This window comes from Elgaria multicarinata, chromosome 5 (genome assembly GCF_023053635.1).
Source record: "Elgaria multicarinata webbii isolate HBS135686 ecotype San Diego chromosome 5, rElgMul1.1.pri, whole genome shotgun sequence".
Taxonomy (NCBI): Eukaryota; Metazoa; Chordata; class Lepidosauria; order Squamata; family Anguidae; genus Elgaria; species Elgaria multicarinata.
The window spans coordinates 44,254,569-44,514,199 of NC_086175.1; the positions used below are offsets into that span (position 1 = coordinate 44,254,569).

General features: G+C 41.0%; 2 protein-coding genes across 5 annotated transcripts; both read right to left on the bottom strand.

Annotated features, from left to right (window-relative positions):
- Positions 1 to 10,579: 10,579 nt before the first annotated feature.
- Positions 10,580 to 32,837, bottom strand: IL1R2 (interleukin 1 receptor type 2). The gene is made up of 9 exons (XM_063127672.1): positions 32,800 to 32,837; positions 27,850 to 27,980; positions 27,465 to 27,723; positions 20,758 to 20,932; positions 18,794 to 18,968; positions 15,960 to 16,025; positions 13,465 to 13,600; positions 12,170 to 12,315; positions 10,580 to 10,713 (listed from the first exon to the last, which is right to left on the bottom strand). Exons 1-9 carry the CDS (start codon positions 32,811 to 32,813, stop codon positions 10,580 to 10,582), a joined length of 1,236 nt encoding a protein of 411 aa, XP_062983742.1. The 5' UTR covers positions 32,814 to 32,837.
- Positions 32,838 to 45,902: 13,065 nt separating this feature from the next.
- On the bottom strand, positions 45,903 to 216,253 carry MAP4K4 (mitogen-activated protein kinase kinase kinase kinase 4). Of its 4 annotated transcripts, XM_063126234.1 has the most exons (33): positions 215,937 to 216,253; positions 215,293 to 215,358; positions 133,965 to 134,021; positions 111,406 to 111,531; positions 109,969 to 110,079; positions 105,699 to 105,789; positions 104,689 to 104,819; positions 102,515 to 102,569; positions 101,595 to 101,673; positions 98,474 to 98,649; positions 96,861 to 96,933; positions 94,058 to 94,268; positions 86,995 to 87,156; positions 84,851 to 84,937; positions 83,972 to 84,184; positions 79,600 to 79,761; positions 77,568 to 77,798; positions 76,680 to 76,786; positions 75,060 to 75,211; positions 73,581 to 73,678; positions 69,506 to 69,514; positions 68,749 to 68,924; positions 65,825 to 65,945; positions 64,531 to 64,722; positions 61,260 to 61,377; positions 60,841 to 61,011; positions 59,836 to 59,979; positions 53,848 to 53,982; positions 51,811 to 51,911; positions 50,637 to 50,786; positions 50,087 to 50,246; positions 48,262 to 48,401; positions 45,903 to 47,478 (listed from the first exon to the last, which is right to left on the bottom strand). In XM_063126234.1, exons 1-33 carry the CDS (start codon positions 215,991 to 215,993, stop codon positions 47,395 to 47,397), a joined length of 4,146 nt encoding a protein of 1,381 aa, XP_062982304.1. In that variant the 5' UTR covers positions 215,994 to 216,253; the 3' UTR covers positions 45,903 to 47,394. The 4 variants fall into 4 exon arrangements, with proteins under 4 accessions (XP_062982304.1, XP_062982305.1, XP_062982306.1 ...); XM_063126235.1 differs by lacking the exon at positions 64,531 to 64,722; XM_063126236.1 differs by lacking the exon at positions 77,568 to 77,798 and having other exon boundaries at positions 215,937 to 216,252.
- Positions 216,254 to 259,631: the final 43,378 nt, after the last annotated feature.

Consider the following 259,631-nt stretch of genomic DNA (forward strand, 5'->3'; position numbering starts at 1 on the left):
TGTCCAATTGAAATGTACAGGCCATGTGGTCACTGTTCTGTTCTCCATGTAACTTCTGCTTGTTTCAAACATGGAAGAGAACCAGGAAGAGAGACCCGATAAGGAAATGTGATTTTCCCACCCTCCATCTAAGTCCTCAAAGAGTGTCCCAAAACTTCTAGGTAATCTATGCTAGGTAATATCATACAAGTCTATGGTGCAATCACACTTAGAATACTATGTACAGCTCTGTTAGCTGCACCTAAAAGCAGATATCATAAAGTTGGGAAAAGTGCAGAGAGACAATTAAAATGGTCAAGGGCTGGAACACCTCCTCCATGAGAGAAGATTACAATAGATGGGATTGTTTAGCTTGAAAAGAAGGCAAGTAAAGGGATAAATTCCTGAAGAAGAAGGCTATCAATGGCTACTAGTCCTGATGACTCTATGCTATCTCCAATATCAGAGGCAGTATGCCTAAGTACACCAGTTGCTGGAGAACATGGGCAGAAGGGTGCTGTTGCACTTGTGTCCTGCTTGTGGGTTCCTGGTCGCTAGCTGGTTTGTCACTCTCTGAACAGAATACTGGACTAGATGGGTCCTTGGTTTGATCCAGCATGGCTCTTCCTTTGTTCTTGAATTCTAGGTGTACAAGGTGGGAGAGAGCAATGGTTTCTACACTTTCAGACAAATAGATTTACGTTTAAAGTAATGTGTATTTTCTTTTACTAAGGATGGTATGTTGAAGACATGTTCCATGGTAGATATCATAGTAAGTGATGGGCCATGGTGCTGCTTTTTTCTTGGGATATCACACACCCTACATCAGTGAGGATTGGAGGGCCACTGCTTGCTGTTGTTTATACTTTGAGACTCAGGCCTTTACACATCTAAAATCAGCCATAACATAGGGCCAAATGAGATGTGAAGTTAAGCAAATCTTTAGCCCATGATTAGCTGTTGAAAAACAAAAAAAGATGTGTGTGGGTGAACTTTAGATGCATTTTCTAAATAAAAGTTTTGCAAGCTTTTGGATAAGTATCGTTAAATGTGTGTGCTCAGAATGAGTTTGAGTTCTAGTTCTTTCCCGGCATGTTTTTTGATATCTGTGAGAAGAAAACTATGGAAGTGTTCACATATCCTGTGTTGATTGTTTCTGGGCAGGACCAACAATCTTTCCAACATTTCGCAGACATTTTAAAAAATATAGTAATGAGAATATAAAATGGAACGGGGGGTGGGGAGATCAGTTTTAGATTCTGAGAGCTTTCTACAGGAGGCATTTCTTGTGAGCTTGTCATTTCCTATTCACAGTTGTTTACAGGTTCTTTAGACAATGTTGTGACCCTCCAGTTATTAAGTGTTGTACATTGCTGATGGAGGAGTTACTCTAAAAGGCAGCCTATAACTCGAATGAATGAATGAATGAATTGAATTGAACTAAACTGAATAGCATTTGGTCCCTGTAGTGAAGGGAATGTCTCCCAGGCTTCCATTTGGTGTCCTACTTCCAGCTAAGCATATGTATATGAGTTATGCATAAATCACTGAAATACTGTGAGCAAATTATCTGTAATTTAGACCCAGCAAATTCAGAAGAATCATGACAAGAGATTGCTCATCCCCAGAACAAGATGTTCTTCCTTGGGTCCCACAGCATTCCACTCCGTCTCTCTTCTGGTTCAAAATGTCAATCTACTAACTGGGGTCATTCAGAGATTTGAAGATTAACATCATCCATATGACAACTAACTATTCCCATGTGTCCTGGGCTCTGTGGCTGTTCACTGTCTAGCCTGCACTGGATGCAGGTGAGCTGTTCCATACTGAACCCTGACAAGGCTGCTCGCTGCCAAGCCCTGTAGCTGAGGCAAGGGAGGAAGAGAGAGCTGCCTGTCCAATGTGTCACTTTAGCCTGCCCCTGGGACCATTAGTGCCCCTAGGTCAACAGGTCATGGCAGTGTCCAGGAGCTATCAACTCCAAGTGAGAAATTGACTACTGTTTTGTCTGATTCAAGGTGAGGCCCCCACCTACATAGGACACTAACCACACAATAAGAAATCATGTTGGTTTTATAAAAATTAAATACCAAGCATGGACGGGGGAGGGGGTGGTCATCAACATTGCAGCACAGGGAGAGGGGAGTTTCGTGTGATCTCAGCAAAATCATGACCTGCACGGCAGTTAGCATTAGGGAAAAAACTTCCACTGGTGCCAGAAGGAGATTCCCCCCCCCCCAATGCCACTTACTATTACCTCTACCACCCCATACATCTGTTGTTGATGATGATAACAACAACAACAAGTCATGCAATTTTGTTTTGAAATAAAATTAACACAATAAAGGCAATTTTATCCTGGTTGTGTTTTTATATTGTATTTTATATCATGTTTTTACACTGTTTTATAGTTTGAATGGTTTTAAGTTGTGTGAACCGCCCAGAGAGCTTCGGCTATTGAGTGATATAAAAATGCAATAAATAAATAAATAATAACAAAAAGAAGAACATACCTGATAATAATCAGGATCACTAAGGAAACAAAGGAATTCACTAATTAGAGTTCTTGGTCTATAACCAATATACTTATGGAACACCTATAGTAAAGCGCCTTACGTAGAAGCTTGGTATTTAATGAACAAATAAAAATATAACTTATATAAAATATAAAAGCATATAGAAGCATGAATGTATGTAATTTTGTCATTTATTTATTTACTTACTTATTTTAAATGATATGAGTGTTAACCACATTGTTGGCAACGCATGTAGTTAGCCCGTGAGCATAGTTGTCCATTTTCTGTTGTGGGGTTGTTGGCTCGTCTGGAGCAGAGACAACATACTAGCTTTCATGTCAATGAAAACACAGGCGGAGAAGCGAAGGTAGGGAGCGTGTTCCCCACCCCACCCCGGTGTGATGGAACTTTGCGTGTCTTCTGCCAACCAACATCAACATATCAATCTGAATCTTCCCATTGTCATTGTGTTTACCTGTCTTGTAAATGGGCATTTATAAAGTGAATACATGTTGGAGGGAGAAAGCAGTGCAGAACATCATCCTCAATCAAAACATCAGTGGCAAACAACCATATATAGATCTCAGCCATGGCCACACACTATCAGTGTCGCCTACAAGTTGGACTTCAGCCATGCATTCTGGGGCTTCAAAGAACTAAAGTTACCTATCAAATAAAGGATGGCAGTTCATTACATAAACAGATCACAGATCCAACACAGTACAATCAATTTTAAGGCAAGTCAGCAATAGGATTTCAGAAAGATGTGTTCTACCAAGATCTGCTTCATGTTTAGGGATTAAAATTGCAGTTCTATGCACATAATTGCGCACTGAAGGCAGTGGGAATAGCTTCCTAGTAAATGTGCATAACATTGCATGGTGAGAATTTAAAATGCATGGATGCATCACATTGGATTTGGCTACAAATGTCAATTCCAGTGTGTTCAGATGTGGCAGGGAGTTATGTCTGACCACATCATCCAAGCCATAGACAATGACTGATAATATGAGCCAAAAAATTAACCCAAGTTCAAAAGCATCTTGTGGGACCAGTGCCTTTAAGAACAAGGAAATCATACAAGGAAATTTTAAGCAAGGATATTTCCTCATATGCACTTCATTATATCCAGAAGGAATCACAGTTCAAGCATGCTTGAACATATGCAAACAATCATTTGCAAATGATTCCTGAAACATTTCTATGCTTTTTTCTTGGCTTGAACTAACAAAAGTAAAAAAGTATGCAAATAATGTGGGAGAACATAATCTCTCTAAGGGTTCATATTTACTGTCTTTCCTCCCAGATTACAAAAGAACTATGACCGCATTCTCCTTGTGCCAGGTTTTTATTTTTAAAAAACACTTCTAAACCGTTGCACTTCAGCAGATTTAACCCTGGCTTTAACTATTATTAGCTCCTTCTAGAGTTCAGCTAGAATTCAAAAAGAAAGATGGAGAAGGAAAGGGGCACTTTTTTTTACTTGAGTATTAAGTTTATATCCCATGTTTCCACTACAAATAATGATCAAGGTGGCTAACAATAAAATAGAGATAGTATTGAATTATAATTAAAACATAAACATGCATCCTAATATATATATATGTATAATCACCCCGATCAAACACCTCAATAAAAAAGAAAAGAAAAGAAATTATCAGCACCCTTTAGATTAAAACCTACTTCATCAACAAGTTAGCTATCTAAATAAAAATGGCTTTGCTGGTGGAAGGACAACAGAGATGGAGATAAGCCAGCCTCCCTTGGCAAGAACTCTAAGACGCAGGGAGGGCCCACCAAAAATGTCCTCTTTCATGTCCCCATCCTATACACTTCCATAGTGTATGCTTCCACTTCCATAGTGGAAGCAGAGGAAAAGGCTTCTCCCAAGCCTGGGCAGCTCCTATAGGAAAATGTGCCATTTCAAATAGCCTGGTCTCAAGTCATTTAGTGCTTTATGGATCATAACCAGGACTTTAAATTATGCCTAGAAATAGATCCTGTTGTAACAAAGCAAGTCACATGCTGTCTGTATCCAGGCCCAGTCACGGAATTCTGGACCAGCTGAAGTTTCTCATTTTCAAATCAAAAGCATACCCATGAGCAGTGTGAACTTTTCTACTCAAAACTGTTAACTGGCTGTTAATCTGCTGTATCTATTTTCGGCTTCATCGCAGTATTGCGCTACATGAGAGCATTTCCTTTCCTGCTTTTCTGCTACATATCCTCTAGGTGGCAGTGTGGCATAGTGGAATGGCAGAAATACACAAATTTAAGATGCGTTTTCCTACACTTTTACCATTTTCACACTTTCCTTGCTCTAAAAAATAACTCGCCAAAATTGCTGATGAAAACCAGAAGTGAAACTGGAGGGTCATGACATCATCTAAAGAACCCCTAAACAATCATGAGTAGGGAATAATGACCGCATCATAAATGCCTTTTTGTAGAAAAACCCTGTATTACAGTAATTCAAACAGGATGTATCCAAGGCATGTGTTGCCATGGCCAGATTTGACATCTCCAGGAAAGCGAAGAGATGGCACAGTATGCCTGAAAAGCCCTCCAGCCAAATCTACTGCCACCAATTGACTGGGGTGAGCCCCTCCCATGGTGCAGGAAAGGCCTTCAAGTGGCATTGTAGCAGTGCCTGGAGCCAACACGGTTTCTCCCTAAATAATAGTGAAGACCACTTGTTTATGCTGTTACATATTTTAATACTCCTACTAGTTGAGAGTGAGTGTTTTGTTTGTCTTGAGTGCTGATTTGGGTAAGGAAAGCCAAGTTTCCCTCAAACATGAAACACTGGTTTCATATTACCTAGGCAATTCACTAAAATGTTGAGTCACCAGGTATTGAATAACCCACCTCAAGAGTAAGCTTATGTTTGCCTAATCTATCACTGAAAACAGTTTAAGGAACTGAAAACAGTCTCCATCTGCTCATACTTTTTTAATCAATAAAGGCTTCTTTCTCACTTAAAACATTTGTACAATGAAATCTACACCGGGAGAGTAGCTGTCTGCCCAAGAGGTATTTCCTTTTGTATTTCCCCTTTTTTTTTGGTCCAATAATGGCTGCAAACCTTTTAATTAAACTTTATTTAGATTTTGTTTCACTGAGTACTTTGAAATTTTGAAAGTAAAATATTCTCAGACAAATAGCTTCATCCCACGTACCTATTTCCCTAGAATTATCCCCTACAGCACTAAGCTGTTGTTGCTGCTGCTGTTGCTAGCCAAAGCACACCCCGGGTGGCAGCGGTCCTAAGATCCTTTGCATGCCAGGAAAAGAGAAATGGAAAAAAATCATTAAAAATCAACGGATGACCCAATCTAATTCAAATTTGGTATGCTTAAAGCTCTCCTTAATATCTATTACTGTGCCAATTTTGATGTCTTTATCTTTAAAACTTACACAGATGTAAGCATTTGGTTAATTTGAAGCTTAAGAGTATCGAAACCTCCTCCTGCGCCCCCAGAGGCCGCTCGGAAAGCAACAAATGATTCGCTCCAAAAGTAGTAGCAAAATAGGTTGGATCTTTTGGCTTTATAGCACAATTAAAGCAGGATGCATGGGAGTACTTCACAGTCAAAGCAGATTATAAACTGGAAAACTTCAGAGTACTTCACAATAAAAGCAGATTATAAGCTGGAAAACTTCAGAATCCTTTGCATGCAATTCACAGTGATTGCACAGTATAACGCTGGTGTGATAAAGCTAAAAATATGGAATTAGACCCAAATTTAGGTACATGCAACTGAGCTAGCAGAAGCAGACTTCCCTGCCATCTCCTCCTTACAGCAGCCCCTCCAGCCTCATGAAAATGCTACAAATTCAGCTGCTTCACACATAAGGAGAACCCACAGTGGGTGAATTTATGTGAACTTCTTGTTGAGGCATCGGCCACCATTTTGAAAATTCAAACTGCACTGGAGGAGACGTGCCGTAGGTTGTCATTATGTGAGAACCTGGCTATGGTGTGTTGTTGGCATAGTTAATAAGCCATCCAGAACCATGGCCTGTTTTAGGGTTATGGATGGCTTAACAACCACCCTAACAACCCACTCTGGCTTGTTTTGCATGTAACAAGCTATGGTGCAGCACTGCCATGGCTTGAATGTTCAAAATGGTGGCTGGCACTGCAACAAGAAACCCTGCAGGGAAATTCACCCATGGTGGCTTCTCATTGAGAACTTAGTCAGAGGTTCTGAGGACCCTGGTGAAAGAGGAGAGCTGTGGTGTGTGTGTGTGTGTGTGTGTGTGTGTGTGTGTGTGTGTGTGTGTGTAGGAAGGGGTATCTCCTCAAAACTGGGAAGAGGCACTGTCAGCGTTTGCTGGCTGAGAGTGGAGATTTATGGCTGACCTTGTCAATGTGGAGGCTGAACCAGAAAAACTGCAGCTGGAATTTCTCGGTTGCCTAGGACACCGACAGAGTTGAATAACGCAGTCACTGAGTAGGGCTTTAGATGCAAGCAGAGTTGGGGTTACAGTCCAACAGGTCAAGGTTCACCAGAGAGACTTGAATTGCATAGGCTGAACACTGGGGTTTGCACGTTGTTTCCAGCATCTTCCCTGGGCTGCTGTGAACCTTTTAACTTCTGACACCAGGTACTGGCAATTAGCCTCATAGCTTCAGAGCACTGGCAACCTGCTGAAGTTGATCCCTCACTCTCAAGAGCTTGTACTCAGCTGGGGTTGGAGGAGCCTAGTGATCCCCTTCATCACTGTCTGACTCTGTCAAAGGGGCTTCAGCTGGGCCTTGCCTGCCCCCCTGTAAGGAAGGGGTCTTATCCTGTTTTGCTGCTAGTCCCTTCCCCAGGAACTGCTGGAGCTTGCACTTCCCTTTTGTCCGCTGATGATGAGGACTCTAGGGGGAGGCATGACAGGCACCTTCCATGAGTGGACCACTTCCATTAATACAAGACAGATCCTGGATCTAACATCTGATCTTTATAACCTTGATGGACTGTTTTTAAAGTTCTTGGTGGGGGGAGGGGAAGAAGAGAATGGAGCTAGTATATGTCCGGGGGCTAATAATGGGTAGCCCACTTGGCCTAAAGCAGTAACATCCAGAATTTACTGTTCAGAAGAAGATGACATCCTGGTTCGCATGGACAAGTTCCACTAGCATTTGAAGATTTCAAAATGTGACCAACAGTATTGTTATATTGGTGAACACATCATTAGACAATAACTAGCAAAATGTTCCCCCCCCAACTAAAGTTGGATTAAATATTATACACCCCTTCCAATTTCCCTCAGAAAGCAAATCATTAAATATGTGATGGTTCTCTTTCATTCCCTATCTATCAATCTCCAGTCTAAAGCAAAACAAAAAACAAAAACAAGTTTTTCTATGGAATTAATTATAGTTACTTCTGCTTTTTCCTCCATGCAGGGTTAAATGAATACTTTGAAAATGACATAATTCAAGGCAGAAGTCACCAAGCAAATACAGAGAGGTCTGTGGAAAAACACAGTCAATTTGTGGTCATAGTATGACATCAATAGCTAGCATGGAAAGAAGATGAGCTTCTTCCTTTTTTTCTTTCTTTTTTAGACAAAAGCAATCCTTGTAAAAGAGATTTTACCTTTGCTCCTATGGAAGCAACTTAGAACCGATTTAAAAGGCTTTAAAAATAAAAAACTTTTCAAATAAGTGCAGGTGTTGTGGAAAAATCTCTGGGCTTCAGTATTAATTACTGAATACATACATAGCTCTATATTACCATCTAGAGCATCACATCATACACATTTGCTGTGACCCAAGTTTTAAAAAATAAATAAATCATGAGTTCATGATTAGACTTGCTTTCCCTCAAACCTTAGTTTCCAGTGCCAAATGGAAAATTGCTTTTAGAACTGAGGAGAGATCGAGAGGCAGTTTGTAATATGGGACAGGTTCAACTGCTTTAAAAAAAGGGGGTGAGGTGGAGGAATAACAGCCCTTTGCAGTATCCTATGTAGCTCTTGGAATCCTGATATAAGCTTCCACACACCCCTTCATTCCACATTCAAGTGGTGCCCATAGCAAAAGACTTCTGGGTGGATTACTCCTGTTCAGGGTTCCAGCTAGCCAGCCATGTCCTTTTTGAGGATCCTCTATTCTTCTCCCAATCTCTCCCCCCTCCCACAAACAGTCAGGTCAACATACCATGCTCAGTTTCTTTCTTTCTTTCTTTCTTTCTTTCTTTCTCTTCCTTCCCCTTAAGGTTTTTATACTTTTACAACCCTTGGGATTCCCCCAAGCCTGCTTATATGTCTCTCTTGTGCGTGGATAGTGCCATTTTGGCTGCACCCACACTTGGAGCTTTGGCTATTGGGCGGTATAAAAATGCAAAAAACAAAAACACAAAAAAAACCCTTGTGTCAAATCATTACGAACGTGGAATAAAAGGCAGGGAATAACACTATGAAAGCAGTATATGGAATGTGTCCTGTGCCCCAACTGTTATCAGTGCACTTCAATACCACTATAAAGCAGCAGTGTAGATCTAACTCAGAATACCACGATAACTGTTTAACAAGTGCTTGCAGGCCCATCTTCACAAAATGAAGTTTTGACATGCAGCTAGAACACAAAAAGGAAATGGATTTCTTGACACATCTTGTTTCAACTAGCATTACACTTACTATTCAGTCAGGTGGCAGATTTCAGGGTACAATTAAAAGACAACAAATTGAAATTTCTCGAGTTTATTTTATTTATTTATTTATTTATTTATTTATTACATTTTTATACCGCCCAATAGCCGAAGCTCTCTGGGCGGTTCACAAAAATTAAAATCATAGTAAGACAACCAACAGGTTAAAAGCACAAATACAAAATACAATATAAAAAGCACAACCAGGATAAAACCATGCAGCAAAATTGATATAAGATTAAAATAAAGAGTTAAAAGAGTAAGATTGAAATTTAAGTTAAAATTAAATGTTAAAATACTGAGAGAATAAAAAGGTCTTCAGTTGGCGACGAAAGGAGTACAGTGTAGGCGCCAGGCGGACCTCTCTGGGGAGCTCATTCCACAACCGGGTGCCACAGCGGAGAAAGCCCTCCTCCTAGTAGCCAGCTGCCTCACTTCCTTTGGCAGGGGCTCACGGAGAAGGGCCCCTGTAGATGATCTTAAGGTTCAGGCAGGTACATATGGGAGGAGGCATTCCTTCAAATAACCTGGCCCCAAACTGTTTAGGGCTTTAAATGTCAATACCAGCACTTTGAATCGGGCCCGGACCTGGACTGGCAGCCAATGAAGTTGTAAAAGGACTGGCGTAATGTGATCTCGCCGGCCAGTCCCTGTTAGTAAATGGGCTGCCCTGTTTTGTACCAGCTGAAGCTTCCGGACCGTTTTCAAAGGTAGCCCCACGTATAACGCATTGCAGTAATCCAAACGAGAGGTTATCACAGAGCATGGATAACTGTAGCTAGGCTATCTCTGTCCAGATAAGGGCGTAGTTGGTATATCAACCTAAGCTGATAAAAGGTGCTCTTTGCCACTGAGTTCACCTGTGCCTCAAGTGACAGTTCTGGATCCAAGAGCACCCCCAAACTAAGGACCCGATCCTTTAGGGAGAGTGCAACCCCGTCCAGGACAGGGCAAACATCACCTCGCCGGACAGATGAACCACCCGCTAACAGTACCTCCGTCTTGTCTGGATTGAGTCTCAGTTTGTTAGCCCTCATCCAGTCCATTACCGTGCCCAGGCACTGGTTCAGAACAGCCACTGCCTCACCTGGGTTTGATGAAAAGGAAAGGTAGAGCTGGGTATCATCCGCATATTGATGACACCTCAGTCCACATCTCAGGATAACTTCCCCCAGCGGCTTCATGTATATGTTAAACAGCATAGGGGATAAGATAGAGCCCTGTGGAACCCCATGGCTTAGGAGCCACGGCACAGAGCAATAATCCCCCAGCACCACCTTCTGGAGTTTACTATATCATAGGAAATTGCATTTGATTTTTTTCTACATGAAGCACGAGTTTTTCTACATGAAACGTCTTGGTCCATTTCTGCTTTCGACCAAGAGGTTTCTTGATATGCTGTGGACAGATTAGCAAGTGATGTTTGGGATTTATTCCTTAGGATTCAGCCACCATATATCCTTTGATAGATCTTCGCTTCCTCCAACATTTATGCAGGCACACTCCTGCCACAATCACAGCCGCTAGAGCTAAAGGAATGGCTGCCAAGTACCAAGACAAACGATCCTTTTCTATAAAAAGAAGAGAAACCAAAACAAAATTAGGTGTCACATTTTGCACAGTCTAAATCAGAAAGCAGGGCTGTTGTTTCCTTAACCTCCCTTGCGCCGTCTCCTGTTCTTAACAGTGTTAGAAACATGACTATGCAATGAGATGTAACTGTTATTCTTGGCTTGTTCCCAGAAATGTCAGGTTGCATTAAAGATGAACAAGCACGAACTTTCTTTCTTCTTCTTCCACCACTGCAGTAAGAAATGTCCAAGGGTCCGTCTAGTCCAGCACTCTGTTCACAGTGGCCAAACAGCCAACTAGCCATCAGCCAGGGATGAACAAGCAGGACATGGTGCAACAGCACCCTCCCACCCATATTCCCCAGCAACTGGTGCCTCCAGGAATTTATCCAACTCCCTTTTGAAGCCATTCAGATTGGTGGCCATCACTACATCTTGTGGTAGTGAGTTCCATAATTTAACTATGCACTGTGTGAAGAAGTACTTCCTTTTATTTGTCCTGGATCTCCCACCAATCAGCTTCATGGGATGACCCTGGATTCTAGTACTTTGAGAGAGGGAGAAAAATGTCTCCCTGTCCACATTCTCCATATACTCCTCTTTTGTCCCCTATATCTGGTATCTCAAGGTCTACTGCTTGTGTCAATGTAGGTTCTATGTAGCTCCCATGGCTCATAGACCCTCTAGATCGGTGGTCAACTGGTGGGTGAGGACCCAAAAGTGAGTCGCAAGATCAACCCAGATGGGTCGTGGCAAAGCTGTTGCTGCCATGTTGGGCATGGAGAAAATTGTGGAAGTGCTGATATCATGGGTGGCCCAGAAACTCAGTTACCTCTTACCTAGCTGAATGGCAGTGGCCTCAGTGGAGGTGTGGCATTGGTTACTGGGAACTAACCATGTGACCTGGATGGCCCACACGATCTGCAGTTTTGTGTATTACTGTGGCATGGAGCCCAACTAAAGGGGAACACAGCTGACATAATACAAAGGTCTAACAGCTGGCATAATACAGAGGTAATGTGCAAATGGGCCCTTGGCAACATTCGTTGATTTCACGCATGCATATTCATCTCTTCACTTCCCTTGTGAGGAGGCCAGGAGGAAAATGTAATTTTTTAAAAAAACACCAGACAGTGATCATGGTGAGAAGTCCAGTAATGAACTAGCCAAGTCTATTCTTCTATGTTAATTCTCCATTTGCAAAATGGGAATATCCATGGTCACTCTCACAGGGTAGCTGGAAGGATTTACGAAGTAAGAGTTATAGACTGCATTGCAGAAATATTAAAGAGTAGTAATGTCCTACAGTAGGGATTTTGTTTGTTTGCTTGCTTGCTTGCTGCAGTTGTCTTATTATAGCTGTTGTGTACAATAAACCTCGGATGATCAATGCCAAGAACATTTTGATGAGCTAAGATGCACAATAACAATTAGGGCAACCATTGTATTCAGGTACCTTCTTGCTTGACTTGCGTTGCATGTACTTGATGGCCACGACTATTCTGGGCAACACATGTGAAATCTGTATTGAAATCTTCTTCTTTGACAGGGTCAAAAACCAAGGGCACCTCAACGTAACTGTCATCATTTTCTACAAGTTTCCTAAGATGAGAAACAGCAACTTATAAGTGCACATATATTTTAAGCTATGAGATATCCAAAATACTGCAACTCCTTCAAATTTAGATTTATCAGCAGGCAACATATAACCCAAAGGATCAGTTGCCTTGAATACTTTCAAGTATCCTAGACATCATTGAACTCAATGGATCTTTCTTCAGGTGGTTAGCATTTGAAAAGAAGACACCTGTATACACAAATGAAACCAAAAACTGTTGCTATCCTCCTGAGAGAAGGAATTCTACAAAACTGTATTTTGCTCTCATGTCACTTTTTAACTATCTTTTACATGCTTTGTATTAACTTTACTGGTCTGTGATGGTAATAAATGAAATGAGTGAAACCAGGGTCCATAAGCTACATACTTTTTACTTGGACAGCATGGCAACCTATGCAATGTTCAAAATGCTGTAAATAATTGTATATAAGACTGTAACCTTAGGGTGATGTGACTTGGTGAGGGTTAGAGTTAGTGTAATGAGAGGCTGCTAAATCCTAAGAACTTCCAGTATGCAGAGTGGATCAGATCAATGAACTATAGCAAGCCCACAAGCTGGACATGAAATCAACAACACACTCCTACTCATATTGACCAGCAACAGAGATACAGAGGCTTACTATCTCTGATACTGGAGGTAGCATATATCCATCACTATCAGCAGCCTAGCTCTCTCTCCTCCATGAATTTGTCTAATCTTCTTTCAAAGACATCCAAGTTGGTGGCCACATCACTACATCTTGTGGTTACAAATTACATAGTTTGGTTGTCTGCTGTGTGAAGAAGCCCTTCCTTTGGTCTGTCCTGAATCTCCCCCCATTTAGTTTCATGGGATCACCCTGGCTTACTTCCCTAGAAATCTTCCCCTCTCCTGACACTTTCTTCCTCACCTGAGCTTCAGTACCAGAGATGAGCTCACCTTGTTGAAAAGAGGTTGGAGGGAGAGACTACAGGGAGGTACCAGCCAACCCTTCTGCACTAAAATACACATTTCTGCTTCTTTCCAAATGAGCTTTGCTGCTCACACAGAAGGGACAGCTGAAGCTGATGACTTTTAGGTCTCTTCTAAAGATACCAACTGGGGGTGCGGGGTGGGTGGGAATAACATAAATTGACATTTCAACAGTACTTACTGAGATTTTCCTTCAGAAACTCTGCCCTTTCGGTAAGTCCTACTAATATAACTGTTGTTGGCTAGCCACCAGACATCAGTATAGGAATGGTCGCTTTTTCCAACAAATACTTTACATGGGATGGTCAAGTGAGAACCTATTTTAAAATGAAATAAAGAGATAAACACACACACAAAGCAGTAAGGAAGAGTGTGTTGTGCAGCAATGAATTTCACCACTCCTTAATTCTTAAGACATTTTCCTGAGGAGCTGTAGAGCCTTCTTCTTTGAACAGCATTCAAAAGCTAGAATTAAGTAGGCGTGGAGTAACTTCAATTCAACTAAAATCCACAATGGGGCAATACCTTTTTATTAGGACCAACTGAAATGCCACAAAAGTCTGCAGGCTCTTGAGTTTCTCCCCTCAGAGATCAGTACAACAATCTTTTGTGGTGTTTCTAAAATTCAGCTGGCTATTTTATTTTTATGTCATGCATTTTGTTTTAACTGTTACTAGCCCAGGTACCTTGGGAAGAGCGTATGCTAGAAAATGAACTACACAGACCAGCCATCAGTTTAACTCCTTTCCGTTAAACAGTAAAGGATTTAATTCTCACACAACTTACACTGAAGTAGTCCTATTAAATTCAGGGTGGTTAAAGAGTTGTAAAGGGGTCTAGGTTTGCCCACTTTCAGTTGAGAGCCACATGAACAGCTGTGGGTATGGGATAGGGTTGGTACACTAGTTGACTGACCAGTCAAATTTTGCCAAATATTCCATGAAGCCTACAATGTAGATGACAGCTTTTCTTTTTAAAAATTTACTACTGTGCCGATGATTATCTAAGGCAGGACCAAGGGCTGCTTGCAGCAGTCAGTGGACAACCAGTAAGCTTCTCCTATTGACCACTTACTATAATAGCAGGCATCTTCAAAATGGGCAGAAACACAAGCAAACATCAGTGGCAAAAGTAATGGTCTAGGACCACCCTTGACTCTATCTTGTGTGCTGGAAGCATCAGGGAACACTCCAGTATGTAATCTGGCTGACTTCTCTGTTACTTTTATTTTATGTCTATCTTATTTAAATTATTTCCCCCCACCCGCTTTTTTTTCTGGTGTTCTCAGTTTGGCCACTGAGTTCACCTGTGCCTCAAGTGACAGTTCTGGATCCAAGAGCACTCCCAAACTATGGACCTGATCCTTTATGGAGAGTGCAACCCCGTCCAGGACAGGGCGAACATCACCTTGCCAGACAGATGAACCACCCGCTAACAGTACCTCCGTCTTGTCTGGATTGAGTCTCAGTTTGTTAGCCCTCATCCAGTCCATTACCATGCCCAGGCACTGGTTCAGAATAAACTGCCTCCTCCCATGATCTCTAGGCAAAGATTGCAGATCAAACACACAGATTCAATGGCCATGCTGGCTGAGGATGATGGCAATTGTATTCCAATATATCTAGGAGGCTGACTTAGGAAAACTCTGCACATTTGCTTCAGTGGCAAAAAAGATATTGAGGAAATGATATTACTGGCATATTTGTCAGCTGTGGAGGGTCTGTTTGAAGGTTTTGGCATAAACATATTTTGCTTATATCTTGGCCTTCCTGTGGGAGGAACATCTTGTATCTAATGCCCTTTAAGAGACCTGTCTTCAGCTGCTGTTCTGTTTGTCAAAGAAATTACGTTGATGTCATAAGAGCAATAAAACATTTCCAAACACAAACTACCACGCTGACTAATCATTCTGGGTTATTGGAATGCAGGGTTGACTCAAAGAGGATGTGGTTAAACCCAATGGAGAAGATGTCCAGCTAAATAATCTTGACTCTATTACTTTAACCCTATAATGACTAAGCATAACACAGCAAAAGAAGCAGCTCAAATCCAGATACAGATTTTCTCAGCCAGCTGTTAAAATCCTTCTTATTAAACAAACTGCCACCATCAAGTGCTCACCTTGAAGCTTAGGGTGTGCATCAGAAACACTGGACTGCTGAACTGTTTTCTTGCTAAAAGGTCATCTAGTCAAAAATCACCCCAAGCAGATTTTCTGCCCAAATGGCTGGCAGAGAAAGAATTAAACAATCCCACCCCACCCATCCCCCCTGCCACGCCATCCTTTTGCTTAGCCTTGAAGTCACCTATGGCTATTTGGCATTAAATAGAGAAATATTAGAACAAAGTCTAGGAGAAGGACACATTCCATGTAAGTTTGGCCCTTACTGTAAGAACAGTTCAAGACTTGATTGTGGATATTTTCGTAACGTACTGAGGACACTATTCTTTTTGCCATGATTATAGCAAGCAACTATTATTAGCTGTCTTTGTGGCTGGAATTAATCCTAGAGTTTACTGCCTCTGGTAAAAACTGTAAACTGAGTTTTACTGGACAGCATGTCCCATTAAATTCTAATTTTGTGTTCCCATTGTGGAAAGAAGAATGAGTTTACATTAAGTTAATCATTACCATCACTTTGCTTCCAAAAAACCTTTCGAATAAATTGACCTTACCGAGAACTGCTAGCGTAATCTTTTGATTTGGATAAACAATCACAGGGATGTTTTTCTTCTTTAGGCCTAGGGAGGATTCACAGTGAAGAATTGTAGAGAATGTGTTAGATGTCCGAAGCAATAAGAGCATCCAAGAAGATCATGTAAAATACTCAGCGAGTACAGTCAATGATTTAGCAAATGGTAACTTACCAATTGCGTGCATGTAACAACTTGGTAAGCCAATCATCCGTATTATCCTGGTAAATGCTGAGAAGAATTTTACTATACCCTTGGTTTACTAGATTTCTGATTAAGTACAGAATTGTGTTAAAATATTCTCCTCTTTCTTGGCAGCCTAGCGCAGAGTACGTCGAATTGCTTGCCAAGTGGTTACTTACAGACACCACCAGGGTAAGCTACGAATTGTGGTCTGTAGACATTTATTACTGTACATTGGATGCAATGTAGATCCAAATATTACACCAACACTCACATACATATCTTACCAAAATACCTTATGATTAGAGTATGTTACAATCTCAATCAGTAGTCTGACTATGACTTCAAGCGACAAAGACCCTCGTGGGCCCTTAAGGACTAACATATTTATTATGGCATAGTCTATTGTAGTCCCAGGCCATCATAAATTAGTTAATCTTTAAGGCACCACAAAACTCCTCATTGTTTTTGTTATAATATGGCTACCATTTTGGAAAGTGTGACTGTGGATTTTTTCAAATCATGTGTAGACATTTTGATTTCACTTTATTGATCTGAGCATTTTGCATCTGTTATCTCATCCACTGCATTAGTAAAGTGGATGAGTTGAATGTGGACTAGGCAATCATTTCGCCCATCTTTGGGAAACAGAAGGACATGAGAGAAGTTGCTACTTTTCCTTCCTCTTGTAGAAAAATAGTAGGATTTTGAAATGACCCCACCTCTCCCTAACAGTGCAAAAGGCCAAGGGAAAAGTTTGTACATATGGTGGTCTTCAGCCACTAGGGCTGTTAGGACTTTGGGCAGCTGACACAAAGTAGTCCTCTACTTGCACCCAAAGGATCCTTTTAGCGGTGAGGCGAACTGCCCCTTCACCACTGAAAGGATAACAGGAATGGGGGCTGGGCTTTCTTTCCTCTGTGCAACTTTCAGAGGTTCCCAAACTGCCTAAATGAAATTTTAACAGAAGAAGAAGAAGAAGAAGAAGAAGAAGAAGAAGAAGAAGAAGAAGAAGAAGAAGAAGAAGAAGAAGAAGAAGTTGTTGTTTATCTACTGGATCTGAAAAGACATGAAAAACACCAACACCACCTGCTGGCCAGCATGTGTACTGACAGGCCAATGAACAGAGCTATGTTTCTTTATCAGTGCAGCGGTACACATTTTAAAGTGTAGGCATTTTAAAAGGGAGAAAGTAGGACAGATGACTTGGTCTGCCTTCCTTGTCCACTACTAATGAAATGTTTATGTTTATTTTGGTCATAGACCAGCACATACTAATGAAATATTATAACTTCCAAGCTGTTTGAAGACACTTCCAGAGGGTCTCTTATGGGACAAGTTGTTTCGTCACCAGAGGCTTTTAAAGCATAACATTTCTACTTTCCGCAAGAGCTGGGATTGCCCAACACTACCATTGACATTTTAGCCCATGATTACAGTTCTCTGTGAAACTATTTCAAGCTGTTATCGGAAGCACATAGGTGGAATGTTGTGCTGGAGAAGCTCATAGCTTTGTCGGTTGACAGCTGTAATGCTGAGAAACTTAAAGAAACAGGAGGATGTTTTTGTTCACAATTCCCTGCCAGGACACACTCTAGGGAAGCTATTTATAGTCAGCAATGTGTGTATTTCACACATCTGCAATTCCACTGCAGAAGTGCAGGGTTTAGTAAGTGGCACACAGTTCTGCCCATTTCTCCATTCCTTTTTAATGTATCAACTTTCTAGTCCTTAAGGTCCAAAATCTATGATTGGTGCCTGGTGAGCTCTTAAAAGACTAAGGTGGGGCAAGGATAACAGGTCATGGTGGTGTCGTTTGGGGGTCTTGCATAGGTCCCATCCAGCCATAACTAGCAGAAACAGAATATAGTATGTAAAGTTAAGACAGGAAGCTGCCTTGAACTAGGTCAGACCATTGGTCAGTCTTGCTCAAGATAATCTACACTGAGTGGCAGCATTTGCCTGGAGTTTCAGGAAGGAATCTTTCCTTGGCCTGTCTAGAGATGCCGAGTTATTTCTGCATAATTTTGCATACATTTTGCATAACATTTTTGCAGCAATACGCATATTTTGCATAAATTTATCCTGGTGGACAATTGAAGTTACCTTCATACCGAATATGGAATTTGGTTTTGAAGCACTAGGGATGTTTTGAATGTAAAATCCATTCTGTCTGTGTTTCACAAACTGTCAGGAACCTTTCATTCCATTGTTCGCCCATCAACAGAATAATAAAAAAAAAACAGTTTCCAAATTTGTGCATCGGGGGGCGGGGGATTTGCACACGTGTGGATTCATGCAAATTCCTCCCCAAAGCACAAATTCCCACAAAACGTGTGTTTTCATGCTTTAGCCTATGGGGAAAATGTGCATTTTGGGCTGCTTTTTTATTTCTGTGTATTATTCTATGACAAAATTTGCACAAAATTACTGAAGGCTAGGAAAATGGCCCACAAGTCTGCTGACTCTGTCCAATAGGGGAAAAGCCAGTCCACTGTAGAATCCATCAGTCAGATTCATAAAAATCCAAGTCATCTGGTTCCGTTGTTCATTTCTCCGACATCCCTAGTAAACGTGGTCCTGTTAGTAATTATGTACTTTAGCAGCTCAGTTAGTAAACACAGTCTCATTACCAAGTGTCTGTAGCTGAATGGTCCTGCTGATGTTATATTCTGCCTTTTCATGCTCAATAGTCAATTGACAAGTATAGTAGCCTGAATCGTCCAATGACACAGAACTGATTGTGAGATAATTTGTATTTTTCAAAGCTACAAACTTTTTATTGTCTATAACCAGTGGTGTAGAGTCCTAAAAAATAAAAAAAAAATGAATTAAATTAAATTAAATATATAAAATAAAGATGGCAAGCAAATACTTAAATATGGCAACAGGCTTGTTTCAGTGCCATAAAGTCTCAGTTCTTCTGCTAACAAAGAATTCTTCCTTGATTCTTGGCTAGTTAAATGTGACGGAATTTAACATCCAGTAACACAGAGCTGATGAGCCTAGGTTACTTCGGCTGCACTGAAGCTCAGAGTTTGAGACATCAAAACATAGAACATCAAGGTCTGCATTGCCTAACTACCAAGGGACATTTCTAAAGTATTGCATCAGTCTCACTCATCCTGCTTTTAACCCAAGAATCCTTATCAGGCCTCCATGTAGGGGGGGTCTCCATGTGGTACCTGTGAGCAACAATATGTCTCTCTTGGTGTCCACCAGGCTCTCTGTCCCTCCTGGTTTTTATTTTATTTTTAAAGATTGCTTTAAATAATAATAATAAGAAGAAGAAGAAGAGGAAGAAGAAGAAGAAGAAGAAGAAGAAGAAGAAGAAGAAGAAGAAGGAGGTCACATGCATGCCGCAAAGTAAATAAGTGGTTTTGTGTTTTGCAGCTCAGACCCACCTCTGCCTTGTACTTAAGTTCTTGGGCAAGTTATGTTTCCTTTAGTCTCACCTTTGCCTTCCAGGAAATGATTTTGGGTGAGTGGGGGGACCGGCCAAACCCAACATGGCAGTCATTGTATGAATGGGCAAGCCTCCTATGGCAATCATCGTATGAGAGTGGCCATGAATTTCTCTCAAAATTCCAAATGTTTCCACCGGGGAGCCCTGATCTAAGATTTTTTTGGTCCTAAGTTTCCCAGAACTAGGGAATCTGGTGCTATGCAGGATCAGGCAAATCTAAACAAAGGTGGCCATTTAAATTGATGGGCTTAACACACCTAAACCTGCAGAGGATTAGTCGGAGATAACAGAAGTGTGTAGTTACAGTTGCATGACAAATTCTGCCTTTAATTCCTACTGTTATTTATTTATCATTTATAATTAATTTTATATTATTGTTTTTATACTGCCCTTCATGTTATGATACCAGGGCAATATGTAATTTTTTAAAAAAAAATCCTAAACTATATTAATAAAAGAGGACGTCTGTCTGTCTGTCCATCCGCACCATAGTGCCAAGACTGTGAGACTCAGGCCTATGAAATTTGACATGTTTATTAAGGGGAGCCTAAGGGTATGCACCTTGGAGTAATTTTGTTTTTAGAACACGTTAATTAATTTTAATTAATTTAATTGTGTCCATGGGGTTGAAGCCTACAGTACATTTTCAGCCACTAGGGGCAGACTTCCATAACCAGCACATAGCTTGGCAATCCATACAGTTGGAAGCCAGGGGAGATTCATAGGTCAAGCAACAGAGTTATAAGTCTACTCTCTCACCCCTGCTGTGAGGCAGCCCCCCCTTAGGGGAATAGAATGGGCAGACCCCTCTCTCAGGGAGCTATAGGGATGTACCACATTAAAGACTGCGCTTAGGGATGCCAGCAGGCATGGCTTCACTCAGACGAGGAGGGCACAACATGTCCAACTCTGACAACAGTGCAAGTTTTCTTGTCCTCTGCTGTATAAAACTAAGGGCCATGTGAAGCCAGGTGCATGAGCTAGTGGGGGATACAAGAAAAAAACAAGGACACAAGAATGATGGTGCAGATGATATTTCTACAGCAGAGTTGGGGCACCACCCCACAGAGTTGGGCTCACAACTGACTGCTCCTGCTCAAAAGACACGAAGAAATTAGTAACCATGAATACCTTGTACCATGTGAGTACATAGCCTGTATCCTTTTGTACAAAATGTGCCAGGTTAGGACAAACAAGCTTCCCGGAAGTGAGTGTGAAGGCCTTCTGAGGATAGGAAATATTACGGGCAGAACTTTTCTCAACAACTATCAGTTGAACAGACACCTCAGCACAGTAAGTGGAATTCCTGCAGGCAGAGGACAAACACAATAAGGGGAAAGTGGTAAATTTATCATTGCTTTCTATTATCAATATTTATTTATTTATTACATTTATATACCGCCCCATAGCCGAAGCTCTCTGGGCGGTTTACAAAAGTTAAAAACAGTAAACATTAAAAAAGTATACAAAATTTAAAAACCATCAGAAACATAAAAACAACAGTATATAAACAACAGTATCCATTTACAAACAACAGTTCTGGGGTCCGTTAAAAAACAAACTTAGCGTTGTTAAATGCTGTTAAATGCCTGGGAGAAGAGAAAAGTCTTGACCTGGCACCTGAAAGATAACAGTGTTGGAGCCAGGCGAGCCACATCAGGGAGATCATTCCACAGTCAGGGGGCCACCGCCGAAAAGGCCCTCTCCCTTGTTGCCATCCTCCGAGCCTCCCTCAGAGTAGGCACTCGGAGGAGGACCTTAGATGTTGAGCGCAGTGTATGGGTAGGTTCACGTCAGGAGAGGCGTTCCATCAGGTATTGCGGTCCCAAGCCATGTATGGCTTTATAGGTTAAAACCAGCACCTTGAATTGGGCTCAGAAATGTATAGGCAGCCAATGCAAGCGGGCCAGAATTGGTGTTATATGCTCAAACCTCCCTGCATCAGCTATCAATCTGGCCACTGCATTTTGCACAAGCTGCAGCTTCCGAACCGTCTTCAAAGGCTGCCCCATGTAGAGGGCATTGTAGTAATCTAATTTGGAGGTTACCAGAGTATGGACAACTGAAGCTAGGTTATCCCTGTCCAGATAGGGGCGTAGCTGGGCCACCAACTGAAGTTGGGAGAAAGCACTCCATGCCGCCGAGGCCACCTGAGCCTCAAGTGACAGAGATGGTTCTAGGAGAACCCCCAAGGTACAAACCTGCTCCTTCGGGGGGAATGCAACCCCGTCCAGAAATCAAATTAAATAGGAATACCGGACCCTAGACACCTTGGGTTTTATCCAGTGGTGGTTTTGTCTTTGAACTTTTCTAAACGAGGCTGTTAATCACTGTATCTACTTTCAATTCACTCAAAGAGCTTTTCCTTTCCTGTTTTTCTGCTACATGACCTCTAGGTGGCACTGTATCATAGCAGAATATAAGAATTATACAAGTATGAAGATACTTTTTCCTTCACTTTCAGAAATAATACTCCATTAATTTTCCACACACACACAAAAAGGGGGAGGGAAGTGCTCTTAAAAAAAGCAGCAAAACTGGAAGATCACTATGTTGTTTAAAGAACCCTTAATCAACTGTGATTAAAGAATCACAAGTGCACAATAAAGGCCTCCTGTAGAAAAGCTCTTTGTGGAAAGGGCTTTGTTACAGAAAACGTGGTATTTGGCCCATGGGGATCCTTCTTTTTTGTAAGTTTGGAGCAGCCCCAAATTTGTAAAATGACTGTAAGAGTCCTAGTGACGATAAGGGATACTGTTTTTAAAAGATGTTTCCTACTTTTAAAAGCACATTAACAATGAAATTTATGTGTTCAGTAACACTTACTCCCAGTAATTATGTAAAGGATTGCAGTCTAAGAAGTATTGCACTGGAAATTAAGAGGTGTTAATTAAATGTGTATGAAAATACCATAACATTATGAAATATATACCTGAAAAAGTTATCTACACTACTACTTTATATTAGTTAATTATTTTCTTGTGGCTTCTCCCAAAACTCAAAGAAATTGATTTTAGTAAGCCTGCTGAACATTTTTTATCCCTGGCAGCCTTGAATGAAGCTCTCAGGATTCCTTGGGAGAAAGAAAAAAGTATTAAACATGGACAAATACATGTGAAAAAATTATAAGGAAAAGTTCAAATGATTCCATGCAAATCATTCCAGAGTAGTAATGAGCAGGAAAATACTCCTTTGGCCCCGGTCTTCAATACACAGAGGACAATAATTGAATCACAAACTCAAGCTAGTTTAATAGTTAGACTAGTAATAACTATTGAGTTTGTGATAAAGTTATTGTCCTCTGTGCACTGAAGACCAGGGGCAAAAGAGTATTTTTCCTGCTCATTGCTAGGGCTGTGCTCTGCTTCTCTTCGGTTCGGAGAAGCAGTAGCGACGCGGCCTGATTCGCCTCCGGAAAAGGTGGAGGCAAAGAGAGTCGGGGGAGCTGTGGATTGAGGCGAAGAGGATCGCCTCAATCTGGAACTCCGGATGCAGGTAAGTGGGGGATAGGGGGACTCATCTGGTGTCTCCGCCACAGTCCCTGCGGTGACAGCGATGGAGCCAGGTAAGGGGGCAGGGAGGAGGGAGGCTTACCTGCGTCCATCGTGGGCTTCAAGTGAGGCCCCGGTTGAAGCCGGAAGTGAAGGCCGAGGCCTCTTCTGGCTTCAAGCCGGGGCCTCAACTGAAGCTCGCGACAAACGCAGGTAAGGGGGCGGAGGGGTTGGCCTACCTGGTGCTGCCAGTGTCGTCATCCATGCGGCAGCAGCGGCAGCGCAGCAAGGTAAGGGGACAGGGAGGAGGGAGGCTTACCTGCGTCTGTCGCAATCCATCGCGGGCTTCAATTGAGGCCCCGGTTGAAGCCGGAAGTGAAGGCCAAGGCCTCTTCCAGCTTCAAGCCGGGGCCTCAATTGAAGCCTGCAACGGCGGACACAGGTAAGGGGGTGGCTTACCTGCTGCCGCCACTGCCATCCATGCAGTGACGGTGGTGAAGCCGGATCTCACTCCACAGAGCGGAGCGGGGGATGGGCGGAGTGGCGTGAAGAGGATTGGGGGGTCCGTGCACAGCCCTACTCATTACTACTCTGGAATTATTTGCATGATATCATTGGAACTTTTCATTATCACTTTTTCACACGTATTTGTCCATGGAATTAATGGACAAAGACTTCTAGTCGACATTAAGTCTCAATAGGCTGACTTTTTCCACCTAAAGTTTCATTCATATCTCTTCTGCAATAAGTGGCAACCCTCTTGCCACCAATGACTGAAACTGCGCCCGAGTTCTGAACGGAAGTCTTGCATGCTGTTTATTATGCATATGCAGGTTTAGTTGAGCTCAGTGAAGAAACTTTTGACATTGTTCAGTACATTACAAGACCACAGAAGGTTGATCACATCCGTGTTTGCACTGCAGCCTTTGCAATATCCACTGTAGCAACTGTCTTCTGATTCTGCAACACTGCTAGAATATTGCAGAGAGTGTACTGGCAGCAGGGCTTTCTTCACTATCAAGATATATCAAAGAAGCCTTCCCCAATCAGTGGCCCTGCTTTGGATTACAACTCCCATCAGCCCCATCCAGCATGTAGTCCAAAATATCTGGAGGACATTAGTTTTGGAAGACTGTGTTAAAGATTACTTACAAGGGGACGCGTTTTCTATTTTCCCATGAGTCTATTTTAAAATGACACCTTGAAAATATTGGATGATGTAAATCCAAGCCACTTAAAGCATCACACATTCAGCCTTCAGCCTTTCTAACTGGAGGAGTAAATGTAGTAGAAATTCCTGTTGGGATTTTAGGCACTTTTGAAGCTTTTCTATTGTGTGCTCACGATTCCTCACTCACTGAAGTTTGCAAGTGTTTTACATGACATCCTCCTCCTCCAGCGCCTCTCCCATGCTTTGCAACTAGTCTATCTTTCTCCCCCCTTCCCTTAACGAGGAAAGACTGGTATATCTGTGAATGGCATCATGAAAACCTGGTGCATTTAGTAATTCTGCGATACCGCATAACCACCTAGTGTTTGTGTAATGGAACATATGGAAAGACAGAGAAAGAAACACCCCTAGGAAAAGACCTTTGTAAACGAGCTGATTTTAATCCCACAAAAAATCCAAAAGCAGAAGCCTCGGTAAAGTGGTGGGTTAAAAGCCTCATGTAGAAAAGCCCTTAGCCCTGGAGTGCTGCAAGGACTAGAGCAGCTCCAGACATTCAAACAAGCAGCAGCTATGGAATCACATGCATTCAGTGATGAGATAGGCTCCCAATTCCAGGCAAACATCCTGAACTGGCCCCATGGGCTGTTAAATGAAAGCCCCATGCCATGATGAAAGCCCCATGTGCTCATTGCTCACAACTGACTGCTCCTGCTCAAAAACTGCTGTGTCCAAACCCCACCAGTTGCTACTGTCTGTTAGGGATGTGCTCCGCTTCTCCTCGAACCGGAGAAGCAGGAGCGGAGCGGGGGGCTTTGCCTACCCTAAAGGCGGAGGCGAAGAGGATTTGGGGGTCGGCGGAGCGCTGCGGAGCGGATCGAGGTGAAGGCAGATCCTTCTCCTCGATCCGGAGCTCCGCAAGAAAGGTAAGTGGGGTTTACCGGGCCCTGCCACTGTCGGCGACAGAGGCAGGGCCCGGTAAACCCCCCCTCCCTCCTCTCCCTTACCTGCATCCGTCCGCGGTCCCTCGGCTTCTTCAATTGAGCCCGTGGCTCAATAAGGAAGTCTAGGCCGCACTTGTGGCCCAGACTTCCTGGTTGAGCCACGGGCTCAATTGAAGAAGCAGAGGGACCGCGGACGGACGCAGGTAAGGGCCCCCTCCCCCTTGGTCTCTGCAGGTAAGGGAGAGGAGGGAGGGGGGCCTTACCTGGCGCCACTCCCCTCCACTGCAGAGCTCTGATTCGGAGCTGGAGCTCCGCGGTGAAGAGGAGCGGACTGTGGGTGGAGTGGCGCAGAGCGGGCCGATCCGAAATTTTTGGATCGGCCCGTGGGGCAGATCGGGGGGTCCATGCACACCCCTACTGTCTGTTGCCCAGAATTTGGAGAATCTTCTGTTGTTGTTGTTGCTGTAGTTGACACACTATCATTTGAAGAGGAACGCTGACATAGGGCAGGCAAGGGAAGAGAGAGCCCCCCTATTTTCCCAGCCCCCCAAAAAAATCACACCTCCATTCCCTCTGTGTGTATGTGTGTGTATAAAATTTATTACTACATTTACATCCTGCCTTTCTTTGAGTTTTCAAGGATTCTCTCTCCCCCATCCCCAACCCTGTTAGGCAGATTAGTCTGAGGGTGTGTGACTGGCCTATGGTCACCCAGGGCTTTATAGTGGTATTGAAGTACATTGACAACTGTTGGGACACATACCGCTTTCATGCCACGTTCATAGTGGAATATCCTGCTTGGTGTAGATGAGCCCCCAGTGAGCTTCATGGCTGACTAGGGATTTGAACCTGAGTCTCTCCAGTCCTAGGTCAACATTTGTAACCATTATGCCACACAGGCTTCCTGTTTAATCCCCACTGGGGAAAAGATACAGGCATCAATATAGTGTAGTTCTACCATTACGGTAGCCTTCTCCAAGCTGGAGACTTCAGCTCCCATTAGTCCCAGGCAGCACAGGCTACACTTCCTTCAGGGCAGTGATGCTCAGGTAGGAAGTAGCCACATGTTCCAGGAGACTCAATCAGTACATCTGAGAATTATTAATATAATCTGAAATAGAGCATTTCTACATGAAGCTGTTAATTGGCTGTTAATCTGCTGTACCTTCTTTCAGTTTCAGCGCAAAATTGAGATTGCAGCACTATAAAAGGAGTGTTTCCTTTCCTGTTTTTCTGCTACACAACCTCTAGGTAGCAGGTATAGCAGAACAGCACAAATACAGCAGAGGAAATTGTGCTTTCCTTCACTTCCACAATTAAATTCTGCATTTTCCCTGCTCTAAAAAAACTCACTGAAAGTGCTGGTTAGACACAGAAGCGAAACTGGAGGATCACAATGTCATCTAAAGAACCCGTAAACAACCATGAGTAAGGAATGACAAGAACATGATAAATGATTTGTGAACATGATAAGAGAACATGATAAGCATGACCAGTGGCTGGGGGACTATGGAAATTGCAGTCCAACATATCTGGAAGGCACCAGGGTAGGGAAAGCTACCCTGGAGTGTATCTCGATCTGTTGTTGTTGACTTAAAACAACAGCATACTGGGAGAGGCAGTTTAATTTCCCCACACCCAGCTGTGACTCCTCCCCTGGCATAGCAGTCAGTGACCGGGGGGGGGGGATCACATTGCTGCCAGTGTGCACCAGTCCCAATCCAAACTGTCCTCCTGAGCTTACTTCTGAGTAAAAAGAGAGAGGGGGGAAACCCCAACAGATAGACTGATATGGTATGTTTCTAATGTAGCATGTAGTTCAACCATTAGTCTGAACAGAACAGGAATTAAAGATTAGTTAATCTGGAGTAAGTGGGTAAACATGGCCTCAGATTCAGTTCAGCCAAGAGTCCAATATGTTTAGCCTTTTTTCTATAAGGAAACTTACCTCCCAAGACACTTTTCCTCTGATAATACTTGGTCTCATGTCAAACCCATTATCAGCAAATCAATCAATCTTTTCAACTTGGCTTTTTAAATTGTTGTTATGTTTTCTACAGTTGTTTTCAATGTTTTACTATGTTTTTATGTGATTATAGTTCTCAATTTCTGAACTTTCTGAAAACTGCCTTGGTTGGTTTTAGAAAGGCAGCACAGAAATAAAACCAATCCAATCAATAAGTCTTTAGAGACCCGTGCAGAAAATTCACTTCATGTTATTTCATAGATGCCTACCTTCGAGTGCAGATATATGCCCCAGAGTCCTCAAGAGAGGCTGGTAAAAACCAAAGAGCATCATCTTGGAAGAATATTCTTGCTCCTCTGTCTGCTGCAGGGATAATCGTTGCTGAAGCATTTTTGTGCCAGGTGAGGTTAAAGGGCAAATCAAAAGCATCCCTGTGACTGTATCTGAAAGGAGGACATTTCAGGACCACGGGTTCTCCTGCCAGTGCAAAGGTATGCCTGAAGTGCAGGGTGCGATCTCGGCAGGTATCTATATAAAAATAGAATTACTTTGTATTAAAAAGGATAAGGAGAAAGAAAAAACACAAGAAACATAGAAGAAAGAACCCTGGCAAGTTCTGACCCAGGATTTGGCCAAGCTGATGATAGTTTTCACCTGCACTTTTCACATTCTGGATTCGGAAGGCAGAAGTATCCAAGGTACTAGCACTGAAAATACACAGGAGTCTGGGCAACATGTTCCATAGAAAACAGGAAACAGAAAAATGATGGATGACACACTGAAACCTGCAAATGAGAAGGAGGGTGTCAGAGGAGTTAACAGATGTGTTCTTAAGCAGTGGCAGCCAACCTTCTTGGCAAGTGGGCCACAACACAAGTATGAGACAATGTCAGTCTTGTGAGCACTGAAGTATGTATGCAGTACCACCCACTAGGTGACCATATGAAAAAGAGGACAGGGCTCTTGTATCTTTAACAGTTGTATTGAAAAGGGAATTTCAGCAGGTGTCATTTATATATATGGAAAACCTGGTGAAATTTCCTCTTCATCACAACAGTTAAAGCTGCAGGTGCCCTGCCCTCTTTTAAATCTGGTCACACTAGTATAGCTCCTGCAGCTTTAACTGTTGTGATGAAGAGGGAATTTCACCAGGTTCTCCATATATACAAATGACACCTACTGAAATTCCCTTTTCTATGCAACTGTTAAAGATACAGGAGCCCTGTCCTCCTTTTCATATGGTCACCCTACCACCCACACTTTGGGCCTTGGACTGGCTTTGCCTGGGAGATGACGGCTCTTTTGCTCTCCAGGCTTAACTCAAGGTACTAATGATGATCTACAAAGACCTAATTGGCTTGGGCTAAATATTTCAAAGAGGCTGTCACATCCGTTATGATCCAGTGCAATCTTTTTTGAGATTGACAGAAAATGCCCTTTTTAGATTTCCCCTCTGTGTGGCAAATCATGATTGCTAGGGTAAGCAGAGAGGTACTTTTAGTGGAAATGCATGTGCAATACTTTTCCAGTAGTGACTCGTCCAAGTACGTTCTGGAAATGGTATAAGACATATTTGTTCAAGTTGGCTTTGGGTTGTCCATGAGAGGGAGGCCCGGAGTTTGTTATAATTTGAGTTTTATTATTTTAATTTGTTATCCCATCCCCAAAGATCTGTGGGCAACTTGGGGGCCCTACAAATGTTTTGGCCTATAACTCTCATCAGCCCTAACCAGCAGAGCCAGTGGTGAGGGATCTTGGATGTTGTAGGCCAAAACATCTGGAGGAACAAAAGTTGCCCATCTGTGCCCTAAGAACTTTGAATATGGCAGGTTATAATAAAATAATTTTAATCAGTTCAGCTATTTTGACATGAATCCTATTGCAATGCAATGAAACTTCTGAGCCCTCTCAACTTGGGAAATTTGGAATTTGCAAGGTTCTATTTGATGGAGAGGGATGTAGGAATGTGAAACTGTATTTAGTATGCTTTGCCATATATTCAGATTATATTTTATCTTAAAGCTGTGTGATCTCAGTTGACTTAAAGCCAAATATTTCTAGTCTTGCTTGCTGAAAGGCTTCCAAAACACTGACTTTTAAATTTGTCAGAACAAAAGATCCTGTTATCCATACAGTCAAAGTTGTTCTTGCAATTGTTATAAGCAAACCCAAAGCTTTCCTTAGATAATGCACCGCTTAAAACTATGATTGGAGAAAGACAAAAAAGGATCAAGGACTATTTCTCAAATTAGTCTTTCGGCAAGTTTAATAGGTTATTCAGCATTTCTTGCTTCTTACTACATAACTGTTGTTTCCTAAACTCTACAAGAAGGAACGTGCAAAAAGATGTATGAATTAGATTAATGGTTACCTAACATTTAGCCATCTGAGCACGGACAAATCATACTCTATTTATTAGTCAGCAATTTGTTTCCTGCAAGCTTAAGTTCATGATTTTAATACATATCATGGAACTTGAAACTTGTGCTCCAAATCAGGATATAAGTCAGTACCAAAAGCGTCTGGGTAGTTCTCATTTGTATGTATGATTTAAAAAAGCAAACATAGTTCCCATTCTTTAGATTTTAGGAAGAAGTGGGCTATAAGTAACTTTAAAGGCTGGTTGTTGATGACGTTGTTTTCATTTACTAAATGTCTCATAAATAAATTGTAGCAAGCATAACACCATAAACAATACAAATACAATCCCAATAAAAACAACCAGTAATATAAAGCTAATATAGGGTGACCATATGAAAAGGAGGTCAGGGCTTCTGTATGTTTAACAGTTGCATAGAAAAAGGAATTTCAGCAGGTGCCATTTGTATATATGGAGAACCTGATGAAATTCCGTCTTCATCACAACATTTAAAGGTGCAGGAGCTATATTAGAGTGACCAGATTTAAAAGAGGGCAGCGCACCTGCAGCTTTAACTGTTGTGATGAAGAAGAAATTTTACCACACAAATGACACCTGCTGAAATTTCCTTTTCAGTACAACTGTTAAAGATATAGGAGCCCTGTCCTCCTTTTCATATGGTCACCCTAAGCAAGTAAACTTGACTAAAATATTGTTGTTGTCTGGAGAATTGTTTTTGAATCCAAAGCAAGCCAAATGCTCTCTCTCTCTCTTCTGGGCGCATTCCAGAAGTCCGAGCGTGGAGCTGCCCCACCCCCACCCCAGCGTCCCTGGCTTCGCTTCGGCTGGGCGGGCGCGGGGTGCCATCTCGCTCGCCCAGGCCCACCTGAATCCTCAGACCAGACCAGCTTACAGCCAACGCACATGAGTGCTGCACTGTCCCTGGCGCCCCTCTTAGCTTGGCGCTCTAGGCGGCCGCCTGAGTGGCCTCTATGGTAGCACCGGCCCTGGTGAGGGGGCCCCTATTGTTTCAAAACTTCAGTTGAGCACAGCTGAGAGAGGGTAGGCCCCTGTTGATTCGAAGCTGTGTAGCTTCATAGGTGCACTGCTATGGAGCTGAGGAGGAAAACAATATTTTCAGAGCCCCACCATTAGTTTCTATTTTCTGTGTGTTATAGCTGTGTAACCAAATCTATTCAGGGCACAATCCTATGCATGTTTAGACAGAAAGAAGTCCTACAGTGCCCAGAATAATTGGCCCAGTTTAATTTTTAATTCAATTTGCTCCACATCATTTTTTCCAAGGGTGCCAGGTTGGGGATGTAAGTGGATGTTTCCTCACATATCACTGAGCACAGAGAGGGAAATGAGCTTGTTATTCTCAATGGGCCCTCATGTCCGGTCATTCGCTGCTGCGATTCTGCGCATTTCTACTGCACTGTTTCAAGGCTTTGTTTCTCATTGCTTAAGTCGCCTGCCTTTCTCACTCATAAAAGTGGCAATGCACTGTTTTGGTGTTTCACATTGCTTCAGGGGGAACGAGCCATTCATCAAAGTGTGGGCAGGAGAAGGAGGCTTCGTTTGTGGCCATGGACCGGAGGAGCTTAGGCAGCAGTGTGGAAAACAATCGATCGGATTATTACCCTAGAAACTTCCTGTGCAGAGGAGCAGGGCAAGGAGCAAGCCTTTTTCACAGGCCAAGCAGCAGCAATGGGGCTGATGATGGTCACTTTTGCTAGAGACTCCAACCACTCTACCCCCAAATAAAGCAATTATGACAGCAGTCTGACCATTGAAAAGTGGGCTTTTAGGTACTGCTTACACCTCTTTTCTGGCTTCATGGGCTGCTGATGGACCAAAGCCAATTTCTTTAAAATCCAGATTATAGCCAAATGTGATTCTCATTCCATTCTCACGCAGACACACACACACACCCCTGTTCAGTAGCAATGGCACATTATCTAGTTCTCATTCAGTGTTTGGAAACATGGTGGCCCTCTGCAGCCTCAGTGGCAACCATGCTCCCACCAGGGCCATGACTGCTCCTGCTGCTTCGAGGAGGGGACTTCTTTTTGTTCAAAGCCATGTGTGTATGTTTCTCAGCCTGTAAGCATTAGTGGAACTGACATGGCTTGCCCAGCCTCTGCAAAGAGTCCAGAGAAGCCCCCTGAAACTGACAAGTGCAGGTAGAGCAATCTTGTCAGTTTCACTGATGCTCTTTTAAAAAGAAGAATAGCAACAGCAGCTGGGCCTAAACAGATAATATTGTACATACTCACCAACAACATAGCCAACTGACTCAGGTGAATTAATAGTACTACAATCACTTCCCTCCTAAAAACCACCTTAGGTAAAATGCATGAAAAGGCAGCATATAGATATTTATAAATAGATATGCCCAATATACAAGTCCTTTGGAGGAAAAACCTGAGATAACAACAGGAAAACCATGAAAATGCCATAGTTTGGGATGAATGTCTTCTGGATTTTCAAGAATAAAATAAATTAGTAAATGATTTCAATACTAGAGAAAAGGGCTAGCGTGGAAGCACTCAAGGAGCTAAGCTTGCTTGAGTGAAAACTTGGTGTGCAAATCTCATGCAGATGTACAACTGGTATTAGACAGTGTTTTGCTAAAATAAATACTTAGTAGTCCCCCCCTTCATATGTATATCACCGATTCTGTGCTCCTAATCTACAGCCATAATTTCACTGCATTCTCTTAACTTCAGAGATATCCTCATCAATAAGTCAGGAAGCCTGGAAACCAAACGTCCACGTCTTTACTTGCAATAGCAAACTTGCTGGGTTTTTCCTCTGTCATGTGTATTCATTCCATCAACCAATTTAAGTAAAACTACAATTTGAAAGAGAGACCAACTCTCAGGGTTTTGGTTTTGACCTATCAAAACTGACAAAAACAAATAATTCTATCCAATATTAAAAATCCCTAATCCCCTCCATGCACAAAATAAAAGACAAATAAATATTAGTGGAGTCTCTCATTCCTTGGCTTTGGTCAGAATTTATAGTCATGTCAATTTTTAACGACATAGTTCCATGAAGGCCTCAACATACTTATCGTTATAGTTGTTAAACAGTTGCAAGAAGCCAACATTTCTCTAAAAAGATGGCTAGACATTTGAACAGTCCATCAAATCCCATTACTCAAGCTATCTCCACAAAGTTGCATTCAACTGGTCCCCATGCTCCTCCAAAAATAACATTTCCTCATGCCCACTTACCTGTATGTTCTCATTATTTTGTCTTGGAATTTTCCAAAGGTCTGTAATAGAAGGGGGATCTCACTAGTTGGTTTTATATAGAACTCAGAAAACACAAGGACATTTTTCCTAGATTGCCCAATCAGAGCATGAAAAATGTGAAGAATGCCTTATCCATGTTCCGTGGTCGTTGGGGGAGGGGGGGCAGGAATCAATACGGACCATGTGCAAGTGTCCTGCCCCAAACAAAGGGAAATGCCTGCTAATATATACATGAGTAGAGTTCCCCTTTTTGTGACGCTGCTTGTTTCCAGTGGGGGAAATAATTTGCATCTAACCTCAAACGACTGAGTGGCTTTGCTATTGTCATCCTTGATTTCAATGAAATTGAAGATACTCTCATTTGTGGAGCTGTCAAAGAGTTAAAGAACTTACCAAAATCTCAATAGAACGGATGTAAATAAATGCCTGAAAATGTACAATGCAAATTTCGTTTGCAAAATGTTTGTTGTGTGACCCAACACACAAACATTCTCTACCTAAGCCCTATTAGAAAGCCAACTTCAACACTTGGAAGGAAAGAAAAAGCAAACACGAACTCCTGCCCTCTTCAAAAAAGTCAGAAATTGTCTGCAATGTGAACCAGAATTGAGAAAGACCTTTCAGTTTAAGAAGTTTGAGAAAGAGGTTTCAGCTCAAAGCTTCCCATGGAAAGAAATGTCACTAGACCCCAAATGACTCATAGTCCTTTGAAGTGCAAATGCCTGGAGCAATTGCACTGACAAAATAGACATCTGATAACATTTTTCTCGCCACTTCTGTTTCTGCAAACCGTGTGGGTATTGTGAAGCTCATCAAATACCTCCTTTTTGGCTTTGTCACGGGCAGTGACTAACCCTGCATCTTCTTTCTGATAAGCCATTGCTGTCATGGGCTGCTTTTCCATGGGATTGTTGCCACTAAGCAACAGGGCTGGGCGGAGCCCATCCTTTAAGCAAAAGGGAAAATGGACAGGCACAGGTCCCCAGAGCTAGATTTACACTAGTGATTTTTATCAGTATTGAAGTGTGCTGATAACTGTTGGGGCACATTACCCATTTGCGATTTTCAGCTTTGTGAGATAAATTTGAATTGCCTGCTACAGCTGAATGGCAGGACTTGCAGTTGTAATGTTTGTTAGAACCTAGATTCAGCTCCACAGCTTTTACTACCTCTGAGTGTCCTTTGTTACTGACAATACCTATTGAAGCTGACCATGATTCATGTTTATAAATAAATAATTTCCAGCTTTTTAATCCGTATTATTTATTTATGTATTTATTTACAATATTTATATACCGCTCCCCATTCAAAATTTCAGACCGATGTACAAGATAAAATAAAATAAAAACAGAATAAACACTTTAAAATAGATTTTAAAAGAAGCAAAATGTACAGTGAACCATGGCTGTTCAATAAGGAAAGACTTCCTGGAGTAATGACTTTTCAGGAGGCGCCAAAAGGAGTACAAAGTTGGCGCCTGCCTGACCTCCGGAGGCAGGGAATTCCATATTATCCAAAATACAGCAACAGCTGTCATTGTGTGTGCTGTGAGGTATATAAATGTGGAAGAGGGATACAGCATCACCATAATGGGATCATTGCCTGAGGAGAAGAGCAAGATGGCCTCCTTTCCCACTCCACGTACATAAATAAATGGGCAACTGCATCTAACTTCAGTACTGGGGATAGGCATCCTCCTCCGCTGCACCTGAAAGTGGCAGACTACTTAGGGGTGACAGGCCAGGCCATATGACCCCCAGGTCTTTCGTCCAACAACTTGCTGCCACCTCCTAGTATCTGCCGCCTGAGGCATCTCACTCTGCTTAGTGGTAGGGCTGGCCCTGATGGCTGCACATTGCATCTAGGATCAGAGGAAACATGGTTTGTAACATAGGTTGCTGGAGTGGGCTATTTCTGTCATGCCCTGCGTGTGGACTTCCCACAAGTGTCGGACTGGCCTTTGTGACAAACAGGATGCTAGACTAGATAGTCTTTGGGTGATATGTTCTTAAATTCAAAGATACTATAATGGAAAGACAGGATGCAGACACATTGCTCAGGCATGTGGGAAAGGAAGATCTGTGTGAAATTTGCAAGGAACAGCAATATGTGTTAACCCTACAGAGTACATTATGTGGAGGGCCTTAATATGGCAAGAAGGTCAACATTTTCATCCCTCTTCTTCAACCATATCAGACTTGGCTTTCTGTTCACTGCTCTTTAATAGGAAACGAACTGCAAATTCACATCATTTAAATACCATCTTCCTATTGTACAATGCTTTCCCCTGTGGTGGTGCGGGTGGGCTGAATGCTTGTTACATAAATTATTACGAGACATCAGCTGCTAGACTGAATGTATTGTAGGCATCAGTGTATGAAGATGTTCCAAACTTTTGCAAACTTTTTTTCCATTTGTGGTTCTTTAAGCAACCTGTGGCATGGAACTGCATCACTCTCTGTCCACTCATCTAGGACCCACTCAGATCTCATGCTTTCATCCCCTGTCGTTATTTGCCTTGTTTTGTTTTTTGGTGTTTTGCCCAGTTCATTTAGATTGGACAGTGCTTCTGGTGCAGTCAGATGAGCGGTCCATTCTAATTAAATTCTGCGTTTCTAGCATCTCTCCTCTCTTTGTGTGCGTGCAGGTTCTCTCTTGGGAATCATTTGGAAACCCTGAAACTTCTATCCTATCTAAATGTGCCTTATTCACAATTGATACCAGAAATAGTAACACACCCACCCCAATGAACTTTCAGAAATCCCTCCAGTCATTCCTTCATGCATAAACAAGTTCTACCATGTGATATCTTTCGAGCGAAGTGGGGAGGAAAGGATGTTGAATTCTGCTAGAGTGGTCTGGTAAAGTTTTAAGTTTCCCACAGTATCTTTTGGTTTCTTTTCTTGGACAATATTTTGTGCAGCTGGATTCACTGGAAAACGCTTGGGCTTTCATGCTATGCAGCTTGACAATCTCTTTCATCCCAGAGGACAAAAAGTCTTGGCAGATCACAGAATTCCTTCATTACAAGAGTGGACTCAGCCCTTCCGTTGAAGATTGGAATGGATTCACACAAAGGGCAGCTTAGGGACTGGTCAACAGGCTACTTCTCAGAGGCTGTTCCATATAGCAAGCAGTTTCATGTGAAAAGCCTGCACAAACAGAACCAGCACTTTCTTCACACTGTCATGCACCCCTAGGGTGGGTGGGTTGCAGAGACAGGATGTACATTTCTGGAAACATACCCTATAGAGTTTCCCAAGTTGGAGAGCATCTCTGCTCCGTCTCTGGGAGAGCCTCCTCCTCCACCAGGCATTCTCAAAATGGTTCCCTCAGAAGTTTTGGACATTAATTCCTATCATTTCCAGCCACTGTGACCAATGCTTAGGAATCCTGGAAGTCCTAGTCCAAAACTTCTGGAGCACAGCAGGTTTGGGACACCTGTCCTATATGAACCCTCGCACATACTTACATCATCCAGTGAAGGCCTGCTCCAGATGCATGTTTGTGATTCGTTAGCATCTAGCCAGCAGCAGGGCCTTTTCTGTTGTGGTGCCTTCTTTGAAGAAGACACAGCCTATTCTTATCTGAAAGGGCAAGTGAGAATCTTTCTACTCATTTGTGGCTAAAGAATGACTATCCATTTCAAAGATTATAGGCCACTCCTTTCAGAAAAATCCCTGTGGTTACCATGTGGTTCAGTATTTTATCTTATTGTTTTATTTTATGGTTATTAATCATTTGCTGCTCCTGGAGGTTTATGGAATGCTGAGATGCTGATAAAAATGGATGAGGTTTTTTTTCAAGACACTCTGAGGCCATTGTAACTCCTTGAAAGGGCCTGTGAGTATGTTTGACATTCTGAGAAAGTGATGAGCTCAGCAGTTCCTCCATTCTTTTTATGACTTGTGCAGTTGTGGACTTCCCATCCTTCCTTCTCCCTTTCCAGACCCAAATAGTCAGGAGTGAACTGATTACCTGGATTCATTTCAGAGAGCCAGTGTAGTATAGTGGTTAGGGTGTTGGACTGGCACTCGGGAGATCCGGGTTCAAGGCCCCACATGGCATGAAGCTCACTGGGTGACTTTGGGCCAGTCACTGACTCCCAGCCTAACCTACCCCACAGGGTTGTTGTTGTGAGGATAAAATGGAGAGGAGGAGGGTTATGTACACCACCTTGGATTCCTTGGAGGAAAAAAGGTGGGATATAAATGTAATAAATAAATAATAAATAAAATGGGGAGGAGGAGGAAGATCATGTAAGCAGCCTTGGATTCCTTGCAAGAGAAAAAAAAAGCTGGATGTAAATGTAATAATAATAAATATTATAATATTCAACAATGATGTCAAACCTGGATAAGAGACAAAACACTGCCGTGGTTGCACCACTGCAGGGGCAAGCAGTGTCCTCCAGATGTTTTGGACTACAACTCCCATAAACCCCAATCAGCATGACCAATGGGCAGAGATTATGCGCATTGTATTCCAAAACATCTGAAGGGCACCAGGCCTCCTACCACTGTGCAAATGGCATATGTCTCTGTTAATTCTCCTGGGCTTCTCAATCGCTTGAGATACCATCACCTATGGTATGCTCTGAAGCAGCTGCCAGATTTGAAAGTGGGTGGCTCTACTTTCCAGCGGTTCCACTTATATATATATATATACCAGCTTTTGGAGGACTACTGAAAGTCTGCTCAGAGGCTCCACATAAAGCAGTTAAGGGAGGTTACATGAGGTGTTTGAAGTCACCACTGTCCAATAATGCCCCATTATCATTGCTGATAGCAGCCAAGTACCATTTCCTCAGAACCTGATGAGGCACTGGAGGTCCTGCATAGGTGACAGATCAGTACCCAGCTAATAAATTGAAACTCAATCCAGGCAGAACAGAAATGCTGCTTTGGGCAGGCCTGATAATTTGAGAGCAGGTAGGCAGGCTATTCTAGACCAGCTAAAGAAGTAGTAGATAAAAAGCTTGGCAATACTTGACTGTTGTGTTATTTATTTATTTATTTATTTATTTATTTATTTATTTAAAACATTTGTATCCCACCCTATATCACTAGGATCTCAGGGCGACGTACAGATAAAAGTATACAATATAAAACAATAAATATACGCAGCTAAAAACAATCAAGTTAATTGTTACTGCAGAATACTTGGGTGGCAATCTTGACAAGGACGGCCTTTTCCCAGTTACTCCTTATGCACCAGCTGCACCCTTTTTGAGAAGATAAAACCCTACCCTCTGTCTTTCATGCCTTGGCACTCTCTGGATTGGATTACTGTAATGCACTTCATGTTCAAGACTGGAAATCACAACTAGGGGAAATGAAGCCCGCCTTTATGTGAAAGTCAATAGAATATGGAAAGGTGGTACAAAAATTCTGTGATATTATTTTAGTGATGTTGTATTTTGGGTGTGTTTGTTTAAAATGTTTAAAATTATATTGGAGACCATTATTATGCATGGGGTAGAATTTTTCATTCTTTTAAAGCGTGAGCTCTGACTTATTGGTGAGTTTCTTATCTGTCATCTCCATAGACATATGATCCATTGATGGCCCCTCTCACCTTCCAGTTGATGATGAATCCATAGGCTTCCAATATCTTCACCACTAGTTGTATATGCAGACAGATTTGAGTCACCAAAGTTATTCCCACAAGAGGATGTTAGCAAAGACACAACAGGGCAAGAAAGACTACTATGTCCTTAGAGAAGATGCTTGAGGTAGGGCTGTGCATGGTTTCGGAGCCCCCGAAACAGCCCTGATTCACCTCGGGGTACTTCAGGGGTTGCCCATCTTGCTTCAGTGCCAAAGCCAAGGTGAGATTCAGTGGCCCCAAGGTGACTCAGCCTTGCAGGGCCCTGGGTGCTGGGTGTGCAGCCAGCCCCCAAGAAAGCTGGGAGCAAGTCTGGGTAGGAGTCCATTGGACTTCAGAGTCTGGGCTTCCTCCCTCTCCCCCCGAATCCAGCGCTGCTGCTGCTGGGATTTATCTGCTCACCTGCTGCCACCATGCTGCTTCAGCATCGCCCCATCACTTCCCCCATTGGCCCATTGCTGTCACGACAAGGAAATGTGCCATCCTCCTGAGAGCCAGGCTGCAATTTCAAGATATCGCAGGGGCTCCGTTTTAGTGCATCTATGACCGCAAACTACAGTGGCCACAAAAGGCCATTTTCCCTTTATGGCCACCATAGTTTGCAGCCCAGTGACCCCACAATATCTTGAAATTGTGGGCTAGCTCTCAGGAAGACACCATGTGTTCCTGGTTGCGGCAGCGATGCAGCAGCAGGTGAGCAGGGAGAGGGAGGTGAGCCTGCACAGTCCGAAGTGGCCCAAGGCATCCCAAAGCTTTGGTACCAATCTGCTTCAGCCTCAGGCTGTCTTGGGCCACCCCAGAACTGACTCGGAGCTGAGGCAAGGCAGGCCGAATCAGCCCGCCTCGCCTTGGTTTCGGGGATTCGGCCTGAGGTGGTCCACAGCCCTAGCTTGGAGATAGAGACAAGATAAATGGGAATGACCTGGGAGTAAAGCAGGGACACTGCTCATAAACTGGGTGAACCAGAATGGAAATGTAGGCCTCGAAACCAACAGGCTGTCTGTCCCCTGCAGAGAGCTCCAAGAATTACATGGTCCTTAAACCTTGAAATGCTCCAGGACCACATGGCAAGTGAGAGCATTTAGGTCTAAAATTCCTCATCCGTTTTGATGACTGCAATCAGAGGATGCCCTGCATCCATACTGAGGCAAGGGCAGCAGGTCTATAGCCCCTGTGTTTTGGAGATGCTGAACAGCTCCCATTAGCTTCGATGTTTCTCTAGATTCTGAGATCTGGCAGAGGCTGCGTACTTTTGCCGAAGTGCACTGCAGAACTCTGAGCAACACGTTAGCCGTTGTGACTGAGACCGTGCCTGGCCTTGGTGGATTCTCACTAACACACAGCAAAGAAAAGGCATTTTCTTTTGCCTCCTCCCAACTCACAATATGGACTCTAAACACAAGATTTGAGGCCAGTGGCCAGGAGAAGGCAAGATGTTCATATTAGCAGGACAGTTGGTTTGCATTTGTTCTTTTCTTAAAACTTCTGGAGCTTCATTTTCAGTGTGTGTGTATTATATTGACATGTAGAGGGATGAAGCCAGACTCTATCAATTTATTTGAAATTATATATACCAGCCTTCAATTTCTGATAAAAGAAATAATCTATTGCAAGATGCTTAGGTTAGACAATGTGTTTTATACATTCAAAGAGGATAATCAGCCTTCCTTCCCGGGCAGGGTGGAACCTACTGGTATCAACTGATGCTGTCTAACAGCAGAGAGAAGTCCTGAGCCACCTGGATAATATCTAAAGTGAATGTAGTTGTGTTTGGAACTTGTTCAGCAGTTCCATCAACCTTCTGGGGTGCAGAGTGATGAAATATCTGCCTGGTTTTGACTCTGTATTATATCCTCCGTATGGCAAATCTGAGCAGATTAAAGGAGCACTTTAGAGTACAGGGCTTGTCTGCTTATTCTGCATGTTTGTGTTGGCTCAAGCTCCACAAGGTCAGGAAATGAGAATCAAACGCTGATGCCTTAACAGACGTGCCTTGTGATCAGTGCTGATGTTGTGTAATGTCACAAATTGTGCTGGCTTACAACTTAAACTCCATGCACCCACACTTTCTCCCAATCTTTCAGGGCCAAATCCAGATGGAGAGGATGGAGTGCTGGGGACAGACAAAGAAGCCCCACCAATCCTGTATTGCCGTACAAAGCATCTAAGCCTTGCAGTATTGCTAGAGGAATCCTCTTGTGGGGATTCCTCCTGCCTGTTTGCTGCTTGTAAGCAAGAATATGTGACATTACAGAACATCATTACTGATCGCATGGCCCATCTTGAAGGCATCAGCCTAAGCTTCCAATTTCCTGGCTTTGTGGAGGTTGATAGTCTTAATTCTGGTCTTAAGTTGGCAAGGTTTTTGATAATTGAATTTCCCTGGTTTTTAAAAAGGGAATTACTGTATTACATTGTTCTGTTTAAAAACACACAAATAATTAACTGGGTAGATGTGCAGAAATGAATTGATACATCCCAGGGCACCGGATTCCAGCACGGCTTTTTCTTTTCCCTTCCTTTCTTCATCAGTGATCTATTGGTCAGGTTTAAAATTTCATGCTCCTCTTCCATCGTTATCAGAATGCTGACAGAACTACACTGGTCATGCCTGACTTATGTCAAACATCAGGATTATAAAATCCCAGGGAGACTTTCCATGGATAGAGGAGGCTTTCCTTTTGTACACAGTTGCCCTCTAGGTATAGAGAGCAACAAAAACAGTAGAGGCGGAGAGTGAAGCTAGTGGACTTATTCCTGCTTGCATGCAGAGCTTATACATGAACAGAACTGAATAGTGCTAGATTCTCACAAACATCTCAACGAGAGTGCTAGAGTATGAACGCATGTGTGAACCCCCCTAGTGTGTGACATGATCCTTACACTCAAGCGAATAGCATTGGCACCTTAATTTTTGTTTTAACAAGCAGTTGTACTTGTGATCAGTTCAGTGGACCTGCATAGGAAAAGCTCCAAATAGCTTTATAGTTACAAGAATATTTTTGTTTTCATAGTAATTTCTCCTGTGTGTTCATCTGTATTGTACTAATCTATCTCTGTGAGGTAGCTCATAGATCCGTTTATTTCTAATTAACCCCAGAGTATCTTCACACAGTCCATAGCTGGCCACTGTGTGAAGAGAAAGCTGGACTGAACGAACCCTTAGTCTGATCCAGCAGGGCTCTTCTTATGTTCTTCAAGGCAAACTAGCTATAACAACTTGCTGGGAATTCTGACAGCAGTGGATGGTACAAAAAGAGTTTCTCTCCTTACAGAGCATGTACTCCTAACAGGAGTTTCAAAACCCCTAACATGTTGTAATGGAACAACATGTCTAAGCAGTGTATTTGCTGTTACTCAGATGATTAAGAAACAGCAGTTTTACACAATATTACCACCAATTTCCCACCGTATAGACAGTATCCCCCATAGTGGATGGGTTCTTACTGGAGAAAAAGATGCTGTAGTTGCTAAAAGAAAGTGCTGATTAAGGAAACCAGACAGGCCTACCGGCCATCGCTTCAGGTCTTGTAAGCACATGAAAATGTCGAGTTCTAACAAGAAACTTAAGTCTCAAAAATAATGACCAGTAAGAATACAAAGTCAAGGGCAAGGCTCTGTGTATACTGCAAAACTACCGGAGCACAGAAAAAGTGTGAAACGTGAGAATGAGGGCAGAATTTAGCTTCGTAAGTAGAGCAATCCTCTGAGGGGAGCAGGAGAACTATGGTGGAGGTATTGCTTTTCCTACTGCTCTGACTCTAAGGGGAGGGATGTGAACTATGCCACCTCCAGGGTTGGTGCAATTCTTTCCCAATTATGGGGCATGATGGGAGATAGGTGGAGGTTGCATCCTGCAATCCCCAGCCTTATTAATTAATGAATTAATGAATTAATGAATTATAATAATATAACCCCCCCATAGTCTCTGGGTGGTTTACAAAGATTAAAAACATTGAACATTTAAGAAAACAGATATACAAAATTTTAAAACCTGTAAAAGCATAAAATAGATAATATAAAAAATTTAAAAACCATAAAACAGGTAATATACAAAGACAATATCCATTTAAATGGATATTGATCTGGGGTCACTTCGAAAGCTCAACATATGCTGTTAAATGCCTGGGAGAAGAGAAAAACCTTGACCTGGCACTGAAAAGATAACAATGTTGGTGCCAGGCAAGCCTCATTAGGGAGATAGTTCCATAATTGGGGGGGGGGACACCACTGAAAAGGCCCTCTCCCTTGTTGAATCCTTCAAGCTTACCTCAGAGTAGGCACCCAGAGGAGGGCCTTAGATGTTGAGCGTAGTGTACGGGTAGGTTCATGTCGGGAGAGGCATTCCATCAGGGATTGTGGTCCCAAGCCATGTAAGGCTTTATAGGTTAAAACCAGCACCCTAAATTGGGCTCAGAAACGTACAGGCAGACAATGCAAGTGGGCCAAAATCAGTCTTATATGTTTGAACCTTCTGGTTCCTGTTATCAATCTGGCTGCTGCATTTTGCACAAGCTGCAGCTTCTGAACCGTCTTCAAAGGCAGCCCCACCTAGAGTGCATTGCAGTAATCTAATTTTTATTTTATTTATTGCATTTTTATACTGCCCAATAGCTGAAGCTCTCTGGCAGTTCACAAAAATAAGATTTATTTTAAAGTGTAACATTAAGCCTTAGGAGTATTTCCCTCCAGTACAACTTTCAGTAAAAAAAAGAATCAAGAGTGGCAGTCAGGCAGATATATTTTATTTATTTTAACATTTGTATACCACCCTTCACTCTCTTTAGGTTGGAGGCGTATGGAACAGCAGCAGCAGCTAAATGTTCCATAAGTCTTCAGATACCCATCAAAAACTATTTTCTTCTGTTGATGCATTGGTGGATTTCCAAGCTGGTATGTACTCTGGCAGAAGCAGCCAAACAGGTGTCTACCACAGTGTATCCTCATGTTTATACGCTGCGTTTTACTCATGAAGTTGTTCAGTCAGGGAATACAATGGATGTCATTTGTGCTATTTGCAGCTAACATGCAGTGCACAGTTATGATGAACTAGGTTATGACCATACCACGCCCTTTGAAGTTCAACTAATTTCTCTTGAATCTCTTCATATTGTTTAAGTGTTTGTACTCGTCTTCATTCTGTATTGTTCTATTATCTTAGTTTGCCCCATTTCACTTCATTCCACCTCCCTGCCACCCCACCATTTTTTAAATAAAAAGGCACTCTTTCATCAAAGCATTTGGGTGAAAACACACTGTTTGTACGCTTTAGTATAGTATTGCTTTGGCTTTTTACTAAAAGAAAAGGATAAAGAACGGGGTGGGAAAATGACCATTTTCACATGTACACCATTATGCTGATACCCATTTACAGGGAAGATGGTATGAAGGGAGTAGCGGGCAGGATACAAGGTATGCAAGATAGGGCTTGCGCTGGATAAATAGTCCAAAGTGCCCTATGGTGTTGACAAGTTGCTAAAAAAATAAATTCAGAATTACGAGGACATGACATACCATGAGATACAAACAGTATAAGTTAAATGGTGAACACAACCTTCTAGTACATTTTGCAATTGACCCTATGAAATCTTTTGAGGCTGGGACTGGCAGTACACTTGGTACACTCTAAAGCAGGCTGTAGTGCATTGTTTCAGGAGAGCTAAATACCCCTTCCCTGTTGAATCTGCATCTACCTGTATTGTGAGTGCATTTCACCAAGGGTAAAATATAATTTCACTCCTGGCCTGCCATGTCACTGCTGTTTCCTTCATGGTGATTTTGAAGACCCCACCCCCAAAAGAAAAAAAAAGTAACCCAAAATACTTTCCACATACACATAGGTGTCATTTTTTTTACTTTATTTAAGGAAAACGGGGTGGGGGGGACAGTAATTTTATAATACACAAAAGACAAATTAGACAGCACTGCAAAGAGGCTGAGCGTTTCATTGCCACCAGTCTGCTTTGCAGCTCTACAATTAGTAATTTTACTGTAATTTTGTCATTTGAATTATTGTTTAAGCATCTTTATAGTTGGCAGAGTTTGGGGTTATTAAAAAAAAATCACAAAATATGTGTACTGCTACTACTATGAAAACCTAAACCCCACAAAATCACTTCGAAAGAAACCATAAATATGTGATGCACATTAGTGTAACAAAACCATTTTTGTAAACATTTTCTCCAACATAACATGTGCATACAATAAAAATAAAGTCACTGCAGTCATACAGTTAGAATTACTTTGACTTAAGATACAGAAAATTATTACTTAAAGCTTAGAACTAAACTAGGAGTATTTTTAGGCTTACCAACAGCACTGCTTTAAAAATGGATTTCAACATTTTATATGTAGTGGTTTTATAATACTGATTCGACTTGTAAAGTTAGCCACCTTGGCACTTGTGTGGAGTTTGGGGGAGCAAAACAGCAGCCCCATGGAAGGAGTCATTCCCCACCCCACCCCCCAATTCCCCTTTTGTGTTGTATAGAACTTCATCAGCATATATTGACCTGGGAGAATTTCTCCGTATGACAACATTCCTACATTTATGAACAGTAGTCTTTCTTTAAAAAAAATTAAAAATGTAACAAGGTGGCATGAGAGGAGAGGACAAGAATTAGATCAGTTTTAACCACACTGTGCCATCATCATGTTCTCCCAAGGACATCCGGCCAATCAGGCCCAGTAAACTATGCTACAGCGCCAATGCAAGAGACACCCTTACTGTCTGTGTCTTGCACTGGTCTTCTGACTCTTGTACATTTCCTGCTGTACAAAGCAGAGTTGTAGTTTTGGCTGTTTGCTAACAGGTACAAAGAGAAGTAAAACCCATCTGCAACTTTAGCCCTGACATTCAGTGCTACCCAAAAGCCAAGCAATTTAAAAAAACAACAACAGAGAGACTTCAAAAGGTTTTCTGCCAACAATTATAAGCTGTTCTTATTTGTTTTAAACAAGCTTACTTTTGGGAGAGAGAAAACAACAACCCTTCCTGCTCTTCCAAAGAAAGAAAAGAAAAGAAGTTGGGTCAAGAAAAGAACAGCAGTTTAATGCCAAAGTACAGTGAACTGAGCAGCAGGCTCATTCAAATGGTGCTGTCCATTTGGTGCTGTCCCTTGACCTATTGAAGCATCTTGATTGAAGAATCACATTTAATTCCCTACCTGTCATGCCATGAAAAAGGTAACCCCAGCAGAAGATATAGCCCATGAAACACTGGAATCCAGTTCACTGACTGAACAGTGAGCTTAAGGCAGCTGTCAACAAAAGTACCCCAGAGAGAGTAAAAAAAGTTTTTAAAAAACCATAATGATTGAATCATGACACTGTGCATTATTACATCACCAACAGATAATTACACACTCAAGTTTTTCTCAAGTAATAAACACATGTAGCCTTTAAACAAAGTATTAGTCTTGAGACATTTATTACAAAGGCCAAAAACTTACTAATAAAACAAAACTGAGGTGTGTGGTTTTTTTTCCTTTAGAAAGGTGGGGCCGGGAAGGGGGGGGGGGGAGAAAAAGAGAGCCAAAAGTTTGGGTTTTTACATTGAAAAACAAGTAAAAGCTGCTTTTAAAAAAATGAATAAGCAGTATTAACTACATTCTTAAAATAGTTTTAGTGCATTGCATTCTTAGAAAAGGAAAACATCACTTCCCCAAAAGTTTCCTACAACATTTAACAAGTTATAGAATTAGCCTAGTTCTTTGTTATTTGCCTGTTACGAAGCCCCCCCCCCCAATGTTAAGAGTAAAACTTTCTGAATTTTAGACTAAATTCCTTTAATCTCCATTCATGATGGAATTGGTAAAAAATAAAGTGAAAAGCTTGCTTTCAAAACTTTAAAAATTGGACTATCTAAGTCACTGTGTCACTGCCACAAATCTAATTCAACCATCTCAAATGACTGCTGGTCTCTCTTGCTGAAACCTGATACAAAATTAACAGTCACACCTTTATTTTGCAAGTTTTGGTATTGTGATTAATTTGACATTTGTTCTCCTAAAAAAAAGAAAAGAGAAAAAAGCATAACCCTAAACCACCTCTTTTATTGTATGCATTAGAAACAATGAGGTAGGCACAAAAACAAAACACGCGTGGAATTTTCTTTCCCCCAAAGGCTGCATGAAGCAGATTGGTAGTAAGAGTTGTTGCACATTTTAGGTTTAAACAAAAATTAAACCTTTAACTGAAGCAGTGCTAACACTGACATCACCAAGTTCTGGCCTAATGAAGAATCATTATAGCGAAATGAACAATTGTTTGTTTCGTTGTTGTTGTTGTTGTTTTTAAAAACAAACAAAACCATCCACATATGGTTTTTTAGGCAAAACTTGGTATACAGGTAAAAAAATGACTAAACTCTTGGCCAGGCCAAAATTAAAAAGTCCCCCCACACCTCCCTTAAACTACTGTGCCTTTCACATTTTATAAATATTAACTTTTAAACCTGCATCTTCCTCTTTGCCCACATATTGTCACATTACCAAAAAAAAAGAAAGAAAGAAAAGAGAAGAAAAAAGAAATGTCAATTAAATACATCGTTAATATTACTATATTAGATTTGCCCTCGGCTTCAGCAACACTGGCTCCACCTACGTCGCCCTCCTGCCACCTTCTTATACCTGCCTCCTTTCAAAAATATGTTTCTGATCAGTCTCTTCCTTTTTTCACTAGGAAATCTGGAGCTGGGGAAGGAGGACGGGGAGGTGGAAAAGGAGAGAGACCTGATTCTTTCTCTACTGGGATCCCAAATCAGATAGCACCTGATGGCAATATCTTTACAGCACCAGCTGCATATCGCAGCCTCAGTTTAAAAACAAAAAGAACCCAACACCAGTGATGGCTGCACACGCAACGGCATGTAGTACTGCATCACGGCAGGTCTGTACTCCAGTTTCAAATGATTCCAAGTTACGAGGACTCCAGACGACAGCCAACCCTTGCCAAACTATATCACTTTTACCAACTCAGAAGAGAAGTCCTGCCTAAGGTCATGAAATAAACTTGGCTGCTTCCTCCAGACCGTACAGAAGCAAAGAAAACCTATGAAGAAAGAGACAAAGAGAAAAACAAACAAACTAATTTGTTAATGAAACTAGGTGGTAAAACAAAGGCAAAAGTACTACAATTTGGGGTCACTTGTCATTAATGGCTAGGTTCAAAGCCCTGTGGTGCACCAATGTGTAGAAGGAAAGTCATGTGAGAAGGCCTCTACTATGTCTTTCATTCATGGCAAAGTTTACAAACTGCTCCACATTGAGGGATATCAGACTAGAGTAAAATAAATAAAAACACGAAATACAAAATGTTAGAATAAAAGCAAACTGATCAATAAAACAATGGGTGGAATTTTCTCATTGGTCAGGAAATGCTGGCCTGAAAAGAACACCAGCGTACACCACCAACAAAGCAACATATGTGCCTGCCTGATCTCAGTTCAAAGGGCATTCCACAGGGTGGGAGCTGCCACACAGTGAAGGCCCTACCTCCTGGTGGCTTCCAAGAGGATCTCCAATCTATGTGGGGCCACCAGGAGCGCCCCTTCAGAAGCTCTCAGGGACTGAGTGGGATGATAAGAGAGAAGGTGTGTCCTTATGCTTTTTGATGCTAGGGAAAACTGTTGTGCTCCCATGCTAATGAAGAGAACAAGGCAGCACATGTGTGCATCAGAGCTTTCAGGTAACTCATCCCTGCACAGGAGGACTGCTGGATTGGGCTGAATAGATTTTGGATTGATTGCCAGTGTTCACTCTCTCTCTTGCTTCTCCACAATCATTTTGAAAGGGCTAAACTGAATGTAAGGTATGAGAAAAATATATATCCTACCTTGTCATTACGTTCACATAGAAACTTGAGTCTTTGTGCCCTTTTGTGCATAAATACACCATCCAAGTGTCCTGTTTCCACTGATCGTATCTCAATAGCCTTTTCGCCCCAGCCCATTATTTGATTGGATCGAATATATGCTTTACAATAAAAAAGATGGCCACTTTTAATCATCATCATCATATACCACAACATAAAGAAAAGTTGGGCATTTCACCTTAACATATAGCCTGTTAAATGATAATATTTCACACAAAACAATCAAATCAAGTAATCTGCAAGACAGAATGAAACATTTTAATCCTTGCTGACACTGCAAGAATTAAGTTTTTAATTGACTACACCCTATCTTCCCGAGAGAAAAATCTATTTGGATTTTAAAATTCCAAGTACAAACAGCGTAATTTTATGGATATCTACTCAAAAGTAAGTCCCACTATTCAATGGAATTTGCTTCCAAGTAAGAAGAGCACATAGGATTACTGCATAAGAATTGGTTTCCTCAGTCAATACATTCAGGGCACCATCAAGGAAAGAAACTCTTACAATGATTCATAAATCTTAATTAGTGGGACTACTTAAAGCATCTATTTGGGTAACAGGTAGATTGAAATTTATTTCTATCATAAGCTGATAGTAGAGCTAAATACACTAAATACACATGGACATTTTTCCTTTCTGAAATATTACTGAAATACTTATGGCTACAGTTCTGCACCCAGCTCCATTCATTTTTTTCCCTTGTTGAATTCAATAAGCCAGTTTGGATGTCATGATAAGCCTGGCTTTTTGTGCTTGAGCAGCGTGCCACTGCATGTTGCTCTATTGCTTTTGGCTCCTCCTTCAAACAAAAGTGGCAAAACAAACCATGGATTGTTACACGCTAACTGGGAATTCTGGCTTCTCTCTCCACAGGCAAGCCAGAGCCATAAGCCATAGTTTGCTATTGGCTTATGTTTCTGGCTTGTGTGTGGAGACAAGCCAGAGTTGCTGGTTCTCATATGATAAAGAAACCACTAATAGATGGTTTGTTTTGCAGGAGCAACCACATGGGAGCAACTGGGTTACATCCAGACTAGACTAATAAATTTAAGTAAAGAAAATGGGACAAAAGACTGCAGCATATCATCTGATATGCAAACTCTGTAATACAGAGATACTTTGCCAGAGGATTTTTAAGCTCCCTGAATTTGAGGAAGACATTAAAAGCATCATTGGACACAGATGCCAAGGTGCTTTTGTATCAATGCTCTCCAGATGGAGTATATACTCTCCTAAAGACCCATCTGAAAGAGAGCGTCTTATAAATACAAATAATATAATTTTAGCTTAGCTAAAATTATAAATTTGGCTTTAGGACAAGATGCTTCTCATCCCTACCACAATGGTGTGATAGTAATACTGGTCCACCAAACAGAGTGGTCAAAAGGGCTTCTGAGAAATACATGAAATACATAAACAGTAAGAATTGTTGTTGTAATTATAGGAGAGTTGTGGAATATAATCAATTTATATTCCAAAATCCTCCTGTAATTACAACAACAACAACTTGTACTGTTCATAGCTTTCATGTGCTTCTCAGAAGCCTTTTTGACTATTTGTTTGGTAGACTAACATTACTATCACACTATTATGGTTGGGCAAAATAGACAACTGGCAAGGTATTTCACCACTGTACTGATTTCACCACTGTACTGTTTAATAACCAAGGTGACTAAATTCCATGGAGAGAGGAAAAAACACAAAATGGAAGAAATCTCTCTTTCTATTTGGCCACATCACCTTCCTAACACTACAAGTAATTTATAAATCTTAGTGTACATACCCACTGATGTAGGCATTTCTCCCCACTGCAAAACCACATCTTTGGTGATCCTTCCATATGTATTAACATATACTCCTTCATCCTCATAGCAAACAAGCAGCTCCATCCCATCTGTGTTTGGTAGAATGATGATTGCATGGGGCTGGATGCTACTCTGGATCTGCAAATACACATATATCCAAGAACTCTGAGTTGGCATCCAAGTGCACCCCTGCCTGATTATTTGGTTACTTCCTCAACTGGAGTGCATATTCCACAAATTTGACAAAAGCTTCTAGGGGAAAGAATAGGATGGCAGGCACACACTATTTGCAGTACTATGGTCTTACGTGTACCACACAGGACAGAGAGAGATCACTCACTCAATAGAAATATAAAGGCAGAAACTCACGGATAAATCTCCTTCAGATAGGAATACGATTGAACATGCATTAGTTATTTGTTTATTGGAAACATTTATAAATCGTTCTTTATCCCACTAGGATTTTGAGTTGGTGTATCTTACTCTTTCTAAAGCAGCATGAGCTAGGAGACGCAACAGAATTCTTACATGCGTTGGGAGGTAAATATCATACACTGATCCCGAGTCCACGTCAACGGCATGAAATCCAGCACAGGAGCCGTAGATCACCTTCAGTCTCTGGCCTTCTTCTACAGTAAGATCCACTAATAATGGCTTATGTACCAAGTCTCCAAACGACTGCAGCACAGTAATAAAAAAATAATATATTTAGCACACTACACTAAAATAGGTTGCCTTTGAAATGATATACATGTCCTCTGCCCCCAGCTCTCTTCCTCTTTCATACACACAAACACACACACACTTCTGTGTGCTAGTGCTTCTGTTAATGTAACTTTTCTCATGTAAAAAATGCAATTGAACTGTCCATGGCTCCTTTACTGGAACAGAAACCAATGGATCCCTGCAGGATCAATGAAGTTTTATGCTGTGGTTTTCCTCAATATTCAGTGTTTTCCTCAATATTCATGTCTTCTAGAACAAGCCTTAATTCAAAGTATACTAAGTCAACTTTCAACACAACGTGATAAATTAGCATAATCTTACCATAGGTATAGCGTATGGGGAAAGCAAACAAGGTAAAGCAGAGATGGGCTTCAAGAAAAAAATGTTGTCTTAAATCGGTCCTCTCCTCCCCAATTTAAGATACGGGAGGGGGGTTAAGACTCAGAAAGTAGAGGCAGATATCATTTTAAGGCACCGTACCAGTATATGAACTCACCTCCCTGGAAACAAAAGAAATCTCAGCGCTAGTATAATAGCTTCTCCTATGGTTGATTTGGACTTTTTATTGCCTCCTAGTTCATGGTCTTCCACTAGAACACCACATAGAGCCGGTTCACATGATTAAACAGCCCACTGGCGCATGCAGGTAGCCATTCTGATATTCAAGCCACTGCTTGTCACGTCATCTGAACCTGAATGGCAGAGCTTGTGCAAGAGTTTAAAAACTTTTGCATAACCCATGCACAGTTCTGCTCATGCAACCCCTGATGGCTGGGTTCAGACGACACAGCAAGCCTTGAACACTCAAAACAACCCGGCATGTGCCACAGCCCACTATGGCTTGTTATGTGAACTGGGTCAGGATTTAAATTCTCAATGATCAGATCATAGTCAAGTTTGAACACAGGCAAGATTTGAACACTTGTATAGCACATATTCCCCAATGCAGTCCAGACTTCTAAATATGCACCCTTACCTTAAATGCCATAAATTTGTGGTATGGTTTTGGTGCCCAGGCATAAACTTCCACAGAACTCTTCAAAGCAATTACTAAGAATTTGATTCTTTCATATTTTACTAAAATATAAAAAAGACAGTGAACGTAAAATTTATTACAGAACAAATTATAAGACAAAAAATATATCACTATCTTTCAACTGCTCTAAAATCACCATAACTGAAACAATAATCCATATTACAATATATAACATATCCTTATAAGAGAGAAAACCCAATATTCAGCTATTGAGTCAGTATGTGGTCTATTTCAACAAAATTATTAACAGTTGCTATTCCTCAAAAAAGTGGATTTTACAGATAATTCCAGATTTTATTTTCTTTAATAAAATACCTCGTCAAATAAAATTCATAGTTCATTCAACTAGGCATTAATGTTTATATTTCAACGCCTTGCATGCATCAATTTCAACACCAATCAGAACACTGTTGTCAGTATAAGCTTTAGTAACAAAGGATTACCATTCCTACCTCTAAAAGATTTTTTGGTGTGTAAGCTTAATTTTATTTTCCTGGAATAGTTTTTTCATTAGTCTGCTGTCCCTCTTGAGTGCAACATTTATCTGTCTGCACACATCACACTATCCCAGGGTGGGTGGCAAGCTATGCTGGATGTTTATGCAAACAGCCTACTGTGCTCCTATCAGACGATCAGGCAAATGAGCTACAGTGGCCTGGTTCAGACAACACGCTAAACCATGCTGCTTAACCCCAAAATGGTTAAGGGAATGCATGCATTCCCTTAACCATTTTGGGGTTAAGCAGCATGGTTTAGCGTGTTGTCTGAACCAGGCCACAGAGTAGTTCATTTCACACACAACTCCTCCTGTAGTTATCCCGCCCAGCCGGGCAGGTATCCCAGCTTCCTTTGCGGCAATAGTGATCGCTTGAGAGGAGCATAGCGGCAGCAGCATTTTTGCTCTGTAGGCGATCTCTGTAACCCACATTGGAGTGACAATGTGCTAACCCACTATAGGTAAAATAACCCTTACGGCAGACCGTGGGTTCTCAGGTTGGCTTATTTGGAAGGAATAACTCACCGTGGTGTGTGTGAGGAGAGAACATCCAACAGACAAGATGGTAAACCATCATGAGTTGTTCCGGAAAATAAATCCTCTATCCATTTATCTGTTTGTCTGTCTGTCTATATGACATTTTCACCTGGATAGATACTTAACTAAGGAATGCAATGACCCCTAAACATTGTGTTGGGTTTCTTTTTTTAGTTATAAGAAGAAAAATGTTGATTAAAAATATCACTACTATTTGGCAATGACTAGAAACGCTGATGGGAAGGAAAAGATAAACAACCTGATATTTTATTTGTATATCCATCTTCAGCATTGTTTCCCAACCTGATGCTCTCCAGGTGTACTGGCCTAACTCCTAATATCCCCCAACCAGCCATGTGGAGAGCACCAGGTTTAGGGATAGCTGCTCTACAGGATAAGAGGTTCATATCATTTCCTTCAAAAACTATTATTATTATTACTATTATGTTCAGAACTGCTAAAAACAATCTAAGGAACAGAATTGTAAACCTATGCGGCAGGGTCTTGCTATTTACTGTGTAATTTGTACAGCACCATGTACATTGATGGTGCTATATAAATAAATAAATAAATAAATAAATAAATAATAATAATAATAATAATAATAATAGAACCTATCTACACTTCGAAAGTGATCTAATAGTATGCTTGGAAATGCAGTGACGCCGAGGCAAGGGGAAAATGTATGCATCATCCCCAGCTTACACATGTCCTGTTAACATGTGTCTCAACAAAGATAAAAGCAACAGAAAAATACATTCTTACAACACTCTTCCACAAAGATATAAATAAAGGCGCAGACATTTATTTATAGTATGTAATTAGTTCACGAGGGAAGACCAAAAGCTGAGCAGATTCAACTTGAACATACATTTTGAACAGACTTCTCCATTACATAATACCTTCTTGACTGACTTTGACAATGAGCACAATGAGTTACTTACCAACTTTATAGTGTACACAACCTTCCAAGTCACCTACAGTTGTCCAGCCTTGTTTCTTTTCTACCTCAGGGTCATTGTGAAGGATTTTGTTTCTTAACCATGACAGGTAATAAACTCTCAATTTGTTTTTCTTACCTAAAAACAAAAGGTTTGTTAAGAACAGGCAATAAGGCAAACTGAGAACACATTGAGATCCAAAGTTCAGCAAAACTACATTACCAGTCATAAATATGAACCTTTGATACAAACGTAAAAAGCTGATCTTATGGAAGAATATGGTAATGTAAGGTTTATTACTCAAGATCTACCGGACCGATTTTGCTCCTTTTTTAAAAAAAAAACCTGAAGCTTGAGCAGAGTAGACTTGCAGAAAATTTTGAAACTTTGAAAAATTTCAGAGCTCAAGCTTTGGGCAGCTTGGGAAGGGAGAAGAGAGGAATGAAGCAAAGAGGAGGTTAATGCATATGCTCCACATTGTGCATGTAATGTAACGTGTGTATGCACGTGTAATAATGCTCACTCCTTAAGCTCTTAGAGTGGTTGGGCAATGAAAGTACAGGCACAGAATGTCAGGAAAGGGGCTGAAAGAGTCAGTTGGTGACAATTAGAGGAGGAGAAGGAAGAGAAACTGAGGAGAAACAGCTGAAAGGACACCAGAGGGAGAAGAAAGAGAAAAGTCTTACATCATGTGTTTTTAACCTCAAATTTCAAAAAATGGTAAACAACTTTTTAAAGAGAACTATTTTTTAGTTTTCACCATTGCTGGTTTATTTGCAGTGCATTTATTTTAAAATTGTAAAGTTCTTCCAGTCGCAAGGAAAATGTGCAAACTTATTTTTATCCAATCATTCTCCGACTACTAGCCCTCTGGGTGACATGGGATTTGCACTAGTACCTGAAGAAAATAAGATGGACCAGACTATGCCTCATGTTGAGTTGGTTCATATGTAACATTTCCATTGTTCCAGATCATAGATTGTGATCACTATGCTATTATTATTTTTACCTGCTCATCTGCCAATGTAGACTCAGGACCAGCTCAGATGTAATGATCCTGGCTTAATAAACCATACTTTTTAAAGCTGGGAATGAGTATCCTGGCTGGTAAACAAGCATTAAACTGCAGTTCCCTGTTTCAATGTAATAGGGAAGTGTGGTTTAAAAGAAGCAATGACTGAAGTGCTGAAGCTGGGTGAGGGAAGGGGGGATAAGGGGGAGCATATAGTCCTGGTGTTCATTCTTGAAGTAAGGTTTATTAAGCCAGGAATGTTACATCAGAACCAAACTTTATTTACTTCCTGGTTTAAGTCATTTGAAACTGGCTACTAATCCTGGTTAGAAGGGAAAATGCACATCTGAGATTGCTGGTTTGGATGCAATGTCAAACTGTGGTTTGCCTGAACCAGGAAGAAATTTATTGCCTCCAAGTTATATGCAAACAACGGATCATGCAAGCACAGGGCTCATTTCCCAGCATTCAGACCACAGTTTACTGTAAACAATGACCCTGTTCAGACAACATGCTAAGCTATAATAGTTAAGCATTTTAAGCTAAACATCATGGCTTAATGTGTTGTGTGAACCATGATTTAGTGTGTCATGTGAACCATTTTTAATCATGGTGGCTACATAACCACAGTTTAAACGTGCTCACTAAACATTTGCTGCAAAAGGGTTAACAGCCTAACCGTAGCTTGGCATGTTGTCTGAACAGGGCCATTAAGTAGGATCTGATCCAATAGTAACACAACATGGCAAGTTATTGTGGGTTAATGAATTACCTCACAATTAGCCGCAGTGCATGGTGGTAGGTGGGTGGATGCAGCTGCCTTTTTGAATATGCAGGCCTCAATCATGCCAATTGGGGGTTACGCTGTGTTGTTACGATTTGCTTAACCCTCAAATAACTCATGATGACAGAGTTCAGATGATATGGCACAACTGCCGATTGGTCCAATCTGGGGTTGAGCAATCCAAATGGTGGCCGCAGCCAGGGCCAGGCAAAGCTGGTAATAGGCCCGGGCCAAATAGGAAATGTAGACCTGATTTCAAACTGCTCATTAAGTATTTTTTAATCACTTCTCAATACATATGAACTAGAACGATGTATAAAAAAAGTAATGGCAAGCACTTTTATTCAAGATGTATATAAGACATCACTTCTTCATATTCAGAAATGCTTTTCATGTTTTTCTTTGGGCAAATTCATCATCAACAGAAAAATCAAGTAACTTTGCCCAGGAGGAGTCGGGGTAGGCCCCCTCAAATCATAGGCCCATGCTAACTGGCCCCACTGCACCACTACCACCCCCCACCCAGCCCTGGCCGCAGCACCGCAGCTCACTGTGGGTTAAATTTCCCACAATGGGCTGGCTGTGTCGAGCAAACCACCCCACTTTTTGCATTCATCTCATAACCCTTCAAGATCATTATTACACTGAGGTGGTATTGGAACTGATTCTAAATGGTTCTGCCCCAGGTCACTGTACTTCTTTTCACAAATGTACTTATTCAGCATTATAAATAAGTATTTTTAGAAAGTAAACGAACAGCTAAATACTCATACTTTCCAGCATGTGATCTTTTTCCTAACTACATGATACATCAAAAGAAACTTCCTTCCAGCAATGTTATTTATTTATTTATTACTTATTTGGGAAGATTCCTCCCCTCCACACACAGGATAAACTCTAGCATGTTCTTCTTTACTCCCTTTTTTCACAGCTAAATAGCCCCAAACGTTTTTATAGGTTGAATCGTTAAATCTTTAACAAAGAAACTACACCTTCGCAAATGTTCCTCCAGAGAACATACTAATTTTAACATGAAGATGTTAGCTTCAATGTGAGTCCTAAGAAATCAGCAGATCTACAGAAAGAGTATTTTCCTATGAAGTTCCATTTAGCCTGTACAATTATGCAGTTTGTTAATAAAAGCTCTTTTATGACATCACACAAAGCTAAGGGCAATGGGACAGTACTTTAAGGCATGCTTTACTCTAAAGGATTACCCAATTGAAGGGTTAACTTAACGTGCTTCAAAAGAGGAAACAATATTCAAGGAGGAAACAGCTAGATGGGGCAAGGAGTCCATGGCTTCCATTGACGCAGATATAAATAAAAGATAGCACACAAGTTTTAACCACAGACTTGCGCCATACGCTGCAATTCTCTAAAATTTAAAACCTATTACATGGTCAAATGGCATTTTCTTCATTACGCCTGTTATGTTAGAACGATGCCAGTGACATAATTTAAACCAAGTTCCCATGCATTCATCTACTGTACCTGAGTACATACTAAATAATTCTACTTATAATGGTGGACTATAGAGTTATGTAAGAGCCATACATCAATTGTAATATTGACACTGATCACAAATTCTAACAATCATGGGACAGTATTCAATATCACCACTGTACTCCCACTGTTTCTATTAGAATATCAGGACCCACCACTAGTGCAACAGAAAGCTAACGTTTCCTAAAGCAACCCCAGAAACAAGCTGAAATGCATGTTTCTGGAACAAGACAGGTTAGCAGGGCTCTCTTCTACATGCTCCGCTGAACTACCCTGTTCTGGAAACAAGCGTTTTAGCTCATTTCCTTCAGGATTTGCTAATTTTCCATTGGTCTAGTGGTGAATACCGCTTCTGTGTGGGCAACACTGGATTCTGCCAATACTGGCATAACCCTTCTCTTCTCTCACACACTGCTCTGCATGTGGAATTCTCCTACATGCTCACCTTTCTCCCCCTTCAACTCTTCTCCTGTGCAGATACATCTGTGCACATGCACAGCACAGGTCCATCTCCAAAGCTATTCACTTCAGTATTTTAGAATTAATGACATGCGTTTCTCATTATCCTATCTGGTTTTTTTCAAAACATGTAGTTTAAACATTATCATCTTGAATTCTAACATTATGCTTAAAACATGAGGAAACAATTAATGTTTTAATACAAGGAGTGGGCAAGACCTAGCCTTTATGTGTGGGAGTTGCTGCACCCTGCCCTTCAAGAAGCAAACAGGGGCTAGATCATGCTTAGTAGATTTTGGTTCTATAAAAACAGATGGTTCTTAAGGAGGAAGCAGACAGTAAGATCAGTTCTCTTAGATAAACTGATGATATTCCTATAAGCATGAATGGACCACTTAGTGCATTGTGCACTAAAATTAGCTAATCAAACAGAATCACAGTGGAAGAAGGGAACCGTTGGTGGAATGCAAATGTTAGCCATGATGTGCAGGGCTAGTGACAATAATATAATTAACTTCAGTATGTTTTCCAACACTTGCATGATTTGACATGATGCAAACCATATCACGCCCCAGCAAGTATTTCAAATTTTATAATAATTGATCTGAACACTATGGATCGGATATATGTAAGTCCAGCACATTTTTGGTGTTCAAAGAAGTGAAGCATCAGTTTATGACACCACCACCCTCAACCATTATTTATTTAAAATATTTCTCTACTACTGTTCATTATCAAATCACAAGACAGTGTACAAAATTCATTAAAGCAGTAACTAAAATAATATACAAAAATAAAAACAAACAGTTTCTGACCAAACCCAATGGCGGAAAGCTGAGCTAATAGTACACAGCAAACCTATTCAATTTAACAATACTGTGTTAAACAGTATTATGCCTAGCCATTTTCCACAAAGAGATAGGGTTGTTGTTTTTAGATCCATTTACCATTTGATGCTTGCATCCAGACTACAGGAAGTACTCAAGCTGGTTTATGCTGCTAATGGTGCATATGCATTTATTAAGGGCTTAGGTCATAGTAGGAAGAGTAAAATCATTTCTTGGTAGGTGTTGCTTCTATAATTATAACATTTAATACAGCAATGGCATCAAACACCTTAGAATTACATGGCTGTGATGCAGGCGAATGTATCTGTCCCAGTTATGAGCTGGAATGCACAGCCTTTTGTTGACATACCATGGCTTCGGTTTATTATTTATTTATTACATTTTTATACCGCCCAATACTGAAGCTCTCTGTAATTTAACTCATTTTTATTATTGCATTTATATCCCGCCTTTTTTTCCTCCAAGGAACCCAAGGCGGCGTACATAAACCTCCTCCTTCTCTCCATTTTATCCTCACAACAACACTGTGAGGTGGGTTGAGCTGAGAGTCTGTGACTGGCCCAAAGTCCCCCAGTGGATTGCCATGGCCGAATGGGGACTAGAACCCGGATCTCCCGACTCCCAGTCCAACACTTTAGCCACTACACCACACTGGCTCTCAACTCATAACGAGCTGCAGCACCCACAGGAACCAGATTGCATACACAACCCCGCTTGGGGATTGTTGTGTCATGTGAACCCACCAAACGTGGGTTCTGCGAAGGTTAAACATAACCCATGCTTGCTGGGTTCACACAGCATGTCTGACTCAGCCTGGATCCAAAAGAACTAGTGGATCTATATGTACCTACACAGCTCCTATCTTTATAGGATTATGCACAGTAGGTGTCACAACTAGATCTGCTCTGTAACATGTGCTGTGAAAAGAGTGGCCAAGGCAACTGTAGAAATGGCCTACAGTGCACAGTGGCATCCAGAGACTGTTCTGGTGTCAGCCATTCTCAATTCACCAGCTTTCCCAATTCAAACGGTCAGGTGTAATGCAAACCAGGATAAAAATGGGAAGGTAATGGGAATTGGCCTGCAAAAGAGAAGGGAGCGGGTGAACCCATAAACCCATTTCCGAACTCTTAACTCTAAGTGAAGAGATCATTGGCTCAATGCAGGCAAAGACTTGGGTAACAGAAAAAGAGAAATAAAATCTGTATGCCATACATTACAGACTCAAAAGCTTAGATAACCATTGGGTTTATGATGGAAGGAAAAGAGGAAAGAATTAGCAAAAGGAGAGAAGTATAAGGTAATGGTTTAAGCAATTTTGTTATTCAAATAAGATTGAAGTATATATATATATATATTCTCACAAGAGAACTTGTATTTACCCGATATTGTCACCAAGACATTCAGACCTTCAAGTACATCCATCTGCTGGAACCTTCTTCGGTTTATTAATGGATACACCTTCCCTTGGCCACTCCTGTCCAGCAGCATCAGGCCACTCTCTGTCCCCACTAACAAATTAACCCCTACAATAAATAAGACTAAGTCAGAATAAAAACATTTCCTTAATCAGGCAGAGTTTTTCCTCAATCTGCCAGTTCTGGTGATATCGCCAGTTTTATGGCAAACTGAAAGCCTTTTCATACAACAGGATATGAAAATGGGATAGAAATTATGCACAACATTCCAAAAGTGTTCTTAAAATTAGAATTTACTTGCCTAAATTATGCCATTTCATGCAAACCATCACCAAAAGGAAATCTTTACTACTGTGTAAGTTTGCCCCTTAGATTTACCTTATGTAAATTTCATGTATAGGCTACGTTGGAGCTAAACTTAGAGCAAACCCACTGAAATAAATGCAAGCTCAGATAGCCATGACTAACTTAAGTCCCATGGATTTGACTGGGTCTACTTAAAATAAGACTAGATCCATTGAACCTTTGCCTGGTGAACGTACCAGGCAGTATCCAACACTGCTGTTGAGCATCTGCTCTTTCTTTTGTGCCCGCAGGACCCACCACAAGCGCTACAGAAAGCTAGTGCTTCTGAAAATAACCCTGGAGACAAGCTGAACTGCTAATTTCTGGAACAAGACAAGTCAGTGGAGTTCCCTTCTGCAAGCTCCGCCACCATCTGCTATTCTGGAAACGAACATTTTGGATAGTTTCCTCTCGTTTTTGGAACTGCTAACTTCCTGTTGCGCTAGCAGTGGGTCCCACTAGTGCAGGGGCAGTGTTGGATATTGCCCAGTGCATGTAGCATACCAATATGGAAGCCACTTCCAACAATCACTGATCCCAAATTAGTTATATATAACTAAGCATAAACATGTAACTTTTTGACAAATATAGGAATGAACTAGCAACCAGCATTGGATTCTATACCCCATAATGCAGCACATAAGATCTCAGAATTGAATCTCTTCTTGTATTTGCGGATCTCCGGAGTGTCACTCTGTGGCCGTGTATTCGTAGGATTCACATTAACAACTGATCCTTTCCTGGTTGGATCCTGCCTTATTGCCTCTGATCTCATTGCTTCACTAGAGAATCCTACTGCAGGGGGATTGGAAGGGGGGAAAGAGACAGATAGTAAACACAGCGAACTTTTATTACACATGCATATGCACACCGTGTTACAGAGAAAGATCAGATACTAATTATGAACATTTTTTTCATTTACATAAAAATATAAATTGAAAGACAAAATAAAAGCAAGTGATACACATGGGAGCATTTCCAAGTATTTTATCAAACGGCTTAAGTTACCATATGGCTTATTCATTGCTGTTTACGTTACTTACCAACAGAAGTCACAGTTGTTCCACTAGATGGAGATATCTGTAGTAATCTGGGGTCTATAAAAGGTGTAAAGGAGGAGGAAGATTTGTGTTTCTGCAGTGTGTTACTAGCGGACTGAGTCTGCAATGTAAATTTCAGATTCATTAATGATCATAATATAAACAAATATGTTTAAAAACAAACACATCATTCCAGCTGCTACTGGACAGCACTGTTTTTAGAAGCCTTCTCGTCCCCTTCCCCAAGTGCTACCAACATATAAGCAGCATGAGCAACATCTTAAAATATGCTAATTTTCTTAGCACTGCTATGAATGTTTAGTCCAGTAACTTGCCTGTATTTAGACTTTTACAGAACGTTTTCAAGGAATGTGTACTAAAACCAGCATAAAAACAAGGTCGAATTTCCTCTTGCTGAAATATGAAGCATCTATACTGTAAGCACTTTGTTCTGTACCAGTCACAGACCTGGTTCACGTGCAACAAACAACCCGCAGTATGCAGAAGCAAGTGAGCTGGTTCTTGACTACTTCTGCTCCACCAAGGGTATAAAACGGTGGGTTGTTTCTCCTCAACAACAGAGTTCTGGGTTCACATGGCACAGAAAACATCCCTGGGTCACTTAGCCTCGCGGAAGTGGGTGAAATCCAGAACACTTGCTTACTCCTGTGCGCTCCCAGATAACCTATGGTTTGTTAACTGTGGTTGTTCATTTCATATGAACTGGATTATATTCTGTTTTTCAACATCCCACTATAATACTCCTTGCTTTGTTGCTATTGTGCATCTTCTACACTGAGCCACTGACCAACTAGGGAATAGGATTTCCACGTGCAACAAAATTTGAGCGATTACGAATCAGGCACTCTGTTCTACATTTGATACTGTGCTTTGCACATTTGGCTAATTTTTGGATGATTCCTAGTCTCTCATGATTCTCTTTTTTAAACTGAGCCTCTTGCCAGAAAGCTGCAGCAGTTTCTTCCACCATCATTTCTCACAGAAAAAAAATATTAAACCCGTGTCAAACACGGGGGCTTATTAGGGGGAAAGGTGTAAACAATGATATGAATCAAGGCACTGGTTCATCTTGAAGTTAAAAACACTAAACATGAAAAACACGAACAAAAGAGAAAAGTGAAACAATAAAGCTGTTAAAAAGTGGAAGTGGAATGACTTTAAAAATTCCTTGCCAGACCATGTGAGTTAAGTGTCATAGGGACAACACTGCACATTAAAGAAGAATGACAGGGGTTAAAAATTAAGTGTTTAACATATAAAGTTTCTACAGACAAAAAAGGGGGGATGAATTTATGTTTAATTTGTTTTATGCCTTTTTCATACACCTGATGTGCTGGCTCAGTTCTCCCTTCTACAGAACTTCTGTTGTTGGAAAACTTTTAATGCCCCCTCTAACAAAAAACAACAACCATATACTTGAATTTGCTCCTACAATAATGTTGTGTCCACAAAGTTCTATTACTAAACTATAAAGGAGCAGGTGGACTTGGACTTTTACCTATGATGATATCCCCCATAAAGAACATCATTTATCTATTTTTGCAACTATTTATAAAGCACTGCACTGGCTACAATTCTATATATATCCTTCTATGACAGAATGTTTGTTAGTTATATATTCTATTACACATCACATTATTACATTTACCTAATGTGAAAGTCTATTGCACTAACATGGAACTCTTTGTTAATGGTATCCCAAAGACTACAATTAAGTGGAAATGAAGACACCACCACCACCATGAATTTAGTTTTGCTCTAAATATGTAGTATGTGATACAACTTTAATTGTATTTTTCTTTCATGTTGCACCAACAGATAAGCTGAGGTTTATAAGATCGCTTCTGCCTTCCAATGCTGGAATCTGAGGGTGAAGACAGATTTAACGTGAGTACATAGCTCAGAATGAATCCTCAAGCTGCAGTTTGCGTCTAGCTTCACAAGTGAAGTGACAGCCATGCCTATAAGCAAACTAAACACTGAATCAGCTGTCAGTTTTGCCCTGTCCCATTATTTCAGGTGAACTGTTCACTAATTGTTTTAAGTATCCCATTAGCATTCATGCAATTATCCACTAAGATGTCACTTTAATAAAGTTCTCTCTTTTTTAGAGTGCAAAACTGCTCCAAAGGTGGGGTAAGATTTCATAATGACATCACAAGAACTAGCCAATCAGTGCTGTGTATAGTTAGCTTCTGATTGAAACTTACAGGATCATTTTATTTTTAAGAACTCAATCTTGGGAAGAATAGATACATCTGAACTGAATGCAGCAAGGGCAATTTCAGAACAGCCCCTTTGCTGTTGGGTAGGGATTCAGTTTGAGTTATGTTTTGTCCTCACTCCTGTTAATCAATAAGAGGTTCTGAAAATGAAGCTCTGCCTGTATTAAAATTTGCCATCTGTAATTTGTTATGTAACTGTAAACTGTTCCTCTTTGATATATTAAATTTACATGAATTCATATGGAGGAACTCAGCCTATACGCTTTCCTACCACCAGATGGAACTTTTCAAGTGCGTTAACAGTCTGCAAACTGAAAAAATAAATAAATAGTGATGCTATGGGAAAAACTGCCTCCCATTTTATAGATGCCTTTCAGAGTGGTAATGTTAAAAACCAAGACAGTTGTCTTTTTGTCCAACATTCCAAACTAAACAATAAAAACAAATCTAATAATGCAGAGAGCAGAGTTTTCCAAAAAGTGTTATTCCCTATACCAAGAAATTCTGAAGCACAGCTTCTTGCGGTAAGGCTGGAGAAAGCTTCCTTTCTAATACAGTGCACCATTTCCCCAAAGCAAGGGCTCCTACATGCATGGTTACTCAGCACTATGCTAAACCAGGCATCATCATCATCATCATCACCATTATTATTATTATTATTATTATTATTATTATTATGAAAGCCAGATTACCCTAAAACGACCTTTCAAAATATACATTCTCCCCAAAATAGCGTTTGAAACAAACACCAATAAAGCAATCTGTTTAGCTGATACAAAGCCATGCAATTAATGACTCGTAAAAAGCAAGAACAGTAAACTGGCAAGTTTTGGGTAAATCTGCACTAGAGTTAAGGGGTTTTGGTACATAAGAGCTGAAAGGTGTTATTTGGGGGGAGGGGAGTGAGGGGTTAAGTGACAGGAAGAAGAGCAGCAGAGGGGTCACTGGCTGGAGTTCCTCTGGAAACTAGCTATTAGGCATTACGTCTATAACCCTACGAAAGCAGCCAGCTGTGGTGCAAGACATACCTCATTAGTAGTTAGCTTGTCCTGGGGTGTCTGTGGGGACATGGTGGGTGTCGGCTGGCTGGAGGATGGGGAGGAGGAGGTGGAGGAAGTGGAGGAGGAATGGCTTTGCTGTAAGAGATCTGGCAAGAGGTGAATGCGACCCGCAAAGCCATTGCTCTCATGATGGCTGGCACGCTTTGTGTCAACTGTACTCTGCAGAAAAAACAGGCACACTTGTCTTGCTCAAGTGCTGTGTAAAAGTCTACGTTCCCTAGCAAACTGATCTACTTTTTAATGTTTCAACCCAATGCATTAATCAACGATGCCTTGATGCCTGAGTTAGAAAGGTAGGCAGTGGTGAAAAGAACTCAGCCATATACTACAGGAATTGGGGTTACAATATTTGGGTTCTCTGGCAAGACCAGCTTCCTTACCGACAAAATTAAGTTCCCATTGGCCAAATCTACATGATTGCATCAACTTACATGCGCCCAATGGCTCTTCTTGCTATCAGAATTGTATTTTTTTTCCTGGGTTTTAGACATGATCAGATAAAGTGCTTGAAACTTCTGGTAAATGTCCTAATTTAGCTATTTGTACAACATGTACAACATCTTAAAACCTAGGGGCCCAATTATGAAACTGATGTTCAACTGCCCAATTAGTAACTGTAATTAGGGAAGTTCATATCCTATGAACTGCTGCAATGAACAGATCAGCAAGTTCAAGGGAAAAAAGGAAACATTACTGCAACAGTTCTGTACATAGCATTTCAAACAGAAAGACTGTGACCCTAAAGATAAGCAACCTTGGACTCATAACTTGCCTGGAAGGACGACCTCTTGGGAAATCTATATAAACTGAGCTGATGCCTCAAAGGGACAGCATGGTGTAAGTGTAATTGGTTTAAAGCAAACTAAATAATCTTTTCTTCCACTGTCTCAGGCTCTTCCACAATGATCTCTTTTACCTTGTCTTAAGATCCCAATAGAGGATTTAAAAGGTACACAATCACAACAGAGATTTCTTCACAGCGTCTGCTGCAAGAGCTGCAGCTCTTAACCCCCATTCTGGACTCAGAGTAAAATAAACTCTGCTTAGTGGTGCAAAGTGTCACTCCAGTGTGTGCAACACACAGTGGAAACAATGTGTGGAAACTATTACTCCCTTTGCATGCGCCAAATGCCTGCTCCTTCAAAAGGGGCTCTCATCTGCATCTGTAACTCCTGTAACTGATATCATGTAGGAAAAGAGCATGAGAGAATGAGCAAGTTAATGAGGAGGGAGCATATTACACATTAAAGGAATGCGTTACCTGTCGGACGATTAAAGTGCCCTCCTTCGAAGGAGTCATGGCGGGTTCACTCTCCACATCGTCATGTACAATCATAGTTTTCACGGACTCCGTTTCCCCATTGCTGAGGTTGAGGGTGGATCTGTTTGGCAAGAAGGATATTTTGTTTGTGCAAGCACACTTTATTTTCTTCAGAATCCACAATCCTAAAATAATTCCTGTACGGAATTGTTTTAACAGAAGCACTAGGATGAGACCATCATAGGATAAAAGAAGCTGCAAGACGTTAATTCTGAAGAACCTTTATTTGCAAACAGCCTAGATGCTGATGGTCAGTAAGGGTTGCCTCAAGGTGAGCAGGCAGGGAAGCTTTTGTGAACTTAGGTGGCTCTCCTCTCTTTCAAGACTAATTACCTCACCAGACATATTTGTAAGTCTGGGATAAATCATGTATTTGTACTAAAAGTCTAGCTTTTAGTTTATTCATGCTTTGAAAATGTATTCACTTTACTCTAACAACATCTTTCAGTTCTTTATCCTATATTCATTATCCAATATTTCATTCACAAAGAGAAAGTGAGAGGACGTTTGGATGACACTTTAGTCCATGGAGTGGAAATAATCCCTCCCACGGATGGCTATTTGTGTGGCGCCCTGTCCCACCCCTTGGCACACACACCCCACCAAATGATGCCACTGGTTACCTAGGGTGACCAACTGTCAGGATTTCCCCGGATTTGTCCTGGTTTTTGTTCTTTCCATGGTGTCAGGGGGGATTTTCTATAATTTTCAATAATGTCCTGGAATGATACACCTTCCTCTTTAAGGCTGCCATTAGCATGGCAGGAGGGAATGACATGCTTTCTTCAGGCACATCATTCCCCCACCCCGAGCTCCAATTGAGGTCTTAAAGGGGAAAGTGGGTCATTCGTGGACATTATAGAAAAGGCCCCAATTGGAGTGGATGGTGGTGGTGCAGAATGAAATCCTTTCCCCTCCTCCACTCCAGTCGGGTTCTTTAAGGTGGCAGGGGAATAAAGTACTTTCTGCAGGACTCAGAAAGCTGCTTCCCCACACACACACTAGGTGTCCTCTCTTTTGGTTTCCCAAATATGGTCACCCTAGGTTACCGCTTATCTTACTCCTCCTTACGCCCCAGTAAGGTAAGTGGTAACCAGCGCTGTAACGAGTGGAGGGGGGACTAGAGACACACTGCGTAGAGATGCGGCGTGCCTGTTGCTGAGCAACGGCAGTAGATCAATCTCGCATCATGTCAAAAGAAGAGATGACTCCACCAGGGTTTCTTTCTCTGGAGAAAGAAGCTCCGGCAGAGCTATCTCTCCTCTTGACAGGAGGTGTGATTGATCCGCTGTCGCTTGGCAACTGACGTGTGTTGTCTCCCGTCATTGGAGGAGACACACCCACTGGTTGTCGCTGCGCCCAGCATAGAGGGGCAGGTGATGGGGACGTTGCTCAGCACTGAGGCGTCCTTCGCAGGAGGCTGGATCGCACGCCCTGACACATGAGGAGACCATTCTGAAGCTTCTTGCTTCTACGGCGGCAGCGCATGGAGAAACATCTGCCATCCCTGCCGCAGAAACAAGAGGCTTTGGAACAGTCTCCTCCTGTATCAAGACGCGCGATCCAGCCTCTGGCAAAGGATGCGTCAGCGCCAAGCGACATCATACCTCACAGGGGATCACATGGCTCGGTGCCAATGCATGCTCCACCCTCGTCTCCATAGAAACAAGGACGAGGGTGGCTCCAACATGCTGCCCACTGCACCGTTGCTATGGAAATGAAAGCAACAGAGGGGTGCGCAAGGATCTGAGCTGTTCTGTGACAAGAAGGATGGATTCTTCCGTGTCCTGTTCCCTTTAACGACAACAAAAAGGCAATCCATTGCTGATGCAGGAGGGATACTTCCGTGTCTGATTCCCCTGCAGCCTTTTTGTTCTCATGAAAAGGGACAGGATGCATGTGCCCATATTGGGAAGCACGTGAGGAGCTGAGGATCATGCCTCCCACCAAGGTACGGCATGATCGGGGCTCCCCAAAGGGTTGCTGGCATGGGATCATTTCCCCTGCCAATGGAGCCCTACTGGGCCAAAGCAGCCAGGGTTTCTGCCGCTCTTGCCTCATGACTCTATTGGCAGGGGAAATAATCAATGGAGCCCGCCACACAACACGATAAACATTTGTGCAGAAAAACAACTCTGCAAACCTTTGGTTATCTCTATCAGTTACTTTTTGAGGAAAAACAACCGTGGTGTGGTTTTTGCACAACATATGGCACAATAGGAAATGTTTGATTAAATAGTCCACCACTGACTAATGTGTCATCCAAACGGAGACAGAGAAAGTATCATGTATGCTATGGGATTCTAAAATTAGGAAAAAACCAAAGGTATAGAAAGAATCATCGAGTCTTTATTTAAACCCCCACCCCACCCCACCCCCACCCCTTCAAGGATCAACATTTATTCAACAATCCGTGGACGAAACGTAATTACTAGAATGCCCTTCATTTCTTTCATGTTTAATCTATATGATTTCCTTGCAGTTTAAATCAATCACTTGTCCTATATTCAAGGCAAAGCAAACCTTCTTCGTCTTCTTTTGCAGAATTCTAAATATTGTCAGCAAATCCTTCATCTTTTCTGTAAACATGTTAAATTGCTTCGAAGCTCTTTACTGTTATCCACTTGCCCCTGAATCCATCCCGATGTGTTAAAAAAAGAAAACCCCTCTCAAACTGCAGTTTTGAGAATTGGACCCTGCAATGGAGTTTTTGCTAGAAATGGGCAAAACTGAAATTGACTTGAAAAATCATCCTTTCCCAAACTTGCTGGGGATGATGGGAGTTCTAGTCCAACACTAAACAGGAAGGCTGTATTAAAACATCACACCAGGAAGAATGGGGACGGGGGGGACGGGCAACTAACACTGCTCTAGCGTCTTCTGGTCCAGAAGTAGATTCATCAACTCCTTCTTGCTCTATGTCATCCTCATCTTCATCTGTTGTTCCTGACTCTTCACTGGATGATGAATAATCTGTCACTTTATGGGGAGGTCGTACATCCTCCACTGCCCGCAATTCCTTTGCCAAAGCAGTTAAATCCTAGGAGGAGGAGGAAAAAGCATGAAACCACAGACAGGGATGCAAGTAGATGGGACAACATTCCAACATCAGCAACATGTTCCAAGAATAGAATACATTTCATTCAACTGATGCTTTGGCTTTATGATTTGTAATATTATTTTAGAAAATATAAATAATAATATGGTTATTACTTTGGTGGGCACGGAATAAAACTTGTTTATAACTTAGTACTTTCCATCTGTTATTCTAAAACTCAATTCAACAAAAGCATCACATTTGTTGTTGTTGTTTAAAAAAATAGGCTGCAATGCTGTGTAAAATAGGGTTAGTGACCCTCAATGGCTTGGATCCTAAGGTAAATTAGGATCAGAAGTTCAAAGAAGGATCATCTCCTATCCCCTCCTCACCCATGCTACTGCCTGCATCCCCTAAAAAGTCTCTGCAGAAGGACAGGAGGCCCTCCTGGACAATTTGGGTTGGAGTGGGAGGGGGCGTTGCCAGAGGGACTGAGGGGATGGGAAATTTTCCATCTGCAAGCTCCCTTGAGTTAACTTAAGTTCCAAGCCTACATCATTAAAATGCAACTGTTGGCTGCTTACCACTTCTCCCTGAAGATCAGTCACATCAACAGGTTCAGGAAATCAACATTGGACCCAGAGAAGGAATGGAGCATGATTTGGGAAAGAGCAAACGTTAAAATACAAAATTAATACAGGAAGAAAATGTATGCAGTTACTTTGCGTCTTTAAAATGCTAACATTACAGCACGAACTTGTTTTTTTTAAAAAAATCAAGGAATAAAAGAGCAGAGCATGAAACAAAGGGCTACCATAGTATTAAAACTAGGGATTGGGCCAATAAGGATGGATAGAAGCTTGTCTTTCCAGCCATTTCCCCACAAGTTTTTAGGAGAAAGGACAGGTTGCTTACCTGTAACTGTAGTTTTTTAATGATGATCTGTGTAATCACATCAATAGGTTCTGCATTTGAGCAGGTCTTCCCTCAGAATCATCTAGAGTGGACACTTTTATTGGGAAGTTCACCTACCATCTCCTCGCATTCCTAAGGGTGGTGCTCCTGCCTTGCCCCTCAGTTTTTCTCAAGATCCCACAGTGACATCCCCAAACTGAGAGGATAGTGTAGTACAGTGGTTCTCAAACTTTTTCAGGTAACCACCCCCTTGGTTCCACAAATTCATGCCCAGTGCCCCCTACCCTACACTATAAAAAACATTATTCAGAATAGCGATTTTCAACGACCCACTAAGGAAGATAATAACAATAAAATTCAAAACAGTAACAATTAATTGAATATTTATTCAAAATCCAAAGCACCCGCCGCAGGCCTGCTGAGGGAGGGATGGAAGAGAGAGTGAACGCCTCTGTTTTGCAGCCGACATGGCAGGGCACACCAAGCAGGGTATGTCTCTTCATTAGCGTTTTGGTGCTTGTGAAGCATTTCAATTCACCATTAAAAGGACTCTTCTTAAACGGTAGTAATACATGTGTGGATTCTTCCCCTATATGTCTTGGAACCAAACTACCTTCTCCCATAAAAATGTTCCTGGATTTTAAGACCTTCTGGAGAGGCGCTTCTTGGAAAAGACCACCTCGAGCACCCCCCCTGCTGCCCCTTTGCCTCTTAGCGCCCCCCTATACAATCCCACCCACCCCAAGGGGGCAGTACTGCCCACTTTGGGGACCACTGGTGTAGTACATACCAGAACACCTGTAGTGGGGTAGGGGTGTGTGATGTGCAACTGTACAGATAAACACTTGAAGAACTACAGCTACTGGTAAGCAAACTAATTTTTCTTCATGGTCTCTGTGCATCACACATATGGGTGATTAACCAACTATCTTACCAGAGGTAGGCGGGAACAGTACAGTCGAAAGCATCACCCATCCAAAGGATGCCTCCTTCTGCACTTGAATATCAAGGCAGTATTATTTAACCACCAATATAGGATGGGCCCATGTAGTGGGCCTGCATAAATCTTGGAGGGAAACACCTCTCAAAAAGTCAACTTTTTTTCTTCCCAGTTGCAGACAAAGAGTGTTGGGATCTTTCTGAAGGAAGCCATCCAGTGTAGGTAGAAGGCTATGATCTCTCTCTATCTAATGAGTGAAGGTGTAATTGTATCCGGAAAAAAGAAACCACCTTCAGTAGAAAGGTAGGATCTGGGCTGAGCACTGCCTTGTCTCTGAGAACAGTAATGAAGGGCTGGAACAGAGAGCAGGCAGTTTACCTGTTTTGTCCAGAGGTTATGTCAACAAGGGAAAGTGTCTTAAAGTTAAGGAGACAAAGTTTGGATATAGCAAGAGGCTCAAATGGTTTGGCCATGAGAGTGATGAAAAAGACAGAGAGGCTCCAGGTAGGAACAGGGTTGGAAACTGGGGGTGGGTGGGGTGGCAGGTATAGATTCTTAAGTCCCTTGAAGAATCTCTGTGTAACTGGATGAGGAAAAAATGTAAATCATGAATACGACAGTGGAATGAGGCAGTTAGTCACGGTCCAATGGAATGCCAACACAAAGCAAACCATAGTAAGAGACTGGATTGGGCATGATCTAGGCTGCTTTACTGAGTCTGCTGTTTGCAAAGGGCATGCCCACAAAACCACATGAAGGTGAGAAGTGCAGTTCCGCCATGCTTCCTTAGTAAATCCTTGGCAATGTGTTCCCAACTCTATCACCTGCCCTTTGTCCGAGCAGAACTGACAGAGACGGTGGTCTTCTGTTGGCGGCACCTTACTCCCACAGTCCACATATTTATGGAAATAGGCCCAATACTATCTCAGCTCAGTCACCAAAAGATAAGCAATTTAGCTGACTCAGTGGCACTCAGAGAGAAACTGAGGGGAAAATCAGGAACACTGCTCCTAGGCATGTGTAGGAAACAGGGGTGGGGGGAGGGCTTCCCACCTATAAGTCTCCGCTCTAGAAGGTTCCATATGTATGATGCACAGAGTCTACAAAGTAGAACAGTAACATTTTAATGGGACAACCTGAAATGCTCTGCCAGATCTTTGGATCAAACAAACAGTTATTTTATTATGTTTACTGGGTGATTGCTGTTCAATTTCAGAAATGCTTTCTAATACCTAATAAGTGATTAAAATTAAAAGACAATACTTCGGGAAAACCACAATTCTAGGTACAATTGTAGAAGTGGTCACTTGGCATTTGTTAAGAGAAAATGCAGCTCAGGGAACTGAGAAGGGAAGAGACTGATCACTAAAGGTATCATTTCTTTATGACCAGAGACTGCTACTAGTAACTAGACAAAGCAATAAAAGATGTGAAAGTTCTCCAATGGTGTGTAGTTTCAAGGAAGTACTCTTGTAACTGATATTGTCACATGAAGATGTCACAGACAGAGTGAAAAGAGCTTTCTTCTACTGGTCGAGAGAAGATCTTGGAGGGAGAGATTTCCAATATCCTGTGGCCCTTGGGATACTTTCCCAGGGACCTTATGATTGCACCATAAAAGTAAAATCCTACCTAGTATTTACAAAGCACTTTTTGAGCATTTGAAGCTCTTCACAACTCTGTACGCTAGGTCAGTATATTGAGAAGGAGAACTAAGAGAGGGAATCATGATTCAACCATGGAAGAATCAGCTAGGGACTTCTAGGTTCACACTCTTAGCTACTCTACCAGAACAAATGTGGATTATGCCAGCATATCCTACAAGTTTATATTTGTGATCTCTACTTACCCACATTTTCTATGAACAAATATGGTAAAATCTTCTAGTATATGGAAAATTAGTAGTTCCCATAGTTGGACAGTAACTCACAAACGAGTACCGACAATCCTGCTTTTTTTCCATAGCTAGCTATGATTATTACATGTAGCCAAGCTCTATTATGAAAAAGTGACCTGGTCACTTTAACAGGTAGAGTTTTAAGCAATGCAAGAAGACTGCAGTAAATGCAAAGCTTTTTCATGGACAATATTTCTATACCCTGTTTGGATTGGTTTGCACATGGTTGCAGGAACTTTACTAATACTGCATCCTTTTGTTTTATTTATTTTTATTATTTATTAAAACATTTATATCCCGCCATGTATTACTAGGAACTCAGGGTGGTGTAAGGATAAAATGATGATTTATTGGTAGGAAAGGAAAGGAACCTCTCGTGCAAGCACTGAGTCATTACTGACTCTTGGAGGGACGCCAGCTTTCGCTGACGTTTTCTTGGCAGGCCTTATAGCGGGGTGGTTTGCTGTTGCCTTCCCCGGCCGTGATTACCTTTCCCCCAGCTAACTGGGTACTCATTTTATCGACCTCGGGAGGATGGAAGGCTGAGTCGACCCGAGCCAGCTGCCTGAGAACCAGCTTCCTCTGGGATCGAACTCAGGCCGTGGGGAGAGTTTCAGCTGCAGAAACTGCTGCTTTGGTAATTATGAGTTAATTATGAGTTAAATTAACATGAGTTGATTTCCCATGATAGGCTGGAAATTTCATGAAAATAATTTTGTTCACACTAAGTGCAAACCACATTTTACAGTAAAATTTGATTTTCAACATTTTGCAATATATATATATATATATATATGCAAAAAACAACAACCAACCACCCTTTAAAATTATCAGTTTCACATAACCATCTTTTATACAGCATATCAGACAACACGCGCAGAGGTAACACACAATGGGATAACCTCACCACGGGTTTGCTAGGTCTGAAGGCTTCCTTCTTTTCTTCAGTCTTTTTGGTTGCAGTTTCATTACGTTGTGATGGTGAGCCTTCGGATTTTGACGATGCTATGTAAATGAAGGCCACAAAAGGCAGGGGGGAAATAAGATCAGAGATTCATCGCTAACACACACACACACACACACACACACTGCTTCCAGTAGATGAAAACATCACAAATAAGGGTTGTGATTGCTTTCGCGGTGTTTTAATACAAAAGCAGACATGTTGTTATAAGCTCAACAAAATCCCCACTTCAAACAAAAAACTAAGCTATATTATCTCTTCTTATAATATTGAGGGTATACTAACATTCTTATTTAGGTTAATTCATCAGCTTGATCAAATTTACTCTTTTCAAACCACATTTCCATTCAGGTCCAACTGGGCACAAGCATGTAGATTCTTGCAATTTAAAGTGACTGTTTTTCTTGGTTTACATCTACAATTCATTAAGGCGGCCATCAATAGGTAAAATCCAACCTAAGTCCTACTTAGAGTAGATCCATTGAAATGAAGGGGACTTCAGTTAGTCATGACTAACATAAATCCCATTCATTTCAATGGATCTATTCTAAGTAGGGCTTAGGTTGGATTTTTCCCAATGATCCTTGGGAAGGTTGGATTTTACCCAATGATCCTTGGGAGGGTGCCCCAGAGGCCACACGATAAATTGTTCTCTCCAAAATCGAGAGAGTGAGACCCATCCTTGCGAACTTCCCCACTACGAGCGTGGAAACCTCCACAGCCACAGTTCTCTGACAACCTTGAAGAGAGGGGAAAAGGTGAGTGCTAGAACAGATCAGAGGAAAGATTGGATCCACAGGATTCAAAGCTCGCCTGTTCCTGACATACACAGCCTCCAAACTGGCAGCAAAATTATGCCAGCCATGGAGCTGGTATGCTTAATTTATCTCCCTCTGGAAGCAATGCGGGGGAGGTAAAAAGCATTGCCCCCACCTACCTCACCCACATTCTCCCCTGTTAGTTCAACCCCAGTGGGGCATAGGAAAACACAGTTTGTCTGCCTCAGATTCTCTCTCCCGGCCTTATACCATAGGATTGTTCCATAATTTATCCTCACTGCAATTCCATAAGAGTAGATCTTAAAAGTACCAACTGTGAGAGAGATGGGTTCAAATCCAGGTTTAACAATTAAAGGCAGCATGTAATTATGCTGTTCAAATTTTGCTATCTCATTACTCCTGACCACAGAACAAGTGGGTTCAATTAGAGCCTGACGCAGGTTTTTGATTACTTTCTTTTTGTGATATACAGGTTCATTTTTAAAACCTTTTAAAGAAGAATACCCTCCTTTCAACCCCATTTCAATTCATATATCTAAAATTATTTTAAGTTAGCAGTTAAATGGTTTTTTTTGTTTTTGTTTTTAAAATCGAGATTAATCTGAAGACTCCTAATATTGAAGAGGTTTCTCCCCCCTCTTACATCTCATCCGGAATCTCTCTCCAGATCCACTCTGGGATCCAGGGTGTGACCCAGGTTGTGAACTGGAATTGCTTGAACCAGAGGAGCTTCCACTTCCGGGTCTTGGCACCAGCTTCTCCACTCTTTCCCAGAGCAGACGGGGCTCTATATTGCTATATGAACAAAGAAACATTTTCCAATTAATATTTTACTTTCTTACTTTAACAATGCTTTGGCTACTATATTTTTAGTAGACATTCTTAGCCCTTCTCACTGTATTTTAAACCCTGTTTCATAACCCATATTCTCTTGAATAATCAAACTGAATACCTGAAATTGGGGAGGGGGGATTGAAAGTCCACATACAGTTGTATTTAGACTATTTTAAACTGGAAGTACAATTGCACAAACCCTATGAAAAATAACAGTATCAGGGATTAGGAGCATTAGACACCTGCCGGGGTCCATGCCTGAGTAGGGCGCTCATTTCTAGCCCCTGGATCCTCTTAGTCCTGCTGCTTCCCCCTCTTTATTGTAGCACCTGTTTACCTCCCCTCTTGGAGAGGAGGCTGGATAGAACCACCCTCTTCTGATACAGCATCCATCACACTCCTCACCCACTCGATCAAGGCTCCCTTGGATGCCTTATCCAACGAAAAAGGGTAGAGCTCAAGAGTACCAACAGTTGTCTTACACTACCAAGGATCTTGCTCACATCCTCAGGGTGTACAACTTGAAATCTAACCAATATGCAAGATGCCAGAGGAAAATCATTAGGAACTGGGGCTGTTTAAAAGTCCTAGAACACTAGTAGGCAGGATCATCCAAGTAAGCTGAATGGTGGGAAAGCCAGGACAAATAAAAGGAAGCACTTCTTCACATATCGCATAAACTACGGAATGTGCTATCACAAAATGTAGTAACGGCAATCCATGTGGATGGCTTTAAATGGGGATTAGACAAATGCGTGGAGATTAAGGCTCACCATGTCTCTTAGCCATTATGGCTACATGTTTCCTCCAGTACCATCGGCAGTATGCCCATGCGCACCAACTGCTGGGCGACATGAGTGGGATAGTGCTATTACACTCATGCCCTGCTTGTGGGCTTCCCACAGGCATCTGGTTGGCCACAGTTGGAACAGAACGCTAGACTAGATAGGCCTTTTGTTTGCTCCATCAGGGCTCTTCTTATGTTCTTAAGTAACTGCTACAACTATGAAAGCTATGTCAGAGTGGACATGAGTGATTTTATCCACAAAGTGTCTAAGAATATCGTCACAGCAGAAACCGAGTCATACTTGTCTAACTTATACTTTTCACCCCTTCGAAGAGCTCCACTAGGAGCTAGACAACTCTGCGCAGATGGCAATGTTAGAGGAAAAGTATGATTTCTTTGCTGCAATCATCGCCACTGTATGAGCCATAATGGAAGTTAATACGTATAGAATTGTTTCAGTTTTCCAATGAACATAAGGGTAAATGTGTATAATCATCTAAGATATGAATGTTACAGAATTGATATTTTCTCCTATCATTCTCCAATGGCAAGACCTCAAGACAGAAGGTATGTTCTGCAATGACACCGGCTTCTAATTTGTTTCTCTCAATAATTGATGTGAAAGAACACAACATTACAGACCTTGTGGAGTTCCTTTGACCTGCTTGGTTATTTTGCTGTCCACTATTCTGCAGCGGAGAATCTCTGCGAGATAACACAGGTGATCTTGATGTTGTTCTCACAGGTACCTTAAAAAGGAAGTAAAACCAAGCAGGTAAGATAACACGGCATGGCAAAACTAAGTCTTTGTTTCCATAGGGATGCATTTGGATGTGTAACTAAAACACTGATATTTTTAGCCAAAACATTTCTATTGACTAAGATGTTCATCAACTACACAGCCCATGAGTTCAGTTGGACTGCATCTAAGATGCTGAAAAGAATATAAAGTTTAGTAGGTAGCTAGCATACAAACACATATATAGCCACTCACAGACTACCATGACAGTTTAGAACACAGAACTTTGAAGCAAGGGATGCACTAAGCAAATTGTTGTAAGAGCACAGGAATTTAGAAAATTAAGCTCTAAGGAACCAACAAATGCCTAGTAATGAATCAGTAGAAGGCAGAGACTGGGGGGAAAGCAAGTTATATTTGACAGAAGTAAATCAAGCAAGACAATACAGTTTTTGTTTTTGAGGTCAATAACATCTTAAAATAGCTGATTTAAGGTCTGATCTGCCAATCGCAGAAAAATAACTTTCAGCTATGAATGCTTATTAATGCTTTCTTGACTACTTAAGCTTTGCATAATAAACATTTCATTTTTATACAATAGCCACAGCCCGTAAATATTTTCTAGTATTTAATAAAGGGGGGAATTCCTGTAACAGTGTGAATTTTCAAAAAGGGCAAATTCCTTGCCTAAAGTACTGTTCATTTTACGGGTGTGCATTCACTAGTTAAAAACCTAATACATGCCTTGTTTTTGTTTAAAAGAGTCAAACTTCTGTCTTTCTACTTCTTACCCTTGGAGGCACCTCGTCACTGTCTGATCTAGCCCAAGCCTTTTGGGTGGGGTCAGGTACCTCAGACTTAGAGTCAGAACTCTGACTTAGCACTTCACTGCGTGAAGGTGGATATGGGTCCTGAGAGCGCAGGTGGTGATGTGCAAATTTGGGAGAAGGGTCACTGAAGGAATGGGACCGCGAGACAGGGGAAACATTGTTCTTGAGAGATGCCAGATGGGACCACTGTACCTTACGAAAAAACAAAACATAGAACATTCAATGCGTTCTCTACAACTGGCTTTTTTTCCCAATTAAACACAGAATAAAAACGGCAAGAGGGTTTGGGCAGCAGGATTAGCACAACTTGGATATGATGCAAGGCAAGCATGTGGTGAAATCAATGGGCTTAAAGCAAGGAAGGTGCCCAGAGAACATGAAGGACTGTGAATACAGTATATGGACATTTTGCGAAGCGTACTCTGAACACACAAATTAATGGGGAGGAATGGGGGGGGGGGGGAATCACATCCAGCGGACTTGCTTCAATGTCCAGTCAAGTCCATGCCTTTGTAGGCTTCAAATGGGCTCTACTATAGGTGAAAATTTTCAACAGAAGTATCAAATTGGCAGGTAAAAAAGCGTAGAATTATATTGGCAAAAGTATTAGCTTCAAAGCAATTTACTGGCATCTTCAGATTATGCAGCAAGTTGCTTTTAAGGCATTATGAAAGAATTAAATGGAATGAAAAACAAGACATCCTTTACTTTTCTACAGTCAATATACTTATATATGTGCACACTGGCGCATATATATATGTGTGTGTGTGTGTGTGTGTATAAACATTCACTATGCTGTATAAAATACAATATATGCATGTATATATCACAAGCAATGTATAATATATATGCACATTAGAGACTACACAAAGATGACCACACACTATGGAAGCACAGCAGTATACCCATAGTTAAGATTGAACTCTCCAAGGTAAGTCTTACAATAACCATTCGCTGTCACCCTGTTTGGGGTTATACATCCATCACTTGTTCCCCTAAATGCCTTTTAAAACACGCACGCACACGCACACAGCAGCCTCCATGACCTCAATGAATACTTGAAATAATTAAATGTATGCAGAACTGTAATCTTCTCCAAAATTTGGAATTATACAAACAGCTTTGTGCTTCACCCCCAACTCTTCTTTAAGCTCTGAAGTAGACCACACTTGAAACTCAGACCACGAACAGGTAATCACAGAACTCTAAGCACAGTGAGAAACACATACCACAGCTAGTTATCCGTTTCTTCACTGTGCAAAATTAAATACAGTTCTGTGTGTGTGTGCACATATGCACATGCTCGGGGCAAGTAAACATATTATATCGTCGCATACAGATCTTATTGTGGCAATGAGGTCTCTATTAATTTTGCAGAGTTGGTGGCATCAAATGTTTAGTTGAGAAAGCACCAAACTGTTTGCAATGGGAACCTGGTCATGTACTAGCTATCTAAGACTGTTTTGCAGAAGAACCAAGTCTGCTTGATTGGACAAATTATCAGTAAAAGTGGCCACTGCTGTATTATTTGTATTTTACTATAGGCAGTTTGCTATTAAAGGATTTTCAATGGGTTTTAGGGGAAGCCAGTACTGCAAAGAAACAGGATTCAGAGTTAAATACTGCTGTTCCCCAAAGCTGAACATTAATACATAGCACACCATTCTTGATGTGTGTTAGTCTCTATATGTCCTTTGTAACAATTTACAAAGGTATGCAGTTGAAACCTCATATATTTCTTAACATCCTCTACATGTTTAAGGAAAAACCAAGAGAGAAACGATGAGTTAACTTTTACCAGGATTTAAGAAACAGGTATCTGCAAATACAGTGTTAGCTGTCATAAACAGAAATAACACTTGAAAGTAATTGTGTTTTCCACAATACAGTCATATTTATGTGAGGGTTTATTGTATCTGTTCGCTTCCACAGCCCTCTGTCATTCTCAAACCCCACCCCACATACCTTTCACAAGGACCTTTCCTGCCTTTACCTGTGGTTCCATTGGCTTTTGCAACGAAGGCTGAACAGGCTCGGAATTTCCATTTGAAAAGGACTCTGATCTTGAAGGCACTGGTGGCTCCAACACTTTGCTTGTCTGTTTAGACTGTGCTTCAGGGGAGCTTTGATTATTCTTTCTATATCTATCATCAACCTGAAGGTAAAAAATGAAGTGTGTGAGCTGAACATGTATGGTCACCATTACATCAGAGGGTAAGATTTTCTACGTCTTTTGTAAACCACACAGAGAGCGTTGGCTGTGGGACGGTATAGAAATGTTAACAACAACAACATACAGCTTTAATCAAACTAAAATTTAATCAGACAATACAGAAATGCTATTGGTAGGTGGATCATCTGACTTGGTCTTGAAGGAGGGAGGGGGGTTGCACTTCACCGAGAAGATCAGGACTGGGGGCACTCCTTAATCCCATGCTTCTGTTAGACATGCAGGTTGTATCAGGAGCAAGGGGTGCCTTTTACCAGTTCAGGCTGGTTCATCAACTATTACCCTTCCTGATGAAGTTGGACTTTGCCATGGTCATTGTCTTCCTAGTTACCTCCAGATTAGACTCCCACAACTTGCTCTATGTGTGGTTTCCCTTGAAAAGTGTTCTAAAATTACAACTAGTGCAAAACACGGTGGCCAGGATGTTGAATGAAACCAGATGCTCTGATCATATCACACCTGTTTTGTTTGCTCTGATTAGTTGTTCATTTGTTTCTGGATTCAATTCAAAATGCATGGAACTTAGATGTCTTAAAGACCTTCTTAAATATGTATCTCTCTGCAAGCTCCACTCATCAGAGGCTCTGCTTCAACCATGTGAAGCATGATGGGCAGCTTCCAGGTGTGGGGCTTCTTCCGTAGTGCCTAGGAGGCTTATCAGCATCCCATGACTTTACTGTCTGAGATGGCTTGCAAAAACACAGTTTTTCATCAGATCCAACAGTTAAGCCCAAACTGAACAGTTGTTGCAATTATCCAAGTAGAGCTGCAATACTTTTAATAACTAGTCATACTATTTTCTCCTTGCCAAAAATGAAAGTGATTTAAAAATCACTTGTTTCTTACAGCAGCATCTTTTTTTCATAATGCCCTACTATAGCAGCTTTCAAACTGTGTGGCAGGGAATTCCCTGTGTGGCAGGGAATTCCTGATAAGCCATAAAGCTTATCAGGAATTCTGCAATTACCGTATTTCTTCGATTGTAAGACGCACACTAATTTCAGTACCACCAACAGAAAAAAAGCTTTGATTCTAAGAATAATAATCACACCTGCGATTCTAAGATGCACCCTGTTTTTAGAGATGTTTATATGGGAAAAAAGTGCGTCTTAGAATCGAAGAAATATGGTAGAAGATCAGGAATGGTGAAAAAGCAAAGTATTTGCCCACTTCTGATCTTCCCCTACAATGTACAGATGAAGGATGTGTTCTATTTCTCAATACGTTCAGGGTCAGGGACGCATGTTTAGCAATCCCCTGCAATGTGCAGAGGTTTTGTGGCAGACTTTACCACAGGTCAGAAATACAACTTCTTGACCAACTCCAACATTGAGGGTACGTGAACAAGAGGGCAGAGCTTAAGATCCTACCAGAAGTTTTGATATCATCTTCCACTGATCTAAAAACACTGCAAAATGTGTTTCTTCAAAGGACTACCTGAAAATGTTGTAGTCCTACCTTGTTTGCTTGGGTTGTGAGAAACATGCTAGAAGCTTAGTAAGAAATATGAGTGATATGAATGAGTGAAAATAAAATATTCTCCATCTATCAAAATGTTAGAACTTGTATCTATCTAGTAATATGGGTTGGCAGTAGGTTCAAGATAAACAAAATTAAGTATTTATCGCATTTGTATCCTCCAGGGAGCTCATAGTGGCATTTTTCACAGAATACGTATTAAAACTATACATACATATGTCATTCATTGTCACAGAACATTGTGATGTCCACCTGAGTACAGAGTCAGTAAATATATATCTAACATGAAAGGACTTTTAATAATTATAGGAAAGAATATCTGAAGCTGCCTTATACAGAAAGATCACTGATTCATCAATCTGTGTTGCCAAATGACTCGCCAGTGTCTGGCAGAAATCTTTCCCAAATTAAGGTCTAATAATTTCACATGCCAGTGTAAGTGGTTGAGAAAAGTGGCTGCAATCCATGAGGCTGCCAGTTCAAATCTTACTTTGACCATGGACTTATGGGCCTGCTTCTCACAATCAAACAACTCATGGTTGGTTAACCTGTGAGCAAGCATGTTGGTTACTGTTCATTCATTGCTTCTGCTTTCCATTAATAACCCAGAAACAGGCAACATGGAAACTCTGGCTTGGTTTGTTGTTGGTTAAACTCTGGGTTAATTTACCCTAAACAACCCAGAGTTTCTGGGTTTGGACATCACAAAACACCCAGGAATTCCTGAGTTATTAATGGAAAGCAGAAGAGGAAAGCAGGCGAAAGGCTCACATGCTCCCAAGTCCCCCACCAATTCCTGGGCTAAGAAATTGATTTGTTTCAATCTCTTAAAATTGGAAATCACCTTTAATAACTTGGCAGAAATGTCTTATATAAATGCAGCAAATAAGTAATAGGTGGTGGCTTAAGCAACTATATGTGTGTTAATCTCTGCGCCACCAGCCCATCTGCAATATGAGGACAAACACTGGTTTACCAAATAGGACTGCTGTAAGGATAATGTATGTGAAATGCTTTGAACTCTGAAAGTCTTCTACAAATGTGAAGTATTATTATGATGCTATAGTAGAAACTAACTTACAAAAAACAATAGCTTTTTGAGGTGGGGTTTAGGATTCATGAAACTGCTCTACGAATTTCTGCCAGCATATAAAGCTCATATATATCTTTACTGCTTGTTAGCCAACTAGGCCATTCGCAAACAAATAAAATAGTAGCAAAATAACATATTAACATAATAGCATGTCCATATACCATCTCACCACAATCAGAAAAATAATACAAGATAATAATATAAAACTGATAGTAGGCTCAATTGCAGTACCAGTACTGGCCCGCATGTAATCTCAGAGTAGTAAAATTTGATCCTATATGGCATACAAAAGCTTCCGTACCTCCAGCGCCCGATGTACAAATTTTGCGGTCCTGAACGATATATAATGATCAGAGCCTAATAATAATATCTGAGTTTCATTTTTAGGTGATATGTGGTTGAACCCAGGAATCAGGGGCACAAGGTATCGCTTCCTCAGCTCGATGTACACTGGACACTCAACTAGAAAGTGTGTCATGTCCTCAGTTTGGGGGAAGCCGGCTGGGCAGTCAGCTTTAGCGCATGGATGGGTCCTGTAACGCGCTTTCACTTGCATTAACTGGAGTGAATTTAACCTGCACCGGTAAATAACCATCTCAACTCATGTGAGGTAACAGAAGTTAAGTATAAAGGGGCTTTTCCCGGGGTAGTAATTATACTTTTGTGTATTGTATTGAATGGCTCGCTTTGATGACAGCCAATGATGATTGTATTTCACAATCATACAGTCTTCTTGAGATCTCCTCTTTAGCTCCATCAAACCCTCTTGTAAGGAGATAAACTTGTTAGCAGCCCAATTTGGATACAGAATGGCTCATCTTTTCTGCCCATGAATCTTTCCCCATATCCTCGTGTGTGGCCATAACCAGTGGAGAAACCAACTGGAACAGTATCTTTAGCCAGAAGGAGATTGCTGCTTTTAGAGCTAACGTTTGAACTGAGTGACACGCTGTTTCCAGCCGGACAATATCTTTGGATGTTGATCTGGGGACCCCAAGTGCTCTGGTTAGAAATTTATGTTGCTCAATCGCTAATGGTGTAATATCTGCATGGGCCCATACAGGCGCCCCATACAGGATCTGTGGGAGTAATTTAGCTTTAAACAGTTCTATTAGGGGAGCTCTCATCTTCCCCCCAGGCCCAGCTGCAAAATGGAAGATAGCATTTGCAGTTACATTGGCTGATAAAGCTGTTACTTTTAAGTGCTCAGACCAAGATCCCGAACTCTGGACTGTTATTCCTAAGTATTTGTATTAATTCACCTGGTCGAGCTGGCGGTTGTCAATCTGCCAACGGTATATCTTCCTTTCCCCCAAAAAAACTAAGATTTTCATTTTATCATAATTAATCTGGAGAGTAAAGCTCATAAAAGAGCAAGTAAAAGAGCTTTATCTGAGAAGGGACGAGGTTTTCACCTCCCACTTTTCATTGGTAAAGTGCCCTCCCATGTTTCATGGGAAAACTCCAAAATACACTCTCTTCTGTTCAACAAGATTGGTTATCACTGTGATGGTAATGTTGAAACGAACAAGCCAAGTATCAAAACCTTGGGAAAGCAGTTACCTCCCGGGGTCTTTCAGTAGGCTCATAATGGGGTTTAGGCTCAGGAGTATGATAATTCTGTTTATTCCTTTCCTGCTGTTGCTGCTGCTGCTGCTGTTGCTGCTGCCGCCTGTGGTCATGCTGGAGTGACAGAAGATACGCCTGCTCCTGTTGCAATTGGCGCTGGAGCCTCTCCGCTTGCCGATGTTCTTCCATCTCTCGCCATCTGTATTCCTTTGAGAAAAAAGGTCAGTATTCAAGCTATGGACACCACGCTTATGGAAGGCACTTGCCTATCCCCTCCTGGTGGGTTATACATTTCCTTCTGTTAAAACACAAGCAAGTGTACGAAACATTAAAATTGGACCCAAAGGAGCATGTAGTTGTTTTTCTTGGTAAAAAGATTTATTCTAACTTTAGCAAGATTGGAGACCTATAGGTACAGGGGTATGTTAAAGTTTTTTTAAAAAAACGAAGTCTAGTGTATTGTTGAAAAACAGTGTGGTTTTGGCAGGGAGGGAGGGAGGGGAGGAAGGAGGCAGCAACCTGATATTGATATCCAGTGTTTAATCAAATATATTATTGTCTGCACCCTCGTTATCGGAGAAGGCTAAAGGGCTGTTCAAAATCTTGCCTACCAAACCAGAACTGTTCCAAGTTTTTTTTAAAAGAAAGAAAGAAAGAAAAGAAAACAGAGAAATCTGCTCTTATTGCACTGTGAGATCACAATACAGTATTTTTCACATGTGCCTGCCAGCCCAATGCACTATAGCATGAATAGCTTTTGTTCTAAGCTCTATTGTGCATAAAGTTCAGCTGTGTCCAACTGAGGAAAGCCTGGGACGCCAGCCAGAGAAAGGAATCCTATAGCTACTGAACAAAACAGATACAGTGCGTTACCAGTAACATGGCCTGCTCCTGGAGCAGCTGCTGCTGAAGAATTTCCAAGTGCCGCTGCTCCTCTTCTAGCTGTCGCCTGATATACTCCTGTCACATAGAAATTACCCAGCAATAAAATTGTTCACAACAGCAATGCATCGAAACCACCTGAACAGAACACCAAAAAACCAAACCAACTACCCCACGTCACCTTCAGGTGACAATTCGCTTATGGATTTTGTCAGTCCCTAGTGAACAAGTTAAGAAAACCCTATCATCTAAAGTAATGGCTGAAAAATATTCCCTTTCAGACTAAAATGGGGGTGGGGGTGGGGGGTTGTCGGAAGGAGGAAGTTCACAGCTTGTCTGATGAATTTTGAAAATGTTTTTTTTAAAAACAAAACAAAAAACAAGCAAATGTATTTTTAAAACAAGTTGAGAGTTAAAACACAGCAAATCTTATCAACTCAGCCAACACAAAGTCACATGCAATTTTTAATTAAAATAATTAGTTTTAGGCACTGTGTGATGAACCGTTAGCAACAGCTAGAGCCAGGCTTAGTTAAGGCATCCCTTTTGCAAGCTTCCCAACAGAGAACCTCTGTCAAACACAACTCTAACCTCAACTATAGATTTATCCTCATCTCCATCAACAAAGCAGACAATGCCAATCTTACTGAAGTATGCGGTGGTTATGACAAAACACAAAACAAACATCCACTAGAGAACGGATATAAGACCAAATGCATCTTCATCTGGAAAACGAAGTCTACAGTTCAGAAGTTAAAAACAAATATATTTACTCACTGCTTCATCTGGCCCACTAAGCCAAGTCTTATTATGCAGCACCATATCCAAAGCTAGGAATATCCTACCATGCAAATTAATGAATGTAGGTAATATAAACACATGCGCTCAAACACACAAGAGAGACAGTGTATGCAAAAGGAATTAATGATTCAGTGCAATGGTAAAATGGGAGCTACTTGAAATCTTATGAAAGGAAATTAAGATGTATACTAGCTTGTTATATGTACCCCTGCAAACCCAGAGTTTACGTGAAGTGAAGAGGGATGAATAACTTCTTAAATCAGCCATAGGGATAGAGTTTAATGAATGCTGTTTCAGTTGACATTGTATTTTTGGGATGTTCTTGGCCTAATGCAGCTCCAGTTGCATGCAACTTGTAATGTGGAGCATCATCTACAGTACATCAAAATCCCATTCAAGGGGACCCAGATGAGTGCTGCAATGGGGATGTATATCTGGGTCTGCTGCACACACAGAAGGTTTCTTCTGTAGGCAGATTTCCTTCACTGGGCTGGGCCAATTAACGGCATTTTAATAAGGACAATGTGAGATACACAGTATCTAACACAAAGATAGAAGTATCAAATATTTATGCCATTATATGGTCTGATGGGTTCAGTTATATATACAGAGAAGAAAAACATATTACACTCAAAGTATGATAAACTACAGTAGCATGCATTGAACTTTCTGGATATAAATTTCAGATTCACTTATGTGACAACATACACTGAGCATTGTTTTCCTAGAACTGACATCTATGAATACCTTATTTTGTACTGTATATAAAATTGTAATTTTTTTTTAAACAGAGAAGATTCATGCATAAGACTGATGGAGTAACAATTCTGAAAGTAGGCCCGCATTTTAGAATGCATAGCTATAAAATACGCACAGTCCGAATTGTCATTTCAAAATTTTAACAGCACAAAACGTAGGGTTAATTTCACCTAAGCGTAACCAAAGTAAAGAAAATTCATCTACTACGCCAACTTCCATACTGTGGCCTTGTGTAAGAAGTCTCCAGACATGTGATAGCTAGTCACAAAGCAAGAGAGGAAACATTAAATGTTATGCTCTAATTGGCCGGCCTTCTTTGGGTTTCCGTTACACCATCAAATATTTACTTTATTTCTGAAGCCATTCTGTGCTGCATATTTAAGAAATAATTTTATATGCAGTCTGCATGCCACTTAAGCCTCTAACTGCTGTACACATTCTTATATTTAAACAAGTGAGCCATTAGAGGCTTCCTAACGCTGTTATTCAATAATTTTTTCTACTCAGAGGGAGGGGAGAGGGGGTGGGAGGGAGAGAAAACCCCACTTAATTCATTTCCATTGTTTCAGACTTACCTGCTCTCTCTCCACTCTCCTCTTTTCTTCCTCTGCCCTCCTCCTCTCTTCTTCTTCCTTTCGTCTCTTTTCCATTTCCTCCAATCGCTTCTTTTCTTCCTGTTCTCTCCTCCTTTGTTCTCGCTCTTGCTGTCTCCGAGCTTCTCGTTCTCTTCTCTGTTGCTGCATTTTTTTAAAAAAAATATGTAAGTAAGTTTCTTCCTTTACCAGCCCCCAGAACCTGTGGCCCTCCAGTTGTTGTTGGAGTTCAACTTCTACGAGGCTTCAGGCAGCATGGCCAATAGTCAGGGATGATGGGAGCTGTAGTGACACAGAGTGTTTACTCCCATGACCCAAAACAAAACTTTCTGTTGTATCAAGTTAAGATACTTGTGAACTTGAAGAGTATTTAGAAATAGGCTTCTACAATGAGAATCCCTAATGTTTTAATGACTGGCAATATTATAATGGAAGCCACTGGCAACACACGGATTATCCAAATTGCATATGGATCAAAACCAAATGCCACCAGAACGGTGTGCTGTTGGTGCAGAAGCAGAGTATGTGATTAAAGTGGATCAGATGGTGAGCAGTCCACAAATGTTACTGGTGAAGTGGAGGGTCATGACCACACAATGATTTCAGGATCTTCCACGTGGCATCTAAAGCAAGAATTGGGAATAAGCCATTTGTAAGATCATGGATTCTGGAGTTAAGAGAATTCAGGGAAAATAAAGCAAACGGAAATAAGTACTTCCTCAGTACTTTAGTTTGTAAACTAAAATAGAACCCACCATTTTGTTCTTACATCATCTCCTTTAGCAGTGAAGGTATTTTATCACAGAGACTTGAGTAAATATTTCCCAAGGAAACAAACAAGCTTTTGAAAGTGGGGAGGTACACTGGCACCAACACTATCATCTTTTCAGAGCCAGATAAAGACCTTTTTCTTATATATACTCTCTATATATTTAATGATATATGATGGGCATCTTTGGTCTAATCTACACCAAGAAGTATACTGCACACTATGAAAAGGGTATGAAAGCGGTATATAAAATGCAGGAGCCACACCAAGGAGGATATAGCACTATGAAAGTGCTATATAGTATGTGTCAATGGGCCCCAACGGTTGTCAGTACACTTCAAATACTGCTATAAAGCAGTAGTGTGGCTCCTGCCTTTTATATACTGCTTTCATACCGCTATATCCTGCTTGGTGTAGATTAGGCCAAAGTCTGCTGTTTTGAACCAGGCCTATTAGAGGAAATGTTGTTTACTTAGAATTGTTTTTAGTGTCTATATTGCTTTAATTTTTTAATGTATTTTTTTGCTAAAAAAATTAGACTGCTTTTATCATGTTGAATTTTTGAATGCTGATATAGCTTTAATAGATTGCTGTAAACTGCCCAGAGAGCTCCAGCTATAGGGAGTTATAGAAATGAAAATTATTATTAATCAATAATAATAATAATAATAATAATAATAATAATAATAATAATATAGCCCAGAGTGAAGCCCAGAGTGAATATAGCCCAGAGCTTCAAAGGGCTCTGCTTCCTAATGAATGGAGTGAAGAGCATCCAATGTTCTGGACCACTGAAGGATGACAAGATGAGAACAAACTTTATTATTATTCAGGCCTGAAGTGACCATTTACAGGGAATGATGCCATGAGAGCATTAGTGTTGTTGCTGTTGTTTTGTTTTTTAACGAAATCTTAAGATGACAAATCTAGAAGGGCATGTGCCAAAGGCCCCGATAGTTATATTCAGTGCTCAGCTCTCAAGTTGCTTACCTGTTCATTAGCTATTTTTGTGCTCTCTAATGTGTATGGTCATGAAAACATTATTTCCCCTGTCATTAGTTCATGTGTAGAATCTGGTACACTCAAAACTTTTGAAAAGAACATATATTTACCAGCTCAAACTTTTATCTCTTTTAAAAATAAACATCATGCATGTGTGTCAGTGAAAGATGACATGGAACATGACCAATTTTTCTCTCTGCATTTTGAATGCTATTCCCTCCATAATCTGATTCTGCAAACCTAAATTTCCTGAAATCCATCAACAAGAACAATTCTCTCCTCCAAATCTAGATTTTGCCTATCCATATTTCTAGCACTATTAATAGATCTCTACAAGGATATATAAAAACTGGAAGCATAGCTGTGTCAGTTTGAAATAGTAGTTCAGAAAGATGATAAATGACCTGTCGGTGCCTGCATTTATTTAACTAAGAACCTTTATCACATTCTTCAGGTAGCAACTACCCAAAAGAGCTAATAAATATCAAACCAAAACACACAAACAATAAAGGACAACATGAAACAAACACAAAACTCAAGCAGATGCATATATAAAAAGCATACTAATACATTGTGCAAATAAATTGTGAGATTGGAAACTCCATTTAAGTTCTTTAACCATTCTTTTTCATACTGTAAATACTTTTCATACTTCCTATAGGTTGCCATCAGATTTTGAAGATAACTTCCATTATGTGGGCTGTACCCATGCAAATATTCAGTTAAATGTTGTATATACAAAATGCTTGTATATGTTGCATATATATACTCTCAAAGCAGCCTGATGCAGTCCCTAGCTAGTGTGGCTTATTGCCTAACTTCCATACCCAACATGATACTTCCATTGCATGCAAGGGCTGCATTCAGACATCACATTAAGTTTAGCCTGATGCAAACAACCTGGGTCAAACCTTGGGTCCACACGCTCCCCTTCATGCGTCTTTGGAAGATTTCACTTTTATTGTACAGTAATCCTAGTTTGCCATACCAACTAAACCCAACATGCATAATCGTAACTACAGTTAGTGGAATCAAGGCAATTTCTGTTGTTTACAAAGCTGATTTGTTTCCACTAAACACAGTTAAAGATTAACCAGAATTTTCAGTTTACACACACTAAACTGTGGTTAACATAAAATGGATGGTTCCAATCTCCTTCTCATGGTTACACTGGAAGGGGAGGAGCAAAGCCTGAAGCTTGCTGTAGTTTATTCCCATAATGTTAAAACTACTGTTTGGCGTCATGTCTGACTGTGGCCATTGTCAATGATGGAATAGACTTTTAGAAGCCTGATGAAAACAAATGACATTTGATTGCTCCTTAGTTGCATTTTAAGACATGTCGCACTACATAGGCTCGATAACTATGTATTAATTTCAACAAGTCTTTAAATAGTTAAATAATATCTAAATTACTGAGCACAGTCCAATAAATTTGAGTTGTAAGTCCCATAATGTATGTCCCAATGAGAGACATACATTACGGGGGGACGTGGGAGAGGGCTTTCTCTGTTGTGGCACACCGCTTGTGGAATACTCTAGAGGCCTGACTGGTGCCGACACTGGCTTCATTTCAGCACCAACTTAAAACATGGGTTTTTATCAAAGCCTTCAAGGGCTAAATTCTCCATGGTTACATATAGTTTTAATTGTTTTTAATTGTTTTATTGCTTATAAAACATTTCTACCAGTTTTAATTTAATTATTTAATACGTTTTTAGCTCTGCAAATTATTTATGTTTATATTGTTCTGATTTTATCTGTACGCAGCTCTGAGTTTCCAGTGATAATAGGGTGGGATACAAATGTTTTAATAAACAAATAAGCAAACAAGTAAATAAATAAATATAAATTCCATTGCTTTCAATGGGACATAGCTGGAGATCTATGTTAAAATAAAGTTTTATTCAAAGACTAAAGTTATTATTAAAATTAAGGCTGTGCACAGCTCCTCGCCTCGCCTCGGAGGCCTTTTGGAGGATCCGAAATAGCCCCGATTAGACTTGAGCCACCTTGGGGCTTGACCACCTCGCTTCAGCACCAAAGTCGAAGCAAGATTCAGGTTCCCCCAAGGCAGTTCGGCCTTTGCAGGGTTCTTGTGTGCCAACCACCCAGTGGGCAACCCAGGAAAGCTGGAGCAAGGCCAACTGGTAGTCCATTGGACTACTGACTCCCTACCTGATTCCCTGACTCACTCAATACTGGAAATACAGGATCTTGTTTATTTAGATGTAATACTCTTATCTATACTGGGGTGCCGGGGGGTGGGCGACGGAGGGAGAGAAACACCAAGGCTCACCAACGTTTTCACTTTTGGTATAATTTGGAGGACAAGTTAATACGCCCCAAATAACAAGGACGTTGCACATTAAAAATGTATTGCCCAATGCTTATAGATTAATTTTTATAACCATCTGAAAATGCAAGATGTGCAAAATAAAAAAGACAACTAGGGTGGGAAATTTGTTCAGCAGAATGGACCACCCTTGAAACATTATAAATTGGAGGGCGGCAGCTAACCTTTCTATTAACCAATTGGGCATTAATGTAACTGAAATACCATTCACTTGTACATGCTGGATGCCAAGCTACAGCAAGTGGATACAATTTACTTATTTTTCCAATTAAAGAAACTGACTTGAGTTAGCTTCTCAAACAATTAAATGCATTTATAAATAATGCATTTCTTAAGAAACTTAAAATTATTCCAGTTTAGTAGGCAGTCATTTCTTTCTACCTGTATTCTGAGGCATGGGTGCAGGTTTTAAAGTCAATGTCCACCACCATTAAGACTAGAATTTTACAAATCTGAATTGTAGTAATATTTTAAAACTTCTAACAACTGCTAAGGGCTTGGAAGCAGTGCTCATCGCTGCCATAAATTAATGCCATCTGACTCTTTCAGTAAAGGACCCATTTCTCTCTCTGCTAGCTATGTGTTTCGAGTTCCATCTAGCTACAAGGCACTGGTGCTGCTTTAAAAAAGAGTAGCACCAAGCTTGTGGAGTATGTATTTAGTGCTCTGAAGGTTTCCGTTACTCTGGAAGAGCCTTGGGGAATGCATAAGCTTGTTCACTACTTTGTGACATATTAGTTGTTCCCAATAAAGGTGGATCCAATAACTGAACCCTTATGTGGATCCTAAGGGATGGGTTGCTACAAACATATTGCAAATGTACTGCAGCTTTAAACTCTTCTTTAAATGCTTCTCTCTTTTCTGCATCTATTCCCAATACAAGTCTGCGACCATCTCTGTCAAGTCCATCTAGGATGTGTGCCAGTATTGGGGCGGGGGAGCACATATTTTTATAGCGCTGGCAATACATTCCCAGAAGCTACTTTAATGTATAAAACATTCCTTAATTCCAAACTGAAAACATCAATTGGAAAATACCATACCCCCCCCCTTAAATCTACTATCCAAAACAGACAATCTAGAGCTTAGCCCACTGAAGAAGGTACTAAAAGGGATTTCAAATCTTGAAAAGCATTTCATTTAACTTCCTTTGCTTTGCTTTCTTAAACATCTCTTTGCAATAGATAAGGTGATTTAAGGACACAGTCCTCACATACTTTCACTGTTTTTTATTTGTTTCCTTGTGTCTTGGATCCAAACTAAATGTTACTTTTAATACTATTGGTGCCAATGAAAGCTTTTTTTATTATTCCTAATTGCCATACAAAGGGGCTGTATTTAGGAGGGGGTTACAGCTGTGGAGGGAATGATTAAACATGGACTGGGGGGTCTAATCTATGTTGTGGTCCCTATGCTTATTTTGAAATAAGCAAGAAACAGAAATAGTTGCACACTATCTATGTTACCCTTACCCAACATTCTTCTAAGACTAAAAGCCAAAGAAGACATTACTTCAAAGATGGAGTTCATTTAAGCAGAAGGAGGTGATCCAGATTAGGCTTTAACCCTTCCCCCCAAATGTGGACCCCCAAGATCTAGGGCCTACCCCATTTTCGAAACTCCCCTTTTACTACAAATGGGAGTTCTGAAAATGGGATGGACCCCAGATCACCCTTAAAACCACTTTGGGGAGAGGTGGAACGGGAGGGGAGATCCCCCCCCCCAGGGTAAATCCCGCACTTTAAAACTTAAGGATAACTTTGCTAAGGTCCGCTATGACCCCCTTCCTCCTCCGTATCTGTCAGCGGTCGAATGCTTTCAAATTAGTATATATGCAGCCCTGTCTTGTCAATTACCCTGCATGTTTCCTAGCACACCTTGTTCCATTTGACAGCTGAAACATACAAGGCAATAGACAAGGCTATATGTGGTTTGACAGACACAACTGCACACCTCTGCAATTGTGAAAAAACAACTCAAAAAAGAGGGAAAAAGAAGACAAAAATTACAAAAACATTTGGACACATTCCTGGGGCTGAAATCATCATCATCATCTTGACCCCGTTTTGCACAAATGTTGGTGCACTAAAAATTTTTTTTTTTAAAAAAAACCTCCGAATATGACCAAGGTCACAATCAGAGCAGGCAGGGGAATTTGGAGCCAATTGGGGGACCGAGGGGGAAGAAGGGTGTGAACAACCCACAGTAAGCCTGATCATCTGCCGGGCTCACCATGGGTTGTTCCACTGACAACTCACGCTGCATCACTTATTTTGCAGGGTTTGTTGTCCTGTTGTGTGAACTCTCCCAATCAATGTGTATGTAAGACATTCTAGAAGAACACTGTCTGTCTCATGAGACAGGAAGAAAGCAAACAATTTAAGGAAGCCACTCAAGCATACTGTAAACACTAGAAATGTGAATGATTACCTATTCTTTTTCAAGACTAGAGTCGGATGAAAACAGTATTGACAATTTAAAAAGGTGAAACCATACTACTAGAGATCAAACGGTGAACAATCCAGCAGACAAATGGTTTGCTACTTTGGGCAATTTCAGCCTAGGATGATTTTTTATTACTTTTACCAGGATATATGGTCCTACTGCCACCAAGCTTTAGTGCTAAATTCAACCATTTCAAATATAGAAAGGAACTTGCAAAAACAAGCCACTAAAGCATCTTCTTCGTATTAGTTATTCTTAATACCTAGACCTATTGCCTCAATGGAAGGATGCTGGCATTACAAATGCTGGGCAGCAGGTGCTGAATTTGGAAGGATGAACTGCTTATGGATACTTCAAAGATTTAGGAGCTGTAAATGTGAAAAATCTCAGGCAAGGATTTATATTCCTCTGGCCCTTTCACCGAAGTCAAAAACAAATACAGAAAAAAACCCAGCCTGTTGGCCTGTTTCTACCTCTTCCAGCCTCCTCCTTTGCTCTTTCTGCTGTTCAATGCGTTTCTGTCTCTCTGCCAGCAGCTGCCTCTTGTATTCCTCTTGCTCTCGTAGCTGCTGTTCCTGTAGCAGCTGTTGTCTCCGAAGAGCCTCAGAACGTTCCTTGTTTTCCTGCTGCAATCTCAGGAAATCACGTCTGAGGGTAGATTCTCCAGGCACATTAACAATAGAACTGTGAGAAGGGAAAACATTATTAAAACCCAAACATAAGCGACGAGGTAAATAACAGAGTACATAGTGAACTTCTTCATTTTACCTCTTTGTTTTCTCCAAGACCACTGAAAAGATACAGTTACAAGGGTGGGGGAATGAGCAGAAATCAGAAGTTAATTTAGTCTAGAATTATGAAGAGAAAAGTCAATGTTTCTTTTAAGTTTAAAGAAAAGTTATTACACACACACACACACACTAACTGGACCTCAGTATTCAATAGTTATTTATTATGATGACTCAGGCATGTTGGTGCTTTGAGGCGTTTATCACGGTGTCAAGAAACATGTCCCATGCTGTTGTATTAGAGCCAAAACAGACATTACTTTAAATCTGAGTCTAACAGCAACATCTTTTCCCCCTCATTTTTACTCGAGAGTAGGTGCAGAGGCCCAGACCTGAATCAGGATCCCTGGGAAGTTTTTGTTTTTTTTTAAGATCAAGATCAAGATCAGTGGCTCAACACTTTGTCTAATGTAAAAATTACACAGATTTAAAGTACGGTCTGTTTTGGCCCTTAGTAGGATTATTCTTTCAAGAACTTCCTGTTGAACAAGCTAAGATTTCTCCTTACAACAGTCATGAGACCCAGGAGTATCCATGTACTACTACTCTTTATGCTGCCCTTGCTAACAGTTTAAAACAGCATTTTATCTTTATCCTTGAGTGAAGAATTAAGCCAAGGCAAAAGTAATGAGTTTCATAGTTAAGCTTCAAATGCTCATGCTGCCAAATGACTCTTTATGCTTACTGCGTAGCATGCAGCTTCACCTTTGATTTTCTTTAAATTCTACAGGCATAGTCAGGCATTTTCATTTCATTTCATTTATTATATTTCTATACCGGCCCACAGACAAAGCTTTCTGGGTGGTTCACAAAAATTAAAAGCCATTAAAATACATTATAAAGTATAAAAATGATTCAAGACCTAGCGTGAACACAACAACAACAACAACAACAAATATCTAAAACAATTTAAAACCATCAGCCAGACAAAATCCCACACCTGATCAAACAATCATTATATACTGCCAAATGCCTGAGAGAACAGGGCAGTTTTAACCTGATGCAGAAAAGATGACAATTTTGGCACCTGGTGGGCCTCGTCAGGGAGATCATTCCATAACTTGCTTCTTTCTGTCAGTTTTAAGCAACATGATAATTCACTAAGGATTTGTAATTGTTATTTATTTATTACATTTATATACCGCCCCATAGCTGAAGCTCTCTGGGCGGTTTGCAAAAGTTAAAAACAGTGGCTCTGCACTAGGTGTTATACCTAGCCATTACTTTTTAGTTTACCTTAAATACTTATACCCTACTTCCTGCTTTATTTCTAATATACCCAAGACATATGCTCAGAAACATACAGGCAGCCAGTGAAAGCAGGCCAGAATTGTTGTTATCTAGTTGGACCATCTTGTCCCTGTTATCAATCTGGCCACCACATTTTGCACAAGCTGCAACTTCTGACCTATCTTCAAAGGCAACTCCACATAAAGTGCATTGCAGTAATCTAAAAGCGTATACAACTGAAGCCAGGTTATCCCTGTGCCGATAGGGGTATAGCTGGCCACGCAATATTCTCCACATACCATCTTCTACAGCTGAACATCTCTAGGACCGAAACTACCACAATGCAGTGCCTCCCACTTCCAACTCAGACAACTGTCCCAGAAGGGTACCATAGATGGTACTGAAACCTGCTGAGAGATCAAGGTTGCACTGCCCCTGTCTCTCTCTCTCTCTCCTGACATAGGTCATCATACACGGTGACCAAGGCTAGTTTTGTGCCCAAATCTGGCCTGAAGCCCAACTGAAATGAATCTAGATAACCAGTCTCATCCAAGAGTGTCTGGAGCTGGCTGGCAACTTTTGGGGAGTTGCCACACATAGGAAGATGAGACTTATGCCTTCTCTCCATGGCTGCGACACCATGCACACACACACCATCCCCACTAGTGGTATGTCGCTTGCACCTGTAGAATGTAAAGATAATCAGTAGGTGAAGCTGCATGCTATGAAAGAAATGCAACAAGTATTTTAAGCTGGGAGAAAATTCTAAAAGGGGCCAAGGCAAAAGACAAGATAGGCCTTCTCTCAGATTATACTACATTATGACTCTTCATTCCATCCCAGGGGTAATTAGTAGGTAGATGGGGACCCACTAGTAGATTTCTGGATGATCTCCAGCACAGGATTTCTGATTCCCAATCGTTTAAAAATAGGAACAGGGTGTAACCAAAAGGGATTTTTTTTCTGTGGAAGGACTGTAAGATCTGTTCAGTCTTAGTACTGAAAACATTTTCCTCAGCTCAGAATTCTTCGATTCTAAGTGTACGTCAGACTCTGGTTGGTGAATTTCAGGATTCTAGTATTAAAAAAAAGTAGATTCTGCAAGTCTGAAGTCTTATTGCTTCTGTTCTTTAGCCATCATCACTATACTGAGGATTTCAGCCCTGTTTTTCAAGAGCAAGGCCCTAGTTCAGATGTTCACTAAATTTAAACTGACTTGCCTAAATTTATGATTGGTCCATCACCGGAGTTACATTACCTTGGCTCTCCTTCTTGTTCAGGCACTTCCTCCTCCTCTTCTTCACTTCCACTATATTCATATTCAGTTTCATCTGTTGGGAGTGAGGGAGAGAACAACAGTCATGACAACAATTCTCTTATAATCACAGATTCAGTACAAAACATAAGAGTTCTATGCAAAAGTTGTTTTATCAAGTGAATTCTCTGTAAAGTGTAATAAAAGAGAATTTCAATATTAATTTAGAATCTACAGTTCTAATGTAAAAAAAAAGTCACTGACACTCTTCCTAATGAATTTTAGAGAGGCTGCTTTAGATACTCATCCCAACTCCTTATATTTGGGAGAGATCCATCATTGTGTGCTTTCATTTTCAAAAGAAAAGTATTTTGCTGCTGAGTGTTCAATACCTCTTGCTCAACTGAAAAGTATGAAATGGGTATATTTCAAATCAAAAATATTAAAACCAGAAATTCAATTAAAAAATTTAGATGCACAATATAACCATTAGGTTTCCCCCCCTCTACCTCACTCTACAAAGGACTCTTGATTCTCTCTCAAAATTACTGTTTCAGGGCTTGGGACAAGTCAAAGATAAATATTTGGTCGGGGATCCAAAGTGTTATTTCAGGTGCAACCAGTGCGATTTCTGACACTGTATCTGACACTCCTCTAAACAGGAGGCTGCCATGCTATATTATAAGGGGCTTTTGCAATTCCTTCCCATTTCAAAAGTAGTTTCCATGTGGTGTGAGGAGTGGATACTGCTGCTCAGGAAACACGTTCAAAGCCTTTTGGGTATGCAGAACTAGTTGCATGATCTTTGAATCTTAGTAAAAATATTTCTAAATCCTCTAAGTACCAAAATTTACTAAGAGCTGAGTTTTTATACATTCTTTAAATGCATGTGTTCAGCTTGCCTGGTGAGAGATTACCAGGTATGAATTGAATGTTAACAGACCACACCATTACAAAACAACAAATTCCATAGAAGGGTGTGATACAAAATAAAATCCTTCCAACACAATTGAGACTTATGACTAAGCAAAGTCTTCAATATATTTGGACTCAAATAAGATTTAATTAAGCCACCAATGTGCATGTATAATATCTGTGTCTCAGATATTAGTTGATCTTTGACAGCAGAGGTCATTCTGCTGTCAAAGCAAAAGGTCATTCCAGCCCCTGTCATCAGACAGAGGACAAGGGCCACTGGGTCTCTGCATAATTTCCATCACAGCAAAATCACCAAGTCCCAACTACATGCCTGTTAACTTCTCAATTTTGATGTTATCAAACTGATCTCCATCCTTTACTTTTTCCTTCTACTCTCCTTCTCTTATATGCTGTGTTTTAGATCAGGATGGGCAGAAGGTAGATCTCTGGATTTTTGGGACTTCAACTCCCAGAAGCCTCTGCTAGCATGGCCAATCGTCAGGAATGCTGGGAGTTGACATTCAAAACATCTGGAGATTTGCTTTCTGCCCACCAGTTTTAGATTATAAAACAGAGCCTGTGTCTTATATTGATTTATGTACAGCACCTACTTAATGCAGGTGCTCTAATACCAACAACACTACTACACACACACGCACACACACAAATGTGGTTGTAGTTTCAAAATGATGACATACCCTTCTCTCCTCTCTTCTTCCTGGTTCTGTCTATATGATCTTTAAGCTGGATTCGGACTTGCCTTTCATTTGGCTGATCACGTATAAATGGATGTTTTAAAAGCTGCTCTGTAGAAGGTCGTTGCATATAGTTCTTCACTAAACAGCCCTCTATAAAACTAAAGAACTTTTTTGACCTAAACAAAAATAAATCACACAAATTTAAGTCATTTGATAAGACAGATGTATTTGGTAAGAGCCCTTTGTATCCTAAAAATTGGCAGGACCAAATTCTGATAAACAAATATGGCAAAGTCACAAAATGTAAAGTAAAAGTGATGACCATTACTTCACAAACTATAGCAAATTATGTTTGTAAGTGAAGAACTGTTAAGAATTTTATGGTTATAAGTCACACAAATAATTATTTCATTTTTCTGATTCAATATTACATGCTGACAATGGTGCTACACAAATTTAGAGAATAGTCCTTCTACCAATAGATGGTAAAGAAAGCAATAAAAGCTTGGTTCAAATGGAGCCCATTTTTTGTGAGGAAATAACTTTAACGTTACAATGAGCACCCATTTCAGCCAACCAATTAATATTGCTCTTGTACCTTAGGCAAACAAAAAAAGCAATAACAATGGAATCATTTCATTTCTTTAAGGAATAAAAAATATATTTATATTGACTTATGTAAAAATATATTTCAATCATCATCACAGAAAGCCCACACCCCTGAACATAACTGGAGTCATCCTGATGGTCTCAGTGGCTGTCAAATAATCAATAAAAACACATTTAAAGCTTAAAAAAGCTATATAAAGTGTGCAATCCAAGTTGCAGAAGAACAGGTGAATCTACTGCACTAAAAGCAATTTACTTCCTGGACCAGTTTGAAAAGCAAAACAGGCTTACTAACTATCTAGAGCTGTTTCTCGTATTAGTTTTGTATACAATACAAGTCATTATATATACAAGTCATTATATACCACATAAATATTCTGTGGGGAATATTGTGGTTAGAAACTGTATTTTCCTAATCAGACTGAGCATGGAAAATTATATTGGTCTAATATGAATGCCAGGGAGTGTTCAAACAATATATATCCACCATGCAAAATTTAGTAGCATCAGAAGCGATGGAAAAAAATAGTCCTCTATCAGAAGGAATTTGGAGTTGAAGTTGAAGTACGCCCTTTTATACAGGTTCTATATCACTGTGTACAAGAAATGCATAACTTCTTCTTTATAATCCAAGTCAAATGATCAAACAACCTGTGGTTAACAAACTATGGTTGTTTGTGAGCATGTGGAAACAAGCAAGGTGGCTTCCACCTGCTCCGTTCTGCTTCACAATGTTCCTGGATTGTTCACCATGACATCTGAATACAGAACTCGGGGTTGCTGAGAGAGAAATAACCCAGAGTTTTAATCCATGGTTTGTTCTTGGGTTAAAATACTGGGTTGTTTCTCCTTCAACAACCCAGAGTTCCAGATTTGGCTGTCACGGCAAACAAAGTGGAAAAAGGAACCAGCCAAATAGGCAGGAGCCAGCATGCTTGCTTACTCACGATCACTCACAAACAACCCATGGTTGTTAATAAAGCATAATTTCTTTGATTGTCTGAACTGGGTCACCGACTCATGTTAGATACCGTGATAAGTCATCAATATATGAGGGTTATCGTAAAATAGTGTTTGCTAACCAAAGCAATGCAGTTAGTTGTGCTAAGGAGAATCATAACTGGCTTGGTAGGCTTACAATTTACCTATCAGGACCACAGAACCAATCTAGTATATAGGGCTAATGTGTTGGGTTGGGATATTAACAATTAAGTGTTGGGATGGGGCATTTCTGCTCAGGGTCGGACTATGTTATCTTTATATGAATTGCATAGTACGTTGCTGAGGATAATCTTTTATTTCACTGTAGTGTAATGGTTTCAATTCAGATTGGGACAACTGTCCACCAGAAGGGGAAGATTGAACTCTTCCCTGACTGTATTATTCCTAAAACTCTCCCCACCCCACCCTGGGGGGGTGGGATTAAAAAAGGGGGGAAATGACCATTGACAATAGATACTTTTTTCTTTATTTAACCCCTGGGGACAGGGGTTTTACAGAACAAATGGGTAGGAGGCAATTAAAGTACCATTTAGTTTGACCCTCAGACAAACCAGATTACCGGGTGTGGATTAAAATGTTTGCCGCACAATGCTCTGAGTTTATTAAAGGAAAGAAGGACCTAATTGCGGCAAGTGAACATCCAATATGACAAGCTTTTCATTTCAACATCTAAAATTTGCAAGTAATATTTTCAATTATGAGGTGCAAAATCACTATTATTATTATTATTATTATTATTATTATTATATTTATTATTATTATATTTATTTGTATCCCGCCTTTTGCCCAATACTGGGCCTCAAGGCAGTCTTACAAAATTTAAAACATACATTTTAAAACCTAGGAAAAGAAAAGAAATTTAAAAAAACCAAAAAACACAAAAAAAACATTAGTTATACTGGTACTGAGGACTTTCACCGACAATTCTGTGTGGCTTTAAAATAAAGCTTCTGCATATGCACACTTCTCAGTGAAAATGATGCATAAATATAGCTGTCTTAAAAGCATTCTACTTAAGCGTTAATGAATTTCTCTCAGTTGGTGAGAAGGACAACCAAACTATCCATCTTTTACAATTATTACATTGAGTGCCTTCATACGTTTTAACAAACACCTTCAATATGAAACCTAGGAGTCACTGCCATTGTCTTGCTCCCTTGTTACATTTTATGTCAGAAATTAAGACCTATATATGGGGGATAAAACGTACATTTTCATTTTTAGTGGCTGCACAATTTCTCAGCTTAATATGATGCTCTTATCGAAAAAAACACAGTGCCTCTTCGCCCTATGTCTCTGAGCATAAGTCTTACGTAGAGACAAGTCGAAGTAATAGATGCAACATCTCATTGGGGGCTTTGATTCAGTAGCCCAGAAGACTGATTTCAGCCAGATGAACAGTATTTTTCAGGACTACGGAAATAACACAAGCCTACCTGTGAGAGAGAAGATGCTATGTCATAACAAAAAATAAAAGAAAATAAAACAAACTGAGGTAGTAACCACATACCATTTCTTGGATTTTAGCCGTGGAGGAGGGTTTCTGGGAATAAGGAATAGGGCTCTCATTGGATGCATGTCACAGAGAGCTAGAAATAAAAATAAGTATTATTTTTATTAAAAATAAGTATTTTATTAAAAATAAGTATTATTATTATTATTATTATTGCAGAGTTGATGCTTAATTTTATCATTATTGCTGATAGAATATCTACAGGTATTTCACAACTCCAAATAGCTAATGATGAGAGTATGAGTGACTACAAAGAACAGTAGCAAGCACTAATATTCCTGACAACTCTTAATCTGAGGATGAGTTGAATCACATTCTCTCTCTCTCTCTTTCACACACATACATACAAACAAACAAACACACACACACACACACACACACAAGCACACACAAAGAACTATAATGTGAGAGCCCATCTGTTGCATAAAGTGCCAAAGATCTAAGAATGGAAGTTGTAATTTCGTATAACCCATAGAAACTGGAGATGGGAAAAAAAGAAAGATTTAAGACCCATTTCCTTGGCAAGATGGTCCTTTTCAGTATTGCCTTGTAACATTTTGTATGCATATGCTATAGCATATCTGTTCCAAGATTAAATGTCTCTCTCATCAGAAGTTTATATGGATTCAATAATTCTGTATTACAAGGTTTCTCCTATTGCTTTGTTTCTATTGCCTTTGCACAACCACAATCGCTGCAAAGTAATGCTTTGGCACAGTAATCTGGCAAATAGCACTACTATTTATAGCATTTTTAAAAAATTGCTGCAGGAGGGGGTGGGATAAAAACCTAAAGAAACAGAAACTCACCATTGCGTTTTCAGAAATCTCAAGTGTAAGTTTAGTTTACAAGGAGTATGTAAAAGTATAGGTTTCAGCTAAAATCAGGGCAATAGAAAATGGATATATATCACTTACGGGGAGCGCCTTCTGCCATCTCTATGGCTGTAATGCCGCATGACCAAAGGTCACTCTACAAAGAGAGACCATATGTTAGCAAACATATTATCCATTTCCCCTTCTCAGACAATTACAATTCCTGATGTACTACATATGGAAGATCAGAATTGCATCAACTTAATGTTTTTAAAATTGCTTAATTTCTTTAAAATTTGCTAGGGAGGGCGGAAAATATGTATTATTTAGCTGTGAACACATATACACTAAAAATTAAACTAAGTTACAAGAACCTATTCTTTAACATCTCTGCAGGCAGTTTTATATTGCCAAATGCAGTCTTTACTACTTCAAAGTATTTTTTAATAATTGCATATATTGTTATTTTTTCTTCACATACACCCCACTGAAAAAAAATACACATTCCCCCCTCACCATACCCCTAGAAAAAACACAAGTACCATGCGAGGTGCCTATCTATAGAAAGCTAGCGCATCAGGGAGAAGTTCTCTTTGACAGTTACTACTTTATATGGTGGTGTATCCAAACATGTGATTCCCCCACCATCTGTAATCATAATGATACATATCTGGAAGGAGGTGTCATTTCTGCAATCTTGGAAGTAGCTCAAAGTAAGCAAAGACTATCAAAGAATTGACCGGGAAAATTTGAAATAGCCATTCCATGCTTTTCCACAACTCATTTTACCTAATCCCTGAAGAAGTCCTTTCCCACCCCTACATCACTTCCTTCTGTTCCCATCTCTTTTATAAGGGCAACCATTCACAAATGAAAGGATCACTATTGTTTCCAACCCCATTTTTCTCTAATTCTTCCCTTCTCCTCTCTCTCACACAATCAAAAATTGAACCATCCTTCGAACAGAGCACTATGATATCCCTACCCCACCCCCACAAAAATAGTATCCAGTCTTGATGTAAGATCTGATTCTTGAAGGCAATGAGAGATTTCAATTTCCTCAACTGACTCTGACTTTATTTAGACTACAGCTTTGTTTCTAGCATTCAAGATCTTAAATATTTTATTCTTTCTTCTCCCTGTGGTTGCCTAAAAGGAAGCTAAGAGGTGCTTAGAGAGTTCCAAAAAGCTATTTTGGCGAAATATTCTTAAGAGACATATTCTTAATATGTTTTCTTTGGAGACATATTCTTAAGAACTATATTTAACAGAGATAGCCCTTGAAGTTTGATGTTTGTTGCTGCTATTGACATTCATGAGAAAAATAAAACAACAGCTAAGCATATTGTCACCAATTTCTGAGCCCAGTTTCAGACAACCGCCAAAACCATGGTATAAGGTAATTGGGAATGAGGCATAATGAATCTCAAGCTTCCCTCTCTACCACCTCTGCATACAATGAGAAAAAGCTTCCTATTTCACTTTAGAACAAACCTCAGTTTCATGTTATGTCCAAACTCAAGGAACTGTGCTTCTTTCCACAGTTAGTTAAGTTGGGTAAGAAATCAGAATCCAAGACCACAGGCGTAACACGAAACTGAAAGTGGACTCTCCTCCTATTTTGCAGGGAGAAGAGAGGAGGGGGCAGTGCATAAACCAGAGGCTCTTCGTGGATCATTCCTGATCACCTGGTTTAGGTGATCCTCTGAAACAAGCCTGTGCCTGTAATGAAGTTCTTTTGCCTTAGGTATGACATAGTTCTTTCATATGGTAACTAAGGGCACCTTTATGTTTTTCTACATGAAAAGAATTCCATAATAAAATAGAAGTATCAGCTTTGATGACTGCACATGTATCTATTCAACTGGGTGTGCATACAATTGCTAGCAAGTTGCATGTACACGCGCGCCCACACACACAAAGATAGATAGATGTACAGAGAAAGGCCGTAGCTTAGTGGCTGAGCATATGATTCTGTGCGGAAGGTCCTCAGTACAATCCCTGGCATCTCCAGGTTGAGGAGCTGGAAAAGACTCCTGTCTGAAGCCCTGGAGAACCAATTCCATATACAGAGATGGACTATATACATTATTTTTTCCAGTTAGACTGGGCCTGTTTGCTACTTTACTTAATGATCTGTAGTACAGTATTTGTTCAGAAAAAAGAAAAAAATTAAGACTTTCGCATAGAGTATTAATGATAAAGAACCCGTGTACACAACTTATAGCTAGTATGCAGTAAATACATCTTAACTACTATGTTAATATTTCTCTTACTCTGTAGTCATATGTAGCATCTGGATTTTCATCACAGGCAATAACTTCTGGGGCCATCCAATAAGGCGTTCCAATAAAAGTATTTCTTCTACCAACTGTCCTATCCAGCTGAGCACTAACACCAAAATCCACTGCATTAATAGGAAAAAACAATCAAAACACACTGAAATTAGTTCTCCAAAATTACTGCAACATAAATAGACATGCAGACAACACAATTCACATGTAACAAGCTTATACAATTCAGGCAATCAATTAAAATGAATGTTGAGACAGATGCAGCCTTCATGCTCCATTAATAATGTACTCATCTCATGTGTACAGCATAATATTCAACTCTTCAGTACCTCTCACCTATTTACCAGCAAGAAATTTCTCATTAAAATATAGAGTCCTTATTAACAAAGAGCTGCAAAGGATATTGTCCACCAAGGCAATTGTTCTATCCAGTTACATACAAAATCCCTGGTATTTGTGGGGAGGGGGGTTAAGAAAGAAGGGGACGATAATCATATAAGGGTCGCTTTATTCATTCATTTTTCTGAGATTCAAAGATTGTAGTACAAATTCTTTTTAGCAGTGTGAACACACACTGGAGAGCCAATCCACACATCCTCTTTATCTTTTATCAGACACAAATGACAGCAGCAGCACCTCAGCATCTTTATGTCTGAAAAATACAATTTAAAGCGCCTTAATGATACGTAAGAAAAAAAGTCACTAAATTGAGACTGAGTAGAATCAAAACACAAATGCCACACTGAAATCTAGACATGAATCAGTGCCCTAAAAGGGAACATTTAGCTACTTATTATATCACAAAAAGTATTGTTTGTGGGCCCATCTTTTGTGCACCTAACACCAGCAAGCGCTAATTTTAAATGTTCAAGTTATCCCTCTCCTCTGCAACCGGTTTACTAATGCTACATCATGTTGTCACTTGCATGGAAGAGCAGAAACAGCAGAGACCATGCCAAAAGAAAGTGAGTAGATTAGACTAATTAACTTACCCAGCTTCACCTCTGCATTTTCTGTTAACAATACATTCTGCCCTTTGATATCCCGATGAATCACATGATGGGCATGAAGATGGGCCAATCCCTGCATTAAAAAAAGGCAGCTCATAGGGTCTTTCCCCCTTTAAGTTAGCCACTATATAGTGTCCTTAACTGTATTTCAGTGCACACATTCTACAAGTCCATGCCCTAGTCAATTTAGGAATTATTTTTTGTCTAGTGTAATTCAACATGTCCAATGTAATTCACCTGTTGATGTTTTGGTAACATGCCACCGTCTTTGCATAAGGAAAGTTGTAAAGGTTTATGCACACATTTTGCATAGGTGGAATATGAGTGTGCTTCACACGTTCTTTTTAAGTATAGATAGCATTTCTAAAACATACCTGATGAAAACTATTCTTATAAGGACAATTAAACTGGGTGAGGAAGTACTGAAAAGCAGAGCAAATCATTTCCCCAAGGAATAGGGAATGCTTACCTGTACAAGAAAAGGCTAAAAAGTAAAGAAATATGCAGCTTACAAAAGGGATGGCTAAGAAGAAATGTGACGTAAGGAGTAATTAGGAAAATCTGTTTACTACTTTTTCATACTAGTGCTGCATGTTACTACTTGCCTTGAATCTCCAGAGATGGATGCAAATTAGATGCGACAAACTTAAATCATGGTAACATTGAGGTATCAGTCCAAATTCTAGATACATTGTTTTTCTTTTATATAGATAGTGACTTTGAACATTACCAAATGTGCTGGCGTGGGTGGGGGCACAGAGAGGAGAACAGGAAGTGGTCCCTGCTTCCTGTTCTCCAAAGTTCTTTGTAATGCCTGACATGTTACTCAATTATTTCATCTTGCAGGGGAACGCTTATGCTGGTTTTGCATTGGAAGCTTTTACTTCTTACTGTATGGGAAGTGACAGCGGGGTACTGGGGGAATGGGGGGGCAGAGAAGAGATCTGTAAGTTTCAAAGGGCACAGAGTACAGGAAGCATGAATCATGCATGCTTCCTTTCCCGGGCATTAGGTAACATGCAAAGCTGTTTCAAGAGATAATGTTAAGTCCCTGTGGGGCACCTACTGAACTTTTAGAACTTCATGTGAATTATGAATCCAAGAAGAAATTATTCAAGATTTAAAATAGTGATTTTCCTAGTTTTCTCTGGCAAATTAACATTGTCTGAAGGCAACATGGCAGCAAAGTCTTGCAGAAGCTGGCCTATTTATTTTTTCTGTTAGGTATCAATGACTAAACATAGGTATGGATGGACTTATGGATAGTAGACCTAAACCGGGCCGGCCCTCTCATAAGGTGGGGTTAATCCCCTGCCTCAGGTGCTGGAGTGGGAGGAATGGTGAATTGTGTGCTGTCCCCGCAACCGGCCAAGAGGATCTACCACCATTGCATGCCCCCCATCCTCATTGCTGTTGTGTCCTCTACCAGCCTCTCTACTCCATTGCTGGTACTGCCACTGTTCACTCTATGGATCCTTGCAGAATGAGTGGTGCATAGACAAGCACCTTTTCCAACTGACGTGGGTCTTTTCAAGAGCAGCACTAGATGGGAGATGCAGAAGAGTGAACAGGCTGTTCTGGGGAGGAGACAACATGGCAGGTGGAAGGAGAGGGGAGGTGATGGATGTGGGAGGGGGAGAGAAAGAGATGGACACGGCGGCAGTAGCAAGGGCGACACTTGTGCTGCCACTGGTACGGTAATGGAATGGAGAGAAGGATTTATTTATTCAAGGAAGAATATGATCTTATCTAGATGTTTGCAGCATAAAGACTTTACTGGACCTAACTTGGTTCTGTAGACAGATGACCAGATCAGATGGCAGCCTTGGAAGGGAGTAGTTTGGTTTTGTTTTTTGTCTGGTATACAAACTGCTGCTCCTTTTGGAGGGAAAGGATCTACACTGTCACACATGGTACAGTAACATCTCAGATTGATTGACATATCTATATGACATCTCCAGAAATCTATATGACATCTCCAGAAATCAGACAGGGCAGGACACACACTCAAAACCCAAGTTCTTTTCCAGAGTAAAATACAATTTACATATTACAGCAGCATAAACAAGATTCCAAGAGTTGCCAGTTATTTTATGGGCATGAATCAAGGTGTCAGTTTTGCTCTTTAAAGCCCTAAATGGTTCTGATAGCACTCCTAACTACTGCATGTAAAGCCCTGCTTTGCATTCCTCCAACATTACAAGCAAAAACCCAAAACACACATTTAGACTTATAATATTCAGGAATACTGACTTGGATTGTTATTTTTTATTTAGGGCGCAAACCTATGAGATGCACGTAGGTACTCATAAGCCTCTGAATTTGGAACTAGAATAGGCATTTTCGCCCATCTAGCAGAGTCTTCAAGGAGGAGGGAGGGGAGGAGGCTGGGGCAGCTGTAGGATTTATTGTATGGCTGCAGCCCCTGCTTTCTTCCCTTCTCCCCCTCCGCCAGGAACACCTACTTTCCCCCATCTCTGCGCTCCATTTTGTGAGTGCAGAGAGGTAGCCAGCACTGCACTCTCTGCACCGATTACAAGGGGATGGGTAGCGCAGTTTTCTGGCTCCCAATGCCCCCCTAGGGAGACATAAGATTGCTCCCTCAATGTAACTGTGATTTGATTATACATATTTTCAGACAAATATGAAGTTATCAGTAGAATAAAGAAATACATTATTGGAATGTTAGGGTATCAAAAGTTTTTAGGTCGAATTTTTTGGGGGGAGGGCAGCAAGATTATATGCCAGTATTTTTCCAGCTGCACTGGTTGCCAGGTCATGTCCACGCCAGATTAAAAGTGCTGGTATTAACATTCAAAGTCCTAAATGGCTTGGGGCCAGGTTATTTGAAGGATCTCCTTCTCTCATATGTACCTGCCCGGACCTTAAGATCATCTTCAGGGGTCCTTCTCTGTGAGCCCCTGCCAAAGGAAGTGAGGTGGGTGGCTACCAGGAGGAGGGTCTTTTCTGCTGTGGCACCCCAGCTGTAGAATGCACTTCCTAGAGAGGTTTGCCTGCCACACACATTGTACTCTTTCGTCGCCAGAGGAAGACCTTTTATTTCCCCAGTATTTTAGCATTTTACCATCCTGGTCTTTTAACTCTGCTGTTTAAATCTGTATTTTAAATCAATGCACTGCAGCTCCATTTTATTCTGGTTGTACTTTTATATTGTGGTTTTAAATGTTGGTTTTAAGCTTCCATATTTTATATTGTCTACTTTACCTTATGGTTTTAAGCTTTGTGAATTGCCCAGAGAGCTTCGGCTATTGGGTGGCACAGAAATGAAATAAATAAATAAAATCAACAAAGTTGCCTGTAATGTTGGAGCATTCAAAGACGAGCTTTATGCTCAGCCTGAAAGCAGTGAAAAGGCAACAGAGGATCTACTACTTCTCTTAGCTGTTATAAGCACTCAGCAATTCAGATCTGAATAGTGCTGAGATATACATTTGGGTTGTTCTTATGTCTTTAGTAATAATGTTATCTTTAAAAACTTAGTACAAACTATATTAGGCACCCAAAAATTATACCAGAAAATAAACACAAAGGAAAATCTTTGGGGCCTTTACAACTGGATACTAGTAAAACAAAACTAACACATTCTGAAATTAATTTCCTTCTGCACTTCTAAATTAGAACATCAATATTGCTTTGTGGAAAAGAACCACATACAAAGCAGAGAGCATTACTGGTGCCGAAATAAATAAAATGCAGTGCTTTTTACTGATCCAAAGCATCACATTGTCTATAATAGCCGAGTGGAGTGGATGTGCAAGACATCTTGTGCACCGTATTTGGTAGAAAGGCAGGATACAAATCAAATAAATGAACAAATAAAACGTATCTTACACATTATTATCCATTGCAATTTGCAGAGCTGTAGATAAAGATGTGATCATATATTTTGACTGTGTATATTTTGACTGTGTTTTAGCAATCAGCTTTGGAAAATTTGATCTTATTCAGGCTGCTGGATAGATCCACAGGCATTTTTCCATTACAAGTGAAACATACAATCATGGCACTTGTTATAGTTTCTAGTGCACATAGACTGTGTTAAAATGATAATTTACCAATTGGCTTAAGTTTATGTTTGTTTGTTTGTTTGTTTTTAAAAAGATTACCATTCGAGAACTACTGTTCATTCCTTTCTAAGCTATGGACTTCATTGCCAAAGTCTACTAGAAGTTTGTGAGAGCTTAAATCGTATGTGCTTGAGTAAAAATACAACAAATTACATTTTCCTTACCCTAAGGATCTCTCGGGAGATGTATGCTATCCAGTCCTCCTTCAAAGTATTTCCTTTTGTATTCTTCACAAGGTCTGTAATAGAGCCTGCACCACAGAACTCCATAACAAGCTGGAAAGGCCAAAATGCAAAAGCAGTCATTCAAAATACTTTAAGCCCATATATGACACAAGTGTTGTACTGCAGCAATGCTTACTGGAAAATTAAGAGAAATATCACACAAGGACAAATAAACATTTCAGTGTAAGCAGCTCATAATCCAAAACCCTTTGCCATTTATAAAGTTTTATTTTACATGAATACATTAGCTTCAAGAGAATAAGAAATGTGCATCCATTTTATAACTGCACTCGCATGAAAGGATAAGGCAGAATTCTGGAGAATCATGGCTTAGTGTTTATGAGCAGTATCTTTCTGCATGCTGCCTGGTTTCTCCTGCTTGGCTTCTCTCACTAGCGGAAGTGGTTACATAAACAGAAATTAATCAGAAACTAGCATTATGTTCAAATCAGGATTCCTGGTTTCTCACTCTGCTATCAAGTCAGAATCTGAAGCTAAGTTTTTTTAAAATTCCTGGCATCAGGGAAGAGACAAGCCAGGAGCCCAGGTTCAGACGTAACACTAAACTTGTGCCTGCTGTTTTGTTTCTGATTACTTTAGCCATTTCCTCTGGCAGACATAGCCAAGCCAGAATTCTCCAGGATTCTGACTTATCATTACATTATTGTTTAATATATTGCATGAGAACACTGCTTATATATTATATACATAAAGTAAAAACAGGTGACTAGTAATAAAAGTCCTGTACTAAGGGCTGTTGGCATGTTTGGATTAAAGAAAGTCTTGCCACAGTGAAGGAACTTGGACTAAAGAACCTTCAGGCCTCTTCTGTTAATTCTTCTGCTGCTGATGCTGTCTGCACCTCATAGAGCTAGATCGGTGTTTTCAAAATCTAAGAACTAAGAAGCATGCTTACCTTTCCCCAAATAATTAAAATTAAAAGTATTCTTCACTCTTGCACCATTAGCCTGTAATCTTATACTGCTTATCAAGGTGTAAGTCCCACTGAACTCAAGAAGACTTATTTCTGAATAGACATGTATAGAGTTGAGCTGCAAAATATTTAAGTTCACAATGAGCAAGATTAAAACAACAATAAAAACTCACTCTCAGAGGAGTTCTCCCTTTGTGTTTCTGTAAGAGTCACTGATCTGGGTGTGCCCTGATTGGAAGGAAACAAGCCCAGAAAAGTGGATCATGCAGAGATGCAATGGGCAACCATTTTCTTCATAAGGTTGTGATACACTAATGTGCAACTTATTAGTCCCTTTAAAATAGGATACTACTCCATTATTTTCTACATCATGTTCATCTACCCCAATTCCCTCAAATTATAACTGACGAAGAAGGAATCATGTTTGTAAAGGATGCACTTACCCACAGTTGGTCATCATGTCCTGGAGGACTTTTCTTAATAAAAGCACCATAGTAAGTTGCAATATTTCTATGATGGGAATATTTCTTCAGCATGTTTATTTCCAGTTTGATTTCTTCTTCTTCATCCTTTTTTTTGGAGGGGGGGAGAATATGAATGAATTTACTGCAGTATTAATACCCACTGTAGTTTGACCTCTCTAAAGGATTAAAGGTATTACCATGTTTAGCTACAAACTTAATTGTGTCTGTTTTTTCTTTAAATAAGCTTAATTTTATCAAATACATTACATAAAATTGTTCAAAATAAGGCAACTTTGGGCAGAAGCCAGCAGTGTACTCACAGCCCAGGTTCCCATACACCCCACCAATTCCCTTCTGCCAAGTAGTGGGTCCTGCCAATTCCGTTGTGCACAAGAGAGATTTGGCTCATCCTAGGGGAAACCCAAAACAAGCAGAAATGTTCATTTCTGGAAAGAGCAGGTCTATGGAGCACCCTTACGTGAGCTCTGCTGACCTGCCTCTTTCTAAAAACAGATGTTTCTGCTTGTTTCAGGTTGCCCCAGAAGCACTAAATTACCATTGTGCAAACAGTGGCAACCGCTTGCACAACAGAATTGGCAGGTCTTAGGAGAATCGACAGCAGTGTAGGCACCCCATTGGCTTTTGCCCTTCGGTTCACCAGATACAGAAAATAAACAGAAAACCTGAATGGCAACTGTAAAAATGGGGCAAATGGTTAACTATTGGGATTTATATTTTCAGAAAATATTAGCAATCAACCAATTGAATTTAAAGAATTCTTACTCCAAATTATCCCTCTTAATGCTTGATAGAAATGTTTATTTTGTCAATCCCAGGCTTATAATGACTACTTATAACAAGATCCCAAAGATCAAAATTCTGTCCTGTACTTTATTTATACTCTGTATTATAATCTTGCATTTATTTCAATTCACCTTGCAATTGCTTTTTGATGTACTGATTGAAACAAATATTGGGTTGCATCCTGTTGTCCTGTGAACAGAAGGGCTCCTTCCATTCATGGAAGTGAGTCAGATCCAGCTGAGTCTCCAAACAGGGGGAGGGCAATCTTTTATGATTTCCTCTTCCACCTGGAGCCTCCAGCAGTACCTCCTATGCTGATCAACCCTATAGAGCAGGTTTCCAGGTAACAAAAACGGGGTCATGATCAGACTGGGTAGAGGACAGGACAGGCCGACAGGAAAGGTTCTGACACAAAGTCCCCTGGGATATGTGCTGGAGCCAGCTGGAGGACCAAGGGGAAAGGAGGAGAACAACCCGTGGTAAGCCCGATCATCTGCCAGCCTCACCATGGGTTGTTCCACGAACAACCCACACTGCATAGCTTGTTCACCAGGGTAGGTTAACATGTCATGCGAACTCACCAAATAACTGGGTTCACACAACACAATAATCCACACTCATGGTTGTGTTGTCTGAACCCACATTTGTTGTCTGAACGCAAATTGGGTTCAGACAACATGATAACCCAAGTTTCAACAATAACCCACTGGACCCAAAATCCACCCCTTAAGTGTGGGTTATTGTGTTGGGTGAACCTAGTCAGTATCCCAGGTTGAAAGGAATATTCTTTAAAATGTCCCCAAGAACTTTAGAAGCTAACTGGTGTAAACAAAGGCACGCATGCTCTCTACATTGGATACTTAATAAGTTGCAAGCATAGAAAATACTTTTATATTACCCACTTATAGAATTAACAACATTAGTGCAAAGTGAATATTTCTGACAATACCGTATTTCTTCGATTCTAAGACGCACACTAATTTCAGTACCACCAACAGAAGAAAAGCTTTGATTCTAAGAAATAATAAATGCACCCGCGATTCTAAGACGCACCCCGTTTTTAGAGATGTTTATATGGGGGGAAAGTGCGTCTTAGAATCGAAGAGACATGGTAGTTAACATCTGACAAGTCTGAAGAGCTAACAGTGTCTAATTTTTTATAATTTGAGTGTGCCACTCAAACAAATACAACACATTCCTGGGAGGCAGAGGCAGCTTGTAGACTCTCATGGTGATTTTAATGCATCAATTACCACTTTTAGCCATTATTGTTGGGCCTGAAATGCTATAACACAGTCTCTCTACCCATGACACGACTGCTGCTTTTACTTATTTTGTGATAACCCACCTGATTAATGAGAATTACAGCAGCCAGCTACATTATTTGTTAGAAAAGATCCCACTGTGTGTATTTCAATATTGAATGTATTACAAAAGGAAACTATTACATAGAACACAACCTATACATTTATAAAACCTACATATCAGGTGCTAAGAAAGTCAATGCAGATGTCTGATTGGGTCACAGACATGCACACCGTAGTTATATTCCATTTGGAAGATTGTAAGGCACTATACCTGGTATCTGTATCTAGGCACAATTCGACCTGTTGGTTATGACCTTTAAAGGCCTATAAGGCTTGGGATCAAGCTACCTAAAAGACTGCCTTCTCTCTCAGTGATCCTGCCCAGAAAAGATTTAAAAACTGGGGAAAGTCCTTCTCTCAGTGCCACCACCATCAGAGGCATATTTGCTGAAGACATAAGAGAAGGCCTTTTCGGTGGTTACTCCCAGGGTGTGGAACTCCCTGTTGAGGGACACTAGGTTGGCTCCCTTTCTACTGCCCTTCCAACAGCATGCAAAGACATGTTTAGTCATGTAGCTCTTTGCCATGAAGCTGATCTGTTGGGCTGGGTGCAGTTTTTATTCTTTTATTGTTGCATTTTGTTTTGAATAGTGTTTTTAATGTATTTGTTCTATGATTGTTTTAATTACGTTTTTATTCTAAGTGTTGGCTTTGATATTGTTATTTGCCTTGAGTGCCATTTCCTAGTAGAAAGGCAGGTTACAAATCAAATAAATAAAAAGTAAATGAACTTGTGTCTATACAAGAGGACTTGCCCCAAAACACACACAGAAGCACCCACCTCAAGATTGGATCTGTTGCAATGCCATCTGGTGGTTACTGTATACTATTACACTTCAGTGTTAGCAATTTTCAAAAATACAAGTACATAGTAATTCATGAATACCTCTTTGTTTCTCTATCTACCTTCAACCTCTCCTTATATAAGATAGCATGTTGAGAATCAAAGATCTTGCTCCCCCACCAATTGTTACACAATTAGCATAATATCGCTTTGACTCCCGGATGCCATCAGAAGAATTTAAAGTGAGGCAGCTATAATTAATCACAAACCAAAATACAATCTAAGTCAAAACACAGTGCAAGAACTATAGAAAAACAGGAAGAGATCTCTTAAACAAGATAAAGTAAGCGATTCAATTTATTTAGGAAAGCTTCTGCACCAAAGTATAAAACAGTTTTCCCCAACCAGATGTTTTAGACTACAACTCCAATCAGGCCCAGCCAATGGTCTGGGATGATGGGAGATGTAGTCCAAAACATCTACAGGGTACCAAGTTGGGGAAGGTGGGAATAAAGTTTTTTTACTGGAGCAACTGGAGAATAAGCATTTGTGAAGCTACTTGCATTTGGGAAATATTATTGCTATTTGTTAACTTCACACGTGTTGACACTGAAGAGATTTTATATGGAAATGCTAGCTTAAGTGCATGACTGTGTTTACTAGGGGTACTCAAATTGAACAGTGCAGGCTTTTTGTATATTTTGGCATTTCAGTATACAGTGGTAAAAGGAAAGACCAGAGATTTGTTTTCTTCTCTGAATGGTTTGATGCAAGACCAGCATCTTATAATCAATATGCAAACCCAGCAATGCATTCAACCCATACTTTCAAAACATCTGCATCATGTGTGCAGATGGGAGTTGCTTTAATGTAGAAGCCTCCCAAATAGCAGCTGTAACATCAGAAAATATGGTGGATCTGCAGAGACCAAGGAAGTTAGAGTGGGAGATACAATATAATTTAAATAGTTTTAGTTATTATATGATTATGTACTCCAGTTTCCAAGTATAGCAGCTTGAAGCTTCAGACAGATGTTGGACCAGTGGTAATGTCTGCACTCTGCAAGTCTTCGTCCTTTTCTCTTTGGACCCAAGAACGTTCTAAAGGTCTCTTGTTTAGACCCTCTCTCTAAAACAAAGCAGGCCTATGAAGTCTGGATGCAATGTGCTGCTGCAGGGAACAGATCTCTCTACTGGCCACCCTCATCTAGGTTGACTCTGCCAACCACACATACACTACAAAAAACACCAACACACGCATTCACTTAGCAGTGAGTCAGGGTGGATATGGTCTCAGAAAGGCTGGCGGCGGCTGCCTGCCCTACCTACTCTTCTGAGCTCTTTCCAACAATGCTTACTTGCGTGCTTTGCTCTTGACTCAGCTCTCCCACTGCGCGGGCACTTGGGGAAGTTTTCAAAAGCAGCAAGCACAGGATTCATTAATAGAGACACTCTTATTAATAAACGAATTAGGTGAAAAGCACTATCCTGATCAGTTCCCCCAAGCCGAGCACAGCAAAAAGGGGAGATCAGGCAGAGTGTTCCTCCTGGATGCCCACCCTGGAATGCAGGAGGAGCCAAGCAGAGCATGTGCAAGAGTACAGGAGGCAGGAGAGGAGAGGTGCAAGCATAACTAGGGCCACAATGGAAACTTGACATTGGCGATCTACCAAGCAAGCAAGTTGTGCACCCTTGTAGAAATCACCCCTGCCAGTACCTGGAAAGACCAGACTTCCCAGGACTTCCACTGTTGTTTGGTCTGAGTGTTTCGGATGAAGGGCAGGAAGTAAAACTAAAAATAATAAATAATTCCATGGAACAATGTGCCATGGAAACATCACACTGCTTAGTGAAAGGGTGCGATCCAAAGAGAGCCAAGGACAAAGACATTTGGCGGATCTCCTGAATAGCTTCCAGTACAGCATAAGGAGCCCCAGTCAGAAAGGGAACACCAGTTTGCACGCTGACACACTCTCACTGATGTCGCTCTGACTTTTTGAAGCAACGTGTCTTGCTGCTTACAGAGTGCCTTCAAACCTAGCGCCAGTTAAATAGAAGACCACTTGGCAGACTAAAAGTGGAAAAAAATATTTGTGGCTTAGTTTACTAAGAAGCAAGTCAACCGTATAAGAAGAACATAAGAGCCCTGCTGGATCAGATCAACAGCCTATCTAGTCCAGTATCCTGTTTCCTATAGTAGCCAACCAGATACCTATGGGAAGCAGGACATGATGGCAAACAGCAACTGGTATTTCAAAGCATGTTGCCTGAGATCCTGGAATTAGCATATAGCTGTCATGGCTAGTAGCCATTGATAGCCTTATCCGCTATGAATTTGTGAAACACTCTTTTCAAATCATCTAGGTTGGTGGTCATCACCACACCCTGAGGAAATAGATTTCATAGTTTCAATATGTGCTGTTCAAGACATTTCTAAAATGACTGTGCTAATTCTCTTATCATGAGATGAGAGGAAAGTTAAACATTTCCCAAACATCTTTTGTCTTGGGGCAATATGTGATGACTACACACTGATACATACTCAAATCTTATGTGACTACATGAAGAAAGGAAAGCCATCCAAGTTAGGGAAACAGAACTGAACAAAAGCAATTCAAGAGTAGCAACTGCACCTCACCACTTAGCCAAAATCATTACATGCTCCCCAATGTAAATCAAGAAAAACAAAAATTTTGAATTTCTAAAGATGGATTGTTCTATAAAATTAATTAATAACATAATCAATGGATACCAATACAATATGAGTCAGACTAGGTATTTTTAAGGCTGTAATTAAATTGTGTCTGTGTGTGTGTGCACTAAAACCAGCTCATTAACAGTTTTCAGTGACTTTTTTTCTTAAATTAAGGGTGGGCAACTTCAGGAGGTCTGGGGGGCATTTTCAATAGGGATGTGCTCCGCTTCTAATCGGACCGGCGAATTAGAAGCGGAGTGGGGTGCTTCGCCTCCCCTTAAGGCGGAGGCAAAGAGGATTGGGGGGCTGGCGGAGCGTGGCGAAGAGGATCGAGGTGAAGGCGGATCCTTCGCCTCGATCCGGAGCTCCGCCGGAAAGGTAAGTGGGGTTTACCGGGCCCTGCCGCTGTCGCTGTCGCCCATGCGGTGACAGCGGCAGGGCCCGGTAACCCCCCCGCCCTCCTCTCCCTTACCTGCCTCCGTCCGTGGTCCCTTGGCTTCTTCAATTGAGCCCGCAGTTCAACCAGGAAATCTAGGCCACACTTGCAGCCCAGACTTCCTGGCTGAACCGCGGGCTCAATTGAAGAAGCCGACGGACCGCGGACGGAGGCAGGTAAGGCCCCCCCTCCCCCTTGGTCCCTTACCGGGCTCTGCCGCCGTCACCGCATGGGTGGCGACGGCGGCAGGGCCCGGTAACCCCCCCCCCCGCCCTCCTCTCCCAGCCTTACCTGGCACCACTCCCCTCCACTGCGGAGCTCCGATTCGGAGCCGGAGCTCCGCGGCGAAGAGGAGTGGAGTATGGGCGGGGCGGCGTGGAGCGGAGCGGGCCGATCCGAAAATTTTGGATCGGCCCGTGGGGCGGAGCGGGGGGTCCGTGCACACCCCTAATTTTCAACACCCAGCCAAGGGTGCCAAAAACAGGGAATCATCATCATCATCATCATCATCAAAGAAAATGGCATCTGTAATTGCTATGGAGTCAAAATTAGCTTGTTTGCAAACTACTTTTGACCCTCTGGCTGCATTCAGACGAAATGGTAGTCAAGGGTAGAGCAATAATCAACTTGACAGTTGCTTATCTAGGGGGTACTCCCCACACAACATGAAAATAACCAACCATGGTGTGGATTAGGATCAGCGTTGAGTTGACTATTAGTCCACTCTGAGTTGACTCATTCATTTCCCACCCTCTCTTCCCTCCTCAGTCCTCATGCTAGTTTCCCATCAGTCATTGCTGCCAAAAATCTATTCTGCCAGCTGGACTACAGTGGCAGCCACCGCTTTGACTGCTCCTGCCTTGAGACTCTGCGGCTGATGAAATAACCAACAGTGACCAAGGAAATAACCAACAGTGCCCTCCACAAAACACAATAACCAACGGTAGTTCAAATAGCCAATTCTGCACAACACTGGTTATTTTCATTGGTTATTTTAGCCAAATAACCAAACACTGGTTTAAAAAACTCCCTCCACATAACACACTAACCCACAGTGGGTTAAATTACTATCAACAATTTAAACCACCATTAGTTATCATGTTGTCTGAACCTAGTTTTTGTGTGCTCCATAGCAGCTACAGATAGTATTTTGTTTTATATAAAATTTGGGGATCCCTGAATTTCAGGGGGTAGAAGGGGCTGCACTCCAGGGCTGTGGCGTCTATATGCAGCTTGAAGCCACGTGTTGCCCACTCTTGCTTTAAAATTTAAACATTGCAAGAGTACTGTGTGTTATCAAATTGGCATATCTTAAAATAAAAACAGATTTTGAATTTGTTTTGAAATATTTCACATTATATGTGCTTTTTATTAATATTTTTCTAATCAAATATTTTAGTTCATTAATGTTCTCTGCTTTTTTACTAAATATAAATGCAACTTGCATGTAAATAAATCCCAAGCAATTTAAGGAATGAAAAAATTGGGTAAAACTACACACACTTTATATGCCGCTTATTATGGCTAAGAAAAGGATTAGCAAATGAACCGCCAGCACTAACCAAAAAGCTTGTTGCCTGTAATAAACTGCTTGCTTCAGGTGGCTTAAAAATACCAGCTCCTTATCTAGGGCTTTTAAAAGGACAATGAATTGCTTACCAATGGAACAGCACTCTTTTTAGGGTGCAAAGGCCAGACAGAATATAATGCAGCCCTTTGTAAAGAAAATTAACTACCTGTAACCATATCACTGGGGAATGACAATAAAATGTGAAGATAAAAGGGGAACTTGGAACAATAGGCAGTTAGGTTTTTACAGGACCATAAGCAATGCCTAAAGCTAGAATTATACAAACTCCATACTGGAATCATGTGTATTCCGAGACAAAACACTTGAACACTCCCTGTCCATTGTCACTAATACAGCAACCACCTGCTGCAGTTTTCATAATACTACGATTTCTCCCTCCCTCTTATGTGCCGTGTTTGGCTCACTGTGCCTTAATGGCAGTGACTTTAAAATGGATGGAATAAATTCAGCTCAAGTCTACAAAATGCAATTAATTCTTTTCCAAAACAAATTTCTTACACAAATCACATTAATTTCCCCCCAAGTATCCTCTAGAATTATTGCCCAAATGATTTATAGCACAAACTGTGGAAACAAAAGTGCCAAAATCAAGCCAGTGGCTTCAAGGGGAGAGATTCAAGCATACAGTTAAGTCTGCCATTGAAATCAGTGGTAGTCAGAAGTACTGAATTTTCACTGGATCATGGCTTATGTATTTGCTGTTTTGTACAGGCAAAAGTGTAGGGGATGCCTACTTCACTCCCTGAAAGGGAGAATAAAAAGATAGAAAAGGCCAAAGTCACATGCATGGACCTTCTGTCAGTCTTGACAAGCAAGAGAGAAAGCTAGCAACAAAAGTACGCATGTATCTTAATGCTCAGTCCCCGAATCTAGAAACAGTGATAGCAGCAGCTGTCACACAACCCATCTCATCCAACAAAATGCTCTTGGGTCACAGAATGGGATGCTTGGGGAAGGAACTGTGGATAACACTTACACTCCCTTGTCCCTGATGGCCAGTAACGTCTCTCCCTTCCATTCAAAACTAAAGTACTTTGTTTTTCATTCTAAAGTCCATAAATACATTCCCTATACTGCATAGCAACCAGCTCCACAAAGGCTTCAATTTAGGTCATATACATCAAATCTGGTATTACTTGAGTCCAATGTACTGAAGAATACCCACTTCAGGTATCTCGATTAGACCATTTGCAGGCTTGAAGTGAATTCATGGTGGGTGGGGGTGGGTGGGTGGAGAACAGCAAGAAATCAAGCTGAAGTCCTTGATTTCCAAAGTTATTACACTGGCTTTCATTTGCTTCCTATTGTGAAGCAAAACCTGTAGCACATATGGTTATCATGACTTTAAGCTTGTGGAGTCTACTTCGTTTCTCAGTACAGCCCTGAGGTCTACCAACTAGAGCCAGGTACAAAATAGTGCACCTGGGAAGTCTGACAGAGAATTGAAGAACACAGTGCCTCTGAGCACATGCTCAGCCTAGGAATTATTATTTTGTACTCTAACAGGATCTTGCACACAAATTCTCTTATACACAAATCTATTCTTATTTCCCCCTAAGGTTTCTTTATTCTTGGAGCCTAATTTAGGAGTGGAGTGGAGTGGGGAGCTTTTCATATTTCTTTTGTTAAACCACTGGGAGTCAGAAATCCTTGCTGATGTACTCCCAATCATACAGATATCTATCAATAGATCCCAATCTATTTTCTGCCTGCTTTAAAGAAACAAAATTCTCAAACAGGAGACAAATTCTCCCTACGAAAAGGTGAGAAATTGCTATGGGAGGCGTAAGGTCTCCCCTGAACATTCATAGCCTGTTTGGGCAGAAGCCAATTTCTAGAATTGCCTACTATTGTAGGGAGACATTTTGAGTGTGGAGTGGCTTCTGTGCTACTTCTTATTGACTGTGCCAGCTGGCAATAGTGGGGCTGGTGGGGGTGGGTGGGGGCTCTTTCTTGCATGGGGCTCTCTCTTTTTTCTGCATTTCCCTGGGCATGTTCACATGCATGTGTTCCCTTTATTTTCTGAGGATGCTATGGGAGCATTCTTTCTTCTAAGCTAATTTTGTTTGGTCTGAAAGCCTCGCTCAAACGTCAAGCAACAAAACTTCGGATTTACCAAAAAACGCACAAAACACCCCCACAATTGATGCAATGGCTTTTTAGAAAAAGAAAGGGGGGAAAGTATGGATGGGGGAGAGTAATCCAAGATCCCTTTAACTGGAGATGCCAGGGACTGAATTTTGGACTTTATGCATGCAAAGCACGTGCTCCACTACTGAACTGTAGCTCTTCTCCCTATTCTCTCATTTTCTAATTTATTCAGATGACCAATGGATTCAATGGTAACATTTTCTCTTCTGCATATATTAGAGGGTAATGCAGGTCAAAGAAAATACTGTATCTCTTAATTACAACAAAATAGATAATGTTAAAAAAACATTAGAATTGGTTCAGATATCATAATAATCTATGGTTTAAATGGCAGGAACAACCCAAAGGAAGCTTTGAGGTTGCATGCTCTGCACAGCTGTGCAGAGAACAGAAGCTTTCACTTCAATTTTAAATTAGTCACAGCTTGCCATTATGTCCAAACCTGACAAACTCTGGTTAATTGTAACTATGGTTGATTTGAAACAAGCCACTTTCATAGTTAAGATTAACCATAGTTTGCTAGGTTCGGACATAATAATCTGCAGCTTATTATCAAAAACAGAATCAACACAATCAAAACCAGAAGCGAATATTTCTGAATTCCTCCGTACAGCTGTGTGGAAAGAGAAGAGTGAAGGGGGTGCTCAAGCCGAAAGCGAACTGCAACTCTTCGGCATGGGAAGCTATGGCTAGTTTTATTTGCGTTAGCCTTCCATATGATAAAGTCTAGGCACTGGGATGCTTCTCCACTGTTGGGAAGGAGTTACACGTGGCAATATTCTATGCAATAACTACCACATTACTGGTTTAGAATTATGACAGACCATTTTGAGTCTGTGCACAATTAAACCTTGTAAAATTGTGAACACTGATCTACAGTTCTCTTCAACCCCACTCAGTTCTGAATATTATTTTACACTATATTTCATGCCCCTGATATGTCTGGATTAGTAGAGACCTGGAGCAGCAAAATGTACTTGGCAGAACTATTGTGTACAAAGCTACTTTCATACAACTGCAAAGGCTATATTCCTGGACCAGATGTTTGCAGCAGCATCGATGGTAGGCATACATGTAAAACTTGCAGCTGAGATGGGAGGGTAATGAACAATGAATGGAGCCACAAGGTGTTCGTGTCCATCTATCACAGACATGACATCATACAGACAGCAGTGTTGCTGACAGTCAGCAGTCATCTACAATTACTGTACCTGCTTAAGAACAATAGCACACAGAGGAGCCTTTGATTAACCAGACAGGAGAAAAGTCACACCTGTGGCCAAAGGTAGGCTTGTCACAGATATACTCATTTCTTAAAAATGCACAGAAAAGCCCAATATGGGAAGAGTTGATCACTTAAGGTCCATTGATTTCCAGGCAGGAGTTAAAAGCCCAAGCTTAATTTGTTCCTATCAAAGTCAGTGGAACTTTAATGCATTTTAACTTCGGCTGTGTTGTATCTAGAGATTTTTGCCAGAGTATTTAGGGCTTACATTTTAAACTATATTTTGAAAAGTATCATTGTTGACTTTTATTCTATATACAGAGCCTCTGAAGAGTTCTGCATGATTGCCAATGTAAGTGTCAGTCTTTCAGACTGTGATGGACTTGTAGATGCTCATGGCAACATGTTCCATCGATAAAGATGTCCTTTCCTCTGAACATTTTACTGTTGAATTTCTGTGCACCTGCGCTCAGGACCACACAGCATACAGCTAAGTCAACACTTTTGTGTTAGTTTTCAAAAAGGGAAGGGGAAAGACATCTCCACTGATCAGATATCATGGCCAAACTGTAGTTCTGCAATGTATCCCAGGAGGGGAAATCATGTAGAGCACATGATTTCCATGGAGAAGGTCTCCAAATCAATCCCCAGCATCTCCAGTTGATGCTGGGATAAACTCCTGTTTGAAATCCTGGAAGCGAATTTCGACATTACAAGATGGACTAACTTCAAACCAATTCAGAAAAATCATGTTGGATGGAGCATGGAACACATATGAGAAAACTGAACTACTGAAACCTATATTTTAACAGCATAAAATCTATTAACTACTATCTTTACTATCTTCCCAACTGCAAAACAAAAAAAGTTTTTTTCACCATGTATTGACTACAGCCTCACCATGCAATATTGCCAACACTTGCTCTCAGAACCAGAGAGCAACACAAAACCAAAATCCCATCAAAGCCTTTGCTACTGAACAGAATGAGTTTAAATGACCAAGTCAACCTCAGTTGATAGGGTGCAGTCCTGCATGAATACCCAACCCTTTTGATGTAGGAAGCTGATTTTGCTATCACTATACTAAGTAATGAGATACTCTACCCTAACCCACACTGGAGTAGAACACAGAAACACCCTTTTTTAAAGGAACCATGCACCAGCTGGCAAATAAATGTTTCAAATACCCACCTTCTATCAGAAGCAAGTGTTGCCCCCTGCTTTCTACAAACACTAGCAAGCACTTTAACAAGTCCATGAAGAGGGAGGGTTCGCCTGCACTCCTTCAACTCTCCATCAAAACAGCATGGAAACAGTTTAGATCTTATGAATAGGAATAGAGGTTTTATTAAGCTTTAGAACAGTGTAATATGGGGAAATCCTGAAACTGGTTTGGAACATGTAAACTATGCAATTGTACAGCAAGTACACTGGAGAATCAAAGTGGTGGACATAGACCAGAGTGTACTGTGTTCTAATCCCTATTCAGCCACCAAGTTCAACGTATATTTCTAATTTAAGAGTTATATTGTTGTAGTTTTCATTTGATTTTTAAACAGTTTACATGTATATTAAAATCATATATATATATATATATATATATATATATATATATATATATATGATTGCTTTGGGACCAGGCAGGTTGCTAAAACCAACTAAGCCTGGTGATTCGTGGTTGGTCTGTTCTTCCACACTAATTTGAGTCCCACCAGTTTATACTGTTCAAATAAGGCACTTTTTGTTTTTTAGCCAGCTCTGCCACTGATAACATAGTAAAAGTTAAAGCCTTTCTTCCTAATAAACTTCCTTTAATGTCTACATTTTCTCCTTGCTATTTCCAACTGGACATAAAATGCTGCTGAGAGCCTGTTTAAAGCTAAAATCATATGTATACTTAGTGTAGTGTAAGTCCCATTGATCTCAGCAGGGATAAATTCTGAGCAATTATACGTAGGATTGTGCTGCATGCTTGATTTCTAATTTACCATAACACAATCCTATGCCTGGTTACTCAGAAGTAAGTCCTGCTGTGTTCAGTGGGATTTACTCTCTAGTAAGTATATTTAAGATTGCAGCCTCAATTCCTTTGACAGATTCCAAAGTCTCTTTATTGGGTAATGGCATATGAAATTTCATTGGTTGATTCAGAGGGTGCTTGGGAGGAGCAGAAAGATTTGGGAATAAGTCAATTCACCTGAAGCCTACTCCAAGGATGAAATAGTGCCAGAATGGTAAGAGAATCCTTGGAGTAGGCTTCAGGTGCACTGTCTTCTTCACCCTTTCCCAAATCTAATTCCTTGTTTGGGGATACAGGTGAGATGTTTCTTTCTTTAGTCTCTGGAAGGTTGTGGCCACTGCTTCTGTGAGGTTAGAGCAGGGTAAGATAGAGAGAACAGACGTGGTCCCAGCCTAAAAGCCTCTCCCCTTTCCATCTATCACTGAACTCATCGTCACTGACGGTACATTGTCAGACCTGCTTTTCTAGAGTGTAAAAAGCTCAAGGAATGATAAAAGAATGTGAAAGTGTGGAAGACAAGGACTCTTTCTGCTCCTCCCAAGCACCCTCTGAATCAACCAATGAAATTTCATACACCATTGCCCAATAAAGAGACTTTGGAATCAGTCAAAGGAATTGAGGTTGAGATCCTCAATACTTACACTTCACCCACTTCCTAACTCGAGGATGGCTTTGTAGGGAGCTAATGCATCTGATGGAAACATAAGGCATGTCTACACCAGCCATTTATCCCGGGATCGTCCCAGGATCATCCCTGTGCATCCAAATGACACAGGGGATCCTGGGAGCAGGCAAGGACGATCCCTCCATTTTCCTGGGATAATCCGTAGGTGTAAAAAGGGCCATACTCTTCTGCTTCAGAAGCCAGTAACTCAGTTGTTAAGGAAAAACCATACTGACAGTATCATGCCCCTTCCCTTCTTCCAAAATTGGTTGCCAGTATTCCTCTGAATGGGTGTGACAGCTCAGCATATGATGAAGATAATATGTGGGGAACTAGCTATTATCTATGCATCTAGTTTAAAGTAAAACAAAGCTTCAGACAGGTGGATCAGATATTCTGTCTGAGCAAACGAAGGTTGTTGATTTGAGGTGAAGCTCCAGGCTTTGCCATTACAGCAATCACAATTATGGAAAGTGCAAGAAAACACTTTCCTATGGCAGAAGATCCATGCACTTGTGAGTAACACAAACAAGAACAAGGTATGAGCAAAGGAAGAAGGTATAAGCAAGCTATGGGGGCACAGCCAGTGAGGTGAAGAAGCTGAAGTGTCAGACTATAACAGAGGAGACCCAGGTTCAAATACACTCAGCCATGTAACTCACTGAATGACCTTCACCCAGTTACCATCTCGCAGACTAACTTACCTCATAGAGTTGTTGTGAGAATAAAAATATGAGTACAGGAACAAGGTACATTGCCTTTTGTTCCTTGGAGGAAAGGCAGGATAGAATTCTAATAAGCAAACACATACATTAATAAAATATCTTCCCTAACGTTAGTAACAGGCAGCTGTGGTGAGTTAAATTCCACACCATTTCAGATTCCCTTTTGTGTGAACATCTGTCTCTCCACATGATCCCAGCCACTCAAGGCGGGTCCAACTCTGGTCTTATTATCAGCCACTGTATAGGATGCTTTTGGGAGGAAGGAAGTTGAGTGTGCTTGTGTTGTCTTTGGGTTATGAGGAAATGAAGTCAAAGGAAGAATTATTTCCTGTGAGATGAGAAAGTAGCAACTAGGGATATGACATGTTCCCACTAACTCATCACCTTTCATTATAATCAGAGGGAGCAATTTTCAATAGAGTAAGCATTTAGAGTATCTAAAGCTCTTCCCCCTCTCACCTCATTTTAAAAGTTCATACCCCAAATCTTTAAAAACTTCCATAAATAGAATTCAACATATTTTAAGAAGGAAAATGCAGAAAGTGGTATAAGATGCACAACACTAATTCTAAGACCACAGACTAAAGGGAAGATTTCTCAGGGGGTGGTGATGGTTTTAAATATCTAAAAGTAGCCTCTTTGTGCTTTCGTACATAGGTTCCCATAGCTACAGCTTCTACATAAAAGGAAATATCGGGCTTGTTTCTTTAAGGGGGAAAAAGAATCTACCTCTTGCCATTTTAGCCACAATGCTCCAAGACATCTTGGCTCAAACTGAATGCTACTGTAGATGCAAAGCTGAAGAGAGAAGCATCTATTTAACCCTGAGAATCAATGGGAATTTCTCCTCTGAAATATAACAATATACAGAGTAATGAGAGAAAGAAGGGGGGGAGAATTGCATCTTAAAATGTAAAAGCATTGTTTATTTTTATTCCTTTGTCAGCTCTATTGGATAAATTCCATGTTGTTTGTTTGTTTGATAATCAGCAAAAGAAAGTATGTTCTGGAAACACAAAAAGGTGACTGGAACAGTATACACATCATCAAAATGCACAGGCCAAAATCAGTGCTTGAACAGTTGTGTGCTTTCCTTAAAAAGAGAGAGAAGGAATGAATGTTGATTGAGTTTCAAATAAACATAGTTTTTGCTTATTTAAGCATTATGGGGTTTTCCTTCTTCTTCTCTTTCCACCCTTCTATTTTAAAGCTAAAATTAAGCATTATCTTCCTGGAACTTAGTTCGTGGCTTAGTCTTACCTACAGAAACAAAAGTCTCTTATAAGGAAGCTGGGAGTGGGAGGAGTTGTGCAAATACGTTTCCAGCGCTGGCTCACAAAGAGTAACTGTACCACTACTGCCGAGATCCGCAGTCACGCATTAAAGGCTAGATGCTGCCCAGATTCAACATCCCATGGAAATTGACAGAAAGCTATCAAAGACTTCTTTTCATCCATAAGGAAGTTCAGCACAGACTGCAACAGCTGAGAGAGATTAATGGATTTCAGCCGAGGTTAGAGCTCAGAGAATGCAATTCTCCCTGCCCTCTTCACTTTGTACGTCTATGAAGCTCGCTATTCAGCAACAATCACAATATTAAACTTTCCTGAACAGCACCAGTGTTAGCTTGTATCAGCAAAAACATGCAAAGTGCCACGCCACCTTTGAGACTAACCAGTTTATTAGAGCATGTGCTTCTGTAGGCAAGAGCCTTCCTCATCCGATTCAGTTAATGCTGTTGCAGACAACAGCTTGGCACAACAATAAGCCAGTCTTCACACGCCCCAACATCTTAAAACAAATTTAAAAGGTATTTCTCAGCCCATGATATAGCAAGAGAAGTTGTCATTACATTTCAGAGGGAAGCCAATCTAAAAACTATACTTGAAGGAATGCGTTTTATGCAGAGCCAGAGAAATATCAGCAAATTCAGTTCTAACTTAGGATAGAAAGTGGGCTTTCCCCCACTTTTCCTGCAGACTAAGTACTAATGTGGCCATTCTGAGGGGGGGAGGGCGGAATGACAATGCTTGTGGCAGACAAAGCCATGTCTAAAATCTAGGGAAAGTTAGTTGCAATCATCAAGGCCCTAATATGCATAGTAAAATGTCTTAAGGCCCCGCCCCATTCAGACTACACGCTAAACCAGTGGTTCCCAAAGTGGGTGGTACTGCCCCCTTGGGGGCGGTGGGATTGCATAGGGGGGCATTAAGAGACAAGGGGGCAGCAGGGGGTGCTAAGAGACAAAGGGGGGGCAGGGGGGCGCTCAAGGTGGTCTTTTCCGAGAAGCGCCTCTCCAGAAGGTCTTAAAACCCAGGGACATTTTTATGGGAGAAGGTAGCTTGGTTCCAAGCCATACATGGGAAGAATCCACACATGTATTAATACCGTTTCAGAAGAGTCCTTTTAACTGTGAATTGAAATGTTTCAAAAGCACCAAAACACTAATGAAGAGAAATACCCTGCTTGGTGTGCCCCGCTATCCTGCACTATGGAGAGTGGTTCAGAAGCTCCTGGTTGCATTTCCAACATCATATTTGGTGGAATGTGGTTTTAGTGTGGTCTGCCTACTTCTCTCCAATCAAAGAAATTGACTCCAGATTACTAAACGTGGTGATTTAAGACTCATGTTAAGTGACTTTAAACCAGACATTGGGAAACTGGTATCACTTCATAAAGCCCATCCATCACATTAAGAATTTAAAGAATAGTGAGGTACTCTACCCTAGTCACTAAATGTGATAGCTAATATTCTTGCTAAATGACTATCAAACTTTGAAAAGATGATATCACTGGATCAAGTTTAATTGAATAAACTAAAAAAATGTAATTGGATTTTGAATATATATTCAATTAATTGTTACTGTTTTGAATTTTATTGTTATTATCTTCCTTAGTGGGCGAAAACCGCTATTCTGAATAATGATTTTTATAGTGTAGAGTAGAGGGCGCTGGGCATGAGTTTGTGGAACCAAGGGGGCGGTGACCTGAAAAAGTTTGGGAACCACTGCGCTAAACCATGCTGCTTAACCACAAAATGGTTAACGAAATGCATGCATTCCATTAACCATTTTGTGGTTAAGCAGCATGGTTTAGCGTGCTGTCTGAACCAGGCCTAAGTGTCTGTTCACCACACAAAAAAGGGAAAGACCACAATCCCAGGAACACACTGTACACAAGGTAAAGGCATAATCAAACCTGAAACGCACTACCATGCCCCACTTGTATGTTAAATCTACCCTCTGATCTGAGGTGTGAATAAGCACCTTAGTCAAAACCAACTTTTGCTGAATTGTGGCCCACTTCTGGATATACATTTTTTAAAAATAATAATAACAACAATCAGGGATACCTGTTTACTGTATGGACATAGCAGCATATTAAACTGCTGAATAGAGTTGCTATTAGCATAATTAAGGGTAGTGTCCAAACTCCTGACAACTCCAACCTTCAACAGTAGATCTATAATTATCGTTGTTACAAGGATAAATCTTTATACATTAGGAAGTTTCAAGGGCCCATGCTTGCTGAAGTCTTTTCACCCCTGTTCCTCCCTTCAGACCTCTGTCAACTCCCAAACCTTTACCTGCTGCCTGGCGGTGCCTTGTTTTCCTACCGTTCTACCATGACACCATTCTGTGGCAAGGATCAAGCACTCACAGGTGGTACTTAAATAAGCTATTACCAGTTTAATTCTGCCTGTCAAATTTTGACTGATTTACTAGATTAGACAGATACACACTTTGCATAACTTGTTTCATCTGCACAAGACAGGTTTAGCCTTCTTGCCAATGTGGAGTTTGGCTTTATGAAGGGTGGATATGTGGTTTTTAACATGGGATTAATCCCAAGTCCCCGACTGTAATACAAGTGCCTTCCTCAGGCAAAAAGAACACAGAGTGCAAATTATGGAAACAATTTTGGAAACTGAGCATTTTCTCTCAGCAGTGAGAGACTGACAGATTTAGACATGGACATGACACCTGTTCTCAAGTTATGCAAGAAAAGCAGCCTTCATCTAAAGAAAATGGTATTACTCTAATCTGATTGCAGGCTTGTCGAGACAAAATAAAAGTTATGTAGGTTTGAACAACACAAAATTAGATGAATTCTACAATACTGGAAAATTTGGAAAACACCTAACCTTGATTCAAGCAACAAGCAATAAGCAATATGCCCTCATTATTTGTAGACAAAATGAAGGAGGCTTAATATATTGACAACTTTGGCTAAATAAATCTCACTGCAAGTCAATCAGGCAGAATAGAAAGGCAGGGGAGAAGGCACAGTGGAAGAAAGAGTGGGTCAATGAAAGTAATCCAATTATTCCTTTACAACCAAGCAGCGTATTATAATCAGCTGTTTACTTAGCACAACTTTTATATGAACTAGATTGGAAACAAAAGGCCAGGCAAAGAAAGGGAATTTAGACAGCCATATTAGGAATAACACAGCTGTGTTCCACTACTGCAAAATCAAATTACAACGATGTTGGCACTACATCACCACCTACACACACACACACACACACACACACACACAAAGACTGAAAAATTCTATCGAAGCAGATGTGCATGGATTTCAAATTGTATGCAGATTAGATACAACCTATGAGTCCCATCATCCCCTACCAGAATGGCCAATGATCAGAGATGATGAGTCCAACAACATCTGGGATCCCATATTTGGGAACCATCGTCTTAGAATGACATCTTTCCTGAACAGCTTGAACGGCACTGGACAGAAAATATTTGAACCAAAGTTTACACCTCTATGTAGCAACTTTAGTAGAGAGAACAAATTGAACCCACAAAAAGGGTTTCTTTTTTTTCTTTTTCATTGTCTTGTTTTCTGTTCCTTCCAAACTGCTTTACTTGCTGCTATTTTAAAGTTGTTTACTTGCATTTGCATTGTTTTAATATTTCGGAAGGTACCTTTGCACAAAGAAATTGAACATTGCTATTGGTACACTTGTGTGTCACTGACAAATATGAGTACTGAAAATGCAAAGGCAAATCCATTTCCAGTAAATCCATTAAAAAAAAACTTGACAGAATTACAAAACACTGTAACAAAAATACACAACAAATAAAAACAAACAGTTCAAACAACAGAACTGAAAAAATCTGATGTTATCTTAAGCATCACCCTTAAATCCATTTTAATGTACAAATCATCAGTGTGCCAAAGGGAGTATACACATTTTGGTCAAAACCCCATGTCAAGCTGTCAGGTGAACTGAAATAAGCCATCTTTATACACCACCCATATGTTAACTTGCACAGACTTGATTATATTCATTAAAATTAACAAGCGGAACATACCACTGCAATTTCGCAAAGATGTGAATTTTTCTTTCAAAAGAAAAAGAGCAGTGTCAAATCAATACTGAGGAAAAAATAAATGTTATGGAGGTTTAATAAGCTGACCCACAGCAAGTAGTTTTTGCTATATGGACAGTCATTTAACTAAGATGTTCCTACATCTGCTATGGAAAGATAAGATACTTTTTGTGTTTAATCTGTTTTTATGTGTGCAACTTCAAGCTCACGTTATTTGAATGACACACATTTTTGTAGTTTTTTCACCGCTACTTTTAAATTCTATACTTGCCTCTCCCCCCACCTCCCCTTAAAGATAGGTGCTTATCCTATTACTAGAACCTGTGATTAATGCATTGTCAGTTTGCTTTTTAATTATCCAGGTGAAAAAATCCTTTGGGCTAACTTGACTTCTAAACTTCAAGTCATCCTAATGGGTGTCATTCTTGGGACAAAAATTCCAGTAACACACAAGATTGCTTTTTTAAAATAATAATAATAATAATAATAATAATAATAATAATAATAATAATAATAATAGTACTTTATAAAAATATCTTCCCAAAAGAATCTTGATAGGTCTACTTTTTTGTCTAGAAAACAGTTTTACTATTATTCTTGTATTCCTCAATAGTTGATTTTTTTAATCAACAAATGAATTCCAAAAAAAGTATTTAAGAATTTTTCTACATAGCTATGGCAACTGTTTTTTTTACTTATTATTTATATAGAATCTTATTTGCTAAAAAGCCATTACGGCTGTACACAGCAATTTAAACCAATAAAACATTCAAGTAATAAGAACATTAGAATGTTAAAACTATGTAATTTTAAAGGTTAGATTAAAAAGATGCATCTTCACATACACTTTCTAAAAGCTATGGGAGTGGGGGGTCAATTGTAGTTCTTGAGAGAGTGTATTCCACAGTTTGGGAACAACACAGGAAAAAGCCCTTCTATGCATGCCTGATCAATGGGCCTCTGTGGGTAATGATGCCCTCAAAAAGGCCTCCTGCAGATATTAATACCCATAGGTTCATAACAAAACAGGTGGCTCCTGAGAGAGCCAGGTTCTAAGCCATTTAGGACATTAAAGATTAAAACCAACATCTTGAATTGAGCCAGGAGACCAACTGGCAGCCAGCGCGGTCTTTCACATTTTGCACCAATTGTAGCTTCTGGATGCTCTTCAAAGATAGCATCACATAGAGTGCATTGTAACAGCTAAAATGTGATGAAACCAAGATATGGATAACTGTTGCCTAGTCAGACCAACTTTGAAAGAGTGGCAGCTGGAGCACCAAGCATAATTGTGCAAATACACTTCTGCAAGGGTGTCGACATTTTAGCCACAGTGGCTTGTTTAATCGTGTGAATTGGCCAATTGTGTCCAATCTACATGTGGGAAGAAGGTATAGTTCTTTCCAAAGGAAACTACTATACCATGCTTTGGCAATCAACAGACCTGTTCTATTAGGGTGACCATATGAAAAGGAGGACAGGGCTCCTGGATCTTTAAAAGTTGGATAGAAAAGGGAATTTCAGCAGGGGTCATTTGTATGCAAACAGCACTTGGTGAAATTTCTTCTTCATCACAACAGTTCAAGTTTGAGAAGCCCTGCCCTCCTGCAGCTTTAACTGCAGCTTTAACTGTTGTGATGAGGAAGGAATTTCCCCAGGTGCTGCTTGCATAGAAATGACCCCTGCTGAAATTCCCTTTTCTCTTCAAACATTAAAGATACAGGAGCCCTGTCCTCCTTTTCATATGGTCACCCTAGTTCTATGATTAGAGTCAGAGCTACTGAGGAACTCAGCTGCTTACCTATCCTTGTTTACTGTATTATAATCCTTATCATCATTAATCCACAAGATCCTAGTCCTGTTGGAAATTCAGCTGCATGTGCACACACAAACATACAAAAAATAAATAAACTAAATGGATGTCAAAACCAGAAAAAAACAAAATTATGGATTAAGCTTCTGAAGCAAGTGAACCTGAGATTCACTAAGAAGTACAATTTAACATAGCTTAACCATCCTGCCAATTAAAATCCCTTCTCTGTGAAGAACAGAGAACAAGCTTTGATACTTCAGAGTGAATCATATGAACTAAATAGGTTTTAGAGCACTAGGCTGTTTGATTTGAAGTGCTTTAGACACTGCTGAGCTAATAAAATACTGTTGATGAATAAATCTTGCCTGATTATAAAATATTTAATCAATGTGATAACAGTAGATAAACTATTCTCAGACTTACCCTTCCATTTTCTGATGTTTAAAATACTTCTCAAATGGAAACAAAAAACCTGATCTATTTTTGAATGCCTTCAACTAAAGCTATTAAAGATAAGGGTTTAACTACAGATGTATATTTTTATCTCTCCGGCTGGGTTAATTTCTCCCCGTTCTCATATAAAGCTCTACAGTAAATCCCCCTGAGTCCATTGCAACTACTGCTTTACACTGTTGAATTCTGCCAACAATCTGCTCAACATTTTAGCAGATGTTTCTGCATTTAGACCTTTGGAATCGTTATTGGGTCCATTTCCTTTCCAATCTAAGAAGGGTATACATTTATTGTGATGAAGCTGACATTCTCAGACGAATGCACATTTGTTTTCACTTTGGCCCTAATCCAGAGATTTGCATGCATGCTGTAGTGTGCACATCTCTAATGCTGAAGAGAGGAAGATTCCAAGGTCAAGGCAATTCCTTTCATGTATTTTTTGAGGAACTGAGACCCATTCTAAACATACCTCAGTAACATCCATGACTTTGATAGCTGCCAGTTGACCTGTCTTGACATGTCGACCCTATGAAAAGAAAAGAAAAGTTAGTCATTTATACAAAAGATCACAGAAAAGTTATGAATTTGCCACAGCTTTGCTTGCTCATTATCTTCCTTATTATTTCCATAGTAAAGACTTAAAATATGGTGCATCTAGAAGATGTAGATTTAAAATATTTGCTAAGCACAAATAATTCATCCTTAGGTCATTTAACAAGATTGTAAATGTATTTATTGGTCTGTCCTAACTCCACAATTTAATTGATAAATGTAGTTTAAACATTTAATACAATATTCATTCAGAGCTCGGTAAAGCTTTTTATCGATGAATCCCAGGCAAATAAGGCTATAGCTAAGTGACACAAACCTGTTGGATTATGTATAAAGTAGACCAATAAAACACAAATGGGACTATCCATTTCACATGGTGCATTCGCAGTATCATGAAAGTATGCATCAGTTTCATTTTTCCAATACAGAGTTGTCATCCCATGGTGTCGCATGTGCAATCCCTACCATTAAGAACATATACGACACCATACATGGAAAAATAGATCAAGAACAAAAGGGTGGAAAAGCATTTAAACCTAAACACTGGTGATCTTATCAACTGTCTTTTTTTGCATGGTGACTCTACCACAGGCAATTCCAGAATGCCATTTAATAAAGTAACTTGATGAAATGTTTTGACCAGGCAAGTGGAAAACAATGAGAGGTCAAATGAATCTCATGGGGTAAGGTGTTCCATGATGTGGGTACCGCCACAAAAAAGGTCCAAAAAAGGGCCCTTTCTCTCATGAAAACCAACCATGCCTCAACCAGAAAGGACACAGAAAGGGGCCTCCCCAATAGATCTCAGACAGCATGCAGGCTGGTATGAGAGCAGACAGTCCCTCTTCTTATCTTTGGGCCCATTCATACATGCAGTTGATAACTTGCATGTGATTCTGTGAGCTGATGCTGTAGAACAGGATTGCGAGATGAGATGGTATGAAGGATGTTCAATCCCTAGCTAAAGATGTTCGAAGCTAAGCATGTGACAGCCTCTTTTTGCAGGATCCAAGTGGCAAAGGGAGAGTTCACACATGCACTTTTACCTCTCAGTGAACTGGAACAAAAGTGAAAAAAATGTGTATGACAGTGGACACCCACCACAGAGTTCATATTTCAGTTACAAATCCCCAAGTAATAGTAAGTTATCAAGCTATGCAAGTTCCAATGATGTACACGTATGCCAGAATTAGTTCTGACTGGTCCCACTAGGCCACTGTAGAAATATAAAATGAAGACCTATTAAAAACACCTTTTGTCCATTTTCCTCATCCTGTTTGAATTTCTCCCTTGCTAAAAAAAAAAACACAAACAAAAAACACCCAGTACAGCAGCAAGTGGTGACTTGGATACATGAGCGAGCTAGGGATTGAACACAGAATCATAGAATCATAGAATAGCAGAGTTGGAAGGGGCCTACAAGGCCATCGAGTCCAACCCCCTGCTCAATGCAGGAACCCATCCTAAAGCATCCCTGACAGATGGTTGTCCAGCAGCCTCTTGAATGCCTCTGGTGTGGGAGAGCCCACAACCTTCCTAGGTAACTGGTTCCATTGTCGTACTGCTGTAACAGTCAGGAAGTTTTTCCTGATGTCCAGGTCTCTCATACTATCTCAACAAATAATGCTTTTCTGCAGCATCAGCACATGGAATCACATGCAAGTTATCAACTGCATGTATGAATGGGGTCAAACATAAGAGAATTTAGGCTATCAAGCCTCATTCTACTAATGAGGACAGAAATGCAAATGTGACCCCTTCTCTCTGTTTAGGGGAGTCACATTTTCACTTTTTGCTAGCAAATTGTTGCTCAAACCAACCAAAATACAGTAATTCTAACTACTATTGGACCAATTGCAGAATTATTAGTAGATAGGCGACTTCAAAAATAATTTTTAAAAGCAAGATGGTAACTTTTTATGTACTGGGGTTGCCCCCAAAGGCCATGTCCCCTTTTCCTAACTCAGTAAATATAGTTTGAGGACCAGCAAGAATGCAATATCCTTTCTACTGTGAACTGCTGCAGCATCACCTAGTCATTGATCAGAGTATCATTACTCCAGAACAGGCAAAACGTGATGTTATGCACATGACTTAAAAGTGAAACAGGGAAAGTTGCATTTGTGTTTGCTTATAAATTGCTCTAAGTGATTACTGGGGACAGAAGTTATTAGACTTCAAGAAGTCTAATAACTTCTTGAATAAGAAGGATAAGAAGTCCACTTATCCTGCTAGCCTCCTATCCTACTTTAGTTCCTCAAAAGTAAGCAATGCTCTTTGAAGCAAAATTTGAAATAAAATTTGAAATAAAATTTGGAGAACAAAAGCATATGTTTAACACCTCTTATTTGCCCACAAGGTTATTTCTGTAACGGGGAACAACAGTTCCACATTGCTGGGACACAGCAGTTAGGAAGGACAATTGCCTTCATAGCCAGTTTTGTAGGCTTCTCAGAAACACCAGTCTGGCCGATTTTGTCTGAACCTGCAGGGCTATGTTCTGCAAAACAATTTTACTGAAAGCTTCATTTCAGGCTTTACAAAGGTAGATATGTGCTACAAACATTATAATGGCTGTAAATCACACATGGTTCTTGACCACAGAAATATCTGACCCTGCTTTCACAGCCATACACTTTCAGAGGAAAACCCTTTCCTCTCTCCAAATTGAAAACCTGACAAAGCCAGACCCTGTAACCTCAGCTGATTGGGTAATATAGTTATCGGAGTCATTCCAGAGCCCTTCATTTTGTTTCAGGAAATATAGCAACAGAGTGACTCATGCTCTCTTATCTTATTACCAGCTATGGGAAGGGGGGGGGGGGGGTAAGACAGACAAACAGAGAATTAGAGAAATGATTAAACCAAGAGCACAAAGCCTGCACTCAGAAGAGCAAGAGACTTACTCAGAAAGGAACTACTTGTCCACTTTCATTATTTACTTGTGCTTTTTGTATCCCCATTTAATTAAAAGTTACAGTTTCTGCTTTAAGAATAACATAAACGAGGGGAGGAACAAAGAGAAAAGCAACACTTTAAGAAAGGCAAAGATAAGTACATTTCAAGATAGGGATCTATGTTGCTCAAGATGATATATCCTTCCTTATATTCACACCCTTTGGTATAATTAGAATCTGTAGTCATTCTTGGGGGGGGGGGTCATGACCCAGCAGCTCCATGGTTTCTATAAAGCAGCAAAGCACACCAAAACAAATATTTCATTCTGCTGCCCCTAAGAAAAGGATGTGAAAGGGTTTGAATTTACTCATCACCCCCACCCACCCCAGAACTCAAGCCCCTCAGGGAGAAATATGTCAGGCTGCGGGTGGGAAATGAAGACTGTGGGAAGTGTACAATTCCCACTGTCCCAACCTAAAAACAACAACATTAAAAACCTTATTTTAAAGGCATGTAAAACTTTTTGCACTATATAACATATGGAATACTTGAAGTTCTTGGGAGCGGGGCAAGAAACTAACTACTTAAGAACTATCAGTAGCAACATAGAATAGCCACTGAAATGTTCAATACTATTTATTAAAGCGCACAGGACTTCACACACATCCACGTCACACAAGCAATTGGCACAAAAGTTGTTCTCCTTACAAAAAATAGCTTATTGGGATGTAATTCCTGTAACCTGCTGCATTTTGTTGACCTACTAACACCTTTTTAAGACATGTTCTTAGATCCACATCTGTAGAAATCTTTTTGAAAGCCAACAAGCACAGCTGCAGAAGTTAATCATATTTTGGGAGAGGAACGTGTGTGACCTACATGGCTACCAAGCTCTACATGAATGGCCAGTTATATATATCCCAATTTTGACTGCCTCTTACCTATGTACTGATAGTAATTACAATATTGCTATCACCACCATTACCTCCACTGTGAAACATTCCTAACTCTGAAAAAGCATGTATACGGATCTGCGTAAAGAAGGTATGCAAAACCTCCAGCTAGTGGAGATTCTGCATCCAACCTTGGGTTCCTCCAGGGGTAATTCCACCCCAAAAGAATCCCCACTGTTATCTTTGATCTCAGTTTGGAAACAACAGCAGGATGCAGGCAGCAGGGGACTTGGCCAGCACTGTAAGGAGTAGCCTCTTTCCAGTACTGGCTAAATGGCTTCATACAGCATGCACTGCCCTATCCTATAAAGTATGCACATAAATTTCACACACATCTGAATAACTGTTTGAAAGATGAGTATAGAACTTCAGAGCTTTGCTCTCTTTTGCACAGTCAGAATAGCTCAAAAATCTGATTCAGTACTCCTTTAGAGAAGGGGAAAGCGCTTTAAAACCAGACACCGAGCCAGGGTACCCAACATAAATTGATGCTTCAAAGAAAGAAGCTTGCAAAGACTATGGCTCAAGTATACTGAATAGTAGATATCATTAACAAGTTTTTTGTTTTTTGTTTTTGTTTTAAACTAGAGAAGTTTAGGGCAGGAAAATCAAATCAAGAAGTTTCCCATAGATACTGGATTGATCAAGCAGATGGTGAATGAGGAACACCCAAACATACCCAAAACAAAATCTTATAGTCTGATCTCACTGTATTGTTTCTATATAATAATGGTATTGTGCCTTAATTAGATTTTCCATTAGGCTCCTTGCTTAAGTAGATTCTGATAGGTGAAATCCTACCACCCTTAGGTAAAATGCAAGTTATGCACTACATTACTAAGATAATAAATTAAGATAGCAGCCTGCCTTAAGGCAAATTACTCTATTAGTCCAGATTATCCTCACAACTGAGCTCCTCTCTGCTGTTCTTATTCCCAAAAGGCTTAGTATACAGTAGGTGTCTCCCCACTTCACCCAAAAAACTCTCCCTAAGGTTTTTTTGGAAGGGAAGGGGGTTATTATTCAAGTCTTCCCAGATTGGCGGTTCTGCTGGTTATCCACCCTGTAATCAGGGAGGGTAACTTGTGGCCAGGAAGTCTAAGAGAAAGACAACCATATAGACCCCAAAGTTAAAGCTTATGAAGTATTAACTGGATCCAGCTTTAGTCATATTTAAGAGCATGCCCATAGTGAGTGAAGTCCCATTAATTTTAATTTGTCTACCCTAAGCATAACTAAGTCTGATGACAATCCAGTGCTTCCAACACCAGCTTTTATCTCCAGTGTTTAAGTGCTTACTCATTCATTTATTCCTGAGGAACCAGATATTTCTCCTAGACCATTGCATTCCCATGTTTTCCTTAGACATTCCATTTTTTAAAAGCATTGATTTAGAGCCATTTTCAGAGCATCTATCTCAACGACAGTGCAATCCTTTCAGTTGTGAACTAGAGCAGTACTATTGTTGCACCTGGTTTAGAGGTGTGGTTTTTGGTGTGTTTGATAACCCCCCACCCCCATCTTTAGCTGTTATTTGGCCTTTCTTCCACCATGACCTGTTCTACAACACCATCCCTCTGTTCCAGAGTTCTGGGGTTGAAACGTAATAGAACCTACTTTGATTTTCCCTTGAAATTTAAACTGGCAAGAAATTATTATTTTCATCTAATTCTTTTGCTTTGAAAGTTAGTGGGCCTGCAGTGATGAAGGAGGTAAGTTTGTCAATACCACTTTTTTTAAAAAAAAAATATATATGTGTGGAAAATTTGAAATAGATAACGCTTTCTTCCATTCACTGCTGAAGCTAGACAACCTAGAGCATCAAGGCAAAAGAGGTGAAAATGATGGTGTCAGTTTCATCTGCTCTCCTTCTTTCCAGAGAAAACCAGCAACAGTAATGTTGGTGATACTCTACTGGGGAAGGGGTGACCTTGTTATGCAAGGAATTCAGTCTAGGACCTTATTATATTTCCCCTGTGTGTGTGTGTGTGTGTGTGTGTGTGTGTGTGTGTGTGTGTGATATATATATCCCTTCTGGGTGTGGCAATTCATTGCATGGGAGCTATATATTGTGAAATTATCACTGAAGATGTTTAGCACTTGTATAGAATCAACCAAAAAACATGTGTGTTGGCTGAAGGTATTCCAAACTCATTGCTGGTTGCAGGATTCAATTTTTTCAGAGATCTCTGCAGGAATTTATTATAAAAACTGATCCCTGAAGAAGGCCCATACTCAGGGCCAAAATGCGTAGGGCTGCTTCTTGGAATAAACCACATATATTTTTCTCAACATCCTGAGACTTTGGCTCTTTATCCCATTGGATTATTTTGGAAGTTCTCCAGTTTTGTTTTACCCACGTTTACACTCAAACTGCCTCTGAAACCTCTAGTCTTTGCTTAATGAGGGCAAGAAATGCACTTCACACTTTGGACACACGTCAGGATCACTGGTCAATACTGTGGCCTAGAGAGGCTGGCTTTGGCACTTCTTTTTAGCAAATAAAAGCTAGCAGTCACTGCTGGATTATTTTTGAAAGTTGTTAGCAAAATTACCCATAAGATATGCAAGATCAATAGATCACACGTCTTGCATAAAATCAATCTATAACGCAAACAAAGAAAAAGCTAGCTAATAACGAAGGCTGGCTTTCATCCCACATGTAACTGACTAAAGAAAAATGCTTAGCAATGTATTTTAAATTCTTAGGGGACAGGTGCCATGTGGATAATCATTTCTTTTCAACTGCCTTGTTTTCAGATCATCTAGTACCAGCTCTTGAAAACTAATTAAGCCAACATTGCTGCTTTATTTCCAGGATACAAAAGTAGTAAGACCATCTCTCCCACCCTCTAAATAGTTTCCATTAAGAAAAGAAGACCTCATCCTCTCAGCATTTAACTATAAACTGCACTGAGGACCTAGCAGTCTCCTGTTCAATATAGTAGCTTGCAGCATCTACGTAACATTTCAAACTGCACTTCTCTTGTAGTAAGAGAATATGTAAAGCAGGCTGGAAGTGAAAAGTAGAAACAATTACAGGGCTGCACCGGCTACTATTCGTATGTGTTTTTTAAAAAAAACTAACAAAATAAAATGAATGAATGCTGTGTACTACTGCGATGGCAACAGCTCAGACCACCAAAGTATACACACCACTGCCATGTGACGGCATTATAATGTGTAGATCCTGCTAGAAGCAATGGAATCTACATGCACAAAATTCATCAGAAGCAAGCTTTGGGAGCAGACCGTCTGTCTTCCCCTACGCATACACTTGCCCCATCCGCCTACCCTTCTCCTCCCCTCCGGCCACCACTTCTCCCTCCCCCCTCCCATTCACCGGCTTCTCTCCCGCCCTACCCACTCATTCTTTTGGTGCCAGGTCTTCCACCCTATTGCTGCTCTTGGCCAAAAAGGTGGACAGCAGAGGTCTCACCAGGCCCAAAGGCCTGCCTCTGAAGGGGTCCTTCCTCAAAGCTAAGCACTGTGGGAGGGCTGTGGGAGGCATGGTGGCAAAAGGGTGGGTGGGCAGCAGACAGTGGCAACATGTCTTTCCGGCAGGGTGGGGAGCATGCAATTTGCCACACAACCTGCTCCACCATCTGAGGTGGGAGATTCAACCCACCTTATGAAAGAGCCAGTCCAGTGAACAGCACAAAAAAGAAAAACCTCAGTGTTCCAAAAATATAGTGCGTTCACTGGCTTCTAAATCAAGAATGGTACATACTGAACAAGTAAATGCAGCCACTATCCATCCAAATACAAGGCTAGTATTGTAGTCATCCCATCCATAGATCAATCCTCGTGGATCCAGACCACAACGTGCTACAAACAGAATGCAAAGAATTGCAGCAGTGCAGGGTGCAAGCAGAGCAAGTTGATCAAGCAAATGTGCAGCTTAAAACCCACAAGGGAAGACAAAAACGCCATTAAGACAAAGAGCCATTATAGATATCCAATGATTTAAAAAGTAATTTCCCCTGGTGTGTTCCTTGCTCATGCTTAACTTCTGTAACACTACAGATTACACCAAGTGTAAGCAATCTAGTGCCCTCCAGTTGTTTCAACTACAAGCTTCATCAGCCCCAGCCAGCATGGGCTTATTGGGAGTTGTAATCCAAAACATCTGGAGAGCACCAGGTGCACTACACTCTCCTGTCCTCTAGAGGGCATTTACATGCTGCTGCTTTTTTCTGCCATAGAAGTAAATCACTCCCACTTTATTTTAAGGAAAGAAATTAAAAGGACTGACACTACTGAGGCAAAAGCAAATTCCCCTGCACAGAGTGGCTTGATCTTCACTTACACGAACAGGAGGATGCTATCACACAGGTACTTCCTCTCTCCATGACCACAGGCATGTTGCTAGCCTTTAATAATCTCAAGTACTTCTTCAATGACACTTTGAATTTTGGTTTAAAAAGAAAAAAAGAACACAAGGAGTCCATAATTCCCTTTTTATAAGCACGTTTACGAAAGTCTGGTCTATCCATCTGCTAGGTAAACAAATCTATTTGAAGAAGACAAGTTTAAAAACCAAGAAAGAAAATGAGATTAAAACAGTTTTGTTCTGCTGCTGTATGAAATGTATTGTGTACATAAACAATCCTAAACTTAAAGCGGGGGGTGGGGAATCAAATGTAAGAAAAACAAAGGAAGTGGGTGTCTGGATGTTGGTTTCTTTTAGTGAATACACTGTTCTTTTTATAGTTGTGCAGTCCGGTATTAGAGTGATGAGATCTCATTTAAAAGGTCATAATATTCATTAACTTCAGCTCTTTTAAGTGTAGATAAGGAGGACCAATAAAATTACCAATATATACATAACTGAAAATATGCTTTTCATAATACAACCACCAAGTTTTTTCTAAAAAATCAAGGCTTCCTCAATTACTACTCCATTTCTATGAAACGGTCTCTAGTGCAGTTTGGTCAGCTCTCTCTATCTCAAACATGTTTCTGAAGACAAGAGCTGCATGATAGGAAGGGGGGAATTTACAGAGCTTTCCATCTCCTTTACAGATATTATGATACCTGCTACCTGACATATATCAAATAGTCCTGAAGCAATAATAATTGACGATTGGTTATTAGCCCACTGTGGGTTATTGTGTTGTGCGGAGGAAGTTTTTTAACCAACGGTTGGTTATTTGGCCGAAATAACCAACAGAAAGAATCAACACTGTGCAGATTTGGCTATTTGAACCACCGTTGGTTATTGTGTTGTGTGGAGAGCAGCGTTGGTTATTTCCTCGGCCACTGTTAGCTATTTCGTCAACCAGAGTCATAAGGCAAGAGCGGTCAAAGCTGTCCAGTTGGTTATTACCCCACCGTTGACTGTCATGTTGTCCAATATGTTCATAGAAGCAGGGAGAGGGTTATTCAAGGATTCCTTCCATTTTTACCTCTTGGGATGTTAAACAGGTTCAGAAGAACTAAAATTATGCATGTTGGATAAGCAGCCTATTTAACTCTAGTGAAGTTGTATTTCAAGTTAACTACACCTGCATTATATATGGAGCAGCTCTTATCTGTCCTCAAGAAATATAGGCCTGATTACAGGCCAAGCATTGCAGCTATTCCAGAATATCCAATGCTACCTCAAATTGTTCACAAGCCATTTCTATTTTAACAGGAACAATGATCACTTACTTGAAGGAACACATGAATGTGCCAAGTTGTTCATAAATTACAAAGAGAGAATGTGTACATAACTCTAAAATGCAGAATTTTTTAAGTATTTAAATCATTCATCTCACCAAAGTTTGAAGTAGCTTACAAGAATACTTCTAGATCAGGGGTAGGCAACTTGGTGCCCTCTAGATATTTGGAACTTCAATTCCCACATTCCTTCACCATAGCCCATATTGGCTGGCGTTGATGGTAGTTGTAGTCCAGAAATCTGGAGGGTTGCTGGGTTACCTACCTTTGCTCTAGATTAAAGTAGAGACAGTTTATTCTTAGGTTTAAGACTATGGATTTTTTCTTCATGGTGGAGAACTCCTGAACAGAGATTCTACAGGGCTCACAGGCTTCTACCTCCAGTTCTCTCCCCTCTCAAACATTTCTGCATGTTTTCCTGCTATCACCACTCTAGGTGGACCCTGCAGAGGAGCAGAGCAAATCTGTAATTATCATTGTCTGCATGAGTAATAAAGGAGGACTAGGTTCTAGGAAACCCCTGCCTCTTCTTTGCCTCCTCAAAGGCTCTGCAAAACAAGCTTTAAGAAAAAGCAGGACTGCCAGTTCTGCTTGCTAAAATCATCATAAGGCTCTATGCATTCAGGAACACTAGCCTGTTTAAGAGAAAAGCTGTATTCCCTAGATGAAAGCCTGTGCCAGAGCTCTACAGCATAAGAAAAGGGGCCTTTTTCTTTGCACAGTGAAAAGCAGAGCGAAGTGCGCATGCACCCTCAAGAGACCTCAAATATCCTACTGTTGTTATGAGACAAGAGTCATCACTGCTGCCAGACAGAGATTGGACAATGCTGTAGCATTCAAATGAGATGGTGCTACCATGCGCACAGTCTAGCAAAAAAGGAAAGAAATCCAGCTCATGTGATCAGTGTGCTGTGACTGATCCCAGCGAATGCACAGCCAGAGAAAGCTGCTCATTACCAACTTGCAAGGAACAAGCAGTGAAAGCACACATCTGGGGATTTGGAAGATAACAACTGTCTGTTATTGCCAAGTCCATTCAATACCTTTGAGTAGCTGGTTCTTACACATCACTCACATAGGGAACTCATGTAAGAGGAAGAGAAGAAGTGGAAGCAATCCTAGTCAAACATACATAGAATGGATCAGGACTAAAACAAGAAGAGATACAAAATTCAGGCACCACTCAAGCTTTTCCTCAAAAGGAAAGGCAAAGAAAAAAGCAAAGCAAAGCCAGGGGAGGAGATGGAGGAAGAAATGAAACAATACTACTTTCTGGACAATCAATGTTCTTGATTTGCTTCTGTCTTGTGTATTTTAAGCCTGTTGACACTCAAAGGATATCTATTAAGTCCTCATGAAACCAGTCTTCAATAAGCCACACTGCTCCCGACAGTGCAGCTTACTAAACCAATCCCAATAGTGGGAGGCCTCTCATATCTCACATTCTGGGAACCCACTCTTCTTTAGGCCCCTGAGGCACTTCCTAAAGGACCTGACATGCTCAGTTGAGGGCCCACAGGAGGTCGGAATCGATCAAAACATCTTCTTAGGGAATTCCCTTCCCACATGCAGAGCTGTACACAGGGGAAAACATTATCCAAAGATTCAGACCAGGAAAAAAAGCATGGGACAAAGCAATGTTTAACTGTTCCCCATACACCATTTTGCTTGTTTCATCTCTCTGTCTGTATGTGTGTGTGTGTGTGTGTGTGTGTATGTCTCACACACACACACACACACAAAATTATTTGTCATGTGGAGGGAGAAGTACACAGACATCATACAGATACTGTATGCCCCCCACAAACATCACAAAGAGCAGCTTACAGCAGCAATTTCAATTGGGTGGGGGGGAGTGTGAAATACTCCCTCCCCAGCATAGTTCCAGTGTGCTCACACCATCGGGCAGCTTTAAACCTTGAGGGGCGGAGAAGACTACCACAGGAGCTCCAATCACAGATCTCCCAGCATCTCATCTAATTTGGCCTTCAATTTTAAGTATGAACTGTTAAATGCTTTCAACAACAGAAGGCAGGACTTCATTAATTTGCTGCAGAGGTCAGTTTTATGGAAAAGTGGTCATTTGATCACAAGACAGGAGTCAAAAAGACTTACTCACTTTGTTACTAAAGAATTTACTCACAAGTACCACGCACACACATCAAACTAGAAACAAAATGGAGTTCTTAATACATTTTAAATTTAGTATGGACACACCTGAATAAATAGTCTAGTACTTCTATTCTGTTTATCATAATTAGGTATTTAGTAGGCCTCTCGCCTGCTTTTATTTCTCAGACCATGTTCTTGAGCACAAGGCAATCTTAACTCAGTAGTATAATATACCATGCAATACTCCTGGTTATGTTCCAAACACACATACACACACGGCTTTTCCACATTGGAAGCTCCATGTGGAATCTATGCACATTTAGGACACAATCCTATGTTTGGACAGTAAAAGTCCTACAACTCCCACCATCCTGGCTGGTTGGGGTATGGTGGGAGCTGTAGGACTTATTGTACTTGTATGGATCAGAACTAGAATAAAGGCTTGAGTAGGCAACTTGTTCAGCGCTAAGAAGGCTTCTTTGGGGAATGAGTCTCACAGAATTGATTATTTGATTGTATATATTTAATGTAATTTGCATGTCGTTTCTAAATGTAGTATGTGCCAAATCACAGCTTGTAGCATTTATCTTCTGTCATATGTTAAATATTAAAACCCTTGTTTTAACTTTCAAAGTAGTATAAAATATCTGGCTTAGATATTACAAAATCACGAGTCTAGGCAACTTTTAAATGTGCTTCACCATTTGTCAGCCTTTCCGCATATAATACGACCACATTTCTAAACTTAAGTTTTCAAACATTAAGGCTAGTAACCTTTTTTAAAAAATAAAAGGTGAAGCTCAGGATTTATTTTTTAACAAGAGCCTTCAGGCCATGAATGACACCTTCTCGGAGATCAGGTACTTTATGAACCATGTTGCCCACCTATGGACTAAATCATGTTCTAAAGCTCCAAACTCAATTATTGCTGAAACAGAAAGCTGCCAGCTTTCACTACTTAGCATATGTATTTAACTATGTAGCCACTTCTAGGTAGGGGTTAACTGTGGCTTTTCATTTTGTCCAAATGTAGAAAACTAAGGTTTACTTTCACCAACCCAAATGGAAGGAAAGGAGAGAAAAGAACATTTAAGCCCTAAGCTGGCTGCTGCTTTGTCATGAAATGTCCAAATCACATTTTGGAGAATTGCCTGAATGTGGCCACTCATTCAGATACCTCCAACAACTGTCCCTGGCCGGATCTACACTATTACTTTAAAGCGTTTTATAACAGTTTTGAAAATGGTATATGGAGTGTGTCCTGGGCCCCAACAGTTGTCAAAACTCTTATAAAGCACTTTAAAGCACTTTAAATCAGTAGTGTAGATCCTGCCCCAGGCACCCCATTCAAACCACTGCTGTGCCACAATGAGTGGCCTACTCACAATCTGTGAGTAGGCAGATGCTAAAAAAAAAAAAGAGGCTATTAATTTCTGTAGACATAATGGCAAGGTTGCACTATTCAGCGAAAAAAGAATAGTTGAGACCTACCTAACAATCAACATTTCTTCCATTTATACATAGAATAGATTTACAGAATTCTAAATATAAATTCAGTGCTCTGACAGAAATCAAAGACATCAATTGGAACTGCAACCTCATCATAGGAAGAAACAACAACAACAAAAAAACCATTCCTAAAAACACTGCTTAGAAAAATTCACTCCCAATTTTATTCCAGGAAAAATTCATGAGCCAAAAGAATAGTTCAAAATACTTCTTCATGCACTCTCCCCTTGGGGGCAGAGTTTGGAACATGCCAAGCAGAACTCTTAATTAATGTTCTAAAAACGTGCATGCATGCACATTTCATAAAACATGTTCCTAATGCAAGATTTTTGGAAATTTATCTGATTTGTACCCTACCTTCCCACCAAGAAAAATGGCACTCAAGGCAGCTAAGACTGTAGTTGGCTAAGACTACAAGAAATACATTCTTTTCAGATTTGTGCCTGAAAATAAAACCCAAATAATAAATACATACATGCCAAAGTGAGAAAACAGCCAACTGTTACAAAACCCAGGGGAGAGTACAATATGGAACTTCCATCACACACACACAGAATGTATGCCAAGTCTGGGACAGTCACCACAAATATACCGAAGAGATTTATAACATTAGCTTAGCTTTAGTTGCTAAAAGCTCTCTCACTGTCTAATGTGCACACAATACATACACGTCAGAACTCTCAACTCATGCTGTCATGACTAATATCTATTCTGATTAAGTGAACTTAGAAGTAAGTATGCTTTGGATTTACTGTAATCGTTATTCTCTCATCCTGTTGGTCAGTATATACTAATCATTTTTGACCACAATTCATATGTAATCATGATATCAACTCTCTTCTTCATGAATACTCAGTATCTAAACGTCAATATTTTTTTTTAAAAAAAACCCATACTTGACAAGAAAAATAAAAAAGTAGATTTGCTTGAAGTGATGCACATGCCAAGAAATGGAGCTTTAATATTGTGCTTATCCACAGTGAATCCAAACATACCAATAATCCGCCATGCATGAGGAACAGATCAAATTTGGGCAGGAAGACACTCATTTTACACCATAAATGAAGCACAGAGCAACAGAAGACGGTCTGATGTTCAGTTCTGGCTTATGATTCCATGTAAGACTAAGGCCCACAGTGGGCTTTATGAGTACTTCCACTGCATTTCTAGTGTGCAGCACTAATGATGGCTACCATCTGGACTGCTGTAGTCAAGATGCTTGCTCTCTCACTATCTTCTACCTTTTTTTTTGCTAAGGAATTGCAGAAGTATGCAAATCCTTGGCTAGCATATAAGAAGGCCAATAAGGCTTGCCTGACAGACCCAGACTAACCCCATTTACGTCGGTCATTTTAGGACTAACCCTCCAACACATTATGGCATTTGTAGTCCCCAAATGTTGGGTATCTAAAGCAGGGGTGCAAAAGCTTCCAGCCAGAGGGCCAAATTCCATTTTGGAAAAGCTCTTGGGGGCCACATTTCAGTGGGTAAAAGGCAAAAGGAATGGGGCCCAAAATACCAAAAGATGCAACATCAGAGATGCATTCCAAGCTTTTAGAATGGGGAAAAACTGCACAAAAGCCAGAAAACTATCAAACAATGGGAGGGGTCATGGCCCTTCTGTTGAATCCTGGGGGGGCGGGGGCAGACTGGAATATGTGGAGTACTGGATTTGGCCCCTTGGGCCTGAGGTTCTGCACCGCTGGATCTAAAGGAATTATGTTGCCTCTTTGGATCAAATGTACAATCAACTGTGGAGCTTCTGTACTCTGAAAAACCTACAGGAAAATATAGGTTGTATGACACCACTGTACATGACTACTGAAGTCATGGGGGCAGGGAGAAGAATAGTTTGAATCTGTAATGCTAGATAAATGCCCAGTTTCTGTAAAAATCAAGAAAGTAACTTCATGTTCATGCATTTAAAAATTCCCCACATGGAGTAGTCATGTGGGTGAACCAAACTTGACCTGAGGCATCGGCATCAAGAGCCAATTCCCAGATTGCTATTTCTCCTCTTGCTGTCCCCCGGGGCATTTCTTTGAGACGGCTTCCTGCTCACATATTACTTCACCCACTCAGCTGCTTGGCAGTAATACTCTGCATGGGGGTGTTTAAATGTATGAAGAGGATTTTTTTTAAAATGGTACATTTCAGGAACTACTTATTTCCATTTGGGGCTTGTAAAACAGTATGAGCATCACTACAAAACCAAAAAACCCAACCACTTCATGCTAGCATAAAAAAAGGTATATACTCTCACGGCTACAAATACACTTTTCAGTTAAATCTCTCTCCCAGAAATGAAGCAAGTCAATTCACCTTTTACCCCTAAAAAAAAAATCAATTTGAAAATCAAGCTCTCTTCTCCCAATCCACAATAAATACCCTTTGCATTAACCAGACAATATACTGGATGATGTCAGAATTTTTTTGAGGAAATGCCAGGAAGTTATTATATACAAGGTTATTTTTACTACTGAAAAAAAGAAGAAGATAAGAATGCCTTCCAGCAGTAACGCAAGGATTTTGCAATAGCAATATATTTTGCCCTGGATCACTAGATGTGTGTTTAAAAACAACATTTTAAAAAAGATTAACTTATTTTAAACTGTTTTCTAGTCAATGATTTCAGCACACGAAAGCTTGAAGTTATAAAGATGCAAGAAATCCAATACATACCCATTAGTCAGCTTGCCTGGTATGAACTTTAAAAATGGCAGCTGAATTTCTGACATGCATTATTGCAGAGAGTATTGCAATTATATCCATTTTCCCAGGGTCACATGGACAATGAATTTTTGGGGAGATGAGAAAAGCAAAGATTTTTTCCCCCTACATAAAATTAAAACTGAAAGTGGGTAGGTGATTTTAAGCTTAGACTTATAGTGCTGCAATAGCTCGCAGGGGCATGGCTTGAACAATAAACCTACATTACATGAGGTGGGTAGGTAAGTTTTTTAGAAAATCTGCCAAGTTCTTTAACTCACTGTTACAATTAGCAGAATTGCCTTTAATGTGAAATGAAAGCTCACTGTATTCCATCTAACATTTCCCCCTAAATTGCTAAGGCTGCAATCCTATACACACTTACCTGGAAGCAAGTTCCACTGAACAAATAGGACTTAGTTCCATGCAGAAATGCATAGGATTGCACTATAACTTCTACCAAAAACAGTATCTGTACAACTAAGGGAATTTAATATTGCATATGATTGTCAGGATTGTGCAGGGCAAAATATTGAAAAAGGTTTTAAATACCAACCATGTCAGAATGAGAATCAATATAGAAATATGCAGCAACAGCAAAATATGCAAGTTATATATGGGAGGCAAAAATTAACATTATCGTGCATAAATCCATGTATATGGATTACTGGCATATTAAGGCATACACTTCAGGAGTTTTTTATCTGACACACTAACAAGAATGTGAATTGTGAAGGAAGGAGTATGAATATATAGTAATATGACAGTGCTAAACAGCACTGACACTTTTGAATAGCAGTATATTAATGAAACTAAGGTGGCAATAAGCAGCTAATAGAGAATAAGTATACCCAATATGAGGCTTACAGTACCATACTACACATCTGTTGCAACTTGGGAACATTTTTTTTCCTGACAACTTATGTAGCCATGCCATTCCAACCTTCCAACCTTCTATTCAGAAGCCACTCTGGAAGAGCTTCAATCTATAGTCTTCTAAACTTCAATACATTTTAATGAAATTCTGCCTAGTTCGTTTTGGAAAGCATACACACAGCGTTTTAAAGGAATATTCATCTACAGTGAAAGGAGGAACCTGCCTCCTACTTCTGCTGCACCAAGAAAGATCGTTAAGACAGGGCAAGGGAATATTTCAGTGGCCTTCTGCCAACCCAGTTTTTATTCAGTTCTTCTTCAAACAAAATTTTGGGATGCCTGCCACACAGTAGCACACACCTATTTTCAGGCACCCTGCATCCCTCTCAAAGCTTTTATCCTAATTTAAAGGAAAGTGCTGAGCTGTAATATAATGCTTCCTGCCGCATATAAGACACAGAAAGTGTAAGCCAAGAACATGACGTAGATTTACCCTCCACACCAAACTTATTAAAATGTATGAGTTTGTATGAGGTAAGGCCCAGTGGCAAAGTACATCACACTTTATTTATTTTTAATTACAAAATTAATACAATTAAGGATGCAATCCTATGCATGTTTTGACAGAAAAAAGTCCAACAATTTCCAGCATTCCCCAGCCAGCAATGGCAAAAAAGAAATGGCGATATTTTGCTTTTTAAAATAATTCATGTTGTTCGGTCTTTTGGAACTGACGGCCGTTTTGTTTTCCTTTTCCCGACTCCAACATAGGTTGCAATCCAGCAGTAAGGCATACTTAAACCCGCTGAAATGGAAGGGCTTAAACTTAACTTTGGGTTGAATTGTGGCAACAGTTCATTTACAGAATAACAAAAACTTTTTCAGTGGTCCTTTCTTTACTGTTACTTTGTTGATTTTTGCAATGACAAGTATTCTAGCCATTTTATAGATAAGCTAAATACAATGCTATGTGAGTGGACATCTACTCGTGCAATGAAGTTTTCTTTCTCCTTCCCCTCTGAAGCCCCCCATCCCACCCCAATCAGAGGTTGACAGTGCAAAGTGGAAGTGACTTGTGCATGGCACGCTTCTCAGCAAATCGTAGGTTTAGAGACCCATGATTTACCACCATTATGTTCGGACCAGGTCAGAGATTACATACTTTAGAACACGGATAGGCAGCTTGCAAGCCTGTAAATGTTTTGGCCTACAAATCCCTCATCATTGGCAATGCTGGCTAGGGATGATGGGAGTTGTAGGCCAAAACATCTGAAGGGTCACAAGTTGTCCCCCGATTTAGAGAAACCTCCTTTTTTTACTATTATTTTTTCAAATATATTCAACTACCTTAAATTATGGAGGTTTTTATTCATATCCCCTTGCAAAGTATCATAAGATAGCAATCCTTATGAGTGCATAAAGTTCTTAGAAAACTGCAGTGTATAAAAGTGTCATTAAAATTAAAGAGGCGAAAAAATATCCAGTGTTTTCAAAGAGACAGAGAAAAGAAAATAAATTTCACACACTAAGCTAACCCAAATATTGCAAGTTACTGCTAATTAAAGTAAAAGTTACATTCTGACATTAACTTATGGCAGAGACTTTAGTGCAACTTTCATGGCATTTTTGTTCTTGAAATGATGCTCAGTATAAAAGGAAACAATGAATGGGTAACAGGCTCATTAAAAAACAAAACAAAACCAGTCAAGGGGTCATCGGGAAGGGGAGGGGGGACATGGAAATAAGGATCTCTTCTACTGCATCTATGTCCAGCAATTATTAATTCACTAGCTCTGGTCACACGATTCCAGAAATGCTCTCAAGGGAGAACAAAGGGCCTTTGCTAGGAAGTCTAAAAGAAGGCCTTTAAGAATTTAAGTACAACATACAAAGCATCCTTCCAATTAGACTTGAAACTTTGACATCATTTTTTTTTAAAAGACCCCTCATGAAACAAAGTTACTTCTATAACCGTTCAATAAAACAACAACATGCCTTAAAGTGATTGTGATCTAGAGAGACGACATTTATTCTACATCTAAACCTATGCAAGGCCATATTTTCTATTATCTTTCTTTTCTTTTCTCCCCCCGCCCCCAACCTTTTTTTTTCTTTTTACTGTGCATAGCTCAGAATTAGCTCTTCAATTCCATCTGGAAGAACAGTTCAGTAGCATTTCAAAGACTGCATACTAAAATTATTTCAATATAAAAATGTTACCACCAAGCTTATTTGATACCTCTTCGTATTCTCCTTCTCAGAAACAACTTTTATTAATTTTTTGCTCAATTAGCACAATGAATTAAGACATAGAATTATGAGCAAATTTTCGCTTTACCCATTATCATTCAATTCATGCCACCCTAACCCTAAGAATTATTAGTAGGAAAGATAACATGTTTACTGAGGGTTAGACATTTTGAAAAATCAAAGTGGAGCTTAAAACTTCTGCAAAAATTATTAAGCCAACCAATTTGGAAGTCAGAGGGAAGCAGTGAGAAAAAGCTAGCAAGAGACTTTGACCCAGTTTGCACATCATGGCTACCCAGGGCTTTAAAAAAGGGAGAAAGCATGCCTGCAGGTTCCCACCCTCTGCAATTAACAACACAGGGCCACCAAACCCATGATGAACAACCCAGTTTGATCAGCATTATTTGTCCCCCTACAACCCAGTTTGTTTTTAGTAGTGTATTCAAAAGTGATTTTCAATATTTTTATGTGAAACATTAAATTTTATATTAAGCTGTATATTAAGTATTACTAATGAATAAATAAACAGGATCAACACCAACTCTCCAGTTCATCAAACCACAACATCTCTTATTTATTATTATTTATTATTAATATTATTATTATTATTATTATTATTATTATTATTATTTTGGATTAGGCTTCAGCCTTAACAAGCCATGGAGCCTTCATCCCTAGTGGACACCACACCAGATGCACAAGTGGCTCATTCTCTATGACAGTGAAAACATACCACTAGTCACATGGAGACAAACTGGATAAGTGCTAAATTACAAGTCTGATCAACACACAAATAGAAGTTCTTTACATTTTCAATTGGAAGTAATTTGTAAATGTATGAATAGCACGCAGAAGTAACCTCTTTCTAGTCCTACTCTGATGGCCTTTGGCCAGGCTGACATAAAAAGAGAAAGATCATGGAAAAAGCAGTGTATAATAAACCACTGTCTTGAAAATGTTTTCAATTCCAAGTATTGCAAGAAGTTAAAAGGGGATATTCATAGAGCAACTGTAAACATTTTGGTTCTACATTCCAACATATATATTTACAAAAGCAAGCATTACAGTTAAGTAAAGGTATGCCAATTTAGCCAAATCAAGTTTTGGCTCTAAGAATCTGTTTAATACTGTGAAACTGAAATGGATTTTATCTGCATTTCTCAGGAGATGACCAGAGTCCCACCCATAATTTCTCACATCCAAAGTTTGACTTCCACTAGAATTCTATCCCAAATTATCACATTTGAATGACTTGGCTTGGATCCAGATTTCTACTCAGATCCAAACCTCTCCTTATGTATGGCGGAGGGAGTGCAAATTCCCCCATCCAAACTGCAGCCCACCATTTTGATAGATGATTCATTCCCTAACTCTCTGGAGCACTTGTAGCTGGTAAAAAGGATTACAGACAGAGAAACAAGCAAGTATCTATATCAAACAGGTGAAGAAGCATCCAGACAAAATACGCACCAACCCAGAAATGGTTGCATAATTTCTTTGAAACATTAATAAGGGTAGAGCTGAACACATTGTAAAATCCTAAAAAGTCTGATAAGACCCTCACACCTTACAGTCAACAACCCTACCCAATGTAGGATTTAAAGCCCTACATGGTTTGGGTCCAGGCTACCTGCGGGATCGCCTTCTCCCATACAATCCGCCCCACACACTCAGGTCGTCTGGGAAGAATTTACTCCAGCCAACAAAAACAAGGCTGACAAGTATTACCCAGGGGACCTTTTCTTCTGCCGCTCCCAGTTTGTGGAATGGCTTGCCGGGAGAGATTCGTCAACTTAACTGTCTTCCAGAATTTAAGAAAGCCATAAAGACTGATCTCTTCCGGCAGGCCTACCCAGTTGAATTTTAAGATGTCTTTTTTAATGGTGTGCTGCTTTTAATGATGCACTGGTTTTAAATGTTTGAATTAGTTTAATGTATTTTATGGTGGTTTTATTTGTGTTGTACCCCGCCTCGATCCAGAGGGAAAAGCGGGTAACAAATTATTGTTGTTGTTGTTGCTGCTGTTATTATTTGAGAGAGTCAATCTAAGATTCAGAGCCAGATGAAACTAATGTTAAGTATTTTGTGTTTGTGTGCACATTTACTGCCTTGGGTACATTAGAAATAAAGCAGGAAGGCAGTGTATAAGTATTTAAGGTAAAATAAAAAGTAATGGTTAGGTATAACACACTGGGACCTAGAGCCAAAGAGCAATTACAAATCCTTATTGAATTATGACAGAAGGAAGCAAGTTATGGAATTATCTCCCTGCTGAAGCCCGCGTGGCACCAACATTGTCACCTTTTCGGCGCCAGGTTAAAACTGCCCTCTTTTCTCTGGCATTTGGCAGTACACAATGAGTCTTCTTTATCAAGCCCTGGATTGTCTTTGGCTGGTTGTTTTAATTGTTTTAGATATATGGTGTTGTTTTGTGTGCTATCTGTTTTATGTCCTTATGTGAATGGTTTTTATACTTTATATAATGTATTTTAATAGGGTTTTTTAACTTTGGCTATGGGAGATATAGAAATATAATAAATGAATGAAGTTATTGGCCCACAATTTAAAATGCCAACTTCTGTGCGTAATTTTACCAAAGGCAAAAGATTGAACAAGATGAAACATCTGCTTGGCTAGGCTAAGAGACTAAAGACAGTGTAACTAAACTGGCATCCAATATCTACATGGAATTATAACCTGTGGGTGTGGGGTGGGGGAGAATGGTAGAAGGAGAGGGGAAATTCTAGGTTGAAGATTTGCTTTATGGTGAAACAAAATAAGCCACTGATCCAGGATGACTCTTAACAGTGAGCAATATCTTCCAACTCGTCACAGGAATACCTGCAAAAGGTGTGTTTACAGAGTCATCCACCCACACAATACTTTCCTTAGTAACCCTAAGCGACTGGTACATATTTCATGTTCTAAAGGAAAGTATATTATATCCACTTAAAAACAAAAGTTTCAGCACAACCTTGCATACATTAGCTATGCAGTTGTAGAGTTGATTCTTTAAAAAATTAACCCATATTAGATGAGGGTATGTTAAAAACAGAAAGCTCTTAGATCTAAGGGCAGCTTTCTGTCTCAAGTTTCTCTGCTCTAAGAACTCTAGCTTGGGTATACTGCTCACCCCATGTTTTACATGCTGTGCAGGTGCCTGCTTCCCAGCCACTATATGTGTAGACAGCTTCTGCTTGACATCCATTGGTTAACATCAGTAGTGGTGAGAAGCCTTACTTGCCTGACCGCTGAATGCTACAGCAACTTTTACGACAGCCAAGTCTGAGTAAAGAAAACACACACATATACAATAGCAGCTATGAACAGCATCCAAAATCACTAGGTGTCCAAGAACCACAAGACAACAGAAATCTGAAGCCTTTCTCCCTTAACCAATATCCACAATGCCTCACCAACACCATTACTTTTTCCAACAGCCTCCTACCTACAGTTATTTTTCCTCTCTTCACTTGTTTCACACTTGAAGCAAATGGCATCTTGCCCTCAGTCCCCACAGGCCTGCTTTCCTGAAGGCCCAAGGACTGTACTGCTTTGTCCTGGTCTCCGGCACTCATATGGCTGGCACAGGTTAGAACACCCTCACCCAGTGCCCTCCAGATGTTATGGACTAGGACCCCCATCAGGCCCAGTCAGCATGGCCAAAGGGCAAGAATCCTAGAAGTTGTGGCGCAAAGCACTGGAGGGAACCAGATAGAGATGTGAAGGCCCAGAAAAAACCCGGAAAACTTCAGGAAAAAACCCTGTTTTTTTCCGAAGCCCCTTTTGATTTTTTGCAAAGAATTGGAAAAATTGGAAAAAATGAAGAAAAAACAGATTATGGGATGTTTTATTTTAGCATAATGAATAAAATGTTTAAGACAAGGTGTTCAGATATTTACTACTCCAAATGATTTCTAAAAACTGTACAGTATCAGATTATTACAATGTCTGTGCACCAAGGACAAGCAAGTTCTAGGTTGCAAACTGAGACTACAACTCTCAAATGCAAGAGCAAGATGCATTTCTGCCTCTAGGGGGCACTGCCATTGAAGCAGAGACTGGAACTAATAGTGATAGCTATAGGTCAAAAAATGAGTCTGATTAAATTTCATGCATATTCATTGAATCTTGGTTCCCCCTTTTTTCTCAGTTCTTTTTATGGGAATGGGTGCTTTATGTCTTGACACTGGAGGACTAGCGGAAACATAAATAATTTTCTTTGTTACTAATGTTGGTGGTTTCTTCTGTTGTTGTTTTAAATTGATTTTTTGCCTGCTCCTCATAAACTGGCAGAACCAAAGAACTTCCTTACAGTTCAGGTGTTCCTAACAGTTCAGGAGCTTGTAGCTCCATTTGTTACCAAAAAAAAAGTTTAAAAAGTGAATTAAATTTGTAATAATTGTTTGAATACACTGTACTTTTAATATACCAAATGTAATAATTTTATGCCAAACCAAATTAGACATAATTACATTTTATGTTACTAAAGTAACAAAGTGACTTTCAATCTGTAAAAAGTGCTAATATTGCATTATTTCAATTTTTCTGAAAATTTCCATTTTTTTCCAGAAACCCCCGGAAAAAACCGGGTTTTTTCCATGGCTTCAAAATTCCTGGAAATTTTACATCTCTAGCACAAGATGATAATGATGATGATGATTATCATTATTATTATTATTATTATTATTATTATTATTATTATTATTTACATTTATATACTGCCCCATAGCCAAAACTCTCTGGGCGGTTTACAAAAATAAAAAGACTGAACATTAAAAATTAATATACAAAAGTTAAAACCATAAAAACATGCTAGGGAAGACTTGGCTAGAAGCTTCTCGATTTGACTGTGAAAGAACTGCAGCTCATGAGCAACAGCAATAGCCATGCCCTTCATTATGTCTTGGGATACATAACTCAGTATAAGAAATCCATTACCTTAAAAAAATTACTCCAAAAATATGATACCACAGAACAAGTATAAATCAAGATTCACATGTGATACTAAATCATTACTTTGGTGAGATGTGCATGAGCAGGAAGAAGACATTGTGAGACTTGGGCCATTGCTAGACAAGGGTTTAGCCCAGTGCGAGGCCTGGGCTCCCTGCTGTGCGTGCAGATGATGCACAAGGGATCCCGGGGTCAGGCCGGGCTAAACCCTCCCTTGACCCGGGATAACTGGATCCACTTTTGGCTCAGTTTTTCCGCAGCCCAGGCTCAGCCCGAGGCTGCGGAAGGTGTAGCTGGTTCCGCGGCTTTGCCCAGCTGCTCGCTTACTCGTGAGTAGCCGGGAGAAGCTGCACACTGGGCACAGTGCTCCATAGGAGCACTGCGCCCATCAGGGCCAGGGGGTTAAAATCACGGGGGGGGGGGAGAGATGGGGGCCGGGGGGAAAGAGCAGACCCAGCAGGAGAGATGAGGGGGAAGAGCGGAGCCAGGGTGGGGAGATCACAGACAGGGGGGCGGAGGGGGCATCGGATATGGTGAGCGGGTGATCGGACGGGCGGGTGATCGGACGGGCATGGCAAGCGAGCGGGCTGGGGGGGCATCAGACATGGCGGATGGGGGAAGAAGAATGGGGCCAGGGCAAGCAGATCAGGGATGGGGGAAGAAGAACGGGGCCAGGGTGGGGAGATTGCGGCTGGGGGGCGGAGGTGGCATCAGACATGCAAGCAGAGGATGGACGAGCGAGCGAGGGGGTCGAGCGAGGGGGGGCGGACATGGCGAGTGGGGGCGGAGGAGCGAGTGAGGGTGAGCGCAGGGGACAGGCGGGCGATTGAGCAGGGCGGACATGGTGAGCGGGGGCGGACAAGCGAGCAAGGGGGCGAGCAGGGGGGGCAAGCGCAGGGGGCGAGTGGACGACCGAAGAAGCAGGCGAGTGGGGGTGAGCGGATGGGCAATCGAGCGGGCGAGCGGGGGGGAGCGGACTGGCGAGTGGGGGGGCATCAGACATTGGGGGGAAATTGGGGGCAGGGGGAGCAGGGAACCCTTTTTTTTTAAAAAAAAAAAAAGCCTTACCTGCTCTTTGGTGCGCTCCTGCGCACATGGCCCTTTAATTTTTTAAAAAAATGGCTGACGCGACGGGGCTTTCCCTTACCCTGTCGTGTGTTACGTCTAGCTAGGGACGACGGCCCATGCTAGCTGCAGTGCGGCATCACCCCTACTCCCCACCGGATTATCAGATAGGTCTAGCAAGGCCCTTGGTCTCACCCACTATTGCACTTCCACTCCATCACCCTCTCCCACACAGTTGGTAGGATTACTTTGCCAGCTTATGTTTGCTTTCCTTGAATTTTAACTTAACATGTAGTTACAGTCCCAGGAATTTCAGTTTATAATGAACTCTGGTCAGTTTCAAAATGGATCAATTTCAAACTGTAGGTTTCTGAAGCAGGCTTGTTAATCTAATCAGAATTTCTCATGAACACAAGCAGCTGACTTTAAGGGAAAACAGAGCTAAAAGATACCACAGTCTTCCTTCCAGCCACATGGGAAGAGGAAAGGGAGATGGTGGCATGTGTGAGCCAGAGCCTCATGGGAGCTCCTTCCTGCTTATGCACATCTCACTAAAACATAGTTAAAACATAACATGCTCATTAGGATCAGGAGCTAAATTCAGGTTGTTTGACTGAATCAATCTACACATACTCAAACTGAAAACTCTAGACCTTGTTGAAAGGCAAGAAGTCAATTGTTTAATGCAGTTATGCTAGAGGCCATGGCAGGGGAGGGAGGATGAGTGAAGAGGCTAAGGACCCTGACTTAGTCTAGGGAGCAAGGACCCCTCAATCTTTTCCTTTGCTGGCAGATGACATGATGGTGAGATTTTAAAAGGTAGGCCAAAACCTACCTGTGATTGGCATCATGGACCATCTGATGGTTGTCAAAGAACAACTAAAGTGCCATAAGTTCCAACCTTAAACCAAATTACATTTCAAACTATAAAGAATGACTAAAGTTAAGTAAGGTTTATATTCAGAATACCTTATGAAAAGCCTAGCTCCAGGAACTTGAAAGAACAAAATGGGGTAGGAATTGTTTTAATCTCTCACTCATATGGCAGAAGTGAATAGAGATTTTACTCAAATATTCTGAAAAAAATCAGAATATATATTTCAGTCAAAAGACTCTCAAAGCTGTGTACAATAAAACTCTTAAAAACCTTACAAGATTTTAAACCATAAAAAATATAAAACTCTTTTTTTAAAAAAACCAGATCAATACAGTACAAAGGGACAAGAGTAATAGCTCTTACTTTCAATGTCTTGAAGGGCGAGCAGTGAAGGAGCCAATCTTATCCTTCTGGGAAGATAGTTCCCTAGGTGGTGTGCCACCACAAAAAGGCCTCCCATGTTTCCATCACCCTAACCTCATTTGGTGGTGGGACATAAAACAATGCCTGAGATGATGAATGTAATGTGCAGACAGGCTCACATGGAAGCATGCAGGTCCTGGCCATATCATTTAGTAAGTTATATTAAGTAAGAAGTCATCAGGTTTAGGCAGCATCAATGTTGGAATTGTAACTAGTACAATTTTCGTTAATGCGTCCTTTATGTAGGCAAGCAATTTCAGATTATCCCAAGAAATATCAAATTAAAAGTAGAAGCACGACAATTTTGTCCTGTATCTGAAAACTCCCACTGTGCCCTTCCCTTTGAACTGGCCTACATTGGGGCAAGTGGGAGTATTTTCAGCTTCATTAACACTGAAGCCACAACAATAATAATTCCTCACCATCCTTCATTTCACTTTTAGTAACACTGTTATATTCTTGAGTAGAAGGGTTTGAAGCTGTATGAGAAAGAATGGGTATGTGGGTGGCAAAAATTCAATGTTTAAAATACTACACGATCTCAGTCCAAATCAAGCTTAAAAAGCAATAACCACTTGATTAAAAAAAAGGAGATGGTTAAGATCCTTTTGACTTGCATTTACAAATTGCTAAAAATGGCTCACCTATAAGCTGTACTATCAAAAATTAGGCATCTTGCTACCATCAGCAAAGAAATATGCTAGAATACATCCTCCCAACTCTGCCACATAGAGACTTGAAACAATCAAATTTGCTTGGAGATTAACTCGGAATTGAGATCTTCCATCACCCACAAGGCATAAAATACAAAAGAGAAGCAGTGACCATTTTGTACCATACAGTTTACTTCAATCTGTAGTCATTCATAGCGTAGTCCAACAACTGCTCATTTTTAAATTACATAGGAAGTATCAACTGTGCAGTTAAAAGCCCTTTAATTAACTCTTAGTTCTACATACAATACATGTTCTCTGCTGTACTGACCAGTTTGGTTTTGCCCCCACAGCCCTTAAAAACCGTTACAAACACACAGTACTATATGATCTCTTGAACTGTGCGGCCTTCATCTTTAATTGAATTCCATCGGCACTGTGTAATAGAGAAACCCTTTTGGGATAAATTTTGATACATCAGCTGTCTATACATTCAGAACAGACACGAAGAGAATGCTTGATTAGCCAACTTTCCAAAACCAATAATGTGCCCTAGGAGACTGTTTCAGCCACACACTCTTTTGACAAACACAGTACTCATCCTACATACCTGATAAAAAACCTGGTAAGTGATGATGGTTAAGGAACATCTCTGTCTAGACAGATAAGAATTCCTTTCCTGCTCCCATGGGCCTTACATGGAAGCTAACTTCCTCATTGGCTGGTCCTACATCTGCAAATAACACTAAACCTGAGTCATGTCAAAGGCCCTGATTAGCCAAGAGATAAAAAGGAAACCTCTATCCTTGTAAGTGTTCTTTTCTGAAAAGACTTTCCCATGAGTAACTCATCCAGGAAATATGCAGCTCCAACATGGTCCCAATCCAGTTGTGCACACTTTTTTTGTTTATTTATTTTATTTATTATATTCCTATATTAAGCACTCTTCTAGCCTAATAATAAAGTTTTAGGGCCAGGTCAGATTTTGTAGTTTTGTAAGGTAGAACCAGAACAGAGAAGTATGTGAACCATTTGTTTTTGTTCCTAAACAGCCTGTTTCACTGATGTCTTTGTCTCTTCTTTCCCCAGTAAAATACTTGGGGGGGTGGGGGTTTAAACAAAAGTTTTGGTACAAAAGTTAGGAACATTGGATCCATGAGAATCCAGGTTCTTTGATAGCACATCAGCTAAAATGCTCTTTGCTCAGACCACTTGTAGGAGGAGCACATGAAGTTTATATTCAAGTAATACCACAAGTTCAATACAAGTCTAGATGCATGTGTAACATTACTGGACTGAGTAGTAGTTACTAGGGAGACTGGAAGTACTCTATACTGAGGGCGTAGAAGTCATAAACATGCCTTTAAAGTATATCTTCCTGATCCATCTCTCAAGAATATTCACAACCTTCAGAGGCAACACATTCTATAGGATTCTAGTGACATTGCAATAATGCTTTGGAATTATTATTATTATTATTATTATTATTTATTTATATAGCACCATCAATGTACATGGTGCTGTACAGAGTAAAACAGTAAATAGCAAGACCCTGCCGCATAGGCTTACAATCTAATAAAATCATAGTAAAACAATAAGGTGGGGAAGAGAATGCAAACAGGTACAGGGTAGGGTAAGCAGGCACTGGGTAGGGAAAAACTAACAGTAGAAAGTAACAGTAGAAGTCTGCACAACATCAAGTTTTAAAAGCTTTAGGAAAAAGAAAAGTTTTTAGTTGTGCTTTAAAAGCTGTGGTTGAACTTGTAGTTCTCAAATGTTCTGGAAGAGCGTTCCAGGCGTAAGGGGCAGCAGACGAAAATGGACGAAGCCGAGCAAGGGAAGTAGAGGCCCTTGGGCAGGCGAGAAACATGGCATCAGAGGAGCGAAGAGCACGAGCGGGGCAATAGTGTGAGATGAGAGAGGAGAGATAGGAAGGAGCTAGACCGTGAAAAGCTTTGAAGGTTAACAGGAGAAGTTTATATTGGATTCTGAAGTGAATTGGAAGCCAATGAAGAGATTTCAGAAGCGGAGTAACATGGTCAGAGCGGCGAGCCAAGAAGATGATCTTTGCGGCAGAGTGGTGAACAGAAACCAACGGACTGATGTGAGAAGAAGGAAGGCCAGAGAGAAGAAGGTTGCAGTAGTCCAACCGTGAAATAACCAGTGCATGAACAAGCGTCTTGGCAGAAGAGACAGACAAAAATGATCGAATCCTGGCAATATTATACAGGAAAAATCGACAAGATTTAGCTACTGCCTCAATATGAGGAATAAAGGAGAGCGAGGAGTCGAAGATAAAGCCAAGGCTACGAGCTTCCTTGACCGGAGTAAGCGTAACATCATTGACAGTAAGAGAGAATGAGAGATGAGGAGAAGGTTTAGGAGGAAAAACAAGCAATTCAGTCTTTGCCATGTTAAGCTTCAAGCGACGATGAAGCAGCCAAGCTGAGATATCTGAAAGACATGCCGAGATACGATCGTGAACATCAGGAGAAAGTTCCGGAGATGACAGATATAGTTGTGTATCATCGGCGTACAGATGATATTGGAGGCCATGAGATTGAATAAGCTTGCCCAAGGGCAACATGTATAAGGAAAACAACAACGGGCCAAGCACCGAGCCTTGCGGAACCCCTACTGAAAGGGGAAAGGAGGAAGACGAGCTGCCATTAGCCAACACGCTGAAAGAGCGACCCGCTAGATAGGAGGCGAACCAGTTTACTTCTCCATTGGTGGTGTTTCTAGTCAGATCCCAAAGAACACGTATGAAAAAAAAGGTGCTCTGTTAGCTCCTTCTCAGGTGAGCACGTTTGTGACAGCTGCAACTCTGAAAAGCCAACAGGCCAAATACAGGAATGAACAAATTCAAAGCTAAACAATTCCATTCATGGAAAATCCATTTGTTTCCATAAGAAACAAAGTTCTTTGATATTATATCAGCTAAAATACTATTTGCTCAAACCACTTTTCTTTTTTCTTTTCTTTTCTTTTTGAGGGGGGAGTCAGAACACCTAAAGTGGCTTAATAAATCAGAGGCAATAACGATAATCAACCCAGCATTCAGCAATTCAACGCTCAGAGCATTTTATTGTCCTAAACATAATAAATATTGCTATGTTGGCCATGTCTTAAGGGTGTGTGTGTGTGTGTGTGTGTGTGTGTGTGTGTGTGTGTGTGTATCTCTTAAAACAATGATGCTGAAAGAACAAAGAGGGTGAATGAAGAATTCAACACATACTAGCAATGGTTTCTAGAAATCATTAATAAGCCCTACTTCTCATGCTGCTGTCTCACCATGTATAAGGCTGCTGCAGCTTATAAAGGGAAGAGAAAGTATTTTCAAGTTAATATTTTTACTTAAGTACAACTTTTTGCTTAAACTAAATGAAAACAGGACATGGTATGAATCAATGGGCAGATTCAGGGAATCACAGAGCTCAAATGTAGGAAACCCTGGTTCAATTCACTGTTCAGCCATGAAGCTGAGAAAGGTTCAGTACATATGACAAAACAGAGAATGATCCTCTAGCCATCAGTAGGAGACAGAGACTGGGTTCACACAACACATTAATCCATAATGGTTTATTTTCTGGAACAACCCATGATGGGTTTGTTTTCCCCACTCAATACATACAGTGGGTTATTTAGAACATAAGAAGAGCCATGCTGGATCAGACCAAGGCTCCATCTAGTCCAGCACTCTGTTCACGCAGTGGCCAACCAGCCATCAGCCAGGGACCAACCAGCAGGACATGGTGCAACAGCACCCTCCCACCCATGTTCCCCAGCAACTGGCGCACACAGGCTTACTGCCTTGAATACTGGGGATAGCACAAAACCAAATATTTCTCCCAAATAAGCCAACCTGAGAACCCACGGTCTGCAGTAAGGTGTTGTTTTTATCCTATGATGGGTTAACATGTTGTCTGTCACACCAGCGTTGCTTATGGAGATTGCCTACAGAGCTGGCTGGTAAGAGTGGTCAAAAACACTCCCAACGCTCTGTTCCTTTCAAGCAATCTCTATTCCTGCTGCAAAGTAAGACAACTGGGCAGGAGGACTACAGGAGGAGGAGTGGCAAGGGTGTATGTGAAATAAACTACTCTGTGTAGCTTGTTCGCCCAATCATCTGAGGGGAGCACAGTAACTTGTTTGCATAACTACCTACCCAGCATAGCTTGCCACCCACCATGGGTTAGCATGATGTGTGAACCCAGCCAGAATGTCCCATAGACTCACTTTCCCCCATTGTTTCCTCCTCCCTTCTTACATCACCATTACCCCTGATGCTGATGTTAAGAGCTAATTATGGCTAGTTTTCTGTTTGTACTAGCATCTTCAGTCTGTAAACCTACTTCCTACCAGGGTTGCTAATTATAGTTTGCCTCTAACTGTAGTTAATGAAAACACTAGTGCACAGCTAAAAGCCAATTTATAGCTACATTCAAAATTGGAAGGTGGAAACATCCACATAAGGCAGGAAGGAGGAGAAAAAGAGAGCCCACAAAGTGCTCCCAGACATCTGATGAGAAAGGTTGGGCAACATTCAGTTTGCACTGGAAGAGTCACTGCACACTGAGCCATACACGAAAATATTCAAGAAAGGAAAAAGTGAAGCTGTAGTGACAACTTCATGGCCAGTGCAAAATTTTATGCAGTCCTTATTGAGGTTGTTGAAATATTATCTATTATGTCTAGATAATGGCTAAAAGGAATACTTTTCCAAAAAGAATACTCAGTTTGAGTTTTTTCTATATCTTCTTCAGCCTACATACTCCCCTTCTCATGGTCTCAAAGCTATTTATTACCATTTAGTTAAGAAAAGACGCAAGTCCTTATATTTGTCTCAGTGAACCCAGACCTCATTCAAGTAGTAAAAAATACAATCAAGTCTTACCAATGCAAACTAAGGCTGCAATTATACACATACTTACCTGGAAGTAAGTCCCACTGAATTCAGTGGGGCTTAACTCTGAGTACATACGTACAGGATTGAACTGTAAGAAGAGCAGTGATTTTATTTCAAGACAGAGGACAGTAGGATTCTATCAAAGTAGAAGGAAGGAGGAAAATATGAAGAACAACAAAAGGTTCACCATATACTTTTTATGTCAGAGGGTTTCACATTGAAATACCACACCTGCAAAGGAGAAGGGCATATATTACATTGGCTTCAAACAGTTATCAACACAAGGGAGAGGGCCTTTTCAGTGATGCCCACCCCCCGACTGTGGAATGATCTCCCTGATGAGGCTCCCCTGGCGCCAACATCTTTCAGGCGCCAGGTCAAGACTTTTCTCTTCTCCCAGGCATTTAACAGCATTTAACAACGCTAAGTTTGTTTTTTAACGGACCCCAGAACTGTTGTTTTATAAATGGATACTGTTGTTTTTATACTGTTGTTCTTATGTTTATAAATTTTGTATACTTTTAAATGTTTACTGTTTTAACTTTTGTGAACCGCCCAGAGAGCTTCGGCTGTGGGGCGGTATATAAATGTAATAAATAAATAAATAAAATAAATAAATACATGGAGAGAGAGAGAGACACACACACCCCTATATATTTAATGCACACACGCAATGGAACTGAAGCGTCACCAATGAATTTACAAACGCAAAAGGAACAGAAACATCTAATCCTTTCCCTGCCAATGTAATTCCTACCAATTAAACATATTCAGAGGCGGCACCAAGGAGTACAGAGTGCTAGGTTACGGGTAGGAAGGTTGTCTTTAAATTGCTGTAGAAGTACAACAGGAAAAATGCCTGATTTAAGATGCAAGGCTAATTCAGTAGATGTAGAGAAGCTCATGTACTTGATTTACAATCTTTGTTGGTGTTCCCATCCCAAAGTATGTCATCTCCCAGTTCTTCTTGCATAATAGTACAAACTACCTGTTTGAGGATAATATTCTGTGTGGGCTATTTATTCTTTATGCTTTGAAGCACAGGCAGGGTGGGGAATGAAGCCTGGAGACTAATTGACTTCATCTTTGATGACAGATAGGTTTAAAAGCATAGTTTCTATGTATCCAAGCTGGTGGAAAATGAAGATGGAAACCAATTTATGTACACTTCTCCGCTACCCCAATCTTCCCCATGAATATACAACAGAAACATAAAATGTAATGCCTTTTACCATAAAAAGATGGAGCATACGTTCCCCATATTTACATTCTATGGTTTTCTTTTTTCTATCATTAGGCATGGAGGAAAAACAATGGTATCCTTATGCCAAAACATCAGTTACTGGAAGTTAGTCTGTGTTTATTCTACAGGGCTGTCTACACAAGAGCTGAATTAGGCTTTTGAAACACTGTAACCTAACATTATGTTCTTACCACATCATAAAAAAAAGGACGTCCCCAAAACTAGATCCAGTCATTTTTGTAATGATTATATTCTTTTGAAGACACGGTATGTAACACGTGTCTCCTGAACCTTTACTGATACTGCAATAGGTTATAAATGAACCCAAGTGAAAGTTTATACAAAGGTAACATATAAGTATACATAAACATTGTTCTATCAAGTAAACCTCATTATCAGATTATATAAACTTTATAATTGCCCAAAAAAGCACAGCCAAGTTCCTGCACACCAAGTTCCAACACTGTAGTACACAATTGGGAATGAGGAACTTCTCCCTGGAAAAGCCATAGTCTCTTCTCCCTGAGATAGCCATGCATTCAAAGCAAAGAGCCAACCATGCGCAGCGCATAGCCCTTGCTAATCACTTGCAGATGGGCAAGTCCACCAATATCAACTCATATATATTGCAAGAACTAGATACACTAAAAATGGGTGCATGTGCAACTCCATGGCCCAGCACAGACAAAAAATCAACTAAATATTACATTTACATTTGAGAACTTTGAGAAATATTACACTTTACATTTCTAAATAAAAATTGGCAATTATTTGTAGTATAATGCCCTTGATGAGTGTTTTGCCAAAGGGGGAAAACAATACCAGAAAACAGTGTTTGAGGACTGTTGATCTTTCAGGTAAAGCTTCACAATTTGAAAAATGTAACTTGAACATTTTACTCAACCCTGACACTATCCACAACACTGAATGAGTAAAGCAAACACCATTTTGTTTAGCCTTCCTGGTGCTTTTATATAAACTGGCTGCACTCATTCAGACCTACTTCACATAATTTGTACCCCACCAAAACCTTTTCAAGTCCTCATTTCTAGCTGCACTGAAAATTAGCATGTGCAAATCATGTTCACTAGGACAGGAAAAGAAATAAAGCACTACTTCTTCAGCTGTCAAATTCTTCACACTATTGGAAAGTGGACTAGTGTTTGAGAAGGACCATAGCTCAGTGGGAGAGCACATGCTTTGCATTTAGAAGGATCCCGTTGAAATGTTGATAGCATTGTTAAGTCATCAGTCCATTGCATTATGGGAGGTGAGCATTTATCCTTCCAACATAACAGTATAAGTCTTTTAGCTGTCATAAGGGCTCTAAAAATCCATTTGCGCTGACCATGTGTTAACTTCCAAGAAGTTTAGGAAGGCATATTGAAGATTGTTTCAGTACAAAGTTTATCCTCTTTATAACCTCCTCCCAAAAGGGGGCAACTACTGGGCATTGCCAAAACATATGAATTAAAGAAGCATTAGGTGCATTACATCTCCAACAATTATGCAAGTTAGACAAACCCTTATCAAAAAGGCACTGTGGAGTCCAATAAACCCGAAACATTTTATTTATTTATTTATTTTGCTGAATAAGGCATAGCCTAAGATCAATAGATGCTTCTAAGAATCCATCCTGTGGAATCTGCTGCAGACCAGCCTCTGCAGGTCACGCGGGGTCTGCGGAATTCTGGATATGTATTTTTAACTTCCCTGAAAATAAAGCAAATTCATTTTGCAAGTTTCTGCTGAGACATATGCCATGCTGGAAAATAAATACGAGGAAAAGTCAAATGTAATTGGGGACAATATGTTAAATGTTACATATTAACCTAAATTATGTAAATTATTGCGAACTTCTTTACGGAATTATTTGCATATTTTACTGCACAACAGGAAAAGAATCCATCTGTGAACAAACAACACTGCACAATCCATGAAGCATAGACAGCATGGATTTTACACAATCCATACATGCCTACTCACAAAGAACACACACACCCTTTCACACTCACCACATCAGCAACATTATCCAAGCAACATCTTGGTCTTGCAGCAACATAACATGATCACCAAACAAAAATGTGAGAGGAAAAAATGCTTTAGGAAAAGGCTCTGTGGTTCCTGCCACAGAATAGGAACTTCATTTCTAGAAGTTCCCAGGAAGTAGGTAGGAATGTTCAATCACTGCTTCCTGGAATGCTCTAGAAATGAAGTTTCTGCTTTATGGCAGAAACCACAGAACCATTGTCTAGAGTGTTGCCCCGCCCCTTTTGGGGGCAGCTGCAGATTTTGGATGTATGGGAGCTCTTAGACTAGACTTCTACAACTCCCTGTGTTTTTGATATGGTTGGTCTCCACATATGGTTCCAAATGCACAATAAAACGATGTCCGCTATATTTAGAAAAAATATATCTTTCAACTTTGTTTAAATGCTGATATTGTTTGGAAGCTGACCTATTCATGATGGAGTGAACATCCGAAAGGAACTTTTTTCCAGTTGATCTGGGTTGAATCTATGAACATTGCCAGCCTGTAAGAAAAATTCTCAATGAAGGCATTTATTATTTTTACTTGTAAATTGTGTCCTAATTAATACCATCCCCCAGGTGTTTTATTTGACCAAAACCATACTGATGGGGAGTTATGCCATGATCATTAAAAAAAAATCCTTCCCAACTACTTAGTACATTTTAATAAAGTTACTCAGATTGAATTCAATATCAACTCAAGAGTGCACCGTTTCAGGATTCTTTTCCATTAAAGCAAGATGCTGGTTTTTAGATGGAAAAACAAACTCGTTATCTTTGTTACAGATTAACTAGTCAACACAGCAGCACAACAAAGCAAGCAGCTTAGCAAACACTTAAACTCCACAATCTTTAAGTCTGCCATTGCTTGTGGCCATGGAAGTCACTAAGCTGAAGAGATCCGGCTTCAGATCTCTCAAGTGTTCACATGCCTTTTTATCCAGACAATCACAGTAAGGTTAATACTGTACCAGAACAGGTAACACATCTACCTGCTTTTCTCCCTCTTCTTTTAAATTCACTGCCTCAAACTCCACATGTTTCTGCATCTTTTTTAGCCCCCTTTTAGAATTATGATGGCAAACTCTTAAATGGTACGTTTTAATCATTTCTACCCAATTATAGGACTCAAAAGATGTGTCAGTATAAATTGGTAGTCTGCCCAGCATTGCCACCATTCATAAATTTGTAGTAGCAATTAACCTTTAAAAGATCAGTAGAAGTAACTGAACTCAGTTTCTACGAAACAGGGTAATAATGTGATATAAATATATAACAAGATTTAAATACAACCACTAGAGTTCTTTCTTCTTCCTGGCCCCATTTTCCCTGATAGACTGTTTCTATACTAAATGGTAATGCAAATCGATTAAACAACTTCGTACAACCTACCAAGCAGGACTCCTATTTAGACCTTATACTCAAATCATTAGTGTAGTGCTGAACCAAGATGTGCAAAGAACCTTACTATGACCTGGTTCACACGTAATAACCAATTCCTGAGTTGTTTAAACCAACATGAGAGTAAGCATGCCACTTGCCACTGCTGTTTTCAATTAACAACCCAGGAATTTGTAACGTCTGTTTGTGTTAACAATTGCCCATGGTTTGTCGCTGGCAATGTTGTGGTAAAAGGACTTATTTATGAGCACATATAATAATGTCTGAAGAAAGTTAAAGTTGTTTCCAAGTCAGCTACTGTTCAGTACTGTCACTCACTAGCAGCAGTTTTCCAAGTTTTCACACAGGAGACTTTCCATGCTGTAGCTGATGATACAAAGGATTGAACCTAGAACATTCCTGCATGCAAAGCACTCATCTTCCCACTGAGCTACAACCCTTTCCTATGAGTTTCCCTGAAGAGCAGCTTGGTCATTGCTCCAAACTTTTCCTGCAATATGCCTCTGAAAACCACTAGGCCAGACAAACTATTTCATAAAAGAAGCTCCAAACCAAAATATTAAGATTTCAGAAGCCAACAGGTTACTTAAAGAAACAAAACACCAGTAATTCAGTAATTAAGGTCATGCCATCACAGATATACTATACTCCTGCATACACTGAAGCAGGAAAAGACGTAGCTCAAACTTACTTAACCTAGAGTGCAAGCTTTAAAATTATGGGGTTTGAATGTGCTTTAAAATAGAAGTGTTAGTCCATGCAGCTAAGGAGTTCTGGAAAGATCAACTATGGCCCTAGCTAGACCTAAGGTTTATCCCTAGATCATCCAGGGGTCAAACCTGTTCATCTAGGTGACACACAGGGGATCCAGTGCTCAGGCAGGGGTGAACCCTGGATGATCCCAGGATAAACCTTAGGTCTAGCTGTGGCCTATGAACTGGGTACTCTCATGGTGAGGATTCAGGTAAACCTTCCAAGGTACCTTATATTTAATAATAGATATGTTTCAAAACTTTATTTGTTGAATAAAACTAGCAAGATACATTTGCACTGCTGCATTTCCCCCTGTTCTTAAAATAAGAACTCCAACAGGCATTTACTTCTGGTAGCCAAGGAAGGGAAAAAAGACAATAGTACTATAATTTACAGAGATACATTTTTAGATACAACTAAATCAACCACCACCCAACATTTCCTTCCAATCTATGTACTTTCAATTGAAGCTCAAAATTATTGGCATGAAATTTACAGGCATGCTGAAAGACAAACACGAGATAATAAAATCAAACATTAACATGTGCAAGGACTGTTCTAGCAGAAGACAAGTGGGGATGTTTGAACTTTCTAGTATCAAGATTAAATACAAACCAAACTCTTCTTGCGAGTCAAGGTTACAGAGTAAGTAGCAGGAGGTGAAACAAGAGCAACAGGCCAGAAAGAAAAGATATGCTCTAAAACAGCCGAAATATTGCTAATCACCAAACAATTAACAATACTCCCTGACTATGCTAATCCTTACTTCTTCATATTCCTTCCAATGCCTGATGCTAACAATAATTTCCCCCATGGATATTTAACCAAAAGTGGAAGACAGAACCTAAAAGGGGAACATCCAAATTAAAAAGGGGGCATGTTAAAACTCATGTTCTTTGAAGACATATAAAACTATCTGGAATATATTCACAACTCTAGAACAGAATCACAAGTTTGAGGAACTAAAGTTTTTGTTTCTTTGTTTGTTTGTTTTAAAATATATTTTTCTTTTACAATTTCTCCAGTTAGTAGTTTATCAATTTTGTTTTCTTTCCCATAGTGTGGTAGTCTATTGCACATCATATTTTCCTCACCCTCTTTAATTTCTACCACAGATTTCCTCTCATGACCCCTATATCTTCGTTCATGTACATTGGTCACACTATTTCACGAACATAACAAACAGCCATTAGAGATAACCAAAGTATTCTCCTCTTCACGTCATCCACAAAAGGACTCCAATGATTTGTACAGCACTCTTTTTATTTCTGCTCTCTTCTTGCTAAATTTTTCATTCACCTTAATATGAACTGTTACCAAAAAAGCACCTTTTATTTTCTAAGTTTCAATTAGCTTTGCTAGAAGAAAATTGGGTAAAGATTATGTTAATCATCATCTCTACTTGCATTGTTCCCTATGTTGGATTAAGTTCTTGGAATACTACTACTTCAGCCAGCTAAGATGTAGCTGTCCATGTATATCAGCGGTCCAGTATTTCAACTTAAAACAAATATGCTGATAGATCTAGAATTACAACACACTGCAATCTGAAAATCACATTTCAGTTTGTAATGTTGAGCTATTTGCCTTTTAAACCTCAAAATGGACAGTCTGTAATCACATTTTGAGGGGGAAACCCACAACAAAATCCAGATAGCACTGCTGGCAAGCAACAAAAAAGAAGAGGGGAAACTCCAGATGGTAGAACTAAGATTTATTCCAAACCCAACGTGCTTCAGGGAAAAAAACTTTCCTCAGGGGCACATTTCTGGCTATTATTTTCAAATAAAATAATTGGTACCAGAAACATTCCCCTCCCCCACAGCCCTTCCCTCTGCTCCCCAGGAAGGTGTTTTTTTTTATGAAATGCATTGGGCCTGGAATAAATCTTATTTCTAGCACATCTAGAATTTTTCCCCTCCTTAATCAGATTTTAAGACCACATCCAATGACAGGTTTCATTACTGCAACAAGTATTGACACTATACCACCATTATCCTGTTGATAGCTTTGACTACATTTAGAATAGATAGATATGGTTCTCATCCTCCCACCTAATCACCCAACATACAGCTCCACAACTATCACATTTGGGAGGCTCCACACAAGTGTGTGTTACTTCCTCATCCTGGAAAGACTCTTTAGAGATCCCATTGACAATTCCATCACCCAGTCTCCATGACACTGGCTGTGTTCAGACAACACAAGAGTCAACAGTGGGGATAATAATCAACTCTACAGTTGTGTTTATCTAGGGGGTACTCGCCACACAACGTAATAATCAACCATGTGTGGATTAGGATCAGCATTGAGTTGGCTCACTCACACTCCTGCCCTCTCTCCCCCACTGTCCCCCCGCTAGAATCCCATCATCCACTGCTGCCAAAAAACTATCCTGCTGGTTGGACTACAGTGGCAGCTGCTGCTTTTATCACTCTTGCCCTGCGACTCAGTGGCCAACGAAATAACCAGTGGTACCCACCAGACAATATGATAACCAACAATGGTTCAAATAGCTGACTCTGCACAGCGTTGGTTCTTTGCACGGGTTACTTTGCACATACTATCTTCTAACAAATAAGGATTTGTATATTATATTTTTGTTGGAAACCAGGTTACTTCGGACAAATAACCAACCATTGGTTGGACAAAGAAATCCCTCCACACAACACAATAACCCACAGTGGGTTAAATAACCAACCGTAAACTATTTAAACCACCATTGGTTATCATGTTGTCTGAACCCAGTCGCTGTCCTTGTATTAAAGAGGGTGGTGCTGTGGAAGGTGTGGACAAGAGCTTTCTCCTTCTTCCTTAGAAGGAAAAGAACAATAATGTGAAAGTCCAAGCAGCACAGTGTTCTGAAAGTGACCCATACAGCCACCTCAATTCTAGTAAGGCTTTCAAAATACTACTCTAATGATGTTTCCAATTATTGTTGTTGTTGTTGTTGTTGTTGTTGTTATTCCTCCTCAAAGGAGAAAGCCCAACACAAAGCCTCCACAGTAACTGAAGCTGTGTAAGGAAAAGCCTTAGCATCACATTATACAAAATCATCAAGCAGAGGCTAGAGAGCCATTTGTTAATGATGCTGTCACTCTGGATTTCCTAAAACAAATAGCCTTCCAATCAGAGAAGTAGGGTCTATTGTGAAAGCTAAATAAATTCTATTCCCACCAAAGTGTTTTTCTTTCTCTTCCAGTATCTCAAATGCAGTGGCAACAATTTATTCTTTCCCTTTATGACACCATATTAAGTATTGTGAACGTATTTATGACACCTGCATACATGCGCTTTCATTAACATCAATAGCGTGCGTTGTGCTGCTTCCCAGTGTGAAAACTGAAGTAGCTGTCCATAATATCACCTGACTGCTTGTTGAAATTGTTTTTACCCATGGGCTTCCCCATATGACATAATCAATGCTTTTAATACATTCTGTTATGTCTGTCACCAACACATGCGATAACAATGCTTCTCACACCATGCATCTGGCATTCCTTTCCTGCATGTGTGTCATCATTCAGAGCCAATTGATTCCTAGGCCTTGAAAGACTACCACACACACAGGCCGGCATTTTAGAAGACTTGTTAGTGTTGCTTCTTACCGCTTTCAAACAAAAAAGCTATCTTTTTTCATGTTCTATTATGGTGGAAATCAGAAGACCGTTAACTAAACAGTGCCTCTCTTAAAGAATAAGCAGCTATGCAGGCAGCTCTAATCACACGGAGAGGTAGTCATATAACTCCAGCAATGCTTTAAGCAGCGACAGGAACTCCACAGTCACATGGCTGGGCTAGAACTGTCATGCTATGTTTTAAGTGGCTATCATTTACAGAGACATGGCAGTGTCCCTGTAGTTAAGGTCGGAAAGTAGATAAAGCATTCTACCATTATAAAGGGGTAACTGCGGGGTATTCATTCTAACATTCATAAAATCGAAAATGTTTCACCAATCTTCCTAAAATTTACATGTACCAGAAAGAAATGTTGGTTTTACATACCCTGAAAATTTCAAGATGGTTGGTGAAAGACTGAGGGAACAAGGGCAGTTTAAAGTACAAAAGGGGGGGGGGGGGGGAAACCTCTCTGAATCAAAATGGTTCTGATAATTTCGACTGGCAATTTTTTTATCCACGAAATTTGGAGTATTCAGCCCCTTACCCAATAATCCAGTGGTGGTGTCTTCTTCCTCCTTCATTGTAGTTGGTGGAATGGTTTTTCTTCTTTTTTAAAATCCCCTTTGGTTGATGAATAATATTTATTCATCCTATTAGAGTAAATACAGAGGCCTTCTTGAGGGATAGTGTGACACATGCTCAGTAGCGTCACTCTCCCCCTCCCTCCTGCCTCAGATAGATTAGAATGTTGAAAATAAAATGCCTACTTGCTTCCTCTACCACAGTCATTTCCTTAGTGGAATCATCACAGTCTTCTCAGAAGTGAGTTCCATTGAGTGTAATGGTCTTACTCCCAGGTAAGTGTGTAGGGGATTGTAGCCTTTTAAAAACTGCCTGGGACCTTGGAAGGGGGAGAGTGAGAGATGTTACTGAGAATTTCCTTTCCTTTCCAGCACAATAATCCTACAATTAACATGTTTCCCATCCCTTCTGTATGATTTTGTAGGGGCAGATAAAGATATGGTGTTTTGTTATGCCTAATAAAATTAAATAAGGTTCCAATTTTTTAATACAGTTTCTCTTATTACTGTTTTATTTGCTCTTTAATGTTGTCCACTACCTTAGAAATTTTAATGAAGTCATCTATCCATTTTAGTAACTAAAAAGCTCATCACTTTGAGATAAGATGTCAATCTTTCCAAGCCAGAATTAGAAAACAAAGATTTACATAACAATGGGATGAATATTCATGAGTCAGCATTGAACTGAATGTCTGTACTTCCAACAAGACTGAAACAATATCTGTTGGAAATCCAGCAATTATCCTAAGAATCAATTATTTGCCAGATAATTATGGCTGAGTAATGATACACCTAGTGTTCCTCTACACAAGTACCTTCATTAAGATCCAGGATGAGTAAATGGGAAAAGGAAGTAAGAATTGGCAGACTCTAAAAATGACAGTCACACTTGAACAAACACTACCACCTTTTTAAAAAAGAATTAAAATGCCTTGAGTGACGCTGAATTTTTATATTTGTTATTTTTCACCTTTATTAAAATGCTGAATATAAGCACTTTGGTAAATGGTCTGGAAAACTGCAGTTTCTCTAAACATTGCTTTTTTTTTATGTTATCAACATATTTCAAACTAGAGAGATGCATTGCAAATACAAAAGAATAGTCTTGTTTAAGCATCCATACACTACAGCTGTAAAACCTAATGTCTAGTCACAAAGCTATGAAAGCTCCAAAATGCCCAAAATTTTTCTACACACCTCCTTGATGACCTCCCAGTTTACTTCTAACTCTATGATACAAGAGATTACAAATCTATCACACACTTACAGAGATAAAACAGAATATATGCAAAATGATTCTTAGAGGAAAGTTTTTTGGCATATACTTGCTAAAACAAGAATTGACGTGTTCTACCTTTTTCATGTACAAATACAAAAAACCCTCCAAGCTGCATGAGGAAGCATTATCAGCCAAGGGATAATAATGCTAGGTCCATTGAGGTGTAGATCTAAACTCAGAAACATTTCACTACTCAGAATCATTTCTGAGAACATTCTACATTTCTGATATAATATCTTATTCCTGGGATTTCTTACGTGCAGCTGGAAAATGCTTTATACAAGTGTACCACTTGCCACACATACCATGATCGTGAGCCTCTGAGACATACGAAGCTCCCATTGCAATCGATGCACAAGATATATGGACAAATTTATGCTCAACAACACAACCTGATGCCTTTCCAAATGTGTTGGAACTCAACTTCCATAAGCACCAGCCACCATAACCAATGGTCAAGGATTGTGGGATTTGTGCTCCAAAGCATCTGGAGCGCACCAGCGTGTCTATGATCAATGCAAAATAGGAAAACGCAATGTGACTTGAGAAAAGTCTTCCCTTCCTTGAAGCTATTGTGACACTCTCCCGGAAAAAGGTGTACAAATGTCCATTCATCTTTCTCCCATGGATCAGGGCACATCCCTATCTTACTCAAGAGATTTCCCAACCAACTCCTTAAATAATTAATCATTATTACTATCAAGTCAACCAAAGCAATAGAAAACATCAATAAATCATTGTAACAGGATTATGTGGGAAGATATGAAAAGAGATAAATGTGGGAGTTTCACTTACTTGCCACCTCTGGGCCCCACTGTATGAAAAACAAACCATGCTTTTGTAACCACTGGGAAAGTGTTACAAGGAGGAGGTGGAAACGCACATAAGTTCCATTCCCATACATTCCAAGAGGTAATCAAAACCAGTTATCCATTTTACACAGCCCAAACGATTATACATAACACTCTGATAAGGGATGTGGAAAATGTTATTTTCCAGACCCACAGACACAGTGAACTTCTGAAGCAATGCTATAGCCATTGCCAACTACAATATCTAGAACTTGTAACAGTTGGCAGAAATGTGGTAATCGCTTCCCCATGTTAAAAAATAATGCAAGAAGTGCCTTACTAGATAAGACTAAGATTCAGCGAGTCCAGATTCTATTTCTAAGAGCCTCCAAACAGATGCCTTCAAGGAACTCACAAGCAAAGTGCATGGTAAGAGGCAGCCCTATTGCTGTCCCCAATATCTCATACTCAGAAGTATATTGCCTCTGAATATTTAGTTAGAATTTATGTTTTTAGAACAATGATATTCTTATAGACAAACTCAGGTAGGTCTTATCAACAGCTATTAGCCATGATAAAGTGCTACCAATAAGGATATTACTATTCCAAGACTGCTATTTTAAGAATGTATGTTTTGAATAGAAAGCTGTGTTATACAGACTATTGGTCCATCTAGCTCAGTTTTGTTGACACTGACTGGAAGCAGCTCTCCAGGGTTTCGGAGAGGGCTCTTTCCCAGTGCTACCTGCAGATGCCAGGGATTGAGCATGCAAAACATGTGCTCTCCCACCGAACTATGGCCCCTTTCCCAAAAACATTCTAGTTCAAAATAGTTTCAAATTACAGAGTATCTGACATTTAAAAGTATTGTCTTCGTAGCATTTTACAGCCAGCACGCACCCCTTTCTTCTTTTTTAAGGTGACCTTTTAAGGTGCTTCTGAAGTTGCAGTACAGTCATCACATTTAAGCTTTTAAAACAAAGCCAAGATGCATCATGTTGAACAGATGGAGCTTTAAGGCACTATGCAGTCAGCATGTAATGGCAGCCTTCCACTTTTCCCTTTCAGCACAGAAAAACACACTTCCACTCCCCACCCCAAAGCTCCTGTCAACTTCACTATGCAGAATAAATATTTCTCAGGCGATTATGTGTTGTTTTCTATATGCATTCACAGACCACACTGTAAACTGCTTCTGTCCAGGAATCAATCAGTACATAAGAACATAAGAAGTGCCATGCTAGATCAGACCAAGGGTCCATCTAGCCCAGCACTCTGTTCACACTAGGGATGTGCACGGACCCCCTGATCCTCTTCGAGCCCGATCCGCAAATTGCGGATCAGGCCCGCTCCGCCTCGCCTCGATCCACCTAGGGGCCACTCCGCTCCGCTGCGGAGCTCCAGCTCCAAATCGGAGCTCCGCAGTGGCGGGGAGTGGCGCCAGGTAAGGCCCCCTCCCTCCTTCCCCTTACCTGTGTCCGTCCCAGCCCATCCCAGCTTCACTAGAGCCCGCGGCTCAACCAGGAACTGTAGGCCCCGATTGCGGCCTACACTTCCTGGTTGAGCCGTGGGCTCTAGTGAAGGTGGCGACAGGCCGCGACGGACGCAGGTAAGACCCCCCTCCCCCTTACCTGGCTCTGCCACCATCGCCGCACGGGTAGCGGCAGCGGCAGGGCCAGGTAAACCCCCCTCCCTCTTCTCCTTTACCTGCGTCCGTCTGCGGACCCGCAGCTGCTTCAACTGAGCCTGAGGCCTCAACCAGGAAGACCTGGCCGCAGTTGCGGCCCGGTCTTCCTGGTTGAGTCCTCGGGCTCAGTTGAAGCAGCCGTGGGACTGCGGACGGATGCAGGTAAGACCCCCCCTCCCCCTTACCTGGCTCTGCCGCCATCGCCGCATGGGCGGCAGCGACAGCGGCAGGGCCAAGTAAACCCCCCTTACCTTTTTTGCGGAGCTCCGGATCGAGGCGAAGGATCCGCCTTCACCTCAATCCACTCCGCAATGCTCCGCGGCTCCCTCGATCCTCTTCGGCTCCGCCTTAAGCGGAGGCGAAGCCCCCCGATCCGCTCCTGCTTCTCCGGTCTGAGAAGCGGAGCACATCCCTAGTTCACACAGTGGCCAACCAGCCATCGGCCAGGGATGCAGTGTTTTGCAATGCATGACCCATGCCACTTGCAATTTGGATTCCAGGGCATCCAACTGAAGTTAGCCAGAGTACAGTAGAACTGAGGACCAGCCTGACCTAGCATGGTCTTATTCACAATAAACACTTACACTAGAATTTGCACTTAGAGCCCCCACAAAAGTCCAGAACTGCCCCAAAATACAAATGTGACTCTACCATAAGACAACCCAAGCAAACTGCCTGACACAACAAACTTCAGTTAAATTTCAAGGAGCACCACTACATATACACACTGCTGCTCTCCCTACCAAGTCTTCCTCTACCTTGCTCAACAGCAGTAGTATATAAATATAGCAATGCTGATTGGAGGTTGCGGGTCATGATAGTCTAACACATCTGGAGGGCAACAGGTTGGGGTAGGCTGAATTAGTGTATCTACAGTTTGCAGTACACTTTTATTTATTTATTTATTTATTTATTTATTACATTTTTATGCCTCCCAATAGCCGAAGCTCTCTGGGAGGTTTCAGTACTACAGTTTCCTTTACATTTAAAAAAAATGTAAGGAAAGTACATGCGACTGCCTTTAATTTTTTAGAAGTATTCCAATATAACTTTCTACATAATATAACATTTAAATCACATTTAACTGTGCTTTAATCCCTCCCCCACTCAAATATTTCAGGACAAATACCTTCGGTGGGGCAAACATTAACAGTGCGGTACCTTTTAAACTTTGTTGTTTAGTAAAGACAAGTAAAATAAAAATGCTAAATTAGACCACTGTCTAGCCCAACAGAACATTTTCCTATGCAAATTAGCCATTCTAACTAGAAAAATTCTGGAAAACCACATCATTGCAGAATATAGTTGTCTCACATAATTATGTTGCTTGTTATTATTAAATTATATATTTCTCAGCTGACATTCAAGATTATTGTGTTCCCAAGGCAGCTTACCATATATAAAACAGTAAAATTCAATATCAGCAACTTATAAAAACACCTTAAATGTAAACAATTTTAAAATAAGACAGATAAAATATACAATAGAATTCTTTGTATGTTATATTTTATTTTATAACACTACAAACTGCTCAGGCTGAAGCATGTCCAAGGGATTTCCAGAGACATGAGTCAATCTTTTTGATTTGAGAGTAAACTATAATTTGTAGTAACCAGAACTAGAACAGTTCAGATATCATAGCAAACCATGGTCACTGGGAAGGAGGACAAGGAGTGAGAGTGTCATAAGGGTGCTTCCAATCACAATATTATAGATCATATATTGGCACGTGTGACATCTGAACTGGGCTATTGTACAAGTACCAAAACCTGTCTACAGGATTGGTGATTTCTATTTGCCAATTTGATTCATTTCCTATGTGCCCCAACTGACAAAACCATACTACTTTGGGGTTCTGCAGCTTGCACCTCCATCTCAGATCACCAGTTTATTTCAAATTGCTGTTAAGTTTAGGTTTGGCTAGAAACCAAGTCTTCCACACATTTCTATTTTTGTTTCCAAAAAAGCTGCAGAAACGACCATTTTCCTTCTATGGTTTCAGAGTTTTTGTATGTTTTTCAATTCTACTAAGGAAAATTAATTACCATTATTAATGTACAAAGATAAAATTTCAATGAATAAAACAATAAATAAACAGAAAGACTTGTAGAAGTTTAATACCCGTCATAAAAAAGCCAGAAAATGATATCTTGAATGAAACAGAAAGTAATTCCAGCAATAGGAATACTGGTCTGTGAAAAGCTGCTACCAGGCATTTCTATTATTATTATTATTATTATTATTATTATTATTATTATTATTATTATTTACATTTATATACTGCCCCATAGCCAAAGCTCTCTGGGTGGTTTACAAAAGTTAAAAACAGTGAAAACGTATTTTCTCCATGGCCTTGGTTGTCAGTGTTTTGATAACAATCTAGTTCTGTTCAATGCAGACAACAAAGACCAATGGCAAAATAGCCATCTGTTCAAAGAAAAGGACTGACCCGTGATTATCCCAAAATACAAGCTCACATAATCAATAACTTTTAGCCACTGTTCAGCAGAAATTAACTGTAAACTCCAGGCCCTATGTCATTTCTCACAAGTATTTGTGTAGGAAACACAAACAAGTTAAGAGACAACCCAACCATCCTTATCTTATCAGGAACAAGTTTTCAAAAGCCTTCACACAAGTTATACCATTATAAAAACACACACATGAAAGCTTATCCACGAAACAATAGAATGAGGATAGGAATAATGTTATTAATTACTTCAAAAGCAAAGCTGTTTAAAACACACACACAAAGGCTTAGTTCAGACAACACGTTTCTCAACGGTGGTATTAGAACTCCACAGTGGAGTCTTTACACCTCTGTGGAGAAAAGTGTTGTCTGACAGGAAAAATCCATGAATGGTGGAGGGTTTTTTTTGGAAAATACTCCACACAGACTATCCACGCTATGCAGAGGAGAGTTCCTGCACAACCGTTGTGTTGTGTGGCGGGGTCCGTGCAATTTACCGTTGCGTTGAGTTGACTTTTCCCACTGGCTCCAGAGTTCCCTGTCAAGAGTAGTGAAAGGAGCGAGTGCCATTCTAGGAGAGCTGCTGGGATTCTCTTTTTGCAGCAGTGGCTGATGAGATACTATCAGGAGGACCAGGGGAGGCAAGAGGGCAGAGGAACTATCAATCAAACATCGTGAGGCAGTTTACCCAACTCCACGGTAGCCCACACTCACACAACAGTGGAGTTAGAACATGTTGTGTGGGGAGTATCCCCTAAAAACTCAACCGTTGAGTGGAGTTTTCACAATGCATTGACTAACGTGTTGTCTGAACTGAGTCACATACTTACTTAAACATATCTCAAGTCACTTTGTTTAGTTCTACAAAATTAGCTCTGTGCACCTCTGACCAGTGTCTGGTTATTCCTAAAAAAAGCCATTTTCATATAACTACGAAGATCATTATTTTAACCACATGTGATGTGAGCAAAATGTTTCTGGAAGGTGCAATAAGCAAACTTATAAAAATAGATTAATTTTCACTGTCAGAGGAAAAACAAACGTCATAGCCCTTTAGGCTTAAAAAATTGACTAGTTAAGCCAGTCACGTCTACCATAGATTTATCAACTACTTTAATATTAAGAACTCTACTTTCAGAGAATGCTTAAAATAAGCATGCCTCTTCTAAGAATAGAGAGCAAAATAAAAACTCCCCTAGGATGTATTTCTGTGCATAGATTTGACATGAGGATTTAAAAACACTCCTTTCAGATAAACTCAGTAGCCAAAATATTATGACCCCAATCCAGCTGAAGTTAATCATGGTTAGATTGTTCCACTGTTTTCAAAAGGATTTAGGGCAAAAGCAACATTATATAAAGATGTAGCAAGCAACTACACCTTTTCTTTTTTTTACTCTAGTGTAAGCAAAGGGGCCCCAATCCAGAAGGCCCACACCTCCGATTTATAGTGCCAACATCATCATTATCATTATTATTATTATTATTATTATTATTATTATTATTATTATTTGCATTTGTATACCGCCCCATAGCTGAAGCTCTTTGGGCAGTTCACATAAGATAAAAAAATACAAAAATTAAAAACCACAAAAACATGCAATATACATACATTTAAAACCACTATAACTACTTTAAAAAACAATGAGCCAAAAAACAGGCCCAGGTTCATTACATATTGCTAAATGCCTGGGAGAAGAGAAAAGTCTTGACCTGGCACCAAAAAAATGACAATGTCGGTGCCAGGCGGGCCTCGTCAGGGAGATTGTTCCACAGTTGGGGGGCCACCACAGAGAAGGCCCTCTCTCATGTTGCCATCCTCCGAACTTCCCTCAGAGTAGGCACCTAGAGGAGGACCTTAGATGTTGAACATAGTGTTCGGGTCGGTTCATATCGGGAAAGGTGTTCCGTCAGGTATTGTGGTCCTGACGGAAGGTTAAAACCAGCACCTTGATTTGGGCTTGGAAACATACAGGCACCCAATGCAAGCGGGCCAGAGTGGGTCTTATATGTTCGAACTTTCTGGTCCCTGTTATCAATCTGGCTGCTGCATTTTGAAAAAGCTGCAGCTTCCAAAACATCTTCAAAGGCAGCCCCACGAAGAGTGCATTGCAGTAATCTAATTTAGAGGTTACCAGAGTGTAGACAACTGAAGCCAGGTTATCCCTGTCCAGACCACAAACCAAAGCTGGTAGAAGGCACTCCCTGCCACCAAGGCCACCTGAGCCTCAAGTGACAGAGATGGTTCTAGGAGAACCCCCAAGCTACGAACCCGCTCCTTCAGCGGGAATGCAACCCCATCTAAAACAGGTTGAACACCCTCCATCCAGTCAGCAGAACCACCCACCAGCAGCATCTCAGTCTTGTCTGGATTGAGTTTCAGTTTATTAACCCTCATCCAGTCCATTGTTGCAGCCAGGCACATCCACAGCCTCACCTGTTGAAGATGAAAAGGAGAAGTAGAGCTACGTGTCATCAGCGTACTGATGACAACGCACTCCAAAACTCTGGATGACCGCACCCAACAGTTTCATGTAAATATTAAACAGTATGGGGGACAAGACTGACCCCTGCAGAACCCCATACTGGAGAATCCACGGAGCCGAGCAATGTTCCCCAAGCATCACCTTCTGGAGCCAACCAGGCAAGTAGGAGTGGAACCACTGCAATGCAGTTCATTTCACTCCTAACTCAGCCAGTCATTCCAGAAGGATGCCATAGTCGATGGTATCGAAAGCCACTGAGAGATCAAGGAGAACCAATAGAGTCACACTCCCCCTGTCTTTCTCCTGACATAGGTCATCATACAGGGCTACCAAGGCTGTTTCCGTACCAAAACCAGGCCTGAAGCCCTACTATACTATACTATAAATTACAGTCACAGGAAGGTCAATTCGGATCAGGATCACAGCTGGGGAGGGGGAGAGTTAAAGACCCTAATCCCAAAGCTAGGGTCTTGATTCATGTGTTTACACTAGAGTAAAAAAAGAGAACAGATATAGCCACTTGCTACATCATTAACTTACTGTCTTCTTAAGCCCTTGCTTTAACTGGATCAGAACATAGACTTGTGTGGTGCCATTTACTTGATTGGGACTACAGACACAATACTGTTCCATACAAGTATATCTTGATTATCATCGCCATAGTTCCTTAAGCAGTCCCAGAACTGAGTAGACTGTTAACTTCAGAGCAGAATAAAACAACTGTGTTAGAGGACATGAATGAACACATCTTCAAACTGTTCTAGTGATCAAAGCACTCAAAATGTGTTCTGTAGTTTAAAATAGTCCCCTGAATTTAACAGAAACCAGGTATAACCTACTTGAATATCTCTCTCTGTCAACACACATCAAAATACAGTTGCAATCCTAGGGAAAGGAAGAGGTTTCATGTCCAATAGCATATTTTTGAATACTGTATCATATAGAGGCAATTAAAATCATTGGCTTGCTCTACTAAACACGGACTTATTTTACTTGATTTTCACAGATGCATCATTTCGGTGCAATATCTAGGAACCAATAAAGAAACAAAAACAAAGCTCAAGAAACAACACAAACACACACACACAAAGCAAGTTTTCAGACTTGCATTGTCTGGCACCATTGTGACCAGATGGTGCCTCACAAAAATTCCTTTAAGTACCTCCTAATACCTTAAAACGCACGGAGTAACACAGAGTATTTCTTCAATCCTTAAAACAACTGTCATCTCTTAAGAAGAGAGTCTTTTTAAAAGACAGCCAAATAAATTCTATACCTTCAAGGTAACAAAAAAAAAAACCCTATTGGTTAACAATATAGTGGCAAACCCAGACAGACAATCCTCTCTGTAATGAACTCTGTATATATGCTCTGGAAACTAAGACTTTAAAATGTAACTAGCTTTGTTAAACTGACTTTATTGATTTGATTTGAAATTCTCTGTGACTGGGTTCAGACAACACAATAACCAATGGTAGTTTAAATAGTCAACGGTTGGTTATTTAACCCACTGTGGGTTATTATGATGGAGGAAGTTTTTTAACGAACGGTTGGTTATTTGGCCAAAATAACCAACACAAATAACCAACGCTGTGCAGATTTGGCTATTTGAGCCACCGCTGGTAATCGTGTTGTGTGGAGGGCACCTTGGTTACTGTCCTCGGCCACTGTCATAAGGCAAGAGTGGACAAAGCAGTGGCTACCACCCTAGTCCAGCCGGCAGGATAGATTTTCAGCAGCAATGGCTAATAGGATACTAGTGGGAAGACTGAAGAGAAGAGAGAGGGTGGGGGATAAGTGAGTCAACTCAGCATGGACTATTAGTCAACTCAGCGCTGATCCTAATTCACAACACAGTTGATTATTATCATGTTGTGGGGGGAGTATCTCTTAGATAAACTGATGAGTTGATTATTACCCCATCGTTGACTGTCATGCTATCCAATACTTTCATAGAAGCAGGGAGAAGGTTATACAAGGATTCCTTTCATTTTTACCTCTTGGGATGTTAAATAGGTTCAGTAGAACTTAAATTATGCATGTTAGAATAAGAAGCCTGAACACAACCTATGTGTGTGATTGTTGCCTTTGGTTTATTCTCCTTTTTCATTCCCCCTCCCCAAATAAGCTCCTTTTGTACATCTGTGTTGTTTCAAAAGGGAACTCTTACTAAACTTTTCCCCACATGAAGGCCTACACAGTTGCAAAGCTACCACTTGTTTTTAGAATTTGCACAACATTTTAAGTTCTGTGTTTCTGGGCTTTGGACAAAATAAATCCCCAAAAAAACAAATTGCCTTTATTTCCATTTATTTTTCTTAGGCCTGGGCTGAAGGGAGAGGTCTTTGGAAGCTCCCCAAGCAGCTGGACAGACTAGGGTGCATGAAAAGGTTCATCTTGACTGGTGGAGCCTATCAGGATTTCCTTTTGGGGGAAACCTTTGTAAAGGAGGTCCACCAGTAGGGAAAGTCATCTCCCTACTCTCACTCCATAGTAACAACCCTGTGTTTCATTTCCTGCAATGCAGACACACCAACAGGGTTTTACACCACCATGCATTTGACAAGATAGCACAGGCCAAAACACAATTTCACATCAGACTAGTTACGATCTGCCACATAAGTTCTTCCCTTGTCCCAGTTCCACTTTTACAGTCACACTAGGCATGCATTTCCGATTTAATCATAGCCTGAGGCAAGTGAAGAAACTTTGGACAGATGACTAACTTTCTTTCACCTGGTTAACCAATGAGTACAAGCCAGTATGCTACAGCCATATGGTTGCCTTCTATTTCCGCCAGCTTTACACACCCACTCATTTCCTATCAAAGGAATGCAAAACAACCCTAAATATGAGGTATAGCAAAGGGCACACAACTCTTAAAGACCACTTTCTACATTTTCCCATGGTACAAATAACCTTCTATCTGTGTATAAGAAATGCAAGTCAGCGAAGACAAGAAATCACAGTTATAAAGGACACATTTCACATATAATATTTTACTATGTGGGAAATGTGGGAAACATATACACCCACTTGTGAAACACAGAACTCTTTATTTTACCATGAAGACAAATTCTGGGAGGAAAATACATGCAACAACATAGAATCATAGAATCATAGAATAGCAGAGTTGGAAGGGGCCTACAAGGCCATCGAGTCCAACCCCCTGCTCAATGCAGGAATCCACCCTAAAGCATCCCTGACAGATGGTTGTCCAGCTGCCTCTTGAATGCCTCTAGTGTGGGAGAGCCCACAACCTCCCTAGGTAGCTGATTCCACTGTCGCACTGCTCTAACAGTCAGGAAGTTTTTCCTGATGTCCAGCCGGAATCTGGCTTCCTTTAACTTGAGCCCGTTATTCCGTGTCCTGCACTCTGGGAGAATCGAGAAGAGATCCTGGCCCTCCTCTGTGTGACAACCTTTTAAGTATTTGAAGAGTGCTATCATGTCTCCCCTCAATCTTCTCTTCTCCAGGCTAAACATGCCCAGTTCTTTCAGTCTCTCTTCATAGGGCTTTGTTTCTAGACCTCTGATCATCCTCGTTGCCCTCTTCTGAACACGCTCCAGCTTGTCTGCGTCCTTCTTGAATTGTGGAGCCCAGAACTGGACGCAATACTCTAGATGAGGCCTAACCAGGGCCGAATAGAGAGGAACCAGTACCTCACGTGATTTGGAAGCTATACTTCTATTAATGCAGCCCAAAATAGCATTTGCCTTTCTTGCAGCCATATCGCACTGTTGGCTCATATTCAGCTTGTGATCTACAACAATTCCAAGATCTTTCTCATTTGTAGTATTGCTGACCAGTGGTGGCTAGTGCCCCCCAAAACTTGGACAACCAAGTCTACCAAGCTACTCCTGGCAGGTCAGGAGACAGAGACCACAGAAAACATGTTATTCTTCTAAAGTGTATAGCTTTAGCCTTCTCTATTAAGTTTCCTGCCATCAAGCAATACTATCACAGTATCAAAATCATCACACATCATCTTAACCATCCAGACTAACTACATGAATTGTGCTACAACAAAAAAGCAGGGGCAGAAACCTAGATGCAGAGAATATAGTTCAAAAAAGTAAGACAAGCCACAAACTTCAGGTCAAGCCACACTTTTTCTAGAAATCAAATGTTTATTTTAGAGACAGGCAACAAGACTCTGAAGCCTGAAATAATCACACAGATACACCCCTTCTCTCTCATATGCACGCACACAAACACACACAGGTGCTGAAGAAAAACAAGGATACACTACTGTCCTCATTCCCTGCTTGTAAACTTCCCAGGCCCATTTGGCTGTCCACAGTTGCCAAGAGAGTGGTGGACCAGAGAGAGACAAATGACCTATCCAAAACCATAGATCAAATAGAACGCAGATCAAGGTAGACTTGGAGCCCCAACACGCTAAATCAGTCCTTTGGGCCCACATTTGTTGATGCAACAACACCCACTCTACTGAAAATAAGTCAGTAAATCACTCCTCCAACAAATCACTCTTCCAACAGAAATTTCCCCTTATTAGCTCTATCATCAACATGTCAGGCTACCTCTCTGTCTCCTTCAATCATTTGACCTATTCTGAAACAGCCTCTAGGTGGAGAGTGGAGGAAGGTGGAGAAAAATCGTGTTGTACTTCAGCCAAATACCAAATCAGCCAGCAGTGTACCAGTGAGTCAATCCCTCCTCCACAATCCAATGTACCTAAAGCACAGGTACCATATGTGGCATTCCAAAGCAACTTACAAGATCAGCCAGGAGAACTACCCTGTCAACTACACTTGCTCTGGCATACTTGCACCTCACAGCCTTAGGCCATGGGTACCATCTTGTGAGGAAACAAACAAAAACAGTAAAATTCAGTAAGAACTTATTTTTTTGTTCTACTGTGCTTTTTTCCACCCACAAAGGGCAGTGTTGTCACTGTCTGCAAGACAGCTTTCAAGAAGCAGTTGCCTGTAGCAGACTCCCATTTCTCTCAAAAGTTCTGTCTGATGCAAAAGCCTTGCAGGGACCATCAAGCTAGAGAGCTTTTCAGGAGTTAATTCACATCCCTAACCAAATAAAGTGTACTTAGTATACTTGCTTAATAAAAAATCAAGGGCATTGCTTAATAAAATCAAGGCCATTGTTGAAAATGTCTTCCTAAGAATCTTGGGAGTCCTTCAGTTGCTTAACTGGAGTAAAGTTTGGAAGAAACTTTCCTGCAGTTATCAGACAGCATGCCCACTATTAATCTACAATCCCCAACAAATATGCTTCTCCAGGAAAACATTAAACCCATTCTAATATGTGCAGGGGGTCTATGGCAGATAGGCAGGAGTTTCTTCACAAGCAACATGGGAAGAGATCCCCAAGAGTAGTAAGATTGAAATCCACTGCTGTAAAGCTAAAAGAAGCAAATGAAAAGAGACATTTTAAATTTTCAGTGCCCCAGCAGCATTAGTGTAGTAGAGCCAGGGGCTAATAGGAACTTTTTTATTATCAGCAATGCTCGTGACATCTGCCACCCCCTCACAAACTTCCATATTAAGAAGATAAAAGCAGCCATGCTGGATCAGACGAAGGATCCATCTGTGTGGAGCCAGTGTGGTGTAGTGGCTAGAGTGTTGGACTGGTAGTTGGGAGATCCGGGTTCTAGTCCCCACTCGGCCATGGAAACCCACTGGGTGACTTTGGGCCAGTCACAGACTCTCAGCCCAGCCCACCTCACAGGGTTGTTGTTGTGAGGATAAAGTGGAGAGGAGGAGGGGAATTATGTATGCTGCCTTGGGTTCCTTGAAGGAAAAAAGGCAGGATATAAATGCAACAATAAAATAAATCTAGACCAGCACTCTGTTCACACAGTGGCCAACCGTTGACCAGGGAACCTCAAGCAGGACACAGGTGCAACACCACCCTCCCATGGATATTCCCCAGAAACTGGTGAATATAAGCTTACTGCCTCTGATACTGGAGGTAGCACATAGCCATCAGGACTAGCAGCCATTGCTAGCCTTCTCTTCCATAAATTTGTCTAACCCCCTTTTAGGGCCATCCAAATTGGTAGCCATCTTTACATCATGGAGTAGCAAACTCCATAGTTTAACTATGTGCTGAGCTTAGCTACAATTTTCACAGTAGCTAGGGGGAGGGAGGGGAGATAAATTTTCCCAGCAATAATATATTGTTGTGAGCTATCTCTATCATAATGAAAAACATTTTGGGGTGGCATGGTCTTGAATGGGCAATTAAAACCAATCAGCTTTATAAGAGTTCTGGTGTAGATTAACACAGATGCCTGAATTTTTGGATATCACTACTATCATGGTAAGTGCCAGCACTTCAAAATTTCCCCCCACACCACTAGTGCCCAGCACTTAACATTTCAGCTTTCTCTGACACACTAGGGCCCTTTCTACACCTAAGGATTATCCCAGGAAAATGGAGGTATCATCCCTGCCTGCTCCCGGGATCCCGTGTGTGTCATTTGCATGCACAGGGATGATCCCGGGACAATCCCTGGGAAAAAGGCAGGTATAGAAACGGCCTAGGTTGCTAATGTGTGGGGAAAAGTTCTGAATAGGCAACTAAGGAAGAATCAAACAGCAAAATACCCAGAGTGTTGTCCGTGTTTTTCATTGGAAACATTCGCCAAGGATTACCTTGTGTGAGCAACATGTTCACAAGTGTAAAATACTAAGCAAGAACTGCAAAAAGAAAGAATCCAGCTAAGCTTCACATTAAATATGTATAACCACGTTTCTCCAGAAATGGGTTTTCAAAATTGTGTGATAACCAGAAGCAGCTTTACTCCCCCACCTTCAGCTTCCAACCAAATACCCTATAAATGATTGTCTGGCAAGGCAATATGAAGATAACAGCAAGGTCCCTGGCTTACAAAAGCAGACTTGTGGAAAATTTCAAAAAGCATAAGAGATAAGTGTTCCAGCCATTTATCCGCACAGTTAATGTTTGCTCCTTGCATACTCTGTGTATGTGCTACCTCTTCTTCCCCACCTCCCTCCGCCGTGTCTTCCTCTGTGTGTCAATCATGGCAACACCACTGGCCTTGGATGAAGTGGTAACAATTGAAGGATAAACTTTAGGCAATGGCTATTATTTGTTCAAAACAGCAGATACTCTTCTTGGCAGCATTTCTAACTGAACATCAGATCAACTTCAGCATTGGAGAGAGCCCATTACAAACAGCTGATAAATCAAATGGTACCCTGTATTCTCTTTGCTTTGCTTTGCTAAAGGTAAAGCCATAAACTCCTCAACCTGGTGCCATCCAGGTATCTTGGACTTCAGCTCTTATCAGCCTCAGCCAGTGGTCAGGAACGCTGGGAGTTGCAGTCCAAAATATCTGGAAGGCACCAGGATGGGGAAGGTTGATGGTATACATATATATATATACACACACACACACACACACACACACACAAACTTAGGTTTATGTCTACTTTGTTTTACAGCACTGTAGCTAGTAAACAAAAATTTCCCCCATCCCAAAAATAAGGGATGAAATCACACAACTGACAAATTAAGGTTCCACTTGTGTTTAGTCATATATTTTAACATATGACTGCTTCTAAAGGAAAAGTTAAAAATCAGAATGTTCCCACAATAAATATGTGAAACTACAACATGTCGCCATTTGTTTTTAAAGGTATAATTTGGGGACTTCGGACAAAAACAAAAGCATAGCCATTTCAAACATTACAGATTTAGCGCAGGCACACCATGTAAAAGGCCTGTAATATATACTCCAACTAAAAATATTAAACATTTGAAACACCCCAAAGAGATTGTATAATGCTTAAAACTGCATTTTAAGTTCTAACTAGTCCAAAGAAAACTGCACCACTTGCTCTGTGGGACCACTAGGTCTGCCAAGACTGTAATCCTTCTTGCAGACATTGGTGGAGATTTCCCTGTAAGTGCTTGTTATGCTGAAAAGAGAGAATACTAATTTACCTCTTTGCCTACTCCTGCCCACACGCTTTCAGGATATGCCAAGGGAGGGGGACATTTATTTATTTTATTTATTTATTTATTACATTTCTATACCACCCAATAGCCGAAGCTCTCTGGGCGGTTCACAAAAATTAAAACAATAATAAAACAACCAACAGGTTAAAAGCACAATCACAAAATACAGTATAAAAAGCACAACCAGGATAAAACCACGCAACAAAATTGATATAAGATTAAAATACAGAGTTAAAACAGTAAAATTTAAATTTAAGTTAAAATTAAGTGTTAAAATACTGAAGAGAATAAAAAGGTCTTCAGCTGGCGACGAAAGCAGTACAGTGTAGGCGCCAGGCGGACCTCTCTGGGGAGCTCGTTCCACAACCGAGGTGCCACAGTGGAGAAAGCCCTCCTCCTAGTAGCCACCTGCCTCACTTCCTTTGGCAGGCGCTCACGGAGAAGGGCCCCTGTAGATGGTCTTAAGGTCCGGGCAGGTACATATGGGAGGAGGCGTTCCTTCAAATAACCTGGCCCCAAACCGTTTAGGGCTTTAATGTCAATACCAGCACTTTGAATCGGGCCCGGACCTGGACCGGCAGCCAATGAAGCAGGAAGAGGACTGGTGTAATGTGATCTCGCCAGCCAGTCCCTGTTAGTAAACGGGCTGCCCTGTCTTGTACCAGCTGAAGCTTCCGGACCGTTTTCAAAGGCAGCCCCACGTATAACGCATTGCAGTAATCCAAACGAGAGGTTATCAGAGCATGGATAACTGTAGCTAGGCTATCTCTGTCCAGATAAGGGTGTAGTTGGTATATCAACCTAAGCTGATAAAAGGTGCTCTTTGCCACTGAGTTCACCTGTGCCTCAATTGACAGTTCTGGATCCAAGAGCACCCCCAAACTACGGACCCAATCCTTTAGGGAGAGTGCAACCCCGTCCAGGACAGGGCAAACATCACCTCGCCGGACAAATGAACCACCCGCTAACAGTACCTCCGTCTTGTCTGGATTGAGTCTCAGTTTGTTAGCCCTCATCCAGTCCATTACCGTGCCCAGGCACTGGTTCAGAACAGTCACTGCCTCACCTGGGTTTGATGAAAAGGAAAGGTAGAGCTGGGTATCATCCGCATATTGATGACACCTCAGTCCACATCTCCGGATAACCTCCCCCAGCGGCTTCATGTATATGTTAAACAGCATAGGGGATAGGATAGAGCCCTGTGGAACCCCATGGCTTAGGAGCCACGGCACAGAGCAATAATCCCCCAGCACCACCTTCTGGAATCGGCCGTCCAAGTAGGAGTAGAACCACTGCAACGCAGCACCTCCAACTCCCAGCTCAGACAACCTATCCAGAAGGATACCATGGTCGATGGTATCGAAGGCCGCTGAGAGGTCCAGGAGAACCAACAGGGTCGCACTCCCCCTGTCTCTCTCCCGACAGAGGTCATCCCACAGGGCGACCAAGGCAGTTTCCGTTCCAAAACCAGGCCTGAAACCTGATTGAAATGGATCTAGATAATCCGTTTCATTCAAGAGTGCCTGGAGTTGTCCTGCAACCACCCGCTCAAGCACCTTGCCCAGGAAAGGGATATTAGCCACCGGCCTGTAGTTGTTAACGCCCTCCGGGTCCAGATTAGGCTTCTTCAGGAGCGGTCTAATTACCGCCTCTTTTAAAGAGGCCGGCACAACTCCCTCTCTCAAGGAGGCATTTACAACCTCCTGGACCCAGCCGGCGATCCCCTCCTTATTTGATGTAATGAGCCACGAGGGGCAAGGGTCAAGCACACAGGTGGTCGACCGGACTTGGCCAAGCAACCAAACACACAGGTTTTAATTTTTGTGAACCGCCCAGAGAGCTTCGGCTATTGGGCGGTATAAAAATGTAATAAATAAATAAAATAAATAAATAAGCACCTTGTCCACATCCTCGGGCCTCAATAACTGAAACTCATCCAATAAAACTGAGCCGGACAGCGCTCTGAACACCTCTACTAGTGGAGCTGCATTAAGTGTGGTGTCCAATTCATGACGAATCTGAGCGACTTTATCTTCAAAGTGCCATGCAAACTCATCACAGCGTGCTACAGGGGTTCAACTATCTCACGCCCTGGCCCAGAGTGTAACAGGCCGCGAACCACCTGGAAAAGCTCCGCCGGACGACACTGAGAAGATGCAATGCTGGTGGAAAAGAACTGTCTCTTTGCCACCCTCACCACCACAGAGTAGGCTCGATAGTGAGCTCTAACCCGTGTTCGATCAGACCCAGCACGAGTTTTCCTCCATCTGCGTTCTAGCCGTCTCCCCTCTTGCTTCATTGCCCTCAGCTCAGGTGTATACCAAGGAGCTGACCGGGCTCTGCTCAGAGGGAGAGGACGCTTGGGCGTGATCGTGTCACATGTGGTCCTCCAGACGTTCTTGGACCATCACTCCCATCTTACCTGACCACTGGCTGGAGAAGATGGTGAAGCAATATGGGTATACAATTGAGCAACTTTGAATGCAGATATATATGTAAGTAGTATAAAGAATACATATAGGGCTAAGTCCAAAAATGTCTTTAACCTGCAGGAATGAATTATCCAGCACAAGTGTTTCAAGTAATTGCCAAGCTTCACTTATCCAATATGTCTCACCCCTCTACAATTGCTTCAACTGAGCATGAGGCATTTGCCACAGTTTTGTGAAAGGATTTCACAAAATTTTCAGGGCCTGCTGGCAAAGGGTTTCCAGCTGTGTTTTCCTGGCTGACTTTAATGAGGTTACAGGTGAGAAGGTCACTATTGGACTCACAATGGTTTACCACCAGCTGCTTCTGCCCTGGTCTGGACTATTCTTTAGCCACAAATCATTCTGTTAACTTTTCTGCAATGCAAAATTACTAGCTTTTCATCCTAAAACACACATTAATTACAAAGCTCCTACTTGCCTTTTTTATTTTTTATTTATATAATAATTTGTATCCTTCGTCTTCAGCAACTCAGTAAAATAGCCCTCACAATGGCTATCAAGTTTGAAAACTAAAAATCATACAAGCTAAAAACTTTAAGCAGCAAAACTTTGTGCATTGGCACACAAAAAATCAGGTGCAGAGACTTTTGTAAAATGCAACCTTTCTAATAAGTCAACAAACGTACTAGCTATGTGACTATCCAAACCTACTTTAAGTTATTGGTGATACATGGCAAAAATAATACTAATAATCTACTTTGACATACAAAAATTTGGATCCATTCAATATAATCTGGTATATTACTTTAATTTAACGTAGGTATAAAGGTATGTAATGACTGAGGCATCAAATGCTTTCCATTAAATAATTAAATATCATTGTTTATAGCTTACTTTTCGATCATGCAAATTCTTCTTTTGGTGCTCCCAAACGATATTCACATGTATAAATTACACATTTGTACATTATACATAATCCATTAAAGATGTAATCCCCGCAGTCTCAGAGACCAAAGCAGCAGCAGCTTCATTTAAAACATTCCACTAATGGAACTAGATGTTTACTAATGGGCAGTTCGATTCAGATTGTCTCATAGGATTCCTGGTGACGTAATGCAAGTGCCTACTAATTGATTTGCTCCAATAGGGCACCCAATTGCCATTCAGATACAAGCCTGAAACCAATTTCAGTGTGGTTCATCTCCAGCATCTTCCAAATATATGCTCACAAATCCATATTGCACGAACACCAGACAATTTACCTGATTGACTCAAAAATAAGGATGCCTTACGGTCAGATTATGAAACAATACACATGAAAGGCATCTGTACATGACTGTTGACATACATTGTATGTACAGTCTGTATAAGGAAAAAGTGGAGCCAAGCTTCCCCCCACGCTGCCGCACCAGATTCACTCTTTGCAAAATGTTTATCCAAGCACTAGATGACTTGCATATAAGGAGAACATATGGTAACACATTTGAACCCTCTGTAGATAGAAAAAACGATTGTATCAATCTGATATCAGTGTTAAATATACCTCAAGAAAGACATACAAATAAAATACCTGGAGAAAACTATTAAGTAAAGCATCATTTGCAAGTTTAAAAAATCATACTTTTATTGAGACATTCCCTTTTCCAGTTGCACATATGTCATTGGGGTCAATAACACCTCACCAAAAGTTAAAAAAAACCCGGCACAAATGGTATGCAGGGTCTAACTATAAGCAATATTATTGTAACAACAACAACAACAACTCTATACTGCCCCATAGACGAGGCTCTCTGGGCAGTTTACAAAGATTAAAAACATATTATAATAATAAGATAAAAAAATAGAGTATACAAGTTTAACAACTATTTACATATACCTAAAAACAATATTGAGCAATCAGCACTCCATCTAGAACAAGTTGAGCACCCTTCAGCCGATCAGAAGAACCACCCACTAACAACAACTCAGTCTTGTCTGGACTGAGCTTCAATTTATTAGCCCTCACCCAGCCCATTGTCTCAGCCAGGCACCGCTCTAGCACATCCACAGCCTCACCAATAAAGATGAAAAGGAGAATTAGAGCTGCATATCATTGGCATACCGATGACAATGCACTCCAAATCTCCGGATCACTACACTCAACCGTTTCATGTAGATGTTGAACAGCATAGGAGAAAGAACTGACCCCTGCAGAACCCCATACCGTAGAATCCACGGGGCCAAGCAATGTTGCCCAAGCACCATCTTCTTGACCCTCCAAGTAGGAGCAGAACCACTGTAATGCTGTACTTCCCATTCCCAAATCAGACAGTTGTCCCAGAACTCTGCTTGTCTTTCTTCTGACATAGGTCATCATACAGGGAGACCAAGGCTGTTTCCATGCCAAAACCTGGCCCGAACCCTGACTAAAATGGATCCAGATAATTGTCTCATCCAAGAATGTCCTGAGCTGGGCAACCAATCACTCAAGGATCTTGCCCAGGAATTATTAAAATTTTCCAGGTCTAGGGAGGATTTCTTCAGGAGTGGTCTCATCACTGCCTTTCAGGTGGCCCGGGACCACTCCCTCTCACAAGGAGGCATTAATACCTCCCTAGCTCAGCCTCTCTGCTGGTTTTTATCAGCCAAGAGGGGCAAGGCTCCAGCATTGAAGTGGTTGCACAAACCTGTCCACGCACCTTGTCCAGGGCAGCTACATGACAGCCATGGAACTGTCCCAACATGTCATCAGCCCAACACATGTAGTGGGTCATACATGTTTTTTTGCAACTGGACATGGAGATGGTAATCTAAAGGTGTGGAACTTCTTTCAAAATCCTGGCTGATCTGTGGAACGCAGAAATGACACGGTTGTTCCTGAGCACCATCTCTTGAGTAGAGCTCATATTACCCCAGAGTTGAGAGCGATGAAACAAAATAGGAGACAGCTTGAGTGCAGATGGAGAACTAGTGGATGCAATTGATTCCTTTGGTTTCAATGAATTCCCACCCCCAACCTCAACTGGAACCTGTCCAGAGATCACTTCAAATTATTTTTCTGCTGCCCCAAAATAGTTTCCACCTTCCAGCACTAATGGTGCCATATATACACACACACACACACACACATACATACATACATACATACATACATATATATATATATATATATATATATATATATGCCCAATAGGAATGGATTTACCCCAAAAGTTCTAAGGGTAAAAACATCTGCTTTCTCTAAAATAAAGGGGCTCCTCAAAATGCCACATGGCAATTCGCATCTCGTCATGTTTAAATACTACCTGGAGCATGGAGTTGTGGAAGATAGACATGAACTGTTTAAAGACTTAAACTCTAAAAGCTAGCAAGCTTTTCTTTTCCCCAGTTGTTGGTAGACAAAAACTACCCCTTTTGTGAATATCTTACAATATTTTTTTTGCACGTGTAAAGTTAGTGCAGTAATCTTACTTCCCACTTAGCTGGGAAACTATTCTTTGAACATTCCTTTTGATTCCTAGTAAATGTATACACTTAAGCAAACATTTTCATTACGGTAGTGTAATAAGCATAATCTTAAAAACTAGGGTTCAGTATCTCCTGAAACTCACAAGTGCAACCAATTCATGTCCCATAGTTTTGCATCCAACATGTATATGCAAGTCTTAAGCAAAATATTAATTATGCGTAAGTAAAATATCAATATTAGCTACAACTCTCTGCTTGACATACATTTTACAAGGCAATAAATTGTCTCATCTTAAGACTGCTGAACACAATGCTTGTTCCTTGATAACTAGGTAGTAAGCAGCAAAGGCTTATTAGAACCATCTTGGATGGACACCTTGCTGAGAAAATGAAGAATCAGGATAGTTTCACATGACATTAAAAGGCATAACTGTTCTTGATTATGGAAATATTGTCAAAAAGGAATTATCATGGATCTGTTTCACAAAACAGTTTTGCCTACAACTTAGCACTTTCTGTTTTGTTGTTTATTCGTTCAGTCATTTCCGACTCTTCGTGACTTCATGGACCAGCCCACGCCAGAGCTTTCTGTAGGTTGTCGCCACCCCCAGCTTCCCCAAGGTCAAGTCTGTCGCCTCCAGAATATCATCCATCCATCTTGCACTTGGTCGGCCCCTCTTCCTTTTGCCTTCCACTTTCCCTAGCATCAGCCTCTTCTCCAGGGTATCCTGTCTTCTCATTATGTGGCCAAAGTACTTCAGTTTTGCTTTTAATACCATTCCCTCAAGTGAGCAGTCTGGCTTTATTTCCTGGAGTATGGACTGGTTTGATCTTCTTGCAGTCCACGGCACTCTCAGAATTTTCCTCCAACACCACAGTTCAAAAGCATCTATCTTCCTTCGCTCAGCCTTCCTTATGGTCCAGCTCTCGCAGCCATAGGTTACTACGGGGAATACCATTGCTTTAACTATGCGGACCTTTGTTGTCAGTGTGGTGTCTCTGCTCTTAACTATTTTATCAAGATTTGTCATTGCTCTCCTCCCAAGAAGTAAACGTCTTCTGATTTCCTGGCTGCAGTCAGCGTCTGCAGTAATCTTTGCGCCCAGAAATACAAAGTCTGTCACTGCCTCTACGTTTTCTCCCTCTATTTGCCAGTTATCAATCAAGCTAGTTGCCATAATCTTGGTTTTTTTGAGGTTTAACTGCAACCCGGCTTTTGCACTTTCTTCTTTCACCTTTGTCATAAGGCTCCTCAGCTCCTCCTCGCTTTCAGCCATCAAAGTGGTGTCATCTGCATATCTGAGGTTGTTAATGTTTCTTCCTGCAATTTTAACTCCAGCCTTGGATTCGTCAAGCCCAGCACGTCGCATGATGTGTTCTGCATACAAGTTAAATAGATAAGGTGAGAGTATACAACCCTGCCGTACTCCTTTCCCAATCTTAAACCAGTCCGTTGTTCCGTGGTCTGTTCTTACCGTTGCTACTTGTTCGTTATACAGATTCCTCAGGAGGCAGACTAGATGACTTGGTATCCCCATACCACCAAGAACTTGCCACAGTTTGTTATGATCCACACAGTCAAAGGCTTTAGAATAATGGATAAAACAGAAATAGATGTTTTTCTGGAACTCCCTGGCTTTCTCCATTATCCAGCGGATATTGGCAATTTGGTCTCTAGTTCCTCTGCCTTTTCTAAACCCAGCTTGTACATCTGGCAATTCTCGCTCCATGAATTGCTGGAGTCTACCTTGCAGGATCTTGAGCATTACCTTGCTGGCATGTGAAATAAGTGCCACTGTACGATAGTTGGAACATTCTTTAGCGTTTCCCTTTTTTGGTATGGGGATATAAGTTGATTTTTTCCAGTCTGATGGCCATTCTTGTGTTTTCCAGATTTGCTGGCATATGGCATGCATCACCTTGACAGCATCATCTTGCATTATTTTAAACAGTTCAGCTGGGATACCGTCGGCTCCTGCTGCCTTGTTATTAGCAATGCTTCTTAAGGCCCATTCGACCTCACTCTTCAGGATGTCTGGCTCTAACTCACTGACCACACCGTCTGAGCTATCCCCGATATTATTATCCTTCCTATACAGATCTTCCGTATATTCTTGCCACCTTTTCTTGATCTCTTCTGTTTCTGTTAGGTCCTTGCCATCTTGGTTTTTGATCATACCCATTTTTGCCTGGAATTTACCTCCAATGTTTCTAATTTTCTGGAAGAGGTCTCTTGTCCTTCCTATTCTATTGTCTTTTTCCACTTCCGCACATTGCTTGTTTAAAAATAATTCCTTATCTCTTCTGGCTAACCTCTGGAATTTTGCATTTAATTGGGCATATCTCCCCCTATCACTGTTGCCTTTTGCTTTCCTTCTTTCTTGGGCTACTTCCAGTGTCTCAGCAGACAGCCATCTTGCCTTCTTGGTTTTCTTTTTCTTTGGGATGTTTTTTGTTGCCGCCTCTTGGACAATGTTGCGAACTTCTGTCCATAGTTCTTCCGGGACCCTATCTACTAAATCTAGTCCCTTAAATCTGTTCTTCACTTCCACTGCATATTCATTAGGAATATTAGTGAGCTCATATCTAACTGATCTGTGGGTCTTCCCTATTCTCTTTAGTTTGATTCTAAATTGTGCAATAAGAAGTTCGTGATCTGAACTACAGTCAGCTCCAGGTCTTGTTTTTACTGTCTGTATAGATGTCCGCCACCTTTGGCTGCAAAGGATGTAGTCAATCTGATTTCGGTGTCGGCCATCTGGTGAAGTCCATGTATAAAGCCGTCTTTTTGGTTGTTGGAAGAGAGTGTTTGTTATGCACAGTGAGTTGTCCTGGCAGAATTCTATCAGCCTATGTCCCGCTTCATTTTGTTCTCCTAGACCATGCTTACCTGTAATTCCAGATGTCATTTGACTGCCCACCTTAGCGTTCCAGTCTCCTGTAACGAAAATAACATCTCTTTTTGGTGTATTATCCAGTAGGTGCTGCAGATCCTCATAGAACTGATCTACTTCTGCTTCTTCAGCATCTGTGGTTGGGGCATATATTTGGATCACTGTGATGTTAAATGGCTTACCCTGAATTCGAATTGAGATCATTCTATCGTTTTTTGGATTGTATCCAAGCATTGCTTTAGCTACTTCATTATTAATTATGAAGGCTACTCCGTTTCTTCTGTGATCCTCTTGTCCACAGTAGCAGATCTGGTGCTGATCTGATGTGAAGTGGCCCATTCCGGTCCATTTCATTTCGCTGACACCCAATATATCTATATTTAATCTTGACATCTCGCCAATAACCACGTCCAATTTGCCCTGGCTCATAGATCTTACATTCCAGGTTCCTATGGTGTGTTGACCTTTAGAACATCGGATTCGTCATTCACCACCAGCACCGTCGGCCGCTAGCCATCCTTTCGGCTTTGAGCTAGCTGCGTCATCACGTCTGGGGCTAGTTGAACTTATCCTCTGTTCCTCCCCAGTAGCATTTTGACCATCTTCCAACCTGGGGGTCCCATCTTCCTATGGTATACCGACATATCTTTGGTTGTACTGATCCATTTAGTTTTCACGGCAAGAATACTGGAGTGGGTTGCCATTACCTTCCCCAGGGATCGTATTTAGTCTGACCTCTCTGCCATGACCGTCCCGTCTTGGGTGTCCCTTCACGGTTTAGCTCATGGCATTCTTGAGGTGCTCAAGCTCCAGCACCACGACAAGGTAACGATTTCTTAAGGTAGCAAGCAGATCGTATTAAAGCAAACACAAAACCCAATCACCATACCAGAAAGGAAGAAAAAAAGCAAGCTTCATAACTGCATCAAAAAAGCAAGCTTCTTAACTGTATCAAAATGACTGCATGAATCAGGGGTTTAAATAATATACTTCATTTATGAAGTAAAATCACACACATGTCATGGTAGTTCAGTGACAACCAAAACTCTCCCTGCATCCAATCACACGGATTATTAAGCTGCAATAAGGCTATTAAAAATAATCAAAAGCAGTGCCTCACAGATCATCATCATTTATTTATATCCTGCTTTATCCTCCAAAATGAAGCCCAAAGCAGCTAGACGAATATTCAAAAAGTTCTGAGCCAGAAATGCAACTTCAATTAGCTCAATTTTAAAATATTTTATTCCTTGCAATTTAAGAGTACAGTGTGTGTGTGCACCACCTTTTCGCATTTGTATACCATTCAGCCTACTGAACAAATATGATTTCTTTAAAATGTTTTCCCTGTGTTAACGCACTCCCAGAAGACAACTTAATTCTCTCAACACATGAAGATTTAACTAAGGTTCATACAACTTCCTCCATACTCTCCAATAACCTCACTTCATATTTTCATTTGAGCTCCAAGTGATTTTTCTTATTAGCTATTTTTAAATGAGGTTTTCATTAATTTGTTATTCAAAGCATTCCTACAAGGTCTGCAATAGATTGGGAGGTGGGGTGCAGTGCTGTACTGTAACTATTCATAAGCTTCCATTATTATTTTCCACGCAAAACTACACAAGAAACACATGGGCTAGTAACAATTTAAATTAAACAAGCTAGGAAAATGCACCAGGTTGACTACGTATAAGCTAATAACTGCACATTACAACCCTTCACACATGTATTTGAATCCTTATAAGCCCATTTAAGGAAAAACATAAAGTTCCTATGAGCAAAATATGGAACTCCACATTAAAGCCTTCAAACCTATCCTGAAGCATATCTATGGGGCCAAATCAGACATTATTTTAAATGTGTGTCTAGCAGCTATTAATTCGTTATTAATTTGTGCATTAATAATTTATGACACATTAGTAGTCCCTTTGGTAATGTTTTCCCTGGCTAGTCACCTAGAGGCAATACTTACTTCCCAAAAGGAATGAGTCAAGTAACCATTTACAAACCAGCTTGTAAATATAATGATACAGTTACTCAAGATAAGCCATCCTTGGAGAAAAGAAAAGATACAAATACAATTGGTATATAAACAAATAACAATACTGATAGCTTAATTGCTGTCACCAGTGGGGGGATATTCATGAATTGGGTGTGATAAGTCAAAATGCTGGGGAAAAGGCCCATCTCCATTGCAAAGCACAAGAGGCCACGTGGCAGAAGAGGTCATGTGACAGAAGAGGTCATGTGACAGAATAGCATGGCTGCCAAACTATTTCCCTGCCGCTCCTACTGCCTCTCCCAAGCATTCTACAAGCAACTTTCACCAGATGGTGTAATATGGAATACACAGGAAGAAGCTATATACTATGTTTTAATTTGTAAATGTCAAGTATATTCAGCTATACCATAAACAGGTGAAAGGAGTGCCTAATGAGCCATCAACGTACAAAAAAAATGTGTGGTACATGCTACAAGGCTAGAGAATTGAAGAACAGCGCTAAAATCTAATGTATATTCCTCGGAAAGCTCCAACTGTTTATCCTATATGTACCAAGAGGCTACCATCACCTCCAACTCCACCAATCTCTAAGCACAAGTCAGAAAATCATGTTTGTGCAATGTAATCCTAAGCATGTTTACAAGTAAGTGTGCATACTATTGCAGCCTTAGACAATTACCTCACAGGGTTTTACACATCTCTGAAGAGAGATAAAGGAATTAAATTACCTTTTGCCAACTAGTGGGCAATTAAATCTAGATCCACACTTGCATATTAATTCTTAGCATAGGCACACAAGTTATGTTTGTACCATCAAGCAGCCAGGCTAAAGGGATAAAGGAAAAATAACCTTGCTCCTAAAATTAAGCAAGCAAGCTCTTCATCACCAGCTTGGATTCAGGGACACTTTCTCCATCTACTCTACTGCAAGTGCAATTTTCCCCATTTTCATTTACTAAAGCATTTTATTCCCCCCCCCCCATTGTTCTTAATAGAGTACAAACACAGACAAAAGAAACCCTCATGGCTAAACATTAAAATACATTGCTCTATATTCCTGAAGCTTCCCCCATGTAGACAAAAACATTGCAAATTAATGAGCAGACATTTCAGTGCAATACTTGGTCCATCGCCCATCTTAAGCACGTTAAGGCAATGCGCAGTAAATAACACAGTGTTACATCCGTCTTTGGAGATCACAAAGAACTGCAATTAAGCTTTTGTGTTCTTGAAGATACATTATGGAGATGCATTGCATCACCTGCCCTCTCTAGGGGTTTGTTGAGATTACTGCAACAATAATGTGTCTACCCCTTTGCAATCAAGTGCCACTTTATCCATTATTTATTGGTATCCCTATACATAAATTTCAGGCATAAATATTCCTAAATTCTAACAAGTTGGTATGAAAATAATTGTGTACAGACATTTTAGCACATTTTGTAAGGATGCAAAAGACAGATTAAGGTCCAAATCAAGAATGCCTTTTTTGGCATTAGGTTTTCTTTGATATAAAGGCCGGGGAAGGCAAAGGCAAACCACCCCGCTATAAGGCCTGCCAAGAAAATGTCAACGAAAGCTGGTGTCCCTCCAAGAGTCAGTAATGACTCGGTGCTTGCACGAGAGGTTCCTTTCCTTCCTTTCTTTGATAATCTTTTACACTGTAAGCTTGAGGACAGGGACTGTCTTAATATTAATTTTTGTAGGCCACTCTGAGAGCCTTTGTTTGGGCTGAAGTGAGGGGCAAAAATACTGTAAATAAACCTGCATACCCAAATTGCTATGTAGTCATATTGCCTACAGCTGTATCGTATTCACCTATTACCACCACACCCAAAAACATTGGTAATGTGTAGGGCTGCATTGACTGAAACAGTCAACACAAAACTCTTGACAGTAATCCATAACTTTTCTCCAGATTAATTCATGGCCCCTGATAACAATCAGTAAGAAATCTGAGCAGGGAACCTTGGATGACCCAAAACTGTACAGACCACATTGGTGTGGTCTGTGCCAAATTTGATGAAAAGTAAGTTCTAAAAAGTATTTTCTTTCTCAAGAAGTATGGCTGTGAAGAGAGATTAACATAAGAAGAGCCATGCTGGATCAGACCAAGGGTCAATCTAGTCCAGCACTCTGTTCACACAGTGGCCAAACCACAAGCAGGACACGGGTGTAAAAGCACCCTCCTGCCCATGTTCCCCAGCTCAGGAGTAGTAGCCATTGATATCCTTCTCCTCCAGGAATTTATCCAACCCCCTTTTAAAACCACCCACATTGGTGGCCATCACCACATCTTGTGGTAGTGAATTCCATAGTTTAACTATGGGTTGTGTAAAGAAGTACTTCCTTTTATCTGTCCTGAACCTCCTACCAACCAGCTTCATGGGATGACCTTGGGTTCTAGTATTACGTGAGAGGGAGAAAAATGTCTCCCTATCCACATTCTCCACAACATGCATAATTTTGTACACTGCTAGGTTCAGAAAGGTTATTCCAACTAGTTTTGCAATATGTAGATAACTGTAGTGAATCAATGCTTTAAAAGCCTATTAGTCAATTGATATCTCTTTAATCTCTTAACCCTAAAAACAAAGTGAGATAAGGAAAAAATGTGTGAGCCATTTCTATATGCTGCCACCAACTCATTTCACATACGATGAAAATAAATGAAGTTGGCCTTAAATACAAACATTTTCTTTTCAAAACTGGCAAGACATTTAAAAGATAAAATTCTATTGATGCATTTAATAAGTGTTTTTGTATGTTATATGGATCGTGTCATAGTTTAGTCACTAGCAAGCACAGGACTTACTTGCATCTAGGTGGAATCAAGAGTTTCCTGTGTGTGTTCTGTTCATTTTTATTTTTATTAAAACATTTGTATCCAGCCCTATATCACTAGGATCTCAGGGAGGAGTACAGATAAAATCAGAACAATGTAAACATAAATATACACAGCTTAAAAAGTATTAAACTGTTAACAAATTAAAACCCACATAAAAAATTTAAAATCAATAAAACAATTAAAACAAGGGTGGCCGTGGAGAATTTAGCCCTCAAAGACTTTGATAAAGAGGCTTGTTTTAACTTGGCATCAAAATGAAGCCAGTGTCGGCACTAGCTTCCTGACTGTTACATCCTCTAAACCTTCCTTGGCATGTTATAAAATTTCATTAAAAAAACAATTTAAAAAGCTTGAGACTTTTTGTTCTTGTACAATAACCAACATGGTATAAAAATTAAAAGCTGGTAAGATTAAACACCAGTACATGAAAACCAGTTTATAATCAATATAACACTAGAAAATTCAGGCAGAAACCAACAGAACTCTAATTCTCTGAACAGGTTTGGGAAGACAGGAAGATCTGAATGAATTTCCTGAAGAGAAATCCATTCCATAACCATTTTGCTAAGGTAAGGCCCTTCTTCTTCACAATTCAGATGGACACATGATCTTCAGCAACACTCCCAGAGCACATGGGTGGTTCCTTTAAGTACAAGTGCCCTCCGTAGGAAGGTTTCTTCCTATCTACTTTCTCCACACCATGCATAATTTTTATACATCTTTATCATATCCCCCTGTACTCAGCTTTTTCTAAGCTAAAGGATCCACCTTTCCTCATATGGGAGTTGTTTTCCAGCCACTTTATGATTTGGTTGCCCTTTTCTGCACATTTTCCAGGTCTACAATATCCTTTCTGGTGAAAGGATATTGAACAGAACTGTACATAGTACTCAAGTGTGCACACACCATGGATTTATATTAAGGCATTATGATATTGGCATATAAACAAGTGTTCCATCCACAAAATGTAAAACTCCTGGCTTAATAAACCACAATTTATTGAGCTGAGAAAAAGAATCTAGGGCCGTTTCTACAGCTGCCTTTTTTCCTTGCATCGTTCCTGTGCATCCAAATGCCACACAGGGGATCCCGTGAGCAGGCAGGGATGATCCCTCCATTTTCCTGGGATAAACCTTTGGTGTAGAAAGGGCTAGCTTACATATACACACTTGTTTCAGTATTTCAAGTCTCTTTAAACCAGTTTCCAGTTATATGTGTATGCATGCAGCACCTGGAGAAATTCCCTCTTCTTCACAACAGTTAAAGCTGCAGGAGCCCTGCCTAGCATGACCAGATACAAAAGAGGGCAGGTCTCCCGCAGCTTTAACTGATGTGATGAAGAGGGAATTTCTCCAGGTGCTACATGCATACAAATGACACCTACTGAAATTCTCTTTTCTATACAACAGGTACCTTTTCATATGGTCACCCTAGCACGATTATACTTGTGAAACTGTTACATATAATGACACAATATTTTGTTTTATGTCAATTAGACCCCACACAATGTTCTTGAAGATGTCTGTATTTTACATCGTGTACTGTTGACCCTGATGACTTATGTGCACTTGTTTTATTGAAAAGGGCACGTTTTCTATTACGGCATGATTACTATTTTTTTACTTCAAAGAGTGTTATGTTTAATACTTTCCCCCAGGTATTTTATTTGCATATCTCTCTTGGGATATATCTGACCACAAAAACCAGATCCCAAGCTTCTGAAACAATTAATTTTCCTATTGACAAAGGTTTATTAAAAGTTCCTGCCTTAAGATATAGGCAGAATGCAAAGGAAGTTTAGTATATGACATTTGTCTATAGGTAAATATTTTTTCAAGGTTCTACAAGTCTTTATTGGCATGTTGGCTATAGCTATTGTGAGGAAAGCCTCCTGTTGCTACTGAAAAGTAGCAAAGACTTTCTGGATTTTTCCAACTACAGATTGCGTTTCAAGCCTGTTTCCCACCAAAATCTTATAAACATGGATCTATAACCCTTTGCAAAGAAAAAAAAACCAAAGTGTTTCTTCTCTTTGGCTGCTGCCTGGTTGATTTAGGATGCTTTATCATTTTTTAAAAGCTTCTTTCAACACTACCAATAGGAAAGTGGGATATATTTAAATAAAAATGGCATGATAAATCCAAACTCAGCCCAAATACTCAAAGCTACTTTTTACATTATAATGCGAGCTACATTTTACATTATATCCCTCTTTTCCTCCCTTAACTCCACTCCTATGATGTTTAAAAAGCAGCTTCAACCCTCAGACTGTCAATCCCTTGGGGAGAAATAATCTGCTGAGCCTCAGCATGGGTGTTTTGTTTTAAGAACCCAAACCCTGTTGGCATTGGGAAGGGGCAGGGGGAATGTTTACCTACTATAAAGATCCTGAAAAATTCTTTTTAACCATTTCTATCCTCTACTTTTATATTTTCCCTGTTTGTACACAGCAAGGTCTTTGATTCAATACATCTTTTGTGACATAACACTGAGTACTTTTCTATTACTTCTTCCTTCCATTTCCTGAACTAGAAGGTTCCAAGGCCTAAGAACTCAAAAGACAAAAGATGCTGCAGTGGATATGAGATGGGTGTGCTGGGAGAGTGGTAGCACATGTTAACAGTGACCCTGTTCAGACAACACGCTACGCCTCAGTAATTACGCATTTTGAGCTAACCATTATGGTTTAACATGTTGTGTGAACCATGACTTAGCGTGTCATATGAACCATTCCTAACCGTGGCGGCTATAGAACCATAGTTTAATAATAATAATAAAATAATAATAAATTTATTTCTTGCTTGCCTCTCCATTTTGATCGAGGCAGGGAACAACAATAAATGATAAAATACATAATACTCAATTAAAACATATTATACATTGTTAAAAACATCCTAAAAAAAATCCTAAAAACATTTTAAAAACCTCTTAAAATTCCACTGGATAGGCCTGCCGGAAGAGATCAGTCTTTATAGCTTTCTTGAATGCTAGTAAACTGTTAAGTTGACAAGTCTCCTCCAGCAGCCCATTCCAGAGTCTGGGAGCAGCAGAAGAGAAGGTCCTCTGGGTAACAGTTGTTAATCTAGCTTTTGCTAGCTGAAGTAAATTCTTCCCAGAGGACCTGAGTGTCTGGGGCGGATTGTACGGGAGAAGGCGATCCCGCAGGTAGCCTGGACCCAAACCATGTAGGGCTTTAATGGTGATAACCAACACTTTATATTTTGCTCGGAAACTAATTGGCAGCCAGTGAAGAGATTTTAGAACATACTAACTAACCATTTGCTCCAAAGGGGTTACCAGCCTAACTCTGAACAGGTCCAGTGAGAGTCATTTAGCTGCCTATGATTAGTCAGTCATATTTTAATACAATATTCCCTAGCTTTCCTTTATTTCCTTTATATTATTTTGAAATAGATAGACACAACAGTTTAAGACAAAAAAAAATTTTTTTTTTCATTTAACGAAATCTTACAATTACATAGCTACAACCTATGCAGAGGTAATTAATTCTCCATAAATAATCAAGTACTGCACCACAGAATTCCTAAAGAAAGGATATAAGCACTTCCTACTTGGAGAAACTGGTCTGGCCTAATTCACAAGATCAAGTGACCTGACCGAAGATCAAGTGACCTCACCGATACTGACACAGTTTGTCTTTGGAGTGATAAGAATCAACTGCTCTCTCATGTTTAACAAAATAATGTGAAGTCAGAATTGTCTTTGCTTGCTTTGAGGACACAAAGGATAAAAGAGCAGCCATTGACCAAGGCTTCTTTAAATCATCTTCGCTAAGGTAACAACAGATTGCTCATACTGAAGAAAATATTTCCGTGAGCCTCCGATTATTTTCACATCAGCGTGTAAGCCATCCCTATTACATCATTCCCTTTTTCAGGCCAGAACTTAGACAATATGCATAATTTACATGTTGCTTTGGAAGGCTGAAATATGAATCGAACAAAAGAAGCCTTCACTATGAATTAACTCTCACAAGACTTCTAGAAAGCAGCAGTTATTATGAGAACTAGAAGAGTCATCCCTGATTCTAATGGCACATTTCCTGTTATAGCTCAAATCTAACATGCCAATTACTTCCTAATCATTAGCGTGTGCTGGGGTCTCTGAATGCACATGAGAAGTGTTTACAGCAGCTGTTTTTGGAATGACACTTTTTCTTTGTTTTTATTCCTCTGCTTTAAAGGAGAAAAGAAAGCAAACAATCATATATTTTCTTTAGTTGCCTTTTACAGACTTTGGATGTCATGCCATCAATGTCAAACTAGTCCCTCCAGGTTATAGTAACTGGAACAAAACAAAACATAGCCCAGAATACTTGGTTTGAGCTTATCACCCAAAATAAAAGTTGCCTAGTTTACAAAGGAAAAAAATCAGAATCTCTCCAGAATACATTGCAGAGATAAACATGGCAAACATCAAGACAAATGCCACTGCAATCCCACCTAAGCTTCCAGTGTTAAAATGCTGAGAGGCATATAGCCACAGCACCATGATTTTTTATTGAGCTGAAAATTACAGAAGTAGATAGGGAGAAGGCAACTGGGAGTCAAGAACTGCAATGCCTGTTTGCACATAAAAAAGCTAGTACAGAGCAGGGGAAGCTCAAGAGGCACTGAGTGCTTGCAGAAAGTTCAAAACAAGCTCTTTACGATTCTATACATTACATGGGCAAAGAGTTACCCCCTTGTCCTCTGTCTCTCTCATTGAAACTAAAGGAACTAGGAACAGCAGCACAATCTGGGAGACCGCCATAGCATAGCTCAGTGGGTAGAGCACCTGCTTTGCATGCAGAAGGTCCCAGGTTCAATCCAGGCATCTCCAGGAAGAGTTAGGAAAGGAAACTGCCTGAAACCCTGGAGAGCCACTTCCAATTGGTTTCAATAGTACTTGGCTAGATGGACCAATGATCTAATTCAGTATTAGGCAGGTTCCTATGTTCCTAAACTGCAGGATTCAAACAAGGGTGTCTCTCAGGATTGTGAAACAGATGAAGGAAAAGCTGTGGGAGATGGGGAAAGATGCAACAATGGGCATTTTATATAACTAGCACTTTTTCATTTTACACAATAAATGAAATCATTTTCCCACCAAGAATTAATCATAAAAGTGATCTTGATAGGCTGGAGTGCTGGGCTGAAAACAACAGAATGAAATTTAATAGGGATAAATGCCAAGTTCTACATTTAGGAAATAGAAACCAAAAGCACAGTTACAAGATGGGGGATACTTGGCTCAGAAATACTATAAACGAGAAGGATCTTGGAATTGTTGTAGATCACAAGCTGAATATGAGCCAACAGTGCGATATGGCTGCAAGAAAGGCCAATGCTATTTTGGGCTGCATTAATAGAAGTATAGCTTCCAAATCACATGAGGTACTGGTTCCTCTCTATTCGGCCCTGGTTAGGCCTCATCTAGAGTATTGCGTCCAGTTCTGGGCTCCACAATTCAAGAAGGACACAGACAAGCTGAGCGTGTTCAGAGGAGGGCAACCAGGATGATCAGGGGTCTGGAAACAAAGCCCTATGAAGAGAGACTGAAAGAACCGGGCATGTTTAGCCTGGAGAAGAGAAGATTGAGGGGAGACATGATAGCACTCTTCAAATACTTAAAAGGTTGTCACACAGAGGAGGGCCAGGATCTTTTCTCGATCCTCCCAAAGTGCAGGACACGGAATAATGGGCTCAAGTTAAAGGAAGCCAGATTCCAGCTGGACATCAGGAAAAACTTCCTGACTGTTAGAGCAGTACGACAATGGAATCAGTTGCCTGGTGAGTTTGTGGGATCTCCCACACTAGAGGCCTTCAAGAGGCAGCTAGACAACCATCTGTCAAGGATGCTTTAGGGTGGATTCCTGCATTGAGCAGGGGGTTGGACTCGATGGCCTTGTAGGCCCCTTCCAACTCTGCTATTCTATGATTCTATGATCTTTTAAGACACTTCACAAAATTGAACAGAACACAAAATCCAATAATCCAAACTCAACTCTGTGCCCCACATCATGATCTTTTATGCACCAATCCACATTCAGCCCACACAAATATATGCACCTCTTTCTTGTCATGTGTCACAAGCAACCTATCAGGTATTATCAATGTACTGCACACTAAAAGTACTTGCACAGTTTCAGCCACTTATGACTCCAAGATCTAATTTAAGATACTCCATATAGAATTGCTGAACTGGCAGTGCATTGTTCACAAGTTTCTGCCCCAAGTTGAGGATTACCAAAACTATTTGATTTTATTGGAACACTTAAATAAAGAGAGTTGGTTAGCAAAAGAGGAAACAGGAAACAACTGAGTAAAACCACAGACAACCTTTTTGCTAAGTCCAAGCCATTTACCTAATTTTATCCTCACTTTCCATGCTTGTTTTATTGCCCTAAGCATGTCCAACATTAATCTACTTCACATCTATTTGTTCTATTGTCTCTTAGAGAGCAGAAAGACTACACAATATAAACACAGGAAAACATGCCGAGCAGAACATTTCAGCCCCATTCTGCAATGAGAGAAGGAACACTGGTGGACAAGTCTGTACATGCCATTTAGGTGAGAATCAGTTGACCTCAACTCAGTGAAGAGAGACTCCTCTCTCCATATTCTAACAATACTCTACTTTCTAGACAAACAGCAGCTTTGCTCCCCGTGCTTCAGCCATACTTAACCATTTGCATCACCTGAATCATAAAACTTGTGCAGGAGGTTTACAGCTCCTGCTTTACATTTAAACTCAATTCATATTCCAAAGAACAAGCTTTGAAATTGTAGTTTGCCACAGGACTCTTAGTTGTTTTCACTTTGCCTTGCTATTGCTCCAACAACCCCCAGGTTACCCATTATTTCTTTCTTCTTGCTATTGCACCAACAACCCCAAAGTTATGTTATTTCATGTTGGCCAATCCATGCTCATTTTGTTACCCTTAAATACTATGTGGCATATATCTTTCCCCTCCCCTCAAGACACATTTGTAAACTGACTCTTTTTGTTTAGCAACACACTCTGTGCTAGTCGATTTCTTTGAAAGCAACACTGACAACAATGGTAAACTTGACCTTGTACATCTCATACAAACACCTTAAAATCACAAGCACCTTAGCATGAACTGACACAGTTTCCTTGCCAATATCTGTGGACAAGTACATGTAAAAGACTAACAACCACAGGCCTTGACACTACCTACATTAACAAAATTCCCCAACATCTTTCATTTCATAGAGCAAAGGCTAATTTATCATGGCCAAATGAAGATATTGAGACTGAATCTATTTGTGCATAGTTCAGTATGTAACAGAGCAATCATGCAAGTGCACCCATAATATCCCCAGTTTTCTGCTCAACTGGTAATTTTAATAAGAAAGAGGTGCCAAAAGTGAGATTACTAGTAGCACAGTATCCATGCTGTCCATTGAGAGTCAGGCATACCCTGAACCATAGCACTGGTTTTGCTACATACCAAACTCTGTGGATTCACTCAACCGCATGTACCAATTTGGTTACAGGAATCAACCCCAAAGACTTCCAAAAGGCTGTTGGGTTTTGGTTTTTTCATACAAGCTCATCTTGAAGCAGCTTGTTCTCATAGGCTACCTGAACCATTAGCCATACTGTATTGCTATTGAATATGTCCAGCTCCCAAACCTTAGATAAGTGAGAGAAACACCCATCCATCCAAATTTTACCCCCTACAACACACACAAAACAAGCACACAGAGAATCACATACTAATACAAAAGTGGTGCATGCACAGGGAGCTTCATAGTACATGGGTCCAGTGCATACATATTACCAAAAGAACTGTCTACATCAGAAGTATTCCACCAGCATATACAACTTCTTTCCTAGTTGTATATATTGATAGCATATTATTGACAACAAAGCCTGTTCTTTACATTGCCAAAACACTTTTTGTGTATATGGGCCCAGCAGTACTCAAACCTAAATGGTTTAATAAAACTGTAGACAGTCAACTCAAAAAAATGTGCTATTTAGCTCAAACCATTGTCAGATTAAATGATTTGATTTACAACAGGATATAAATTCACGCAACTTCCTTTTTTAGGGGGAGGGAGCAGGAAGGGGACACACCCAAGGTGATGCAAGCTTCACAGACAAATATATTACAGAAAATTAAAAACAGGTATCAGAGACAGGTATCAGAGGGTCAGGTATAAATCACTCTCAAAGTCAGACATATATTGAGTCATTTTAACATTGCATAGGCCTGGGTCCTTTTGTTTACAGCAAGACAAAAGCCACTTTGTATTACTGGTGCTCACACAGAAGCAAAGTTCTTCTGAATACAACTTGAAGATTACTGTATACCAAAAAAAGTAAATACCAAGCCTCATGGAAGATTTCCCTATAAGGCTGCTTCCATTTAGGAAACACCATGTACATGGCCATGTGTGATAAACTCACATGCCTCTTTTTTGCTGTGTATACGTAAGATGGAACCCACAACTGGCCATATAGGAAAACTCTTGTGTAAGCAACAGCCTTTAGGACTGGTTAAAGGGCAGGATTAGTAGTACTGGGTCCACACCACACTAAATGCACTTGGTCATCTCATGTTGGTTTTTGCCTATTATCTGTACTTCCTTAGGCTGGGCCTTTATATTTCACTCTTATAAAATGCATGATGGAAAACTTAGTCATGTGGGTGACTAAACATTACACAGCCATGAAATCCCAATATTTGTTTCCTTTACATAACAGTAGGGAGGAGGGTATCTTTGCTTTTAACTCAACCTTTGTTAAAAGCAAGACTTTTCTCAGCATCTTACCTTCCCCTCATCTGTGTGTGTGTTTTTCTCTCCTTCCCACCAATCCAAAATCATGTTCTTGTCAAACAGGTTATTCTACGAATTTGGATTTTCTGCTCTCTAGACAGACAATAACCTTTCCTGCTCTTTTGCCCACTTTCTCCCCACCCTTTTACATCCACACCCTCCTACAGTTAATGACACTGAAGGTAATACAGTGCCAGTCTCCACATCTTAACACACCTTGCCGGATTCATAACAAAAGAAGAGAGAGGTTTTTTGGGTTTTTTAAAGAGCTATTAGAACATTTTCATTACAGGCAGGAACATTCCCAATTTCCCCATCCTCACATCAGGGTATTGACAGGGCTTAATGAACAGCAAGGCTGAACTGTTATGGGGGGAAATACGTAATTAGGTTTCCAGACATGAAATTTAGGATCAGGAACAACCTAGCTCAGTAGGTTTCTCAAAGGCCTTATGAAACCCTGTAGGTTTCTTGAAAAAGGCAAAGCTCAACGTCTTGACAGTTGTGTCACAAAGCCTCAGATTTATTTCCATTAACTTTTGTCTGCAAACCAGGGTGGCCTACCACCATCAGAGAAAGCAGGAGGGAGGAAAATGTGCACTTATTTTATTTAATCGAGAAAAATCTTTGACACAAACCTTATAAACTTGCCCATATGTGCCATTTCCAACCACTTCCACCAGCTCAAAAATCCCAGCAGGATCCTACACAATGAAGGTGTGGTGAAGGAAGGGGGGTGGGGGAGAGAGCGAGAGAGAAAGAAGACACAGGGGATTATATTTATAAGAAATCATTACTGACTCAATGTCTCCCTAAAACACACACACTCTGAAGAGGACTGTGCAGCTGTTGCGCCCTGTTTTTTCCACGCACATGCCAATACATGCAAACAAAGGAAAGCAGCCCAAGTCTGAACTCATCTCTTCCCACCCCCCTACCCACCCCCACACTCTCTCTCTCTCCGCCCCGTGGCTCTTACTCTTGGGGGAACAAAATGGGGAGCAGGCAAGCTGACCAGGAAGGTCTCCTAAGCTGCAGCAATTGTGGGCTTGCTTGCAAACCCAGCAGCTTCTTCTCCCCAGCAACACACAGCCACAACTCTTCCCCCCCCCCCCGGTCCTCTTCCTCCGTTTTCCTTCCCCTCCGCCCCAACCCCGCTCTGAACAACAAAAGCCACGCCAGGGGAGACGTCGCCCGCTTTTGTGTGGATAGCGGGAGAGGGAAGGGAAGGGGTCGTCTGCAAGCAGCCACCCGCCTCGCCTCAGCCCCCAGTCACACTCACCCGCAAAGAGGAAAGGTCGATGTCCCCCAGACTTTTTGCAGGAGAGTCGTTCGCCATTTTTCCTTGGATTTTATTTTTTTTAATTTCTTAAAAAAAATTGTCCTCAATAAAACAAAAAGAGGGCAAGCGCCACCACGCCAGGGTGAAAATATAAAGCGCCGCCCCTTCACACACAACAAGCCACACCAATACACACACACACAAAGCCTCTCTTCTCCTCTGGCTTCCTTCACTCCAAGATCAAACTCTTCTTCATTGGATGGATGGATGGATGGAGGAGAAGGGAGGGGGCGCTGCTTGGCTCCCCGGTGAAAGAGCAGACGGAGCAGATTACTCTTAGGATGGTGCTGCTGATTTATTAAAAAGAGCCCCTTTCCACCTCTCCCCCGGGTTCGCGCGAAGCTTGCTTTGAAGCGGGTTTACGCCATGGCGAAGAAAGAGCGGCTGTTCCCAGGACGCGTCTCTCGCCTCTCGCGCTCTCAGCCAGCCGCATCCAACATAGCACAAGAACCCGGAGCCGGCGGTAGGAGAAGGGCAGGCAGGCGGCAGCGGCAGCTCCTCGGCTTGCGCGCGCGCAGAACAGCTCTCGCCAACCCACCCAAAGGAGCACGCGAACAATAAAAACGCCACCCGGACGCAGTCAGTCGGTCTCTCCTCTTTCTCCTCCTGCTGCTGCTGAGCCCAGAGCGCAAAGAAACCGGTCACCAAAGGGGAAGCTTCCTCAAGCTTAAAGCGCTGAGCGAGGGAGACAAAGCGAGCCGACGAGGAGGAGGAGGAGGAGGAAAGAGGTGGAAACGGATATAAAATCTACTCTGGAGTCAGAGACAGCAAACAGCTCCCCCTTTCCTTCTCCGACAGGAAAACCCAGCGGAAACACACGCGCACCAAAGCACTTCTGGGTAAATGAGGGAGGAAGGCGGGTGGGAATCGTCTGTTGCTCTCAGTCAAAGTCTTGTCTGGAGAAATCTCCGGGTGAAGATCTCAATATGCAACCAGGGCGTGGCAGAGAACAATAGATAAAACTCCGCTCAAGTTAGGCGCAAAACTAGGCCCTCGTCGCTCCCCAGAAAATACGCGCTCACCCATCACCGCTCAGAACAATGCAAGCCCCGTAGAAGTGCTTTGGATAGAGAGAAAGGGTGTAGCGCAATCGATGGAAAAGGGATCACCAATAAGACTGACAATCCTGTTTTGGGAGGTAAAGTAACAGTAAGCTGCCTAATTATAGTGATGGATTGCATTTCCATCCCTGTTGCTAGGTGGCCATGACAGCATTTAGTCATGTCTTAAAATCAATTAGTTTTTAAAATATAAGCAGGAGCGGAAGGCTACAATGACTCGATATGCTAGCAGAAATCTAAATCCGTGTTGTCTACCTTTCTCCCCACATGCACCCCAAGTCATTCACCAGAGACTGTAATTGCCTTAGGCCTAGTAATACCTAACACTTTGGGGATTGTCCAAATCGTGGACAAGTTACATAATCATTCCTCTACTATCAATACTTAATGCAGTAATCTGATTTGGTAAAGGAAAGCATCCTGCTATGGGCTATCTGTTCACTTTGAATAAAAAATGGGTGCCATTTATTTATGTATTTATTTTTAAACTTTTACATCCTGCCTGTTTTCCAAAGAGTTCTAAGTAGCTCACAACGAATAAATTATTTAACAATTTAAAATACCCCTGTATAACAAAATAGTAGCAGAAAGACACCACAGTAAAAGAAATATTTTTAAAAACATACTAAAAAAAAACCAACAAGTAAGATTACCCACAGAAGGCCTACCGACTTCCAGAAAACATTTAGTGAAGAATTGCGATGGGAGGGGGTTCCAGGGTCTAGGTGTAATGAACATGTGGTGAGCGGATAGGGGGATCTATGCTGCAGGGAAAGATAGGAAAACCATGACGTGCACCCCTCACATGACCAGGATCCCCATGGCATACCATGGTTGACTTACCCATCCCAGCTCCACAGGTAAATCCTTGTCCTTGCACTGCCACTTATCCTAGCGGCTGTAGTGGCAAGAAACAGGCGGGGGAGCTGCTCCATCAGTCACTATGCAATGGTGGCCGTAGAATCTAACCACGCTGCCTAGTGTGTCACTGGAATAGATAAAACCACGCTGCCTAGTGTGTCACCTAGTGTGGTCTAGGCAACCGTTTCCATGGTCACCACATTTTGTCCACATAGTGGTTGCATTTAACCACACTGCTCCTGCCACACGACACGGGAACCCACCCAGGGCCATGTTACCCTTATTGCACAGGGTAGATAATGGAGTTTGGTAATGTACCCATTGTGGAGAGGAAAAACACCCCACATGACATGCTAATCCACTGTGGATCGCTCTCAAACAACCCACAGTGGGTTAGCGTGATATCTGAACCTAGCCTGTGTCATTCAATGAAGTTGTTCAGGTATGCTATTAACAAATGTTTCTTCTTGGTCTTACTATAGTGTGGTGAACACAGGAAACTACTTTATACCAGGTCAGACTATAGGTCAGTAGTATAGTCAGTCTGGTAGTGCCTTGCTAGGGTCTCAGGCAGAGGCCTTTTCCTGGCCTACCGTCTGAGGACACCATTTACTTCTTTAAAATTGAGTTAACGGACTGAAGCTGTGACTGTCTTCATGCAAAGCATGTGCTTTGCCACTGAGCAATGGAAGGTTGGCGAACAAGCAGATATCAAGGCAGCCTACCAAAATTCTAGTCATTATGATGGGCAAGGTGTGTACAGAGGGTGAGCTTATAAGGTGGGGCTGGGATAAGTGGGAGAAAGTGAGACTTAGGGCATGTCTACACAACCCTATATCCCGGGATCGTTCCTGTGCATCCAAATGCCACACGGGATCCCAGGAGCAGGCAGGAACGATCCCTCCATTTTCCTGGGATCATCCTTAGGTGTAGAAAGGGCCAAAGAGAAAAGGGCCTGGCATGATTCTTTTATTTCCCAGTGGCTGCAAGGAAAGCAGAAACCTACAAGTGGCACCCCGACTGTGGAATGAGCTCCCTAAAAGAGGTTTGCCTGGCACCTACACTATACTCTTTTAGATGCTAGGTGAAGACCTTTTTATATTCTCAGCATTTTAACAGTCTATCAAATTCATTTTAACTTTGCTGTTTTAAATCGATATTAATTTCTGCATTGGTGCTTGATTTTATCCTGGCTGTGTTTTTATATTGTATTTTATATTAGGCTTTTATACTGTTTGTTTTATATTTTGAATGGCTTCTATGGTTTTTATTTTTGTAAACCACCCAGAGAGCTTCGGCTATTGGGCGGTATAAAAATGCAATAAATAATTAAATAAAACAACTTAGACAGCTCACTTGCCTGAGGGCGCAATCCTATTACCTGAAAAATTGCAAGCTGCCTGAGGGCACAGGTTACCTGGCAAATCTCCTTCCTCAAAACAGACCTGTGTGATCATTAAGATCATCGAAGTAGGCGTTGCTGGTTGTAACACAACCTGGAGATTGCCAGCAACCAGGAAATGGCCCTTCTCTGTGATGGCACCCACCTCGGAATGTCCTCCCCCAGTTATTCAGCAAGTGCCAACTACAGCTTGCTTTAGGCACCAATTAAAGACCCATCTCTTTATCCAGGCCTTCCCAGAATGAGAGTGTGCTGCCCAGTTTGTTTATTAATCATGGTGTTGTGAATACTGGTTTCAATACTTTTATCAATGTTTCATATACATGTTTTAGCAATTATGTATTTCAATTGTGTTTTAAAGTATATCACCATAGATTTTAATGTATTTAAATCTCCTTGTAAACCACTTAGAGATATTTTAAAAAATAAGGTAAGTGGTACATAAATCTATTAAATAAAAAAATAAAATTTTATCATTAAAAGGTAGGGGAAAGGAAAGCCTCTTTTTCTCTGTTTAAACTGGTTTAAATATGTATGTGTGGGAACTTGCAGAACTTGAAAGGAGTGCTAAGCAGTATAGACACATCTTCATTTTCACAGACTGCTTGAAACAAGAATGACAAAGTGTGAAATCCCTCCTGTCTTTCTGTGGGAGTTCACATTCAGATGTCAATGACAAAAATGGAACTTTCAACTTTAACTGCTACAGCTTTTATTTAAAAAAAAGCAAGCAAGGAGAGGCCTTGTTTGGAGTGTCCATTCAGTACAGGTAAGGTAATTTGTCTGTTAATTGGTTCTTCGAGCTGAAGTTCACTGCTTCAGAGCAATGAGCCTTTCTGAAGTTCTGTAACGCAATGCTAGTGGGGAAAACACTTGTATTCAGAGCCACATTTGGTTTTTGTTTGAATTTTGCTGCTTTTACACTTTTAATGGTTTCTCAAGAAATTAGGAGGGTACCATTGCACTCATGTCCTACTTGTGGGCAGGCAGCTGGTTGGCCATTGTGGGAACCGAATGCTGGACTAGATGGGCCCATGGTCTGATTCAGCACAGCTCTTCTTATGTTCTTAAAACTATGCAAGCTGGAGAATGGGACTGCCCATTTCATTTAGGGGGTTTCCCTCATCAAAGTTAAACAGCAAAACAAAGGATGAGGAAAGGGGTGTGTTTACTCTGTAAGGCAAGGGTGGGCAAAAGGTAGTTCTGGTTCTAATGGAAGATATCTGCATGATTAAGTAACTCAGCAAGGATTTCTGACTCCCAGTAGTTTAACAATGGGATCAACAAAATGTCTCCACAACAAAAAGTATGGAAGGACTGTGAGCTCAGTGCAGTTTTGCTGCTCAAAACGAATTCCTGGGCTCAGAATCCTTTAATCCCGAGTGTGTGTACACACACACAAACATGCACACAAAGATAACCATGCTGGCCTATGAAAAAACTTGAAAACTTTAGGTTGGGCCTAATAAACATACTGCCCAACAATGGATTTTGATTTAATCCTAATGCACGTCTTTTGACTCTGGCTCAGTTTGGTAGATTTCAGGATGCTGGTTGAAAACTGCCCTCCCCTGCCATAAAGATACTTCTATTCCATGTGAACCCAGTTCACCACATTTGGTTGGGTTGCCCCAGGACAACATACATGTAATCTTTTGCTCTTTAACAGTGCTCTGTCGCTGGAATAATATTCTATATCTATGTAGTTGGACTGCTCTGGGGCAACCAGCTTGCATCTAAAAGAATCTGACTGGAGTTTCTGGCCGTGCCCCTGTATCTGATGAGAATTGTTCATACTTCCTATTTTTAATCATCAATATAAAAGCTAATCCTAAAAGTTTTGTCACAACGGGGTAGATATATGCAGACTAAGCCCGTTGTCCGAGTTCCTGGCTTAGTGTGGCACAAATCATCCCCATGGGGGCACCGTGCACTGTGCAAAGCCACTCAGTCGATGCCATGGAAAAGCGTCATGCAATGTGCATTGTCCCCAGTGGGGGAGGGGGAAGCGTATAATATATGGCACACCAAGCCACTAGGTCGACGCTGGGAAGAAGAGTGGCCAGCCAACCCATTGCCAGCAGAGTCCCCTGCCACCTGCCCACATGGGGATTCCTCCATGGGGTGGGACTTGGAGGCCAAGCCCTGCCCCCTCAAGGGATCCAGTGAGGCTGGAGGTTTCACAAGCCAGATGTGAAACCTCCATGGGTCAGAGGTACCAGACCCCTGGATTACAGAGTGGTGTCATACCTATAAGGGCTAACTCAGTTTTCAATGGTTTCTATAGAGCAGAGTAAATCGACTAGGAACTGAAACTCAGTTTAAAGGAGACAAAACCTAACTCTCATTCAAGCACTAGAGTTGCCAATAGACATCATTCCAAGGGTATTCCCAAGTGCACACTTTTTCTCTCATAGCTGAATAGCTGCCATTCATTTGTGGTGAATAATAAAGCACATCACTTCAGAACCATGTTGCAGCACAGGGAACAACCCAAACCCCGGACAGATAATGGCCCAGCTGCCACTGACCATGAATCTCTGTTATCAGTTTGAATTATACTGCATAGATACATGGCACAATATAGACCCAGAAGATCAGATGTATGCAAATGCTTCCAGTCAGCAATGACCCATGGTAAATATATAGTACCATTAAAATGATATATCCCTGAAAACTGTCAAGTCTCAAATTAAAGTCCTACAAATGGAATTTGTCCCAGAACCCAATTTAATTTTCTTAATGAAACTCCAGTGAGTGGAGGCCAGTCACACAATTTACCAGTTCCAAAGGTGGATTAATTCTGCAATTACTTAAGTTCACGTATTTTGTGTGAAGATGTTTGCCCCGGAGAAACATGATGTGTTCATTTCACTTTGGGTTACAGTTTCAGTTGCATCTTCCTCTGAAGTGGTGGCAGAAATAGAAGTAAAACTGAGATAACCCCCAAAAAAACTTGGAATAGAGCAATTAGTTAGTAAAAACTACTAACAGTCTACTCCCAGACTCGGGAAAAAAAATCCTGCAATCTGTTATTAATACTTTAACAGTTATCATCATTATATAGTAAATAATACTTGGGTTTACTAATTTTAGTTCACAAGTAAACAAGAGCTTAGTATTTTCATTCAGAAATACAGGCGGGCAACATTTGGTGGGGCATGCCCATTTGGCAATTTGAGAAACTGTCCTGGGCACCACCACAAAATGGCTACAATTAGGCATGACAAAGGATAAGTAACCTGTCCAGAAGGCTAAATACAAGGCAGAGAAGGGGTCTGAGCCCCAGTACACTAAACAATTCTTTTGTTCACCACCAACAGAAACCTATTTAATAGTAATCCCAGCTGCGAGTAAGAAAATTATTTTTTAAAAAAGTAGGAGGAATAGAACACCATGATGTGCCAAGAAAGGTGTCTGGGGGCACATTGGTGCCCATCAGCACCACTTTGCCAACCCCTGGCTCCATAAGGCCCGGCCCATCTGCAGTTCATAATGTGGATGTTAATGTGCATATCATGCATGGCCCTCAGGACAACCAGTAACAAGTCTCCCTGGCACAAGTAGCTGGGGATTATATAGGTAGGGCTTCAATTTGGAAGCCCTACCTATATTTTCCCCCTTTTCTATTGACTCCCATAAGCCTCAGCCACATTTTATGGGAGTTGTAGTTCAAAGTATCTCAACGGCACCAGGTTGTCTACCCCTGCACTAAAGGAACTGCCCAGTTTACGTAAGAGCGCATCTCAACAATAGCCCCGATACTATTACCCAACCATGGGAAAATCTCCCATTGGGTTATTCAGACACAGAGGAGGAAATAAATCTCCAGCTCCTAAAAGCTGAGTGGACCAGCTATTCACCATCACCACCCCAGCCCCAGGCAGGATCTACGCTACAGTTTATAATGGTATTGACCAACTGTTGGGGCCCATGACACACTCCATACACCGTTTTCAAACCACTTTCAAAGTGTTATATCCTGCTTGGTGTCGATCTGGTCCTACTTGCTTTGAGTTAGTGGGGCTAAAAAAGGACTGCCGACCCCTCCATTGTTGGATGTTTTACCTGGAAGAAACTACATTCTTCACATATGGTATGCATCAATAAAGTGAGAATTCACCTACATTTCAAAATGTAAAATCAAGAGCGTATGGCTGTTTCAATTGAGTTTTAAACTGCCAATCTTTCAATCCTTTCTTTACCACCTCCTGCTGCTCTGTGTACTAGAATGAATTATGCAATTAGAAATCTGCAGCCCATGATTTTATTTATTGCATTTATATCTCCGCTTTTCTTGAAGGAGCTCAAAGCAAAACACATGTTTCTTCTCCCCTTACCCCTCCTCACTGCCCTTTATTTTATCCTCACAACCACCCTATGAGTTAAATTAGGCTGAGAGATAGTTGTCTGTCTTGAGGTCACCAGTGATTTACATGGCTGAGCAGGGATTTGTACACAGCCACATATGTGCTAATTATTTATATGCTTAACATACATCATTATCTCTCAGCACAGACATGGGGTTATTTTTAACAACGCAACTATTTACATTTTTAGTGCATTAGCTCTGCACTGTTTAAGATTGTCTATCCCCTGCTCTTAATTCTGCTATGTGATTTAACGTTTGTAAATTGTTTTCAAGTTTTACATTGTAAGTTGCCTTGGTGGCCCCTTCGGTGGCCAAAAGAGAACTCTGAAATAATTTTACAAATAAGTATCTACTCATAAGTCTCATTGTTTTCAATGCAGCTTACTCCCAGGTAAGTTGCCTTGATCTGGGAATTGGGTCTTCAGTCTTCATCTGAGTGAACTGGGGCTAGACTGTACACTTGCTTCCAACCATAAACGCCTGCCTCCCGTTTCCATAAGAAGCAGACCACTGCTTAAGAAGACTGTGGACACAGGCCTACCCAGGCAAATATTAAGTTGTCATAAAAAATTGTAATAATGTATTGGGTTTTTTTATGTTTTATGTATTTTATATTTTTGTATTCAATGTTGTTCCCCACCTCAATCCAGAGGGCGAGGAGGGTAAGAAATGTATTTTTATTGTTGTTGTTGTTGTTATTATTATTATTGTTGTTGTTGTTGTTGTTGTTGTTGTTGTTAATTTCGATACTGGGACACCAAAGAAGCCAAAAGGTCCCAGAAAGAAAAAATTAAAACAGGAGAATAACAAAGATTAATTGGTTCAGATATAAGGTGTGCTGTACTTAAATTTAGGAATTGATAGTTTCCTACCATGCTTGCTGTTTCTGTAGTTTTAGCAGTTGAGATAAGAAACATCTTGGTACATTTGAGGATTTCAGGATTCTAATTGACATAAGCTTCACTTTTTTTATTTCATTGAGCATATATTTCAAAATGTTTGATGAGGAGCTACATGTGGTTTACTGAACTCTTGGATGCATTTCCTCTTTGCTGGCAGAAGAGAGCACAAGGATGACAGATGGTACCTGAGAAGGTTGTAATGGTTCACTTCAGATGCTTGAAACAGTGCCACCAGTTGCCAAAGCAGATACTTAATTTAAATGTTTCAGGTTGTTAAATAATGTTCAATGATCTGTATTATTCTATGAAAAAGAGAGCTAAATAGGTTGCTCTTGCTTTTTTTAAGCAGGCATTTACACTTTCCCTGGGATCATTTATTTAGTGGGGCAGGAGACCTACAGCCTAATCCATACATGAATTAAACCAAATGCATGGACATAAGTCATTTTTTAGTCCCAGTGCTGTTGTTGAGGTTTGGTAGCTTTGTCCTGAATGAGGAGGGTAGAGTTATCAATGGCTATTGATCTTGGTGACTGTCTATTACCTCCAGGATCAGAGGCAGTGCGCCTCTCAATACTAGCTGCTGGAGAATACAAATGGGAGGAGGTGCTGTTGCACTTGTGTCCTGCTTGTGGATTCCTATAGGCACCTGGATGGCCTCTATTGGAACAGAATTCAGGGCTAGATCAGCCTTTTGACTGGTCCAGTAGGGCTTTTCTTAATGAAAGTCCAATGTACACTACTTCCTAGGAAATATGTGTACGATTGCTTACTTATCAGCCTTGCTCTAAGGAGTCCAGGGCAGCATACATGAAGGTATCTCACTTTGTCACAAGAGAGCTGTATAGTAAGTTAACCTGAAATATCTCGGCTGTCCGCAAGGCCTCAAGTAAGATTTATAGCTGTGCAGGTATTTAAACCTATATTTTCCTGGTTCAAGTCCAATACTATTCCCAACTTTGTCGAAGTCCAACACTGTATCCCAATTACTCCAGGTTTAACTGGCTTATGTGTCTGGCTGTAAGACATGTAAAACAAGCAATAGTAGCCATTGAATACAGCCAGTTTGGAGAACAATCCACAAACTGTAGTGGTACAACCACCACCACCCCAGACCTTATTCACTGATTTGGGGAATGATGAAGAAGAGGAAGAATCTCAATCCCATACCAGAAACACTTGTATGTTTTCAAGAAAAAGTGCTTATCTCTAGTTTTTAAAAAAGCAAAATTAAAAGCCAATATATGATAACCAGCTCTCACCCACCTATTAAAGAGCCTCCAACTTCCTCTTCTCTCACAAGGGAACCACTAGAAACTGTGGCCAAGCATCATTTGCAACTAAGATTATGATTATGAGTGCCTGAATTTGCTTTCCTTTCCCCCCTCCTCCTCCTCCCTCCCAATCCCCTTTCCTTTTGTGTCATGTCTTTTAGATTGTAAGCCTGTGGGCAGGGACTGTCAAGAAATACTTTTGTAAGCTGCCGTGAGAGCCTTTTTTGGCTGAATGGCGGCATAAAAATCCTCAAATAAATAAAAAAAAAAAATCATGCATGAACCAAATCTCATAACTGAGGAGAAATAAAAAAGGAAACCAGAAACATTCCCCTTCAGGCTATTGGAGGGGAAAAAGGGGGTTATATCCAATGTTAGTCCTACTTAGAGTAAACCCACAGAAAAGAATAGAAACTGTTAGACTAACATTGGATACAACCCACTATCTGCAATCACTGGCCATGCTCTTAATCCAAAGGAAAAAAACCCGTCATCCCCACAGCAGTAGGAGTCCCAGAAATCCCGTGTGGGCTGTCATTAAATCATAGGTTATGTTGTGTTACCCCACCATGCTAACAATGTTTTGTTAACCATGAACAGCCCACAAAGAGAACTCATGGTTTGTTGTTGGCTTGTGAACTGTGGTTTGTTTGTGAACAAACCATGGTTTGTTAGCACAGCTGGGTTTACACAACACAACAACCCACATTTCAACAGCAACCTACAGTACAATAAAAACCGACATTCAACCTTGAGTATGGGTTGAGTGTGGTTATTTTGTGTGAACCAGGTCTGAGTGTTGCCCTTTAGCCAACATCCAAGGCACAGCCAGCAGGAAGTACAGCTGACACTATCAAGTGTGGGAGGTAGGTTGCATAGAGCATCCTTCCCCAACCTGGCACCTTCCAGATGTGTTGGACTGCAGCTCCAAAATTCCTCAGCCAGCTGGCTGGGGTATTCCAGGTGTTGCATCCCATCATACCTGGAGGGCCCCAGATTGCAAAAGCCTGGCACAGAGACCTCCGAAAGCAAGCACACGTGTGTGTATGTGTTACAAATTGCCATTAAAAAAGGAAGAAAATGACAAGATTTAGAAATGGGAAGAAGAGAGCAAAGAAAAAGAAAATCAAGAAAATGGGTAATTTCTTATGGACACTTTGCATGTGCTAGAACATTTCATTTGAAAAGGTCAAGTGAAAAGTGCTAATCAAATTAGAGCTTTATTGGGCTTAAGTCATAGCAGGAGTGTTTCTACAAATATAAACCTAAAGGTTTCTAGCACATTCACAGAATAATAATAGTGGTAATAGGTGCTATATCTTGCAAAGAGGATTTTTGCATAAAAATGAGTATATATTTAGGAGAAATGTGTCACTCTTCTGTGTGCACTCCTATTTTCTTACTTGAATAACAAAAATAGATTTATTAAAATTCTGTGTTGTGATTGCTGCAATTCAAGACAGTGCTAAGAAGACCTTTGGAAGGATGGTGACTCGATCACACAAATAAGCAGAACCAACAGTTGAATTCTGAATTGAGGCCCAGCTGTGGACCTGCATACTAGCTGATATATAGCACAACTGAACCCCACAAAAAGACTTCTTAGCATGTTCTAAGACCCAGGACACTTGAAGAAGGCAGGCTTGAAGAGGAGCATGGCTTCCTGGTGGCACTGTTACGAATCAACACAACGGTGTGGTTTAACTGCTCATTTTAGTCCAGTCCTGGAAGCACAGCACTGGTACAAACATTTAAGAAGAATATGTAGCATAGGTCTGCACAATGACCCGCAAAGCCAAATGTAACCCACCAGCCATGCATTGTAGTTTGTCAGATCTCAGCAAGGCCCCTGTTTGATGCAGCTCAAAATAAAAGAACAGGTGGCTTATTGAGCTCCTGGTGGGTTGCATTGGGCTTTGGAGTCGGTATCTGTGGAGGTCTGACCTGAGTGGTTCTCAACATGTTTTGTGTGCACAGCCAATCTAGCTGTTCTGAAATTAAATAATGTAACACAAATCAGTTTGCCACCTGTAGCAGGTCTGATAGTATGCCTGTTGAAGCATTGGCTAGCTTCCCCGTCTTCCAGTTGCCAAAAATTAGGACATTGCCGCGGTATTGTCCGTATGGTGCTAATGTCATTCTTCTTATGCTGATCCATTATGACAAAAGCCATGCAAAATTTCCTAGACAGATTCTAAGGCATGTTTGTGGATGCACAAACCTGGTTAATGATGATAAATGGTTTCACAGTGCGGGACAAAAGGTGTTACACAGACACAGCAATAGCTTTCTTGTTAGAAATAGTTTAGATGAGAATATAATCAACACACTATGAAAGCATCCCACTACATAAACTAAATCAGAGCCATACATCAAATGATCAAGAGCCACCAGGATTTTCTTTAGTAGAGTGATCTCTGACAGCACAGCACTAAGGGCCAAACTAGACTGTGAGGTTAATTGCATTAATGCAATGAACATGCATATTTTTTGTAATGCAAATAGTAGCCAAAGGGAATCCTGAAATCCTGGTACTGAGATGGGTGGAAAAGGGATATTTAATTTCTCTCCTTGACATGGGCCAAACAAAAATCACCTTTCTAACTCTAGTTTCATTTCAAGGTTCTGAGGCTGCTTGGGCTTTCCCATAGCTGTTATTTACATAACAAAAATGTGCATGTTAATTCCATTCATTCATGCAATTAAGGTCATGTCTGGTTTAGATCCACGTTAGTTGTAAATAGTCTTTTTGTTGCAGCAACATGACAGAATAAAGATATCATTGTATTACCCAATCAGTATAATGGCTGCAAGATTCCATCTGTGTGTTAATTTTAGGATAGAGAGCAGACTTTAGTCTGAAATTCCATTAGGCCATTTTTACTATAACACTTCAGTAGATTTGTACAGATGAGTAAATAGTAATAAATGTAGTTAAATTATATATCAGTTTTGGAGACCAGACTATGCTATTGATATAATTTTTAAGAAAAAGCAGATGAGATGGGGAAAATGTACCCTCTAAAGCTAAGAACAAAGATAGCTGCATTGGTCCATGACCAAAATTCAGGAGGGAAATCCAAAATCTGCAGTTAAGCAAAATATTTATTAGGACCAACTAAAATGTCACAAAAGATTGTGCAAGCCTTTGAGTTTTACAGAACTGTTCAATAGGGCTGCAGAATTGTTTTAGGATACAGTCCCAGATTGCGCCCCGCCCTGCAAAGCGGACGATGTTAAGGGCCCTTTTTTCCCTTTGTGCTGGAAGGAAGCATCGAGAAAGCCCAGGACGCCCTGCATCCCCACTGCTAACTCCGATCCGAGATCTGAAAAAGCAGCAGGGATCTCCTCCAAGGGGATTTAAAAGGATCCCAAGAGCAGCACAGACCAGATGGCCATGCCCCATGGGACAGAGGTTTTGCACCCTAGGCTAGGTAGTATAAGAAGCAAGGGATGGGGGAAGAAATAGACAACTTCCAAAATCAGACCACACTTTGTGGTCTTGAGGTCTGCATTATAGGCTCAATACCAAAATTGATACCTCCAGTATCAGAGGCAGTAAGCCTATGCACACCAGTTGTTAGGAACATGGGCGGGAGGGTACTGTTTCACTCGTCTTCTGATTGTGTGTTCCCAGTCAACAGCTGGTTGGCCACTGTGTAAACAGAATGCTGGACTAGATGGACCCTTGGTCTGATTCAGCATGGCTCTTCTTATGTTCTTAAAATAGAGACTGTAGACTGAATGGATTAGTCATTATTAGTAGGTGTTCCAAGGATCAGATTACACCTAGTGTTCTGGGACAAGAAGCAATGGCCAAACGCGTTTCTGAAGACATAAGGGCCAGCTGTAACTCAGAGCTTAAGTTATTTATTTGGATTTTTATTCTGTCTCCTCTGAAAGGATCACTGAATTAAAGCCAAAGCATTTCCAGTTAAGAAAGGAATGCCCCCATTTTCTTGTATGAGCCAATAATCCAAAGTGTCACATACACAAAGGCTCTCAATTCTGCTCTATGAAGGGAAATCCTGCCCATCCAGGAATTCTCTATAGCATGTATAGAAGGTTTATAGAACAGTATTACATTTCTATCCCACCTTCCCCCTGCCCCCTCTTGCAAGGAACCCAAGGCAGCTCAAATGGTCCTCGTCTCCATATTATCCTCACAACCGTCCTGTGAGGTAAGTTAGGCTGAGAGTCAGTGACTGTCCCAAAGTCACCCAGTGGGCTTCAGGGCCAAGTGAGGACTAGAACACAGATCTACCCAGTCCTAGACTCTAACCACTACACCACACTCTCATTATGCATCAAATTCTTCCAGCCTCCCACTTCTGGTGCTCTTAACACAAGGGTCTCCTACCTCTCATCTAGAAACGTTCCATCTCCAGGAAGCAGTGAGGTGTATCTTTAGTTTCATTTCCACCTTCTTTTCCATCAGAGCTACAAGCTGGCAGTGACTGAAGGTGTAGCTCATGTTGTCCTCTGGATGAAAGACAAACATGATGTACATACCCTACAGGTAACTAGAACAGCTCCCTCCATGGCACTAACATCTCTAGATGACTTTGCCATTTCTATAGAGTTTCCCATAAAACTTACGATTTATTCATTCCCAGAAAACAGAGAGCCTTGCTAAAATGCTCATCAGCCCTGACCACCTGCAGCTGTGGAACATGGCCCCACACACAGGCTTTTGTAGCAGTAGGCTGACTCAGGTGACTTGCAGGCGAAAGCTCCACCCTAAGTTTTTTTTAAAAAAAAAAAGTTTGAAAAAAGGAAAAACCAGAGTCACAAAATAGGCAGAGTCAAGTGATCCAGCAACCTATGCATAGAATGTGAGAGCAGACACTGAAACAAATGAGAGAAAGCTTTAAACAAGTCATGAATGCTAGGAGGAGGGCTTTCTCCGCTGTGGCACCCCGGTTGTGGAACGAGCTCCCCAGAAAGGTCCGCCTAGCGCCTACACTGTACTGCTTTCGTCGCCAGCTGAAGACCTTTTTATTCACTCAGTATTTTAACACTTAATTTTAACTTAAATTTAAATTTTACTGTTTTAACTCTGTATTTTAATCTTATATCAACTTTGCTGTGTGGTTTTATCCTGGTTGCGCTTTTTATACTGTATTTCATAATTGTGTTTTAAACTGTTGGGTGTTTTACTGTGGTTTTAATTTTTGTGAACCGCCCAGAAAGCTTTGGCTATTGGGTGGTATAAAAATGTAATAAATAAATAAATAAAACCCACAAATCTGCACTCTCACACACCCATTCGCTCATTCCAGGAAACAGAAAGCCTTGCTACAGAGCTCACCTGCTCTGATCACCCACCCCACAACTGCTCCCTCTTGTTGTGGATAATGCTGGTTTGCCTACAGAAGGATTCACGCTAGCTGCTGAATTGTAGAAATAGAGGGAAAGATAAATACGCATATTGCTGAAACCTCAACAGGTACCTTTTTAGGTGTATGAAGAACAGGATAAAACAGTTCATGCATTGTTAGTAAAAAGTCCATCTTTAATTTCCTTTCCCTTTTCATGGGAGATTTTCTGGTGGCTTCCTCCATAACTAGGGTGACCAAACGTCCGGATTTGCCCAGACATGACCAGAAATCCCGCCCCCAAGCGGGATCCGGGGGGAGATTTCAAAATCCCCCCAAATGTCCGGGAAAATCGGGGCCCTGGCCCAGGCCTGCGTCCCCCAGGGACGCTCTCCCCTTCTCCTCTATGGTGGCGCAAGCGCGCCAGCACAGAAGAGAAGGCCGTCGTCACTGCGGGGGAAGGACCTGGGAGACTCATTCTCCGAGAACGGGCCTCACAGCTTCCTCCCCCAGTGATGTTGGGCCGGCGCCATCATGCCAGGTGGCCCTGGGAAGGCTGGAGGCTGGGAACAGGTCCTCCAGCTCCGCATCCCAGCACCCGCCATGCGCGTGGCTGGCCTCGGCTGGGCCCGGGCTTCCTCCCAGCACCCAGGCCTGCAGCCGCACCAGTGTCGAGTGGGGACTAGAACCTGAATCTCCCAGCTGCCAGTCCTTTTGTGAGTGTGGGATGGATTTATTTGCCTTTGGTGAGTGTGGGATGGATTTATCCCCCCTCCCAGTTAAGTATGTATGGAGTTTTGGTTTTTTTAGATGATGATTCTTTTTTTCTATCCTTTTGTCTTAACCTGTGTGTATTCAATATTTGATTGTGGATTAAACCATGATACAGGTTTGCCTTGCCTTTGAGAAGCTGATCTTCAAACACTCTATCTCACTGGGAAGCCTAACACAATAATTATCATGCTTAAAATGCCTGTCATTATCCACTGCCCTTTTAAAACTAATTATAATTACACATCACTGCCGTTCAGTATCCTTAAAAAAGAATTGTTAATCCCCCAGATGTAAATAAACATGACTGAGGCCATGCCCCCTTGGGGGCCGGACATATTGAGTTGGCTCCGCCTTGGGGTGGGCATGTTGGGGTGGCTACGCCTCCTGAGGGTGGCCATTTTGTCCTCCTTTTTGGTTTCCAAAATATGGTCACCCTATCCATAACAGTGTGTTGAACCTGGAGGATGTGGGCCAAATCCAGCCTTATAGGGTTTTCCAGATGACCATGTCATAGAATCATAGAACAGTAGAGTTGGAAGGGGCCTATAAGGCCATCGAGTCCAACCACCATCGAGTCTTTTCCCCTTTCCCCCCAAAGCACCTGTTGTTCTTGGGGTCTTGGCTTTTGCATGTGTGCTTTTCCCATTCTGAAAGGTTGAAATGCTTAGAGGGCACAGGGCGGGCTAAGGGACATATACAGCTCTATCCAACAACTCACAGCCATTGCTCACCCAGCAGCATCAGCTGGCTGAGGCAGCCACCTCATTCTATGTAACGGTAGGGCTGGCTCTGGCAGCAGGACAGCAAATGAAGCCTACTCTTTCCCCTCATGCCATGGTAATTTCGTGCTTATGAACCCCAGCTATACTTGGACTAATGTAGGAGAAGACTGTAGGACAGCATTGATCCGTTGACTTTTTAAAGCCTACACCACTGGTTTGTCTTGATTTCTGTTCCCTTCCCTTTCCTGACAAGTCTTTTCTTTCAACCTTTAGGATCTCCAGATATGAGTCAGTAATTTTTTGGCATTAAATGAAGTGTTCATTGAAGAAATGCGTTCACCAGGGTACCACTATTTGTGTGGCTCTGTTAACATCACATGATGACAATCATATTAATTCCTCCCCCCTCCACTCTTGAATTTTCCAGTTAAAAGCAGAAGCCACTTGTTGTAACTTGAATTTATCTGAACTAAATATAGTCTATTCTTTTACCTGATGGTGGTGGTCGAAAGGAGAAGTAAAGGAAGTTCTAAAACACAAACAGTGAATGTGACATCTATGAAATTAGGCCGTATTGCTACTCTGTCACATCTGGGAGCTTTGGTTTTGTTTTGCTTTTTAAATCCAATTAGTTCTAACTGTGGTTACTATAGTGGTCCTAAATCAGTCCCAAGAGAACTGTTGCATCAGATAACGTAATGCAATTACCAACATGAGTGGTTCTTTACAAGGTTTGACAGTGATGGTAGTTTTCCTCTAGGAAGGGAAACAGAAAGGGAATCTAGATCTGTGCATTAAAGAGAACCTCCACATTCTGAGTCTCATTGATTTCAATAGGAGAGGGGGCTTTTTAATATAAATACATAAATTCCCACAGCAATAAATACATATGACATGCATATATATGAAAATACAATTTACTAGCAATTTTACAAGGGTTTCACCAAAAGTGAAGCAAATTGTCATGACTAGGTCTTTTCTCCTTAGGTTGGGGGAAGGAGTTTCAGGTAATCAATCAGAATCAGATTCTGAAGCAGAAGAGACAGCCTACAGGGGAGGTGTGTGTGTGTGGGGAGGTGATTCTCAGGAGCTCTTCACCAGCTGGGGATGAACCTTCTTCAGACCTTATTGCCGAAAATGTTAACAACACACAGTCTGTGGGAAATCAGTATTCTTCTGAGGGGGAGGGCACTTCAGAGCTAGCTGATCTTAGAATCCACAGCAGACTCAAACAGGTAGAGCTACAGGCGAGAGGAGGTCGGCCCGCCTAGCTTCTCACCAGAGGCTTCTTCCGAACTAGCCTCCTTGAAATTAAAGCATTCTAGGAAAAGGCTTTCCATTTTTCTTGAAAGGACATTGTCTCACTTAGTTCACATAGTTTTGCCTAGAGGAAAGTTCCTAGAGGTTAGACTCTCTTCAGGTGGGAAGAGATGTTTATTTCCTGAATAAAGCTTCATGGATTACGTGGCAGACCTCTTTATTGTCTCCCAATAAGGCGGGAGGTTTTAAGAAACACGAAACAGATATCCAAACATGCTACCTGTTCAAATGTTGAAAGCATAAGGTCCTCAATCCATTGCATTATGGGAGGTGAGGGTTTATCTTTCCAGTATTGCAAAATCAATCTTTTAGCTGTCAAGAGAGTGCAGAGAATCCATTTACACTGACCATTAATTTACATGTGTAGCGGAGTATAGTATGTGAAATGGTGAGAATTTGTTGCATTTTGTAGACATATATGTTCTGTGTATGTTGTGAGCTAACTGTGAGTACAGGAATGTATTCTTGGAAATGGGGTAAAAAAGCTTCCTGTCTTAGGAGGGATATTTATTTATTTATTTAGAGTATTTTTATCCCACACCTCAGACAAAAAGGCTCTCGGAGTGGCTTACAATTGATCACTAAAGAAGACAGTCCCTGCCCTCAGGCTTACATTCTAAAAAAGACATGACACACAAGGAAAAGGGGATGGGGAGGGAAGAGGGAGAAAATAAAAAGAAATTAAGGAGACTATTGGTGGGAAGTAGGGGTGTGCACGGACCCCCCGCTCCGCTCCGTGCCGCTCTGCCCATACTCTGCTCCTCTTCGCCGCGGAGCTCCGGCTCCGAATCGGAGCTCCACAGTGGAGGGGAGTGGTGCCAGGTAAGGCCAGGAGAGGAGAGCAGGGAGGCTTACCAGGCCCTGCCGCCGCCGTCGCCCGCCGCCGCCCGCAAGTGCGGCCTAGACTTCCTGGTTGAACCGCGGGCTCAATTGAAGAAGCTGAGGGACCGCAGACGGAGGCAGGTAAGAGAGAGGAGGGGGGTTTACCGGGCCCTGCCGCTGTCGCCGCATGGGCGACAGCGAAAGCGGCAGGGCCCGGTAAACCCTACTTACCTTTCCGGCAGAGCTCCAGATCGAGGCGAAGGATCCACCTTCACCTCGATCCTCTTCACCACGCTCCGCCAGCCCCCCAATCCTCTTCGCCTCCGCCTTAAGGGGAGGCGAAGCACCCCGCTCCGCTTCTAATTCGCTGGTCTAATTAGAAGCGGAGCACATCCCTAGTGGGAAGGCCCTGCTCCGTCCTCTCATCTCCCAATGGAAGGGCAGATTAACAGCTCCTTCTTCCCCACAGGGTGAAGATGACAGTTAGCCCTGGGGGCAGCGGTTTCCAACTGAAGCAGGCTCTGATGGTCTCTGCCTGCTCCAGATACCCTCATTAAGGTGCTTCTGAAGTCAATAGTAAACCTGGCTGCATTGGAGGCAGTCCTTTTAGGATTGGATGCTAAAGCTAGGTATGGCCAGGTCTAAGGCTTTAGTTGAGGTTATTAACATAGAGGTTATAAAAAGTAAGGATTTGTTCTGGTTGTTGAAGAGATCCTGGGTGAATGGGAAACCCACCAATCATGCTTATGCTAGTGTTTTTAAATGCTTAACTTTGGGTGGATTGTGCCTATATTGAACAGGAAATTACAATACTGCAAATTAAAACATTGCACTGGTTTTCCCAATCTGCACAATGTCTGAGGCAGATGAGAGGGTGGATCTCAGAATATGGATCCAAGCCCCTTTCCCCAAATATCTCCATTCTTGATTATGTGGATTAGGAAATTTCCTGATCAGTATGGCCACAATACACCCAACGTTAAGCATTTAGAAGTCACATTAATTTCAGTGGGAACAATTAAAATGTGTGCTTAATTCTTCTATTGCAATCAGGAAGACTGCAGTCCTAAACACAGTGTAAACCACAATGAACACAACTGAACTTAGTACTTCTGAGTTAATATGCATTGGATCACAATATTAGAGGTGTGTGATTTCAGTTGGATAATGTTGCATTTGTTTTACGTTATTTGTAAGCTGCCCCGAGTATATGTTTGAATGGCAGGGATATTAAAAACACGAGTGGTGCTGGCTCTACCTTTGAGGAATGTAGACTAGGGTGACCATATGAAAAGGAGGACAGGGCTCCTGTATCTTTAACAGTTGCATAGAAAAGGGAATTTCAGCAAGTGTCATTTGTATATATGGAGAACCTGGTGCTATACTAGAGTGACCAGATTTATACAGGAGCTATACTAGAGTGACCAGATTTAAAAGAGGGCAGGGCACCTGCAGCTTTAACTGTTGTGAAGAAGAGGGAATTTCACCAGGTTTCCCATATCTACAAATGACACCTGCTGAAATTCCCTTTTCTATGCAACTGTAAAAGATACAGGAGCCCTGTCCTCCTTTTCATATGGTCACCCTAATGTAGACAGAACGATGTCTTACTTCCTGTCCTACTTTGCAATGTTGGAGGTGCAGACACACCAGTTTGTCACCCTTCCTCATAACACGAATTCTCTGTGTAGCTCACAAAACAAATACAGCATTAAAATAAAATATAAAAAATATTAAATCTAAAACACAATTAAAACACAGATGTATCTCTTTAATGAGGTCTAGGGTGCTTCCAAACAGATGTCTACTTGAGCTACCTATCAGAAAGACATCAAGCTTTTCTACAACAGGCATTTTTTGTGTGCTTGTGATTTCCCACTCATGGCAGTTTGCAGGTGTTTTACATGATGTTGCCATCCTCCAGGGCCTCATGCGTGCTTTGCAACTATTATAGTATTATTTTTCTAATGAGGGAAGTCTGGTATTTCTGTGAATGGCAGCTTGAAACCCTTGTGTATTTGTACAATCCTGTAATGGAACATATAGAAATGGAGCGTATAGAAAGGCAGAGGAAGAAAAATGGCTGATGGGATACTAGTGGGAGGACTGAGAAGGGGGATGAGTGAGTCAACTCAGTGTGGACTAATAGTAAACTCGATGCTGATCCTAATCCACACCACGGTTGATTATAATTTTGTGTGGGGAGTAACCCCTATAGAAACAACTGTCAAGTTGATTATTATCCCCAGTTGACTATCGTGTTGTCTGAACGCAGCCATTGTGTAGCTATTCTATCTTTTTCTCTGTGAGTGTTCACATTTCCTCCAGAAAAGTCCATGTGGCAGGTTGATGGCATGACAAAAGACTTGTCTGGAAGAACTCTAACCTTTTTGGGTGCCAGTTTTAAAAACAAAACAAAAGCTGAGATGTCTTGGAGTCTGATTAAGACATCAGACCAGTCTGATTCTACAAACCACAGAGTAAACTCAGCCATGATTTCAAGCTGCACTAGCTCCATGTTTCCATTAGTAGAAACCCAGAAGCAAAAAATACCAAAACAAATCAAAACTGTCAGACCTAATGGAGAAAATTAAGATCTTTTGATTCCCACTCTGTAGTAATAATCCCTGTAATATACAAAAGGTAGTTCCCATCTCTGAGAAAGTCATTTTCTTTAGTTTGAAAATCTACTCCACCCTTCCAGGGGGGGAAAGGGGGGTGGGGGAGGTGGGGACACCCCATGATGAACACTTGAAAAAGGTCATTTGATATTTACTTATGCAAGTATTTGTGGTTCACCAAATGGAAAACACATTGTAATAAGCTGGCAGGTTTCTGTTATGCTGCCCCACCTTACTAACTGGTGATAGAACCCTGCAGGGAGCTTCAGCATAATTACTTTCTGGTCTAAGAGTGAGTGACTAACTGGACCCCACCCAGAAAACAAGGAAGGTGAGAGTAGCTCTGGGCCAGAGAAAGGTAACATGCAACCAGAGTCAAGTTTCACAGTGAAAGCGAGGTAGGAATAATCATAAGGACAAAAATAAGGTTCCCATCTTATGCAATATTTTTAATTGCTCTAATAATAAAACTGAGTCCCCAAAGTTTTATTTGGTTTATTTAGACTCCAAATTCCTATGTATGACAATCATCCATTTTTAAGTTTACAAAAAAAATTGCCATATAAGAACAGCTCTCGTCATGTTCAAAGAGAAGTGTTCAAAAAGCTCCAATATTGCAATAAACCAGGGAGGGCAGTAACTTGTAGCCCTTCACAGATTTTGGCCTACAATTCTCATCAGCCCTAGCCTGAATAGTCAATGGTGAGGGCTGATGGGAGTTGTAGGCCAAAATCTCTAGAGAGCCAAGTTGCCCAGCCCTACAATTAATAGAGTTTTGCTTGTTAGATCTCCTTAACACTGAATGGCTTTCATTCACTGAGAGTGTTTTATTTTAGGAGGAGGAGAAAATTAGATATGCCATCCCAAATAGGGTGGATGTGCTACAGAGTGACCATTGTTGATGTTTGCCCAAATTGCACTATGCTGTTTATTTCAGATAACTGCAAATGAAATTGCTACAGTATGAGTTTCCCAAATACCAGCTCTCAAAACTCCTATTTAAGTGCAGGGTGAGACACCTAGTGGGAAGTAGTTATAATTGAAAACAGCTCTTATTTGTCACCAAACCAAGAGCTCCATCACACCAGCATTTTATCGCACTGTCATCCTGCCTTGTTTATTGTTTTGCCCCGTGACACTCATATGACGTTGTCCCTGTCCTGTAGTTGTCTCACCTCTTCCTCTCCCTTTTCCATCTTTTTCTAGAGCGCGGAAAGTGCAATTTAATTTCTCCACGCAAAATAAAAGCACCCTTCCATCCCCGTGTATTGCTGCCCTTGCACTATGTTGCTTTTGTTAGGGGAGATCCTGCTGACGAAAGAGGAGGGTGGGCGGTTCTTCTCCAGCTTGCTGAATCTGTTGGTTGAACAAGCAGACTTGTGCTGAGCTGGTGGAACAGACTTTTGCTGCTCCAACCCCACCCTCATTGCCCGCAGAAATGGTGCCCAGCTGATTAAACACTGAATCGGTAAACCCCTAGAAAGCAAAACCAGAGCGGGGGGTGGGGGAGGCAACCACATCCATCACCCAACAAGAGCAAGTGAACTGGAGGGGGAAAGAGTGGCAATCATGAAAAGGACCAGTGCTATTGAAATGGAGGTCAAAATCACGGATGCATACCAGGAAAAAAAGTAGGTGTGATGGAGCTCCATGCCTACATTTCAGCTTTTTTTAGGGCACAATCCTATGCATGTTTAGATGCTGGGAGTTGTAAGATATTTTTCTGTCTAAACGTGCATAGGATTGCACCATTTAAGGCCTGCGTCAAAGGCAGGGGCCCACTGACAAACAGGGTCTACAGCAGGGGTCCCCAACCCTGTTAGGAACTGGGCCACGCAGGAGAGCTGCTTTCACCCACCCACACCCACCCCAGCATACCTGGGTGCGGGGCGCCATCTCGCCTGCCCAGCCGAAGCAAAGCCAGGATGCTGGAGTCAGGTCGGTGGGTGGGCTTCCCAAAACCATCCCCTCAACCCTCCCCCCCCGGTCCGTGGAAAAATTGTCTTCCACGAAACCGGTCCCTGGTGCCAAAAAGGTTGGGGACCGCTGGTCTACAGTACTTTAAAGAAAAATAGGCTTTCTTTCCCTTTGCCTCACCACTGAATTTCAGCATTAAACCACTGCTTTTATTTTTTAAAAGGAGTTTATTTTCTTGGCACTGCAGGAGGGTCATGGTCCCGGTGTGTGTGTTTAATTCGGCTTCCCAACCTCTGGAGCTTGCCCATCCCTGATTTAGAAAAATGCTGTGGAAAATCCATGTTCAACTAACCCTGAAACAGGATGGCACAGACAGACTAAATTAGTGCACGGCCCACTACAGTCCCTTTAGAACAGATAAGCACATCCAAAATGGCTCCCTCTTGTGGAAAATCCTTAGAGGGAGATTAATGTAACTCAGAGATAGGGTACATGCTTTGCATGAAGAAGGTTCCATGTTCAATCCCAGTATCAGGGAAAGTTGACAAAGTTCCCCACTTCTCTATGTGACAGAAAGTTCCACAGGCCACCATAACAGGGTGGAAACTTTGGAGGATGTGGGGCAACGTTTCTTCTTCAGACACCACGCTCCTGCTGCCGCACTGCCAAAATCTGGCCAAAAAAAAAAAAAGCAGAAAAATTGAAAGTTGGCAGCAAACAGTTATGGAGGTTTAGAAGTGACAGATTTAGCTTGTTTTCAGGCTAGCTTCAGTAGTGGATTGCTGCTGAAATTTGGTAGCGAACTGCCATTTTCCCCTGTGGTTTATTAAGTGGTGTCACACCACTGAGTTTTGGCTGTGATGCTGGGCCAGTGGGGGGTAGCAGGAGCCAAACTAGTGGCCATAAGCGCATGTGTGATGCCCAGCACTGCATTGCAAGGTTCATGTCCTTGTGAAAAGAAAGCAGGAAAGACTAAAGCATGTGTTTTATTTGAGGGTGTTGTGCTTTGCTTTTTAAAGCAAACTCAGGATAGGAAAGGGGTAACTGGGAATAAAGAAGATCTTTCTCTTCAGCTGATATTGTTCATCATCTATCATCATCATCATCTTTATATCCTGCCTTTTCCCCAAAACTGGGACTCAGGGTGGCGTTACAAATTAAAATATGTTCAGTTAAAACAAACAGGGATATACAAAAATTAAAACAATAATTAAGCTACAATATTAAAACATTTAAAATCATTTAAAATATGAATAATGGTTTTAAAAATCCATTATATAAACAGTACATTAACATAGGTCCAGACTACTCCCCAAAGGCCAGCTGGAACCAAAATGTTTTAACCTGCCTCCAGAAACACACCAGGGAGGGAGCCAGTCTAGCTTCCCTGGGAAGGGAGTTCCAGAGCAGCCACCGAGAAGGCCCTCTCCCGCGTTCCCACCAGGTGTGCCTGTGATGGTGGTGGGACTGAGAGAAGGGCCTCCCCTGAAGATCTCAGAGGATGGGCAGGCTCATAAGGGAGAATACGGTCTTTCAGATAACATGGGCTCGAGACATATAGGGATTTATAGGTCATAACCAGCACTTTGAATTGAGCCCGGAAACAGACTGGAAGCCAGTGGAGCTGTTTTAACATGGGAGTTGTATGTTCCCCGTAACCATCCCTGGTCAACACTGTGGCTGCAGCTCTTTGCACCAGCTGAAATTTCCGAACACTCTTTAAAGGCAGCCCCACGTAGAGTGCGTTACAGTAATGCAATTGGGATGTAGCTAAGGCATGTGTCACCGTGGGCAGGTCAGACATCTCTAGGAACAGGCACAGCTGGCGCACTAGCTTTAACTGTGCAAATGCACTTCTGGCCACTGCCAAAACCTGGGCATCCCGGCTCAGGGCTGAACCCAGGAGTACACCCAAGCTGCGGACCTGTGTCTTCAGGGTGAGAGTAACCCCATCCAGCACAAGCTGAAACCCTATTCCCTGATCTGCCTTTCAACTGACTAGGAGCACCTCTGTCTTGTCTGGATTAAGCTTCAATTTGTTTGCCCTCATCCATTCCATTACTGCTGACAGACACCGGTTTAGCAATGAAACAGGAAAAGTAGAGTTGGTGTCATCAGTGTACTGGTGGCACCGCACCCCAAAACTCTGGACAACCTCTCCCAATGGTTTCATGTATACGTTAAATAGCATGGGGGATATAATCTAGCCATCTGTGTTTTCTTTTTATTTCTGTTATTGCAATCTTTCATAAAATCACCTAGAGTATGCTAAGCACTGTACATGAATAAAAGTTAATAGGTCCCAGTTCACAATCCTTTCCCTCTGATTCTATACTTTAGGATCAGAGGGCTTTCCCTCAGAATTTCTCATTTGCTATCTTCACTAGAGATTATTTTCACAACTGCTCTGCTTGTGGAGGAATGCTTGTTTTCCAGACTGGATTACGTTTTGCCTACATTTTGCTTAAGGAGAAGAGGTTATTTAAGGATACCACAACCTCAGACTAAAGCGTTTACACTATCACAAACCTTTACAAAGGGCATTGAGCAAGGGTGAACTCTAAGGCTCCAATTACATAATTCACAAATATCTTGTGATACATACCAACTTCCCGGAACTGAATCACTTCAGACTGCAGATAAGTCATCACGTATCGGAATGCTCTCCCCAACTGTAAAAACAAAAACAACACACAGAAAGTTAGCATAAGCTAGGCTACAACTCTTCTCCCTGATGTGCCAATTTCTACTGACCTGGAACTTTTGATGTGGAGAAGCATTCAGACATGCTATTTCTCCACAAGTGGAAATGGTTCATTCCTAGACAATCTGAATCTGAATTATGTGGTTTATCTGAAAGTAGAATAGATCAGCGCTAAGCCTATGATGCAAGCTTCACACAATTCCTACACGATAGGCTTCAACAACTGTTCCCCTTGAATTTCTTTCAAATCTGTACTATCACAAATAATAATAATAATAACAATAATAATTCATTTATATCCCATTTTTTCACAAAGTAAATGGCATTCAAGATGGTTAATAAACATAAAAACTTTTTTAAAGAAACCATAGTTAATAACAATAAACATACATTAAAAACACATAAAAACACACCAGAAATTACAGAATAAAAGCAGCACCCAATCCAACAGACTATTTTACAAGTTGAAGGCCTGCTTGAACAGAAGTGTCTTTGCCTGCCAGTAGAAGGACAACAGAGAGGGAGCCCTGCTCTCTTGGCAGGGAGTTCCAGAGGAAAATTTTACATTATGAACATGAAAAAGATAGACTTTTTCTTGCATAACTCCAGTGAGCAACCTTTTGGCTACCTCCCTCACCTTTGGGGGATCAGCATGGTCAGCAGGCCAGGAAGCTACTATTCAGAAAAGCTAATCAGGGCGCTGCCGTGTGCAGAGTTTTCCTTGCATACTCATCAAGTTCATGACTAATATGGGTTTTTTTGTTAGTCAATTGTGTAAAGTAGTCTTAAAATCTCTTGTCCACAGAATAAAAATCATTCTTTGCTCAGTTCATCCAATGGAGGTTAGTCATTGTTCCTGTTCATTATTGTCCAATTAGCATGGGCATGACTGAGCATAATTTAAATGCTTTCTGGCCCCACTGGTTTAAATGGAAGAGTTCAGGACGGCCTTAAATCTCGCCAGCAAAGAGTGCTGATTGTTCTGCGTGCAGTGCTGCTAGATCCATGTTCTTCAGCAAGACACCCTCAGAGGGGCCCCTCCCTAAGGGAGCCTACCTTTTTACCACATTGTCACTAACTGCTTTTGCTTCTGCTCCACACTGCTACTGCTTGCTTAACAAACAGATGGACCAAAGACCAAATAGGGAGTGGCATATGGCATCCCTCCTTCTCACCACCACCATCGTCTGGTTCTGAGTGAACAAGCAAGCTGTAACGGTGAAGACCACTGGAAGCTTGTGGAAATCCTGCTTGTGGGCAGGAAAACACACACTAGGTTATTCGTTTTATTTAAGCTAGCAAACACCTCTAAAAGGGATCACTAGCTCTCCTGGGAGCTGGGAGCCATACCGCCTTCCCTTATATACACCCAGGCGACATTTACGAACTTTAGAGGAGGCCCTGCTTGTCATCCCAACATGGAAAGAATGTCGCCATGAAGAACCTCGACAGCGGGCTTTCTCTGTAGCGGCACTCACCCTCTGAAAAACCCTCCCTCATACGGTTCGGGAGGCGGAAAATGTAATAACTTTTAAGGAAGGAAAGGAAAGGAACCTCTCGTGCAAGCACCGAGTCATTACTGACTCTTGGAGGGATGCCAGCTTTCGCTGACGTTTGCTTGGCAGGCCTTATAGCGGGGTGGTTTGCCATTGCCTTCCCTGGCCATTATTACCTTTCCCCCAGCTAACTGGGTACTCATTTTACTGACCTCGGGAAGATGGAAGGCTGAGTCGACCCGAGCTGGCTGCCTGAAACCAGCTTCCGCTGGGATCGAACTCAGGCCGTGGGGAGAGTTTCGGCTGCAGTAACTGCTGCTTTACCACCTCCTAAAAACATATCTTTTAAAACAAGCCTTCCTTGGACTGTAATTTATTCTGGTTTTATACGATTTAAAAGTTTTAATCTGGATTTTATCCAGAGAGCTTAGGCTGTTGGGCAGTATAAATACGAAATAAATAAAAAAAATATTTTATTACTATGGAACGCCATGTACATGAACTGAGGGAAAACAACCCTCAGATAACTCTTCAACAGCATGGGTTGTACTGGCAATATAGTTGGAGCTAAAAAAAGGCAAACCACACATGGGGCCAATATAGGAAGTATTTTATGTAGAGTAATTCCTCTCGATTTGGGCAGATTTAATCATCTCTCCCACCCTCTCACACTTCAAAAGAGAGATGGGTCTCACGTTAAAAGATACTCTTTCTATTGGTGAAATTCAGCATCTTGTAGGGGGATTTCTGCTAGAAATTCCAGCCAGAATTTTCTAAGGAAAACATTTAATGTCAAGACCAAGGTCATGATAAGTCAGATGCTTAAAGGCTTATACGGCAGTAATATAGTTGTAATACATATTGATTGTATAGCCTAGGCCACAGTGCTTCCATTCCAGACTGTTAGGTAAGCACATTTTGATGTAATTGGGCTTTTTTCTTTCTTTTTTCTTTTTAAAAAAGGCTAACAACCCATCTTTGCCAAGAAATTATTTTTCCTGCACTAAATAATGCCTCAGAGTTTGTCAGCCTTTCAGTTTTCACTTTAAAAAAGCTACATTTTGGCTGCTGATACCATGGCTTCCTGCCACTTCAGTTCCTGGGTACTGTTGACAAACCTGGCCAGTCCGAAAAGTGACGTAGTAGTACAATTTTATGTACTATGACACCTACCCACAAGGAACTTACCGGATGCATTTGGCCTGGTGGCTCCACATGACTAGGCAGTGCACAGAGCAAGAGGTAGACCACTTGGTGCCCTCCAGATTTGTTGGACTACCATTCCCATAAATCCTAGCAAGGCCAATGGTCAGGGCCTATGGGACTTTTAGTTGAAAATATCTGGAGCACACAAGTTGTCTTCTCCTGAATCATGGGGCATGGACACCACAATCCAAAATACATTTGTACAATTATCCACCCAAATGGGATTTTGTTTGTTTAGGATGCAATCTTGCCTGCTTTCTGGCCACTCCTTGTGGAGAATCTACGATATGTTTTGTCAGGATGTTATCCACATGTAAATGCGATGACATTTACAAGGCTTTTCTGTTTTTATATTAGGGAGAGATGTACCCTGTAGTACTGCTGAGAGGGAACTCACAAGATATATTTTTAAAAATAATTTAGATTATAAATGCCTTGGGTCAGTGACCTAAATTTTTGGCTAGTGAAAGTCTGCAAATCAGTAAGTACATAGGTCCCTGGAGTACTCTCTCTCTCTCTCTCTCTCTCATATATATATATATATATATATATATATATATATATATATTACAATGGGAAAGGGGGAAAATAGGGGTAATTTCCTTCAGGGGTATTGCTGAGGGAGGCCCCTTTCCCTTTTTGAGCACCAACAGATGATTATTTTATTGCACGCTCGTTACTGGGCACTCACGGATTTTCACAAGTCCCTCTCATAATGTTGTCTGCCTCCCACGCGCCTCCTGCCCCTTCTAGCTGCCTTCACACATCAAAAAACCACCCCAGTAAGTCCGACTTATTTTTAAAGACAGAAGTTGCTGCTATCTCCTGCTGTGTGTAGGAGAAGCAGCGGGATCAAAATGGCCCACTGAATGGGCCACATGCACAGAGTTTACTTCCTCTTTCAAAAGAGGAAATAATGAGGGACAAACGTGCGGGCAGAGAAACGGCAGTAAGCAAACGCAATTTCCCCCTGTGCGATGACGCTCCTTGATTTGAGGAACAACTGAGATGACTTGTGCTTGACTGTTTTAGCTGACAGCACTATGTTGGGTTCTGACAACATGTAGTAGGCTGCAGTTTCCCCACCCCATGCTCTCCAGGGTCCCTCTCAACTTTGCCTGGAAATGGAGTCTGGGGGTTTGTCTATACGGCTTCTTTACCCCGACCTAAATTAGATCTGGAGGAAAACAAAGTAAAAAGTATTTCCAAAATGGAAAAACATCCTTCTACTTTTAACCAGTGTGTTTCCATGGCTTCTCTCAAAGACCTGGGCTCCTGGCTCAGCGTATAAAAACTCATAGATTGGCCTTGTGCAAATGACTGTCTCTTAGTCATAGTTCCCAGTTTGTAAAATATTGATGATAGCGGTGTACTTAATAGCACTGTCGTGAGGATCAATGCAGTAGGCTGGGGATTCTAAGGCATTGGCACATGGGGACTTTAGCCCTTAAGCACTCAGACATGGGAGTGTCTCGCAATGAAAACAATGGGTCTTTTGAGTAAGCAGGGTGTGCAGTTGCATTTTTCCAGCATACGAACAGCAAAATCTTTCTGCTGGGAAATGCAATTTCCCTGCTTGCTGGTGCTTCCTTTGCATTGTGAATGAGTACTGTGTGGACTACAGTTGTGTAAGTGCCATGAGCCCCTTTTTGAGTCTATGGCAAGGGCTGTAGCTCAGTGGCAGAGCATCTGCTTTGCATGTCCTGGCCCCCATCTATACGACAACGGGATTGCTCCTCATTGAATATAAACCCAAATTTTCATTGATTTGAATCTAGTTAAAGAGCATCACACTGCAGCAGCAACAGTGATTTATCTCCTGATTTTTTTTTGCAGTGCAGTTATTAACGCGTATATGTGCATTATCGCATATACGATGCTATGGAGTGTAACGAGTGAAGCTATAAATTTTATCTGCGGAGCTCCACAGATTCATAGAAGAGGGCCATCGGCCACTGTACCAGGCTGCACATTTTGTGACCCACCAAAATGAATGAAGCACATCAGCCATATATTGTGATGTTCCAGTTGTTTTAAGGCAGCCTGCCACAATCCAGAACCCTCCAAATATTATGGACGACAACTATCATGCCCAAGCCAGCATGGTCACCTACCCATTTGGCTGCCACATTACTGCGTGTTCTGCAGGGCAGCACGATCTAACAACTGTTCTAATGAGAACTGTTCTAATGAGATTATTTTAGAAATAAGATGCTGGGTCCAAACTGTACAATTTTATGTCTTCTGAGTGTTATTATGTGTTCTATGGGTTATAACTAACTATATTATAAGAAATCTTTAGAGGCCAGTATGTATATCAGTTGCTGGGGAACATGGATGGGAGGGTGCTGTTGCGCTCATGTTCTACTTGTGGGTTTCCCACAGGCAGCTGGTTGGCCCCTGTGTGAACAGAATGCTGGACTAGATGGACCCATGGTCTGATTCAGCAGGGTTTGTTTTCCTCCTCTAAATAAATAAATAAATTCTAGGTAGACTTTACATATGTTTTTAGCAGTCCTTGACCCTGCAATGAGTCACACTGAATGGCCCCATTGCACAAACATTTCATCCAAGGATTGTTTGAAGATTATGTTTGCAGACACAGGAAGGAGATGGGGAGAGGGCAAGGGTGCACGTTTACCCAGCATCCTACAATTCAAACTGAACCTCTCACTCTAATCCATATAATCATTGTTTGCCCCTGCCAAATAATATTTTTCCCACTTTGGGTTAGCATTAAGAACCACACAATTTTAAAATCCCACTTTTTGCAACTTGTAGAAAATCAATTATCAACTTCATTTGTTTCAAGAAAATTAATGCAATTATATATTCATTAACGTAAGAATGAAAAACAAACAAGCATCAAGCGTGCGCGCACACACACACACACACTGATAGTACTATATAAGTATATGTTGGGAAGAAACTGTGATCCATGTAAATGACGAGTTTCGATGCAATTACCTCCATCTCATCCTACGTGAGAAACAGTTAAACTTCATCCATTTCTACTCTGTATTTGTCTGCTCTACATTTAGCTATCATAGTTTTAACACACTGCATAGTGCAATTCTGTTAGGGCAACTTGTGGCCCTCCAAATGTTTAGAGGCTGGTACAGGCCTGTACAACTTTGGACCTACCAAGTCAAACGCAGCTCACCAGCTATATATGGTGGCTTAGCTGGAGGTTCTTAAGCCTTCTGTTCTTGCTACCTACCTTGGTTTACAAAAACAGAGGATGAGAACCAAGAACCAGTCAGGCCACAAGACATGGCTGGTTGATTATGGGTGTCTCCACATTAAGGAAAAACCTTGCACCTTTACCAGTTTTTCTTCTTCTGGAGTCTTTCCACATTTGCTACGTATTCCTTAGACAGCAACTAGATGATTTTGAATTGAAAGCGTCCTCTCTCAGCAATGTGATTAAGATCAATGAAGCAGCACCATCTAGTGGTGGGATTATAGCACTATGCCAGCTGTATAAAAAAGGGAAGTCCTACGATTATTTAAAAACTGCATTATCTCTGCATTTTTATTTTTATTTTAAAGTGAGATTACCAGGGGAAAGCATGGGAAATGACCTGGAGGTTGATGACATCATGTAAAGCTCCTGCAAACTTCCATGAATGGCCTTTCATGAGCACGCAATAAATTGCTCATGTAGAGAAGCTCTTGGTTGATCACAAATCTCACAGGCCTAGGCTGGGAAACAGAGGGCATTCGTATAGTCGCCACCACCATCACCCGCTCCTCCACGCCATCACCTGCTGCCAGCGAGATGGCAGCCTCCTCTGCGAGATCGGCCACTGCCAGCGAGATCGCCGGCTTCTCCGCAAGATTGCCTGCTGTCAGCAATTGGCGGCTTCTCTACTAGATTGCCGGCAGTGGTTGATCTTGTGGAGGAGGCCGATCCGGCCGGCAGAGGGTGATGGCGCAGAAGGGTGGGCAATGGCAGTGGCGAGTACACATATGCCCCTGTTCCTGGGTCCTGGTAAGTACAGCCCTCCCAGGCACTGCATGCTGGAAGTTGTAGGCTGTATGGGGGCCTAGGGCTGTGCAAGGAAATGACGGATCCACCATAAAGTGCCCTCCATTTTTCAAATTTCTGAACCTGAGGCCCGAGGCTTGCACAGCCCTACTTTTGAATATAGGGAGTGTTTTGGTTGGTGTTTGGTTTTTAATTGTTGTTCATGGGGGAGCAGCTGTTGCATGGCCAGGTTTTCTTCTAGTTCAGACTCAATAGAATGGCAAAGAAAAATGCTCAAGCTGAATATAATGTGCCATGTCTTTTAGATTGTAACCCTTACTACTGGTCTTTTTTTTTTTTAGCTAGTGTAAAAATGCTTTAAATAAATAAATTTATCTCAATTAGGCTTACTTCAGAATAGACATGCTTAGGATTACATTGTTAATCATTTAAAGATATTTTTTTTAAAAATGGACTGCCTAAAAGGCACTCCAATTATTCAGGCAACACATTTTTAAGAAGTTAAATTATTTTTTATATGGGTACATCTAAAAATTGCAGTTGGCAGGTGCCTTCCTTCTCACACAAGAACTAAAATGGCTTTTCTCAAATTCTCCCTGATGCAACATATACATGGGACCATTTAAAAGAAAGGTGGTGTACTTCCCCCACCCTCTTCCCATCAAAAATACTGTTTTATTCACATGCAAGTTCATGCAGTTATGAAATTAGTTTTAATCAAGAATTTAATTGAATAACAGCTATAGTTAATGTAAGCAAATTATGAGTGACATTTTGCTCCCTTGGATAAGTGACCAAACTCAATTATGCAAAAGATTTCTCATATCTGAAATTGTCAGATGCATAAAAATGCAAAATCTGAAAGATCACCACCACCAATGAAGGTATTTTCCTTCTTTTAATGTAGTCACAGACATTTCCATTATTTCTTGTCCCAGGTCAGCAAAAAAAAAAAAAAAGTAACTTGTCTTCGTTGAAATGCTCTACTCTACTATCTCAATAAGTAATTAAAATTAAGTCATGGGAATTTCTGAGAAGCACCCTGATGTAATGCAGTTCTGGCCACTAGCACGCTTTTATGTGCTTTATCCATTTATTATTTATTTTTGCAGTCAAATGCTAGCAACGCTCATCTTACATAATGCATGCTTGTGACAGAAAAATGCTTAAAGTGCTTCAGTCTGGCAGACAACCTTTTTATGTCTACACCAGAGAGCGATTATGTGATTATAGGAATATATTGGATATTCATAAAGTTATACTTAATATTCCAACAAACAATACATAAAGAGTGCTTTTCTCACCTGTGAATTCCTTTTGACTGTGAATTTGGCTAAATCAAAATCTGAAGTTCATGAAGGTTTCATGACCCAACACAGACAATTTCATGAGCTATAATAGATCTCCATAGATCTTACATAACAAATGCTCTGAAGATCCCCAGTCTTCATTTTATTCCATAGTAGAACATGAAATATCAAGTGACAGACATTAACATTATTTCTTGTCGCAAGCCAGCAAAAAAGGTTCTAAAGAATTAAATTTTACTTGATTAAAAGAATGGAGTTAAGACACTTAATGCAAGTGCCACCTAGCCCAGCTAGGGGCTGCCTTTATATTTGCAAAGATCCCTTTAAATGACTCTTATCAACCTGCATAACGTGCATTGCATGTTCATTACGTTGGGCCTCTTCAGCTGGCTGACTATCTAAAGAACCTGTCGGTGGCTAAATATCGTATTGTTTTCTCCAAGGCCAGATGCAATGTTTATTCTATTGAATTACTTCAGGGCAGATATGCTGGTGTCCCTTATCAGGAACGACGGTACCCCTGTAAGAATATGGAAGTGGAGACGATGGACCATATCCTTCTGTCCTGTAGCTTTTATAATCAGGCCCGCCATCTTATGATCACCCCATTGTTGAGCAAACTGTCCAGAAGTCCAGACAAATTTTATATTAAGTTTCTGTTGGAAGATAAGTCCTCAAGAGTAACTTTGGCTGTTGCTAAATTTCTTACAGTGGCGGCCAGGATTAGAGCTCTCTGTGTATTAGATGAAAGTTGATAATAGCTCTAACTGTATGATTTCATGTTTGATTCTTGTTTTCTCATGGATCTATGGATCGCAATAAAGAAGTATGGTATGGTATTTATTTATTGCATTTTTATACCGCCGAATAGCCAAAGGTCTCTGGGAAGAGATACACAGTAAGCTCCATTTGAAAATAAAATGAAAGAGTGTTCAAAAATGGAAATATCCATTATATACTATGGAGCCAAAGTGTTCCGAGCTGCATTCTGATTTAGAAAGAAATGAATAGAGTATGGAATCTGAAGGAAGAAACTCTTTATGCTTAGAATATGTCATGAGAGTTTTACAAATTCCAGCTTTGTTTCATTGGTTTATGATTTAAGAAGGCAGGCCCTTATCCGTCCAACAACATAGATGTCTGTAATTAGTTGCTTTCTTATAAAGTGTGTTGTTTAGTCATCACTGAACGGACTATAGCAATTCAAACTAATTATAACATTTTCTGCCTGTTTAAAGAGTACTGAGACTTCCTACAAGAAAACTCTCTTCATCTACAAACCCTAGCTAGATGGCTGATGTAACTTTCCTTGGAGAATCACTGTGATTAAATGTGTTCTAACAGGCAAAAATTAGACCAGACTACGTTATTTTGTCACGCAAGGAACAGTGAAGCTTAAAAAGCAGAAAATACAGCTGAAGGCATCACCACTGCTTTGGATGCTCCTGTAAAGATTTGTTACACTGTCTAAGACACTTTAGGTTGCAGACCTCTGACTTAAAACTGAGGTGATGTAGACCACAAGCTAAACATGAGCCAGAAGCACTATTCAGCAGCTAAAAAGGCTAATACAATTCTGGGTTGCATCAACAGAAGTATAGAGCTGAGATTGTCAGAAGTAATAGCCCTGTTCAATTCTGCTGTTCTGAAGTGAGGTCATTCCACCACGCCCCTGCTGATGAAAGACTTAATCCAATCCCCACCTTCCTTCCCTGTTCCTTTTTCATTGTGTTTGTATCTTTATGTCCGTGTCTTCTTTCATTGATTATTTTTAAGCTGTTCCAGGAGACTTTTGGTTGAGGAACAGAATATAAATATTCTACATAATTTTTTTTTTAAGGGGGGCCTCCCATTTTATGATATAAAAACACTAACAGTGCAAGGCAGTCAAATAGGGGTCTAAAGGGCAGAAGACAGGTGCTTAGCCAGTAGCTAGAGAACACTGATATACAGTATGTAGTTTTGCCAATAAAAATACAAACCTGATGAAAGTAGCAGGGGACAGCCAAGATCACACAAATACAAATGTGATTCACAACCAGCAGGGGCCAAAAACACACAAATCCATTTTTAACTCTACCTCATACAAACGAAAGAGCTACGACACCAGCCCAGCATTTAAAGAGAGAGAGAGAGAGAGAGAGAGAGAGAGAATCAAACCCATTCTTTCTTCTGATATACCTACCATCTGTGTGGAACACAATAACACGTCAGTTGGTTTCCTGGTCGTCAAAAGCATGAGGTCTGGCACGGTATTCCACATCTCGGCAGGGCCGGTGCCAGACTATTTTGTGCCCTATGCAGGTGAGTTGCTTTCACCCAGTGTAACTGGGCACAGGGCACCATCTCGCCCACCCAGCCGAAGCAAAGCCAGGACACTGGGGTGGGTGGGGCGGCTTCAGAATGGCGTGCCCGGATTGAAGCCGCTCTGGGAGAACGACTTCCGGGCACACCATTCCGAAGCTGCCCCCCCCCCCCCACATTCTGGCTTCCGAAGTGAAGCCAGGATGCTGGGGCGTGTGTGCGGCTTCAGAACGGTGCGCCCGGAAGTCGTTCTCCCAGAGCGGCTGTGGGAGAGCAGCTTCTGGGTGCAGTGTTCGGCACCCCCCCTTACCTTGGTGCTCTAGGAGGCCGCCTGAGTGGCCTCTATGGTAGCACCGGCCCTGCGTCTCGGAGGAAATGCCACATGGAGCCAATATTGATTCATCGAATGGAAGGCAAATGAATTAGGTCTGCAACTTCCCAAATCACAGTGCCATACTTATAGGGCTCTTCCTGCTATGTCTCCGTGACTGTGATCAAACAAGAAACTCTCTGAATAAGATCGTGCTATTGATGGGAGCCATTGATCGGCCTGGCTGTTACAGCCACATCTTCATCACGGATGCTTCTTTATTTGAGCATCACACCAGTCAGCTTTCACAATTAGTGAGCTTTTCTGCGAGGGTGCTGTCTCTGTTCTTTTCGATCTGCAGTGTTTCACCAGAGCCCCCTACCAGCAGTTTGAACGATGACAGAAGTTATAGCAGGTCCAACAGCACCACCCAGTGGAGAGGAAGCAACTTGCTCATGGCGTTGTTTAGCATTGTTATGTTAAGAGCAACGACTGAGGAGGCAATCCTTCTCCCCACTCCCATATTCGCTTTGAAAGTGCAATCCCATGCATGCTAAACCAGGGGAAAAAGCCCTACAACTCCCAGCAGGCCCCTGTGGGAAGCTGAGAGAGGGGTCTAAAAGGGGAAGAGGCAGACGTGCTAGCTACATTGAAGGAGTAAGTCCATGATTAGATAGATGTTTACTAGACTTTGGGGGAGCAGGGTAGAAGAGGAGGGAGTAAATATTCATTATTATTATTATTATTGGGGCTATTGCTCATGTATCCTATCTTCCTCTAAGCTGCTGAGGAAGGCAAACGTGGGAGTGAGGAATGTACTAAAACATGTGGGAAATATACTAAAGGTGTAACCCTATTTCTTGTTTAGATAGATAATCTCCTACAATTCCAAGCATTACATGGGGGTATGCTGGTAGTTGTAGGACTTTTTTTGGTCTAAACATAAGAATGCACCCTAAATCAATAACAGATAGGCAAAGTTCTGTAACTGTGAGAGAAAAACCTTTGTTGTTGTTGTTGCTGTTATTTTGTTTTTAAAATGGATTATCAAGAAGCTACACAAGGAAGAATTGTAGCATATTTTAGTGTAGAACTGGAAGTGTAAAAAAAAACTAGAAAGGGAGCGCATATAGGATTTTATTTATTTATTTATTTACATGTCCTGCATCTCTACACTTCTCCTTTTAGAAAAAGATCTGGAGTGTGTTAACCCTCTCTGCAGTTGCGCAGTAGCCATGTTGGTCTCTGATTTATTCATTGAACAACACAGAGCAATCAAGATGATACTTTCCATTGGAATGTTAGACAAATGCTGGAACAGCAAGCAGTGGGGTTATAAACATCTTTTCCTGGAAGAGTTCAAAGCAAAATCTGCCAATACCAGTTCAGGGGTGGGGGGATATTAGGCCACAATATTAATATCAGGGTGATTCACTCTTGAGTAGGAATGGTCAGGAGCTAAGGATGCAATCTCTGTGTACTTACACATGTGATGGGATTTACTTCTGAATAGACATGCATGGGATTGTGGGCTCCATCACACAAGAGTTGTCGCCTGCTGTCGACGTGGGTTGTGTGCAAAGGACTCAGATGACATTACCCATGTCTTGCCCTGATCTCGCTTTCCCCCCACCTTAGCTCTGTTTTTTGGCACGGGGAAAGTCTAGTTCGTCTGGTAAATTGAAAGGACAATGCACTACACTCAACGTGTATTTTCATCCATCGTTTTCAATCTGATGTTCTGTGGCCGTGTTTTCAAGGGGCGGTATTGATGATGAAAGAGAGGGGCGTGCCTTTTCTCCAGTGAGTGTTTTTAAATTCCAATTCAAATCCTTTCCTCCTCCTGCTTCCAGGCTGCTGGGTTGAACAAAAGAACAGTCTATTGTACTTTCGTTCATCCACCTTTGCTTCATGACTTGCTTTGGGCGGGCAGGGAAGCGAGAGGGGGATGCATTGGTGACATCGTAGAGGTGGGGGGGGAGTGAGGGAGGGTGTTCCTCTCTTTCATTCCCTAGGAGGTTGGGAGAGGCCACCTGGCAGGCTCTCTGGGCTGGTTTCCCCACCAAGGTGTTAAGCTGGACTCTCTCCCTCCCTCCACTTGCATGTCTTTCTCTACCTCTCGCAACACTATGCAACCTGCAGTGGCAGCTGATAAGAGTTTTAGTTGATTATTCAATTAATCTATGGATTAAATTTGCATGTGGGTTATAAGCAGTCCCTCTGGAGCAAAAAGAGGTCCTATTGAACTCTATGTTCTTACTCCTGAGTAGGCATTTATTAGGGATGTGCTCCGCTTCTCCTCAAACCGGAGAAGCAGGAGCGGAGCGGGGGGCTTCGCCTACCCTTAAGGCAGAGGCGAAGAGGATTGGGGGGCCGGCGGATCGAGGTGAAGAGGATCGCCTCAATCCGGAGCATCGCCTGAAGGTAAGTGGGGGGGGGAGGGGGACTAATCTGGCGCTGCCGGCGCTGCCATCCATGCGGCGGCGGCAGCACCAGGTAAGGGAGCAGGGAGGAGGGACAGTTACCTTCCTCCGTCGCCGGCTTCAATTGAGGTCCCAGTTGAAGCTGGAAGTGAAGGCCGAGGCCTCTTCCGGCTTCAACCGGGGCCTCAATTGAATCCCGCGACGGAGGAAGGTAAGGGGGCAGGGTGGGTGGGAAACAAGGAATCAATCACAGGCATGGTTCAGGAACTTGGATACAAGGCAGGATAGACCAAGTTGTTTCAACACGACTTGGATTTTCTGTGAAGGCTTTTAAGCCCTAAGTTTGCTGGACCCCACCGAGAGCTCAGCTCCCTTTGCAGAACTTTACTCCTCAGGAGTCACTTTCTCCTGAGGAGACCTTTTCTGGATGCTAGCACTTCTTCACACAGGAGCCTTACTTGCCTGTCGCTTGAGGTGATAATGTTCCTTGAGGCCAGGTGGTTGCTCAGCCTCTGCCTCAGAAGCAAAATACCTTTCCCCGACAGGGATGGCCCTGCAAGCACCTCTCCCAAGGGTTCAGGCTCCTGTGGGACTGGTGGCAGTTCCTGGTCTGGGATGCCCTGGGTTTCTGGGGCCTGCAGCTCTTCCTTCAACGAGGGCTTCTTCAGTGGGGGCATGACATTGTCCCTTCTTCACTTTTTTTCCCCAGGCAGCTGGGAATGCTTCAAAGTGAGCCACCCACATTCTTTCCTTTCTTAGTAGGTCTCTGGGAGCATCTCTGCAATAAGAAACAACAACAGCAACCCTGTACCCTTCCCAAGCGGTCTTCTTCTGGTGTTTTTTCTACGGCTCCTTTAGTCGGTGACCAGAAGCGATAACTTGATTTCTAATTGAAAACTTCCCTCTCTCAGCAGTGCTCCATAAAGTTTCATGAAACAGCACCACCTAGTGGCTGTATTATAGTACAATGCTGACTTTACACGGTGGGGATATCACGCGATATCCTGCAATAATTTTAAATAGTGCATTATCTCTGATATTTTTAAAAGCGAGATTACTGGGGGAAGGCAAGTGAGCTGTCCTGGAAGTTGGTGGCATTTAAAGGACCCCCAAACTTCTGTAAGCAGCCAGTCACAAGCGTGCAATAAATTGCTCATGTAGAGAAGATCTTATTGTGCATGTGGCCTATAGTCATTCTGAAGAATGAGTACGGCAATCAGCTAGAGGCCAGCACTTCACTTCAAAGCAATTCAAACCACCAGTAATGTTTAAAATAAATAAATTACTAATAAATCACAGGTATCAGCAAGGCACTTTGCAGCTGCAGGAGGGGGTTGTCTATGGGTGCAGTGGCCATACCACATTGCATACCACAGCTTTGATTTTTCTTGAAACTCTAGCTAAAGAATTTTGAATTATATTGGCATATTAAATACATGTGGGGGGTGTGGGGGGGAGAGGTTGAGGGTAACTTGAATTCCCTCTATTTGTATTCTGACCAGCATTTCCCTTCCTTTCCTTCCCCACTCATTTCTGTTTTCCTGTGATTTAGTTGAGTGGTTGTTTTGTTGAAGTAGGTATAAGAAAAGAAAAGAAAAAAGAAAAGAAAAACACCTCATTATATTAACCAGAAAACCCCCTCTGTTAAACTTAACTCTTTTCAGGGCAAACTGGATTGCTGTAAACCCATTGTTGCAGAACTGAACAACTGCCTATCGGAAAGTAACAACTAAAAATGGCAGATGCTCTCTTTCCAAATTGAATTGCAATACCTTGTGCCACACAGCTACAAGAAATGGCCCCTAAAAATAAAGAGTGAGATGCTTTGACTTAATTAATTTAATATAGTGTTGGTGTATCATCATCTGGAAATTATACAAGGAATAGAGAGGATGCATTAGAAAGTGGCAAGAGAGAAACAAAGCCAGAATTCCTATGCTGGGTTTTATGCAAACAAAAGCAAAATAAAGCACCTAAAGAAACAGTGAAGACCAGCATACAGATATGAGTTTGAATTTTAAGATGCCTTTTAATAATGTGTGCTGCTTTTTAATGATGTATTAGTTTTATGTTTTCATCAAGTATATGTATTTTATGGTGTTTTGCATTTGTGTTGTACATAATCAATAGGGAGAGGTGGGTAACAAATTATTATTATTATTATTATTATTATTATTAGTTTGGTCAGCAATTGAGATCAGAGAAAAATAGAGCTGACAATGTTAAGGCTCTAGAGCTTTCAACCAAGCACCAAAAAGCAGGGAAATTGAGAGTTAAAGCTCGCAAGCCTTAACTCCACATCCTCCCTAAGGAGGCAGAAAATGCAAGTGAAATTTTCCTTCTCTTAAAGCAGATAAACCATGAGGCCAGGATGGAGAATGTGATATGCAGAGGTGACTGTGGGGTTGTAGAAAACTGATGGTGAACAACAGGTGAAGGAAGGAGTATAAGAGAATGAAAGTTTACTTGGGGCTGATCTACACCAAGCAGGATATAACACTTTTAAAACAGTATGAAAACTGTATATGTAATATGTCCTGGGCCTGAACAGTAGTCATAACCCTTATAAACCATTATAAGCAGTAGTGTAGATCCTGCCATGGATGCAGTAATGTAAAGAGGAAAGAGTAATAATTTATAGAATGATTGTAACAGTAGAGCAGAGTAAGTCAGAGAGGGAATATAAGGAAGAATGGAACTGGAATGCAAGGGCTATTGTTCATTTTAGGGGAAGACATAATTTAAGGACACACAACCATGTGTCCTTATTGAGGGAGAAAGGCCAGTTAACAGAAAAATGGTGGTGGTGGTGGGGACCTCGGTCGTGCAAAAGTGTTTCTGAAAACGTATTGGCAACCATATGTGCCAGAGTGGTGCTCTCCAGATGTGTTGCATTGCAACTCCCATGTTGTGTGTTATGGGGAAGACAAAAATCATTTTCATCATTAATTCCTGGCAGTGGAAAAGGGAAACCATGTGGAACTCTGAGTTATAGTGGCAGAGAGTTCAGGTAGTATTTTTTATTAGTACTAACGAAACATTCACAGTGAGATATGAGCTTTTGGGTTAGACCAAGCTCTTCCTCAGAGCTCTTCCACTTCCTCAGACTTCTTTCGCCTAGGCACAGTTCCCTTAAGTCTTGCCACAAGTAAATCCAGACAAGGCTTTTATAGTCCCATTTCCCTGCTGCATTTCTGGAGTTTTACGGTGGGTGGGGGTCTAGTCTTCCACTCATAACTCTGTCTGGAAGCACCTCATGTCTGGAGTGCTGAGTCACCACATCTGACACTCAAAATCCTCCATCTGTATCCAACAGCCAGTGAGATACAGTTTGTAGCTGCTGAAATCCACTTCATATCATCAGGGCCAGATCGACACCAAGCAGAAACATTCCTTCAAAAACAGTTTGAAAACTGTACATGGAGTGTGTCCTGGGCCCCAGCAGTTGTCACTGTAAAGACTGAGCACGGTTTTTCATGACCTGTTATCACTGGATTTAGCACAGACCCATGCCAAGACAAAGAAGGCTCACAGATTGTGAAGTCGAAGACTTTATTAAAACTAGGGGTAGGGTAAATACATGGGAAGAATAATTAAAAGTAACTTGAAAACATGTATAGCATAGAAACCCAGTAACGTATAAAACTATAAAACCTTAACTGTTGCTACCTACTCACAGGTAGGGCCTTGCCCCTTTCGTCATGATTCCCTCTGCATCCTTTCGCCAAAGACCAGAACAGGAGTTTTGGGGCGGATTCTCAGCTATATACCTTTCCCCTTGGCTCCTGTTCGCCCTCCCCGCTTCTACCTAACAGTTTCTGTTCCAGTGTACATGTCAGATGAAGAGCACTTTTTGGGGGGGAATAATGTGTAATAATACATTACTTCTGAATAGTGTTGCGTAGGCTACTAAAGCATTTCTCAATTATCATTTAAAGAACTTAATGTATGTCTGCCTATAAAGAAAATTATATTAAAAGGCTTGAAAAACAATGTGGACTCCAGCAATAATAATTCCAAGGCATACTAAGTATGGTGACAAGGGATGTTTAAATTTGTGAAATAATGCCCTCACCTCTGAACTCCTATTCTGGTAGAACCAGAATAAAACCGAACAGCAATGCAGATTTTAAATGCAGATTTAAAATAGCAGAGTTAAAAGATTAGGATAGTAAAAATACTGGGAAAACAGAAAGGTCTTCATCTGTACCGGGAAGACTACAATGTAGCTGCCAGGTGAACCTCTCCAGGGAGCTCATTCCACAGCCGGGGTGCCACAGCAGAGCTGTAGCCACTTGCCTCACTTCCTTTGGCAGGGGCTCACGGAGAAGGACCCCTGAGGATGATCTTAGGGTCTGGGCAGGTACATGGGCTTTGAATGGGCAGGTACCAGCACTTTCGATTTGGCCCAGACATGGACTGGCAGCCAGTGCAGCTGGAAAAGTACTGGCATAATGTGGACTCATTGGACAGTCCTGGTTTTGGACCAGCTGAGGTTTCTGGACTGCTTTCAAAGGCAGCCCAA

Coding starts and splice junctions, on each gene's coding strand:
- MAP4K4 (XM_063126234.1), bottom strand. CDS start 215,993: ATGGCGAACGACTCTCCTGCAAAAAGTCTGGGGGACATCGACCTTTCC. Junction 64,723..65,824: donor GCACTTTAATCGTCCGACAG/GTAACGCATTCC, acceptor TTTTTTCTGCAG/AGTACAGTTGACACAAAGCG. Junction 53,983..59,835: donor TGTCTTGGTGACAATATCGG/GTAAATACAAGT, acceptor TTTTGTTTTTAG/GTAAGAAAAACAAATTGAGA.
- IL1R2 (XM_063127672.1), bottom strand. Junction 13,601..15,959: donor GATTACGCTAGCAGTTCTCG/GTAAGGTCAATT, acceptor ATTTTAAAATAG/GTTCTCACTTGACCATCCCA. Junction 10,714..12,169: donor AACGCAAGTCAAGCAAGAAG/GTACCTGAATAC, acceptor TTCTTTTTATAG/AAAAGGATCGTTTGTCTTGG.